Source organism: Onychomys torridus, chromosome 17 (assembly GCF_903995425.1).
Source record: "Onychomys torridus chromosome 17, mOncTor1.1, whole genome shotgun sequence".
In the NCBI taxonomy this organism is placed as follows: Eukaryota; Metazoa; Chordata; class Mammalia; order Rodentia; family Cricetidae; genus Onychomys; species Onychomys torridus.
The window spans coordinates 52,833,148-53,099,024 of record NC_050459.1 but is presented as its reverse complement, the minus strand read 5'-3'; the positions used below and the strand labels follow the sequence as shown (position 1 = coordinate 53,099,024).

Below are 265,877 nucleotides of genomic sequence, written 5' to 3'. Positions count from 1 at the left end.
TTACTGTCTTGTTGGAAGATAATATAAGTGTTAAGAAATCTTGAGGTGTGTGCTAAGCTAGATATATGCTAATGGTAGCCCTATATAAGTTTGTAAAATAGATCTATACAATTTCAGTAAGAATATAAGCTTGCAAGAAGTATAAGTAAAAGATGCTAGTTGTAATCTAAGGTAGTCCTAAGACATGTAGTTATAAGCTTATAATAAGTAAAGATGCTAGTTGTAAAAGATGAAAATAAGAAGTAAATAATATATTTGCTAAAGTAGTTCTATAGTTTCCTTAAGGAGTATAAATAAGTAGAGGTTAATCTGTTGTATGTGAAAGTGTAAATGTTGAATGTGAGTCCAAATGCTTTGCAAGATATGTTGTTATATGTGAGTTTGTGAAAAAGTGTAAATGTTAGTGTGAGTCTATTCTTAATGTGCATGGTGAAAGAACCTGAGACACAGAAGGTAGTGTCCTAGTAGACTGCAAAGCAGGCAGTCTGAGTGGTTTCAAAAGCTCCAGAAGCCGCTAAGAATGGTGGACGCCAGAACCAGCACAACAAAGCATCCGCAGCTGAGATCCGTGGAAAATCAATGCAACACAGAAAAACCTGAGCTAACAGCAAAAACGGTGCAGTTTAAAATATTACTGTAACTAAAGTCTCTGACTTAAGAATGAAAGTTGCAGAGACGCTTGTTTGAAATAAAATTGTTAACTGCAGAAAATTTTGGCTGTAAAAACGTCTCTTCATATTTGGAAGTGAAAGCCTGATACCAGAATTTACTTTTTTTGAACTTTCTGAACTTAAATCTTTTTGTAGTTTTATCTCATTTTTTTTTTTTTTTTTTTGTTACGGATTCCTTCATATTTGGATGTCTCATATCAGAATTTATCATTTGAATTTTGGGACTTAAATGAAATGAACAATAGTGATTTCATTGCAATGGGATGATTTTGAATTTACTTATGGTAATGATCTAGGAACTGTTTTCTGGAATTAGTTGTGTTAAAAATGGAACTGTTTAAATGAAGAAATTTATTGTTTCTACTTAGACTCAAGATGCAGTTTTGTGTACGTATATATGCTTTATTAACTGGTGATTCATGAATTGCTTTGTGTTACTAATGGAACTGTTTAAATGGAAAAGTTTGGGTTTTCTAACTAGGCTTGAGATTTTGCTTGAAAAAATATAAAGGGAGAATTAATATTCCTTAGTCTATTTAATTAAAAAAATTTATTTGAGTGGACTAATGTTATGTTTTGTTAGTAAGAAAAGCAAATGGGTATACTAGGAGATTACTTCAAAGTGTAAAGAGTTTTATACTTCAAAGTGTAAAGAGTTTTATACTTCAAAGTGTAAAGAGTTTTACTAAGAAACTGCTTTTGGATGTTTTGCCAAAAGTTTTCAAAGTATTAATGGTTAGATTGAGAATATTGCCTTTCAATGCGGGTTTGTAGGAATTGTGAAAGTTTGGGTTTTCTTCTAAGCAGGTTTGAGATTGTTTTAAAAGGAGGAGTTACGAGTGAATATGGTTGAATTACGTTTGCAGAAATTACATTTAACCTGTTGATATTAATGCACCTGGTTTTGTGGAGTTAAGGAAATATTTAAGTTTGATGTGAATACATCAGAAGTGTTTCCTATGTTCTGTTAGCACCATTTATGTTAATTCAAAGGTTCTGTTAAGAGTTTGCTTGGAGTTGTAAGATTGGGAGAATTGTATGAAGGGCATATAAGCCAATCCAATCTCTTCGTAACTTTCTACTTCTTACTCTTAGTTTTCATCACTATCTCTATTAGAAAGATTCTCTTAACTAGACAGGAAGTACGCAAATCATTTCTAAAGTTCGGAGCTTATAGACAGCTTTGATACTCTGAAAGTTCTTGATATACTGAAGCAAGTGTAATTCCTTAACAGCTCTCTCAACTCTGGGATTTAGTGGCTTCTGTTGCTATGAATTTCCTATGTTTACACTTTCACATATAACATACTAACATCTACTTATTTATACTTAAACTATAGAACATCAGTTTACAGCAAACCCAAAAGAAAGAACAAAGAAAAACCTTGTGAGAATATTCTGTTTCTGGATTGTTTAGCTAGTCATTCCCTAACAGTCAATTTCCCGACAGAAGAAGATAGTTGTCTAAATTGGAGTGAGGTTCCAGACCTCCAGCTTTGAACCGGTCTGGAAACATTGCTGACACTTAGTTACAATTGTCTCAAACTCCAGCAGTCTGAAAGCCTCATTATCCTCTTACTATCCCCAGACTGCAAGATGGAACCTTAGTATCAGGAAGTTTGATTTAGCTGGTTTTCATACTCAAACTCCGATACAATTTTCCCCCTTCTTAATTTTTAAAGCTGTATTTGCCATGAGTTCTTTAACAATGTTGATGTTTCTGATATTTTTATTAGCACAATATTTTCACCAAAACTGCTACTATTCAAAGGAGTCAAGAACACAGATGTTCTTTCATGAAACATATACTTAATTAGCTTACTCAGAGGAAAAGCATTTTCAGGATTTAGTATTTTCTTCATTAGCTTTAACCCCTGATGTTAACAGCTGTGATATTTAGCATTGATTTCTTAAAAGGAACTTTCAGGTGAAGCAACTCTATTTTGTAAGACAGCTAGATTTTCTGAACTTTGTTTCCCATCTATAAAGCAGTCATTTCTTTTCGAATGCCTGTTTCCTTGTCTGCTTATTAGATTTGCAGAGGAATCATTCATTGCAGGCTGTTTGTTCAAGGCAAAGAACTTTTTAAATGTCCCATAAGTTTCTTCATATCTAAAACCATGTTCAGTTTATGGACTGCTTTCTCTTGCTTTAAGGATTTTAAAGTGGCTTGTAGATAAACGGTTTCTAGTTAGAGGCTGTCCCTTTTCCCAAATTCATTACTTCAGGATGAGGGTGAAATTCCCGTTGAATTACTGTAAAGCTCCTAGCAAAAATTACTTACACAGCTATTAGGGAAAATAAGGCATTTTCGCAAAGGTGCCCAAAATGGCAAATCTCCAAGTTCCATATCCCTTTTTTCATTGAAACTGACATTCAAGAAATTCTAGACGATTTTCCTCCTTTTTAATCTTTTAAAAGCTGTATTTTAAGTTTACTATGAATGTATTTTCGAGCTGACAAAAGTCTTTCAGGGCAATTTCATCATCTTTAGCGGAAAAACCTTTTCCAGAATGCATTTCTCTTATAGCAGTCCTTTATTGCAAGCTACCTTATGGACTCCGTTTCCCTTAGTTCTTTTTGGGCCTGGGATGACTTTCTACAGGCTCGCTTTCAAAGTTTCTTGCTTTTGCAACCTGAGATTTGAATAAGCGTTTTAAGTTTTCAATTATGGGACATCAGGAGATTTCTGCTCTAAGCTGGCTTCAACAGGTATCGGCTGTTTTATGGGACACCAGACCCGAATCAGAACTGCACCTGCCTCTTAGTACGCGTTTGAGGTGGGCACTTGACAGCACCTTTCCTTGGGGTGTTTTTCCTTAGCCAGTCAGTGAAAAACAAAAGCATTTACAACAGAGCGTTTCCACAGCTCCTTCAGAAAGACTGTCTCCCACTGATCTTATTCTCATTTTCCTTGTTCCTTCCCCCGAAATGCAGAGCTTCAGATATCTCAGGCTGCAGCTCTGCATCTCTGCTAGCTGCCTTTGGAGGTAGGGGCTTTTTTTTCTCCCCCAGGATCTACCTCAAATTCTAGCAGCTTTCCTCAGATTTTGCATTTTCTGGGGGGAGGAATCTGTCCCTTCCTACGTCTTCTTCAGAGAGTCTTTCTCCCAGACAGCTCCCAGTTTGGTCTCAGTTTCTTCCCTCTGCCCCAGAAACATTTTCCATTGCCACAGTGGCAGCTTTTCTGCTTCTGAAAGTAGGGGCTTTAGTCCGTCTCTACTTTCAAGGTCTGTGTGGTTTACGTACAGACTGAAAATCAAGATTCTGCTTTTCTAACAAGGGAGATTTTTGCCAGCTCTAAACTCGAATCAGGCCTTCACCTGGCTCAATCCCCCCCCCCCCCCCCCCCCCCCCCCCCGTGGGTTGCATTTGTTTGTCCTTGTGTTCAAGGACAAAGCTTATGCAAGAGGCAGACACCCCTTAGGGCTACACTCCATCATCTCACCAAGAGTCAGTTGAAACAAAGCTTTTCTCATAAAGATGATTTCTCTGATAGAAAAGAAAGCTTTACTCCTGGATAGTTCTCCGGTTTGCCCTACATGGGCTCTTTCCCCAGACAGCAATCAAACTCGACAAACTGCAGATGCATTTTGGCTTCCCTGCTTTCCCTGATAGGAAAGCTTTTCCCAGATTTCTTTTTGCAGCTGCGGACCTGCCAAGCCAGGACTGGAAGGAAAGTGGGCTACTGTGCCGCTCCCCCAGCTTTAGCTTTCTGCATTTGCAGTTCCCCCGGGTCCTGCACCTTCCTGCCTCAGCTGTGTTCTCCAGGAAGTTTACAACTGCAGGAACCCTAGTATCCCCGAAACCCACTTCTTCAATTCAGAGAGGCTGGCCAGTCGGGTTGTTGGTCAGAAGTGAGGATACAATGCTAACAGTTTGCATTGCTTCGGGGATCTATGCATTAGGGTAATTAGGAGCACCTTTTCATTCTGAAATGCTCACTCACAAACCAAAACCTGGATGCCTCAGCTCAGCTGTAACTGAAAGGCTTGGCTTTTTTACTTTGCTCAGGAAGAGTTTTCTGCCCTTTTGGGCTCCTTAAGGCTCTTCACCCGCACTCTCCCAAGCATTTCCCTCAGGGTACTCAGACCCACCGGCTTTTACTATCTTAGAAGAGAGGTTTTTAGGAACTCCATCCCTGCCTCCTGCGTTGCAGGAAGGATTTTTAAAGCCTGAAAGACAGAACTTAGAGAGGTTTTGCTGTCTGAAGAGGTTTGTTTTCCCTTAGAGCTAATCTCAGGTGATTCTAATTTTTGTCTTTCTGAGAAAGTTAAAGGCTTTAGTTTTTAAGTTTTTTAAAAGAGCTTTCAGTTTGAGAGAGAAAGATTAAGGCTTTTTAGAGAGTTTTTTCCCCAAATTTTCCAAGAAAAGCTTTTAGTTTAAGAGAAAGATCTTTTTTCCCCAAGAAAGAGAAAGACCAACTTTTCCCAAAACTTCTGAACTTTAAAGTTTTTGGCTTCTTACACCTCCATTTTTGCCTCAGGGAGAAATCACTTTCTCCTGCTGCTTGGACTTAGTATTTCAGCTGTCCCCAGGACAAAAGCTTCCATAGGAAAATTTTTTCTTCCCAATAAGCTCAAAGAAGAGCTTTTTTATTATCCATAAAACTCAAAGATTTTTTTTCCCAGTTTGTGTTCATAGCCCCCAAAGTTAGAAAATTGAAGTTTTTCTGTCTAGTTGCCTTACTTAATTTTTTCTACATGATCTTACACTTTTAAGTTTTTCCTACACTATATTACTACACTATACCTTACACTTATTTTTCACATATAGAAACTGAGAAAGGGATAGAAGATAGAAATTTTGATAGAAGAGATTTTTGCACTGCAGCATCGGACATCCTTCCAGTCCGTTTTTTCCTTTTCTCTGGATAAAACCCCCTGCCTCATATATATATATATTCATTCCATAACACCAGCATGCCACTTTCCACTGGCAGGACCCGACTTCAACACTTTTGCTGAAAACTTTGTAATAAAAATATTTTTTCCTTTATATTTAGTCACTATTACTTTGTCTTTAGCCCCCCACCCCCCCGCCTCCTTTTCTTTATCTTTAGTCCCTGTTCATGGCACCATTCTGTGGGGCGTTTACCCACGAACCCCACAGTTCCCCAGAGTTTTCTTGAGTGCGAGCAGCAGGAAATAATACATAGAGGGATTTAGATTGCGGAGATAGACAGAAAATATAGAGCCGCCAAGGGGTGGAGGAAAAGACCTCCCCCAGCACAGCCAAGTGCAGACCATCTCAGACACCTGCACTCAGGCCCGTGGTCCTAATCATCCTCTCTATGAGGACCTGCTGGATAAAGCCATGAGGAACCTGAAAACGGGCTCTCCCACATGGCTCCTCCTCCAAATTTAATTGCCAAGTCCTTTTTAGGGACTATATTAAAAGGACCAAGCAGATGCCCTAACAGGCTGCTCAGTCTTCTCTAAGAGAATAGGCCTCAATTTCCGTTTCCTGAGCCTTGAGCAAGTAGTTTCTAGGAGGGCCATGAAGAAAAGACAATCAGTGATGCCCCTGCCAGCAGAGACAGGGAGATAGGACGCACCAAGCCTGGGCCACTGAGCCAGCCCCCACAGTCAGTACATGCTAGGCTAGCCACCCTCCATAGCAGCTCAAGGACAAAACCTGGGACTTGTCCAGGCCTGCCCCAAAATGGAAGACAGTAACCCCAACTAACCCTAGCCAATTAAAAGTTACTAACTTGATTGCCACTTGCATAAACCAATCCTGAGTCTGTTCCTATGTAGTCTGTAGACCCCAAGACCCCTCCCCCTTGTTTTACCCGTATTAAAAACCCTGCCCCATTGCTACTCGGGGGCTCTCCTACTCTGCTGCTGCATTAGACCCACAGAGAGGCCCGAATTAACTCGCAACAGTAAAAAGACTCTTTGCTTTTGCATCAGATTTGGTCTCTTGGTGGTCTTTGGAGGACTCTGGATACAACAATAACAAGAAGGCAGAACCTATTTATGGTGATATTTTATTTGTGCTGAAATGTGATTTTATTTGTATGTTAATAAATAAAAGTGCCTGGGGGTCAGAGCTAATAACAAGCCATTTAACAGAAGTCTGGCAGAGATAGCACATGCCCTTAATCCTGATCGCATGACAGGCAGATCTCTGTGTGTTCAAGGACACCATCAGTATGGAGACACATGCCTTTAATCTCAATACCAACCACAGATACCTGGAGGTCTGTATAGACAGGCAGTGATGAGGAGGTCATATGGTTGGGTTCACAACAAATGACAAGGCAAAACAGGAAGTCCAAAAAAAGACACACAGGCAGTAGGTCTCTTTCTCAGGGGAAGGACAGCAGCGGCATCGGGTGGTAAAAAGGTGGTCTCAGCTTTTGGCTACTGCTCTCTGATCTCTGGGCTTTTAACTCTGCATTTGGCTCTGTGTTTCTTATTTAACAAAACTGTTCAGAATTACATCTACACCTATTAATGTCCCTAGTATTTCATTTTACTGCCATCTGTAGAGAGCTGCGTGTAGCCGCACCTTAAAGATGGCGCTGGCTTCCACCCTCTGCCTTCTCGATGGCAAGTACTCTTTGTGGTAAACAGCTCCTTATTTGGCTATGGCTGGATTTGTGTGCCGCTGGCATATGTGTGGACCTGTGGATAGTGCCCACGTGGCTGTCTGGGGTTGGTAGCCCAGACCTACTTAAGGGCTGGGAGAGGCTTGCCCGGGGAGAGACGTCGCTACTAACAAGGTCCTGAATAAACTGCTTAAAGAAGAGCTCTGGTGTTGCGTCATCCTTGCTGGTCGAGGCGGTCGCAACAAGTGGTGGCCTGTTACGGGGAATCTACCACGTCTCTCCGTGGGGCTCAGAACTTTCTGCAGTCAGGGGGTATACCGGTAAGTCCTCAGATAAATTGAGGATCCACGACAAAAGCGGGTTTTTTGCTCTCTCCTGTAGACAAAGGGGGAGCGGGACAGTAGAGCCACGACTATAGCGGACGGGTAATTAGAATAACAAAACAAGCAAGTGAAACCAGAGGGCTGGAGCTGTTCGGTAAAGGCTCCGAGAAACCTCGGAGAAACTTCTCAAATTGAGGAAGAAAGGATATACTAACATGGGCGCTTCCTCCTCGCACCCAATTTTTCTGGCTCTTAATGAGCTGCTTCTAACAAATTGAAAATTAAAAAAAGCACCCTAGAACGGTTTCTGGAAGAGTGTGATATTGTTGCTCCTTGGTTTGCAATTTCGGGAAGTCTTACAGTGTCTTCCTGGGAGAAATTGGGAAGAGACCTAGACTTCGCCACAGAGCCAGGCACACTTAAGCATGGGGTTAGACCAGTCTGGAAACTAATAAGAGGATGTTTAGAAGATCAGAGATGCAGTGAAACGGTTGAGAATGGCCAAACTGCTCTGGAAATACTGCAGGAAGAAAGATCAAAAAAGGCAACCTCAGAGAAAGCAGTACCTGAAAAGGCAGAGTCAAGAAAGAATAAAGAGGCAAAAGATGAGGAAAAACATACAAGTTTATATCCTAGCCTTTCTGAGTTGGAAGACTCGGGTGCTTCCGATCTCTCCGACTCTGTCTTGGATGATGAGGATGTTGAATCCGTTTGTGAGTTATTGCAACGAGTGAAGGTTAGAAAGAAAGGAAAAGAGAGAAGAGGATCCAAACAGTTAGAAAAGGGCCATGAGAGCATGGTCCCTTCTGCTCCCCCTCCGTATCCTGGAGCAATGAGGGCAGAGGGCGGAGTGTCTTTTAGTTCTAGAGTATGGAGAGAAGTTAGAACGGAAATGCAAGTTGCATTCCCAGTATTTCAGAATCCTCAGAATCAGAGATATCATGAACCTCTAGATTTCAAGATTATCAAATCATTAGCAGAGTCTGTCAGGACATATGGTATTACAGCTTCCTTTACAGTAGCTCAGCTGGAAGCTCTGCATAGGCATGCTATGACTCCATCAGACTGGATGAACCTTGCACGAGCCTGTTTAAGTTCTGGTCAGTATTTAGATTGGAAAGCCTTTCTGATAGAGTTAGCTAGTGAACAGGCTGCAGCTAACAGGGCTGCTGGTGGAGGCCAAGCTGCTTGGGATATGGATATGTTACTTGGACAAGGTAGATTTGCAAATCAGCAGAATGGGTATCCTATCCAGGTTTATGAGCAAATTAACAACATTGCTACCAGAGCTTGGAAGGCATTGCCCAATAGAGGAGAAGTTAGTGGTAATCTCACTAAAATTGTCTAAGGACCTATGAAACCCTTCTCAGACTTTGTAGCTCGCCTAGTGGATGCAGCTGGAAAGATATTTGGTGATCCTGATACAGCCATGCCATTAATTAAGCAGTTGGTTTATGAACAGTGCACTAAGGAATGTAGAACTGCTAAAGCAAAAGGGACTCTGTATCGCCCCTGAGAAGGTGCAACAGAGCAAAGTTGTCAATTATCTTGGCTCTAAAATAACTAATTATCATTATCATGCCACAAAAGGTAGAGTTAAGGAAGGATCATCTTTGCACATTGAATGATTTTCAGAAATTATTAGGAGATATAAATTGGATAAGAGGAAGTTTAGGAATGGCCAATTATGAATTAAAACCATTATATGATATTCTAATTGGAGATGCAGCCTTGGATTCACCGAGGCAACTAACCAATGAAGCCCGAGAAGCCTTAACAAAATTAGAGGATAGGCTACAAAGGGCTTTTCTTCAAAGAATACAAAATAATGATGATATTACCCTGTGCATTCTGCCTACCCAGTTACAACCTACGGGGATTTTATGGCAAAAAGGACCCTTATTATGGATTTATGCTAAAATCTCACCTACAAAATCAATTGAGTATTATCCTACTGCTGTAGCATTACTTGCACAACAGGGTATTCAACAGTGTTTACAATATTTTGGAACATCACCACAAACGCTAGTTGTTCCTTATGATTCTACTCAAGATATTATGTGCTGCCATAGATGATTGGGCAATACTGCGTTGTACCTATCCAGGACACATAGATTGCCATTATCCTAAACATCCACTATTAACTTTCTTTAAAGAACATCCTGTAGTTTTCCCTAAGGTAACTGCTTCCCAGCCCATTCCAGGAGCAAGTGTTATATTTACAGATGGGTCTAAGACAGGCTGTGGTGCTTATATGGTGGATTCTACTGAACCTGTAAAGCATCAATTCTTGCCAGGTGCACCCCAACAGGTGGAGCTTTCAATAGTTCTTGAAGTTTTCAAGGCTTGTCCGTTTGCATTTAATTTAGTGTCAGATTCTAGTTATGTTGTTAATGCTTTGAAAAGCCTTGAATGTGCAGGGCCCATCAAATCTTCTAGCCCTGTTAGCTCATTGTTTGGCCAATTACAGAAACTGATCTGGCAACGTAAGAATCCCTTTTTTGTGCAACACATCCGCGCACATACCAGTCTGCCAGGTCCATTGGCTAAAGGCAATGATATAGTGGACCAATGTACTAGACAGGAATGGATGTTTGTGGCTTCTGCCATACAACGAACACATGCTTTCCACAAAGAATTTCATGTTAATACAAGAACATTACAACAAAAGTTTTCTATCTCACGTGCGGATGCACGAAAGATGGTACTAGATTGTCCCCAATATGTCATTTTTCATCATCCTTCTAGATTAGGAGTTAACCCTCGTGGTCTGTTCCCCCTAAAAATATGGCAAATGGATGTTACACACATCTCTGAATTTGGACGTGTCAAATACGTACATGTATCTGTTGATACCTGCTCTGGAATCATTCATGCCACCCCAATGGCAGGAGAGAAAGCCTCTCATGTTATTGCTCATTGCTTAGAAACTTGGGCAGCATGGGGTAAGCCTCAACAGTTAAAAACAGACAATGGTCCTGCATATACCGGACAGAAGTTCGCTTCCTTCTGTCAACAGATGAATGTGCAACTTGTACATGGCCTACCATATAATCCACAAGGTCAAGGCATTGTGGAGCGTGCTCATCGCTCCTTGAAGGAATTGCTTCAAAAACAAAAAGGGGGAATAGGCTATGGCCGTACCCCTAAGGACAGACTCTCTCTTGCATTATTTACCCTGAATTTTTTGAATTTGGATGCTTCCAATTGTTCTGCTGCAGACAGGCATCATTGTCAGCACAGTCCTTCTAAAGGAATGGTGAAATGGAAAGATGCCTTGACAGGTGTTTGGCATGGACCCGATCCCGTGCTGACATGGGCACGAGGTTCTGTTTGTGTTTTCCCACAGGATCAGCAAGACCCGGTGTGGGTTCCTGAGCGCCTCATGAGAAGAGTCCATTGCCAAGAAGAACATGTCTGTGCAGACGGTGATCTCCCTGTTAGCGCTAATGATGATTCAGCTGGGAATGACGGACCTAAGATGGGGGATACTGTCAGTGTTCCCGAGACCAATGCCAGTCCGTCATGATGCAATATTATTCCCACGGCTATTCAGTAGTAATAAAAGTATGGATGTTCCATACCTCCCTATGGACCCAGAGGAAGCTCCTATAGGAGAAAACAGGTCTTTTGATTTAAACGGAACTCTGTTTCCAAATTGTCAGAAACAGATCAAATGTTTCCCCATGCGTCTTGATATATAACCAGACGGCTGGATGGTTTGATTTGGCTGGACCAGGCCCTTGTTTTTCAGCCAATGCCTCTTGGGTGTCTGGATAGTGGCCTGCTAAAGTGTTGGGAAATGATACACCTGGTCAGCCAAAATGGGCCCCCTTTTGTTGGGGTCAAGATGGAGGGAACGTCTGGCCCTGGACAGGTTGTCAGTCTCGTACTGTGATCTGGGCCAATCAAGGGAAGAGTTTCACTTTTTCTCCTGGAATAAGCACAGACTTTAATCAGACTTTTGCATAGTAATTACAGTGAGCAAAATCCCTCTCAGTTGTCTATTTCTAATCCTTTTGATAATTGGCTATTGTGTGGCATTAATGGAAGTTGCATGAATTTAGAGCCCCTAGTTATGATTGCTGGGGGAGTGCATGGGATTAGTCAGTTCTCATGGAGTAGCTCCAAGCCTTGGGGCTCCTGGGATTCTGTGCCTGGCCCGTTATCCACAGACATCACTGCCAGAACTGATGCAGGCTGTGCGTATGATGGAGTTAAGCCACTCGCTAATATTACTTATAATTCTACTCCAGTTTGTATGTATCCTCCATTCTTGTTTATAGTGAGCAAAGAGAGGCCTGTATCTTGCCATAATACCTTTTTTTATACTCAATGCTGGAATGCTTCTAAATATGATTATGCCATAATTACCCGTATGCCTCGCTGGGCGCCTATGTCCGTTGATGCTCCTAATGCTATGACCCTGTTTAGACAAAAAAGAGATTTTGGCATTACTGCCGCCATTGTTACAGCTATTTCCTTGGCTGCTGTTGCAGCCGCTACAGCCGCCATTGCCATGAGTCATACTGTACAGACGACACAGGCCTTGAATAATCTTTCTGCCAATGTGGCACATGCTCTGGATGTGCAAAAGGGCATCAATGCTCAAATACGAGGAGGATTGATGGTGGTCAACCAGAGAATTGACCTGGTTCAAGAGCAAATTGATACCCTCTGGCAGATTGCCCAACTCGACTGCCAATGGAAGTATGAAGGGTTATGTGTGACTAGTGTCCAATATAATAATTTTACCCATGCTGCAGATTTATCTAAAAGGTTGTCTAGTTATCTTTTAGGCAATTGGACCGGAGAGTTTGATAACCTGATGGACCAGCTGAGGGTGGCTATTGTCACGGTGAATTCGACCCGAATGGATACCGGACTGGCGGAGGGTTTATCTTCTTGGATTGCTACAGCTATGGATCACCTGAAGGAGTGGGCGGGAATAGGAGCCCTAGTAGGCTTACTGGTGCTCACCTCCCTAGTATGCTTGTGGTGCATTTGTCGCATTAGGATCTCACAGCGTCGCCATGCAGCCATGATTATCCAAGCCTTTATGGCCATTGAAGCAGGACAGTCCCCCCAAGCCTGGTTGGCTACTTTAAAAGATATTTAGGCACAGGATGCGAGGCCTGCGCACTGCACTTGAGGCTAAGATATGCTGACCTCAAGAAGAGCAAGTCTGATTGCATGTGGGTTAGTACCTTAACTCCCACCTCTGTGAAAAGGGTATCGGACGGGTCTAGTGTTCTCTGGGTGGACGACGCCTGGGCAAACATTAGTACATGTTCCATTTTAGCAGAGATCAGACCTCTACTCTTGCCTGTTGCTTTGTAAAACAAAAAGGGGGAAACTGTAGAGAGCCGCGTGTAGCCGCACCCTCAAGATGGCGCTGGCTTCCACCCTCTGCCTTCCCGATGGCAAGTACTCTTTGTGGTAAACAGCTCCTTATTTGGCTATGGCTGGATTCGTGTGCCGCTGGCATATGTGTGGACCTGTGGATAGTGCCCACGTGGCTGTCTGGGGTTGGTAGCCCAGACCTACTTAGGGGCTGGGAGAGGCTTGCCCCGGGGAGAGACATCGCTACTAACAAGGTCCTGTATAAACTGCTTAAAGAAGAGCTCCGGTGTTGCGTCATCCTTGCTGGTCGAGGCGGTCGCAACAGCCATCCACATCCTGAGCACTATGGTTCTAATTCAGTTAAGCCAAATCTACTGCCCTTGGTAAGAAGAAAGGTGAAGAGAGATAATTCCAATTGAGAGACCTTACAACTAATTTATTATACTAGGAAATAATTTCATATGAAATGAAAGAAAATATAATAATAAAATATACCACCTGCATCAGCTGGCAGTCTTACACAACCCAGGACCATCTGTCCAAGGGTGACACAACCCACACAGTAAGCTGCATTATCCCACACCAATCATTAATCAAGAAAATGCTCACATACATGTCCACAGGGCAATCTGACTGATGCAATCTTTAAATTGAGAGTCCCTTTTCCAAGATATGTCTAGATTTGTATTAAGTTGACAACTAACAAACACTATTTGTGTGGCAAAAGGAACTATGTATATATTCATGTTTACATTTATTTATATACATATCTACGTATGCATACACAGAAGTATTTATATAAGAAGTAATTTTGTAAGGACACACACACAAAAAAAACTAGTAATATTGCTTCTAAAGAAGGGAAACGAACAGTTGAGAATTCTTCAATCTTTTGTATTGTCTGAATTTTGAACCATAATAATTGATTAGCTAGTCAAAACAACAAAATTAAATTTAATCAGCCGTGCATACCAATACAAGTAGGAAGAATACTGAGCAGATCAATTTCACCTCCTTTAATTTTTAAATGTATGCATTGAGAGGGGAGGAGGGGAGGTAGACAGAGGGAGGGGGAGAGAGGGGGAGAGAGAGAGAGAGAGAGAGAGAATGTGTGTGTGTGTGTGTGTGTGTGTGTGTGTGTGTGTGTGTGTGTACACTAAGAAGACAACTTGTGGGAGTTGGCTCCTTTCTTCCACCATATAGGTAGGTCATGGAGATTGAACTAAGGTCATCAGGCTTGGTGGCAAGGGCCTTTACCTGCTGGTCCATCTTGCTGGCCCAATTCAAATATCTGAACAGGAATGAGGATATAGCTTGATGGCAGAAGCACCTGCCTATTATGCACCAGGCCCTGGGACTGATCCTTAGCACTGGAGGGGAAAACATCTTGAACAATTCCCCATTTCCAAACTTTTCACCTTAACATTTAAAGTTTTGCTACAATATCATGTTGTTTTAAGTAGGTCAATTATGCTCCAGAAAAAATATACTTCAACTCTAGTCAAATTAGAGATCTTCCTTTCCATTTTTCTAAGAACTATTACAAATAAACAGTGTTGGACACAATACTATGAACCACAGATGAAAACTGTCAGAGTCCGTGGATTTAAAACTGCATCAATCAGATCAAACACACACTGACAGGCACTAAGCATTAGCTGTTTCAGATATTTGATAGACAGGTTATTCCAGAGGGAAACATTAGGAATACATGACAACAGATGGCAAGAAATTTTCTGGTTCTGTCTGCAGGCAAAATCTATACACATGGTTTTTCCAAAACAATAGAAACAACATCAACTGTAGCAAGGGGTCAAGTGCCTACTCAGAGAGGAAAATTCTCTATTTTTCATTACTGAGAATGAATTAGAAAGCAAAATTGAGGACTGCTACTATTTTTTTTTCACAGTATGTGTTTTGTTTTCTCCTCGGTAAATATATCCAGACACTATCCAAGGAGTTTGTAGTAGAAACTACCACCATACAAAGAAAAACTTTATATGCATGAAAAGATATCATGTCCATGATTTAAACAAGAAAACAGAATAGTGTAAAACCTACTTGGAATACAATGTATTATTAATATGACCTCAAAAGAACTTCTGTGGTTAAGTTCCACAGCCTTTATCAGATTTCTAGCAGACTTTTTTCTGTGTAAAAACCAGTTTTTCCAGAAAATAGATTACTCAGGTTTCACCAGAAGAGACCACTTTAAATATAGATGACATCTAGATCCTTGAACTAGAAACAAGTAACTACTCTTCGTGTTTGGCTGTGGCCCATCATCTCTACTTGCTATATTGAAAAAAAAAAAAAAAAAAAAGCCCATCATTAAAGGTTAGACGGAGTAGGGCTTTTAAGCCTTCACAAACATTTCCGATGTGATTTATGTAGCAATAAAAATATTTCTGCTTCTCGGAGATCTTACAGGAGAGAATAAAAAATTGCCCGGGGTATATAACGCAGTTGGCAGCCCACCAGCCTAACAAAAATAAAGTCCTGTAACCAATCTCCAGGACCCCTCCCCAAAGTTACATTAAATTATTAAAGTAGTAAAACTTTTAATACTTTACACATGGAAACTGTGTCAAATCATGAAAAGAGAAGCAATACATTGTTTTAGGGTAATCAGCTGTTATTCATTCATTAAAATATATAGGTAAGATCAAAGGCATCTAATCTATTTAAACAACTGCTTATCCAGAGATTGCCTTGTCATTTTATGATATCCAAGAACTGCTTTGAGCTACACACAGGTCCTCCCCGTTAACATTTTAATGAGATGAAGGTGCTTCACGTGCAAACACTTGGGTGAGTATCATCCATGCACTCTACTGAGTACCCCTCCAGGTCTCCTCGCTCCCAGTGAGTTCACCACTCTGCCTATCACTGCTCCCCACAACGAGCCACTCACCTCAAAGACACGGGAATTGAGTCAGAATAACAGTGGCGACCATAAACACCGGTCTAGCTAGATGCGGCAGTGTCTTCCTATGGGACTTAAGGCAGGGGCACCAAGGTGCACTTCGAAAATGACATGCTGGAAGAGAAAACAAGTCTGTCTTCCCCAGCAGCCGCTCGCAGCCCAGACTGCGACTCCTACACCTGGCACGGGTCTCTGACTGACGCGTCGGGCGGGCCAGGCACACGCCCGTGCCACGGGTCCTGGCTACGCGGACGAAACAAACACAGCGGTTTCTGACCCCTTGGAAACGGCAGCGGCGGCACAGGGGGAGTGCCGGGGTACCGCCCCCAACTTCCCGGGTCCAGGTGGCTCGGCCAGGCGCGGAGCCGCAGCGTGCGGGACGGGGAGGCTACCTGCCGCCCGCGTCCTCCCGCCTCGCCACGGTGACCATGGATTCCCGGCTGCGGGCTACAGCACGGGCTCAAGGTAAGGACTCCGCACGTTGCCGCCCTAAAGCCCTGGGGCTAACGCTGTAGAGAGAGGAACCGCCCGCTGCTCGTCACTGTCGCCGGCGTGTGACGTCAGCGCGCAGGAGCCGACTTGGAGCGGTGCTGCAGGGGAGGAGCCGGAGGCGCGGTGGGGCGGGGCTAGCCTGACGAAGCGAACGGGGCGGTACCTGCAGGGCGGGGCGGAACTAGCGGGGATGATGGGGGCGGGGTTTCGGGGAAGGGCGGGGTTACGGTGTAGGCAAACGGGTAGGATCGGGCCTGCTGCCTTGGAGGACCTGGGAGGTGAGGGGAAAATCTCAAGGAGGCGGGATCAAAGGGGCGGGCCTAGAGGAGAGAGGAGCCGGGGCCAGAGGGCGGAGCAGAGGATAGGTGCAAACTAGGAAGGATGGATTGGGGGCGGGGCGAAACGAGTTGGGCGTGGCTAGGGGAGTAGGGCGGGATCGGGGAGGAGGAACTGGGGCGGGGCATCAGGAAGGGGCGGGGCCATCGGAGAGTGATAGGGCCTCCGGGGCTAGGCTACCCTGGAGACTTGAGAAGGCTGAAATGATGCTAGCAGGGAGGTGTGGACAGGGGGCGTGACGGATGGGGAAGGGCGGAGCTTCAGGGTTGCCACTCCAAGAAGGGAAGGAGCCTGTGATTCAGAAGGAGGGTGTGAGAGATGAGTGTGCCAAGAAGAATGTAAAACTGGAAAGAAGTGGGCTGAGTGAAGGCGGGAAGTTCGCTGAGGAATCTCAGACTGAATAAAGCATATTCATAACTTTCCCACACAGGGTACACAGATACGGCACTTTGAGTGAGTGCTCGTTACTTAACTGAGGATGCCACATATACACAAATAATTTTCCTTTAAATAAAAGCCTTTAAAAAGTTATTTTGAGCCGGGCAGTGGTGGCTCACTTCTTAAATCCAACACTTGGGAGGCAGAGGCAGGAGGATCTCATTAAGTTCGAGGCCAGCCTGGTCTACAGAGTGAGATCGAGGACAGGCACCAAAACTACACAGAGAAACCCTGTCTCAAAATTCAAAACAAAAAAATAGTATGTCTTTATTACTTTAGTAAGCTACTTTGTGCAATTAATAAAAGGAATCATTTTTTTGTCTTTAATTTTTAAAATACAAATCTATAATACAGTTTTCTACACCTTTACATCTACTGTGTATTTAAGTTTTATACTGAAGGTAGTATACAATAGACTAAAAATCTTTCAGTGCAGGATTTGAAACAGGTGAGAACACACTGAGTGTCATCCTGAGTAGCTTTACTCAGTACTTAGTACCTCCTAGGATAATCTGGAACAGCTAGAAAGTCCATACTTGAAGAGGAAGAAGATTGTGTCTTTGTATATTACCACAGTTGCTGTGTGTTGAGCTTATTGTGTGTTGTATGCAGATAGAGTGGAGAGACTGGACAGACTTTGCCAGAGATCTGAGGTCAGATGGTTTAGATAAAAGAAGTCTACCTCCTCTTTCCGTTTTTCCCATTCTTCCCCACCCTACACACTCAAGACAACTTTTCTAGATTCAGGAGTTTGTAAGTATTTCTAACTTGGAAACAGACAGATTTGGGGCTTCTTTGCCATATTTGGGGCTTCTTTGCCAGATGGTGACCACCAAAGCTAGTACACTAGAAAAATAAATGTTGAGATTTGGCGCTTCAATTTTCATGCAGCTACAAAAGACTGTTTTCTTTCTTTCTCTCTCTCTCTCTCTCTCTCTCTCTCTCTCTCTCTCTCTCCCCCTTTACTTCTAATCTTTAGCCCCATCCAACCTCAGCTAGCAGGAATTTTGCTGTCTAAAGTACAATTCCAGTTCTACCCACATAACACTATCTAGCAAAGTGACAGGAAGACAGTGCCAACTACTAATCTAAGCAAATTCATTTTTTAATGCCTGCATGAAGAATGACTGGTCAGATATGTCTGAAGATAATTCTTTTTAACAATGGTTCTCAACATATGGGGCATGACCCCCGAGGGGAGGTCAAACAACCTTTTCACAGGGGTTGCCTCTTCCGGGCCAAAAGTTTATAGAGATTCAGCTGTGTATTAAAGCTATACTTTGACCTGCCAGTGGTCTGTCAAAAGGCAAGCCATTTATTATAAAATATTTGGTGTTATCCAGTTTTTAATATTTCAACTGTCTTCCACTACGAAATTCTTGTGTGCCCATATACCATTTGGCAAACAGCTAAGCTTCCCAGACCTGCTGAACATCTAGGTAACTAACTACCCTCCCCCACCCCCCAGCCCCCACACCCCACCAATATCTGGTGGTTTCCCTTTTTGGTTTATATACCCCTGTACTAGTTAATGTTTCATTTTTACAGCATAAATACTTTTGATTATTAAGAACTCCACTGGATATTCCTTTTAAACAAAAGCAGTTTTGCTCCTGGGAACAATCTAGTAGTCTTAAGTGTACAAAAATAAAGCTTTCAACCTCCATCCTCAGTGCTCACTTCTGTGCACAAACAATATGAATAGTTTCTGAACTTCATTTACACTTCTACTCATCAAGAATACTCATGAATGTATGCTTGGTAGTCCTAATCTTTTAAAGTGTGTACCATTAAAATATGGAACATCCATTTTATGATATATTGGACACACATTATACACAACTTGGATAAATAATTTAACAGTAGATCCTGAACATCTCTCTAGAGAACACCAAATTCCTATCAATATAAGGATCTCATGATCAGCAGACTGAGGAGGTGCCTAAGGGGATAAAGAGCTTGCTGTGAACATGAGGACTGGAGTTCAGCTTTCTAGATCCCATGTAAAAAGACTGGATAGGCTTGTTGGATGCCTGTACCCCAGGCATTCAGGAAGCAAAGACAGGAGATTTATTGGACATTCTGGCTAGCTAAAATGACCAGAACCAGTGAAGTCCATAATCAGTGAAATACCCTGCCTTGATAAAGCAGAGGGCAATTGAGGAAGATAATGTCAACTTCATGCCTCCACATGCACACCTGTGAACATGTACACCCCTTGCATGTGTGCCCACAGATTCAAACACACATGCCACACACAAATATACTTGCAAAATATTTCCATGATATGGATGTGTTGCTAGGATTCTAACAGCTCTTTTGGGGGAGGGGGTGAGAAGGCGCTACATCAACAACACAGACACCAGAAGTCCTTTGAAAGCAAATAACAAACTCATTTATTCAATAACAGGGAAGGCCTTATTTACTCTCCTTCCAGGACCCAATCTGTGTGGTCATCCTTCATTGGCTGGGCACAATCAGGAACTCTGACAGTGACTAGGAACTCTGACAATGACCAGGACCTCTGACAGTGATCAAGAACTCTGACAGCTCCTGTTGCTAGGCCTTCAGGCCGACTCCAGGTTGGCTCTTAAGGAGTATGTTATAAGCATGGCTTGGCAACTAATTTAAGCTCATTTCCTCAACTCTATGGGCCTGGCCTACTACATATCCACCCTTTTATTTTATTACATGGGCACTTAGCTAGAGTCAGAGTTCTTTGCTCCAGCCTGGTTAACCCACCTCAGCGGGGGCTTAGCAACTGGACTGTGCCTATCTTAGGTTGACTTGCCAATCGAGCTCTTTCCCATCTTTGACTACCAGCCCTCGAAGAGCATCCATCCTTAGGGAGGCACCCAGGGTGGGGAGTGTCAGGCAGTTGCTTTTTGAATTTCAGAAAGCCAGGCATATATAACCTCCTGTGGAGGACTATGATTTGGATGTCTAAGAGCCATTAACGCCTATAAAGTCACCTTAGTGGCCACCTGTTATATTTGGATGTGGTAGGACACACTTAAAAAGGAGAAAGATCAAAAGCACCACTCTTCCAATCAAAACAAAAGTGAAATCCAGGAGGGATCCAACAGCCTCTTTATATCATGCCAAACCTTTTCAAAAAATAAAGAGTGAAAGGCCATAAGCTATGCTCTTGTCTGATTTAATTGAAAAATTTCATGTGTTAGCTGCAATGGATAATATAGAAACTTAGCTGACCATGGGCCCTTAGTATATTTAGCTAGCTCCTGGCCTGATAAACTAATGTTCCTCATTTCAAAAGGCATCACACAAAATGAGGAAAAACAAGGCTCCACAAGTCTTCAGCCTTTAGAGGGGCAATAGAAGCAAGAAATGGAAGTATATACATTACCCATCCTGGGTGATTTTCTCCTTGGTGAAAGCAGGCTGATCTAAGAGTATACATATTGGTACATCTCTTGCTGGGACCCACATTGGCATAGTGGCACTCTGAGGAAAAATACAAGCATACCCTCTCTCATGGGTTAGCAGCGGGGCTGGCAGCTGCCATTGGAGGGAAATAGGATCTCTCCATCTCACCAGGGGCAGGAGCATGTTAGTGCTTGTAGGCTGGGCTGAGCCCCTTGTAGGGCCTTGAGGGCCAGGTCTGAGACCTGGTGCACAGGATGGACATATACCCCATGCCCTGTAAGCATATCATAGGCCACCTGGACATTAAGTAAGATGTTCATCTAGGCCTGGGAGTCTGCCTGATCCTCAGAGGCTGATCTCCAACTGAGAAAGACTGCAGGCTCCAACACAGCTTTAAGCAAATGATACCAATCGAAATAAGTTTGTAGCTGCATGGACCATTGAGCAAGGACCTACTGAAAGTAGGGAGAGTCTGGGCCTGACTCATTGGCTGCCTTCCTGCTGAGGGAGAGATCAGCTATAGGGGAGGGAATCCAGGGCTGGTCTTTGGCATTTGGGCCCTTGTTGACTGGGAAGGCTTCCATGAGTCTATAGACTGACAGTGGTGCAGGCTGTGAGGGCTGTCAGACATCTGGCACCATGGAAGAGTGGCCCCCTCCTGAGGCAGGCTGGTATTGGGGTAGATCGCCACAAGAACACTGCGGTGGAGGGGTAGCTGCCAGCGGTGTTGATGGACCAGAGCGGGTGGCAGCACGTGACTTAATGACAGCTGCCTTCTCTCTGACAGATTTGGCAGGACCCAAACTGACAGCTACATTCTCCTTGACAGATTTCTGGGGGCCCATACTAACAACTATATTTACCTTGACAGATTTTGCAAGACACAACCTGACTGTTATGTTCTCCTTGACAGATTTCATGGGGCCCAAACTGACAGCTGTGTTCCCCTTTATAGATATCTTGGGGCCCAAACTTGCGGCTGAAGTTTTGCCTTGTCCCACCTGGTCTGCAGCTGCTCAAATCCAAGTAAACACACAGAGGTGTATATTAATTATAACTGCTTGGCCATCAGGCTTTCCTACTGACTAGCTCTTACACTTAAACTACCCATTTCTGTTAATCTGTATGTCACCACATGTTCTGTGGCTTTACCTGTGTGCCATTACATGCTGCTCCCTGGACTTCAGGCTGGCATCTTCTGACTCAGCCTTCTTCTTCCCAGAATTCTCCTTGTCTGCTTATCCCACCTATACTTCCTGCCTGGCTACTGGCCAATCAGAGTTTTACTTATCAACCAATGAGAACAACATATATTCACAGCATACAGAACATCCCAAAGCACCTCCCCTTTTCTGTCTAATCAAAAGCAAGGTTTTAACTTTAACATAGTAAAATTACATATAACAGTTAAAAGCAAGAATTACAGTTACAATATCTAGTCTATTTGTATTTGGCAAAATTAAAGAAAATATCCTATCTATCTTATGAGTCTAAAGTTTCATATCTAATTTATGTATTATCATAACCAAGGAAAATAATAACTATAACTATCTAGTCTTCTCCTACATCAAAAACCTCAGAAGAATACAATATTACCTAAGTAAACAGAAAGAACATTGTAAGCAACTTCCAAAAACTTAGAATGGCAGAGAAAGCTGTCTGCCTGGATAGTCATCCAAAGTTCCTCTGTAATGTTGGGGCATCCATTATCAGCCCACAGGTCTAGAGTCTCTCAATCATTTTACTCTGTGTCCTGTAGAATGTTTGGCAGTCTCCTCTCCAAAGCAGGAACCTAAAGGGCCATTTTGCCTTGCAAAGTTCAGTGGTCACCTTCCTATGGATCCTGCATGTCCAGTCGATGTAACATTTTGTCAAGTAGTCCAGGCAAGAACAGTTTCTTGCCCAAATGGCTACTTTTGCCAAGAAGAAGACAAACCCCATATGGAGGGAGTGTCCTCAATGCCCATCAACTTCTCTGAAGTAAATCGGTGCTGCCAGGAGCAGACATGTCTCACTGTCCAGGAAAGCCTAAGTTTTTAAAACATTTTAAATGCCATATTCTGTAGGTTTTTGAAGTGTTTGAAGATTACCTACCTAATTGAATTATATCTATGTATACCTAGAAAACTTAACATGACTATAAGTTTGATTATCATAGAAGACTAATTATTAATCTGTATTTCTTAATTATCCATTACAATCTAAATGAGTTACGTAAACATAATACCTCAAACGAGAGTAGAAATATATATACAGTATAACAAAGTTAAGTTCAAACTTGTATCAATAAACTAAAATCCATAGCAATGTAAAACATTTCAAACAAGTTGTTCCTCTTTAAAAGTAGCTTCAATAATCTACCCTTTTATCCTATCATATCTATATTCTACTCTTCTTTTTTTTAAATAAAAACAACCTCACAGCATTTATTGTCACCTGATAATAACATAAGGGCCACTAAAACAATATGAATAAATCTCAGACTGTGCTCCCAGCAGCAGACACCTTTAAAAACACTACATGTCCTCCTCTTCAACTTCTCCAGTGCTTGCCAGGTTCTAGTTGGAAACACTCTGGAGCAGAGTAATATTGTCTCCTTTCAGCATGATCTGACCCAGTTGTTTCCTTGACTTTGTTTTAGAGTGAATTTCTTCTGCATCATCTAATATGAGGTTCATGTACTCATCAAAGCCAATAATACAACCCTCTATCCGCATATTCACTTGCTCATACAGCCAGACCTGAATCCGAGACCTATTTTGCAAGTATCTGAAGATGAGGTTGATGGGCTGCACCATCACCTTCTGCACCTTCTGGCCCTGGCCGTGGTTTGCCATGGTGGAAGTCACAAAGACCACATGAGTAGGAAGACCTATTCTACTCTTCTATATCATAGCCCCCTTTCTTCTTTTAGAGAGAGATTGACTATGACCAATAACAATTTGCAAGCAACAGCCTAAACAAAGACAAACATCCATAATCCATTTTGGGGGAATGTGGGAGTAGTTTTATAGGCTACTTCCTGCTGATAGAGGGCACTGTATTATTATGGGGATACAAACAAAATCAAGAATTACAGTAAAGTCCTGACTGGAATAGTCTGTGGGGCTGCATTGTCTGAGCCAGTTGTCTTGAAACCATTCTGGATGTTGGATTATCTGGGCCATGGTGTCATCAGAGACCTTTCAGGCGGTCTTGGCTGGTCAAACCATATTAGCCTGGAAACAATCCACAGGTTCTCATCTTCTGTGGAAACAAAAGCAGAACCTCTTTTCCAAAGTAACATATACTTAGACATAGATTTTGAAATCAAGATATCTTTAAAATATACATATTGATTTAACTCAGCAGCTTTTACAATCAAATATCTCTCTGCAGTTGAAAATCCCAAAGACAATATACTCTGTATGATCTCTATCTTTATGTGACTTGTTTTTTATATTACTTTTACTGTCTCTTTAAAGACTTTATTTTTTAAAACTATCTATTTATATAACTGTCTATATTTATTTTCATCTCTCTTTCAAGCCTACGTACATTTTTACATACATTGTAAACCATTTGAAGTCTTAAAAGTCTTATTCCATCTGAATCTGCCTTATTGTGAATCTGTTGCTTTAAACAGCAGCATTACTAGGACTGAAATGGCAGCTTTGGCTGCTGCCTCTGCCTACCTCAGTTTTTCAACATGGTAGAGGTAATTCACCTCTAGTTCTGGGAGCCATGGTGTCTGCTGACTCTGGGAGTGAGTCTATGCTTCTACCAATGTAGCATGTAACCCAGAAAACTTTTTTTTCTAGCAAAAGCTAAATCCATCACACAGTGTGCTGTGTGGCTCACAGATGCCACTATATACAATGACAGGAACCTGCCACACTGTAACTCAAGCCTGCACACTACAGAGGCTCTGTATCAAGTTTTCCTGAGAGACACAACTAGGAAGCTGCTCTTGGCTCCATTTTAGAACCCTTTTAAAAAGCTTTCTCAGGTTTTGCGTGGAAATTCTTGCCCCATGTCTGGGTGCCATTTATTGCTGAAGTTTTCCTGTGTCCCACCTGGGCTGCAGCTGCTCAGACCCAAGTAAACACACAGAGGTTTATATTAATTAAAACTGCTCAGCCATTAGCTCAGGCTTTCCTACTGACTAGCTCTTACATTTAAACTACCCATTTCTGTTAATTTATATGTCATCACGTGTTCCATGGCTTTACCTGTATGCCATTACATGCTGCTCCCTGGATGGTGGGCTAGTGTCTCCTGACTCAGCCTTCCTCTTCCCAGAATTCTCCTTGTCTGCTTATCCCACCTATACTTCCTGCCTGGCTAATGGCCAATCAGCATTTCATCAACCAATCAGAGCAACACAAATTCACAGTATACAGAACACCCCACAGCACAAACTGACAGTTATCTTCCCCTTGACAGACTTCTCAGGGCCCAAACTGACAGTTATCTTGGGGCCCAAACTATCTGTCTCCTCATCATTGGATATAGTAGAGATATCTGACAGGAAACTGGCAGGGGTGATGAAAAGATTACCCATCTCTTCAACAGGGTGAAAATTTGTATTGGACCTTTATGTCCTGTGCTTAGTGAGGCCTTTCATGGTTTTTCTAGGCCATGACTGTATGCTCACATAGTGTCTCTGGACAAGGGACAGCAATTGAAGCCAAGCCTTGGTTCCACCTCCTGGGGGGGTCAATCCTTATGTGGAGGTGCTGGGTGAACTGAAACGGAAAAACAAAAAAAACAAAAAAAAACAAAACTGTGCCTTCCTAATGGAATTGGCAGACAAACATGACAGACAACACAAAAGAAGGAAAGAAGTGGGGGCCCCAATGCTTACGTGCTAAAGGGACCAAAAGAGCACAACACTGAGGGGTGTTCTCACCAAAACACACCATCTTGTCAAGCCATGTTTTTAGTGGAAGGAAGGAAGGAAGGAAGGAAGGAAGGAAGGAAAGAAAGGCATACAGAGAGGCAACATTTAAGTGGGTAAAAAACAATGTCACTCATATTTGGAAATTGTGTTCAATATCTTTGGTTACCTTTATAAGAAAAGGTGCCTAGTTGTGGACTCAGAGTTTCTGTACATTTCTCTTGATTTTGTATACATTTTGCATTTTTGCCTGGGGTTGCCTTTCATGGACTGGGCTGCTACAGGTTGAGTTGGCTCAGCAAGGAAAAATGCCTTCTGCCCTCCCTGATGACCTGAAGTCAATCTTGAGGACCTATATGGTAGTAGAAGAGAATGACTCCACCAAGTTTCCCCCTGATATTCACACATGTACCACGTGATGTGCATGTGTGCACTCACACAAGATACATAAAACATAATCAGTTTGCATAAGCTGTTTATGAAATAAAGAAATTAGCCATTTGCCATACTGTAAACAAATGTTTCTGCTGGTCTCACTAAGACCTTTTCTTTATGGTGTCTTCGACTACATAGAAAAATATTTCAAATTGCATATGATCAATCCTGTCCATCTATTTCCTCTCTTGCCATGCAGATTCTCAATCCCCAGTTATCCAACTAACCTAAATTTTATTTGCTTTAATAGCCTTAATCCATCTGAAATTATTTTCTGTAATTACTGTAGGGAAAGGGAGCTGCCAAGGAAACCTACCCTGACCCTGGAGCCCAGAATTAGGGAAATATGGCTCAGAGAAGGCCAGTGAAAGAAACAGTTTGGCTTAAATCAGAATCATCTCTGCCCTTGGCCAAGTGACTTGTGAAACCAACCAATCACAGAGCAGGACTGTAGAATTTTGGCCTTGGGGCCCAGGACCAGAGAAAGAAACATATCCTGGGTTTGGGACCTGAGCCAAAGAAATGAACCAAGGGAACACACTCTGACTCTGAAGCTAGTGTCAAAAAACACTCTTGGTCCCTAGAATCAGGGTGAGTGAAAGAAATGTGCCCTGGCCTTAGAATTAGTGTTAAAAAACTAAGTAAGGCCAGTGAAAGAAACACAGTTTGGCTCAAATCAGAGCCATCTCTGTCCCTGGCCAACTGACTTGTGAAACCAACCAATCACAGAGCAGGACAGTAGAACCCTGGGCTCCAAGTCAACCCCTGGTTGACTCCACCTCTAAAACATCTTATGTAAACTGTCTGGCCTGGTCAGTTAAAAAAAAAAAAAAAAAAAAAAAGCTGTTCTCACCACCCTGGTAGAGGCAACTACTCTCCTGGGCTCCTCCTTCCCAAATAAATCTTTCTCAAAGAGTTTTGGGTGTGAAGATCTTCATTCACTGGTGTAGAGAAGACCCTTACTGAGACATCCCTCAGTGGATAGAGCAAGGAGGAGCTGAACAGAAGACCCTTGCTGACATGTCCCTCGGTGGACACAGCAAGGAGGAGCTGCAAGAACTGAAAAAGTAACACTTTTCTTCTGAGCCAGAGAACACTGCTACATTTTTGCAATTTCTTAGGCTGGAGTAGCAGACCTCTGCTAGGAAGCCCCCTTAAGTGGGGCTGAGCAAAGCTCAGCTGTAGCTGCTCTCCAGGAGAGGAGCAGGATTGCTATATCCTGTGGGGAGAAGATCCCCCATCATATCAGGTATATCTTGACTCCTGAACAGTCAGGATACCCTTCTGTGCAGAGATCCTTGGCAGCTCCATGCCTGAATTTCCTGAACAGTCAGGATAGCCTTCCCTGCTGAAGCAGTTCTAGGCATGACTCTCCTGAGCAGTCAGAAAATTTCCCTACCAGGGCTGTGCTGCTTCTTTGCAGCTCCAGCCTTCAGAGCTGTGCTAAACAGTTCCAGGGGGCCGGGACATCTCCAGGGCAGAGCTATACTAAACAGCAAGGTGTCTGGGATACCTTGCCCTCCAGGGTTGGGCTGCATCTTTGCAGCTCCAGCCACCATAGCTGTCCTAAGCAGCTCAAGATGTTGCCTGACTCCCAGGTAGTCAGGACACCTCTTCCCCAGAGTTGCAAAACTCACATTTTGGTGTCAAAATCTAGGACCAAACCCACAGAGTTGCAACAAATTTACTTACAATTACATTAAAAAAACTATCTTTGTATTTTTTTAGGTAAAATAAATATGCCAGAATCAGTTATTAATTTTGGGCTCCTTTGTCACTGACTGTAGATATAATCTTTTATGTATTAAATCACCACTTATATTTGCGTTTATTTCTATATTTCTCCCTAGTATCTTTTTGGTCTCTGTCTTGGTCCATCTTCTGTTGGTGTTAAGGAATGAATATCTGACAGTGGGAAACTTATAAAGGAAAATTTATCTGGCTAGACATAACACAGGAACTGTATCACAACGTGGAGGAAGAGCAGAAATGTAAGTGGGTGCATGGAGACAAAACACGAGACTTTGCCTTGCTTTACAACAACTTGCATAAAACCCTTCAGAAGGGAAGAGCCTTCTTGAAACACTTATGGAAAGCAATAATATGACCAGCAAGATGGGTGAGTGGGTAAAAGTAATCACTGCAATTTAATGAGTTTGAGGCCAAGAACCCAGGTGTGGTGGCATGCTTCTGTCATCTCAGCACTCATTCTGTGAAATGGGAGGCAGTGACAGTACAACAAGCTGGAAGCCTTCAGGACAGATATCCTGAAGTACACAGTGCAGTACAAAGAACAGAAGAGATGCTTAACACTGTTACGCAATTCAGTATCAATGTGTTCTTTTTCCATTTTATTTTTAAATATTTTATTTATTTAGTTATTTAGTTATTTAGTTATTTAGTTAGTTGAGGTAGGCTCTCCCTGTCTTGTATTTGGATGTTTCTTCCCCGCACTCCTGTTCCCAAATACCTAACAGCCGTTTCTCAAATAATCGACTCAGAGTTTTTATGTTACTTATAAATACTCTGCCAATAGCTCAGGCTTGTTTCTAGCTAACTCTTACACTTAAATTAACCCATACTTCTATTTATGCTTTGCCACGTGGAGGTACCTTTATTAGCATGGCATGTTCATTCCCTGCTCCCTCATCTGGCTGGTGACTCTTGAGTCTTCTCCTTCCCATCATCCTTAGTCTGGTCACCCTTCCTATACTTCCTGCCTGCTACTGGCCAATCAGCATTTTACTAAACCAATTTGAGTGACAAATCTTTGCAAGGTACAAGAGAATTGTTCCATAGCACTGTCTATCCCTGGTTGCCCTAGAATTCACCATATTCACTATATGTAGACCAGGCTGCCCTGAAATCTGTAGCAATCCCCATGTCTCTGTTTCCCAAGTGCTTAGGTCATGGATGCATACCACCATGCACCATCAAATCACTGAGCCTTTATTAATATCTGGCTTGATGTTGTTGACATACAAGGCAGGATTTTGTAGAAAAGATTCATATGAAACTGAAAAATTATTTGCTACCTCACAGGCCTCATAAGTAACCAGGCATGCAAAGCTGCTCAAGATAACTTGATTTTTCTTAGGGATAAAAGACAAAGGGAAAGGCTATTTGTGACTATTTCCCTGATACTGCTTATATCTGCCTGCCTGGTCTATCTAGAGGATGAAATATCCTCTAGAACTCTTTTTCTTTTTTCTGCTTTGATATTAAACTTTATTTATTTTTTTAATAAATATTTTTTTCTTTATTATTATGTTTTAAATTTTATACATCAGCCATGGGTTCCCCTGTCCTCCCCCCTCCCGCCCCTACCCCTGCCTTCCCCCCAGCCCCTCCCCTCCATTCCCATGTCCTCCAGGATCAAGGCACCCCTGAGGATTCATTTAAACCTGGTAGATTCAGTACAGGCAGGTCCTGTCACCTCCTTCCAGACTGAGCAAAGTGTCCCTGTGTAAGCCCAAGGTTTCAAACAGCCAGCTCATGCACTATGTACAGATCCTGGTCCCACAGACTGGATGCCTCCCAAACAGATCAAGCTATTCAATGGTCTCACTTATCCAGAGGGCCTGATCCAGCTGGGGGCTCCATAGCCGTTGGTTCATAATTCATGTGCTTCCATTTGTTTGGCTATTTGTCCCTGTGCTTTTTGTAATCTTGGATTGCACAATTCACGCTCTTGCAGACCCTCCTCTTTCTCGACAGTTGGGCACCTGGAGCTCCACCTGGGGCCTGGCCGAGGATCTCTGCGTCCACTTCCATCAGTTATTGGATGAGAGTTCCAAGACAACTGTTAGGGTGTTTGGCCATCTGATCACCAGACTAGGTCAGATCAAGCTTTCTCTCGACCATTGCCAGCAGACTACAGAGGATATATCATTGTGGATTTCTGGGGACCTCTCAAGCACTCTGCCTATTCCTGTTCTCATGTGGTCTTCATTTATCATGGTCTGTTATTCCTCATTCTCCCTTTCTGTTCTTGATCCAGCTGGGATCTCCTGATCCCCTAAGCTTTCTTTCCCTCAAATCTTACCCTTCATTACTCCCACTGTCATCCAGATTGTTCATGTAGATCTCATCCATTTCTCTGTCATTGGGTGATACTTGGGTCTTTCCTAGGTCCCTAAGTTTATGATTGATTGATTGATTATGTGAATATATGCTTGAGTCAGTTCTCATCTTCTACTATATGGGAGCTGGGGGTTGAACTCAGGTTGCCAGGCTTGGCAGCAAGCGCCCTTACCCACGGCTCACTGACTGTGAATGCTCTTTTTGTTTGTTTGCCAGAGCTGAGGACTGAACCCATGGCCTTATGCTTGCTAGGTAAGCACTCTACCACTGAGCTAAATCCCCAGCCCCTAGAACTCTTATATAATCCCAGTACTGGAGATTAAAGGTGTGCACCACAATGTCTGGGCAAGGAAAGTCTATAGCAGCAGAAAAGGAAGAATCTAGAGGAAACAGATATGCTTCCCAGTGCCTTTTTTGGCTTCTTTTGCCAGATTTTAAAAAACACAACCTGTCACTCTTGAAGCAGGAAAACTAACACTGGGAAAGCCTTGGCCCTTTCACAAGTCATGGGCACTATTAGTTTATCTTTCTTTTGGCCAAGGTACCAGCAAGACTGGTGAACAGGTTGTACTACATGTGGTGGAAATCAATTTTCACTGTGACTTCATCACAGTGCAAAGGGAAGGGAAAAGCCAGTCTGAATATTAATAGGGCTTGGTTATTACTGCTTAAGCTCAGTTCTAACAACAGCAAAAACGAATTTCAAGAGAAACTGACCTCATGCAGACAACTTGCTGCTGTGTCTCCAAATCCTTCCAGTATACTAGCATGGATACTAAGACCGTATGCTGTAAAAGGCTGAATTAAGTATTCCACAGCAGGCTGGCTATTCAGTCCCCCAAAAGACATCCATGTCTGTCTAATCCCTAGAATCAGTCAATAAATTAGGTTAGAGGAGGACTCTACCTACCATTGAAGGCTTTGAAGATGGAGGAGTAAATGAGCCAAGAAACTCAAGTGATCTCTAAAACTACAATAAACACCAAGGTTGACTCTTCCCTAGTGTCTCTAGAAGAAAACAACCCAGCCAACCTTGATTTTAAACAGTGACACTTGGGTCAGACTTTATCCTCTAGAACTCTTATATAATACACCTGCACAACAGGAGGGTACTAGCACATGCTCCCACTAAAGGTCTAGGAAGATTGGAAAGTCTATAAAAACTCCTTATTGGGTATTACTGCTGCTCTAAGAAGACCATTCACGCTGCAATTACCCTAGACTGCACCAGGGATGGCCTTGCTTTCCCTTCGCATTCAAGTCTATTAAAGAAGAGATTCAATGGCAAGCATCTCAGAGGACTCACAAAGAAAGTGATTCTCAGGTGTAATTGTTTGGTGACAATGCTACCAGACAGCGCAGTTTAAATATATTGTCCAATGTGGTACTTCTCACTGAGTCTCACACATTTAAGGATTGCATACAGAAAGGCTTAAGTCCAACCTGGAAACAGTTAAAATAATTTCTGTGAGGACTAGTGTGGTTGAATGTATGCCAGAAATCAAGTATTTTATTTTTATTATTTATTTATTTATTTTCTGTTTTTTGAGACAGAGTTTCTCTGTGTAGCTTTGTGCCTTTCCTGGAACTCGCTTTGGAGACCAGGCTGGCCTCGAACTCACAGAGATCCGCCTGGCGCTGCCTCCCGAGTGCTGGGATTAAAGGTGTGTGCTACCACTGCCAGGCTTCAAGTATTTTATTTCGTCAACCTGGAAGTAGAACACAGTGCTTCCGGGATCCCAATGAAGCCCTCTATCGCTGAGCCACAAGTCCTCCCCACCACAAAGCTTCAAATAAACCTTCTCATAAATTAGTGTACTACAGAAAAGCAAATGTACAAGTAGAATTTTCTTGTCTACTTAAAAGAGTAATCTTTCTTGTCTACTTAAAACAGTACAGGCTATGAGTAGTCTAATAAAAATCTAGATCCCCCCCCCCCCACGCAGCGCCAAAATAACTAGGCTACGTGTCTGCAGTGAGAGCCCAAGTCACACCTAATATTAAGAAGCAGTAAATATGAGGACACTGATTTTCAAAACATAACAAGTACACGAGATACTCAACCATCACACGTCTTAATTCTGCCACCCAGTGGCGACACCCATACCGCTCCCACAGGTCCTGCTCAGTTACAAACTCTGCATCTTTTTGTTCACACGGCTGTTGGGCAAGATCCGGCAAAGGCCAGGCATTTATGCACCTCCCTGCTTGAGTTACAATACAGCTCCTTGAGCAAAGGGAACAGGTTTCATTTGTATTGTGACACACGACAGGGACCTAATATGTAAGACCATGAGGTCTTAAGATTCTTCCAAGAATTACCTTTTGTGTGTGTGTGTGGGGGGGGGGGCGGAATGCGTGAGTCTAAATTTGGATTTTATAAGGATTTTTCCCTTTTGGTATTTTTGTTCAGCGTATGACGTGCGACGATGTGTAAGGATGTGTATGGCAGGTCCCGCAGCATTTGGCGAGGGGTCACACGGGGGTTTCAGCCTGCTAAGGCTTCTCTCGGTCCCAGCAGGGCCGAGTGGAAGGAAGCCAGGCTTCGCCACGATGCCGGGGGACCGTTCGCTTCCGAGGAAGCGCCTTCTCTACCCGGGGTCTGTCTGCGGTCCTTCCACGTGGACGCTGGTGGGGGCCAAAGCGAAGACGTGAGTGACGTGAACAACATTGCACCACTAGACGTCCTCCGCGGCGGCCCAAGCGGGGACCGCGGCTCGCCTAGCGGGAAGGTGGTCTTGTGGCCACGCCCAGGACGGGGGGGGTCTTCTTGTGGCCACGCCCGGGATGGGGGGGAGGTCTTCTCGCGGCCACGCCCAGTGGGACTTCTCGTGGCCCCGCCCAGCTCAGCCCATCCGGACCAATAGGCGCCGACGTGCCGACGTGCCTCCCAGGGCGGCCGTGGGAGGAAGTGCTGGGACGGCCGGACGCCGAACGGCCGTTCACGGCAGCGCGGTGACGTCACGCGCGCGCGCGCGCTCGAGCGAGCGAGCGACGCACCTGTCGGGCTCCGACTCTTCTGCGGCTTCCCTTCCAGTTCAGCCGGGTCAGGGCCGGTCGGGTCCGGATCGCAGAGCCTCCCTTGCTCAGTGCGGGTGCGCTCGGGGCGGGCCGGCTGTCTGGAGGAGGAGGCTGGAGTGGGCGGAGGTCTGGCGGAGCGGCGCGGCTGCTCTCCGCGCCGCCGAGGCAGTTGTAGTCCTGCTCTAGAGCGCAGTGAGGCTGGAGACTCCGGGCAGAGGCAGGTTGGGCTTGAGGGCCCCGCTCGAGCCGGCGGATTGAACTGCAGCCCCCCGAAACCAGCCTCCGCCAGTCCCACCTGGCTTGCATTTACGTCACCTCCCCTCCAAGCCGGGGAGCAGGGAAGTCCGCCGGGCTGGGCACCCGGCAGCCGTGTCCGGGTGACGCTCCCGGGGCGGCTGGCGCGCGATCTCAAGCAGATGCGGGGTCCGCAGGCAGCGCAGCCAGCAGCCGCCCAACTTGCTATGCCTCTGCGCTGCGAGGTGAGTCGCCAGCAGGCAGGTGTCACGCCTCGGCCAGCTTCTGGCGTTCCCGTCTCTTTGCACAGTGTGGTACCCACCTACCTGGTGTCCATCCCATTAAAATTGCCCCCATTTCTTTCCAGGAACCATCGAAGGACCTATAAGAATTAGAACTAGGTGCCAGGACAGGATTATTCTTGAACTTACAGAGTTTGCCCAAATTTAGCAAGATTCTATCTTTAGACTTACGTACATCAAATCATGTGTGTGTGTGTATGTGTAAATATTTGCGTGTTGGTAGTAAACTTGTTGGACCAGAAGTTACTTTGGAGAGCTTTTCTTGCGGTATGCTTTATTTAAAGTATGGCGTTTTAAAATTAGAGCACAAGGAAGTTCATTACAGATTCATCAGGTGTATTCTAATTCTAGGCCCAGATTTCTATTTCCTTTGGAAACAATGACTGTTTATGACAGTTGGACCAATGGTGACCATGAGTTTTAATAGCTCTCTGTGATTTGTGTGTATAGTATTCAAAAATTCAGTTCTACAAACTTTTGAGCATTTGTATTCAGAGTTCCTGCACGACCACTGTAGCTTAGTTGACACTTTGTAGATGTACTTGTCGCCTGTGAGGAATTTCGATGATTATTTTCTTTGGATCAATTTTACTTGCCTTTGTTACTAAAAAAACAGGATTTCAGTTCAGAAGTATTTAGAGGAAGTCCAATGCTTATGTGTATGTTGTTAACCAGTCTCGAAAGGTGCTGCTTCTGCTGTCCTATCTTGTGTGGCTTTAAAGTCAGGGGTATGACTATGGGTATTTTCTCAAATTGAATAAGCTTATAAATGTTTATATGGTGTTGGCAGAATTTGTTGCAGATAGCTCTCAACCCCCACCCCTTCCTCTCCCTCAGCTACTTCAAAGACTTTGAGTGGCAGCTCCAATTATTTTAAGAGGTCAGTATGAATAACTTAGTCATTGCTTGGAAATAATACTGTTTTGTGTACCTCAGGAAGCCTTTAAGGAATCAACAACCTGGTTTGGAATATATATCATTCAGAAGAACAGATTTGTTAAGGTTTTGGGTTTGCAGTAGAAAAATGTCAATGGTCCAGGTCATGTTGGTGATAGGCTTTCTGTTTCCTGTTGTGACATGTTGGTAATAATTTTCAGACCTCTCAGGAAGCCAGATTTGATCTCTGTGGTGGGTCATATATCAAAGCTGTATCCTGTGGGGTTTGACCACAATCGCTGCTTTGTGTAATTTTTAACTCGCTTTGTAGTCAAAACTGTCAGAAGACACCAACTATATATATGATATAATGCACATAAACTGAGTACCTTCTGTAGTTTAGGGCCTGTGTGTCACACACACACACACACCACTCAAGTTTTCACCAATCTCACAAAGTAGATGCATTCACTTTGTCCATTGAATAGGTGTGGAAATTTGAGAAAGCATTTAGTTACCATTCCTAAGGCTCCACAGCAGTGTGTCAGAACTGAGACTGAAGCTCCAGTGTCGCTCCAGGGCTCTTGCTTTAATCCTCAATGGCTGCACTGTCCTGCAAAGCTCTGCTAGGTGACACTGGACAGAAGAAGGTGGAGCGAGAGACATGGCACCATCGGCCCATTCATTTGTAATTTATAAAGGGGATGCACAGTCGCAATAATGTGTTGTTTTTAAAAAGGAAAGCATCCAGTACTACCACCTCAATAAACTTTTATGTCAGTTTTCATGTGCATCTTCTTAAGTGTTTATAAGCATTGCAGCTACAGTTCCATTTGATTCCTAAAGATAAGTGTTCCTCAGTGAAGAATAAAGTGAAGAAAGACCCCCCTACCGCCTCACACATTGCTGGAACTTTGGAAGTTTGCCACAGGTGGGAGGGAACCAATTCTTAGGAGAGTGGAGAAAGTCATGAAAACTGGTTTTAAAACCTCAGCCTTCCATAGCAGCTTTTAAATTGGATTATTGGTTTATTTTTTTCCCTTCTTATTATGAGCCTTGATTTGTGGATTTTTTTCCCCTGTTGCCTTTTAGAAATTCTGCAGTGCTTAATTTTCCCTTTTCTCGATGCTTGTTTGTTTTAATTTTCAAATTGTCTTTATGTGTATATATTTGAGGTACAAAGTGGTACTTTGATAAAAGTGTGCATTGTGGAAACATTAAGTCAAACCCACATAGATCAGCTTGTCTTTCTTGTGTGTAGTAGAAACACTTGTGTTTGAGGTAGCAGTTTAAAGGCATGCAGCCTGTCATGTGTAGCTCTGCTCACTGTGCTGTACAGTAGGTCACTAATTGCCTAGTAACTGAAACCTTGTACCCTTTGACCAGTCCCCCTCCCCCACTTCCAGCCTTCCAGCCCTGGAGAACCACCATTTCTTTTCTTTCTTTCCTTTTTTTTTTTTTTTTTTTTTTTTTTAAATAATTGGTTTATTTTTATTGTATGTGCATTGGTGTTTTGCCTGCGTATGTCTGTGTGAGGGTCCCCTGGAACTGGAGTTACAGACAGTTGTGAGCTGCCATGTGGGTGCTGGGAATTGAACCCACGTCCTCTGGAAGAGCAGTCAGTGCTCTTCACCACTAAGCCATCTTCCAGCCCTGAGAACCTAATCAGCAACCCCCTCCTCAATTTATTCTTGCTTTTTTGTCCCCAACCCGTTAGAATAAATCATACTGTGTTTTTTAAACTTTTTAGCTTTATAAAAATTTATTTATATAATTTATGTATATGGGTACTTTGCATGTATGTGTGCATCAGCTTCCATTATAGGTCAGACAGTTGTGAGCCGCCATGTGAGTGCTGGGAATTGAACTCAGGACCTCTAGAAGAACAGCTAGTATTCATAACTGCTGAGCCATCTGTCCAGCCCCCTGTGTGTGTTTTTTACTGTGATGTTTTCCACTGCTCTTAGAAGTAGGTGGACTCTAATAATGTACTGAAACTTAACTTATACAGAATAACATTTTTGCATTTTTGTTATTAAAAGAAGAGTAGTTAGAATTTTGCTTATTTTTCTGATAGAAATCAGTAACCATAATGTAGCCTTTAGATGCTTGATATTCCTGTGTCTACCGTAAGTTACTGTATTTGAAAGAAGATAAATATTCCATTTTTATGTATATTTGTTTTAGAGAAGGTATATAGGACTAGCTGGCCCACAAATCACTGTACAGAGCAGGCTGGTCTCAGATTCACAGAGATCTGCCTGCTTTTGCCTCCTGAGTGCTGGTATTAAATACATGTGCTACCACACCTGACTAAGAAAAATAATTATATAAAAACAATTTGAGAGGTTAATTTTACTTTGGGTACTTATCTTAAATTGAACCCTACCCAATGCTGATATTCTCAATAGATTACATTGATTTTCTCATGTATAGTGAGCTTTCTGATTATTTTAGACCTGAATTTCCCTCAAAAGACTGCATATTTGTATGTATGTGTGTATTATATATGAAATATGTATAAGTACACAAAATTATATCTAATGTGAAGGAAAAATTGTAATATATATTATCCATCCATCCATCCATCCATAAACACACACGTATGTATTACAATTTTACATCTTTTACATTTACTTCAGAAGGCTCCAGATGGAGGAGAGAAAATGAGATGGGGTCTCAGAACGACTAACTTCATTATATAGATATATGAAGCTGTCAAACTAGTATGATTAGAGTTCTGAGTTAATTCAAATTGCTAAATTTCTTCCAATGTATATACATTTTAATGTATAAATGTCACCTTCAATAACTCCTCAGTTTGATGTATTTCAAACTGTTACTAAAGTATTTTACATCTAATTTCCACTTTCTGTTGACTTTGAAGTAAAGGTTAATAATTTTGCTTATTAATAACTAATATTGATTAGTAATTAGTTTTGCTTCATTTCACTTTGTTATGTCTTCCCCACTTTGCTTTGTAATCCCTTGATAGAAAAAGGAGAAAAGATTTCCCCTCAGTGTGAAATCAGATGGAAAAAGAATGTGGTATATCCTCACGCAGCAGATCCCAGGGGATCTGCTGCCTGGTGCTGGGTTTCTGTCCAGATGTCCTGGGTTGGTGACCTGTGACCATGTCCGCCTACTCCTCTCTCTGTTCTTCAACGTCCTCCTTTCATTGACCTTCTACTTCTAGGAGTGAAATCTTTTCAGTGTGGAGAAAGAAATACACACTTTAGAGCTCTGGCTTTATCTCCCCCCAGTTCTCAATAGTTCCAGATTTATTGATCTTCCTTCTGTGTGACACCTTAAAAGGCATTCTTTCCTGTTGTTGTTGTTGTTTTTTTTTTTTTTTTAAACTCTGTTTTTGGGGGAGCCTGCCACCCAGCTCCCAAATAATTCACACACAGACTGATTCTTACTTACCAATGCCTGGCCTTAGCTTGGCTTATTTCTTGCCAGTCTTCCTTAACTTACTCCGTCTACCTTTTGTGTTCTTTTATTTCTGTAAACCTTACTCTTATTCCATGGCTTGCTGCGTAGCTGGGTGGCTGGCCCCTGAAGTCCTTCTCCTTCTCTGGCTCCTAGCTCCCCTTCTCCCAGATTTCCCCTCTATATATTCTCTCTGCCTGCCAGCCCTGCCTATCCTTTCTCCTGCCTTGCTATTGGCCATTCAGTTCTTTATTAGATCATCGGGTGTTTTACACAGTAACACAGCTTTACAGAGTTAAACGGATGTAATGGGGGACCAGCCCCCACCATTATTTACCATTATTTATTGAGGAATGAGGGATAAGAGACTTAGTTAGAAACAGAGAAAAAACAGGATAGACTCGGGTGGGCCTGGATCTTTATCCACCAGCCCAGAACTTTATTCCAAAGGTCTGTTTATAACAATGCTAAGGGGTAGAGCAAAAGACCTTCCTGTTGTTAGTTACAGTCAAGTGTAGACCCTTACAAACACCTGGTACCCAGGCCAGTAGTCCAGTCAACGTCTTGTGCAGTCCTGCTGGGTCCAGCCACTAGGAAACTATGGGGGATTTATTAAGGCAACGTCACGTAGTTGAAAAGGAGGTTTATTTTGGGATAATTTACAGCCAGTAAAGGGGTTGGTTATGGGATCTGGGAGAGGTGAAGTGCAGTCCAGTGGTATTCTCTGGAGAACTCTGCTCGGTCTACCATCCAGCATCCAGGATCACAAGGAACCAAGAGAGCCAGCACATACGGATCTCTTTTTTTTCCCAGACAGGGTTTCTCTGTGCAGCTTTTCGCCTTTCCTGGAACTCCTGGAACTCACTTTGTAGACCAGGCTGGCCTCAAACTCATAGAGATCCACCTGCCTCTGCCTCCCAAGTGCTAGGATTAAAGATGTACGCCACCACCGCCCGGCTGGATCTTGGGTCTTAAGGGCTCCCCTGTCTTGGCCCCACCTCAGGGGCAGGTCATGGGTAGGCATGGCAGTTACCAGAAGCCTCACTAGGGGTGGTACTTCCAGGTCAATGCTGGAACAGCTACCCACTACAGGAAACCTAGTGGGCTACTATAGTAACAAACAAAAGTAACATACCTTAAAATAATATTCTACTACATTTTCCAGTTTTTACTATGGTTTAAAATTCTGTATTATGTGGGTTGGGGATTTAGATAGCAAGCACAAGGCCCTGGGTTCGGTCCTCAGCTCCAGAAAAAAAAAAAATCTTTATTATGGCTATTATGTTCTGTGCTGGGATTGAGCTCAGGGCCTGGACTATGCCAGACTCTACCCTGAATTTCATCCACAAGTGAATGTATAACTTGGTATTGAAGTAGTAGCAGAACTTTTTCCAAGGGTTGTCTCCGTGTTCCGTTTTCCTTGGTGCTACCCTGCTTCCCTAGCTGTCACTCACTCTTCTCAGAAGCCAGCTTGGTGTGGCTTCATTGCTCCCCCCTTTCTGCCGCCATTTAGACGGGCACTCGTTCATTCCTGGTCAGTGTGGTTTCTTGTTGCAGCCCTTCCATTCTGTCATGAGCTTTATTCAATGCCTTCTGCACTAAGTCAGCCTCTCTACATGTACTCTTTTTTAAAAAGATTTTATTCATTTTTATTTGTGTGCACATTTGTCTGTGTGAGGGTGTCGGATCCCCTGGAACTGGAGTACAGAAAGTTATGAGCTGCCATGTGGGTGCTGGGAATTGAACCTGGGTCCTCTGGAAGAGCATCTCTCCAGCCTCCTCTATGTGTATTCTAAGGTTTTGGTACCATAGACTGTTACAAGTGTTTCATGGTGTGGGAGACTCATTCCTTGACAGAATAAATTTGAGAAACATTTCATAGATTTTGTTTATCAAGTAAATGTTCATATAGGTTTTCCCAAGAACTTTTTAAAAATACTGTTAGCTACTATAGGATATATTGTATGCTAGACTTCCCAAACATACTGACCATCAAAGCTTTCCCACAACTAGAAGTTCATATACCTATCTATAAGTGCCTTTTTTTGTCTCAGCCTGGTGGTTCAGTTCATGCCACTTTTTTCCTCAGGTAACCGACCCCAACCCCCATCCTGCTTACCTTTTCTGACAAGAGTATCTCAAGGGAGGGAGGGAGGGGAGAGAAGGGAGGACGAGAGGGAGGAGGGAGAGAGGGAGAGGGAGAGACAGAGACAGAGACAGAGACAGACAGACACACACCCAGAGGAAGGAGAGTGTCTTATTTAGGGTTTCTATTGCTGAGAAGAGACACTATGACCACTGAAACTCTTATAAAGGAAAACACTTAATTAGGGTGTCTTACAGTTCAGAAGTTCAGTCCGTTATCATCATGGAGGGACATGGTGGCATGCAGGCAGACATTGTGTTGGGAAGGCAGCCGAGAGTTCTACCTCTTGTGCAGGCAACAGGAAGTGGTCTAAGACACTAGGCAGTATCTTGAGCATAGAAGACCTCATAGCCTGCCCTACAGTGACACACTTCTCCAACAAGGCCACCCTCCTAATGGTCCCATTTCCTGTGAGCTTATGGGGCCAGTTACAATCAAACCACCACAGGGAGCTTCATGTCATCTACCATGGTGAGATGCAGTCTTTTTCTCCGAGTTCTGTTAAGTTGTGCTGTTGGTTGGGTTCTGCTTTTTACTGTAGGAATACAGGTCAGCAATATAAGAAAATTCTACATCTCCTGTAAAGATAGTATTTACTGTATGCTGAATTTTACTAAACTCTCTGAGGCCTGTAAAAATATGGTATACAATAAAATTGCATTTATAAGTTACATCAACTTCTGATACTTTTTAGCTGTTCTATAAACATTTGTGATTAAATGGCTGTTTTGAAATCAATAAAATGATTGTCACATTTTAATGTGAGACCTAGTATAAACAGAAGTTTGTTTTTAAATTTTTGTATCCATATATGTAAAATATATAGTGAAATGCAATCATACGTATCCTCACTTACCACTCCTGACACCCTTCATATCCCTTCCAATGTTTCTCCAACTTCATGTCTGACTGTCTTTTTTGTTTCCCTCCCAATTGGATGGTTGATGGATCTGTCTGTCTTATCTATCACTCACTGATTCCACTTAGTGTTGCTCAAATGTGTGTGGGGTGGGGCCACCTCCTAGAGTATGGCACAAATCTACCAGTGGCTACATCCTCACAAACTGGTTCTCTTTCTCCCAGCAACTGTTCACATCTACTGCCCACAGCTCCTTAGTGAGGTGGGAGGCCTGAAGATCATCTTCCTCACCTATACTGGGATAGATTTTGGCTTTTGTGATCTTGTACAGGTCATATGCAAGTAATCACAACTCCTGTGAGTTCATGAGTGTGGTAGCATGTCTTATACAGAAGAAAGCATTCCATGGTACTCCTCCCCATCCTCCAGCACTTAAATTAATTCTGCCTCATCTTTGATGTTTCCGTCGTGGTGGTGGTGGTGGTGGGGGGGGGTGGTGGTGGTGGTGGTGGTGGTGGGGTGGTGGTGGTGGTGGTGGTGGTGGTGGGGGTGGTGGGGGTGGGGGTGGTGGTGGTGGTGGTGGTGGTGGTGGTGGGGGTGGTGGTGGTGGTGGTGGTGGTGGTGGTGGTGGTGGTGGTGGAGGAGGAGGAGGTGGTGGTGGTGGTGGTGGTGGTGGTGGTGGTGGTGGTGGAGGAGGTGGTGGTGGTGGTGATGGTGGAGGTAGTGGTGGTAGTGGTGGTAGTGGTGGAGGTGGTGGTGGTGGTGTGTGTGTGTTTAAAGTAGCTGTCCAGTTGAGGGCTAAGTACTCAGTCGCTCACCTCAGCACTTTAGTTTTGCCTGTCTCCATTGATTGCTGCCCACTGCAAAGAAGCAGGTGTGGCTATCAACATAAATGTTTTGAAGGCCATTTGACAGCACAACTGTCAAAATAAGAATAGCAGGTTCTGCCCTTGGGCCTTTGACTTCTCCAGGAGGACTCAATACCAGATAGGCGATTTCCTCTGTCAGAGGAGGTCTCATATCTTATCAGAAAGTGCTCGGTTAGCCCTTAAAAGTCATACCATTGCCAGTGCACACCTTTAATCCCAACAGGACTCTAGGAGGCAGAGGCAGGTGGATCTCTGATGTTTGAGGCCAGCCTGGTCTACAGATTGAGTTCCAGGACAGCCAGGACTACACAGAGTAACACTGTCTCAAAAAGAAAAAAAAAAAATCATACCACTGTTGCACTAGTGGGCATGTTTGCCTGGCAGGTTGGTTTTGCAGCATGAAGGGTCCAGCGCTGGGTGAGACCATGGATGTCTTCTCTGCCTCAGTAACTTGCTTAGCGCCTGCCAGCACCGTGAAAACGAATTATCAGGGAGGCGGTTTCCTGGTCGCATTGGGATTCAGAGAATATGCTGTCTTCAGCAGTAGGATCTTGTGGTCGGTTTGGGTAACCAAGGGAAGTGGCAACAGCCTGTGTCCTGGAGACCTGGGGCCTCTCTGACCAGGAAGTGGTGGAAAGGTAGTCCATGCCTTGCTAGTAAAGCTGTAGAAAAGATGTAGATCGGAATGCGTCTTTCCTCCAGGTGGCTAGGCTTTCCACCGCCATTCATTTGGAGACTTTTGCTTCTTTCTGGTTGCTGACACGGAGAGTTTTCATTTGCTGCTTTCTCCAGACTGTGACCTACTTCCTCTCGGTTTAACTTGGCAGTCAGACACATAGTTGACTGACACACCTTCGGAGCTTAGCCATTACCTTTCCAGGAGAAACAAAAGTTGACTGAGAACCATAAAGCTCCCTTAAGTTACTTGCTTGCAGGGTCTTTGGGAAATAGGTCTAGGAAGTATTTATATGTTTTAACAATGAAAGTAATATCCATAGAGGAAAACTGATTAATTGAACTTCATCAAAATTAAATAATTTTGTTACGTGGTAGACCATCCTGGGCTACAGAATAAGACTATCTTACAAAAAACCCAAACAGTACTCAAATTGAGTACCTAATATATATGCTACATACTTTGCTAACCATTGGCTGTGTAATGAAAAACAAAAATAGAACAATACTAGGCCTCAAGATACATTCTAGATCAGAAGATCAGTAAATGAATAAAATCTCATAAAACTGTGCTCAGTGCTATACAATGGGAGCTGTAAGAACTAATAGGAAAATTTGATACAGGCAAAACGACTCAGGTACTAGGGTAGACTTTTATGTTTTGTTTTTTTTTTAACTACCTGCATGGCTTTGGTTACGTTATTTAAACTTTTTGTGTCTCAGATTTCTCATCTGTTAAATGGAGAGAATCTTAGCTCCCAGACCTTATTATTGGCTCATATTTAATACGTGTCCTTTTGGAAAGTGTCAAGAGAATGATAGAGAGATAGATGTGTTTGCCAGCTAGAGGAGTGCTTTTGTTTGCTAGTTGTTGAAGTTTTGAAACAGTATAAGTTCCTGAGGTTGGCTTTGAACTCTGGATAATCCTGCTTCAGGTTCTTGAGCAGCTGAGGCTACAAGAATGTGCCAGATGCCTAACTAATTAATGGATATTTGATGTGAGATCTGAAGAGTAAGTAGCAAAGTTAGATGAAAAGGAGAGGGTGTGTTCCAGATCAAAGGCATACTGAAGCCCAGGAGGCAGGAAGGCCCGGTGGGACTGAGAGAGTGCAACTCAGTGGTTAGAGTCTCAAAGAAGTACACACTGCAAGTGAATCTGGGGCCTAAGCCGGGATTCCAGCCTGGGGCTTTTCTGCTTTGTTAAGAAGTGTGAAAATAATTAAAATATTTTAATACTCAGAACAGGGTGTGATTACTAGGCAGCCTTTTTGTTTTATTTTTTATTTTAAGGGCTGGCTGCAGTACAAAGGTCACGTTAGAGGCAGACTAGGTGCTTGTGCAGAAGTCATTAGAAATTTATTACAGCACACTAGACTTTGTCTCCGGGAGTCTGGTCTTGTAACTATAGGGACCAGCATGCTTGCAAGCTACCAACCACCCTCTACTATACAAACTTGTTAAGTAATACATTAACACTCCTAGTATATTATAATAGAGTGTTTTTGGTAGAAGAAATAATAAAACACTTATAAAGTTGCAGAACAGCAAACATTTCTTTGTCATTTATTTCAAAATTTGCTTATTTCAAGGCTAGCCTACTGTCGTTCAAAGGGTGTGTATGTGTTGAAAACTGAACACATTTCTCTTTGAGCTCAGCTGAGCAGGAAGCTTGGTATTTATATTGTCTATGTTCTGTTTGAGTCATTGCTAGGTGCTAAGAATAGAGACGAGCACCTTTTTTGAAGGAATCTATCAAGGAATTATATTGTCAATGAGTTTTAAAAAGATAACTATTGTTTAGTAATGTTTGATTTTCTAAAACAGAAGTGTAGTTACTGAATACCTTTGTGAAGACACTATAATGCTCATTTTTCATGCGCAGAAAGAAAAGTACCGAGGAGGCGCGGTTGTCTAAGAAGGGAGCTTTGATTCCTTCACATTCCGTGTGTACCTGCTGTGACTTTCTGGTCAGCCTTGCTTTACACGCCTCACTAGTTTGGCTACTTCTATGGTTGTTGAGTCCCACCCATGTCAACATACTTATAAATTTGCATCTTGATAGTGAGCATGGGAGTAGATGTATTAAAAAACGAGCCGGGCGATGGTGGCACACACCTTTAATCCCAGCAGAGGCAGGTGGATATCTGTGAGTCCGAGGCCAGCCTAGTGGACAGAGCGAGTTCCAGGACAGCCAGAAGCTGTTACACAGAGAAACCCTGTCTCAGGGAGAAAAAAAAATAGGAGTATTATTTTTGGTATATAAAGAATAAAAACAATGAAAACAATAATTTAGTTTTACCTGCTTTGAAAAAATGAAAAAATTTAATTATTTTTAGTTTTTCTTTGATTAATGTTTGACTCTGGGCTCCAAATATGTGACTATTTCAAGTTAATTTTAAACATTTTAAGTTATATGTTAATTTTAAAAGTTAGGTGACACTTGCCTGAGGTAAAATCCGGTGGACTTGGAATTTCAGCCACTGGTTGCCCATCCCTGTGGGCCTGTTCCCTGCGAAGCCCTGTCTAGTCTGCATACGGGAGTGATTGCGTACTGCGTTTCTTCCCCGTCCTGTGCAGGAAGCTGTACACTGTAAGCGCAGCTCCGCACTCGATACACTGAAGCTTAGAGCATCCGAGATTTTGGACGGTGCTGCTTGAAGGAGTTTTCCTTTCTTTTTGGCAGCTGCATAGTGAGAAGGAAGAATTGAACCATCCCTCACCACTTAGCATACTGGAGGGAGCCGTTGTTAGGTCGGATGAACTTAGTACTTTTTCTACAAGGATCACGGCTTTCATTTTGTGAAGTGAGAGTCGGTGGTTTTTGTAACTGTTGGGAAAAGGTTGAAGCCATTTTCCCTGTTTTCCAGATAAGCAGCAGCCAGCTCCATGGAGTCTGAGCAGCTGTTCCATAGAGGCTGCTATAGGAACAGCTACAACAGCATAACGAGCGCCAGTAGCGATGAGGAGCTCTTAGACGGGGCGGGCGCCGCGATGGACTTTCAGACCTCTGAAGACGACAGTTTGTTAGACGGCGGCGACGCAGCAGCTGGTAAGTGCAGCATGGCCACCGAGAACTGCACTCATGAATATCGACCAAGAAATATACTTGGGTTTTTGTTGTTTTTGAGACAATATTTGCGGTAACTTTTTAAAGCCAAAGTAGATTCACAGAACTTAAACTTAACCATTGAAAAGTATACTTCACAGTGGCCTTATTCACAGTATTATCCTAAAATATTTTTACTACCTCCAAAGTCTCCAACGTTGAAATAAACTTTTAAATTTAAAGTATAATTCAGAGAAGTATAAAATCATTGCATCGTGTTCATGAAAACTGATGAATGTCTGCAAGATAAACAAGTTATATAATTTCCCTTTAGTTAAGAAACAAAGCATTACCTAGAATCCTCTCTCCTTACCTTAAAAGATAACTGTTATTTGATTTCCATTTAGATTGGTTTAGAGACTATTTGCATCTTATGTAAGTGGGGTCATAATGTGCGAACTCTTATCTCTAGTGGTTTAATTGTGTTGTTGCATATGGTAGTGCTTATTTCCATTGCTATGTAGTTTTCCACGTGTAAATACACTGCATTGTAGTTATTCTATGCATTTCATTATAGATTTTAGCCATTGTTAATAGTACTGCTAAAATATGTAAGTGCATGTGTTTTAGTGAAGTAATCTAACTCATGAGTTATACTTAGTGTGGAATGCTTAAATCTAGAGTGTGCATGCGTCAGCAGCATCAGGTGCTATCTGAGATACTCCACCATTGGTATGCTTATCTCTGTCTGTTGTGTGTGAATGTTTAATTGTACATCTTTACCCAAACCAAATACCAAAGGATGATCCGTTTTAAACATCCTAACTGTTCTGTGTATGCAGAAGTCTCTCATTTTGAGCTTGTATTTGATGAGTTGGGAGTTGAAATGCATTTATGTATGTTGCCTTAGCTTTTTTAGGTTGCCTCCATAAGTGCCAGATCAATCGGTCTATTTTATAGAAGTCTGTTATATTATTGATTTGTCAGATACATTTATTAGAAATGTTTTGTCTTACTCTGAAGTGTCTTTTAATTTTCTTAGTAGGATCTTTTGGGGAAGTCATTGATTGTAATAAAATCTAGTTAGTATTTTTCTTTGTTCTTCTTACTTTCTGTGTTCTTATTAATTGTTCTTCTTAACTGGGTGTGATGGTACACACATGTAATTCCAGATATTGAGCGTGGATAGAGACTCTAAGGCCAGCCTGATTTACATAGCCAAACTCTGTTACTTAAAAATAAAAATTCCAGATACTTCAGGGGATCAAAGATAGTATTCTGTTTTCTTCTTGTGTCATTCACATTTAGCTCTAGAATCTGCTTGCATCTAATTGTGTGTAATGTGAGTAAGAATTCAAATTTGTTTTTTCCCATATCCGTAACTGCTTGGTCCAGTACCAAGGCAGGCAACTTGAACTCTCAATCAAAATGACAGACACTTTGGAAGACAGTTTGGCAGTTTCCTATACTATTAGCTGTAAGATTCAGCAATAATGCACCAAAGTATTTATCCAGTTAGGTGAAATATTCACATGAAAATGAAAACAATAAGGTAAAGATGGAAAATACTAAGCAAGCATCACAGTGAGAAACAGTGCTAGTGCTAGCGTGTGAGCTGCAGTGAGTGTTATCTCTGTGTACCATGTAGCTGTATTTCTGTAGGTGTGTCCTGGGCTTTGTTTCCCTTACAGTTCTGAAGTACTTGCCCTATTTTCAGTGACCCTCAGCATATGTCTATGTTTTGTAGTTAAATTTCCTTAAGCAGGACATGCTTCAGTGTTCTTTTCTCTGGTGGAGGGAGTTCTTAGAGAAACTTATAACTTGATTAGTTATTATTAATTAATTAAAAATTAGTGTGACTTGATTTCTTCTCATCCTCAGACAGTTTTTATAGTATATCTCTGTTCTACTTTGCTTTCTGTTGCTTTAACAAAGTGCCGATCAAACAAGTGTCGAGAAAAGAGTTGATTCTATCTTAAAGGTTAAGTCCATCCTGTAGGGAAGCCAGGGCAGAGCTGAAGCAGGAAGAGAAGCAGAGACCATGGAGGAGTGCTGCATATTGGTTTACTCTCCCCAGGCTCTCCTTCAGCCACTTTCATACCACCCACAGCGAGCTGGCCCATCCTGTGTCAGGTTTAGTGAAGAAAATGCCCGCAGACATGCCCACAGGCCAGTCTGGTGGAGGCACCTCCACAATTGAGGGTCCCTTTTCCCCCCCGCTGTGTCAAGTTGGTAACCAAGATGAGCCATCACAAATGTCGTTTCTACAGTTTTCTTTCCCCATTCCGTTAGCTAGATTTCAATTACACGTGGGAGTTTCTCACTGTGATGCTCAGGCTCTTCTGTATTTTACATGTTTTTTATTTATTTTTTCATTTTCTTGTGAATATTTCACCTACCTGGAGTAAATATTTTTGGTGCATTATAGCTGGATCTTACAGTTAATATTAGAGGAAGTTGCCAGACTGTCATCTAAAGTGTCTGTCTTTTGACTGAGAGTTCCTGTTGTCTACCTTCTCTTCAGCATTTGGTAGTGTCAGTGATTTGGCACTTTGGAGTATAGCCGTTCTATAATACACATGCTGTAATACACGATATTGTATTACAGTAATATATTGTTATTTCTACTCTGAATCCCAGTTTATTTGTGTATTTCATGTTCTGAGAAAGTCTTCATATTACATTTCTTGACATCTGTGTCTGAGAATTTCAGTGCCTGAGTCATCTTTGGTTCCATTTCTGTTGTCTCCTTTTTTTTTTTTTTTCTTTCTGGATCCATTTTGGCTTTAGCTCCTGTAATTGTTAGCCGAGTACTCGATACTATATACAAATAATAGTGGAATTGCTGGGTGGCAGTATCTGCCCCAGAGTACTTTCATTTTTCCCCCAGCAGACCAGCAATCTAGGATCTGGCCAGAGAATTTACAACATGGCTTTAGCTTTCTGTTAGTTGGTCTCTTAGAACCATTTTATTCTTAGGGCATTGCTCCTGAGGTTTTTTGTAGGAAGCTGCTGTATTTACGGGAGGTGTTCAGTGGTAGGCATCAGTGCTCACTTTTTGTTATAATGACTGCTTATTTGTCTTTATCTCCCTTGGGAATCGTAAATCCTTTAGGAGTTGAGTGGCCTGGAGTGAAGCACTCCATCTCCTTTCCCCAGGAATCAGTCCGTTCAAATTCACTTGGCTGTGGCGGTTTGGTACTTCAGTCTGAGGTTTCAGCCCTTTACTGTCATCTTGTGGGCTTTGCCATTACTCCGTCTGTGAGTCTAGAAACGGCACAAGACAAGAACTGCCGAGACTCTGTTGACCTCTTTGTTTCATTGCTTTTCAGACTAGTAACACCTCCAGGCTGCCTCCCTGGGATGTTCTTTGATTTAAAAAGACACTACTTGCATTATTAGCCATTTGCATTCTTATAATCACTGTTTTTTTCTACCTAATTTAAAAGTGACATTTACTGACAGTTATGAGCTAGAATATATGCATTCATAATTTGAAAAATCAAGTGACATGAACAGCATTATCTCTGAAGCATGAGTGTCCTTGTGAGAGACAGTGAGCGTTCTTTCAGTGTAGTTGGTGAGGCCCTCCCAACAGCAGCAGAAAGGACTTCACCATCATGAACTCAGACAAACGCAATGAAAGGCCTTACTTTTGTGAGGGCTTGTGTCTAAAGAGTTATGACAGTGAATGGTAGAACAAGCAATTGAGAGTAAGTATTCTTTCATGATTCAGTGTTTGTTTAGTTTTCCAAGACACAGCCCCACAAAACAAGAGTCACTGAATGAGTGCTGTCAGTATTAAGTGCATCAGAGATCTTTACCTAAATGATATACATTGGCTTATTAAAAGAGTAGCTGGTTAAGGATAGAGAATCAGTTATGAGTGGCTGTTTCTGTTTTCTCCTGTTTTTTTTTTTTTTTTTTTTTTTTTTCTGCTTGGATATGCTAAACTCTTTCATCCTAATATAAGCAAATTCCCTTTATGAGAGCATTCAACAAGATATCAGTTACATTTCCAGTATTTCTGATGAAAAGATTGTAGGACTAGATATGGAATAGGCTTTAAGTTATAAGAGAGAAATTGCTTGGGGACTCCCAGTGAGATAGCTGTTTTTTTTTAATGGCTTATAGTTTACAAATCCTTTAAGAAATGTATTTATTAATCTCAAAAATAAAGTCTGCTAAAAGTAAATACTAAGTACTTTAGAACACATAGTTATCAGAAGTAGAAGTATTGTTAAGAATGATGACTATTAGTAACAAATGTGAATGAAAGTCCAAAAAAACTAGGCTGTATTGCTAATGTAATTATGCTGTTTAAAATATGAGCCTGTGTTTTTTTTTTTTTTTTTTTTTTGGAGCTGAGGATCGAACCCAAGGCCTTGTGCTTGCTAGGCAAGCACTCTACCACTGAGCTAAATCCCTAACCCCGTATATTTTTATCTTGTCTGAAATGTTTGCCTGGCAGTGTCAAGGAATCTTTGAAGTTTTTAGATTGTCTAAAACTGAATGTCTTAATTTCTTTTGTATAGAAAATTCTTAAAATATTTTAGAAACACTAAAACACAAATGCTTCAACTGTTGAAACTTTGGGACATATGGTATCTGGGATTGGAATACAGGTATTATTCATTTCTCAAATACAGGTTGAATATCCTTTACTTGATGCTTAGAACCACGTTTCAGATTTTTTTTATAACTTTGAGGGGGCAGTATTTGCACATATATAACATGAAATTTTTGGGCAGGGGACTCATTTAAACACAGAATTTCTTTTTACGTAGAGCCTGAAGATAATTTGTACAGAATTTGCAGTATGCCTGTGCCTTGGCTGTGACTTGCTGTGGCTAGCATGAAGTCAGGTGGAGAATTTCCTGTTCTTGTTCTGTTGGTTCAGAAAGCTGCAGACTTTATAGCACATTGGATTTTGAATGTTTGGATTAGGGATGCTGTATCTCTATATCAGTGCATGAGCTTTAGAACTCAAAAATGATTTGTGATATTAGGTTTGGAGGTTCTGAGCTATTAAAAGAGATTAGCATTCAAATATCTAGCATTAGATTCAGCATCATTAAAGATGTTTATCCTTTTATTTACATTGTATTCATTTTTGTGTGGGTGTGGTTTTTTTTTGTTTGTTTGTTTGTTTTTGGACACAGGGTTTCTCTGTATACCCCTGGCTGTCCTGCAACTCACTCTGTAGACCAGACTAGCCTTGAACTCAGAGAGATCTGCCTGCCTTCCAAGTGCTGGGATTAAAGACATGTGCCTCCACCTTGTATTCTTTTTGGGTGGACTACTCTTAAATCTTTCTCCATGAGAAGTTTCAGAAGGAATGCTAGGTAAAGCAGATGCAGCGTGGCCATTCAAAAACTGGGTGGCCCACAGGACCCTCGTTGGGATGAGGACACAAATACCAGCCTTAGTTCTGCAGATCCAGCTTGGCATCAGTATCATGAAACTGTGGTATCTGTGAAGTAGGCTCATGTTATCCAGACCTTTGGATTTCTTTTGTATAGTGAGAAATAAAATAGTCTACTTTATTCCAACAGAAGAAGCAAAGCAGCTCATAAAAAGATACATAGACTTCGGTGATTAACTTAAGTATTATACAAGAGCAAAGCAAAAGGAAAGCCACCTGAAGTGACAAAATGTAGGAAGGAGACCAGGAAGTAGATTTTACCAACATACTTAACATTTAAAAAAATTCCCACTTTATTCTATTGTGTGTATTAGTGTTTTGCCAGCATGTATGTCTGTGTATCATGTGCATCCCTGGTGCCTGAGCTGGCCGGAATAGGGAGTCAGACCCCTAGGGACTGAAGTTGTATACAGACTGTTATGAGCTGCCTCGTGGGTGTTGGGAATCAAACTGGGTCTTTTGGGAGAGCCAAACTGGGTCTTAACCTCTGAGCCATCTCTCCAGACCACCAATATACTTTAAAAAGTACATTATTTGAAAATGTCAGGATGTGTATAATTTACTAATTTTCCTCTTACTTCCCCTCCCCCACCATGAAAACCTCTTGTTTGTTGCTCTTTTGTGGGCCTGCCACTCAGCTCCCAAATAAATCATACACAGAGGCTTACTCTTAATTATAAACACCCAGCCTTAGCTTGACTTGTTTCTAGCCAGCTGTCCTTCACTTAAATTACCCGTCTACCTCTGCCTCTGGCCTTTCCTTCTCTTACTTCTGTAGTCTTACTCTGTGGTGACTGGCTGTGTGGCTGACCCTAGCATCCTCCTCTCCTCTCTTTCGATTTTTCTTCTCTCTTTCCAGATTTCTCTACTTATTCTCTCTGCCTGCCAGCCCTGACTGTCCCTCTTTCCTGCTTCGATATTAGCCGTTCAGCTCTTTATTAGACCATCAGGTGTTTTAGACAGGCACAGTAACACAGCCTCACAGAGTTAAACAAATGCAACATAAAAGAATGCAACACATCTTTGCATTATTAAACAAAGGTTCCACAGAAAACAAATGTAACATCTTAAAATAATATTCTACATCCTTCTCTCCCAAATAGTCTTCCTCTAGGTTTCATTTCTGCTTCTGTATGATGAATTTAGTTAGGGTTGCTTACGTGAACCATAGAGAAAAATGGCACCTTCACTCAGCAACCATTAACTGCCATTAACTCCTCAGGGAGGAGTGTGGCACCTTCTAGGCTCCTCCTCTATCCGTGATGAGACGGTAGTGGCCCAAAATGTCAGGTAAATGAGCTTTGGGTTTCGACTCCGACTTCACCCCATGGTATCTCATTGTGTATATATGACTATCCTCAAATCCTTAAACAAACAACAACAACAACAAAAGATTTTTGAATACCTTGGTCCCTAACATTTTGGATAAGAGTCCTCCATCTAGATAGGCATTATTTATAATAGTCTGACAGGATTCACAAGTTCACTTTAGACTCTCTTGGGATAGATGAGACAGTATAGATAACGTTTTAGGAGTTCCTCAATGATTATTTCATGCAGAGTTATTTTTTGTGTGTGATTTTAGGCTTAGAATTATTTATATTCAGTTAGCTTTCATTAAGAAATAGTAAGTCAGGCAGTGGTGGTACATGCCATTAATCCCAGCACTGGGAAGGCAGAGCCAGGCGGATCCCTGTGAGTTCAAGGCCAGCCTGGTCTACAGAGCGAGATCCAGGACAGGGACCAAAACTACACAGAGAAACCGTGCTCAAAAAACAGAGAGAGAGAGAGAGGGGGGGGGGGGGGGGGGGGAGGGAGGGAGGGAGGGAGGGAGGAGAGAGACAAGAAATAGTAAAGCAGCTCAATACAGTGTAAGACTAAATAGAAGTCACTAGAGGTTCCATTCATATAAATTGTTCTTACACAAGGTCAGAATTCTTCATAAAGAAGAAATTTGTAGGGCTAAAGAGATGGCTTAGCGGTTAAGAGCATTTGCTGCTTTTAAAGTCCTGGGTTTGGATATCAGCATTCAAACTTGGCTCATGGTTGTCAATAACTCCAGTTCCAGGGCATCTGGTGTCCTCTTCTGGCCTTTGTGGGCATTACATGCATGTGACACATAGATGCTACAAAACACTCATACACATAAAATAAAAATAAACCTTTTAAAAAGGAAGACTTTTGTGTCTGTCAGAAGACATTCATGCAGCACTGAGAAAAGGCAGATGTGTATGCTATATGTATGACAAATTTAAACTACAGTAATTTAAACTATGGTTAGTTTTATAGGAAATAGGACCATAAATGCCTTAGAAAAGTGAAATAAATAATTCATTCAGGAATTCAAAAAATACCTATCATTGAGATATATTTCTTCTTAGTGTGTGTTTTAAGTAGATGCTTTTTTTCTCTTTCCCAGATCCCTTTCTGTTATACTATTAAGAAAATGATTAGGAGTCCTGAGCTGTGAATCTACCATGTGATACAGCCTCCCAGCCCTTGTGTTTGTGAGACAGAATGTCACAGTGTAGCCCCACTGGCCTGGAGCTCTGCTTCACAGATACTGGGTGATAAGCATGTCTCACCACACCTAGTTAGTAGCATCTTTTAAAAATGTAAGTAATTAGCCAGGTGATGGTGATGCATGCCTTTAATCCCAGCACTTGGGAGGCAGAGGCAGGCGGATCGAGTTTGAGGCCAGCCTGGTCTACAGAGTGAGTTCCAGGACAGCTAGGACTACAAGAGAAACTTGTCTTGAAACTCCCCCAAAAAGTTAATTACTAATGTTTGCCATTATGAATTAAAGAAGAATGTAAAACTTTGGTTCATTTAAAATATGAATGTAAAATGTATTTTGATATTAATGAAAACTATGTTTTCCAAATAAACTTAATAAGAAGAGCAGCATTGATTTCCATTTAAAAATATCTCTAATGTTTTGCTTAGTAAGACAGATTCTCAAATGTGTTTATTATGAAATGTTAGAAAATCCATCTTAGAAAATACATTGTTAGGAAAGAATATAATTTAGTAGCTTCTTGTAGGTCATTGGATATTCTTCTTTGATATTATACTAGAATGTGACAAGTGTTAATTTCTTAAAGGCTAATTGTAATGTTGAAACCATATTAATGAATACTTTGTGCTCTGTAAAATTTTATTCATTTGTCCACCTTGCACTTTTAATGGATTGTCTACCCACATACATGTCATTATAGTATTACACAGAAATAATTTGGAAATTTTATTTATTAATTCATCATTTTGCTGTTACAGCCATAAAAAACTACTACAGGCTGAGTACCTTAAGCCACATACTTTCTCACTTTTCTAGGGCTACAGATTGATTTCTTATGAGTCCTTGGTTTGTGTATAGCTATCTGCCCTTCCCATGTCTTTGTATTATTTTTCTTCTTAGTGTATCCACATCATAAGAGACCAGGCACCCTTAATTAGAGCCCAAAGTAATAACTTTACTTAGCCTTAATTACTCTTTCAAAGGTTAATTTGGACCTTATATCCAAATACAGTCATTTTCTAAGATAAGAGGTAAAGCCTTTAAGATACAAATTTGGGCTGGGTGGCACACATTTCAGTCCCTAACAGTAGTGATCTCTCTACATCTTTGTGCATACAATCAAGAAGCCACAGGTGTCAGAAAGCCTTGAACTGTTGGGAAGTTCTCTGGATCACAGGTTCAGTTTTTAATTATTGCCTAAAAGTGCATTTATTATTGGTAATACATTTGTTTGACGTGAAGAGTTAGGCTCACCTCATTTTGTAGAGAAAATGCCTGCTAGATTCTGAGTTCTAAATAACTATAGTTGGTATTCTTTCAAAACTGGGGTTTGTGAAAATAAGTTTACCTTCCAGCTCAAATATTATTAGCTCAAGTATCTTTTCCAGGTCGGCCTCTAGAAGAACAGTAAGGGCGACAGAGGGATATATTTTCTGTTTCCACACATGGAATAGTAAATAGAGCATATGGCTAAGAGTTGTGATTTAATAAAGTGAGTATTATTTGTCAGGCATTCATCTGTAAGGAAAACAGGCTTTTGTGTTTTTACAAGGACACAGTTGTGAAAAGCACAAGGGTGTTTAGAACATGTTGGTGTGACAGCTTTTATTTGTGTAGATGGTGGCTTCTTGCTCCTCTTGTAACTATAAATGCAAAGGTCAGTACAAGGAAAAAGAAAGTGTTCTATTGACTGAGTGATGGCCCCTCCCATACCTTCCCACACTCTCCTTACCCTAGTTCCGGGCACCTGTAAATGTCTTACAGCAGATGATGAAAGGGACTTTGTGATCGAATCGGAGATCTTGAGATAGGAAGATTAGCCCGGAATAACTGGGTGGTGCCAATGTAATCACAAAGGTCTTTAAAAGAGGAAGGCAGGTGGATCAGTGTCATTAGCAGGAGACTTAGAGAAGGAGCTGAGACGTTGTCATGATACGAGAAGAGACTATGAATCAAGGAACGAGGGAGGCCTTTAGAAGCTGGAAAAAGCAAGGAAACAGATTTTGTTCTTAAAACCTACAGGAAGAATGCATTCCAGCTGACACCTTGATCTTGGACTTTTAGTATCCATCTAGAACTGTAAGTAAATGAGTTTATATTGTTTCAGTTAGCAAATATATATTGTGGTTTTTTTCTTCACAGTAGAAATAAAATTTTGATAACTGTGTTAGTATTAATGGTTTAAACTTTACAGACATTTTGTAAGAGATCTTACAGATCTCCAGGGTCTAAGGACCCTACTTGACAACAATGAATTTCAAGATAAACTAGCAGCCAGAAGCATACTGGGTTGCTAAATAGTGACTTACCATCTGTTAAAAACTGCAGGCAAGATTTTTGTTTGTTTTCTGAGACAAGGTTTCTCTGTGTAGACGTGGCTGTCCTGGAACTCACAGAAATTCTCCTCTCTGCCTCCTGCGTGCTGGGATTAAAGGTCTGTGCCACTGGCTGACTACAGGCAAGGTTTTTATGTGTCAACTCTCTGTATAATATTCCAGTTCTCTTAGTTATATGTACAAGGCTGGAAAAAAGACCTGAAAATAATGTTTTTTATCTTGCTCATGGAATATGACTACATTTTTCTTTGTTTCAGGGTTTTTCAAGTAGTAACAATTTGGCTACAAAATTAAAAAATCCACCTTACACTTCCATGTTTGTGATAAAGATACATTTGTTATTGCAGGAGGATAAACTGTATTTTGTCAGTAGCTCTTACACTTGATTTATAACTTAAGTATTTATTACTGGTAAATGGGCTGTTTGCCTTGTGTCTGGCTACCATTTCTCCAGGTCCTTGTGGGGTCCTTTCCTTACAGTCATCACTGTTCTTGGCTCCTTAAGTCAGCCCCCAGGACTCCTGGACAGCCTCCATGTTCCTATCTGGAGCTGCAGCTGCTGCGGCCCTTCCCGGTAGCTGTCCACATTGCCTTCCAGTGTCTGCTTTCCTCAGCCTCATTTGTGCTGGCCGTTGCTAGTCCTACTCCAGTATTGCAAGTGTTTATTTTTTATTTTTTCAGTAACATCATCCTACTTGTTCCTTTTGGTTTATAAGTAGTTTATGTTCTTCACATAGTTCTCTTAGGACTGGATGCTTTTTAATTGACTTTTTCGCTTTGTTTGTTTTTTGGGTCTCTTGTTGCTCAGGCTAGTCTTGAATTCACTATGTACCTGAAGCTGGCCTTGAACTCCCAATCCTCCTCCTAGTTCCAAACTTCACGGGAAAGAATATATAAGTTTATCATGGGCAACCATACGTACTGATTATTTATCCTTTCCTTATAACATCTAATATTGGTATGTGTAGTGGGTGGCTGTTTGATCCATGCCCTGAAGCACCGAAGAGACAGCCCCAGGTTCGTGCATCCCAGGAGTTAAGGGTCCCCTTGGCCACGCCCCAAGGGCGTGTACCTCAAGGTCATAGGCAGGAGTAAACAGCTTCCTGCTACCTCACTAGGGGTGATGCTTCAAGGCATGGTTCCAACAGCCACCCACTACAGGTATGCATGTAGGAGGAGCTCCTTAATGCATTTTGTTCAACAGCCATCTGTTGAGTATATTAGCTGTTCATACTTTATAGATTTTAGGAGCCTTTTTTCCTTTTTATTTGGAATCATGAATTTATAGAGGAAAGTTTGGTTTAGCTAGTTACCTGTAGAAATATAGACTTTTCAATTGGGTGGGAGGCAGTAATTCTTAGACTGTCATAACTGCATTGCACAAGAACCCACCAGAATGGTAGTGGCAATCAGGAGGAAAAGTGACAGAATTGAGACTGTGGTGGGAAGCAGAGCAGAGCCATATTAAGAGGTCTTCTGACGCTTCAGTGATTATCACTCCTGCTTCTCAATTCCTTATCTGAAAAACAAGGAGAAAAATATCTAGACTGCCTACTCAGTCCAGACTAGTTGTATTTATTTGTTTTGAGACAGGATCTCTCTGTAGTTCTGGCTGGCCTCGAATTCAGCATGTAGACCAGGCTCACTTTGAACTCACAGAGATCCATCTGCCTCTACCCCTTGAATGCTGGGATTAAATGCATGTGCCCCTATATGTGGTTTAGACTAGTTTAGGAAGAAAAAAAAAGACTATGGTAGAAGAAATTGTAGAAGTGTTTTATTATACCTGAAAATCCTTTGTGGCAATTTTGCATGGATATCCAAAATTTAAGCATCCCAGCCATCAAATAGATTATGTCATGATATCTCGATAGCTTAGCCTGGACTCATAAAAGTATTTTATGATTCACTTAAAGATTTAATAGTGATTTGGATTGCTGTAGGGGGAAATGTTGGTTCTAGGACTGGTATGGGAAAATATAAAATGAGCCTGGAGTACCTTACAGTATCAGAAACAAGAAAATACTTTAAAAAGCTATTGGGATCATGTCAGAGGAACCACAGGGAAAGAATGTGGATTATTGTTCTAAGTATGAAGTAAGCCTACATCAGTGCTATAAATGCTATAAATAAACGGGGCTGGGGGCAGAGACTAGTCTAGCTTGAGGAAGAATTCCAAAAATTGATGTTGCTTTGCAACTTTATGGAGAAGGAGCTTAATTCCAACATCTTTCTTCCTTGCAAGTGGGCTCGAGTTAATGACAGTTCCAAAGAATAGAGTCAGGGGTAGGTAGAAAAACAAACGTTTTAGTGGAGAAACTTGGCAAATGTTGTTATTCAAATGATAACTATTAATATCACCAATGAGCTAAGATTGATATACCCCTGAAGATGTCATCCTTGTATTCTTTTTTCCAAAGATCGATAACCCAAATCTATTCTTCAGAAAAAATAATAGGTAAAGAATAGGAGACACTTTCCAGGATACCTGACCAGTAAAGGTCACGGAAACAAGTCATATCTGAAAACGGTCAAAAACTAAAAGACGGTAACCAAGTGAAGTATGGTACCCTGAACTGGAATCTAGAATACAAAGATGACATGTAGAGAAAAATTCTAAAGTCCAAATGAAGTTTGGAGTTTACCAATGTTAGTTTTTAATTTTGACAAATATACCATGGAAATATAAAATATTAACAGTTGGGAAAATGAGTAAGAAGTACTCAGGATCTTTCTATTATGAAATAAAGTACTTTTAAAGGTGGATTGGAAAAGGCAGGGGATATAGTTTAGTGGTCGAGTGCTTGCCTTACATGTCCAGGTCCCTAGGTTCAAGTCCCAGTACTGCAAAGGAAGGTAGGTAGGTAGGTAGGTAGATACATACATACATACGTACTTACATACATACATATACACACACATACACACACACACACACACACACACACACACACACACACACACAAGAATTAACAGACGTGATGGCATGTGTTTGCAGACCCAGGTTCATTCTAGCTAGAGCTATAGTGAAAACCTGTCTCAATATCCCTGTCTTTCATGCTCCCCTACCCATGGTTAGAAATAGTTAACTTTTAAACATAAAATCTAAATACGCTTGTAGAGAATATGAGAAATTAAGAAAAATATAAGATTGATGTCAGGTCCAAAGGAAATTCTAGTTCCCCAATGGGACAAGATGTTTGCAAGGGGCACATAATGACACTGCCAACATGGCCACTCCATGATAGGATGAAGGGTGTTACTGTAGATAGAGAACAGCCAGAGGCTCCGGGAAGAGTCCAGAGCAGAGAGGAAGCAGACTGAATGTGGCCAGGGCTAGGGAAGCGGGAGTTGGAGAGAGTAGTAGAAACAGCTGGCTAGCTATCCAGATGAGAGAGAGGCTGCAGACTCACACAGTTCAGAAGGAGGGCAGAGACGGCTTCTGTGACAACCCCTCCCCCCATACCCAAGAAAGTGACAGCTTAGACAGAAAGTGATTGAAGAGAACTCTTAAAAAAGTGCGGTAAGGGTGCTGACGTGCAGCTCTCCACAGTTGATGGCTTCTGGTGGGGTGCAGGCACGGAAGGACTCAGTTTTCTCTAAGGGGCTGACCACTGGGAGTTTGACCATGCTCCAGTGACTAAAGGAACAACACAAATTGGACCTTTTTCCCTTCTTCATTCTCTTCTTCTGTGGGGGGGGGGGCGGTCACAAAGGTGGGCAGATCTAGGAGGACTGGGAGGTGGATGTGACTAGGGTGAGTGATGTGAAATTCCTGAGTAAGCAATAAAAATATTATGTAATTAAAAAAAGAGAGCTAGAGAATAGAGTTGGGGGAGGGGAGAGAGAGACTGAATAAGAGTGATTCAGAGTGAGAGCAGAGAATAGTGTGAATAGCGGGTTATTAAGAGAGTGAGTGGCTGGGGGAGACGGGGAGGGGAGGACCAGGAGGCTGGTGTTGGGGAGGGCTTTGAGATGTTTAACCAGTACTTGTGATCCTGACAGAGCCTGGAGGCTGACATGGGTTTTGATCTGCAGCCACAGTGTATGTCAATGGAGAGCCCTAAGTCCCTTCTGCCAGAGGTAAGGGCAAGGAAAATGACTCCTTTTGGCAGATGGGAACAGGTTTCCCAAATTCTTGAGGAATGCTGTCCTTTATCTAACTACTAGAAATCCTGTAGTTCAGTTTGAGCTCATTTCTGGATATATAGACTACCTTTTAGAGTTTGGGGAAGTGGAGTTTATTTCCTTTGGACCTGGCAGTTAAAAATGCAAATCACCTAACTTGGTTATCATCTTTGGTTGTTGACCCCCCCTTTTTTTTGGTATAATTTTATATACATATAGACTCTATTTTATAGACTTAATTTTAACTGTATATTTCCCAGTCCACAAATAATTACTAGGCTACTTTATGGACCAGATGCCAAGATGAGTAGTGCTTAGGCTAGTGGAGTGAGTGAGGACGCTGTGGTCTTCTTTTGAGGTTGTTGCTATCTAGGGAGGGAGGATGTGCTATGTAGGGATGATGAATATGAGAACATGTAAGTGGTAGGATGATGACATGTCTGCCAGTTAAGGTTAAAAACTGGAGAACACTACAGTTCAGGCAGGTGAAAGGAGGAAGCCGTGGACTGATGGGATGGGAGCTTGAGTGTGTGTGCACTTGGAGACAGAGTCAGCCAGTGCTGAAGCCTCATCGCTGGAAGCTCCAGGGAGGACAGTGTCTGGAGAGCAGAGTGGGCATTTAAGAAAGGACTAGCCTGAGAGTGAAGAAGTAGCAAAGTAAAACCTAGATCATGCAACTTAGCATGGGATTTCCCCTGAAGGCAATAGGAACTCACTGAGAGTACTAAAGCTAGGCAGTGATACAAGGAGTCTGCTGTGGTGTGGGCGAATAGATTGGCAATCAGGGAGAAGAAGTACAGGGTAAAAGTAACAAGAAGGACATGACCTGGTAAAGTGTGTTAAAAGTGATGGTAGGATACAAGCTGCTTACATTGATACCTGCTGGGAAAGGGAAAAACCACTTTTTCCCAATGGAGAGTCAATGGATATATCAACCACACTCCAGGGTGGGCCCCATGCCCAGGAATAGTTGGCCAACATGAAATGGACTCCATGTATTTTTGTTTTTGGAAGGGAGGGAGGGAGGGGAGGGAGGGGGAGAGAGAGAGAGAGAGAGAGAGAGAGAGAGAGAGAGAGAGAGAGAGAGAGAGAGAGGAGAGAGAGAGAGGAGAGAGAGAGGAGAGAAAGAGAATTTAGGTATGTGTTGAAGATAGGGAAGATCTGGGAAGAAATAGGGGAGGAAAAAATATGACCAAAATATATTATATGAAAAAAATTAAAGACACTGTTAGAGATTGTTGCTAGAAGAGAAAAGTTGAAATGCTAGGAGTTGGAGTTGATTGCTTTTGTGAATAATAATGAAATTCTGTGTTTGCTCCCTCAAGTAGAAAACTCTGGCATAGTAATTCAAGAGTAGCCATTTAGTACAGTGTCCATGTTTAAGAGCAAAGGGAATTTTTTGTAGTAGGAAGTTGTGGTGTTGCTCAGAAATCCAAGAAAGAAATTCTGAGTTAGATCATTTTATTTGGCAACAGCATTTTAAAGATGGTTTATGCATGCTGACTTTGAGAGTTGACAAGCTGCTTTTAACTATATCATCTTACTTGGTGTCTGTCAATAGTATTGCTAGTACTGTTCTACTAAGTGATGTTCGGCACCATGCCAAATTTAATGTCAAATTGGGCAATGTAAACTCACTAGCCATACATTGAGAATCTTTAGTAAAGGTTGGGTTATATACTGATAGCAATTCTTGGTTGTCAGTTTGTTTATATCTGGAATGAACTATAATCCAGAAATGGAGAGCACACTTATGACCCCAGTCCTGAGGTTGAAGGCACACCTTTACTCTGGGCCACACCTTCTGCTGGAGGGACAGTGGAAGAAGGAAGTGGGTGTGTTTGCTCTTCCCTGCTTGCCCTCACCTTGTCACCCCATCCATTCTTCACTGGCCGTGGAGTCTACTTCAGGGTTCCAGCACATAAAGAAGACCAGCTGAGACACCCAGCCTCATGGGACTGAGCAACTAACTTCTGCATCCTTGGACTTTTTATTCATAGCTAGCTGCTGCTGAACTGCAGCCCATAAGTCACTCCAATATGGGAATGAATATATGTATGTATGTATGTATGTATGTATGTGTGTGTGTGTGTGTGTGTGTGTGTGTTCATTCCCATATTATAGACACACACATTCTACAATTTATACATATGAATATATTCATTCTATAAGTTCTGTGACTCAAGAAAACCCTAATACAGAAACTTCTTTTTACTTTTCATTATATGTATGTGTTGTATGTGCATGTCAGTGCAGATGCTCCTGGCTGTCAGAGGTGTGGGATCCCTACAGCATTTAGCATTGTTAAATCTCTTTTCCTGGGTTGGGGATTTAGCTCAGTGGTAGAGCACTTGCCTAGCAAGTGCAAGGCCCTGGGTTCGATCCTCAGCTCAAAAAAAAAAAAAAAAAAATCTCTTTTCCTGCTTCTCACCACTACTTCTCTCTTTAATTGGCTTGTTGTGATAGGTAGCTATCCTACTTAGAGGGGGCTATTGCTGTGATGAAACATGACCAAAGCAACTTGGAGGAAAGGGTTGATTTCTCTCAGTTTTATAGAACAATTCATTAAAAGCAATGAGAGTAGGCACTCACACAGGGCAGGACCCAGAGGCAGGAGCTGATGCAGAGCCCATGGAGGAGTGCTGCTTATTGGTTTGTTCCTCATGGCTTGCTCAGCCTGCTTCCTTATCTAGGACCACCAGCCCAGGGCTGGCACCACTCACAATGGGTTGAGTCCTCCCACATCAACCACTAATTAAGAAAGTGCACTACATGCTTGCCTACAGTTCAGCCTCATGGAGGTATTTTTTCATGTGTCAAGTGACATAAAATTAGCCAGCACAGTGACCAAGCCTATTTCTTTGGGACTCCCAGACCCTGGGCTTTGGCCTAAAGCAACTCTGGTAACTGTATTTAATGGCTGCCTGTTGGAGAAAATCCAGGGGCTTTCAAATGGTCTACTCAGAATTATTTTTAGAAATAAACTGTCCCAAAGTTCATCTAGTCTGCTGTAAGCAAGGTCATGTTCTTCATGCATTCGATAGCCTTCTCTCTGTTGCCAACTCCCGTGTCAACGTTTTCTGGGCCGGCATCCCCAGGCTGCTCAGTCAGAGCAGCCTGCTTAATGTGAGTAGAAGCCCAAATGTGTACTTTTATGTAACAGTAAGGCAACATTAAACTACGTTAAATTGATGCAGTGTTGCGATTTGGAATGGTTTTGTTTTGTTTTGGTTTTGGTTTTTCGAGACAGGGTTTCTCTGTGTAGCTTTGCGCCTTTCCTGGATCTCACTGTGTAGACCAGGCTGGCCTCGAACACAGAGATCCATCTGGTTCTGCCTCCTGAGTTCTGGGATTAAAGGCGTGCACCACGGCCGCCTGGCTGGAATGTTTTAAATGTACTAGGAAAAAGAACATGATATTGATCCGTTGGTGCCTGCCTAGATAAAATGAGCCAAAAGTACCAACGAAATCCTGAAAATACTGAGTTGGTATCACTGGAAAGAAGTGTTTGTTTTTTATTACAGTACATGACCTGGCTACTTGTATCTAAAATCCCATCTGCAAATGTTGCTTTAACCCTGCAAAAACAGTAAGATTTTTTAAAGGTCCAAAGAAGTCAATGAGTACTGTGTTATACTTGCTCTACCACCCAGTTAGATGTGAAGGAGTGGGCATAACAAATTAACTTTCCCCCACTGAGTGAGCACGATTAAGTAGGAACTGCTTGGGAGATTTATGAACAATGGTAATTTCTTATAAGTAATGCTTAGAAGTATGAAAGTCAGTGAAGCCACTTATAAACTTGTTATTTGAAATGGTAAGTAATGTTACACTAAGAGAATTTGGTTGGGGGAGTATTGAAATCCACATTAGATGTTAGTAGAACTAGAGCTATTCAGGATGCATTTCTAACTCGGAGACTGGAATTGTGACATGACACACTTAGAGAATGCATAGATAGTCGCTATAGAGCTTTCTGTGTCATTACAAGGCGAAGCTCTTGCAGTCCACCCAGGTAAGGAAGCAAGCAGAGCCTATTCCAGAAGCGCATGCTCCGGCTGTCTGATCACTGCCTCTTCCTGTTCAGAGGGAGCTTTCCTTCCTTCCTTCCCTGGTCACCTTTCTTAATTCACTTTGGGATTTGATCATTGAAGTATACCCATCCTTAAGAATTCAACTTAATATTGCCTGTTTTTGAAAGTTAAAAATGGAATAATTTGTTTCATATGCCTTTTTTTCTTCCTTTCCTATGGTATGGTTTTCCAGAATCATTCATGTGTTGATGGTAGTAGCTGTTTGTGATTTTACTCCACACAGTGAGATCATTCTTTTTCTATATTTACTGCAATTCAACACATTTAATTTTGATAGATCTTTATGGTTTTGGTGGTTACAAACTGTTATTTTCAGAATTATGCGTACATCTGTGCGCCAATCTCATCTGTCCTAGGTGTGAACTGATGGCAGGTTACGTTTGCCGTAGGTGTGGTCCAAGGTTACTGGCTTCCATTGCTGCACTTTCACCAACCACTTGCTAGTGCCACACACTGCGTATTTGAGATTGTGATTATAATGTGCATTTTCTTGGTGGCCAAAGGGGTTAGGGATCTTCGCGTGTGTAGTAGCTGTTTGAAGTCTTTTTGAAGTACTGGACCTTTCCCCGCTACTGTCTTGTCTATTTTAGAGATTGTTTTAAATCAATACAAACTCTTAAGTGGATAAAGGTGTTGTACATGCTTTCTACTACATGGCCATTGTCATGTTAGGAACAGGTGTTTTCATTGTAATGGGGTCCTATGTGATGTTTCCCCCTATGATCCATGTTCTTGTATTTTGAGAAAAATGTACTTTCAAGTCATGAAGACATTCCTCCTCTATTATTTTTATAAGAGCTTTGTTTACCTTTAGACCTGAATGATGGTGTGCATGTGTGTTTAGGATGAATGCATGTGTGCATTTATTTATTGTAACATGGAGATAGCCTGTTGCCCTAGCATTATGGCTGTGATAACCAGTTTTAAACACCACCCGTGTTGTGCTTTCCTAGAGATGAAGGGCCTATGTATAGGAGGAAGTCTTTCCAGACACACTTGTTTCGGTACCTTTGGTTTATTTCCCCCCATTAGTGGGCAGTGGTGTTGTCTTTTAGTTCCCTGCTTTTCAGTCTCTCTCCACCTTTCTTTGTGCCCTCTTTCCTGTTCCCCTTCCTCTTCCTTCCGTAACTAATGGTATCATCATAGACTGAACAGTCAGTCTTTCTGTTTTCTGATTCTTGACTTGCTTTATCTTCTACTTTCTGTAAATGGTTAGCTCTTTGGCTTTCTATTTCAATTGAGTGTATTTAAGGCTATAAATTTCTCTATAGATACTATTGAATCTTTATGCTGTTATCTTTGGTAATCACCATTAATTTTCATTTTCACTTCCACAATGGTATTTACTGTAGCCCTTGAGTTATTTAGAAGTGTAATGAATTTCAGAACATATGAGAACTTTTTTTTTGTTTTGTTTTTCGAGACAGGGTGTCTCCATGTAATTTTGGTGCCTGTCCTGGATCTTGTTCTGTAGACCAGGCTGTCCTCGAACTCACAGAGATCCACCTGCCTCTGCCTCCCAAATGCTGGGATTAAAGGCGTGCGCCACCACAGCCCGGCTTCTGGTTCTATTTCTAAGCAATTTTATAGTATCGTTGCATTGTAATCCGAGTGTAGACAGTGTATAATTTCAGTGTGTTCAGCTTGCACGGTCATTCAGGAAAAGTCATTGTTGTAAGCGTTCAATACCTGGCATGAGAGGGAGCGAGAGAATGTATGCTTGTTAATTTGTTGAAATAATATGTTTTTAAAAGTACATGAAAAAAAGAAAAAGGAAAGGACATGACTGCTCCTAGGTATGGTGGAGGAGAAGATTTATTGTAGATATGTGGGAGAGCATAGCCAGAGGCAGGGATATCTGGAGAGTCCAAAGTGGACATGACCAGGCTGAGCTGGGACATAGGGGGAGGAGTAGAGGGAGGGGAACGCCGTGCAGCAGCCAGGAGGCCAAAGTACAAAAGGGAAAAGGGGTTGGGACCACCAACATGCCTGGACTGTATAGGGAAGAGCCTCTGGGGGAAGGCCTGGAGAGTTCAGGGTGGTGGGTGGGATGACAGCCACACCTTGTTACAGTAGGGACTGAGGGATGCTGGGAGAACCTCTGGGCTCCTCAGCTGTTTGTCCCGTTTGAAATGTAACAAAAAGATGGTAGTTTTCTTGGATCATTAGTGTTATTGTGTCTAGCAGGTTGGACCGTCGTGATATCACAGTATAAATAGTCCGATTTGTCCCGACTTCCGTGACGTTGAGGTTGGAATCAAGGATGTGCTTGACTAGACGGGTTCTGCAAGTCCTGTGTGTGCGCTACCCCTTTGGTCTGTGAGTTTGGTTCTTCAGAGTCTCTCCTTTGAGCCTTTCCTGCATGCTGTGTTTCGGGATTCTGGACCTTGCTCCCTGCTCCCCTGGCTTCCACCACACCCTGATTGTGATCCATTTTAATTTCCTGGTCACAGTCCTTCTGCCTCACCTTCCGGTGTACCTTGTCTTCTTCTGGCAGTGAGACTGGAAAATGTGTTTGCCCAGGTGAGCAGTCTCAGCTTCATGAGGTAGTCCAGAACTGGTTTGTGATTCAGTTTATTGTAGGGTTGACTTCTTAGACTCTATGTTTCTTTGTTTAGTGGTGGTTAACTTTGCAGCCATCTGTGTAGCTTTAATGGATTGCCTTTCTGAAAGCTCTGCTGTGCCTTTCCACCTCCTTATTAGGGAAGAGGGCTGTTGTCAACTAAAGTTTAGTGCCTACTGTTTTCAAATGTGTCTGAAGAGAAAGTGTCTTCTGTGAATCCTGTTATGCATGAAAAATTTGCTTTTGAAATAAAATAAAACCCTTCACATTCATTATCATAAAAGTAATATATTTGTTTAAAAAAGTCTAATGAAGAGGCAGGGATGCGACCTAGTGGTAGGGCACATGTTCAGCATGCAGGAAAAGTAAGTCAGTATGGCTGCAAATTTACTTGACCTTGTCAACATTTCACAGATCTGATACTCCTCCTCTAGTACTGTCCTCTTCATTCTCTGTGACCAAATTCAGAGAGTGTGCACAAATGCCAGGGAAGAGGTTTGCAGGAAGGTGTTCATGCTCTGTTAAGGTGTGGAAGAAGATGGTCTCCTACAGGTGAAATGATTTCTGAGTGCTATGCAGTGTATATTTTACCAAAGAACCAGCAAGTGACCAACCAAATCTCCATTAAGCTAATTTAGTAAAATTGACTCTTTGTCATAGCTTTCCTTGCTTAAAATAGAATTTCCAAAGAGAATTTGAAATGCACAGAAAAAAAAAAAAAAGTACCACATCCATTCCTGTTAAATGCTGATTGCTCACATCAGGGTTAAATAAATAGACTACCTGGCCATACTAGTTGAGGTCTGGATTCTTTTCCTGGAGTCTTGACTTCCAAATTTCCTGTGGACTTTTGTAAGCTGTTTGAGTTTTGAGCTTTTGAAATATAGAAACCTATTTAACTTAACAAACTTGGGAGAGAACAGACTCCAGAATAACTGAAAACAGAGGAGGCTAAGTGAATAAACGTTGTCCCTTTCTTACATGCAGTTTTCAGGAACACAGAGTTGGATCTTAGAGGTCGTCTCAATTCAAGACTGAGGAAAATGCGTTTATAGACCTTCATGCCCAAGTTGCATAGACAATTGTCATGGTGGATATCACCCTTTTATTTAAGAAGTTAATTATGTAAGAGGCATTTTAGAAGAATGCTTTAGTCTGTGCATCCTAGAAGAATCTGTAAAACTTGAACCCCTGTCACACATGAGCACTAGTTATGTTTGGAATAGCCATTTTAAAAACAAAAAGTTACATTCCTAAACTTGAAATTTTCTAGCAAAGAGACAGTGGCAGTAGCTAACTTTGATACACATTTTACTACTAAAAGTCTTCTGTAAGATAGAAACTAGTACCCAAATAGAAAGTCTGCTACATAATACATCTTTTTTTGCATGATTTGTACATGTAAGAGTCACTAGTATACTGGTAAGTTTTCACCTTTTTCCTACACTAGAGTGTGTCCTGGCTGGGCTTCGAAGGAAGGGAACAGGAGGCTGCTGGAGGGGATTAGTAAAGGAGATAAAACACCATTCATTCAACTCAGTGACTCAGCATTTAAATTTTCTATAAAAGGATTAAAAGAAAATTAAACATAATCTTAAAGCCAAGACTCCAGAGAAACTTGTTGGTATGTTCTAGTTTTCACTGTTATGACTCATGAATTACGCATAAATTAGTACATTTATAAAACAGCCTTTTTAGTGTTGATTTTGTTTTCCTACATTCGACATGAAAAGGGTCATTGTTTGCATCTAGAATTACCTTTTAAAGTCTTATATTTTCTTAAAATAACAATAAACGTTTCTCCCATCTTACTATTGAAACTGTGTTGTGAGCGCTTTAAATTTCTCAAACCAGTTTCTGCTGTTAGACTTGGCGCTTAGTCATGGTCGCACACAGCAGGACCTGATTAAGAAGGCTGTGCTGCCTCTAAGCCGGGCTAGATTGTAGCCACTAGCAACCAGGCTGCAATAATTTCCCTTTGATGACATCATCCACTGTGGAAGAACCCAGTTGCTTCAGCCAGTCGAACTATACAGTTCCAACCTCATCAAATATGGCATCTCCCTCGCCTGCTATAGCAGGGGGAGGAGAAATGCCACCGTCTTTTTAATCTCGCAAGCTTCTCTGGTTTGCTGCTTCTTTTTTTTCTTCTTTTAAAAAATTCTGATCATGGATGATTCTTCCGATCCCTATTTGCCTTATGACGGGGGAGGAGACACTATTCCCTTGAGGGAATTACATAAAAGAGGTAAGAGCCTCATCCCCTTGCTGTGAGTCCTCCGTTGGCTGTCGTGCATGCGGCGAGCCGTTCTGGGAACAGGCTGGCTGTTGTCCTCTGGCTGCAGTGTGCTGCTGCTTAGTTGCCCTGCCTTGTCGGTGTGGGAGAATGCAGCCTTCCCAGCAGGGCTGGGGCCTCCCGGATTGTTTGCTCTCTGCAGATTAGCGCTGCTTCAGATCACACAGGGCTCCGACTCCATCTTCTGTGTGAACATCCTCTCTGTTTAACTCCAAAAATAAGCTGCTTTTACAGCTAGCTAAAGTCCTGGTGGGTGGTTGGCACCTGCAAAGTAGTGTTTTTCTTCCTCTGGAAACTTATATTTTCTTTAGTTTACACAGTGAAATCAAGTGCCGGTATACCATTCTGTTTGGCTGCTGCCAATTACCGTGCAGACTTTGCACCAAAGAGTAATAGTAAAGCTCTTAGCTGCATTTTATAACATTTAAAAATAGCAGGAAAGAACATGTTTTTATTTGAATATTTTTTTCATTTAATGTCCTAGCTAATTGATAGACTGTATATTGTCTCCCATAGGTATCTTGTACAACTTGATAGGATAAAACAATTTAGGGCTCTTTTTGTACATCTAGAATGTAAGTCCGTAGTTGGAGAACAGATGAGCACCCAATGTAATGGTGTTAATCTTTTGGCAGGCTCTGCCTTGGTCTCCTTAAAACTAATTAGGTGTTAATTAAACTGCTCTTTTGCTCATTTTCTTAAATTGATTATTTTTTTAAAAAGACTAGTTGACATTTGTTGTTCTAGAAATAGTGAAATTCAAGAAACATTCTTTAGCTAGATGACTTCATATATGAGCCATATTAGTTTGAATTATTTCCTTGATGTTATAAACTTTATGGTTTAATCCCAACTTTTATTAATGTTTATAAGGTAAATAAGGAAAATTTGAAGTGCATTTTGTATCTTGATAGTTTAAGTTCCATAGAATTTAGGAATTATAATGCATTCAACAGCTACTTGCTGGTTATAGTGTACCTGCAAAACAATAACTAGATTGTAAATATTTGCAACATTTTTCTCTAGAATTCTGTGCTTAGTAAGAGGTTGCTTTTTATATTTTGAGAAGAAAACTGTTTCAAGATCATGGCCCATATAGTGTGCTTTGCTTTTTGAGTTGCTTTCCATATACCATTTCCACATATATATTCATATATATATAATGTTAGAACTTCTGAGGAAATATAACTAAAAGTACAAAGATTAATTTTTTTCTCGTTTTTTACTCTCTGAGGTTGTTGTTTTTCTTTTTCCTTTCTCTTTGTTCCCATCACCAGTTTTCTCGTAATACTCTGAACAGTGATTATTCAAATGTCATAGTATTTGCTAATCAATATTTAAATGGTAAAACCAGACAGGCCGTACTTCTCTGAGTGATGACAACATCCATCTGTTAGTAATGATAAACTAGAAGGGTTAGGCTTGGTAGTCTTTGGCATGACTAATTTATAGACTCTCTGTAAAACCCACAAGAAATAAGAAATGTCAAAACTTCCATGAAACTAGACATACAGATATTACCAAGAAAGAAACTGAAAACAAAAAATTCTGTGACCTGTCCTTGGTTTCCGAAGCATTATCCTGAAGCCTGGACCACTCTTAGAAGCTCAGGCGTCACTCTGATTCTTGGATGAGACTTCCTCTGTCAGTGTGAGCTGAGGGTCCTTGGAAGCAGGGCGTGTTTGCAGTGTACCCGTTAGTTATATGGTGACATGGACATAGGAAAGTGACTTAAATCAAGAAGGGGGAACCAGCTTTCCCATGAGGACAAAATGCAATAATTAGAAGCAGATCTTTGGGCTGGTAAGGAGGAAGGAGGCAAAATTCGAAGTATAAAATTGTAGAGGGTGTTGATAAAGTAAGCCTGGATATGTTTAGTAAAGCTGGAGCTAGGAATTAGCTCTGTGGGTAATTGGACTTAATCACCACTTTTCAGGGTGGGATAAAAATGAATAGCATAAATAAAATAATATGAATAAAATAAATGAATAAAAACAAAATAATGAAGCTTTTTACCTTAGTACATATTTTAGTGGCTAGAAGAAAAGTAGACTCAAGATAGAAATCATTTCTATATTATTAGAAATGAAAATGATATTCTAGAAACTGCCATCTTTGGAAGTAAATATGCTACATGGAAACAACCAGGTTTTCATAATTTGTCTCTTTCTTATTTATTTATTTTTTTGGCAGGAAGAAAAAAAACTTTATTTGTACTGCTAGTTTTATTCACTATGTTGGCTTTCTTAATTTTTTTTTTATGAAGTCTAAGTCACTTGGGGGTTGAATTCCTTTCATCTACTAACTAACCCCTTTTCGTGATCTTGACTTTAAAAGCTGTATTTATTACATTTATTTTATTTGTGTGTGTTAGGAGGCCGAGGTCACATGTGCCATGGCATTTGTATGGAGGCACTTGTGGGAATCAGTTCCTCTCTTTCCGCCGTGTGGTCACGGGATTCAAATTCTGGTTGTCAGGCTTGACTGCAGTTTTCAGTGCACTGAGCCATCTCATCAGCCCCTGGACTTCTTGTGGGGCTGGAGGGGACAGGGTTAGTATTCCACTTACTCCATGTAAAAAGCCTTTAAAAATATTTGACTACCTATTGTTTTATTTGAATTACTTATGAAGCTCTTGCATTCATATAAATTACTGTGGAGACTGATGGAAGCTACAACAGTAATATTAATAGCTAAAATGTAATAGAATTTGATTCAGAGCATTTGGCCCTTTCCATCATAAGACATTCTTCTTCTCACGTGTACAAGCCTCAAATGATCTGCGCTTGAGTCTAGCAGTCACTTAAGGCTTTGATATTGAAAACAAATCGCCAAGGATGTTAATTTCTTGTTACTGCTGTTGGACTGAGTGTTCTGTGGCTCTTAGGAGAGGAAGAGACAAGTCCGCCTTTGGCAGGTGCTACTAAGTAGGCCATTTTCTGAGGAACCAGGGAATTTGCCAGGCATTTGTGGTGGAGTCTAGAATGAATAAATGCTGTCGGGTACCAAGCCAGTCAGAGGATGATTGGTTCTGTTGCATGAGAATGTTTTTTCCCTACCCTGTCATACCCGGTGAATGTGTTTGCTTTTCCTCCCTCCGGAAAACACAGAAGTTCTCCACTTTTTGTACAACTTTTAAAATCCAGGTGTTAAAGTATATTGTTGTCAAAAGGGCATCTTGTAGGCTCTGGTTACCAAAAAGAAAATGGCTTGGTATTAGTGATGCTTTGTTTTACCCTGTTGTTTGTCTTCAAGCACTGTTAGAAACAAGATCCTGTTGTCAGGTGTATATTGCCCGTAGTATTTACACTTTCAGTTAAAAAAAATCTGGATCTCACTATTTCGAGCTCTATTTTCTAAAAGTAACCAACAGACACTTTACTGTGGTTCTTCATTTTAAATAATCTCATGGCTTATCCTACATCAGAAATGCTTTTTATATTCACTTTTCAGGATGTGAGCAGACTTCCTACCACATTCACTAAATTTGTAATTTTGGCATTTTTCTTGTGTTGAGGTTTCTACCTTATACCTCCATAGGAGACTAGTGGCCTAAATTATACTTTCAAATTTTATTTTTGATTTTTAATTAATATGTGTTTAATTTTTAGGGGTGTGTGTGTATGTGTGTTCTTTCCTTTATAATTCAGACCAAAATTTACTTCAGCTTCTTTTTTTGCAAATTTTATTATTTGTTCTGATGCTGTCTACAGATCATTGTATAGGCAGGGATCAGAAATGAATGTTTAACCTGCTTCCAGTATGCATAGGAACTTATGTCTACATTGTCTATCTAAGGCGCCATCTTTGATATTGAGGTGGTACACAGTAGAGAACTAAACAGTACATTGAAGTAGGCCGGGGCTCTGCACTGATACTGGCTAAGTGTATGCCTTCTGTTTGGATTCTGTATTACCTTCTGAGTCTTTGTGGTTTAAGTACTTAAATGTGACTAGATGACTGAACAGATTTTCAGAGCATAACCTTCTATATTTCATTTATACTGTCATTGATTTAGCCCCCATCTATCTGACCCTTACTGACTGCAGAGCTCCATGCTGGGCATTGCCCCCACCCCTCCTGTTTTGTTTTTTGAAGCAGTTTCATGTGGTCCAGTCTAACCTGGAACTTGATATGTAGTTGAAGATGACTTTGAATGTCTGAACCTCCTGCCTCTTACCTCCCAAGCGCTGGGCTTACAGGCATGTACCACCATGTCCAGTTTATACAATGCTGGGGATCAAATTTAGGATTTGTACATGCTAAGTAAATAGCTACTAACTGAGTCACATTGACAGCCCTTGGCACTGCCCCTTTAATCGACAAAACTCGGGGACCTCTGTTCTCAAGCTACATTTACCCTCTCTTCCCTTAGCAGGATGACCATTCCCTATCAGTAAGCTCCCAGAGGGAGAGAATGCGTGGCTGGACCTGTTGCTCTCAACACAGCAGTGACTCTGTGGCAGGGACTACTTAAACATGGATGTCTGCCCGCCTTTGTCCCTAATGTTCAGTGTCTGTGCTTTACCCTTGTCTGCTCTGAGAGCAGTATATAACGTCAGTGGGAACGCCAAGTTCACCTTCATAGCTTTGGAAATTGGCCCAGTGGAAATAAATGACAATCTTATTAAGCAATGGTATGTTTACTTTTTTGTGAAAGAGTGTCATTTGAGTGTTTATCAGTGAGAAAAAAATTAGGGTGCTGTTTATATAACTGTGGAATTGATTACTGAATTCAGTGTAAGATGCAGCAGTTTATAATTTTTTCATTTAATACTGTTTAACAACTATACAGTGAGAGCTTCCAGGAGGTATATAAAGATCTTTAATTTATGGAAAAGTAGACAATCTTGATATTTATTATTCTCTACTTTTGTGCAAACTTTCAGGTTTAAAATGTTGGTCATGAAATTGACAAGTATTTTTTAAAAGATAAAACAAAAAGTGAAAAGTCACAACTTACTAACTAGTACCATTTATTAACTTGGATTTGAATTAGGTGTGTATCTGTAAGCCGTGTCAGTACGGAATGCTGTAGGCTGCAGTCAAAAGGTCTTAAAAACTAGCTTAGGCGTGTGTTAGTCTGTGTAAGGAAAGGCGTGAGGGTGGAAGTGGGAAGCGTTATCACAGCAGACTGGGATGTGTGTTCTGAGAGCAAAAACTGTCCATGACTAAGAGTACAACATTTTCTCTTTATCCTGCCTGTGTGCGTGCAAATGCATACGTGTGTGTCTGTGAGTATGGAGGTTAGAGGTTGATATTAGCAATCTCCCTTGATCATTCTTTACCTTGTTAGCTGAGGAAAACTTTATTTGACCCAAACTTTATTTGGGTCTAACAGTTAGACTCTGCACTAACAGCGGGTAGGGCTAGTCTTACTAGCCCATTTGCTTTTGTGACTTCTAGTCTCCAAGGCTGAAATTACCAGCTGGTTGTCATGCTTACCTGGCATTTATGTGGGTTTGAGACACCCAGACCCTGGTGCTTTTGCTTGTGATATAGGTGCTCTAATCACTGAGGCATCCCCCCAGCCCGTAGCACTTTATTGTAGCATTTGAAGCAATACAGTAAAAAGTGATCTGGGGCCTGGAAGTAAAGGCAGAGTTCCCATAGTGGTTGTTATGGATAGGGTTGGACCAGTTGTCCATGGGCTAAGTACATATGCACGTTTGCTTAGGAATTAATCATTGACGAATCATTCTGAACCTACTCTTGACAAAGGTGTCCACTTACCCTTAAATATATATGAATGAATGAAATGATTTTTTGTTTTATCCTATTAATACAGTGGTAGAGACTTTGGAATAAAAGTACATTTCCACTACTTACATTGTGACCTTGATATTATTTCATACAGTATTCTTGTTTTCAAATTTATAAAATGGAGGCCAGGTGGTGGTAGTTCACGCCTTTAATCCCAGCACTCAGGAGGCAGAGGCAGGTGGATCTCTGAATTCGAGACTAGCCTGGTTTACAGAGCGAGATCCAGGACAGGCTCCAAAACTACACAGAGAAACCCTGTCTCGAAAAAACCAAAAAAAAAAAAAAAAAAAAAAAAAGACTAATCCTTACTTTTCAATATTGTATTGGATGCACTGTACTAAGAACAGTGTCTGTTGCACATACGCATTCAACAAATGCTAGTGTTTCTACTGTTTTTAGTTCTGAGCTACTTGATAGAGTCTAGCCTTTCCATGGAAAAGTTATTTTAATTTTGACTGGTCCACTTGATACGCTTTTTCATTTTTCACCTGCTTTAGTATTACATCTAATTGCCTAACTCAGGGCCAGAAGACTCTTATGTTTTCTTCTAAGGGTTTTACACTTTTAGCTAATCTTAATTTTTGTTTTTGGATCAATTTGAGTTTGTGTTCGTGTGTGGGGTGGGGGGTGGGGGTCTAGTTTCATTCTTTTGCATGGATAGCTATCCTCAGCATCACTTGTTGAAAAGATAATTCTTTCTCTACTAGAAATGTATTTCTTCAATGAACAGTTAGACTTGCTTTCTGCAAATCAGTGTTTAGGTTACAGATAATGAGTAAATAGTGCATTTTATGTCCGTGGTGTCAGTGTTTTATAGTTCTGTGGCCATAGCGGGATGAAATGAAGCTGAAAAGCCTTCTTAGTACAGTCAATTGGTGAAGTCACTTGCAGGTCAGTCTGTAGTTCATTAACTAAGTGAAGTCTTTCAGTGTTGCTGGTATTTCAGCTGTGAAATCGCTGCTAATTATGTTGTTGGTCATACTTGTAAGCGATTTGTTTTTGTATGTATATCAGCATGATTATGATTAGTTAAAATTTGAGACTCCCCTTGCCACCTCTAAAGTTGAAGAATTCCTTGCCTAAATGTAGAAGATACTTTTTTTCTTCCCCTTCTCTTTTGCTATTGCCAATGTTTTGGATTAAGATGAATACTATATGTTTTAATCATATTAGATGAATATCAAAGTATAATATAATATAGTGAAGTCTTAGACACCAAAACATTTGAACAAAATTAAAAGTTGTGTTCTTTTAAATTTCCTTTTGTCTGTCAAATATTAATTTTTCTTAATACTTATCTGCTTCTGGTCTACACACTGGCCTCTAAGCTAAAAGTGGGTGAGAGAATGGACCTATGGGCTAAGAGGTTAGTAAGTGTTCGAGGCCAGCCTGGTCTACCAAAAAGATCCAGGAAAGGCACAAAGCTACACAGAGAAACTCTGTCTCGAAAAACCAAAAAAAAAAAAAAAAAAAAAAGAGGTTAATAAGTAATGTGTGCTGGATCACAAAGCTAATAGTGAGCAAAGCTAGAATTTGACTCTCTGAAACCTTCTAACATCAAAGTATATGAAGGTCATGGAATTTCTTTTCCAGGCTCCTCTGAAGGAAAATATTTGTCCAGACTTCTTTATTACTAAATTTTAACTGGTAGGTAACTATAAGTAGACATTAGATTGGCAGGCAGATATTCTACCAGAGAAGTATCTGTCTGTCTCTGGTGTGTGTGTCGCACTGTGTATTGCAGGGTCGTGGGGGGATTGGTCTTAAATTTGAGAGCTAACAAACTTTAATAAGTTTCGTATCTTGGAATCCAAGTAGCAGGAGCCAGCTTACATCCTTTTGATAGTTTAGCTGTTAAAATGAATTGGTTTCATTCTTTGTATCGGTATGTTTGAACTTTATGTATCCAGCAGCTAGTTCTTTCATTGGCTCCCTCCCCGCTGTCCCTCAGAGAGTTCAGATCCAGCGCCTCGTGCGTGGTAGGTGAGCCCCACTCCTTTTTTCTTGGCTGAGGCGTGGATTTGATGGATCTCCAAATCAAGACTGCAGACTTCATGGGGTAGAAGTTTTCTTTAAAAAGCTTAAGATATGTTACCAGAAGAGAAGTAAAGGGATACCCAGTGGGCAACATTAATATGGGCCTTTTGCACAAATAATGTCCTTTTGATAAGGATAATTACTTGATTAATCATTTTAAATTTGAAGATATACCTGGTTATTAAAAATAAATATTTGGGCCAGGTGGTGGTGGCGCACGCCTTTAATCCTAGCACTTGGGAGGCAGAGCCAGGCGGATCTCTGTTAGTTCGAGGCCAGCTGGGCTACCAAGTGAGTTCCAGGAAAGGCGCAAAGCTACACAGAGAAACCCTGTCTTGAAAAAACAAAAACAAAAAAACCCCAAATAAACAAATAAATAAATATTTGGGAGTAGGCTTTGAAAAAGGGGACAAGAAAAAGTTGAAATTAATTAGAAAAGATGACCAAGAATATACATATAATTCAGATACTGTTTGCAGTGGTCAAGTGATCAAAATGTTTAAGTTATAATGCATCACAGAAAATATATTTAACAGCTCATCAAAAATGATATGTGTGTCCATTTAATGATAGAACTTTCAGAAAGTGTAAATGAAAAACTCATCATCTAAAATAGATATGGCCAGCTTGTAAGTAAGTATGGTCTCTGTATTTCACTTGCAGGAAATGGAAAAGGCTGAAGCCAACCACTGGCCTGTTATGACTCTCCTGGTTACTTGGTTCTTTCCACAGCACATCTCATATATATAGACGGGTTCTTTATATGACTTCTTGCAGAAATTCTAGCCATTTATTTTCCTTATAGACTGTTGAAATCAGGAAAATCATCTCTGTGCTCAAAGTATTTGCTTTTATGACTTTCTCTTTTGTATGGATTTCAGAATTATTAATTTGAAACTTGGAAATAATGTTGAATAAAAATTATTCTTATTTTTATGTATGAGTGTTTTGCATGTATGTATTTATGTGTACCACATGTGTGCAATGCCTGCGGAGGCCAGAAGAGAGCATCATAAACCCTGGACCTGGAGTTACAGATGGCTCTGAGCTTCTGTGTGGGTACTGGGAATTGAACCTGGGTTCTCTGCAAGAGCAGTGAGTGATTCTCCCTGCTGAGCCTTCTTTCCAGCCCCAATTATACTGTTCTACTCTTTTCCCTGGTAATGCATGTCTCTGATGGTCAGGGGAAGAATGTGGACAGGATAAGGAAATAAGGTCATGGGACTTCATTTGTAGTTCCAAAAGGTATTCTCCTACATCTCCATTACTGCCTTTGCAGATAAGCAAATGGGGGCAGCATTTGCTTGGAGAAATGGCATCCTGTGAGTTTAGGTTAATAAAATCCAATTGTAAGAGGCATTTTTTTTTTCTGAAGACAAAGAAATGCATAATCAAGGAAGCAGCTCTTAATCTTGAAGATCTTTTTATTTTCCAGAGCTTATTTGTATATATCAATTTTAGAAAAGCCATGTTATCATTTCTATATTAAGCAGCTCTTGAAATTGTTGTAGTATAAAAGAAGTTTACCCTGTGTAAGAGAACTTCAGTTTGTGTTTGGATAATGCCTAAAACTTGTCTATTTCATGTGTAAAATGATGTTGAAAGATAAAGTTGTTCAATCTGTTGCTTATTAAAAGATTTAATACACATGTAATTGGTTTCTGTTCATCTCACTTTTGCATATGTAAGTAAAACCTTATACACACATATATTGCTATGAACTGTATATAAAGAAATGACGTATTTGAATACTTTATGACTGTGGTTAATGTTAGGAAATATACCTTTAAAGTTACTGCACATATGGGGTGTTTATGCATCTCTATGATGTATTAGAGTAGTCTTTTCCTCTCTCTCTCTCTCTCTCTCTCTCTCTCTCTCTCTCTCTCTCTCTCTCTCTCTCCCTCTCTCTCAATTTAGTTTATGTGCTTGAGTCTGTGTGTGTTTGGTGGAACAAAGTACATAAAAACCATTTAGAGGTATCCCATACTAAAGAAAATATTTGAATTCTTGAAAAGTTTTGGTTTTCAGAAGTTTTGATTTGCTGCATAATTTTGTGAATTGGCAAGTTAGAATAGTTTCTGTAGGCTAATTATTTGAAAATCACTAAGCTCAAAGCATGTGAATGATGACTATAAATGTTTGTTGTGCTCCTGTTTTCCTATTTCATAAAAGTGAGAATAGCAATCTTTCTACTTTCCAGTTCACAAGTGTATTGGAGAAATAGATATGCCATATGCATATCTTCATGATACAAACAGTCTAGAAATGCTTTTCGTGGTTCTAGTGATGTATTATTGTATGTGTATGTTGAAGGGTATATAAGTTCTGAGTTTGGTTAGAAAGGTAGTGAAATCAGAAGTCTGTAGCTCTTTAGCTCCATTCAGATAAGGGCAACACAGGGGACAAAAGTATTGGAGCTTGTCGAGCATTTAGTAGTTGACTCCTGTATACATGAGGTGTGTGTATAGTGAATGTATTCTGACTGCATGTGTGTGCAACTACATGTGGAGGCCAGAGGTTGGTTGATGCATGGTGTCGTCCTCAGTCAGTCTCCACCTCATTGTTTGGTAAAGATTCATTCATTCGATCGTTGGTTCGTGTGTGTGTGTGTGTGTGTGTGTGTGTGTGTGTGTGTGTCTGCATGAGTATGTGTCACATGTGTGTGGCTGCCTGCAGAAGCCAAAAAAGGGCATTAGATCCTAGGGATCTGGAGTTACAGGTGATTCTGTTGGGAACCGAACTTGGGTCCTTAGAAGAGGAGTCAGTACTCTGTACCTTTGTGCCATCTTCCCAGTTGTCTTCGTGTTGTTATAATCCTCCTCTCTTCCTTTTCCTTGTCTCTCCTTTTGAGAGAGAGAGACAGGGTCTCTCACTAGTTGAGCTTGCTAATTGACTAGAATCACTAGCCAGCAGGCCCCAGAGACGCGTCCTCCTATCTGTGCCCCCAACATTTCACTGCTGCACCTAGATTTTGAGGTGAGTTCTGGGATCTGAACTCAGGTCTTCATGCATACACAGCAGGCACTTTACTGGCTGAGCCTTTTTTTTTTTTTTTTTTTTTTTTTTTTAAATCCCTGTAGTAGATTCCTTAAACAGTTTCAGGGCTAGGGTGTAGTTTAATGGTACACTTAGCATGCGTGATTCTCAGCATGGAAGTAAAAAGAATCTTCAGACTTAGAGAAGTGAAAAGTAATATAAAGACTCCTCCATGCTTTATCTAAATTCCTGAATTATTAGCATTTTACCACATTAGTTTGTTCTGTGTTTTGTTCTTTGCATTTGTATTAAATATGCCAAAGTTATATAAAACATACAACATTTTCTATAGAAATGTATGATATACTTTATTTTTAATTATGTCAAGAGTACAGTTCAGAGAAAGTATGTGCTTTTCCCAAATAAAGAAGTACATTTGTGCTGGGTAGTGGTGGCTCACGCCCTTCATCCTAGTACTCAGGAGACAGAGGGAGGTGGATCTCTGAGTTTGGGGCCAGCCTGGTCTACAGAGCTAGATCTAGGACAGCCAGGGCTACATGGAGAAACCCTGTCTCGAAAAACGAACAAAAAGTACATATGTATGTAATTATAGTACGATTTTTAAAAATCAGAATTGCCATTCTTACAATAATCTACATCTTTTCCAGCAGGCCAGTGCTCATACTGTATTTTTCTGGTTCATGATCTAATCCTAGAGCACATCTTACAGTTAGTTGTCATGTCTTTTAATCTAAGATAATTCATTGCTTTTATATTTTTTGACATTTGGGGGGTGTTTGTTTGAGTCAAGCTCTTTTCTATGTATCATGACTATCCTGGAACTTGCTATAGAGACCTCAAATTCCCAGAGATTCATCACAACATCCAGCTAATTTCAACATTTTAAGGAATACAAACAAACCTTTATTGTGCAAAATTTCCTTAATTTGGGTGTATTTTTTTTTCCTTTTGAGAGTTTCTTTGTTTTTGCCTAAAATACCACAGAGTACTGCGCATAGGGGCTCTTGATACTGCCCTCCAAAAATATTTTTAATTTACCAGTTTTAATGTTACCATATAGAAAGCAAAGTAGAAGCCCGGGTGATGGCGGCACACACCTTTAATCCCAGCACTTGGGATGCAGAGGCAGGTGGGTCTCTGTGAGTTTGAGGCCAGCCTGGTCTACAGAGCAAGTTCCAGGACAGGCAGGGCTACACAGAGAAACCCTGTCTCAAAACAAAACAAAACAAACAAAAAAACAAAAGAAAATGAAGTAGACATTCTTACACTTGTTGAGATATCACATGCTTTTATAATTTGATAAATGGCTTCTCTTCTGAAAATGTGTAGCCTTTAAGTAGCTTCTGTCAAAGAAGAATGTAAAGCTTTAAGATTTGAGTGTTCACATTTTGAACATTGCAGTGCAGAGATTGTATCTGTACATGGTCAGCCAATACCAGTGGGTTGTTTATCCTTGGAGCACTTCTACCAGAACACTAGTCAGTATACTGTTCTCTTTGTAGATATGGTACACCTTCCCAATGCAAACGTCCAAGGGTGTTCAGTAGGGGAACGAAAACAATCCTGTTAAGGAAAAGGATGTAGATATTCCCATTTTCATACCTTGTCTCTAGGGCATTTGAATGATGAGGAAATGGTGTATTTTGTTGGCTTATGTCTTAACAGTGCTGAGGTTCTTGGGTTGGCGTGGGAGCTCCTTGTCCTCTTACTTCCCCTACCCAGTGTATGTAGGAGGACCTCTTGCTGACACCCAGATGTGTTACCTACTCTTTGGGGAAGACTTCTGTTTCCAGCATTGCTCTGTGATAGTTTATTTGATATGTTTGTGGTTATCTTTTTATCTTTACATAAAAGTCAGTTTAAAACAAAAAGACAGCAAAGCAAAGTCATCTAGAAAATTTGCTTAGTCCTTAAAAGTCAGGGAAAAAGAAATAGGTCTTATTTTTTAAATTAATTTTTATATTTATTTTTGGCACAAGGCCTGTAGATTAGAGGTTGCCAAACTGTGGCAGTGTGACAGACTACCCTTCATCTCTTTATTTATTTTTTAAGACAGATTTTCACCTGTTTCTTAAACTTTTGTTAGGATGCTTTTATATTCATCTACTGATGTTTTTCTGTACTTTATTTTGTGGTACTGTGGCAGAGTTAAGTAGCTGGAATGCTGTGGCTTCCATGCCCCAAATACTCACCCTCCCAACTGTTGCCCATTTTTGTATCAGATTATAAGTACTCTGGCATTCATGGTTTTGGTGTTTGTTTCTTTTTTTTCCCCTGTAACAAGTGTTTAGGAAATTCTACCCACGCTGCATAATTTTTATTTTATTCAGAAACTGTGCAGACAGAAACTTAAAGAAAGATTCCTAATCGTGAACTTGCGGGTTTGAGATTATTTATGTGTGTCTCAGCCACTGTTCTGCTGCTGTGGAGAGACACATGACCAAGGCAGCTCTTACGAGAGAAGGCGTTTGATGGGGCTGCTCACAGTTTCTTAGGATCAGTCCATTATCAAGGTGGGAAGCAGACAGTCATGGCTGGACAATAACTGAGAGCTGAGAGATCATACATAGCAGACACAGAGAGAGAGACTGGGCTTGGCTGGGCTTTTGAATTCTTGAGAGCCTATCTCCAGACACATCTCTTCCAGCAAAGACTCAGCTACTCCAGCAAGGACACACCTCATCCTTCCAAACAGTTCTTCTAATGAGAACTGAGCATGCAGATCAATGAGCCGAGGAGGGCATTCTCATTTGCTTCCAAAGGGCTTATATTTAAATTGGGAACTTTTTGTCAAGGCCTCTTTTACATAACTGACAGCTCGGTGCATTTACATACTTAAAAATTTGCATTCGTTTTATGTGTTAGAATGAACTTATTTTCATATTTAAAAGTTATCTGCATTTCTTCAGTTCTCCAGTTGTTTTTAAAACTTGTTTACACATATAAAATATATGGTAAATATATGTCAAAGATTTATTTAACCCTGATGAAGGAACCAGCTTGATGACAAAACCGATTCAGCGAACATGTGAGACAGGAATGTATATAGTCTGTGAAGGAAAGAAAATTCTGTTAAGACAGAACAACCACCACCACCACAGACCTTCACAGTTCTGAGACTTATCTTTCCTGCTGGAAAACAACTCTTTGCATTTTACCAGATGAAAACATTTTGTGTTTATCACTTTTCACAAGTAGTCTTCTAAGTGGAGTTTATCTTGGCGGTGGTAATTCACACGAAATTCTCTTGGCCAGAGGACCAGATGACCATTGGGCTGCTTGTTAATACAAGGTCATGAGTATTCTTTATACCTTAATTTATCCAAAATTAGAAGTAAAGTTTGGATAATCAACATTTCCTCTACTTTTCAGTGATTTTGTGTTATTTGTAACTTAGCAATTTGTAAGGAACTTGGAGACTCAGTGTTAATGTCTGAAATAAACTCCTCCTCCTCCTCTGCTCTGCAGGAACGCATTATACAATGACAAATGGAGGCAGCATTAACAGCTCTACACACTTGCTGGATCTTTTGGACGAACCCATCCCAGGTGTTGGTACATATGATGATTTCCATACTATTGACTGGGTTCGAGAGAAGTGTAAAGACAGAGAAAGGCACAGACGTGTAAGTGTTTTATAAAAATAGTGCAAAATAAATTATTTAAAATTATGTTTCTGCTAGTGATCTCAGTTCACCAAAATGATACACATTAAAATATATTTGACATGGCATACGTGATGTATTTTCTTCCCCTTTGTCTTGGTTTCTCTCTTTTAGCTCTTTATACCCTGTATTTTTCTGGGCAGCGTTTGAGATGGTTTAAAAACAAGGAGATACAGTTGACACGATCACAGGGAAGGGAGAAGTGCAGCATAGGAGTTGGGGGAGGACACCAAGATACTTGCTTTTGGCGTCTCAGCAGCTAAAGCAGAAAGAACCAGCCTTGTTGCATAAGCCTAATGCAAAAGGAATGTACCGAGGAAAAGAACGATTCTATAGGACTTTGCTGTTGCTTAACATTTCCTTTCCCAGGACTAAATGCTGAGATATTTCTCAAATTGGATCCTGGATAAAGCATTTTGTGTGCTTAACAAGCCACCGGGTTTTATTTTGTTGTTGTTTTGTTTTTTAATGATTTGCTTTTATTTCATGTGTATTAGTGTCTTGCCTGCATGTATGTCTCTGTGAGGGCGCCAGATTCTCTGGAACTGAAGTCACAGACAGTTGTGAGCTGCCATGTGGGTGCTGGGAATTGAACCTGAGCCCCCCAGAAGAGCAGCCAGTGTTCTTAACTGCCAAGCCATCTCTCTAGCCCCTGATTTTTTAAAGGAAAAACAAATAAAATTGAGGCATGGGTAGTGCATGCCTATAATTCAAGTAACCAAGAAATTGAGGAGCAGGAGGCCCTATCTCAAACAAGACAACCCCATCTCCCAAATCACACAATACAGTGAATGTAACCAGGTATAATCTAAAACACAATTTTTCAAAAAGAGAAAATTTCTTTTATATCAAAATTCCAAATTGTCAAAGCCTCATTCATTCATTCATTCATTCATGTGTTTGTTATCTGAAATTTACTATCAAACTAAGTTTATACAAATTAGTTGTAATTTTTTTGTATTGGTGTCTGTTTTTATGTGAAGCCTGAGCTTGCAATAGACTGTGCTTTGTATGAAAGTCCGGATTGTTCAGATGCTCTTGACCTGAGGGCAGAACCAGGAAGCAGCACATGAACTCACTGCTCTCATCCAGCCGTTCTTACAATGTCCTGTGAACTAGAAAAAGTATCGAGGAACTTCAAGAAACTTTTGTTTATATGAGTTAATAGTTCCCTGTAGCACTAAAATTTAGAACATTTAAAAATACTCACTCACTCAAAAATTATGACTACAAGCCCAAGCCCATTATTTGTAAACCTAAATATAATACATTTTCTAAAATAAAAAAGTATTTGCAGAGTGCTTTTTTTTTTTTAAACCCTTTTGATTTCCTGGCTTAATAAAAGACTGGTGGGTTTTTATATCTGCTTTTGCATTCTAATGTTATGGTTTATTTGCTTAAAGAATAAAAAGAAAATCTAGTCTCACACAATGGTAGTTTGAAAAGCTACGACTATTTCAATAGCCATTTTAGATTATCATTGCTATTTTTGATAGAATACAATAAGTACTAGTTTCTAAAAGATTAGCTGTTATGTGCATTCTGAAGTTGTCTTAATCAACACTGCCTTTTGTTACATTAAAATCCATTGCTTCACCTTGAACTTTGAGGATATACTTTCTTCACATGAAATTATCATTTGGAAAATAATACTTTGCTGATCTATGTGTATTGTCGGTGGTTGGTTGTTTTGTCCTGAGAACTTAACTCATGGCATATACAATCTTCTTTTAAAAAAATATTTTATTTACCTTTATTTTATGTGCATTGGTGTGAGGGTGTCAGATTCCCTGGAACTGGAGTTACAGACAGTTGTGCACTGTCGTGTGGGTGCTGGGAGTTGAACTTGGATCCTCTGAAAGAGCAGTCAGTGTTCTTAACTGCTGAGCCATCTCTCCAACCTTGGCATATAAAATCTTACTACTATGGAAATTGTTTTTCTTGTAAAACTTCAGGGGGTTTCTTGAGCTTTCTAGGTTGTCTGTGAAGTTTTCTTTGAGAAACTTTTTTTTTTTTTTTTTTAAATCTAGCCCATATTGATAATTTTTATTAGGTAGTATCATAATATAAGTATCAGAAAACTACCACTGAGTAAAACCACTTTACATTGTTTTTAATTTGCTTTACAAAGTGACAGGTATCACCAGTGATTTCTTTAGAAAAGTCTTTATATGCATTACAGCTTATTTGGCCAATACTATGTTAGTAAGCATTTAGGTGATTTCTATATTTTTGTTGGTTGGTGATGCATACACAGTATTTTTATACTAAAAATACCCTAGCAAGTGTTTATTAGATGACTGTTGTGTGCAAACAGAGGAACAAGAAGAATGACAGCCTCTGTCTGAAAATGATTTAATGTCTTTAAAAAATATGTTTATTTTTATCAAGGACATGCGAAATGGAACTTAGTGACTGCTTTTAAGATATGTCCTAGCCGGCTGGTGGTGGCGCACGCCTTTAATCCCAGCACTCAGGAGGCAGAAGCAGGTGGATCTCTGTGAGTTCGAGGGTAGCCTGGTCTACAGAGTGAGTTCCAGGAAAGGCGCAAAGCTACACAGAGAAACCCTGTCTCGAAAACAAACAAACAAAAAAACCCAAAAAAACAAAAAACAAATAAATAAATAAAAGGCATGTCCTATCTCCAATTCTAAAAGTGGTTGATATCAGTGTTTGGAATCTTCTATTATGAAAGGAGTGTAATTTTCTCATTCACCATAGAATTTACTGTGTTTTTTTAATTGGTCCTGTGGCTTTTGAATAGATGATCCATTTGAAATAGATAAGGCCATTGAATTTCAGCTGTAGCTCTCCTATAGGATAATTGAGTGGTGACGTCCTGGATGTACAATAGAGCTTCTTAAAGCTAAGTTATAAGTAGAACAAAAGAAACTAGTTAGGGATAGGTTTAGAAAAACATTCTTAGGAAGACAGGTATGCCTGCCCTGTTCTTAATGAGGGGAGATTTGCAACAAATAGCTTTCCTCTTTGTTAATCTCTAACTGCCTCTCCTCAGTCAGTTGAGGACACTTTCCTTCTGGCTCGCATGGTGAACAAAGAGTCTCAGGCTATTACTAGTGGGATTGAAGCTCTGCACCTGTGTATTCACAGTTCTGTAACTTTGGGGGTCTCTCTGCCCATGTGACTCCTGTTATATTCACGAGCATTGGACTTAGCTCCTGAAGCCAGCCGTTTCTACCTGTGCCGTCTAACTTCTGATGTGTAAGCGATCTGTGCAGCAGTTAAGATTTGAATTTGATGTATTCTGAAACATCCAAAGTCAGACTTCCATGTGGCTTATAGTCCCCTCACACTCAAATCCAGAGGTTCGTATTTAAAATACAGATCTCTGAATGGTGTTTATCCTCTAGCTTTTAGGAACAACGTCATTATTTAGTCTGCAAGGCACTTTCTGTGTTGTGATACCTGGAGAAAATTAGACTCAAGAACAGTAGAAATACAGTTTAAAAATGCAACAAATATTTCTAATTTCAGATCAACAGTAAAAAAAAAGAATCAGCATGGGAAATGACAAAGAGTCTGTATGATGCCTGGTCAGGATGGCTTGTAGTCACACTGACAGGACTGGCATCAGGTAAGGAAAACGTTTACTCTTGTTTTTTAAGTTAACCGAATAATGCTCTCCTCCTCTCCTTGATTTTTAGGAACAGTAGTTTTTTTTTTTTTTTTTTTTGAGTGTTTGCTTCTTTTGGAAAACAGAAAACAAAAGTGAAGTATATGGCCAGGAGACTGAGGTTTCTGAGTCTGATTTTGGCTCTGGCACTTTTTCTCACCAACTTGGCTGACTCAGTTTCCTATCAGTGAAAATAAATGATTTGGATGAATGAAATCTTGTATTTTAGTATCATAATTAATAGTTCATAATTGTTCTCATGCAGTATTCTAGCAGCTCTGTATGTATTTAAGCCTCATGGCACTCTCCATCATTAATGCCGTCCTAACCATGTTACAGATGAGGGATTAAAGCACAAGAGGAGGAGGTAGGTGGCTTGGCTTGGTTCATGGTCTGTCCTTCTAGCACTGCACTGCCCAGTTTGGCCACCAAGTCCCCAGAGAGTGGAGAAAACATGAAACCGTAAGGTATTTGTGGAGAATAGAAAAAAGTATTGATAACTGGCATGCATAAGAATTTTGTGTTCTGGGGCCAGAGAAATGGCTCAGGGATTAGAAGCACTGGGTGCTTCTCTAGAGGACCCAGGTTCAGTTCCTAGCACCCACATGGAATCTCACAACTGTCTGTAACTCCAGTTCCAGAGGATCCATGGCACCAGGCATGCATGTGATATACACACACACACACACACACACACACACACACACACACACTCTCTCTCTCTCTCTCTCTCTCTCTCTCTCTCAATACCCATCAATGTAAAATAAATATTTTTTTAAAAAACTGTGTCTATGTGACCCTTTGATTTCTTATAAGAGTAATCTAGATTTGAGCATAACTTTATATATTTTTAGTATTCTGTCAGTAAGATAATCTTCATATGTATAGCTTTCTGTTAATAAAAAATATATAAATTTATCATGAAGTAATTCAGTGAATGTTGTGAACTTCCTTAATTATATTTAATGAACATTTTAATTTATTATTTCTTTGTTTTGGGACAGTCTCACCATGTAACTCTGGCTATACTGGAAATTGATATGTACACAAAGGCTGGCCTCAAACTTAGATTCACTTTACCTCCCAAGTGCTGATATTAAAGGTGTGTGCCATCACACCTAGCTGTGAGCATTACATTGTAATGAGGTCTCTCTCATTCATAAGTCAGCTGATTGAGTTTAGGATGGAAACATGCTCATTAAATGTCCCGATTTCATTTGCCAGAGTTGTGAAGAAGCTCCTGTCAAGTAGCTCCTGTCTATTCAAGGTGTTCAGTGTTTTTAAAATAACCTTTTCTCTGTTTAAAATTGCAGTGAATTTTAACGATGTGTCGGTTTTAATTCTAAAGAATATCAACTTTATTTTAAAATAGAGCTATTTACATTTTTAAAATTGTATTTGATTTTAAATAAAAAACGTGTTTAAATTTTTAAGTCTTAAATTTAGATAATAGTTCCTAGTTGACCCTTTGCTTATAGGAATATTTTTGCTTTTTATTAATCTCTTAACTAGATAGTTCCAATGCTCCCTAAATAGACTTACATTTGGGACCTTTCTACTGCACCCTTACAGGAGCACTGGCTGGATTAATAGACATTGCTGCCGACTGGATGACTGACCTAAAGGAGGGCATCTGCCTCAGTGCGTTGTGGTACAACCATGAACAGTGTTGTTGGGGCTCCAATGAAACGACATTCGAAGAGAGGGATAAGTGTCCGCAGTGGAAAACGTGGGCAGAGTTAATCATAGGTCAAGCAGAGGTAAGTCTTTGCTCAAGAGGAGTTAGCGTTGATGTAGATAAGTATGTCCACGTCCTCTAGTTATAGAATTAATCACACATTAGGTGATTATAACCTGTACCAGAGGAGAAAAAGACAAAGTCTGTATTTAGCAGAGAACGGAAAAATCTTTAAATACAGTGAGAACAAAGGCATATTGTTTCAAGCAGCTTTTGTGTTATTTAATGCATAATCCTGAGTCACGTGGATTATGATAGAGCTTTATTGCAAGTTGTGGCAGAGAAGTATAGTTAGTGCAGCAGGAGCTGTGTAAAGTTAATGAAGTGGATTAACATGTCTCTAAGATTGGAACATAGGAATTATGGAAGTGCAAGGTATAGTTATAATTTATAAAATCAGCCTTTCTAGATTGGAACACTTTAAAGAAATTCATACATTCTTAAGTTTTTAGCTTTTATTATTTTGTTTTTTAAGATAACATTTTTAATTAAAATAGAAGTACATCCTTTTTCCCTTCTCTTTCCTCCCTCTGCCCCCTCCTAGGCACCCTCCTTCCAACTCCTCCTGTGCCCGCCTCACTCTTAAATTGATAGATAGTATCTTTGTCTTCTGTTGTTGTTCGTGTGTGTGTGTGTGTGTGTGTGTGTGTGTGTGTGTGTGTGTGTGTCTACGCGGGCGCCTTCCAGGGTGGCCAGGGGAGGGGGCATGAACAAGTCAATACATCCTGCTGAGCTGGTTTTTGTTTGTTTGTCTGTTTGCAGGGGCTGACAGTTTTGTATTGGTTAGCTAACAAGGGGGGTCATCCTTGGAAGAGACTAATACTACTTCTTCTAGCTGCCATTGGTTCCTGTACTTATTTGTCTAGGGGTAGGGTCCTGTGAAATTTTCTCCTCTTCCGCATTAATGGATCTATTAATACTGTCGTTGTTCTGGCCTTGCTATTGCTGCCCTTTTCTAGGAGATACTGTTTAAGGTAGACTTCCTGGTATTTTGGTTCTTAAAATATTTCTGCCCCCTGTCCCCTGAGCCATAGATGCAGGAACTATGGTTTAGATTTATCCAGTGGTGCTGGACTCCCCAAAATCCATTGACCTCTGCATTATGTATAGTTAAGAGTTTTCTGAGATGATCTCCATTTGCCAGGAAATGTGCTTCCCAAACAAAAAGGGTTAGCAGGCCTTAGACTGGAACTAGGCTTATGTATTTGCAGATGGGAGGTCATTTTTTTTTTTTTTTTGCAGTAGTTCAGTATTTAATTATATTACTACAATGATGTTCTGTAATAAAGCTTAAATTTAGATATTAAATTCAATATATATTCACATATGAATATTTTAAAATACAAATATTTATATTTTCACATATGGATATATTTAAAAAACTTTCATTATAGCCAAAGTTTAGGTCAAAAGAATATTTTTTGGCATTATATTTCATGTGGTTTTTGTTTCTTACCTTGCTTAATTAAAGTCAGTTTAACGATCTTCAGGCGAGTTAGTGCAGGGGCTGGAGATGTGCTTCAGTGGTTAAGAGTGGCTGGTGCTCTTGCAGAGGACCCGAGTTCAGTTCTCAGCACCACATGGTGCTCTAGCTCCATTTCCAGAGAATCGCATTGTCCTTTTCAGTACTCTGTGGACTTCTGCATGCTTGTGCTTCAGTAAACCACACAGCCAGACACACGGACACATTACATAAACAAGCAGACAAATAAAGGAAAAATCTAAGTGCCAGCACAAGCTACCTCCACCACCAGTTTCTAAAACATTTGTGGGTGGGCATGGGTCAGTGCCTGTGTCTCTGTAACAAGACTTTAGAAATCAGGAAAACTAGGAAGTTTACCAAATGGGACTAAGGCTTCTTAGCATGCATAGTGGTTAGCTTTTGGATTCTATTCAATTCCTCGTTCACATAAAGCTTTTATCACTGCAGAAATAAACCAAGAGACTAGAACTTTTAACCAGTTGTGTGTGTGGTGGCATGTACTTGTATTCCCAGCTGTTTAGGAAGCTTAGGTGAGGGCATTTCTTGAGCCTAGAAGTTTGAGCTTAACCTGGGTGCATATCTGAATCCCAAATCTAAAAGTACTAACAACAGTTGTGATAAGTTTTATAGAAGTTTCTTATGTGATAGGCACTTGAACTAGTGGTACATTGTCAAACTCAAGTTCATACTCCATGCTGTTTTTGCTTTTTAGGGCCCGGGATCTTATATCATGAACTATATAATGTACATCTTTTGGGCTTTGAGTTTTGCCTTTCTTGCAGTTTCTTTGGTGAAAGTATTTGCTCCGTATGCCTGTGGCTCTGGAATTCCAGAGGTAAGCTATATAATATTCATTGCATGGAAATTGTATGCTGCCTTTTATCTTTAGAAAATAGAGTATTTTTTTAATATAAAAAGATTAAAAAAGTTTAAGCTAGGGGCTCGAGAGATGGTTTAGCCTATAATATGGAGGTTGATAATCAATCTCTCTCTGTCTCTCTGTCTCTGTCTCTCTCTGTCTTTGTCTCTCTCTCTCTCTCTCTCTCACATACACACACACACACACACACACACACACATCTCTTAACCACTAATATATAGCACATAAATAAGCAAATTAAGTTTAAACAACAAAAATATCAGAAATGTTTTATGCCCTGAAGTTCTTTGATGGATTAGTTGATATTTTGCTGTTTGACTCTAATTGTAATATATCCTTTCCTTTCTACAACTGTTGGCTATATTAAATAAGCTGATAACTCATAAATTTGGCCATTTTATATTTTAAGAATAGAATTTGACAATAATAGATCAGTAGTATACACACTTATTTTTTGTTTCATCAGTCGTAATTTAAAAGAGAATAACACTTAAGCTTGAACTCATTTAATTCTCTTTTTTATTTTTTAAAAATGAAATTTTCGCTGGGCGGTGGGGGTGCATGCCTGTAATCCCAGCACTCGGGAGGCAGAGGCAGGCAGATCTCTGTGAGTTCGAGGCCAGCCTGGTCTATAGAGGGAGATCCAGAACAGGCTCCAAAGCTACACAGAGAAACCCTGTCTAGAAAACTCAAAATAAATAAAAATAAAAAACAATAAAAATGAAGTTTTTTTTTTCTAAGATATTTTAAAAATGAACTGTAGATAAATACCTTTAATAAGGAATCAGTGCCTGCAGTTGTTTTGGTTATCGCTTATCCTCTGTGGTAGGTAAGAACATCCATGTGATTACAGTGTGGTGAGAAAGCATAATGTCTTTATTCATGATGGACTGAGATGTATCTAAATACTTTGTTTATTCCTACAACAGAAAATTTCAAATTGGCCTTTGATTACGTATCACTATGGCCCTGCATTTACTTTGTCATAACCTAGTATTTTTATTTGTTCCTGAGATAGGGTTGCCTCTTATCTTTGGTTACATATATAATTATATGATGCAGATTTATCGTATGTGTAAATATGAAGTTTTTTAAATTATGAAATATTTTATATATAGTTTGCCAAAGTTTGGTGGGTAGTTTGGTGAGTGAAACATGAGATTGTTTTAGCTAAGTTAAATTCTCATGTTTCCTAAAAGAAATTAAACTGTCTACATCCTTCCTTTGTAGATTAAAACTATTCTGAGTGGATTCATCATCCGAGGTTACTTGGGAAAGTGGACTTTAATGATTAAAACCATCACGTTAGTGCTGGCTGTGGCATCAGGGCTGAGTTTAGGAAAAGAAGGCCCCTTGGTCCATGTTGCCTGTTGCTGTGGAAATATCTTTTCCTACCTCTTTCCAAAGTACAGCACCAATGAAGCTAAAAAGAGGGAGGTAAGTGGTGTCTGCAGCTTGTGTAACAGGGCAGTGGGGTTAGGTAAGCCTCAGGCCCTTGAATCATGTCCGTGTCAAGACCTGCCTAACTTGTTCGGACACACTGTGTATTCAGAGGAAGCCTCGGGTGAAGCCCGTCAGTCTTTGTCCGGTCCTAATTTGGACTCTTCTGGAATTGACTGATACTGCTGGTTCAGTCAGACTAGCCAGAACCCCTTTGGTTTCAGTTGATCTCTCAGTTTGTATTCACTTGGCTTTTGACACTACTGCATGTTCTGGCTTGGGAAGTCAGGCTGTGTTTTCCTCTAAGAAGAGAAAAAGCTGGCAGACATGCTCAAGATAGCATAGAGTTAGTAGCAGAATCTGGATTTATTTTTCTCTGATTCCAAGAACTGTTTTTATGTTTTTATCTACTATGCTATTGCTATAATTTATGTGTATGTCTAGGCATGTTAAAAGTGAAATATCCAAATCCTGGATTAGGGAGACTGAGGTGGCATTCTCAGCCCTTTATATATCATGATCATTTAAAAGAAAAGAACAGGGAGCCCCAGAGGGGTTGAGACACTTAACCATGGTTGCACAGCTTGTCTGTGCAGTTAGGACTTCTGCCTTGCACTTGACACAATTCATGCTCTGTACAGAAGTGTAAACTTGGATGATTTGAGCAAGTGCTTAGGGTACCCTCGGGTATTTAATGGATCAAAGTAGTAGAAGGGATAAAGATTCTTAAGAACAGCAGTTCAGTAAACTTCCAAAGAAATGACTGTGTAGTTGATTTCCTGTAGGTGGAGAGTCAGCAATAAGGGCCCCGGGGCCCAAGAATGTGTGTGGGCCTCTTCCTTCCTTGCAACTGTCTTCACCGGTTAGTTGGTGACTCAAAGGGGCTGTTGTTTGTATTTAGAATGAGGCCTTTGGAACATACTTAGAGCGATACCAAGTGTGGCGGGATGTTCAGAGTGCTTCAGATAATAAAATACAGAGAAATGTTTAATGTCTTTCACAAGGTTTAGAGTAATTACTAATGGTAAAGCAGTTAGCTCCAAAATCTGGAGAAATGATAGCCTACTTAAAAATAAGTAAACATTTACCCATTCTACGTTCCTCTCTTCCCTGTTGGTAAAACTTCAGTATTGAAGGTTGCCAGTATTCACTTTCTTCTCTTTACAATACACTCACATTTGTATGTTTGGTGTTAATGTCTTAACTGAGAAGAAAGAGTGCAAATGAGTTTTAAATTAAAGCAGAAAAGAATAACTTTTTAGAAAAAATGAATACTTGCCCTTTGCTTTTCAAGGAGTTTGTGTAGGTTAGGAGCAGAAGAGGCGTTTGGAATAGCATGGATTATGAAGTCTGTCTGCTGTGTCTGAATTGATCAGGGCACTAGAACTAAGCCATGTTCTCTTTTAGGTCCTGTCTGCTGCCTCTGCCGCAGGCGTCTCTGTGGCCTTTGGTGCGCCCATTGGAGGAGTTCTTTTTAGTTTGGAGGAGGTATGTACAGAAATATAGCATTGAAAATGACAGAATTACATTTAAAATTGTATTTTGGTGTGCTTTTAATTTTTATAGCTGGTGTAATAGAATTTAAGTTTTTGAATTTATTTTTAGAAATTTTTACAGTAGTTCCCACAAAAAATAATATTTTATACATAACCCACAACTATGGAAAGTTGTGTTTTAATTTTCCAAAAAAAGGATTTGTTTTAAATGGCTTGTGTGCATCTGTGTGTGGGTGTATTCATGTGAATGCGGGTGGCCACAGAGGTCAGAAGAGGGTGTCAAATTCCCTGGGACTGGGGTTACAGACGGTTGTGAGCCTCTGCATGGAGGTGCTGGGCACCAAATTCCAGTTCTCCATAGGAGCAGTGTGTGTTCACTTGACTGCTGAGCCATCTCTGCGCTTTGAAGCCGCCTGCTTTAAACCTTTTATTTATGTGTGTGTGAATGTTAGTGATTGTTCTAGCTGAGTTTGGTTAATATATTTAAAACTAGCAAAATAAGAATTGTACTTAATGGAAGCCACTAAAACCTGTATATCTCTGGCTAAAATATAGTCCATATTTTTAATTTACTATTTTAAATCACTTTATAAGCTGACTTTTAATTAAAGTTTTATGATTTGCTTGTTTAAAATTTATATGATTATTTCTTAAACAGTTACTGATGTTTAAGGAAATAATTTTAGTGCTTTGGTGGAATATATTGTTTTTGTTTTCTCATTGGTTCTCCTTTTTTATGTTTTACATAAAAATATGCAGGTGTATGATTTTAAAATTTTTTCTTTTGGTTTTAGAGAAGAGACAAATCAACTACATTTGAATGAATTAACAAGAGTTCCTAAGTGGATATTTATTTTAGCTGACATGATTGAATTAGATATGACACTCCTTTTGAAAAACAGTTCTTGGTATTCTAAATGGTTATTAGACGTTCATAATCAGTTATTGTGAATTTGTAGTTATAGTCAAAAAGCATCATTTTTTTTATTAGGGCAAATCATGTAAATTCAAGCTGCAATAAAATTTGAGCTAGCTACAGTGAAGCTTATCCTTGTTATGAATCAGAAAGGATAGCATTGATTTTTCTTTCTGTTTTTAGGTTAGCTATTATTTCCCTCTGAAAACTTTATGGAGATCATTTTTTGCTGCTTTGGTGGCTGCATTCGTTCTGAGATCCATCAATCCATTTGGGAACAGCCGTCTGGTCCTTTTTTATGTGGAGTATCATACGCCCTGGTACCTTTTTGAACTGTTCCCTTTTATTCTCCTAGGGGTGTTTGGAGGGCTTTGGGGAGCCTTTTTTATTAGGGCAAATATCGCCTGGTGTCGTCGACGCAAGTCCACTAAGTTTGGAAAGTATCCTGTCCTCGAAGTCATTCTTGTCGCTGCCATTACTGCTGTGATAGCCTTCCCCAACCCCTACACCAGGCTCAACACCAGTGAGCTGATTAAAGAACTGTTTACAGATTGTGGGCCGCTGGAGTCCTCTTCTCTTTGTGACTACAGAAACGACAGGAACGCCAGTAAGATTGTTGATGATATTCCTGACCGTCCAGCAGGCAGTGGAGTGTATTCAGCCATCTGGCAGCTGTGTCTAGCACTCATATTTAAAATAATAATGACAGTATTCACTTTTGGGATCAAGGTAAGTGCTCATGTGAGATGATACTGGAATAATTTAGAGATGTCAGAAATATTTATGTGTAATGAGAAATGAAGTTTTATTCAAATGATTACAATTCTGACAGCAGAATCTGAAGAGTCCTCATTGGTCTGAAATCCAGAGGTTTCTAGAGACAGTGGCCTGAGTTTGTTTTTCTGTGTTTTCCGTGTTCTGGAGGCTGCATGCACTCCTATGCTTGTGTTCCCTCTCTTGCATTTTTAGAGCCAGGGATGGCTGGCCACCTCTCTCTTGTTTAACTCTTAGAAATATAAATCCTGATTTCACATGAAAAAAACCCTAGGATTACTTTTAATCCACTCAGATAATATAGGGTAACCTCTTGTTTTAAAAGTCAATTGGCTGACAATCTTAATTCTCTGCAGCCTTAATTTTTCCTTGGCATATAACACGTTCATAGATTCAGGATAAGCCATTATTCTACCTTCTATACAGCTATAGGATGTTAGCTTAACTGTGGTCTCAGAATCTAATTGGTAGAGCTCTAAATACTGTGGCTATCCATATAGCATCTAAAATCCTGTGCCCTGGACTCACAGCTTTCTCATTGATGCAAACACAGAGAAGCGCATGTCAGCTTGCCATAGAATGTTGTTCAGATCATGACACCTCTGAGGTTCTTGTAGCAGTTGACACTTGGCAGGGATGGTGTACTTTCACAAACTGAGCTCATGTGGAGTAACAGCTTCACTTCTGTGAGATTGGAAGGTTGGAAGTTTTCAGATTGCTTTTCAGGCCATCGGATATCCACTTCAAAAAATAAAGCTTACAGTTTATTCTTATTTTTCTTAGTGGAGTTAGTTAAAAGGACCATTAAGTGTTTGGTTTTTTTCATAAATCCCAGTGTCATTACTTCAGTAGTATTATACCAAGTATTCTTAGTGGCTGTAGCTGGCCAACACTGAGGAAGCTGGAGGCAGATGGCAGGCCCTTGTTAAGTCCTAGGCTCAGGCTGACAGATTATAACTGAAGATTATGAGATGTATTTTAATCCTTTGCATTGTATATTTCTTTAATTAGCTCAGTACATACCAGTGTTTACTTTCCTTAACTTCTAAGAAAGGATTTCTGCCAGCAAAGATTTTTCTCTTTCTAGTTGATTCACATGTATACTCCATTCAAAATATTGGGGGCTCTGGGAACATTGCCTGACTTAGGCTATAGCACTTGAGAAGTAGCATCTGCTGTCTCTACCATTTGTAAAAGTATAAGGGAAGGTCAGACTGGAAGCTCACTGTCCACAGTGAACACATTTACAGCAAACACCAGTCTCTTGTTTTCTTTTTACTATGGACTACTGAAAAATTGTTAGAGACTAACTAATGATAAAGGATAAATAAAGTGTGAGTTATTTTCTTTTTGGCTTAGAGAATTCACTTTATTGCATTGTTACTGAATTCAGAGACTTCCTAATGAACGGTTTCATTTAGTAGGATTTCACTGTGGTTGAATTTGTACTAGGGTTTTAGAATTTCATTAGGATATGGAGGGGCCAATTCTTAGCAACAAATCCCTAGGGTGTATTTCAGTCGTGCTGAGAGCTGTGTTCCTTCCTGCCACAGGTGCCCTCAGGCTTGTTTATCCCCAGCATGGCCATTGGAGCGATTGCAGGGAGAATTGTGGGGATTGCCGTGGAGCAGCTTGCTTACTATCACCACGACTGGTTTATCTTCAAGGAATGGTGTGAGGTTGGGGCCGACTGCATCACGCCTGGGCTTTATGCCATGGTTGGTGCTGCTGCTTGCTTAGGTAATGTGGTGGTGTTTCCTTGTTTGCGAATATTTGCAAGTCTGAGAAAGAAGAGAGCCAGTGTCAGTGGAGTCTTGTTCATTTGGTTGCTAGGGAGAAAGGATGCCTGATAGAAGGAAGGAATAATTTTAAAAGAAATGAAGCACTAATTCTTACGTAGTACTGGCTTTTGTTTTACTTGTCTGAGAACATTTGTTTAATGTAAAAATTTGATAATAGCATATTTGTAATCACATAATGCTTTATGACAGAGACCATCTTGGAACAACATAGGCTTAATCTGAAACCTGTTCAAGGAGACTGTTAGTTTTTTCACTTCTAAGGATCTGAGCCTGTCTGTAACCATTGATAGCAGTTGCTGTTCCTAAAATCAGCATTATAATGAAGCTTCAGAATAGTTTCACTTTAAACTGTAGTAATTTATCAGCCTGAATAAAAGATTTGTTTTTCAGCTTTCTAGCATCTAAGGTACATTTGTAGAAAAGTAAGAAATAGTAACTATTCATTTTAGTGAGATAAAAGCAAAATAATGACTCTAAATCTGTAAGAATCTATTATTTTCTTTGACATGAAAAAATTGTTTGGTTTTATGTTTAAAATTTCCACTAAACTTTGGTGTAATATTTAATAATAGTAGGTATTTGACTTTGTTTTTGCTCGGTGACTCAAATCTTCAGAAGTGTAATATTAGGTGAAATTAAATAACAAAATCATTTTCATCCAAGTAGCGTTTCTACTAAGTATAATGAATGATAAGAGAAGACTGACATGTGGACCAGCCTCTGGCTGATACCCCCGACACTAAGAAGACTACAGTGAGCCGTCCATGGGCTGAAAGAGCGCAGTGCAGGACTTAGAGGGAGCAGAGAGTTCAGGTGTTTCAAGAAGGGCAGATAGCAGTTTTATTGTTTTTAAGTTAAATTTTAATTGAGAAATTATACAGGTCACCTTCATACTTTGAAAGCTTTGGTCTTTGAGGTAGCCGTCTTTGAAGACTATGAGTCCCCAGTTCTTTTCTTTGGGCATGTCTTCTTTCCATTTGAAGTGTGAGCTCACTAATGACAATTAAAAACTCAAGACTCTTTGGCATCTAATTTATGCTAGACATTAACTTTAAGGTCATTTTTCAGTCAGACAGATCTGTCTGGTTCTCATTTCCTAAAACCATGTTTAAACATGAATGAGTTCAAGTCATATTCATGTTTTTTGTTTTTTTTTTTTGTTTTTTTGGTTTTTTGTGTAGTTTTGCCTTTCCTGGGACTCACTTTGGAGACCAGGCTGGCCGCGAACTCACAGAGATATGCACACATGCACGGTCTTCTATACTTTTAATAACTGTCCGGTAGCTCTTTTTCATACACCTCCATATTAGTCTTGTAAGTCAGAGCCATAGACTTACTCCCTGAGGTGTTTTCAGAGTAATCTGATAGGATAGGAAGATTCCAATGCAAAGATAAATTTGTCTGAAAACATATCTGGAATTCATGCTTTGAAGAAATGTAACTGTATTATGTAGTACATTTTGTATACTTTGGGAAACAAGTTAAATTGGTAAGAAGTAGACTATAAAAAGATTAGTATCTGAGTTTACATCAGGATGATTTATATTTGAAATTGTTCAGATTTGTTGCAAAGTTCTGGATTTGCCATTTTGGCTGGATGACTTTGGAAAAGTTCCTTTAGTTCTTTGATATTTACTTTTCTCATCTATGAAATGGAAGTACTGGCTTGTTCATTATGATTGAGGATTGTATGAGATAACATGCACGTATGGATGTTAGCATGGTTCTAGGTAAAATAAGTGATTAAAGACAAGAAAAAGTCTTTATACTGACTGGGACATACTGACATAGAGTAGATACATAATGCATAGTAGATCTTCCTTTTTTAGGTTAAACAAAAAAGTGTAATGAACTGACAGGTTTGTGAACTAGTCAGTGTTTTAATTACATTTATTTATTTACTTTGAGGGGTTTCAGAATAAGTGTCACACTTGTATGTGGAGGTCGGTGGACAGTCTATGGAAATCAGTTCACTGCTTCCATGTGGGTCTAGGGGTATTGAACGAGGGCTGTCAGGCTTGGCGTCTAGCCGGCCCAAGTTGTTAAGTCTTTTGACCAGAAGAACAGCATGATGGAAATGATGCTAAAGCCACTGTGCCAGTGCATGACTGTCTCCCCAGCGCACATGTGAGGGTGCCAGTGCATGACTGTCACCCCAGCGCACATGTGAGGGTGTCTGTTCATTACTGTCTCCCCAGCGCACATGTGAGGGTGTCTGTTCATGACTGTCTCCCCAGCGCACATGTGAGGGTGTCTGTTCATGACTGTCTCCCCAGCGCACATGTGAGGGTGTCAGTGGAGGCCAGCCTAGGCTGCAGAGTAAGACAGAAAGTAGTACTTAGTTGTGCGATGTGGCGTAGGAAGTAGGTGGAAAGTAACAGGGTGTAGGAGTCAAGGAGGAAAGAGAAGGTGGTATTACAGTGAGAGCACAGGGCTAGAGAGATGGCTGTCAGGTCAGAGCACAGCTGCTTTTCCATTGACCCCACATGCAGCTCAGAATGTTTGTAACTCTGGTTCCAGGGTAGCAGACGGCCTCTTCTGGCCCTCATGGGCACCAAGTATGTACATGGCACACAGATAAATACATGGGCAAATGGTTATATGCAATAAATATTAAAAATAAATTTAGAAGAACCTGCCATTTGTTTGTTTTGTTTTAGTTTTTTTAATGGAAGAATAATTTGTGTCCTGGACTAGGTTGGTAACAGTGAGAATCCTGAGGAAAGGACTCATAGGCAGGCGTTTTACAGAAGATTCAGATCTGTAGAGGTGACAGTGGAGACAGTCCAGTGTAACCAAGGTTCCGAAAACAGGGATCAGGGAAGCTGAATGACCCCTCTTGGTGAGGAGGAGAAATTTGGATTTCAATGTGTGTTGTTTTCTTGGACAGCCACTTCAGATTCTCTTTATAGTTGACAGAACGAGTAGTGAAGTGAGGTGTGCAGAACAGAAACACGGGAAAGGCACCAGGAAGTGGGAATAGATTAGGCTGGCCATGTCAGAGTGCACAGCCGAGAATGCATATCCGAGAAAATGAAGGGATGCCTTTCTCTCCCTTTCTCCTCCATGCCTCCTTCTTGGGATAATGGCTTCACACCCAGGTCCTTGTACCTGCTAGGCAAGCACCCTCCCACTGTGTTAGAACCCTGCCCCCAGCTCCAGAATAGGTGAAGTTTCTACCCGACAATATTACTCACATTGTTAGTAAATATTTTACACATTTTAAAAAGACATAGAGGAAATAAATTTATTTAATATTCTTATATGTTTAATTTATAAATTGTTAGCAAGCAAGAAAGAGCCACAATGTACTTCTTTGTATTTAAGAGGTTATAGTAGGCTTTTAGGAGAGTGGAAGTTAACTGTGCTGCAGCAGTACATCAAAATGGCCAAGTTGTTTTTCTTGGTCAACTGTGGTTGGTTGGTTGGTTGGTTGGTTGGTGGTTGGTTGGTTGGTTGGTTGGTTTGTCTATAAAAGGTTTAGGAATGTTGCTCTAATCATCATTTGTGCTATAACTGGTTGGTTTCTCTCTAGATCATATTAGAAGTAATGGCTATTATCCTAAGAGCAGTTGTTTTTGGGGATAAGCTTTTCACTGGTCAGGGTCTGGCTTTATTCCATGTTCACCTGACTAGTTCAAGGCTCTAGTGAGGTGGTGGGAGGAGCCTGTCTTCCCTGACCAGTGGTGTTTATTTCTTTCAGGTGGTGTGACAAGAATGACTGTCTCCCTGGTGGTTATTGTTTTCGAACTTACTGGAGGCTTGGAATATATCGTTCCTCTTATGGCTGCAGTAATGACCAGTAAATGGGTTGGCGATGCCTTTGGTAGGGAAGGCATTTATGAAGCACACATCCGACTGAATGGGTACCCTTTCCTGGATGCAAAAGAAGAGTTCACTCATACAACCCTGGCTGCTGATGTCATGAGGCCTCGAAGAAGTGACCCCCCCTTAGCTGTCTTGACACAGGACAACATGACAGTAGATGACATAGCAAACATGATTAATGAGACCAGCTACAATGGCTTTCCTGTTATCATGTCCAAAGAATCGCAGCGATTAGTGGGATTTGCCCTCAGACGAGACCTGACAATTGCAATAGGTATGGTTTCTAAAACACCGTCATGAATATCTGTCATGTGTTACACCAAGAAGCATTGGCGTTTAATTGGTTGGGTTTCCAGGGGCAAGTGGTGTTAATTTCTGTGCTTTACAGTCTGTGTTCTCCAGGAAAGGGGTTATGCTTCAGTGATTCTTTTTCTGCTCTGTGCTGGGAAGAATTTTAGTCTTTGTCAGCAGCTCTTCCCTGTGATGCAAAGGTGAGAGAGGAGACTCATTAGACCATTGAATTGCTGCCCCTAGTTTTCTGGGCAGTACCTTGGGGTAGAGATGGCCAAACACTTGTCTTTCCGTAAAGGCCTTTGCCATCACCCTTCCCATTCGTTCTCTAGGGGGTGCTAGTGGCCAGCCAGAGAAAAGGGGAAAGGTGAGCAGTTGTGGAATTAATATAGAAAGGTAAAGGAAAATGGTCAGGTTTGAAGACAAAACAATGCTAAAATTTTCAATAACTCATATTCCTACTGCCTGCGGATAGATACTGTTTTAACTTTTGTTACTTGGCAGAGACTGTTGCATAGGAAATAATGTTAGTTAAAGGGAATATGGTACTTTGGACACATGAAATAGCAAGATCATGGCATCAGAAATGTTAAGTCACAAGATGACTTTTGAACACATCTTAAATATTTGCCAGTGTGTACTTCTGTAGATTTAAAAAAATATTTTACTTGACAAAATCCCGTACAGTAAGTATATGTCTGTGTGTGTATTATACTATGTATTATTATATGTATACATAATTATACATTATTGAAGGATAAATCTGTTTGTGCTCAACAAAATACCATCTTTGAAATACCAAATAGATGTGTTCTCCTTAATAGAGAATTAATCAGAGAACAAGTTTTTAGAATATTAAGGGGTTGGGGATTTAGCTCAGTGCGCAAGGCCTGGGGTTTGATCCTCAGCTAAAAAAAAAAAAGACTATTATATTAAATCCAAATGAGAAGTCTCAGATTATTTAAAATCACGAAAAGGAAAGTGCTGAAGCTCTTAAAAATCTTCTGGGTGGCATTGGAACAGAAATCTGGCCTGACACACACCTGTCATCCTGTCACTTTGGAGGTGGAAGTAGAAGGGGACTGCATGTTTGAAGTTGTCTTTAAAAAGAAAGGAGAAAAAGAATGAAGTCTGTGTTGTTTTCTACTTCAAAGGCCTGGGAATGAATGACATTAAAATAATTTAAAAATGAAACAATGTAGCGTATGTGACGGCACATTGTATGGCTAGTAAATGATGCCCCTGAAAGTAAATTCTGCATGCATTTACTAGGCATTATCTTAAACATTCTTTTCGTTGACAAATGGAGGTGAATGTTAGTGTCATGTTTTGATGAGTGCTTTGTGGGATGTTAAGCTGGTTGATAATATGTTGCTGCACATGCTTATTTCATGGTGGGGACTAAAAATCTCTTTAAGTAGCAAATGAAAGTTAAAAGCGGAAGTGACAGTTCTTTATTTGGGGTGCGGGAGGTTAAGACAGAGTCTCTTTTAGCCAGGCTGGCCTCAATAATCTGTATGTAGCTGAGGATGATTTTTAACTCTTGATCATCCTTCCTCCACTCCCACAATGAAGAATGCCTCTTCTTAAAATGACACATTGAAGGCAAAGGGGCTGGATGTTCACTTCAGAGGAACAGTCCAAAGAATATATATTTTTTCCAATTGAGCATTTTAGGATAAGGATGCAGCTTAGCACCAGGCTCTAGATTTGTTCCCCAGCACTGCAATAAGTAAAAACAAAAACAAAATAAAACTATGTTGTCATAAACAGAGGCACCAGAATGCTTTGATGTTGTATTAAGGAGTAAAATCTCAGACTTGGATTAGTTTGACGAAGAGCAAGGTCACGGTTGTAGTATCTACCTCTCTCCCTGTGTCTTCCGTCTGTAGCTTACGGTCTCTGGGCTGTCTGTTATCTGCATATGTATATATCTGTATATATCTGTATCTGCCTGAATTCTGTTCTGGGTCGAACTGTCTGTCTTGCTATGTATTGCTGTAGATCTGTCTCTGTGTCAGTGTCCCTAACAAAGGCCTTTGTTCTGTGTTTATTGAACAGCACAGAAAACATGGCATGGGAAAGGGTTGAGGGATACTTTATAGAAATCTTTAAGAGATTTACAAGGGATTAAGTTATTTACTTACTTACCTGACCAAGAAGGACTCAGAAAAGCAAGCGTAACTGCAAACATACTGTCATCAAGTAATATCTGTTCCCACCGTTTATGGCAAATACTTGCCTATATAAAGTCGCTTTTGAATTGTTTGCTGTTTTCAGCAATCACCACTGTACACACATACAAGCATATGTCACTCTGGGTCAGGCGCATGGAAAAGTATGTAATTTAAAGTAAAGCTGTCAATTAGCTCAGGTTTTAAAAGCTAAGATTTCATGAGGAATCCAAGGCAAGTAAGGTTGTTTGTTATATTGTTCTCTTAAAGAGGGTTTCAGCAAATAGGCTGAGTACACAACAGGAAATCAGCTTAATTACACAGGCTTAATGACCTCAAGTGTATTATTAACTCAGAAGTTCCAGTCTCTGAATATGAGAGACACTTTCCTAAAATGCATCACCACATTTAAATGTTTGAGTATTTAGTTATTTTCATTGGTGATATATTTGTTGTTGTTTGTTTATTTAACATATCACATTGTTAATATTTGTGGTTATAGCTTTTTTTGTTTTGTTTTTTATGGTTTTTTGAGACAGGGTTTCTCTGTGTAGCTTTGCACCTTTCCTGGATCTCCCTCTGTAGACCAGGCTGGCCTCGAACTCATAGAGATCCGCCTGGCTCTGCCTCCTGAGTGGTGGGATTAAAGGCGTTCTTTGCCTCCGCCACCACCCGGCACTACAGTTTTTTTAAACACTTTGACTTTTTATACTGCAGTTTTAAATGAAGCCTTTAAATGAGAAGACTCTCATACAATATATCCCAACCAAAGTTTTCTTACACCCCCTCTCCAGATTCACTGCTTTTCCCTTTCCCTTCAGAGAGTAGGCCTCACAGGGATATCCACCAAATATGGCATAAGTTACATTAAGACTAGACACAAACCCTCATATTAATATCAAGGCTGGACAAGGCAACCAAGTAGGAGGAAAAGAGTCCCAAGAGCAGGCGAAAGAGTCAGAGACACCCCCATTCCCACTTTAGGTAGGAGTCCCACAAAACCCCGAGGTAAACAGTTTCAATATATAGACAGAGGATGTAGCCCAGACTCGTGCAGGCTCCGTGACTGTCGACTCAGTCCCTGTGAGCCCTGCTTAGTTGATTCTCTGGGCTGTGTTGTGCTCGTGTCCTAGAACCCTCTGACTCATACAACCCTCACCTCTTCTGTGGGGCTCCCCGAGTTCTGCCTAATGTTTGGCTATGGGTCTCTGCATCCCCTCCCATCAGCTGCTGGAGGAAGCCTCTCTTTATACTCTTCTTTTTGATATTGTTGATGTCACACTTTACATCATTTTATTCTGTGTATCCATTAAGGCTATATCTACCGTTACTGTTTACACTGTACATTCAGTTGTCATGCACATGTTGCATTTTTATGGGCTGAAAGCAACTTAGTAAGCATTTTTCAAGAACCATCTATGTTGTTCACTAATGGATGTCTTTTGCATACCATGACCATACTTTTCAGGTGGCCCATCCATGAGCCTTTAGGATGCCCTGGTAGTCAAGATGTTTATAGCACTGCTGAATATAGCTTCCGTGGTCAGAAAGACTAAAAAGCACAAAAGCTTTCATTTAGGAGCAGTAATATTCCCTTCTCTCCTGTCAGACTGGTGTTTATTATTTTGGCTTAAATATTTTTGTAGCAAAATATTTTCACTATAACTAATACCATATTTACACACACACAGAGAGAGAGAGAGAGAGAGAGAGAGAGAGAGAGAGAGAGAGAGAGAGAGTGTTTTCAGTGAATATTTACTCAAAAACAAAGCTTTATGCTGGATGACTTTCATTTGCATATGTTGCCCATGTTGTGGGTTTCTGTTTTCCTTTGTGTGGCCCCTTGCACTTCTTGCACATTGTGTCTTGCACTTTCAAAGGTGAAACAGGCAGCTGGACAGAGAACATCGGAGGGGGGAGGAATTGATAGAACCTTTATAAATAAAACAGCCCAGTAGGGTGTGATGGCGCACATCTTTAATCCTAGCACTCAAGAGGCAGGCAGATCTGAGTTTGAGGCTGGCCTGGTCTAGTCTACAGAGCCAGTTCCAGGACAGCCATGACTCCACAGAGAAACCCAGTCTCGGGAGTGTAATTATAGTTAGGAAGAGCCAGCCCATTTGCAGTGGTGGAGTGTAGAGCAGAGACAGCAAGAGTGAACGTCTTTAATCTCATCTCCAGGGCAGAACTAAGTCACTTTCAGCACAGGCAGGCTTCATCTGATGACAGATTTTGTAGTAAACAGCTCTTGTGATGCGTACAGGTTTTAAATAAAATTATTTCAAATGTGCTTCCTTGTCTCCACAGTTCGAAAACAGTTCAGTGCCATTGAAGAAAATCACAGAATGATAATGATTATAGAAAATTATTGTCAGGTTCCATTTCTAGCAGATAGGGAAAACTACCAAATGGCTTATCAGTTAATTCTCTTTTAAGTAGAAGGACAGGAAAAAGGAAAGGGACCAGAAATCATAGAACACACTTACTGTTTTTAATGCCAAATGAGCAAAGCTGCATGTAAGACAAGAAAATCCATCAATTGAAAATGTTTGCTCTTCTCTATCTCCTTTTCAGAAAGTGCCAGAAAAAAACAAGAAGGTATTGTTGGCAGTTCCCGGGTGTGCTTTGCACAGCATACCCCATCTCTTCCAGCAGAAAGCCCTCGGCCGTTAAAGCTGAGAAGCATTCTTGATATGAGCCCTTTCACAGTCACAGACCATACCCCAATGGAGATTGTGGTGGACATCTTCCGAAAGCTGGGTCTGAGGCAGTGCCTTGTAACTCACAACGGGTAAGTTTAGCATAACAGACATGGATTCACTCACTGCATTACTGGTCCTTATTAGTGGAACCTTTTCAGGGCAGAGTGTGAGTCAGGTCCCAAGTGGGACTGTCTGACTTAGTTTGTAATAACTTGAGGATCAGTCTTCCCTGGGAGTAAGGAGGATGTCAGCTCTGTGCTTGTTGTCAAGGATACTGTATTTCAGAGTTGGGCAGAGTAGAGAGCTTGGTGAGCTTCAGGTGTCTCTTTCCTAGGGATACTGGGCTCAGCCTTCAGGGAGCATTGCAGAACCATTTTCTTTTTGTGTTTCATTTCTAGTGGATAGGTTTGTTGTACATCTTTTTCTAGATAGTTTGCTATATGCTATTTGAGCCAGTATTTATCATTAATGAAGTAATACATGAAAACTTGTGGTTTAACTGAAAATCCTCAATGATGCTATTTTTCTTTTTCTTGTTTTCTACCTTGTCCAAAACAGATCTGACCCATGAACTGCTAATGGCATACAAACATTCATATAGTTAGAGCCTCTTAATTTCCATTGTATTATTTTTCTTAGTAGAATTTTTAATTTTTGTATTTAATTATTTTTGTTGTTGCTGAGACAGGGCCTCACTGTAGCTAAAGGCAGCTGGAGTTTGTGATCCTTGTGAACCTCATGAGCACTGAGATTACAGGCATGTGCCTCCTTGCTGGTAACTTGTTGGAATTCTTAGAATATTATTTCATGTGAAGTCATGTAGCAGAAATGCTAGGAAAAGGAAATAGATGGTTTTCTGGATTTGTTATGGACTGAAGGCTCACCCTGAATATCGTGAAGCTGATTAAATACTGTACCAAACATATCAGAGAATCACAATAAATTGTATCTTTTAAAGAATTTGTATAAAACATGTAGGTAACAGAACACGACCACTCTCTAGAGAAAGGCGGCATAAAAAAACAAAGATAATTTACTGAACACTGTCATACTTTGTCATGTAATTCTGCAGCTCTGCAGACTGGGTAGGAGGGGTTGACAGGTGTCTTGTTCACATTAGCGTATCAGCTCAGAGAAACCCAGACTCCTGCTACTGGTCTTCTTACTGACATAATGTCCTTTCTTCCCGATCTTTTCATCTCTTAAAACATTTTCTGGGTGACACAGTAGGCCATTTGGCTTAGGAATAGCAGTACCATAGATATTTTTACTTCTGTTTAAAACACAAGCGAAGCAGAAAGTGGGAACATTAGAGCCATGGTGGGTGTTTAGCTTCTGGAATACAATATAAATATATCAAGATGTGTTTCGTAAAATACTATGGTCTACAGTTTTGTTTACTATTGTCTAATTTAAAAAATGGTACCAAACTTCATTGTTTCAGACTTAATAAATATTGGTTAAACAGTGTATCTTTTCACAAAGCTTTACCTTGGGCCCTTTGAGTCATATGACTCAGTTGAAAACTAAAGTAAGTTTTCATAAGCTACTGTTGGCTTTGAGTTCTCTGTGCCTGGCCTAGGTTCTCTTCTGTACTGACAAATCCCAGTGCTATTCTGTAAGCAGTGATTAGCTGTGACCACAAAGTCCTGCTGTGCAGGTTAATTTTCATATTTCACCTTACTGCTTAGTTGACAGGATTTTGGCAGTATAGAACCTAGAAAGGAAAATACTTAAGGATTAAATTAACTTTTTATGGGGACAAGAATTAGTTACATACAGTTTTATCTGTGGCTGCCGCTGGCATATATATAAAGTGAAGGAGCTTTCTTCTTCCAGGGGGCTTATATTTCATAGCCTTGATCATATTTTCCTTATTTCTTCATAGAAAATAAGTATTCAGAAAGAAAAAAGATCATATGGAGAGGAATCGCTTGACTTTATTGTCTCTGAACTTCTTAAGCAGGAGGGTGTTTTAGTCTCACAGTCCAGTGGTTAAAACTAAGAAAAGCTGGCATGTTTGAAAGTGGAGACCATACAGTTCTAGGTAGCGTGTGTTCTCCAGCTTCCTGTAGTACCTTCGCAGTGGAAAACAGTTATGGGGGGAGAAAAATGCAGCAGACTGGGGGCCGTAGGTGCAAGAGGGAAAAAGAACAGAAGTAATGAGAACGGATCTGAACTGTGGTATCAGCTCAGTGTTGTCTCCCATTTTATAGTAACGGAACTTCTCAGAATCCATGAGTTTACAAAATAAACAGGTGCGAGAAGTTGCTAGAATTTTTTGTGACTGACTCAGTTTGAGAAGTACTGAATTAAATTACAGCTGAGGTTCACTTGGGAACTTCTCAGGACTTTGAAGATGTTGATGTTCTTTGCTTCCCCAGCTCTCAGTAATGGAATCCTAGCTTACCTGGCTTGCCTGTGAATGCAGATGTTTTAGGGGCACTCTTGGGATTACTGTTTCTTGGAACACACTTTGGGAAATGTCAGTTTCTGACCTTTTAATTTTCACATCATTATTTGTGAGCTTAAAATGAAACATCAGATTTTTCTTAAACAAATATTTTGCTTTGAATTTCCTTTCACCCTTTAAAACTCAGAGTGACCCTGAAACTGGCTTCCTGTTCTCAGGTCTTTCCAGAGGAGCGGTGTGCTGTGCCCTCCTAAAGGCCCTGCACTCTGCAGGTGCTCTGAGTCTCAAGGTGGCCGCTGGCCCTTGCAGATGTTCCACCTTCCTCATTTGCCACACAGTGACTGAGCTACTGTGATACACTGAAGTGAATCATTCTACTTAACTGGATAAACACAGCATGCACAAGAGTCACACTGGTGTTATTGTATTTAAGTGCTACCACAAAAACGTACTGAATTTATAGCTTAAAAATCCTTTTTATTAGCATATAGTAATTGTACAAAGTCATGGACTACATTTCATACATGTGTACAATGCACTTTGCACATATTCACCTCCACCACCCCAAAGCTTAAAAGAAAGAAAGAAAGAAAGAACCCTCAACTATTTTCCCAATGAACATTTCTCTAGTGGGCAAATACTCATTTTATGAAGCACAGTTTTTGAGCTTCTTGGAGAGGCTGTTCCCATAATCTAAAACTCCACTACAATGTTTTAAAGAAAATAACGTGAATACATGAACCTGTTTTTGCTTTTAAGTTTGTCCACCTTTCTTGCCCCTCAAGCACCAGCCACTACTGTTTTATGAGGGAGATAATCTGTAAGCCAGACTGCTGCTTTCAAGTCCTGTACTGACCCTCTTCAAGGAATCAGGCCGGGCGGTGGTGGTGCACACCTTTAATCCCAGCACTCAGGAGGCAGAGGCAGGGGGATCTCTGTGAGTTCGAGGTCAGCCTGGTCTATAGAGTGAGTTCCAGGACAGCAACAGCTACACAGAGAAACCCTGTCTCAAAACAAAACAACAACAAACGAAATCAGAATTTTCAAGGCAGCTTAACAGGAAAGTTACCTTAAGCAGACAGATCACCAGGAAATGTTTGATTATTCTGAAGACATTTGAGATGGGCTTTTGGAATTTATATCACTACATATTAGTCAAATTCATTTATTTGTTGTAAAATAAGCATAAAAATATTTAATAATTAAAAGTGGTCTAGTTTCACGTATCCTTATGAGAATTTATGAAAATCACTTTGTAAGATGTGATAACTGTAAACTGAGAAATAATTATTTAGAAAAATATGCATTAAAAATCATTTAGACCTCTACTCATAAATGTTTTATTACCATATTATAAGAAATGGGATTTAGTTCCTGAAAATGAGGTCAGTAGTATTTACATGTGCTCTTCCTGAATTGGAGTTCCAAATAAATAGTAAGAATCTAGTAGATTTAAGTTTTCTTAGGGCATTCAAACTCAACCACTTCCTCCATCACCCCCACCCCACCCCTCCCCTCATACTCACAGTGCTGAGGCAGATCAAATAGCTCTTAGAAACTGAAAAACGTGTTCATTCAAGGAGAGGACACTGAAAGCCACCCCCCAGTTTTAGAGGTCTGTAGCTGTGTATCATTAAGTTTCTTTCAGTACTTTTAGTTTGGGCCATCTTCATAGTTAAAATTTTAGTCATAATTTCATTATTTTGATTTTTAAAAAATAAACCCCACCATTAGACCAGTATTGTGTCACTTTTGAAGTTAGAATGTTTGAAAATGGAACCTAGATTTTTAAATCTTATTTTTATCTCAAGTTCATGAGAAGCATTCTTATGGTTTATGTTTTATCTCCTTCTCTCATTCTTTATCATTATGATTGGAACCTCTTTCAATTTAATTTCTCACAGTTATTAGCATAATAATCTGTTTCAGGATTGTCTTGGGGATCATCACAAAGAAGAACATTTTAGAGCATCTCGAGCAACTAAAGCAGCACGTGGAGCCCTTGGTGATTAGCTGTCAGCTCTCCTCACTAGACACCTAAGTCAGGAGGCATGAAACTTGTGAATGTTCAGTTCTCCCACCCCTGCTGCATAGCAGCCCACCATGCTGTCAGTCTCCCTGTCTCTCAGCAGATGTCTGTGAGAGAAGTAGATAGACTGTCTAAAACCCATTCTTAGAGAGGGAGCAGCAGGGGACAGTCGTCAGAATTAGGTAAACTGTAATAACTACAGAGTCTGCTGTTTGAATGAGGAGAGACTATTGGGCATGCTTAAACATGAAAAGTCTGTCTACCTTAGTGGATTCACCCATCTCAGAAGACTCCTGACTGGCTAAAAAAATGCCTGTGCTGTCACCCCCCAGCCCTTCACCCTCTTTTATGCTTCCTCATTTGTGGTAGTGGTGTGGGAAATCTAAGCTCCTTTGTGACTTTAACTGAGCTTAGCAAGTAGAAATGCTGACCATTAATTCTTTAATGGGCACACCAACCAGAGCACACTGTGTATATATCTGTGTCCACAGCATCAGTTCTTTTTCTGCTACCCCTTGCATATGCTCAGAGTTAGAATGTGTGTCCTGCCATTTCGTTAGTGGACTGTACATAGGTCATGTATGTGCCCCTTTTGTATGTTTCTAGACTGTCATTAAGTAGCTTATGTGTTAACGGGCTTTATATCTTAGTGGTGTGATTGATTGCAGATCAATTTTGATTTATGCATAACCAGTTGTCTGGCTTTAACAATTACTGCCTTAAATTATTTTGCCCTGCAATTGTCATACTTATATGAAACCTGTCCCCATTTGTTTAAGTACACAACTGAGTATGTATTCCTGTTGTACGCTAATATTTCACAAGTGTTTCATGCATCCTTTTTTAAAACTACTAACCTCAGTATAGTAGCCACTCATTCAGTCTGCTTCCTGCTTCCCTGTAATCATCTTTAGGATTACTTCTTGATTTTTCATCTTTTTAATGTGAGCATTAACACCCAAGACTTTCATAAAAGCACTGTATCTTCTTTTGGGGGAGCACAAAATTGAACAAACAGAGAACATAAGTATGCTTTCAGAAACCTGGGTTGCACTATAGTTTTATTGTTGCATTCTGAAGTTTGGGAAGTGAAGCTTTTTATTGACTGTTGCTTATATATTTCATCTCAATTGTATGTGCTTTCATGAATATTCTGCATACAACTGGGTAATTTGAAAATTCTCTTAAAATTTTTGGTTCTACAAAATGTTCAAGTTTTAAATTATTTCCTAATATAATGGGAATGGGTTCCTTTTTCAAACTGGATCAGAATTGTTTCCTGTTCATACATCTTTCCAGTTTTTGTTACTTGTTGGCATTCTTGAATTAAAATAGCTCTGCTTCAGTGAGGCTTGAAGTCCTCAGTCCCAGTGGGAAGGACCTCACACCTGAGTGACCACAGTACTTTTTATGTCACAGGACGGTTGCTGGGTAATTTCATTGTCTTTACCAGTAAAACACTTTAAAAATGCATAATCAGTCTGCTTGCTTGGCTTTCTGTTCCTGTCAACAAAAAGAACTTATCTATAGTTTTAGCTCCTGTTTTCTTTCCCCTTTTAGTTTAATAGATCTTTTTCTGTTTATCCTTTTCAGGCGCCTCCTTGGCATTATAACAAAAAAAGATATCCTCCGTCATATGGCCCAGACGGCAAACCAAGACCCCGCTTCAATAATGTTCAACTGAGTTCTGTAGATGAGGAGAGAGAGGAGACAGAAGAGGAAGTTCGTTTGTTGAATAGCACAATTCTTTAATATGAGGGACTCGTCCACTTTTTTCTTCTTTAAAAAAAAAAAGGAAAGGAAATAGAAGCGGAGCTTTTGCAACCCGGTTTGCAGATAATGCTGGGAGACCTAAGGGATTGTCTGGGGAGGGAGAAGGCAAAGGAGCGAGGTACTTCCCCGACTGGAGCAGTAATTCATCTCTTGTTCTGCACTGGCTGCATTCACTGAGGCTATGTATGCAGTGAGCGTGCAGGTCTGAGCCTTCATGGAGCCTTCACTGGAATCTTCAAGCCTCTGGCTGTACTTCAGCACCACAGAGACACATTATCAGTCCCTGTTTCTGGAGGGATTACTTTGAATTGAGCCATCTATTAAGACTGCAAGGTCTTGCCCTTTTATATCAGAACTGTTCTGTTTAACTCATGAAATGTATAGTTAAGCATTACCTTTCTACATTCCAAAAGAGCTTCTCTCTCCTCCCTCCCCCCTCTCCCCTTTTCTGAGCTGTAACAAAACCTCTTTAAATTGGTGTGTCCTTTTGAAGCAGTCCTTTCTCATATTGAGACGTACTGTGATTTTACTGAGGTTTCATCACAAGAAGGGAATGTTTCTTGTGCTATTAACCATGTAGTTTGTACCATCACTAAAGGCTTGGTAACGTGCACACACACACACCACCGCTGGCCAAGCAGGTAAAATCTTGAGATGTGAATGAAATCCCCCAGCTTGTGTGATGTGTGGTTCAGAATCAAAAACAAAGAAACTTGATTCTAATCAGTTTTATTTTTTCCTCTCAGACTTTATGGATAATGTGACCTAGTCTTATGCAAATTTTCTATTTCTGAATTCCAACCGTGACATGAGAGTGCTGTTCAGCATAATTAAACATACGCCGCGCTGCTGCTGCTGCTGCTGGGACAGTGAGGAAGGAAGTGTTCTGTTTAGCTGTACCTGGTATTAATTGCATGTTAAACACTGGAACTTTTTTCTTGAAATTAGATTCTTTTATTTCAGGATGTTTCACTGCTGACACTGGAGATGAAATGTAATTCATAACTTGCACTAAATGTATATTTCTTTTCTTAAAAATTTACCATTCTTATTTATATTTTTATGGATTAAAATTTATAAAATACAGATCAGTTAATATTGCACTTAAATAATTTTACCTTTTTAATGTGATTTTTTTTTAATAGACTAATTCTGACTTACAAATATGGAGGTATGAAGGAAGTTTACAATGGGCACAAGGGTTTAAGAAGCGGTAGTCACTTCTCTGTGATCCAGAGTGTACACAGTACCGTCTGAGTTCTCACTGCCATCCCCTGGGTTATGTCCTCTGACCTGGCCATTCCGATTCACAAACTAGAAAGTTGAAAATACCAGAAATGACTACTAGATTAAAACCAAACCTTTTTAAAAGAAAAAAGTCAAACAAAAATGAAAACAATAATCATAATCTGAGTATAACCTTTGAATCTCTGAGTAGGTCAGAACCTTACCTGAAGTGTTCAGTGATGATTTATGTGAATAGCTATGGTGCACATTTTTTCAGAATTATAGGATACCTCAGAGTATTTGGAATTGTTTTTGGAAATGCCCGTTTTAATCATGGTCTTAATTCACTACTGGCAAAGTCAGTTTACTCAGTAGACTGGCCCAGGTGTCTCTGAGTATGCAATTTGAAAGGCAAATGCATTGTGCAGACAGACATTTTCTGAAACAACTGGCAATGAGCCATTTTTAATATCTGTGAGATCATGTTGGATCTGTATGGTCTTGACAACTTTAAAGATCAGGAAGCCATATTAGAATGATCCAGAGTTCACCAAACTTTTAGGGTTTCTCAGCTGTGCTGTCTGCCAACAATATTTTTACTTCCATTGGCAGATTTCAAGATATTTCATAGCGCCTTCATTGTTCTTTGGCTAAACAGAGTAAACTCATTTTTAATAATAGTTCCATAGATCTCAAAGTGTATTTGCAGTGTGCGAGGCACTGCTGGGGTACAAACTTCTTAGCATGGCGGATGGGGACTCATCCCTTTCTGGGTCCCAAGTCTTCAAAGGAGAAGCCAGTTTCTTGGCAGTTTCACCCAGTGAAGCTGAACATGACTTCATTTTCCACATTTCCTTTTCAGATTCTGATCTCGTGACCCATCTTATTTCAGAGATTGACATAAAGCATTCACTTTCTTCTTTATTACTTCTTGATTTCTGATGTGTCTCACTGCTGAAATACATGAAAAGTGCCGTGTTTTTAATGTGCTCAGAGGTTTGGGGTTTCTGTTTTCTTTATGGTATTACCATCCGTTCTCCTTTTCTTTTTCATAAATTAAGGTTTGGTTGGTTTTTCAACCAAATAAGATAGTGGAGACCATGAACTACACGTGCCTAGCTAATTGGCAAGCTTATTGACCAATATATTAAGTACAGCGCCTTATTTGAGTACCCTTTTTAAGAAGGTATGATGAAAATGGGCAAGGGTGTCAGCATCTCTTATTAATAATTGCTTTTGGTTTTGGTTCCTGAAGAATGCTTAGTTGTTAACCTGTGATGTTGCCTAGAGCTGTATTTATCTGTTTTTATTTATACTAGTGTAGTAAAGCTGCATTTCATTACAGTAAAAATGATTACTGTGATGAGTTACTAAGAAAATCTATTAAAAACCTCTACTTGAACGTGTGGTTTGGCCTTTAATTGCACCTGTACCAGCAGCCCTCCCCTGCACAGCTGCACTACACAGTAAGCGTAAGCCAGCATGCCATCACATGCAGCCTCCGAGGGATGGCGGCGCCTGCACTGCTTCCGCCAGGTTACATCTGTCAGCTCCCACTCTGTGAGCAGGGCCAGAACAGGAGGAGAACGCTGGATTGAGAATGTATGTACACTTTTCTAGCAATAGGCTAGGGCCCCCAAGTATCAACACAAAAGATTCCAGTTCAGTTCAGTTTCAAAATGTTTCCTGAAGAAAAATTATACTGTCTGCACAGAGAGAACACATGACTTTCATTCTTAAAAACCGATCACTTTAGAAATACACTAACTGACCTGCTTTAAAACAATAAGAAGCACATGAGTGAAATTTCAGTCTTCTAAAACCAAGCATTGAGAGGAGAACACCAAAGGGCCAGGATAAATCTTTTATCATGTATTCTTTCATTTACTGTTCATGGCATTGAACTGTCATGCTTTGAAAATGGTAGGATTCTAGAGGTGGTGAAGGTGAACAGGATTTGCTAGTGGAGTGCCAAGTAGGGTAAGAGCTCAAGGGTGAGCATCATTGCTAAGATCTGATGACGCAATGGCATGCACCAGAAAAGGCCTGCTACTGGGGATGAGACATGAAGTTGTTTATGGATATGTCAATATCCATATTTTGTGGATATGTCAATGCAGGCTGAGCATAGCACAGCATGCATGTGGAGGTCAGAGGACACCTTCAGTGGTCAGTTCTCTCCTGCCATCATGTGGGAGCCAGAGATCTAACTCAGGCCGTAAGGCTTACCCAAACAGCCCAATATTAAGGTTTTTCTTTAAAGATTTTATTTTAATGCTGTAGGTGTGTGTGCAGGTACCCAAGGGACCAGTTGTCAGATCCTGTGGAGCAGGTAGTTGTGATGCATCTATTGTGGTGTTGAGAACTGAACTTGGCTCCTCTGGAAGAGCAGTACATGTCTTGCTCTTAACCACTAAGCCATCCTTCCAGCCCCTTATTTCGTGGGTGTGCACACACACAAGTGCAGATGCCTTTGGAACTCAACTTAGAGATAGTTGTGAGCTACCAGATGTGGGTAGTGGGAATTGAACTCGTTTTCTAGACTAGGTGCAAGTGCTCTTGACTGCTGAGCTTTCGCTAGCCGAGACATTTTTAGTACCTTTTAGGATTACAAGTGAGGACTTCAAGTAGGAACTAATAAAAACATGAAGATTCAAGTTAACGAGAAAGGCCTGCCTTGAGCTAAATGGAAGGTCTACTCCAGAAGCAGGACAAAGCGAAATTACATGGGTTTCAGTTTGCACAGAGAAGAGGCGGAAGACTCGATGGCAAAACGAGCACAGAAGGAAACTGCCAATGAGGTGGGGAGGGATGCCATTAAAACAGGGTGAACGAAACCAAATAAGGGGTTCAAGGGACCCTCAGCAGCCAGCTGTTTACTGATAGGTAAAGCAAGGGCTGAAAGTTGGCCAGTGTGAGCATACTGATGACCTGCCTGAGTGATGGAACAGTTGCACATAATCAGTTAGGCAGGAGAGTTGGGATTCTTCTGTGATGTTTTCAGAAAAGGAATCGGTTACAAACGATTTTAAGATGCAGGACATGGCTTTTCCCGTTGGTGACAGCAATGTTTGAGAGTAGTTTGAGGTCAGATTTTAAGGTGTAGGATATTACAGCTTATGCTAATTATGGGTACGAGGGAAAATGAATGCCCTAAGTGTGTGGTGGGGGGTCTTTGGGAGGCTTGGAGACCAAGTACAACACAAATGTGAAAGGCAAAATATCCTGTGCTTTGAGTCTGTTGTTTTGATTGCCTCTTTTTCTGTGACATTAACTGAGGATGAAGTAGATACTGGATGAGAAAGGACTAGGACCCATGGACATCCAAAATGGCCATCTGAGGTTAAAATAAATCATCTCAGTGTGACAGCATTCTTTTTCTCTAGCTACTTGGTAGAATTCAGGTGAAATGTAGACTGGTTTAGGGTACTAACATAAATATGACAGAGTTGATGGATGCATGGGCTACAGAGTGAGATCCAGGAAAGGGGCAAAGCTACACAGAGAACCCCTGTCGGGGGGGGGGGATGGGGGACGGGGACACAACCTAAATAAATAAATAAGACTGGGATTTCTAGTTAATAGATGCTTATTTGAATTTGGATAAGCACTATTTTATAAACATGTTAATACCGGGGATAGCACTCAAATACCTTAGAAACTAAAGAATTTCTAGAGACTAAAGAGGAGTGCCATTTATTAGCATGTGAAAGAAAAACACTGGAAGGGCTGGATTATGAAAGTTTTAATAAATGTTTCCATTATTTATTTCTCTGTTAAAAACAAAGTCCCATCTGACGTCCCACTTTAAAACACTTCACCGACAGCAACTCACTCATCCTGCAAGCTGATCTATGTTCTCTGTACTTCTGCTTGCCAGATGATCTTCAATAATTTTTGCAAACAGATCCCTCTTCAACAGATTATATGCAAGAGGTAAAAGCTGGCCAGCAACTTTGTGAAAATACTAAAAAGCAAAAACAAAACACATCAGGCAAAGAAAATGGCAAGTATAGCTGACACTATATTGAAAAGCACTTGTGCAACAAAGCCCACTTCCAAAGTCATGTCAGTCAGCTGTGGACATGGGACATGCACCTGATAGACTGTCTGTGTTGTGCCCCCCACTCAGTATATCTTAAAGGGAATTCAGAATCATTAGTAATTTAATTTTCTCATGGTCCATTAGGTTTTATCAACGTTTTTATCCCAAATTTATTTTTTTTCTTTTATAGAACCTATAATAGATATGCCAAATACAGGATTTGAATCACTCTCCTTCATTGTTATTTTTTAAAAATAATTTTATGTGTCTGTGTTTTGCCTATATGTATACAAATCCCCTGAAACTGGATTACAGGCAGTTGTGAAGTGTCAGGTAGATGCTGTTAATTGAACCCAGGTCCTCTGGAAGAACAGTGGGTGCTCTTAACCACTGATCCATCCCTCCAGCTCCTCCTTTATTCACAGACTCATCTCTATCATGTAAACATTTTTTCCCTGCTAAGAGTTCAGTCTTAGGCTTGCTGAATGGTTTTACAGTACTGCTACTACACATACACTAGTGGGACACCCAGCGACATTACAGTCTTTTGTTGATAAATAGTAAGCTTTCATTTAAGCACTTACCCTGTACCTTGTGTGAGTCTCAAAACCATCACGTTTGCTTTTACCTACTTCACATCTTAATGGTGTTTATGGTTAGGTCTTTTGTGACAGCTGGATCGTTCTGCTTGTTTAACACTCTGGATACTTTTTACTGATAACAACCAACCACATAGGCAGTGAAAGGCCTATGCTTTTAGAGCAGGACTCTCGACCAGTAGCATCAATTTTTCAGGAAGCACTCGTCTGTGAACAAGCCCTCCATGACTACCACACACTGCAGTTCGAGAGCTACTGGTTTAGTCCTGCTCTTCAGCATGGTCTGTAGTGGTGGCATTCCTGTTACATGGGAATCTCAGTGACATAAGGGCCTCATCTCTGACCGACTGAAACAATCTGCATTCTGAACAGCTACAGGTGGCTCCCAAGCATGTGCAGTTTGTGGATAATGGATTTAAGAACTGTAACGGGACTGTCTTTGTGAGCCTGGAGATGCTCTACCAATGACTTACCAAAGATACAGTGAGAAATGTGTAGGGCACATGAGAAGACAAGTTTACAGGTAGGAAAAGAGCTAAAGGACTAAGAAAACTGCCCAGCCTTACATAGCTGGGGATGACGATTTAAAACCGTAACTAAGCTTATAGGCCTTTGACTCTGAGACCCCTACAGTTAAAGTAGCACTGATATGGCTAATTTTCTTAAGGAACAGATAACGATAGACTACCAGCTCCAATATTTTAATTAAAATATTTGAAAATAGTATTGGAAGACACGGTAGTAGATAACCACCCCTAAAGAGAAGCAGAACCAAAGGAATAGTATGTATAGATCCCCACATATACCCACCATGTATGATACACAAAAACATGGCACACCCTGGAATATCGATACATAAGCTAAGTTTAATGTGAACTTAAAATTTTGCTTATCATCTTTCCCAGAATCTAAGATTTCAAACAGTTTTAGAACTTTTATTTTAAAAATTTCTTCAAAAGTTGACTGAAATACAAGCTGGATCCACATCTTCCCAGCATTTGAATTTGAGACTGTAAGTACAAACTTGAGTGGGTGTGCATGGATAATGGGGAAAGGCAGAGTTTTTACTCACATGAGAGCCATAGCAAAAGAGGTCCATTCCTAATTCAAGCCCCATGCCATAATCACATTCATCGTTAGCAAACTGCACAAAAGTCATCATTTCCTGAATGGGAGCAAATGCTTTTAGTCTCTCCTCATCACTGGCAGCCTCAACAATTGCCTTGCAAATTCTTTTAAGGTCAGCTGAAAGAAATCAATGATGTAAAGCTACCACATACAAAATCACAGCCCATTAATGACAGACTTTCCTTAGGTCTTCTACTAATGACAACCACTGCTTTCCATGTCTACTACTACTTAACTGATGCCATCTTAGTAATCTGACAAGCTGCAATTCAGAACGCCAACCATAACATTACTTGTGATTCAAGCAGAAGACTGGACAAGGGAGCCAGAACTTCCCACAGAGACTGATTAATCCCAGCTCCAGGGAACAGGGACCAGTGTGAGAGAAATTTAGGGTGACTGAATATGTAAGTCTCATTTTTATAGTAATCACATTTTAAAAAGAAAGGGCTGGTGGTTGGGTTCTGTGGGTTATAGATGCTTGTACACAGGCCTGGCCACCTGCACTGATTACCAGAGACCATGAGGGGCTTGAGAACCAACTGCCGAGAGTTGTCCTATGACTCCATAAGCACCCCAGGGCATGGGTAGAGTCACCCCTTCTTTCTCCCCACTCCCATCTCCCTCCCCACACCTATACCCAAACGAAAAATAGATGAAACTAAGGATATTTAATCCAATACTTCTAATATAGGACTACTTCAACATAAAATCAATATAAAAATGTTTAATACTGGTTCAACTTATAAATTTAAACAAATTCTTTGTTTTAATTTTAAATGAAATTTTAAATTTAAATGATGCCATCTGTCAGGGGTGCTAGCCACATGTGCAGTGTTCAGGAACCACTTATTACACATTCAGTCAGTCACCCTCTGAACTCCTGGAGGGACAGTGAAACTACAGCAAACCTGACTCAATATGAACGGTCACACAACTCATGCCACCTTCCTGGCCGGATCCAGCACAGTACAACTGAGCCGTGTCACTTAAAGACTGGTGATTGCTAAGCTCATTCACAGTTCTGAGGACAAGTGGCCATGTGTAGGAGGTAGGAGTAGGTGCTTCTTCCCTGAGGAGGTGCTAATTTGGATTCTTCAACAAACAGGAGGATGAAGAATACCAATGGGGTGCTCACAGCGAAGAGAACAATGGTTAAAGGATTCTGACCACAGTAATGACTAGATTCTGTGAATAAGTATTTCTGTATGACCATATGAAGTAGTATCTTAGGTATGTGAAAGCTTTGTGTCTGTGACCAAACACTTCAATTATTACTATGTCAAAGTTATTAGTATGTTCAAGTTAGAAAAAAAAGTTACCTAAGCAATGGGTTTAAAATCCCTTAAATTTTAAAAGTAATTACCTTGCATCCAGCATTATGTGACATCATACTAAATACTTTATATCCTTTCATATTCCAAATACCACTATAAAAAGTACATCACTGCTTAATTTGATGATGAAAAGGACAAGGTTTAGTAATACTAAATAGTCTGTTCATGGTCAAGCTATGAATGCAGTTTTAATTCGTCTACCTGAAACCTGAGTTTGCTCTTAACTACCTACTTCTCAATCTGAAGAAAGCTTTTACCACATGTCCAAACATACATACACAGTTACACATGAAACACATTACCGTCTGTTTCAGGGAGCTCTCTATAGCCAACATTTTTATCTACAGGAACAACCAAGCCTGCACCATGAAAGGTCTTTGTCACAACCTATATCAAGAAAAAAAGGAAAGAAAAAAAAAAAACACAAAATGAGACCAGGAAAACAGACCCAAAAGAACTATTTCAACAGACACATAAACCCTGGGTATTTTCACAACAGAGCATTCAGGGACATTATCTCGGTAAATCTGGACCCGGGGAGAATACATTCTTAAAAATCAGAAATCAAGCATTTGAAGTAAATATAAAATAAATAGATTAGTCATGCCAGTCATTTACAAGTTTGTCTTTCTTTATATGTCAGAAAACCACCAGTACTGTTCTAGCAGGCAGTCAGAATAGCAGCCTTCTCCAGACAGACTGCATCGGGACACTGGGTCAGAAGGGAGGATGAAACAGGGTGAGTTTGTAGAAAAACAGACTCCTCTCGTTAATACTGCCAATTGAGTCCTATTTTCGACCCGAAAAAGTTAGGCTCATTAATAAACTACAAACAGGGTAGTTCTGGTTGACGGTGTCTTCATAGACAAATCGTGTGGCTACTTTACTTTTAATCGTTCACCTTCAAGGATGAAAACAGGCCCAACTGGAGGAGCCACCCTCCTAAACCTCCTGGTTTAACATTCACCTAGTCGTTCTCTTCACGTTATTTTTAGATCCTTTTTCTTCAGTTCTCTCACTTTTTTTGTTGTTTTAACTTTTTCATTTTATGTGTGTGGGTGTCGTGCATGTTTGCCTGGAGAGACCAGAAAAGGGATCAGATCCGCTAGACCTAGTTACAGAACCTCCATGTGGGTCCTGGGAATGAAACCCTGGCCCTGTGGAAGAGCAGCCAGTGTTCTCAACTGCTGAGCCATCTCTCCAGCCCCCTGGCTTGAATTCTTGATCCTCCTGCCTCAGCCTCCTGAGTGCTGATGTTACAAATGTGTACCAATGTACTTGGCCTTGGTCTTTTCCAGTACAGTATCTTCAGTATTCCACTTGTTTAGGTAGTCTAGGGAAAGCATCCACGACAGAAGAAAAATAAAGTTCCCAAATGCCCTCTACATTGAAGTCTTCCCCGAGCCCCAGGCATGGGGTGGCTCCTTCCCTCCCACTCAGCCTCCACTACTTTCATCGTCTGCCTAAGCTACCCTCAAGGGCAGAGTGTTCAAAAGAATTTCTCAGTCACTGATCATGAGTGGGAAAAAATAAATTATAGCCTTATATCTTTACACTGGATCAACTTATAGTTGCATTTCAGTCTTAATTTCAGTGAAAACAAAAACTAAAATACAAGAAAAGCAGACTTTCTTCTAGGCAAATATAGTGACTCACATAGACTTTTCATTCCAAGTCCTACAAGGTGTTATCTACATGAAAACACTGCTGCACTATATAATGCTGTATAATGCTCGACCATGCTAAAATGCAGATTCTATGCTAATATGCAAGGACAAAGTCACCAACAGACTATTGGAACTGAATTTTTCAGGAATCGGAAACTATGAATTAACTAAGATCTCACAGTAACATTAAAAATTATACATAAATTAAAAGCAACCATCAACACAGAAAGAGAAAATCATAATTTTCTTGTAAATGATTTTCCTTGTATTTATATTATTAGCTATCTTTTAATGAAAAACCAAATAATATAAACTTGGGAGTCAAAATAAACAAAACATGAAATTTAAGCTTCAACCATATTTATAGATGTAAGAAGGCATTAATGAACTCTCTGAACTAAATTCTAGCGGTTAACAGAAAAACAAAGAACTTAATGATCATTAGAACACATGACAGCAAGGCCAGGCTCATTTCCCTTTCTTCTAGTGAGAAATTTCCCTTGAGAAGCAGACATGTGAAAGAAAATACAAAATGTTCAACGTCACTAATTACTCTCAAAATACTCATCTTTAGAAACTATTTCTGTTCTTTAGAACTCAGAAAGAGTCACTAAAACAGCAATTTACATATCTATTGACTTACAGATTTATAATTGAAAATCCAAAAACCCAAAACCTGAGAATTACTTGCTTCTTTATAAAATATTTTCTCACTTTGCAGGCACTAGTACATGCTGATAGGGTCAAGGAGAAATCAGGAGAAAATTTACAAATCTTAACCCATACTGGTTTTTTTTTTTTGGTTTATGGAGGGTGTCGTCCCCCCCCCCCCCCCCCCTGTTTATTGAGACAAGGTTTCTCTGTGACACAGCCCTGGCTGTCCTTGAAACTCACAGAGATCCACCTGCCTCTGCCTCCTGAGTGCTGGGATTAAAGGCATGGGCCATTACTGCCTGGCTTAGGCTGCCTTTGGGGTCTTAGGTCACTAAGTATAGAACTACACCCCTAAACTAGACCTCAACCATCCAAAATGAAGTTTAACATTAACCCAAAGCTGCTTTTATTTACTTTTACACAATGGCTGAAACAAGATTAAAAGACTAGAATGAGGGGCTAGAGAGATGGCTTAGGAGTTAAGAGCAATGGCTGCTCTTCCAGAGGACCCAGGTACAATTCTTAGCAATCCCATGGCAGCTTACTGTTACAGGAGATCCAACACCCTCACACAGACATACATGTAGACAAGAGACCAGTGTACATTAAAAAAAAAGACAAAAAAAAAAAAAAGATTTATATAACCACAAGAATGTCCTCCAGTCATAGGAGTCAGCCTGCATGCCATCTACAGGCTGACCTGCCCCTGCTCCAGCACCGTCCAAGAGCCCCTGGAGGACAGCATGTAGCTCTCTTTAGGCTAGGGCTAGAGAAAAGCATACAGTGCAGATGGGGAGGAGCTAAAAGCAGAGCACGACAGTCAGCTGACAGGTGGAACACTACCTTCTTATCTCTCTGTCTCATCTTCGAGGTTCTCTGTTCCAGCGAGTATCCTAGTTCTCTGGCTGCTTCTGTGAGTTTTTCATCTATGTTTTTCAAAATGCTAGTTTTCTTTCTATCTGTTACTTCTTTAAGTTTTTTCATCAAAAATAATCTGAAAAAGAAGCAAAGGCCCTAGTTATATTGCTGGCTTCTATTTAATACACAGAAGTCAAGGAGCTGCAATAAAAATGTCAAGTCCCATGCAATGCTCTCTAAAGCCCTCATAGGTTGCATCAAACAAGGAATAAGCAGTACTCATGTTCTATGTCTGCATTATGTATCTTCACTGTAAACACTGAAAGGAAAACATAATCAAAAAGCCAGGGCTGAGCTTTAAGTCATACTGCTGGAAATTAAGATACAGCATACAGAGCCAGGTGGCAGCACATACCTTTAATCCCAGCACTCAAGAGGCAGAGGCAGTAGGATCTCTGTGAGTTCAAGGCCAGCCTGGTCTACAGATCGAGTTCTAGGACAGCAACAGCTACACAGAGAAACCCTGTCTTGACCACCCCCCTCTCCCCCACCCCCCAAAAAAGATGGCATACTGCCTTGGAGAGGGCTAGCTAACGAGGAAAACACAAATAATGCTGTCCACAAAAAGGATTTTTGTTATTTTTTAAACTGGAATAAACTGACTTCTATTTGCTACCTACATTGGGGATTTGCAGAAGTCATTTAGACCATGTCATTTTTCACTCTTCTTTACATATCAGGAAACTGAGGTACATAGGATAGTAAGGTCAGATTATATGCCAAGGAGACCCACACCATAAAACCCAGCACCTCCTCACTGCAGCACAGGTGTTTATCACCACAGGCTGTATAAGAGGACATTAACAACTAGATCTAGTCTGTCACAGTGTGAATGAATCCTACCCTCAAGCTCTCTCGTGGAGGCTGGGAGGCCTCCAAGCACTCTGTGTCTCTCACTTAGACACAGCCACACATACAGCATTCCTCCACTAAAGCACTTCTTTCCATTATTCCAAGTAAGGTTCTGTGCAGTCACCAAGACCCTTCAGCCATCAAGCTGTTAGGATCATCTCTCGTCCAGTCAAAGCTACTATCAGCTTCAGGGCTGCTCCATGATGTTTAAAGATGTGCACCGTGCAAACAGAAACAGTGGTCGTGAACATTTTGTTAGACCCACTGGAATGTGCATGTTTTACAGCATTCTGAATGGGGCTCACTAAGTTATATAAATCTAAATGTTGGAACTTCTCATTACACCAAGTTTATTCCATTATGCTTCATGAAAACAACACATTCATGACTATTAGGAAGTTCTAGTGAAAAGCTGTCAAGTTCACCATAGTGTTGACTAGTATTTTCTTATTTTTTATAAAAACCTTGAATTTTAATGATGACACCAAATATAACAGGACATTTCTTTGGTTTGAGAAAATGACTGCTCTGCAAGAACTTGTGCCAAATAAAAGTCTGTCAGTCACTCCCTCTTATCAAAAGTAGGTAAAAGTTCAAATCACAAATCACATTAATTCAATGTGCAGAAGTACTTCCTACCTGTTCCCCATTTCACTATGCATATATGCTGGCATTACACAACCTAATGTGTAATGCAGAGAGGTGCATAACTGATGCCCTTAAACATGCCTGCATATACTCAACGATGAACAATGCAATACTGCTAACACAGCAAGTGTCAATACACTGGTTCTTACAAAGGTGCCACAGTATTACCCACCACTAACTTTGTGTCACTAGTCCACAAACAAAAACATAAAACCATTGTATTACTACAAATACTTATGACCTTAGGGCAGGGACCATAGGTCCTTCAGGTCAAAATTATTGTAGCACTTAGTTTTATGGAAGGAAAGGTAAAACATCACTCCTGCTGTTTATGAGTATAGATTATTTTCAACATGCATTAGTAAAAAAAAAATTAATAGAATCATTGTGTTCTATTATTTGCTCTTTCCAAAAAAAAAAAAAAAAAAAATCAAAGTCATGGCATTTAAAATATGTAGATGTTTTACATTTACCTTATCTTCCTTATTGCTAGATGTTATTTCTGTAATTTGTTTTTATAAGCAATTTTTAATAAAAACACGTTTATAGACATCAAATTCCTTTTTATAGCCAGAAACAGTCAATTCAATGACATTAATGTGTACTTAGCACAGTACCTGTAGGTGTTAACTACCAGCTGAGAAACCTTGGAATATGGATGTGTGTTCAGAACTGATTTCCACAAAGGTTTTACCAATTATCAATTGTATCAGAAAAGTTCTCAGACCCTGACAGTCATTGAAGCCTTTCCTTAATTAACCTTTGTTGACTCTGCTTTCTTAATTCCAATTCTTTAGCTATTGAGTCTTGCACAACAGACAGAAATCCTAGAACTTGGATTCTTTTAAACTATTAAGACTGAGAAGACCAATACAAATCACATTAGATATTTGGGGAGTTATAGATTTAGCTCTGTGGTAGAGCATTTGCCTAGCAAGTGTAATGCCCTGAGTTTGGTTCCCCGCACTGGAAATTTAAAAAGATACATTTATATGCTATGGTGTTTTTAAGGTGATTTATGAAGTGTCTACCAGGGAACAGTACTATGCAAAAGACACAGCCCCTGCCCTCATGGGACTTCATGCCAGCACAAGAGACAGTAAACAACTGCCAACTTAAGTTCAAAGGTAAATCTTAAAGGTTTAGAAGTATGGTGTCAGGGCCAAGGATATAAGCAAGTGATAGGCACTTGCCTAGGATGGCCCTGGGTTCAGACCCCAGTACTCAAAACCAACAATAAAAAAACAACCCTGGGGAGGTGGGGGGGGACCTACACCAATTATAAATGCCAAACAAATTTTACCTAAAACTTGAAAATCTTAGATGAGAAAGAACAAATGTGGCTGTCCCTCAGGCACACTAGTGTGTACACAGCACAGAATAGTAGTCACTGTGGGTAGACTTGGTTTGAATCTTTAATAATGAATTATACTATTAAGTCACAGGAATAAAGCCTTTTAGAGTCATATAAAACAGTCAACTATTTCACGTGTAAAGATTACCTTGCTGAATTACAACATAATTGCACACCTACTAACAAATGACTTCAAATCATGTATGTGCTCAGTACCCATTGGTTCATTCAGCTGGATTCTGACCCCGTCCTACATGAAAAATGGGTGCATTTCCCATGCCATTTTTTCTTTCTTTTTTTGGCTGATGTCACATGGGACCTGATTTATTCCAAGCAGAAGCAACTCTTTCAAGTCTGAAAGGCAGAGGGTTGGGAATAGCGGCCATGCTTCTGCATCCCCACTTTGTATGAGCTGTAGAGACCTCATCCTTAGCTTCCGGAGGCTCAGTGGCAGAGGGTGGGCAGTGACTTTTCTGGCATAACTGTAGATCAATGATACGGCCTCGAGCTACTTGAGAGAGCAGTTTGTTTTCCGGCTTCTTGATAGGAGCAAAGACAAACGCCATTGATGAGATGGTAGCCACACAACTGTCATTCAGGGAGGCTCAGCTTGTTCTAGTAGCTCTTCCAAAGATTTCAAAAATACCTACCTTACTCTTAAAAACTGTTCAGTTTGAACTACACTGCAGTCAGTTCTTCTAATGAACTCTTAATGGCATTGTTTAAATGTAATGTCCAGTTTTTAAAAACAACAACACTCTGCTATCTCCAAGGGAAAATCAGAATGAAATCAAGACTAAGTACTACTCATACTTTCGCAACGTAGCGGATAAAACCCTACTATGACGTGCTAAGAACATGCTCTGCCACACGTTCAGAGCTCAGCCCAGAGTAAAGCAATATGTCCACTAAACGAGCAGTTACATAAATGTTTGGTGACAAGCAGCTTCAGAAATCACAGAAATGAGCCCTAGAATCTGCAGCACTGGAGTCACCACAACCCCACTTTGGAATGCGGTGTAGACAAGCAAACAGAGAAATTAAAAGAGAATTGAAATGAAATAGTTTCTTACTTGATGGCAGCAAACACATTATCTCCATTTTGATTAATTATACAGTTTTTCTTTGCTTCATTTGTACCAACATATACAGGAAGTTCATCAGGAGAATCCCTGTTTTAACAGAAGATAATAAAAACTTAGCTGCCCATAATTTATGATGCCAACAAGCAGAAAATTAGGTCTACAGACAAATTTGTGCCTGTAAAAAGCAGAATAAACTTACTAGGTTTAAGCTTCAAGTATCACCAGACTGTCTATGAAAAATCCTATCTATCAGAACATAATAAGGTTCTTAGTACTTAATTATTTTTCTTCAAATATAAAAAAAAAATGGGAAAGTCAGTCTGTCGACAGACTATTAGAAACAATTGACGATCACCTTCATTTTAAAGTTTATTAAGAAAAAAAAAGTAAAAGAAAAAATGGAGTAAAAGCCAAACAGAATCAGGGCAGATTATAAAGAATTGAAGAATCTTATTCATAGCCAACCCTTTTATTTTAAAATTGAAGAAACCAGTAGAGAGGTTAAGATTCTTGGCTAAAGTTCTAGCAGCCAAGTAGTGTCAAAGCCAAGAACAAAATCCATCTGACCTCATCCCCAGGCTCCGAAGTGTTCTGTCCAGTACTTCTCTCTAGCCACACCTCATCTTTTCTTCTACTACTTCATCTTTACACCACAGCACTCCTGCTCCAAGTGGGAAAGGTATTTCTCACCTTACCGTATCTGCTAACATTTTACATCTCTGCAGGCATTCTCTTAATTCTCACAATACTCCTTTCAAATATGTGCTACTAATATCCCTGTTATTCCAAGAGAAGAAACGGAGTCATAGAAAGACCACAGTCACCACTGACTGGCATACTGTCGTCAAGATAATAAATGGCAGGACCATCTTTTGAGTCCTTTGGCCCCTGGAAGCGCATGGTTTAAGTCAAACACCTGGTTTACATTTTCTTATTGGGGCTTCGGAGAAGCTCTTCTGATGGCAAAAGTACAAAGTTCATAGTCAAGGAGAAAAAGAAACCAGGGAAGTTTGATGTAGAGTTTACCAACCTAGGCAGGCTAAAGAGGTGAAAGGTAGCTAGAACAACAGACAGACCATGGAGCCAACAATAAGAGGAAAAGTAGTCTTTCCTTGGGGGCTGCCAGTGAAGGTCTAGAAGAGTCACTGACAGCAGAGGAGCTGTTTTTAGAGAGAAAAGATCCTTTACCTGAAATACCCCATGTGGTACTGAGTTCTATTATCTCCAATAATAATGGTCTGGAACTCAGGAGGGTCATAGTAAAACCTCCAGTGAAGATTACAGTTCAAGCCTGTGGATTTGGTCTTCACTCTATGCTTCCCAGCAAGGATGTCATAAGGACCCACTAACCGAAGGCCAAGGCTTGTGGCGAGTGCATCTATAAGGAAAATAAGTTTACTCAGGTAACACTTTCTAAGGTAAGCAGGAAATAATGCCTTTCATCACTTTGAATTTTTCTTTTCTTTCTTCTTTTTAGAGACGAAGTTTCTCTGTGTAGCTCCGGCTGTTATGAAACTACCATGTAGACCAGGCTGGCCTCAAACTCAGAGGTCCACCTACCCCTGCCTCATGATTTGAAATAATTCTTAAGCAAGTTGTTTTAAAGAATGCTTTTAAAGTCTGTAAAAAATGTTTTTACTCAATGGAAGAATCAGTTTAACAGAAATGTGGCACTAAATTTAGGGTTCCCTTTCAATGTTCTACTGAACTAGCTTAGCATTTTAAACATTCCCATCCCTTCTATAGCCCAAGCCAAGCTGCTCTGCATTCTTTCAGGTGTAATAAGAGCCACAGATTCACCTTGCCTCACTATCTGCTGTTACCACAAATACACAGATTAAGGAGGAGACAACATAGATGAAGGATAGAGAGATCATTTCCTTTCCTCCTCTTCAGCTGCCACTCCAGATTCTTTCAGATAATCTGTGTGTCAATGATTCCATCTCTCTTTCACAGACCACACGGTCAGAAGAAGAAAACCACAACGCCATGAAGTCTGTGCAGATGTACAACTTACAACTTCACAGTGCCTTCAGCTTTCCTAGGAAGGGTACAATCAAACATTAAGCCATTTCTCTCTCTCTGCTCCAGTAAATATCCTTGAAGTAAAATGACAATACATGCAACTGCTAATCTCCCTTTCCACTTCCATGAAGGAACGTCCTGAAACTGCCTGCCTTTGCCAATAGGTGACAACAGCATATTACAGCATTATGGTTTGGATATGACATTAAACCAAAAAGGCTCACTGAAAGCATGGTCCCCAGCCAATGAAATTACTGAGACGTGACTGGCCAGTAGGAGGTTTGGTCTAGCTGGAGGAGGTGGGTCCATGACTTGAAGGGTTCATCCATCCTATCTGAGGACTCCCACTTGCTAATGCTCTGCTTCCTGTCTGCTGTGAGGTAAGCACTTTCCAGACACATCCTCTGGCATAACATATCACTGGCCCCAACCAAAACACTGGAACCAACTCTGGGGTCAGAAACCTTTAAAACCATGATTCAAAATAACCCTGTCAAGGATCCTACAGGGCTGTCTTCTCAAGTCACAGCCATGAAAAGGACTAACGTTAAGTATTGTTTCTTTGATGACATCCCTCTCATTAGAAACAACTCCAGGAATGTTCGTCTTCTCTTTTTTGGTATGGTCTCACTGTGTAGCCCAGGCTAGCCTGACACTTGCGATACTCTCAAACCAGTGTCCTCACTGCTGAGACTGCAATAGGCATACATCACCGTAGCTGGCTGAAATGCCCTTTCTCTCTGAGCTGTCGGTCTTTCCTCCAGTTTTCTATCATCTTTTCCAGGCGCAGAAGCAGAAAGATGCTGGAGGAACTCACCAGCTGGCTCTTCCGGATCAAGTTCTTCACAGAACTTCCAGAAATGATAGAAATCCTCAGGCAGGGGAAGCTTATACAGGTTTTCTACTTCTTTTCGGAGCTCACTGGAGACATCAGCTTCACAGGATTTACTTTTCTTCACTTCAACTGTCTTGTCACACTGAAAATTGGCAGACAGAACTTTAGTTCTCCAAAAGGAACCTCAACAACTCTCCTATTGTTGGTTAGTTTCTATGAGCTACATACATTCTTTCTAAATATTTACTTTTATCACTGTAAATTATGTGCATGTGTGTATGTCTGTGTTAGGGTATGTGGCTACCTGTACAGGCTAGAAAGCATTGGATTCCCTGGAGCTGGAGTTATGTCAGGAACTGAACCTGGGTCCTCTACAAGACCAGTATATACTCTTAACTGCTGAGCTATCTTTCTAGTTCCATCTTTATATGTTAAAAAAAAAAAAAAAAACAACAATAACAAAGGCATATGCTAATGATATTTATGAGTAACATCCTAGGGATTATTTTGTACAAAGTGGAAATAGTTTACATGGTGGTCAAGAAATACCCCCCCACAGCATATCTTTAAATACACTTCTCCATGATAGCAGAAACACACACACACACAAGAAAAATTTTAAAAATTGTCAGAAAGGCAGAATGCCATTACTCCATAATCAGCACTCAAGATTGCCTGGCAATGCCAACACAGAATACACAGTGAAACCATCTTAAAAACCAAGCAAATAAAAAAGGTACAATGGCACATATTTATGAAGAAGCCAGGACAAAACCAATTATTTGTGTTCTAACCTAGAACATTAATAAAAGAAAAAAGAAAACTGCTTCTTCAGGAAGTCCAACCAGAGATAGTTCTGGACTATTTACCACAATCATTACTAACCTTCCATTTAAAACCAGAGGCCTTCCTTTTAACACTCCACAAACAAGCGAGGGGAGGTATGGCAGAGTCAAGGAGCAATAGTCACTAATAAAATGAGAATAAACTCTGAGTCAAAACCACTGATTTAAGAAGAGGCTTCGTAATGCCGAGACTTGCTATTCTTTGCATCTTCCAGCACCTGTACAATGTAACTATGCTAGGTTAAAGGATGTTAAGAGAAAGCTCATTCATTTCTACCAAGGTAACACGCTTAATTCTGGGTACCTGTCTTGGTTCTCTGAGTACAATCTTTCTTTCTGGGAACCTAGACGCTTTCCTAGATCCTTTGGAGTATACTATTTCCATCACATTCCTCCTTTCAGCCCAGACCTGTGGTCCTGAACAAAGCAGTAACTGCACATTTAACCCCAGTGGAGCTAGTGGCGTCTAGTGGTGCAGAGGCTAGGGACAATGCTCAATGTTGTACAATGCACAGAAGATCTGCACTCAGTATGTCAATTATGCCAGAGTTGAAAATTTTCACCTAGGTGTGTTTCTGATAATTACGTTTTCTCAGAGGCTCAGGTTTATTAATCAGTGTTAAAGTCTACATATTGTATTTACACATCAAATGGCATGTAAGAACTGTTCACAATGGCACTGTCCTTAAGGGTTGAAATGCCAGCCAACAGGAGAATGACAGGTACAGAGCTTTCAAACAGTGAAGCACACTAAATAAATGAGAGGGAAGTCGAGTCAGACAACATGGCTCAACAGGAACTATTTGGAAGGATTAGGAAGTGTGTCACTGGGGGTGGGCTTTGGGGTTTCAAAAAGCCCATTCCAAGCCTAGAGTCTCTCTCTTCCTGCTGCCTGTGGATCCAGATGTAGACCTCTCAGCTACTTTTCCAGCACCATGTCTGCCTGCATGCCACCATGCTTCCAGCCATGATAATGGATTAAACCTCTGAAACTGTAAGCCAGCCTCCATTAAATGTTTTCTTTTGTAAGAGTTGCTATAGTCATGGTGCCTCTTCACAGCAATGGAACACTGACTAAGACAAGATGTACCACAACAGCTTTTTAGAAAACAAAAAACTCTAAAAGTCAGCAAGGGAAAACTCAAAATTCAGGGTGATAGTTACAGTGACAGAGGAGAAATTTAGGCCGAATAGATAAGGCACCGAGAGTGGTAGATGCAGAGCTGTGGTAGTATTTCATTTTCAAATCTATCTATTTATTTCAGTTTTTTCATACAATATATTCTGGTCACATTTTCTCCCTCCCCCAACTTGACATGAGTTCTAGGGAATGAATCTAGGTCATCAGATTTGAGGTTAATTATCCACTGTGCCATCACACTGGACCTGTTTAAGGCAGAGTCTACTGTAGCCCAGGCTGGCCTGGACCTTGCCATGTAGCTGGGGGAGACACTGACAAGTGCTGGGATCAAAAGTGTGTGCCAACACTCGGGCTTGTGAGTGGACTCCTGACAATCCAGCTGTCACCTGGGGCAAGTTACTTAAACTCTCTGTGCTTTGTACTCTCATCCAAAGGCATACTGCAGTACCTGTTATCATTTTTTTAAAAATAGCTCTATTTAAAAATAAAACAGTAGATAATTGATGCTGGCTATTATTGCCAGCGACAGACACTCCACTAGATCATCTCTATCTTATTTCCAGTTAAGCCGATTATCCTGCCAAAGCGGTCCCTTCAAAGAGATGCCTCAGGCGTGCTTTAAATCAGTGGGTTCCAGAATCCTCACATTCCTAACAGGTAGAATTTGGGACAGCTGCTCTCTTCAGACTACATTTTTAACTTGGTGTTGCGAGAAAACACGACCCAATGTGAAAAATACCTGTAAGCATCGTCTGCTGACCGTTAAGCTTTGACAGTAACAGCCTCCCCCTCCCCCAGGTTAAAATTCAGCTAGAACAATTTTTTGTTAAACTTTAGTTTTCCTGCTTATTTCCTCTTGTTAGCTACTCAATGCTTAGGGAACGCACGAAATCATGTCAAAGTCCAGACTGGCCACTTTAATCACGCATTTGCACCCCCGCATCCCTTAGAGTTCTATGTCAAGGGATCTCTTTTCTTCTCTGTCATCAAGAAAGATTTTCAGACCCGAGTTGCCTTAAAAGTCGTCTTGCTGGGCATGGTGGCGCACGCCTTTAATCCCAGCACTCGGGAAGCAGAGGCAGGCGGATCTCTGTGAGTTCAGGCCAGCCTTGGTCTACATAATAAATACCAAGGCAGCCAAGGCTACAAAATAGACCCTGTCTCAAACAAACACAAGTCGTCTTTAATAACTCCAGGACTTAACAATCCAGCCAGTACGTTTTTCCCCGCTTCTACACACCAGCGTTAACCCCAAGCAAAAAGTGGAGGGTGAAAAGTACGCTCGTGTGCCCCGCCGCCTTGGCAGCTAGCTCCTCGGCACTCCGCGGGGCTCTCCAGGGCTGTTTCCATCAGGGGGGCTGGACGAGCGAATGAATGCATGCATGGTCGCTCGGCTGGACGTGGAGAGGACCGACTGCCCCGGCCCTTCCCCGGGAGAGCAGCCCTCCGGGCGTGCCCAGCGCCGCCGGGAGCTCCGCCACGGCCCACAGCAGCCCCGCACGCCGGGCATCCCGCCTCGCCTACCTGCGGCCCCGCCCCGCCCGGCCTGCGCTTCCCGCCGCCGCCGACCATCCCGCAGCCGCCGCGCGCCGCCGACCGCGTTCCCGCCACTTCCGAGCGCCAACCACTGCTTCCGGGTTCAAAAGCCGCCACTCCGAGCAGCCGCTCAGCGGCGCCGATTTAGAGGTCAGACTCCGCCCCCTGAGGCGGGAGGTGGGCCCCGGGCCCCGCCCCCGGCAGGATGTGCCCCGCCCCCTGGGCTCAGTGGTGTCTAGACCCGGCCCCGGAGATGCCGCCAGGGCCCCGCCCACTGCCCAGCGCCGGGTGTTACAGAGAACCCGAGGTTATAGAATTTGCGTCCTCTGATGAGGTACAAACTTTGTCCTCAGGTGCATACTGCTGGCCCGGTGGCTGTATGATGCTGCCTCCCTTCAGCCTTTTCGTTTTTCTTCTTTAACGTTCATTTAAAGAATTGTGCTTTTGCACGCAATTCCCTATTGCACTGTTATTGTCTATCATTATTTCCGCAATTGTCTTCGAGAAGTCCATCAATCTCTCTTTCTCTCTGTCTCTTCTCTCTCCGTTTCTTTCCATGTATCTTCCCATTTTTTTCTCTCTGTTCTTGTTTCTCTATCCTTCATTTGTGGTTTTTGTTTGTTTGTTTTGTTTTTTGGTTTTGTTTTGTTTTGTTTTTTTAGCAGAGGATCGAACCCAGGGCCTTGCGCTTGCTAGGCAAGCGCTCTACCACTGAGCTAAATCCCCAACCCCACCTTCATTCTTAATACAATTTGTTTTTTACATCTTGGCTCTGCTAAGCCGGCACCAACAGCGGCATCCCCCTGGAGAGCTAGTTTAAAAGCACAATCTCAGGCTGTACCCAGAGTTTAAAAATCAGAATTTGACTTTTAGGAATAATATGGTTCAGAAAACACACGGCTCCACTGCCGTCCCGGCAATGCCCCATTCCCCATTCTTGAGGTGGAGTCTGTACTTCATTATTTATAATTTGTATACTCTCATTTTGTCGAACATATCCTTAGTTTTAAAATGTTTTTTTTTTTTTTATCGTTGTGTGTGCCTGTGGATTTGTGCATGTCTGTGTGAGTGTCCACAGAAGCCAAAATAGGCATCGGATTCTCCGGAGATGGAGTTACGAGTGGTTGTGAGACACCCGAAATGGGCGCCCTGCAAGGGCAGTGTGTTACTCTTAACCACTGAGCCGTCTCTGTAGCCCTTATCCTCAGGTTCCGAAGAACACTTCCAACCAGATGCACAGCTGCTTCCGAGTCTGTAACTGAGGAGGGACAGACAGACAGGGGAAGGTAAAAGAACGTCAGAACGCTAACAGTCCCTCCGTGATCCTGCCCCACCCCTCCTGTATGGTTCATGTTTCTCACTAACTTAAAGAATTTCAACATGCCTAACAAAACTTGGAAAGACTATATTATCACAGTCTTTTCTTTTCAAGACCATATTATCACAGTCATTTCTTTCCAAGACTATATTATCATAGTCATTTCTTTCCAAGACTATATTATCATTGCTATTTCAGTGATTGAAAAACTACTCAAGACTATGATAATATAGTCTTTTCAAGTGATTATATTGAAAACAACTAATAAACCATGCTTATGAGCAAAATGTTTGTTTTTGACCCATGTGACCTCTCATATTGACCTTATCTCATTCATAAACCTGAGCAGTGCACTTCTTAAAATACCTTATAATTTCATTGACAAGATGAGGCTCTTTTAGATTAGAAAGGTAAGTAAATCAGTTCTTTTAATGTTTAATTTAAGAACTTTAATCTTTGAGACTGGATGGACATTACATCCTTTGAACAATGTAATTTCAAAAGCTATTTATAACATTTAGGTTTTTAAAAAAGACATTTAAGTATGTCTCTTTCTTTTTGCCATGCTTAGCTTTTTTGACAACACAAGTAGGGTCATCTGGGAAGATGAACCAATTGGGACAACACCCCTGTCAGATTGCCTGTAGACAAGTCTGTGAGGCATTTTCTTGCTTAATGATTGATATAGGAGTAGCTAGCATGCTTCAGGCAATGCCACTCCTGGGCAGGTGGTCCTTGGTCCTGTAAAAAAGCAAATTGAGCCAGGCATGAGAGCAAGCTAATAAGCAGCACTCCTCCATGGCCTCTGCTTCAGTAACTGCCTCCAAATTTCTGCATGAGTTCCTGCCCTGACTTCCCTTTGTGGTGGACTGTGGGCTGGAAGACAACATAAACCTTTCCTCCTCAAGCTGCTTTGGGTCATGGTGTTTATGACAGTAAGAGAAAGTAAATGGATACTCTTTCCAACTACCCTTTCAGTCCTCTCTCTCTCTCTCTCTCTCTCTCTCTCTCTCTCTCTCTCTCTCTCTCTCTCTCTGTGTGTGTGTGTGTGTGTGTGTGTATGTGTGTGTATGCTCCTTTCTTAATGATTCATCCTGACTTGTCCTGAAATTCTTTTCTGCAGTATTGGTCAAGAGCCCAACTCTCCTGAGTAAAGGTCTCTGGGAGGAAATATTGTGGATTATTATTTTAATTAGCCAAAGATGTGTTACATTTGTTTGTGCTGCAGAATATTACTTTAGCTATGTAAAGGTGTGTTACATTTGCTTCTGCCTTTGTTAAGGATACAAAGATGTGTTACATTTGTTTGTGCTGCAGAATATTACTTTAACTATGTGAAGGTGTGTTACATTTGCTTCTGCCTTTGTTAATGATACGAAGATGTGTTACATTTGCTTAATTATGTAAAGATGGGTTGCTGTTTCAGCTTGCCTGCCTAAGGCACCTGATTCATTTAATAAAAAGCTGAAGTAGCTAGGCAGGAGAGGGATAGGTGGGGCTGGCAGGCAAAGAGCAAGTAGGAGGAGAAATCTAGAGAGAGGAGAGAAGGAAAAGAGAATGAAGGAGAAAGAGAGACACCAGACAGACAGACATGAGAAGCAGGAAACAATCGGAAAGAAAGGAAGGTAAAACGCTCCAAGGGAAAACGTAGATGAAGAGAAACAAGTAAAGTTATAAGAGCTAGCCAGAAACGAGCCTGAGCTAAGGCTGAGCCTTCGTAACTAATAATAAGTCTCCATGTCATGATTTGGGAGCTGGTCAGTGGCCTAAAAGAAGAAGCCTGCTACAAGGAAGTCCTCGGGCTGCACAACCAGCAGCATGGGGCTGTATCTCCTTTGCCAGTGGTATACCTGTCCAAACAATAACTTCCTGGTTGAAAACAATGTTCACTCGCTTTTCCTGGCATGACTTATTTGATAATTTCTTCTAACCTCCCATCATTAAATTGCTTCTTTTTTTTTTTCCCCAGAAATTAGTCATTTATATTTGTCTGATTTTTTTATTTGCCCCATTCCTATTTTTTCTTCACCCTTTGCTCTACTTTCTATGTGAGACACCTCCTTTTTAAATTGATTTTTTATTTCTTCAACCTGATTCTTTATTGAGTCTTTGGGAATTTCACATAATGCACCCCAATCCTGCTCACCTCCCAGTCCCTCCATATCCATGCCTCACTCCTGTAGCATGCCCTCCAAAACACTCCCCCAAATTAATTAAAAACAAAACTGAATCGTGATCTTAGTCTTATCAATAAAAACCAAGAGTCAGATATCAGAGTAATAACCTGAAAGATCAGAGAAGCAGAGCCGCAGCCACTAGTGACTTCTTACCTCTAGGATCCTCCTCCGACAGAAAGCAGACAAAGAACCTGTCTCCACCTCCTGATTGTGCTGGGGTCAAAGGCATGAGCCCCCAAGTGCTGGGATTGAAGTATGAGCCTCCACCGCTTGGCCTCTGTGGCTAACTAGTGGCTTAGCTCCACCCCCTGATCTCAGAACACAAACAAAATGTCACACAACACAAAACAAACCAAACCACCTCACTCCTCCATCTTTCCAACACCTTTTCATCCATCTTAGTGGCACCAGGAGCTGTGGTGTGTCATGCAATACACCCTTTTGTCCAATCAGCTCCACCCGCAAAATGTTCATTTCAATGAGTCACTGGTCTGGTTCAAGGTTTCTGCCACATTATCATCTCTGGGCCCTCACCAAAACTCCTCTGGGACATCCTGCTGTTGCCCCAAGTCCTAGAGATCCTGCAGGTATCACTCTGCAGGATCAGTCCCTTCACGCACTCCAGAAGATCACAGAAGGAGCAGTTGTTAGGGTGGGCCAACCCAAGGCCCAGATGTGGGTCTGGGTGGTAGCTGAGCTGGTTGGTCCCGGCCACTGGGACTGGCCTCCTCAGGCAAGGGGGCAGAGCCAGCTCTCCTAGGCCCATGCCATTGGGGCCAACTCTCCCTCACCCATGGGTGAAGGGTGGACCTTCTCTCTGGAATATGGGGGACCAGCTCTCCCCTGGTGGCAGGGCCAGCTTTCCTTCTGCAGTGTTCAACAAGAGGCAGGGCTAGCTATCCCAGGGCCAGCAAGGGGCAGGGCTGGCTCAGCACGACTCTTAGACCATGGTTTGTGGGGGACCAGCTCCCATATTTATGACCAGGGAACTTTTGAGGAGAGAGAGGTGACAAATATTTAGATAGAAAGAGATACCTAGATGATAAGAGGAAAGACAAAAACACAGGCTAGCCTCGGGAGGGCCTTGATCCTTATCCACCAGCCCAGAACTCGAAAGGCGTTTTATAACAATGCCAATGGGTGAGACAAACGACCTCCCCCTTGCTAGATACAACCAAGTGTAGACCCTTCCAAACACCTAGTACCCAGGCCCTTGGTCGAATCATCTTCTTATGCAGTCCTACTGGGTAAAGCAAGCTCCTATTTCAGTAGGAAACTTCTGTAGGCTCCAATAATGGTTCCCATACCCTCTTTGTTACACAGGCCATGGACATCAACACAGATCCCAGTTGCAGCAGGACCAAGGACCCAGATATGGCCCTCAGCAACAGCTCTGGCTTGGATGTCACCATGGCTCTGGGGACAGCACAGGTCACCCACATCTCTATGGCCTTGGTGGCAGGCAGCAAGGCCCTTGAACAACAACATGGCCTCAGGTGGCTGTCCAGACCCTGGGCATCCACACAGCCCCTGGTGGCAACAGGAGCCATGGACATCAACCCAGACTCTGGTTGCAGCTGGGCCACAGAGCCAGCAACCTGGGCCCGGATGACACCATGACCCTGTGTGGCAGCACAGGCAACTCAGATCAGCAGGGCCGGGTGGCTGCATGGCCCTCAGACACCAGTGTGGCCACAGGTTGCAGCCCAGACCCCTGGCATCCATGGAGACACCTTCTTTTGTGGTGGTGGTAATAGTACTTTAATTATAATTCTGATTTGTTTGTTTATTTGTTTGTTTGGACAGGATCTCCCTGTGTTGCCCTGGCTGTGTAGTCCAGACTGGCCTCAAATTCAGAGACTGCCTGTCTCTGCCACCCAAATGCTGAGATTAAAGGTGTGCCTTACCACACCCAGCTATAATTCCATTTTGTGTACTCTTAAACAATGTCTGCGGGCAGTGGCGGCACACACCTTTAATCCCAGCACTCAGGTAGAGGCAGGATCTCTGTGAGTTCGAGGCCAGCCTGGGCTACAGAGTGAGTTCCAGGACAGGTGCCAAATCTACAGAGAGAAACCCTGTCTCGAAAAACCACAAACAAACAAACAAACAAACAACCCCAATGTCCTTTTTATAGCACGTAGGGGTTTTCTTTTTCACACATGCAGCTTATTTTGCCTCTAAAGACATATAGCACGGAGTTCAAATGCTTCCTGCTGGGCTTGGCAAGATGACTTTGCAGGTAAAGTGCCTGTTGTGCATGCATGACGACCTGAGTTCAAATCCCTAGCACCTATGTAAGAAGCCAGAAGGGGGTGTGGGAGGCAGATCCAGGGAGTAGCTGGACGAAGGAAGACTCCAGTGTCTACTTCTGGCTTTGATATGTGCATGCATGGATGAGCACACCTGCAAATATGTGTCTGCACACACAGGCATACACTCTCGAGCATGCTTGTTCACATACACCACACATATACACAAAAACATTTTAAAGAAAAAAAATGCTTCAACCTTAAATCGGCATTGACTTTGATTCTTTTGAGTTGTTTCTGGTTGGTTACTTGTTATATTTAGCCCGTGTCTTTTAGGCTAGAGGTCTTCCGCAGTGTGTGTGCTGATCCTTGCTGTTAAACCCGATGTAAAATAGAAGGTCTCCGAAGTGTGGTAAGGACCAGGCAGTGCTTGCCACCAACTGGAGAAGACATGATAGGACAAGTCTCCTTCCTTGAAGAAAATACTCCTTTAATTACTTGTTTTATATTTGTATTGAGTATATTCCTTGGAGACCAATGGGAGAAAGAAGCTGGGAATCTGAATTACCTGAGTATGTCCTCCAGGTAGACAGGTTCTCTGAGAAACAACCCACATATGTATTTCCAATCAGCTTTACTTATAGTAAATGTTCATTGCAACAAGTTCAAAGCCTTTGGACTCTGGTACACCATCATCACTGGATCCTCACCAAAACTCCTCTTGGATATCCCTCTGGCATCCCGAGTCATGGAGTTCCTGAGTATAATGTTCCACAGGACCAGTTCCTTCACATGCTGGGTGGTAGCTGAGCTGGTCAGTCCAGGCCACTGGGGCTGGCCTGGCTCCTTCAGATGAGGGGCAGAGCCAGCTCCTCTTGCCCGTGCCATCAGGGCCAGTTCTCCCATATCCATGGTGAGGGGTGGGGCCATCTCTCCTGAGTGTTGTGGATTGGGGGCAACTCTCTTGCTGCATCCTGCATTGTTCCTATGGCTCCCTGAGATGACATGGGCCACAGATATCATCAATGACCCCAGCTGCAGCAGGACCACAGGGACCCAGACATGGCCCCTGGCAGCAGCTTGATAACCCACAGATATTTATCCTTTGTCTGTCTATCATCTGTTCCTCCACTCAGTTCACAAAATGGTTGAGAAGCCCCACAAACAGTTTCCTCCAAGTTGGGAACTCAAGAAAGCTACTTCTGTAGTTGGAAGCCTTGAAAGCCAGGATACTGGTGCTGAAGAGTGTAGTTCCAGACTGTAGGGATGAAAACTAGGGTTGCTGAGCACAGGAGAAGATGGATGGCAAAGCTCAAGAGGTTTGGTGGGGGCTATGGAGAGGGAATGCAGTGGGGGGAGAGAAAAAGAAGGAGGAGGAAGAGGAAGAAGAAGAAGAAGAAGAAGAAGAAGAAGAAGAAGAAGAAGAAGAAGAAGAAGAAGGCAGGAAGAGGTTGAGAAGCAGGAGAGTGAATCATCCCTCATTCTTCCTTTTCATTTTATTCAGACCCTGAATGGACTTGATGATTCCCATTCACATCTCTGAGGATAGTATACTTTATTCTGTATTTTACATGCTTTAGAGTAGGTATTGTCATTAGGGTTGATGCTAATGAACGTCTGTACTACATAAAATTTGCATCATAATGGCATCAATGCCCAAGAGAAACAACTTGAGAAAAGAGAGTGGGTTTTGTGGGGTTCATCATTTCATTTTATGATCACACGACTCTCTGTTTCTGGGCCTGTAATGAAGCAGTACACCATGGTGGAAGATTGGAGTGGGAGAAAGGTCCTTGCCTCATGACAGTCAAGAAGAAGATGGAGCAGAAGGGAGGGCTCTGGAACATGATAGACTCTTCACAGGCATGTCCCCAGGGACATACTTCCTCAAGCTTCCCCAATTTCCCAATTTCCGCTACCTCCCAGTAATGCCATCGAAATTGAATTTGCCAAGGGATTAATCTGATTAGGTCAGAGTCATCAATATCCAATCATCTCTGACAATTACCCCCAGAGGTGTGCTTTATTAATCTCCCAGGCATTCCTCAATTCAATCCAGCTGGCAGTCAAGACTAACCATCATAACTTCTGTTTTTAAAATTCTGCATGTGAAAGTAAGACTATTAATTGGTGATTGCCAGGACCTCAGATTTTCCCCAAGAGAACTGCAATTTTTTTGTTTTAAAAGAAATGTGCACCAAGCCAGATTAAATGGCTCAAGACTGCAGTCCCAGTTACTCAGGAGGCCAAAGCTGAGGTTTGCAAGTTCAAAGCCTTCCTGGAATACAGAGTGAGTTCAAGGTCAGCTTGTGCAACTTAAAACTAAAAAGTTAAAAAGGGGCTGGGGGAGGGGTATAGCTCAGGCTATAGTGCCGGCCTAGCCTGTGCAAAGTGCTGGATCCAATCCCCAGTAAAACATACACACACACACACACACACACACACACACACACACACACACACACAAAACAATGAAATTTTAAAAATGAAAACCATATATCAAAGAAGATACACAGAATTTGACTTTGTAGAGTTCCAGTGAATGAGAATTTTACTACTGACATTCAAAACTACATAGTCCTAAATAAAATACAAAACATATAATTCCAAATTTTCACACCAAAGAATATGCTAACAAAGATCCTAATCACAATACAAGCTAAGAAAAAACCCACAGTAACAATAGTAGCTATGGAATGTATAGCTCTCTCTCTCTCTCTCTCTCTCTCTCTCTCTCTCTCTCTCTCTCTCTCTCTCTCTCACACACACACACACACACACACACACACACACACACACTTTATTTCTAAAAACTACTGGATTTACTACATAGATGGTTGGATGTTGGTGAAACATGAATTATAAAAGAAAAGATAAGCAAAAATCCTATGAATACTTTAAAAGAATGATTCCAATATACCTCTAATTTTAAGCTCTGATTAAAGAGAAAAGTTTGACAGGGCTATTTCTTTCTGATCTTTTGGGTACTTTCAAAACCATAGGTGCCGTGTTTAGTCTCCTAAATAAGCATTTGTTTTAAGAGTTGCTGAAAGCTACAGGCGAGACAGCTTGCCCCTTAGGACTCCAGGTGCTGCTGTGCATCGCCCATCCTCTCAGTATGGACATGTGTTCCAGGAAAAATGACCCCGTGGCACGGCAGGTGTGTAAGGGATGACAATTCACTTCATAAGATCTGGGTGGTAGAATTCTTTGTTCTGGCAATCAGGAGTGAAATGAATCCCTGTGACCGAGGCCATTGCCCATCTGTAGATGATGACCCTGGTATTGAGACAGCCTGGAGCCCTGGGCATTCAGATTCCCAACCCACCTCATAAAGCAAGACTCCTTTGAAGGATGGTTGGTAGTGAGGATCAAGGAAAGGCTGGTGATTGTGCTGAGTCTAGAGGAAATTGAACTTTGAGGAGAGTGAATTTTTGCTAAATGACCACATTAAAATTCAGCAAAAACGTCATGCAGGGTGGATCCTAGGGGTAGACTCTGAAGGGCCCCATTAACCTTTGACCCCATATTCTGACATATGGACCCTGAAAAACTGTTCAGCTGAACAGTGAGCAAAGTATTCTGCTTAAATATGCTTAAGTCAGATCGATAGCTCTGGTATCATGTAGCCTGAAGTTAGTGCCAGCTAGATGATCCAGACATCTTTAAAGGGTGTCAAATGTCACTCAGTCTTGATATTTGTAGTGGATAAAAAGCAGAACCAATTCACTGATTCATTATCTTAACTACAATGGGGTGTGTGTGAGAGAGAGAGAGACAGAGAGAGAGAGACAGAGACAGAGAGAGAGACAGAGACACACACACAGAGGTATGTGTGTGAGTGAAGGTGCTTGCACACCATGATAAACTAGTGGAGGTCAGAGGACAACCCCCAGGGTCAGGCCTCGCCCTCCACCTTTTCCAGACAGGGTCTTGTGGTTTGCAGCTGTGTACACCAGGCTAGCTGGGCTGTGAGCTTCTGGGATTCTCCTGTCTTCACCTTCCATCTCATCTAAAAGCACCGGGACATCAGCCACGAGCTACATCCTTGGTTCTGGGGCATTCAAACTCAGGTCCTAATCATAATAAGTGATTTACCCACTGAGCCCCAGTTTCCCATACATTCTCAGAATGTAGCTTTAAGCTTAAATTGGTACATTATGAGTGCTCAATACTTCCCTTAGTGAATAACAATTAACAGTTTTAGTTACCGTCCATCCTCCCATCCATTCATTCTTTTGTCACTTATTCAAAACATTCACTTAGTTTTTGTTATACACAGAAATTATTTTAGATATTGAAAAGCCTAAGAAGATATAGTAGTTACCATGTTCTAGGAAACTATAGTGCATGGAATAGACCTATGAATGTAACACATTCGGTATTCCAAGTACTCACATTACAAAGGTATAAAAATTGTGTTTTACCACACTTCAATCATCCAGATGTATTTCTCTAGGTCAGATTTTGTTTTAGTTTGCTTCCAATTGCTGTGACAGAGACCATGACCAAAATCAACTTGGGGAGGAAACAGTTTATCTAACTTATATACTGTGAGTCTCAGTCCATTGAGAGAAGCTAGGGTAGGATTTTAATGGCAGAAGTCATGGGAGAATGCTGCTTCCAGCCTTGCTTACTCCTTAAGGCTTGCTCTTCATGGCCTGCTCCTCCATGCTTACTCCTCATGGCTTGCTCCTCCAGGCTTGCTCCTCATGGCCTGCTCCTCCAGGCTTGCTCCCCATGGCTTGCTCTTCATGGCTTGCTCCTCATGGCCTGCTCCTCATGGTTTGCTCCTCATGGCTTGCTCCCCATGGCTTGCTCCTCATGGCCTGCTCCTCATGGCTTGCTCCCCATGGCTTGCTCCTCATGGCCTGCTCCTCATGGCTTGCTTGCTGTGGATATTGCTCTGTGTAAATAAAATGCTGATTGGCCAGTAGCCAGGCAGGAAATATAGGTGGGACAAGGAGAGAGGAGAATTCTGGGAAGTGGAAGATGCTGCCAGTCACCACCATGAGAAGATGTTAAGGTACTGATAAGCCACAAGCCACGTGGCAACTTATAGACTAATAGAAATGGGTTGATTTAAGATAGAAGAATAGTTAACAAGAAGCCTGCCACAGCCATACAGTTTGTAAGCAATATAAGTCTCTGTGTGTTTACTTGGTTAGGTCTGAGCGGCTGCGGGACTGGCGGGTGAGAGAGATTTGTCCTGACTGAGGGCAGGCAGGACTGGAGAAAAACTCCAGCTACACTTGCTCCTCATGGCTTGCTCCTCATGGCCTGCTCCTCATGGCCTGCTCCTCATGGCTTGCTCAGACTGCATTTTTGTACAACCCAGGACCACCTGCCTGGGGGCAGCACCACCCATTGTGGTCTAGGCCCTCCCACATCAATCATTAACCAAAAAAAGTCCCTCATAGACTTGCCTATAGACCATATGATGAGACATTTTTCTCAACTGGGATTCCTCTTCCCAAGTGACTCTACCACGTGTCAACTCGACACAAACCAATCAGGACAGTCTCTCTAAAAGAAGTCCTCTAATCACTTTACACCTTGAATGTCATAAGGTCAAGCAGACCTAAGATTCCAAGCCGGTAGTACCATCAGCAGGAAATGACAACCCACACGACCAAGGGTGAGGTCTCAGGGAGCCAGCACAGCTAATGCAGGACTTGGATTAGTCCTGGTGGTACAGGGAGCATCAAAAGCAGCAGCTGACATCAGGAGCTTGGAAAACAGCCAAGGACCCGGAGGAAAGGGCAATGGGGAACAGCTTCTACTACAAGGTCTCAATTCGGTGTTATCTGCTTCCTGATAGCTGCCTTGTCACAGTCTCGAGCTTCAGTCTCCCGCCTTTGGGGCTTCTTTTCTGAGCCTGTTATATTTGGCAGTGTCAATAGACGTGCTAATGCACACCGTCACTAAAGCTAGAAAATGCAAGGAAGACAATGACATTTGCAGATATGCAAATAAAAAAGCTCACGTCATTTTCTCTACCCAAATGAGTTGAGTGCACTGCTGTGTAGATACATCCCAATGTCAAAGATGACATCAGCACACACTGTAGAGATTTAATTGGCTTTGTATTTCTACAATAAGGGAATGGTGAGCCGAACAGAGAATACTGGCTTGAAAGAAAAGGGGTAAAGTAGAAATGAGATACCCCCAAGTGATTAATTTCTCTCAAAATTGCTTTCCTTACAGGGTGAAAGCAAAGGGACCCTTTTTTATTGCTATGACTATAGTAGATCAGACTCACGGAGTTGAGTTTAGATTTGAGTTGAGTTTAATGATGTGGAATGGGAGTGACTCCATCCTATCTGTTTTGCTGGGGCTTGGAGCAGGAAAGTGGTCCCAAATGATGACCCCACCCAGTCTTTACAACACTACATCTGCAGCCTAAGAAAGTGGGAGCTCGCAGGCTGTCTTTGCCACCTGTGTTCCCCTCTTTCAGCTTGCGGTTGAAAGATCCAGATTTAAACATGCGCTGAAGAAGACATTGTCAAACCCGGGTTCTAGACCCTTCCACCATTATAGACTCCAAAACCACCTTGCTGTGAAACAGGCTTTCCTGGTGTTTGGTTGTGGATCTCTGCAACTGCTTCCATCAGTCACTGGAGAAAAGCTCTGTCATGACAGTTAGGGTATGCACCGGTCTGGAGCCCACTACCTACAATGGTACAACTCATGCAGCCTTGAAGCAGGGGCAAGGACTTGGACTTGCCTCTATGGGATGTGCCTCCCCATGGGAGGCCTTGCCTTCTTGTGACGCGCAGGGGTGGGGGGGAGAGTGGACGTGGGTTGGGAGGGGGAGTATGAGGGGGTGGAAGAAGGGGGATCTTTGATTGGTATGTAAGATAAATGAAAAGAATTTCTTAATAAAAAAATCTCAAAAAAATAAATAAAACATACAAATAAGAATATCAATTTAAAAACAAACAAACAAAACCCAGGCTTTCCTAGAAAAGGGCGGCATAAGCAAAACCAGAGCAATGGCAGTATTGATAGACATACATGAGCCACTTTTGATCTCTCATTTCTACACTGACCTTTCCATTCAAGAAAGATGATGACTCGCCATCAATTTGTGAGGGCATTACTATACATCACCAAAAATAGCAATAAATAACACTGGCATTTTTTATTTAAATAAAAGGTCATCATTGTGTCTACATGATACTTCACAGCATGCTTCCAAAGACACGACTGAAAATTGCAAGTGACTCTCTTTAATCCGATAGTCTTTCTATTGTTTTGACAGATTGGTCCTTCAGGTCATCCCATGTTTTACCTCCTATAATTGACTATGTTACCTCATGTCTCACATTTCTTGATCTTCCTCTCCCACCAAAAGGTTAAATGAAGCAGTCTTTCTTCCGGGGGCTTTTTTTTTTTTTTTTTTTTTTTTCACTTTGTCATCTGTGTAAATGCTTGCATGTACATATGTGCACCATGTGCATTCCTGGTGCCCTCAGAAGCCAGAAGAGGACATCAGATCCCCTAGAGCTGGAGTTACAGGTGGTTGTAAACCACACTTGGGCACTGGGGAACCAAACCTGGGTCCTCTGAAAGAGTAGCAAGTGCTGTTAACTGCTGAGCCATCTTTCTATCCCAACTCCTAGAGACTTTTGATTGGCATTTTTATTTATATGAATTGTGAAAAAAGGACAGCTGCCCCAGGACCAAACCACAGGACTACACAGATGGAGATCCCATTGTGTGCAAGTAGTCAGGTTAAATCCTGCTGCCATAATAAAGAAATGAAGAGGGTTGGGAAGATGGCTCCATTGGTAAAGTGTTTGGCATGTAAGCATGAGGACTTGAGTGTTGTGGAATGTTGATTAAAGATGTGTTCCATTCTTTTATGCTGTGGAATACTTGTTTAATGATGCAAAGATGTGTTGCGTTCTTTTATGTTGCATTTATTTAACTCTGTGAAGCTGTGTTACTTTGCCTATCTAAAACACCTGATTGGTCTAGTAAAAAGCTGAATGGTCAATAGCAAGGCAGGAGAGAGAAATAGGCAGGGTTGCCAGGCAGAGAGAATAAATGAGAGAAAATGGGGAGGAGTGAGAAAAGGAGAAGGAGGAGAATGCTGGAGGCCAGCCACCCAGCCACCCAGCCACCCAGCCACCCAGCCACCCAGCCACCCAGCCACCCAGCCACCCAGCCACCCAGCCTGCTGCAGAGTAAGAGGTAAAAAGAGAGGTATATGGAATAAAGAAAGGTAAGAGCAAAAGGTAGATGGGATAATTTAAGTTAGAAAAGCTGGCTAGACAAGCCAAGCTAAGACTAGGCATTCATAAGTAAGAAGAAGTCTCTGTGTATTTATTTGGGAACTGGGTCGCAGGCCCCACAAAGAGCGAAGAGTAAAACAAAATAAAACAAAAAAACCAACTACATCTGAGTTCAATCCCCAGAACACTCATAAAAAAGCCAGGTGTGGCGGCATGCACTTGTGATCCCAGTACTGAGGGGATGGAGACTAGGGGATCCCTGGAGCTCATGTTAATTGCTGTGTTCCAGATGAGTGAGGGACGCTATTAAAAACAAAAGCAAAACAACAACAAAACCCAACAGCAACAAACGAACTCTCAAATCAAAACAAGATGAGCATGCCTGAGGGATGACACCCAAGGTTGTCCTCTGGTCTCTGTATGCATATGTGTGCATTTGCACCCACACACATACTAAGCACACACACACACACACACACACACACACACACACACACACACACACAGAGAGAGAGAGAGAGAGAGAGAGAGAGAGAGAGAGAGAGAAGACAAGTACAAGTATAACAACAATACACTGTGTTATTATTAGCACTTGAAAGTGAGCAAATACTAATGGAGAAGTATCTGCACCACGTGCCCCTGTGTGAAAAGTTCCTAACAGCTACTTAGAACTGGAGGTAATTGCTTTTCTAATGTAACTCTTCATGAGAGTATCCTCTTCAGTGGATAGTCCTCAGTCACCTGCCCTCCCCTTGATTCCTGGTTCAGGAAGTCGTCCAAATGTCTCCCCTTCTGGGATGTCTCCCCAGGGTGGGAACTGGACTAGACAGTGTTGCTTTTGAATCCCTGTTGTTTCTTTTCCCATCTATGTGCATTTGGATAAGTTAGTTAATATTGTTCTTTTTGATGTTTTTAAAAATCATGTAGTATCCATATCTACCTCATAAGGTTGTGGTAGGGACTTATAATACACATCTAAAATATTAGATTGAGTTGGTATTATGATGGAGTCTTTATGTTCAAATTAAAGTCCCACTTCCTCTTATAACTGTTCCCAACAACTCTAGTTGGAAGGAATAGTTTCCTTTGGTAATTTCTGAAAGCACTGAGTGCTCTCAGACCAGTAGGGCCATGTGGTCTTGTGATCTGGTTAACTGTGGTATATCTATACACACACATACACACACACACACACAGACATGTGTATGTATACGTATAGTAATATTACTATATATAATATATGTGTATGCATGTATATTTTATTATGTATTACAATACATAATTGTTTATAATTATATGTATTATATATTACAATATATATATATATATATATACACGCATACATATATATGTGTGTACATCTGTGTGTGTGTGTGTGTGTGCTTTGCTAGGAACTGTGTATACTAGGGAAGCAATCCACCACTGTGCTGCAGCCCCAGCCCTTACCCAGTATTCTTTATACAGCAGATGTCTGGCCAATAATTGTCAAATAAAAATGCAAAGCAGATATTTTAGTGACTTGACTGAATGAATAAAAAGCTTCCTTTTAGCTTTTTGACTTCTGTTTTGTGTGTATGGTCTGAGGGCTTGTACCCAAGGTCTCCTTGCAGGCTAAGCAAGTACCTTTCCCTCGAGCTGCATTTAGTTACAGGTTCTCAGCTTTTAATCTATTATCCACACAGAAAGCCTGTAGATGCCTGACATAAAAGATCAGGAAAAGTAAAGAAGGTTTTTGGAGAATTTCTCTTAAGAGCCAGGGGCCCCTAACTAACCAGTACCAGGAGTGAGAGGAGGGGATGGGAAGTAGTGAGGCTAGCACACTTTCCCATGGCCTAACCAAGCTGGAAGGCTCTACTTTTCAACAAAGATTGAAGTGTGTGTGTGTGTTGGTCCTAGGAGTGCTGGGAACAGAACCCAGAGCCCGCTTTGTGCTAAGCATACATTTTACCCCCAAGTTACCCATGCTCTCAGGCCCTGAAGATTGCAATTTTAACCATCGCACCAGGCAGGTCATTCCCATCACTGACAGACAGTCACTTTTAGTGACAGGACATTGCCGGAAGCCTTCTCATTATTCAGGGGTGACTGAGAGCTGTGTGATCTATTTTAGTTTTCAGATCAGCCCTAAGGAGAGGGTTCAAATAAATAACCAGGTGGGGGTGGCAGCAAAGTTGCTTTCTGACATCAGCCCGGGAGTCCCACTGCTCATGTAATGGCTCTGTGAGGGCGGCTCACTGCCAGTGCTGGTCTATTGGACGGGGTCGCAAAAGGGCAATCTACTCCTCTTAGGAAAAGACAGTGGGGCACAGCCAGTGGCGCCCCCGACCCTAGCTGTCTTGATGGCTTCGTGGACATGAATGGTTGACCCAGTCATCTTTCCTTTCCCCCCCACCGAGCAAGAGACTCCTTTCATGCCCCCCTGCAAACCCGCCACCCTGAGTCACTTACAGGCCAGCTTTGGCTTCCTGCGTTCCACAGTACAAGCCAGGAGAAAGCACCTCTACTTCACAGGCTCTCGGGAGAATTTTTGATTCTCTCAACTCTGTATTAGATTAAAAAAAAAAAATTCTATTGGGATGCGATTGTCAGTTGCCATGGTATTCCGTGCAAACAGAAACCCTTTGTTCCGTGTTATGTTTGCAGAAGAGTCATCCGGCAGTGTCTGTCACAGAGTGAATTGCTCTGATAACCAGCTTGTCCAGAGGTGGAAAGCCCTTGAGATTTCCCCGTTTGCATTAGCCGAACCCGAGAGCTGCTTGAGCACGGCACTCACAAACCATTGTATATGAACCGGTGAGCTCTCTCTCAGGCTTTTATCAGGTTGGTCTTGGGGAAGGGAAGATGCATTTTGAGGGCAGGTAAAGATAAGACTTTTTTTTTTTTTAAAGCCCAGGGATCTTGGGACAAAAGAGAAAGCAGGATGGGCTGTTGCATCCTAAGAGGGGCAACAGCCAACCAGGGGAAACAGTGTTTGTTGTGTGACTTTGCTTCCTTTCTCTCGGTATGGGCTTCCTTATTGGCTGTCTGGTCTCCACTGCCTTCCATCAATCCTCACTTTAGAGCCCTGCTGCGGTTTGTACTTTCTGTATAATACCCCTATCCCAGCCTTTTCCACTTTCCATTATAACTTCCTACTCCTGTAAGAACAGCAGGACATATGCTTACACACTGAGGTGTTAGTGAGGATTGATTTCTGAATGGATGCCATTAGAGGCTTGAGAAAACTGGCCTAAAAAATTCTCTGTCTCTGTCTTTCTTGTGTGTGTGTGTGTGTGTGTGTGTGTGTGTGTGTGTGTGTGTGTGTTGGGGGGTACACATGCATATTACAGTATGCATGTGGAGGTCAGAGGACAACTTAGGGTGGTCCGTTTTCTCTCCCTTCACTCTGTGAGTCACAGAGCTCAGACTCAGGTTCTGAGGCTTGATGGTGGGCATCTCTGACCTCGAGAGAGCTACGTTTAAGCTAATTGGGAAAACTAAACCCAGGAAGGTGCTTTTGTACGGTAGGTCCCAGCGTGAACCAGAATCCCAAAGACTTTTATGTATTTATTTATTAACACTTTGCCTGGAGCAAAGTGATAATTTCTGAGCGGGTGCCCAAGGCAGGACAGTAAGGAACAGAGTGATAAGTATTATGAAACTCCCCCAAGTGGGTAACTCTACTAATGCAATAGCCAATCAAGCCAAATTAAAGGCCAGGTTTAATCTGAGCAAAGCATTCCCGGGTGGTCTCGGGAAAGAGGAGAAACTACTGGGCAGCGCCCAAAGAGACCTCTTGAAATCCCCTCCAGGGGAGGAGCCACTGATGGCTGGCTTTCTTTGGACAGGGTCTGGAATGGGAGGCGTGGACTGAACCCCCAGCTGAACATCTGGGCGGGGCTTGGCATGGGGCCTGAGCTGGAGACTCCTAAGACAGAGAAGGAGTGTTTGAGTGTGCAAATTCTGTAGCCCAGGATCTTGGATCAAGCCCCAGTTCTTCTAGTAACAGGTAGCAACCTTGGACAAGTTGCTAAATCTCCATCATTAAGCTCTGTTTAAGAAATGGCGCTAATTGTAGTTAGACGCTTCTCCAGGGTATTTTGAGTTAATTTGTATAGTCGGCTTAGAATGGCCTATCACACACATTATGTGCTATGTAAATGGCAGCTTTAAATATTACTCTGGTCCTCAGCAATTTTGATGGACTCCTTTCTGAGCTGGATGAGGGCAGGGAAAGGGCTGTAGGAAGAGCTCCATATAGGAACCCAGGAGCATGGCCACCACCATGTTTATTCCTAATTGAAAAAGTGTGGCCCAGAGAGGGGAAACGAGCAGCCTGCCTATTTCTATGGGGCAGAAAGATGGATAGAAAGATATACAGGAAGGAGTAGGGAGCAACTTGGAGTTTTGTGTCTTTTGGGTTTGGCATGACTGGAGAGATGCTCTCTTGCTGGGTCTCCAGCCAAAAGGAAGGTCAGCTGGTGGTTTCTCGGCCTCTCTGAGTTAGCAGGTTTTCACCCCAACACAGCAGAGCCAGGGCTGGTGTGACTGGAAATCCTACCAGGCTTCAAGGTCTGAGTGGCAGGGTGCTGACTTCAGGGCAGTGGGGGGCAGTGGAAGGGTGGGGGCAGGGGGTAGGGGATGGGGTGGGGGGTGGGAATTGACAGGTACAGATGCAACAAATGCAGACTTTATTAACACAGTCTCGGGTTTCACGGTGCGATCAAATATCCTGCAACAGCTGATGGTGTAACTTACTCTAATAAGTGCCATCTGAATGCTAGGGAAACATGATGAGACCCAGACACACTTCCTGTGGGAGACTAGCCCCCACATTTATTTACCCTAGGGATTCTTTAGGTATGTGGGATAAGAGACATAGATAGAAATAAAGAGGGGAGAGAAACAGAAAAACGCAGGATAGCCTCGGGTGGGCCTGGATCTTTATCCACCAGCCCAGAACTTTATTCCAAAGCCAAGGGGGTAGAACAAAAGACGACCTCCCCCTTGCTCAACACAGCCAAGTGTAGAGCCTTCCAAACACCTGGTACTCAGGCCCGTGGTCCAGTCATCCTCTTTATGCAGACCTGCTGGGTCCAGCCACCAGGGATCCTAGATGGGCTCCCACAACTTCCCTCATGGGTGGCTTATTGAAGAGCTGGTTCTTGGTGGTTGAGCCCTAGTTTCTTCAGCCAAGGCAGACCTATGCTCGGTAGCTGAAGACTTCAGAGCTTAACTGCTCTCTAACTGACTGATCATACGTGCTAGTATTATCTTTCCACAGAGATGGCCATTTCTTAGGGTAAGGATGATCTTGCGTTTCTTTGATATTTTTGCCACGTTTGCAGGACCCAATGTGCAATAAAAGCTTAATAACTATTTAACTGCTCCCTTAAACAATAGGGCAGCGTGCCAACATCTTGTTGGCTCACTCAGCACACACATCCTGTTTACTCCCGGGCTAGATCAGAGGTAAGACAGGATTAGTCCTGCTCCTCTCCTTGTTTCTTCATACCTTCACCCAAAAAGGTAGCTGGAACGCCTCTTCTGGGTCCTAGAATAGACGAGGCCCCCATGTCAGTATGCTTGATATAGGGTGTGAGGAGTAATAGGAAAGGTGATTAATAGGAAAGCAAGGATTTGCTTTTAAACTCAGATCTTCTGCGCGTGTTTTCACAGTGAGGGAAAAAATACGCAGACTGCAATGAGTCACCTGCTGGGTCAAGGGAAAACCAGGCTAATGCATCAAAACAGACACCTGGCAGAAGAGAATGCATTGAAACACGGCCTTGTAGTTCCTTAATAATTTATATAACATACATACCTCATTTAGCCACGTTTTGTCTGGAACAAACTTTTGCTAATCAAGCAAATACCAGGCACATACTTATATAAATCCTCTTACATATTTGTGCACACTCTACGTTTCAAGGCTGCAACCAAGAATTGGATCTCCCCCCACCACATGCTCCCTCTTGCACAGAAATGATTGTAAATGGTGACTTCTCTATGAGGCTTGTGACTCTGTTTCTGAACAAACTTTGCCCTCCCTGGTCAGCTCACGCAAGGTTCTTTCTCAGTCCCTTTCCTTCTCATTTTTTACCCCATGAATTTCATTAGAGTTACTTACAAGTTCATGGGCCACCTACCAGTGGTTGTGTCCCCAAAGAACTGGACACCCCTGCTTACCCAGCAAACATTAACTATCTATAGGTCCTTAGACAGAGGTGGGGACCTGCCCACCTCATGCAAGGAATGTGAGGCCTGCATTAGATTAGACTGTCAAAATTCCTTATTTTTATAGAGATTAATGTCCTGGCTGAGGATTGCCATGCTCTGTAGCCATACAAGGTTGGTTTTGAATGTTTTCTAAGTGGGCCTCTTATTTCCACCCTTTCACATTCCCATGGAAAAGAAAGGTCAAGGACAACTAGGCATCTGTGCTAAGACTCTTCCTCCCTCTGTCTAGAAAAATAGACAAGAGATCACACAGTCTGGCGATGCTAATGTATCCCCTGGGAAGCAGGCTCTGAGATAGCTGTCAGCAGGCAGGATCCTCATCAGTGACTACTCAAGATTCATACTCAGAGGAGAAATAGAGACAGAGCTGTTCAAAGGGAAAGGTAGGTCTCTAATGAAGTCTGTACATTTTAAAAAACGTGTGTGTGTCTGTGCGCACGTGTGTGCGTGCGCACACGCGCGTGTGTGTGTGTGTGTGTGTGTGTGTGTGTGTGTGTATGTGTGTGTGTGTGTGTGTGTGTAAGGCCAATGTTGGGTACTTTCCTCAATCTCTCTTGACCTTGTTTCTGGAATCAGGGTCTCTCGCTGAAACTGGAACTCACTGACTTAGGTAGCCTGGTTTTCTAGTGAGCTCCAGGGTTTAGGGTTTGGCCTGTTTCCACCTCCCCATCACTGGGATTACACACACACACACACACACCCCACTGTACCTGGATTTTTGCATGGGTGCCGGTGATCTGAACTCAGGTCCTCATATCTGTGCAGCAAGACCTTTACCACCTGAGTCATTTCCCTGGCCCCAGATTTACATTCTTGCTTCTGTTTTCTTCCTAGAGACCGAAATGAAGGAATGAGACAAATGGACCCCAAACTGAGCACATAAACTCAACAGCACATCTAAAGCGGATGGACGAACATTTACTTCCTCTCTAATGAAAAGGATTCTTCCTCCTTGTGGGCTTGAGGTGATAAAGACTTCTAGAACCCTTGGAAGAAATGAAACAGTTTTGTTAGACGCTGTCTTCCCGTCTGCTTTGAAATGAATTACTAAATGAAGCCACCAAAGGACATTTTCAACTCCCCATCCCCTCCCTGTATTTGTTTCCTATGTAAATTAGGTTTTCTCCATTCCTCCTCCCAGACACTTCTATGCAGACTCTAGCCGAGTCCTCAGCTGCCCTCCTACATTCAATTATGTTTCCCTCAGCCGAAAGATTGAGATGCCTCATGCGAACTAATTTTAACTCTCAGACAATTTAAAAGGCTGGCATTTGTTCTACACCCTAGATGATGCCTTCTGCTTTGAGGCCAGAAAGATCTATTTCCATTTCATACAGAGTGACTGAAATATGGGTGATGCATAGGGCCTGGAGTAAGCAGGGAATTCAAAGGGACATTTCTCATGGTTTGTGTGTCTCCTAAGATATTCCAATGTATATTCACACCCCCTCCATCTTTACCGGAAAATGTGTGAGTTCTCTTTTTTACTTCTCATAATCTGTTGAATATAATGTTGGAAATGTCTCTATTTATGTTCTGCTCAGAGCCTAAGCTGTTCCTTGAATAGCCACCATGCTGAGCAGAAACGCCTGCATTAGTTGCCTGTCTTTTTATCCTGAAATAATGGGCTTTTGGTTTTTTCCAGAAGATTCCCTTGTCCTGACTTTGGAAAGCCACTGGTACAAAATAAGCCCCCTTACTGGACCCCAGGAGGTTCGGAGAGGGAGGTCAGAGTGAAGGGAGTTACAGGGATGCAGGTTTTTGGAGTTAGCTTCCCCACCCCCTCTCTAAATTTGTCTTTTATGAATTCAGTATCTTTTGTGAGATGCATATAATTGGAGAGTGTTTATGTGTTTTGTGGCATTGTGTTTACCACCCCCTATCTTTTTAATTTTCACCAGCAAATCTCACCAGCATCATCTTTAAATACATCTGAAGTCCTGCCTCCTCCTTGCCATCTCCTGAAACACGCCACCCCCCTACTCCCCTCCCCCACTAGGGTCTAGCCAGCAGTGGTTCTTGCTAGAACTCTACTATTGCCTTTTGATGTGCATCTGCATTACCATAACTGTTTCTCCTCAATCCTCTCTTCCTATGCAGTGCGACAGAAGGTTCGATCGTGTTAGCCATGAACTCATTTCATGAGTTCCCACTGCCTTTAAGACAATACTCAAAGCCCACATGTGATCTAGTCCTGCATGACTTGGCTTCTCTGCCTTCCCGTGTGTGTGTGTGTGTGTGTGTGTGTGTGTGTGTGTGTGTGTGTGTGTGTTCCTTAACAAGCACTTTTGCCCCCTGAGCCCCATGGCCCGTGCTGGCCTGGTTTAGATCTATGGTCTTCCACCCCTCTCCAGCTCCACTGAGTTCTTTCAGCTCCCCAGCAGAGTCACGTCCTTCTCTAGTCCCAACTCTGGTGTGTTTCGTTTTTTGCATTTGAAATTGTTTCCCACCCTGCCTTAATCCGGTAAATTCCTTCTCGGGTCACTTCCCTCATGTAGCTCTCTACACAAAATCTCCCTGTCATTTTCTCTTCCAGTGACGTCCACATCCAATGTTAACACACCGACTGCTCGTATCACGCCTGTCTTCCCGCTGTTGACCCCACAGAGCAGTATCAGTTTTTATTACTGTTTTCGGTGTCTAGCACTGGTCATGGTACTTGATCACTGCTCCAAAAATATTTCTGGAACCAAGAAAAGAAAAGTAGCGTTTCAAAGAGTGTGGTGCACTTTACCAGGGAATAAGGGCTAAATGTATAGATGAAAGAGGACTTTCATTCATTCTGTATTTTTTTTTTCCTTAATGTAGGGTCTCTCTCTCTAGGCCATCTGCCTCTTCCTCCCGAGCGCTAGGTTTAAAGGTGTGGGCCACTACGCCTGGCTTCATTCTGGATTCCTTGGGATCTGAAGCTTTTCAGCTGAAGATAGGTAGATTGGATGTGATGATTCCTGAGCACCTTGTGGTTGAAATAATCAAATACAGGCAGCCATTCTTGTTCTGGGCAAACTCCTTCTGGTCTTGTAGACGAACACAGTCCCCAAATGAAAAGCAGTAGCAGCCCCACGTCAGTGATGCAGTGGGACTTCAAAACTGGCTACATCTGTACTCTCCAGCGACCACATTCATTTCAGCGCTGTGTAGTTTGCCTTCTCATTACTCCAGCAAATTTAAAATATATAATGTAGAAACAAAACATGCAGTGAATAGGTTAAATAGACCAGACTCCAGACCTTGTAAGCCACAAGAGGGCACTGCTTAAGCTCTTGTTAAACTTGGGGGAACAATTGAAGGCAGAAATTTGGCAAGCCTAGGGTTGGCCAGATGGACACCTATTTATATGATAGTGACTCTGGAATTCCATTTATTCTTATGCTATAAAAATTTCAGTTTTCCTCGTCTGAAACAAAATTTGCATTTTAAATGGCACCATTAAAGGCAGAGAATTGTTTTTGTCTTTAAAAAAATCTAATTTTAAGTGTAGTTTTGTGTGAAAAATGTAAACAATCATTTAGGTGACAAAGAGATGATAATTCCTTCAAAATAAACCCATTTCTAATTACTTATAAAGAGATGACAGTTCCTTCAAAATAAACCCATTTCTAATTACTTATAAAGAGATGATAATTCCTTCAAAATAAACCCATTTCTAATTACTTATCAGTAAAGAGGCTCACAAAGAAACAGCTTAAAGTATTTTCCGTCAGCAATTAGCTTAGATGATTTTAAATATTTAAATACATGCAAGCTTTAGTTTTTTTTTTTAAAGAAATGTATCAATTGCAACTAGAGGATCAATTTTTTAAGAGCACTAAGATGACCTTATATATGAATTTATATACCATGAGTCAATTATACAGTGGCTATGCCTGCCAGCCTTCCTGGTACCCAAGATGCAGTTAAATTGTTTAAAGGGATATGACTCAGGGTCAGAACAGAGAGGACACATTGTATAGATTCAGTGGCCAACATTTACCACAGTGATAATAGCCACTGAATGTTTATTTAGGCCAGGCACTGTGCTTAAAGCACTGTACGTGGACTTACTCATTAATTCCTTACCACGTTGTGAGACAGCTACTAGTATTGTTCATATTGAAGATGAGAGGACAGGAAGGTTAAGATTAAGAGCTATTAAGTGAGAGAACCAGGATTTGAACACCTCTACTCCAAGGCACTTAAAGGTAAGTCTTAGTTGGCAAATCTGGCTGAATCAAATCATGGGGCTAGAACCCTTCTCTTCCTGTAATGTGCCAAATCTATACATAGTATCCTTATTGTGAACATCAGGATCAGGTCAAGACAAGATTCTCTCCTTCTCATAAAGCACTTCATATAATGGGTGCCCGTGCCTAGGATGATGTTCAGTAAATAGGAGGTGTGGGAAAAATGATGCCTTCTGCTGACTCACTTGTGTGACATCAAGCTTTATGGGAATACAGATGACTCTATCTGAATCACAAAAACAGACATTATCTAATGTTAAAAAGAGAAACTACCAAAATATTCTAGGAGATCTCTTCCAAAACATTTTTCCTCAGTGGTCCCAGTGTGTTTTCAGTAAGTGTTCAAATATGTCTAATGAAAGAATGCTAGATATTGCCTTCCTGGTTGGGGGGTCAGGCTGGATCGAAGGTTACAGGGAGATTAGAGGCTCCACTCTTTTTGATGATGGTGGGTGGCATGCCTGTATCTTCTCTGTCCCCTACCCTCAGCCCTACTCCTAGCCTTAGAAAACATACTTTGTATTACATAATTATTTTGATACTTTCTATTAGTGTATTTGTGTGTGTGTGTGGGGGGGGGGAATGTCAATTCTAAACATAAAAATAAATGGTCCCATTCTCATCCCTTTTGTTCTTGTCTCCCTGGACCTCCAATCAAGTTTTCCTAATGAACCAGGCTCAGAAAAGACAGGATTTTTTTTTTTTTTTTTTTTTTAGAAAGATTGGAAAACATAGTGCCATAAGATTCCTGTATTTTTCCACTGGCTGTGGTTTGAATAAGGTTTATATCCCGTAAAAAGTTCAGGTCTTGGCATCCTGTTGTCCAGAAAGACAATATTGGGAGTTGGCCTGGACCTTTACGAGATAGGTCAGTTGGAGGTAGGCTGTCTAATGAGGTTTTTGGGCTCAAACCATATTTTCTGGTTCTTGGTTCTTCATGGTATTTTCTCCACTGTACTCTCATTGGCTATCCCCCATAGGCCTTGTCTCTAAGCCACAGCCAGTTTAAATGCAGGGGATTTACCTAAACTTAAATTCCAGGTAAACAACACGTGGTTTTTTTTTTTTTTTTTTTTTCTTTTTTTCTTTTTTTTTTTTTCAGTTTAGGTATATTCCTAGTAGTTCATGGCATCACTTATGTTAATTAAATGTTATTCACTTTGTATCTGAGGTTCAAATATAGCAGAGTGGGCTGAGCTTGCATTTGGTAAATTTGACCACCCTACACTCCCATGTCTTTGTCAACCATCACCTGGAACATAGCAGTTAAGATCTAGAACACTGGGAAGTCGTATAAGTGCTTCTCTGTGCTTAGTTTCCCAGCTGTGAAATGGGGACTGTCATGGAATCCACTGGCATCTTAAGCTCCTTGACATGATTGTATTAAATGCATGCACAGAATGTCTAGGTAATTGTCTTAGGTGATTCAGGCAACTCCAACAATTTACCCAGACTGAGTTGTTTTCTAAACAACAGACATGTATTTCTTGTGGTTCTGGAACGTGACACCTGTTCATTTGTGTTATTGAGGGTTTGTCCCATGGGTGGCACCTTGTAGCAACATCTTCCTGTAATTGAAAAGGCAGTCGGTCAAAAAGGAGCAGGACATCCCTTCAGTTTCTTTTGTAAGAGTGTTGATTGCTTTCCTGAAGGCAGAGTGGTCACAGAGTAATTACTTCCTGAAAGTCCTCTTACTACAGGTTTAGAACCTTTTACTAGAAATGTTTGGGGCCAGAAGAGGTGGTATTTTTGGACGCACTGTTTGGATTTTGGAATTTCTGCAGGTATCTTACAAAATATCGGGAAATGGACCTCTGTCTTGAAATGAAATACATGCATGTATATGAAATATCATGGCCTGTATGTCTCATACCCACTAGCACACACAACTTGGAGGTGATTTTATATAATACTTTTAGTGCTCCTGTGTCTGGACTGTGCATGCTCATCTGAAACTAAGATGTGGAATCTTCTTCCACTTGTGACATGAGGTTGACATTCAAAATATCATTTGGGAGCACATGGGATTTGGATTATGAATGTTAAACCTATGCTGTCATGATGGGAGATAGCCTTCATCATGTGAATTTTGGAGAGACACACATCTTCAAATCATAGCAGTAATTGAGTTGATATTATATTGTTCTTAGTTAAAGTTGAACAGGATAGTGGCTTGTATGTCATCAGAACATTTTCTTTCATCTTCTTTAAAAGAGTGTGGAGGTGTGAAGAGATGGTACTTTGCCCTATAAGTGCTGAAAGGTTCCCGGACATAGAGAGAGGAAAAAATACAGAGAAGGAGTCTGGTAGGGGAAGGGGGAAGAGGGGAGACATACATAGATTTCTTCTTTTCTTGGATTGTGTACACGTGTGGTTGAGCTTATACACTTATTCAAAGATTCTAAATCCAAGGAGAGCAAGTGAATTGGTCAAGGTCAAACCACTCTGTATATTAAGGATCAGAGCCACTCCTGGGGTGGTTGGGCATGATGGCTCATGAGGCATGATCTCTGTTGTCTGGAACCATAGGGTGGGTTACATGCCTGGGTCCCCACCACTCACTTCCCACGGGAGAAGGGAGGAAAAGAGGGCACACCTTTTCATGGGCTGTGAGTATAGCAACAGCCCCTCCAGACACTCCTCTCAGAGTCAATGAGTCTTCCCAAGAGGCTCATCACCCCCAGGGAAGGACTTGAGTGCCAGAGAAAGTAGTTATTCACTTCAAGGCCCTAGATACATTAGAGGGTCAGGTGAAAAGAAATTCAAGGTCCAACCGTTTTTATTATCTATTAACAGCCGAGCCATTGAAGGTCCATGGCCACTGAAATCTGTAGCTACCAAGTGCTGCGTGCCTGCAATATTGATGAGGCTTTTATGTGTTATCAATTTTCTCACTTGGAAAAAAATCACTAAATGCAGGATAAAAAAAATAGAACTTTTATTGCCATCTTATTATTTACTTCAAAGATTGTTCTGTGGGGCTGTCAGAATAGAGAATCCTAGCTGACCTGTCCCAGTGTGGCCCTGAGGAAGGGAAAAACAGCTCAGCCCTACTGTTTGGACTTACCTCAGCCTAGATAGGAAACTGGAGGAAGAGGGAAAAGACAGCCAGATTTGATATATGTTCTGGAAGGGTGTAAGGGTCCTTCAAGGTTAGGACCAGCACATACTGGAACTGGAGTGACGCTTAATACATTTAATGCAATGACCACCCTATGAACAAGGACATAGGCCGAGAGCAGGCTGCTGAGTCCCATAAGGCTACATGACTGGCTAGTGAAACAGTGGGAACTAGAACCCGCTCCCCTTAACTATTCATTTGTGTGAAGACTCTGTCTTTGCTTTCACAAATGCCAAACTGAAGAGGAGAGAGAGAGGCTGGTCCAGAGGAAGGGTGTATCAACTTTGCAGAGCCCAAAGTAACATTAGAAAATGGGGAAAGTGGTTGGGATGCAGTTGTTCAAATGCTGCAGTCTCTACAGAGTCAGAATGGTCTTGAAATTTAGAGTATCCCTTCCATAAACTGTGCTTATGTGGGTGATGGCCATGGTATGAAGTGAGGCAGCCAGGGGGTGGTGGTGGTGGGGGGGTTGTGAACTCCATTTAAGATAGAGAAGCATAGGATATGATTCATCTATGCGGTGTTTATACATCATTTGAAAAAGTAGAACAGTCCCATTGTCATGAGAGGGAGTGATTCACTCAGCTATTAGTGACCAATTGCTGTGTGGTGTTTTAGAAGATGAATACCGCCATCTCTCTGCTCCTGTCATGACCCAGCTTCTGTGATTCACTCCAGCCAAGGAAACTGCTGTGAGTCCTTGGAAGGACACATGTGGCTCACGAGGAGACGAGGACACTTGCATGTCTTAAATGTAACAGAAGACAAAATACCAGGAATCCCTGGATAATCTTTTCACAATTTTAGGGTTTTATTTTTCCTTCTAGAAATCGACACTATGTGTTTTTTATACCAGATAGAAATTGTAACTGAGAAAAATAATTTCAATTATATGAACTGGTCGTGTCAGATTTTTCTTTTATGGTCAGTTTTGTTTTATGTCTACTCTTTTCTCTCTCATTTTCTAGACCCTAGAATTTAGGGATAGATATCTACATGTAATATAACCATTTAGTGTTGTTTTTTAATTGCTGGGTGTGCTCTGTGTTTTTAAAAGGTAAGACATATTTGTCCCTGCTGAGTAGTTACCAAGGTTCTACTTGGGTGCGACAGAACATGCCACAGTGTAGGTGTCTGTGATGGCTGGTTTGAAATTGCCAATGTGACACATCCAGAATCAACAAGGAAGGAAGTCTCACTTGAGGCACTGTCTGGATTAGCTTGGCCTGTGGACGTTTCTGTGGGGTTGTCTTAGCTGTGGTGGGAAGACTCAGCTGTTGTAGGCAGCATTGTTCCTCGAGAAGAAGATCCTAGACAGTATAACAGTGGAGAAGTAGAGGTTGGAGAGGTGGATAAGAGCACTGGCCATTCTTCTAGAGGACTAGGGTTCGGTTCCCACCACTACATGATGTCTCAATCACCCATAACTCCAGTTTCAGGAATCCAACCTGCTCTTCTGGCCTCTGTGAGCACCACACACACATGTAGTACACATATATACATCAATGCAAAACACTCATATACATAAAGTAAAAATTAATAAAATCTTAAAAAAAGTGCTTGCTGCTTGCAGAGGACTCAGGTTCCCAGCACCCATATACAGGCTCATGACCACTTACAGCTCCAGTACCAGGAATCTGTTGTCTCCTTTTTGTTTTCTCAGGGCACCAAGCATTGCCATATGCATGTTGTGGAATAGAACAGTTGTTTAACTATGTAAAGATGTGTTGCAGAATAATTGCTTAACTATGCAAAGATGTGTTGCATTTGTTTATGCTGCATTTGTCTAACTATGTAAAGATGTGTTGCATTTGTTTATGCTGCATTTGTCTAACTATGTAAAGATGTGTTGCATTTGTTTGTGTTGCAGAATAATTGCTTAACCATGTAAAGATGTGTTGCATTTGTTTATGCTGCATTTGTCTAACTATGTAAAGATGTGTTGCATTTGTTTGTGTTGAAGAATAATTGCTTAACTATGCAAAGATGTGTTGCTTTTGTTGAGGCTGCATTTGTTTAACTATGTAAAGATATGTTGCTGTTTCACTTTGCCTGCCTAAGGCACCTGATTGGTCTAACAAAAAGCTCAATGGCCAGTAGCTAGGCGGATGAGGGACAGGTGGCGCTGGTGGGCAGAGAGAAAAGGGGAGCCATCCAGCCAGCTGGGGGCTTGCCAGCCAGACATGGAGGAAAGCAGGATGGACAGTATGTGGATGAGGTAAATGAGCCTCAGGGCAGCACATAGATGAATAGAAATGGGTTAATTTAAGTTAAAGAAAAAAAGCTAACTAGAAGCAGACCTAAGCCAAGGCTGAGCATTCATAATCAATAGTAAGAAGTCTCCCTGTCATGATTTGGGGCTGATGGTCTGCAAAAGCCTGTTGCATATACACATAAAATAAATAAGCCTTTTTAAAGAGTGGAGAAAGTGAGTTGAACACTCCCATGTATGTCTGAAACCTTTGTTTTCTGTTCTTGATGGCAGATGTAGCATGGGAGTTGTCCCCCACCACTGTGACTTCCTCACTATGATGGACTATCACCTCCAACTGTGAGCTAAAAGGAACCTCTTCTCTTTTAAGTTGCCTTGTCAAGATATTGCATCACAGCAACAGCAAACAGAACTATGTACCAGGTACATTAGTTTAGTTTATAGGATAGGAGCTGGATAATCTAACAATGGCCATTGCATGCTGGTGAGGCAGAGAGACAGGCAGACGCTCAGGCTTGGGAGGCCCCTGGATGGTCACGGATACTGAGGATCTAGCAGCCTCGAGACGGACACTTGCTCAAAAAGAGGGCATGGCAGGTACTCATACTGCTTTGCCTTGAACTTTGTGTTTGCTTAAGAATGAAGTTTTACTAACATGTTGCTATTTCAACAAAGGTACTGCAATGGCTTTAAAAGTTAGACAGACACTATTATGGGTTATTAAGTAAATGAGTTCTACAATTAAATTATTATCCATACCTAGGGCCTTTACTGAATAACTATGGAGCCTAGAAAGCAAATTAGACAAGATTTAATCCAGTATTAGCACCTGTAACATCCTTGAAGGTTGAGCTCTTAACAGCTTCAGTCTTCACTAATATATTTCTCAACATCCTCCCAAATACTTTCAAATCCCCCCAAATGAAAACTATTAGAAATTCCAATACTAAGAGCATACAGATAAAAGAAGAACTGGGTCTCTGTGTTTGTTCCCATTTGCTGCAGGAGGAAGCTCCTCTTAAGATGGCTGAATAAGGCATGGATCTATGAGTATAGCAGAATGTCATTAGGAGTCATTATATTGGTTACACACAAATACACATAAATTATATATATTTGAACAGTAGTATTTGGGTTTACCCTAGGACTCTGGGCTATCTAGTCTCTGGTTCTTGGTCACACAAGCAGTATCAGGTATGGGCTCCCTTTCATGGCGCAGGTCTTAAGTCAATCAGATGGTTGGTTAGTTACTCCCTCAAGCTTTGTCCCACCATTTCTCTTGCATATTTTGTTGGCAGGACAGCATTGCAGCTCAAAGGACTTGTGGCTTGGTTTGTGTTTATGCTTCTCTTTCGGTAGCCTTCAGAGTGCCTTCCCATACCAAAGACACTAGTGATGGTTCTGTGCAGGCACCAGCTCTCTATGTTCAGTGAGTTCTGTAGGTGTTGTCTTCAGCAATGGTCCTTGCTGTCAGTTTGTGGAGAGCAACCTATAGTCTGGGCCATAGCCTGGGTTGTTTGGGAATTTCCATGGGACCCTTTTGGTCAACAAGTCAACAGGGTGTGACCCCATCCCAGTACTGGAAGCTTCATTTGGTGATAAGTGATGGCCATTTCTGACTCCATCTCCTCCATTATTTGGAGACTTCATTGGGAAAGCCTTCATATATTTTGTGAAGTTTCCACTGAATTCAGTTCCTATACCACACTTCAAATGCCCCTCAATTACAGCAATCTCTTCCCATATTCCCTCTCTCAACTCCATCTTCCCTCCCTTTGCCTATCTGAACCTCCTGTCCCCCCTCCCGCATCCCCCCCCCCCCCCCCGTCAACCCATAAAATCTGTTCTATTTTCCATTCCCAGGGAGATTTGTGTGCTCCCCCCCCCCCCAGGTCCTTCCTCTATACCTACCTCTCTGGGTCTATGGATTATAGCTTGGTTATTATTTACTTATTGGCTAATAGCCACATATAAGTGAATACCATATTTATCTTTCTGGATATGGGTTACCTGACTCAGGATGTTTTTTTTCCTAGTTTTATCTATGTGCCTGCAAAGTTGTTTTTTTTAACAGCTGAGTAATACTCCACTGTGTAAACGTGCCACACTTTCTTTATTTGTTCTCCTATTGAGGACATCGAGGTTGTTTACAATTTCTGGTTACTATGAATAGAGCAGTAATGAACATGATTCAACAAGTGTCTGTAGATAGAGTTTTCTCTCCAGCTCCCGCCAAGCCCCACAGTCGCTCAGACCCAACCAAGTAAGCACACAGAGACCTGTATTACAAACTGTATGGCTTCTTGTTATTTACTTCTTTTATCTTTTACTTTTTTTTGTGGAGCTGAGGATCGAACCCAGGGCCTTGTGCTTGCTAGGCAAGCGCTCTACCACTGAGCTAAATCCCCAACCCTTACTTCTTTTATCTTAAATCAACCCATTTCTATTAATCTATACTTTGCCACATGGCTTGTGGCATACAGGCACCTTACATCTCCCTTGTCATGGTGGTGGCTGGCCGTGTCTCTCTGCCTCAGCCTTCCACTTCCCAGCATTCTCATCTCTGCTTGTCCCGCCTATACTTCCTGCCTGGCTATTGGCCAACCAGCGTTATTTATACAGAGCGATGTCCACAGCAAGTGTCCTTGTGGTAGATGAAGCACGCTGTGGGTATATGCTCAAGAGTGCTATAGCTGCATCAATTCCCATCTTTCTGAGGAACTGCTACACCGATTTCCAAAGTGAAAGTGTAAGTTTGCACCCTTACCAGCCATTGGGTGGATGTTCCCTTTATGCCACATCCTGCCAGCATGAGCTGTCATTTCTGTTACTGATCTTAGAAATTCTGATATGTGCAAGATGGAATCTCAAAGTATTTTTGATTTTCATTTCCCCGATGGCTAAGAACATGAAACCTTTCTTAAAGTGTTTCTCAGTCATTTGATTTTCCTCTGTTGAGAATTTTCTATTTAGATCTGTACCCCATTTTTAAATTGTATTATTTAATTATTTGGTATATAGAGAGACCTTGGAACATATAGCTCTAAATGAGATGTCTTGAATCCCTCCCCTCAGAGCTCAGGGAACCCTGTGGAGGAGGAGACAGAAAGAGTGTAAGAGCCAGAGGGGATGGAGGACACCGGGAGAACAAGGTCCTAGAAATCGACTGAGCAAAGCTCATATGAACTCACAGGGACTGAAGCAGCATGTGCAGGGCCTGCACGGATCTGTACCAGGTCCTCTGTGTATGTACCATAGCTTTCAGGTTAGTATTTTTGTGGGAAACCTGAGTGTGTGAACAAGTGGGTCTCTGATTCTTGTGCCTTCTCTTGGGATCTTCCCTTCTGTTGGTTTTCCTTGTCTAACCTTAATGTGATGGTTTTTGTTTTATCATACTATATTTTATATTGTTATATTATGTTGTTATCTCTTGGAAACTTGATCTTTTCTAATGAGAAATGGGGGAAGTTGATCTGGGTGGAATGAGAGGTGGGAAGAACTAGGAGGGGTAGAGGGAGGGGAAACTCTAATCAGAATATATTGTATGAGGAAAAAAAATCTATTTTCAAGAAGGGGATTTGGAAAGAAGAGCTGGAAATAGCAACTCTTTGCAAGGTGAATGCAGAGGCCACAATTTACTTTACCTGCACTAATCAAAATATTTCTGTGCACTAAATACTATAGGTGAGGAATTTATGAATCACAAAGCTTGTCAGTAGGATTAGGAATTAGCTAGGGGGCTGAGGAGATGGCTCAGAGGCTAAGAGCACCGACTGCTCTTCCAGAGGTCCAGAGGTCCTGAGTTCTATTCCCAGCACCCACATGGTGGCTCACAACCATCTGCAATGAGATCTGACATCCTCTTCTGTATACATAATAAATAAACAAATCTAAAAAAAAAAAGAATTAGCTAGATACTTGGGTCTGGAGAGATGGTTCAATGGTTAAGACTACTTTTGCAGAGGACCTGGGCTTCCCTTCCTAACATCCACATGGCAGCTCACAACTGTCTGTAACTATAGCTCTAGGGGGTCCAATGCCATTTTTGAACATCTACAGGTTCATGCATGCACACAATGCACATAAATACATACATACATACATACATACATACATACATACATACATACATACACTTGGAGACACATAAAATAAATAAAAATTAAAAAAACTGGAAATATACAGTATTATTCCTGTCAGAGTTGTCTCCAACATTGTGTTTGTGCCGCTACTGTAGTTAGAATGTTACATGACATTGCTTACTATATATATAAGGCAGACCGGGGCATGTAGGTCTCTGACAACTAAGCACCTGCTTATTTGTTCAGTGGTCACCACATCTTCCCAACACTCTGAGGTAATGCACACTAATATAAAAAAGTCCCCAAAGAGGACCTGGAGAGATAGCTTACCAGTTAAGAGCACTGACTCCTCTTCCAGGGAACCTAGGTTTGAGTCCCAGAACCTTCATGGACACTTATATCTCTCTCCAACTCCAGTCCCAGGAGGTACCATGCCCATTTCTGGCCCACAGATACATCTTGATCTCCAGGCAGAAGAAGGAGTAGGTAGAGCTTGAGTCTAGGAAATCTCAAATCCCACCTCAACAGTGACACACTTCTTCCAACAAAGCCACACCTCCTAAAAGTGCCACTCCCTATGAGCTTATGGGGGCCATTTACATTCAAACTACCCCATCAAAACATACCAGTGCGTGCCATGGCTGAGGGCTGGGGTTCCAGTTGAAGAAGGGTAAACTTGGAGAAAGTCTTTGGGATTTTGAGGTCATTTGAGAGCCTGTTTATGGTTATGATTACAAGAATCTGTATTGCGGTAGCTCAAAGAATTGAATGCCATTTTTTACACTATGTAAATTAAAAACATAAATAAAAATAGAAAATTCAATTATTTTTAGGTAAATTTTCTGCAACTATATTTCATTGTCTAGTACTTTAAAAACTGGCGATTCCTTTGTAGTATTCTTGACAATTATACATGTGTGCATATATGTGTGTATGTGCACACACCCGCATTTTGTGCATGCAAGGTCTGTCAGCTATCATAATTCACTAGGGGATTAACTGTCAGACACTATGCAAATACCGAGATTCATGATACTCAAGTCCTTTGTAGAAAGTGGTGAAATATATGCATAAAATCTTCGCACATCTTCATGTATATGTTAAGTCATATCTATTATCACACCCAGTACAACATAAGTGCTCTGTAAGTAGTTGTCATACAACATTGTTTGTGGAGTAATTGCATATTCAGGTTTGGTGCCACTTTTTTTTCCAAATGTTATTACTCTGCGGTCTATTCAGTCTTTGGACGTGGGACCCATGGATATTGGGGGCCAATTGTAGGTTGTTTGTATATATTTATGTCTACTTTATGCATATATAATTCAGCAGAATGATGAATTACATGTCTATCACAACAGGAGGAGGTATATGTCCTCAAATATTCATGGCCCGTAGTAGAGACTTCCCTGGCTCTGCTGCTTCGAATAAATAAGACACTAGAGGAAGCACAGTGGCCACTCTGAAGCTAGTTCACAGTTCATGAGTTCTCGCACATTTACATCCCAATCTTGTTCATGTTACTGGTTTGCTTAATGAAGTTTTCGGTTATAAACCTCAGATCTAATTGGATCTCAGAGGTTTTGATTTAGTGGCATCCACCGAAATGAAGTTAGGACTGGAAGTCTGTCTTTAGACGTCCTTCTCTGTCATTAAAGCTTGTCAACAACAGCCAACAGGGTTTTCAAAAGACAGTGATTACAGAGCAAAGGATCTGAGTCAAAGGTTCCAGTTGCATTTTCCATGTGCCGGGGGCAGAAAGTGAAGGTCTTTGTTGTTTATTATAGCCCAGGGTAAAAAGCTAGAGACTGACTTAAATTCCAAAATGATTCCATGCTGTTTCCTTTGAAGCATCTTTCTATTTATTCTGACTCACTGTGTAGTTTGGTTAAAGTGGTGGTTGACAATTCTTTTAAAATGATACATTGACTTTTGAGTTAAACCTGCATTTAACTCTATAGAATAACAGGCTTCAGGTTGGAGAGTTGTGTTCCTCGACTCCACTGTGATTACAATTTACCTGTTTGTAGGAATGGGTGCTTCTGGCCTGTGAGAGGCCTAACTAACTCCATGTCCTCCCTGAGAAGCAGAGAGCTGAAGCTACAAACCGCACAAATCCCGTGATATGGAACAGAATGAATGATTTGGGAGTGCATTTATCTTTTTAGCTTCATTCATTTGAAGGGTTGCCACTCAGCATATAATTTCTTATCGTTATTTTTAAATTTGTAAAATTAAGTAGCTGAGATTTTACAGTCCTCAGAATGTTCAAGGACACTGTTTTCACCAGTCACAATGGGGACATCATTGCTTGAACCTGTATTTCTGTTGCATGGTTCTTTTTTCCTGTTACTATGAGCCTACCTATGTGTTCTGGCCACACCCATTCTCTTTCCTCCCTCCCTCCCTCCCTCCCTCCCTCCCTCCCTCCCTTCCTTCCTTCCTTCCTTCCTTCCACAGTTACAGAACTGACAGACCAGCAGGTGTTTTTAAAACTCTCTAATAGAATCATGTTGTTCTCCAGATAAAACCCAAACATCCTCCACAGAACTCAGAAGACTCGATTCATCTGCCCTCATCAACTCTGCACTGTGCTGTTGATGTAGTTAGTTATCAGCCTAGTTCTGGGACTCTTGTCTGTGGGAGTCTGTGGGAGACCAGCTCCGAGCTGCTCCCACCTATTGAAGGGTCCTTGGGTGAAGGCAAGAGGGATAAGAAAATGTAGATAGAAAGAGATCTAAATGACCAGAAGAAAGACAGAAACACAGGATAGCTGCGGGAGGGCCTGGATCAATACCCAACAGCCCTTCCATTTATTCAAAAGGGCATTTTAAACAATGCCAAGGGGAGAGGCAAAAGACCTTCCCCTTGCAAGATCAAAGCAGTGTATAGCCAAGTGTAGACCTTTCCAAACACCTGGTAACCATGCCCATGGTCAAATCATTCCACTATGCAGCCCTGCTTGGAAAAGCAAGCTCAGATTCTCTGACCCTGAGTAAGGTCTCACTAGGAAGCCTCTGTGGGCTCCCACACATCTCTAGGATGAGTTGGTGCCCTTGGTATCAGCACCTTTTATTTCTCCATAGTGGAGCTTGTCAAAATTGCAATTGAGCAATTAGCAATGAAAATATTTGCTAGTTTTTGTCCATGTTAGAATTAGAGTTACGTTTCTACTGAAGGCTTTAGAAATTCTTCTTATGTTTCTAATGAAGACTTGAATTATCTTTTCCACCGAGATTCCTCAGGCGGTTGAGCCAGGTGCCTCCTTGATTACAGTGATCACAAAATGAATATTTGGTGAATAGATTAAAAAGCTAAGGAACCCAGGGTTTTGAATATACTCTTGCTTAACTCGATTAACGGAATGAAATAGTAAAAGAGGTGCAGCAAGTCAGTTTGGGAGCTGTGTACACAGCTGGCTTCTCAGGCTCCGTACTCAGAAACACTGACACTTTACACACTTGCAACGGTGGCCAAGAGCCTCACATGTAATGAGAATTGTAGGTGACTTAGATGCAGCTGTTTGAGGGCGACCCTTTGAGGAAAACAGCTGTGAGATTGTAGTTTTTGCACAAAGTCAGCCCAAGATTATATTAACAACTGCCTTCCTGGAAACTGGGTGTGGGGATGACATTCAAAATTGCCACCTTGGGAACAGGTTTACAATCCCAAAGAACGTTTAAAAATAAGACTTCCATCAGTATACTGTAACTAGTATGTGGAAAATTTTGCAAAGATTATAAGAATATTGGGCTAGTGTTTTTATCTGAATAGCAAATAAACTGAGGGTGCTATTCAAACTAGGGAATGATGAATGTTGGAAAGCATGGGTAAGCTAGTTAGGAGTAGAAGACCATTTCCTAAAACTAATCTTTCATAGAAAACCCAAGTCCCTTGCCTTCCCTGTCAACAGCATGGAGTTCTCCTTGACAACGGTCAGTCCATTCTCTCTGCTGTCACCTCTGAAACACACGTCTGTGAGCATTTTCAGGCAGAGTGGGACTGAATTTGTAAATGTTTTAATAGATAAGCTGGTTCCAATCTAGTTATTAGGGCTTGAATGGGAAATATCTTCCACAGGCTAAGGTGTTCAAAGATGTGAAATAGTAGAGGGTGATGTTTTGGAAGGTTGTGGGAGTAGAAGGCATGCTTTTGAAGGGAACCCCTAAGGGCGGACCTTTATGGTGATAGCTGGACCTACTTATGGTATCAGATCTCTGGTTCCTCATCTGCCCAGATGTGACCAGCTCTCTCAGGCCCCTGCCGCCATTGCCTTCCCCACCACGGTAGACTGTGTTCCCTGACCTCTTTTAATAAGAAGAAACCTCTTTTCTGTTTCTGTTAGGTATCTGGTCACCACAAAATAAAAATAAAGATGATATCACATGACACCAATCTAAAGTACATGTAGAAAGAAATAACACCCAGGAGCAACAGATTAAAGTTTTTAATCCTTCATTTAATTTTCTTCTACTTGAGGTAAAACTTAAGGCACACAGTCCTCTGGGCTTTCACTCACCAGGGATAACAGTAGGGGAAGAATATGGCTGAGGAAATGTGTTATTTCTGGCTGGGCTGCCTCTTATGGTTTTTGTCTAGAAGTGTTATAAATACCCTTTTGTGGCCTTTTATGAGAACGTCTTATATTGTAACATCTAGGCAAATTACCATCTCATGTAAATGAAGCATCTCCAAAGAAATCAATTCACTGTCTCCAAGCTAAATTGTATGCAGCAATTATTACTTCAGAATTTCATGACACTACCAGGTCTGTAGGCCTGTGGTACTAATAATCCAATTTGTCTCTTCTTTGCTATTAGAAGAGCCAAAATGACAGAGAAGACCATGTCTGAATCACCATTGTGAATATCTTTGTTCTATAATATATTCCCATTTGAGGTTCTGCATTCTGAGGTAATGCTTAACCATTGCCACTCGAGACCTCCACATTAATGGCCTTTAAAAAATTGGATCTTCTTTGTTTTCCTTTATGGGGATAGTGAAAAGAGCTGTTATATTTTTTTTCCCGAGTTACTTCAATATCATGATTTCTTTCGTCTAACTAGAGTCCTGCCACCACAAGGAAGGAACTGTGGGTAATGGTCAATGATACTCTCCAGCTAAGTGTCCTGGTGTCAATTTATCTATATTGATCCTGCAGTTAGCAGCTCTTTTGAATATTTAGGACAGTGTTAAGAATCCCTAGAGGTATGATCTGGTAAAATGTGACATTCAACTAGGGAGGTCTCATGCACTCTGCTCCATTATCAGCATCATGACCACACAGGTGACATCTGTGGATCCTTTGAACTTGGTAGCTTAAAAGTTCTGGTGCTGGTGGTGGAGAACGAGCAGCATTTCTTTATTTTCTGGGGTCCATTTGCCATATGCGCAGGCTCTTCAACCAACCAAACAAAGATGATCATCACACATACCCTTGACATTCCTGTTCTGTGATACTGGGGACATAACCCATGGAAAGTAAGTGCTCTACCGCAGAACTGCATCCCTAGCCAAGTCTGAGTTTCTGGAACTAGGAGGCCTCAGGCATGATGGAATCAGTTTTGCCAATGGGGAGCTCTCCAGGGTGCTGGCGGCCACTTCTTTCTGCCCAAGCTGACTATGTTGGTCTGAGTCACAGGAGTTATCTTGTTCTTCCTGCCCTGACACCATTTTGTCCCACTTGACTTTGTGTGGCCTGTGCCTGTCCCAGCTGTGTACAACCTCTGTGCCTTCCCCGGCATGTGCTCTTTGGTCATGAGGCTGTTTGCTGTGACAGCTGTCCTGGTCAAATCCTAACGAATGTTCACAAACCTGTGAATATTAAAAATCATTGCAGGATTTATAAAATACAGCATCAGTAGGAACCTCTGGGAATGGGGGGGATGTCTATGAGTGTAGGGCTCACTATCATAGACAATTATTTTTCTTGTCTTACTATGTTTCCTTGGAGGGTGAGGCTTAGTTCGTGTGTGTGTGTGTGTGTGTGTGTGTGTGTGTGTGTGTGTGTGTGTATGTGTGTGTGCGTGCATGTTTTCTTTCTTTGAATGGGAAGAAAGTTATAGTATGTGAAGTTTTCAAAATAGGTAAACAGTGATATAAATGGGATGCTGCTGAGCAGCAGGTAAGAATGAACTATTGATATACCCTCTAACATGGACAGATCTTAGATAGACTTTAGAGGGAGCCTGCTGGAGGCAACTCCTCAATTAAGGCTTCTTCCAGATGCTTCTAACTTGTGTCAAGTGGACAAGCAAACCGACCAACCAACCAACCAACCAACCAACCATCCAACCAACCAATCAACCAACCAACCAACCAACCATCCAACCAACCAACCATCCAACCAACCAATCAACCAACCAACCAACCAACCAACCAACCAAACAAACAAACAAACAAAAACAGTAAAATGGACCCTTGTCAACTTGACACACAAATAAACCACTATTAAACCATAACCTTTCCTTTTTTGTTTATCTCAAAAGACATAAAAAGGACATAGTCACAAACAGATCAGAGCACAATTAAAATCTAACAATATAATATCTCAGTGTCTGATGTCTAGGAGTCACTCTTGATCTTCTGGGCTACAAAGGGCTTAGGCAGCTCCGTGTCTCTGGCTCTGCGATTCTTGGCACATATAGCTTGCCTCTGTCTGAGGCCAGCTCCATACCACAGCTACTGCTGTCCTTAGTGATCATTGCATGCTCCTGCCATCTCCAATATGCTGGGATCTCTATTTCAACTGATGCTGTGCATTCACTTGTGGCCTCTTCTGACCTCTTTGGGGACCCCAGCCTTGCCACATGGTGCCAAACTTCAGCTTTTCTTTGATGATGCCTCCAATTTGGCAGCTTCCATATTGCCCAAACCAGTACCATGTGGGACCCTCTAACACACTACCAAGTGTGGCTGCTTGATTGAGATGCGGTCTAATCCCTGCTATTTACTGACCCTGACTGAGGAGACACTTCCTGGACTTGCCTCAATGACGTTTGTCTCTTATTAATCACAGCTGGGTTTTTGGCCTCCACTAGCCAGCGTCATTGTCCCAGTAAAGCAAAGGTTTCACTTAAGTGGTATTGGTCTTTTATTAACCACAACTGATTCTTCATCTCCAGCTGACCAGAAGCCACAGACTCTCCATTCAATATATATCACATGAAAGGTCTTTGCTTCCCTCTGAAACTTCAGAAGCTGGGCCTCCAATGTCTCTACTCTGTCAACACTCTTTATCTCTCAAACACCACAGAACAGCTCACTAGGCTTCGTGCACTCATGACTTTTCCAGCCCCAAATACCAGTGACTTCCACAGTCCTTCCCAAAGCAACATGATCAGATCTGTCACAGCATTATCCCATTCCTGGTTACCAATTTCTGTCCTAGTTTGCTCCCTATTGCTTTGAAAAACATCTAGGTTGTCCTAGTTAGGGTGACTATTGCTGTGATAAAACACCATGACCAAAAGCAGATTGGGGAGGAAAGGGATTATTTTAGCTTGTACTTCCACATAACTGTTCATCATTATAGGAACTCAGTACAGGATCTCAAACAGGGCAGGAACCTGGAGACAGGAGCTGATGCAGAGGCCATGGAGGAGTGCTGCTTACTAGCTTGCTCCTCATGGCTTGCTCAGTCTGATTTCTTATAGAACCCAGGACCACCAGCCCAGGGAGGGCACAAACCACCATGGGCTGGACCCTTCCCCATCAATCACTAGTTAAGATATGCCCGACAGGCCTGCCTCTAGCCCCATCATATAAAGGCATTGTCTTAATTGAGATTCTCTCCTCTCAGATGACTTTAACTTATATCAAGTTGATGTAAAACTCTCCAGCACAGTGACCAAGAGCAACTTAGGAAGGAAAAAGTTTATTTTGATTTACAACTCCTGATCACATTTCACCACTGAGGCAAGCCAAGGCAGAAACTCAAGCAGGGCAGGAACCTGGAATCAAGAGCTGAGCAGAAACCCTGGAGGAACACTGCTTATTGGCTCCATGGCTCATTCAGAAGCTTGGTTTTATGCAACCTGCGACTACATGCACTGATGTCTACATAGCCACAGTAGGCTGAGCCTTCCCATATCAATCATTAAGAAAATGCCCCCACAGACTTACCTTTTACAGGCCAATCTTATGGAGGCATTTTTGTTGTATGATCTTAAATGGTCCTATTAATAAAAACCCAGAGCTAGATTTGGGGTGAATGCTGAGAGATCAGAGAGACAGAAGAACAAGCCCCTGCCATGTCTCACCTCTAGGACTCGTCAGCCTGAACAGCTTCAGTTCCTGTCTTCTCATGTCCAGCCTTCCTCCACCCAGCCATCACTTCCTTCCTAGCGCTGGGATTAAAGGCGTGCATGCTTCCCAAATACTGGTAGCAAAGGCCTGAGATCTCAAGTGCTGGGATTAAAGGTGTGTGATTCCCAAGTACTGGGGTTAAAGGTGTATGCCACCATTGTCTGGCTCTGTTTTTTTTTTTTTTTCTCTTAGACTGAGTCAATCTCATGTTGTCCAGAGTGGCTTTGAAGTCACAGAGATCTAGATGGATCTCTGCCTCCCGAGTGCTAGGATTAAAGGCATGTGCCACCACTGCCTGGCTTCTATGTTTAGTCTAGTGGCTTGTTCTGTCCTCTGATCTTCAGGCAAATTTTATTAGGGTACACAATATATCACCACACATTTTCTCAGTTGAGGTTTCATCTTTGCAGAATATTCCAGCTTCTTTCGAGTAGACTAAAAACTAACAAGTACAATGGACTCATTGTCAACTTGACATACAAATATGTCACCATAACTTTTCCTTTCCATTTATTCTCAAGATCTTATATTATTATCACAGTATGAAACATAATATAACTTTTTTTTTTTTGAGACAGAGTTGCACTATGTAACTCTAGCTATCCTGGAACTGATTCTGTAGACTAGGCTGGCTTCAAACTTACAGAGATCTACCTGCCTCTGCCTCCCAAGTGCTGGGATTAAAGGTGTGCACCATCTGTGCCCAGCAACACAATATAACTTTAAAATCTCCCACACTCTTTAAAAATTCTGACACTTTAAAAAATCAAGCTCTCTTTAAAATCCAATGTCTTTAAAAAAGTTCAAAGTCTCTCAGCTGTGGGTGAGAAGAAGACAGGGTTGCATCTGTCTCAGAGAAGGGTCAGACAGGGGGCAACATGCCCTTGGGCAAATTTTTCTGGAAAAAAAAACAACAGGAGTTCCTGGGTTATAGTCAGAGAGGCAACTGCCCTTGGGTCCCACCTCTGGACACAGGCCACTCTGGGAGGACCTGACCAACTTGGCCCAAGTTTCCTGCCAATTGGCAGGCCCTGTGGGAAGGCTTCCCTTTTCCAAGACTGCGGGCAGACACTGCAGTCTCTATGCCCTGGCCCCACACCCATCTGCTGGAGACCCCAGCCACTTCCTGAGAATCAGAGACCAGCCCCAAGCTTCCATCCTGCCCTGGAACTCCCATCTGGACAAGAGGAGCTCCCATCTGGACAAAATAAGGAGACATCAGGGACTTCCCAAGACTCAGAGTCCAGCCCCCCAGCTCCTATCTGGCCAGCACTCTCATCTGGACCAGCGCTCCCATCTGGCCCAGAGCTTCCATCTGGACCAGAGAGAGGCTCCCTAAATCTGTCAACTCTCTCTGGACCAAGTACACTGATAAGACCAAGAACGAACACAAGAGGAGATGGGCAGATGTCAAGGCAGAAGTACATACAACAAAATAAAGAGCAATACAGCATCACCAGAACCTAGCCCTTATCCAACAGCTAGACCTGAACATCACGGAATGGAAGAAGAAGAAGAAAACAACCTTATAAGTAACATCATGAAGAGGCTAGAGCCTTATATAGAAGAAATCAAAAATAAAGTAGAGGAACAGACAAACAAAAAATGGGAAGAACGCTATAAAAAACTAGAGGAAAGGGCAATTAAAGCAGAAGAAAACAATAAATCCTTGAATGAAAATCATGAAAAAGAAAGGAAGACAATCCAAGACCTGAAGAGGGAAATAGAAAAAACGAAGAAGACACTAGCAGAAGGAATGTTGGAAATAGAAAATCTAAGTAAACAAACAGGAACTTCAGAGGCAAGTATAACCAACAGAATGCAAGAGATGGAAGAGAAGATCTCTGGCATTGAAGATATGTTAGAAGAAATAGATTCATCAGTCAAAGAAAACACTAAAACCAACAAAGTCATGACCCAAAATGTCCAAGAAATTTGGGACACCATGAAAAGACCAAACCTATGAATAATAGGGATAGAAGAAGGAAAATAATACCAACTCAAAGGCACAGAAAATATATTTAATCAGATCATAGAAGAAAACTTTCCCAACTTAAAGAAGGAAATGCCTATGAAGATACAAGAAGCCTATAGAACACCAAACAGACTAGACCCCCTCCCCCAAAGTCCCCTCGCCACATACTAATTAAACAACTAAACGTACAGAATAAAGAAAGAATATTAAGGGCAGCAAAGGAAAAAGGCCAAATGACTTATAAAGGCAAACCCATCAGAATAACACCCGATTTCTCGATGGAGACTTTGAAAGCCAGAAGGACCTGGACAGATATAATGCAGACACTAAGAGACCATAGATGCCAGCCTAGACTAATATACCCAGCAAAACTTTCAATCATCATAGATGGAGTGAACAAGACCTTCCAAGACAAAACCAGATTTAAACAATACTTGTCCACAAACCCAGCCCTACAGAAAGCACTAGAAGGAAAATTCCAACCTAATGAAGGCAGATACGCCCATGAAAACACAGGCAATAGATAACACCATAGCAGTAAACCCCAAAGAAGAGAAGTACACACACACTACCACCAAAAAATAAAAATAACAACAGGAACGAACAATCACTGGTCATTAATATCCCTTAATATCAATGGACTTAATTCACCTATAAAAAGACACAGACTAAGAGAATGGATACAAAAACAGGACCCATCTTTCTGCTGTATACAAGAAGCACACCTCAAATTCAAAGACAGACACCTCCTAAGAATAGAAGGATGGGAAAAGACTTTCCAATCATATGGTCTTAAGAAGCAAGCTGGTGTAGCCATCCTAATATCCAGCAAAATAGACTTCAAACTAAAATCAATCAAAAGAGATGATGAAGGACACTACATACTCATCGCAGGAAAGATCCACCAAGATGAAGTTTCAATTCTGAACATTTATGCCCCAAACACAAGGACACCCACATATGTAAAAGAAACATTACTAAAGTTTAAATCACATATAAAACCCCACACATTAGTAGTGGGAGACTTCAACACCCCACTTTCACCTCTGTACAGATCGGCCAAATTGAAACTTAACAGAGACATAATGGACTTAACTGATGTTATGGCTCAAATGGACTTAATCGATATCTACAGAACATTCCACCCAAACAAAAAAGAATATACCTTCTTCTCAACACCCCATGGAACCTTCTCTAAAATTGACCACATACTTGGCCACAAAACAAATCTCAACAGATACAAAACAATTGGAATAACCCACTGTGTTCTATCAGACCACCATGGTTTAAAGTTAGATTTCAACAACAGAAAAAACTACAGAAACCCTACAATCTCATGGAAACTGAATAATGCTCAACTGAATCACCAATGGGTTAAGGAAGAAATAAAGAAAGAAATTAAAGACTTCCTAGAGATCAATGAAAATGAATACACCACATACCTAAACTTATGGGATACTATGAAAGCAGTGCTAAGAGGGAAATTCATAGCACTGAATGCCCACATAAAGAAGCTGGAGAAATCTCACGCTAGTGACTTGACAGCACACCTGAAAGCCCTTGAACAGGAAGAAGCAAAGTCTCCCAGGAGGAACAGATGCCAGGAAATTATCAAATTGAGAGCTGAAATCAATAAAATAGAAATAAAGAGAACAATAAAAGGATTAATGAAACAAAGAGTTGGTTCTTTGAGAAGATAGACAAGGCCTTATCCAAACTAACCAAAAGACAGAGAGAGAGCATCCAAATTAACAAAATCAGAAATGAAAAGGGGGACATAACAACAGACAATGAGGAAATCCAGAGAATCATCAGGTCATACTTCAAAAACCTCTACTCCACAAAACTGGAAAAGCTAAAAGAAATGGATAATTTTCTGGACAGGTACCACATACCTAAGTTAAATCAAGACCAGATAAACCATTTAAATAGTCCAATAACCCCTAAGGAAATAGAATCATTCATTAAAAGTCTCCCAAACAAAAAAAGCCCTGGACCTTATGGTTTCACTGCAGAATTCTACCAGATCTTCAAAGAAGACTTAATACCAATACTCTTTAAATTGTTCCACACAATAGAAGCAGAAGGTATATTACCAAACTCCTTCTATGAGGCTACAATTGCCCTGATTCCTAAACAAAACAAAGATGCATCAAAGAAAGAGAACTACAGACCGATCTCCCTCATGAACATTGATGCAAAAATACTCAATAAAATTCTGGCAAACAGACTCCAAGAACACATCAAAACAATTATCCACCATGATCAAGTAGGCTTCATCCCAGGGATGCAAGGGTGATTCAACATACGAAAGTCCGTCAATGTAATACACCTTATGAACAAACTCAAAGCAAAAACCACATGATCATCTCACTAGATGCAGAAAAGGCATTTGACAAAATCCAACACCCCTTCATGATAAAGGTCTTGGAGCGACCAGGAATACAGGGAACATACCTAAACATAATAAAGGTAATCTACAGCAACGCAACAGCCAACATCAAATTAAATGGAGAGAAACTCAAAGCAATACCACTAAAATCAGGAACAAGGCAAGGCTGTCCCCTCTCCCCCTACTTATTCAATATAGTACTTGAAGTTCTAGCCAGAGCTATAAGACAACATAAAGAGATTAAGGGGATACAAATTGGAAAGGAAGAAGTCAAGCTCTCCCTATTTGCAGATGACATGTTAGTATACATGAGTGACCCCAAAAATTCAACCAAGGAACTGATACAGCTAATAAAAACCTTCAGCAGCATTGCAGGATACAAGATCAACTCAAAAAAATCAGTAGCCCTTCTATATACAGTAGACAAACAGGCTGAGAAGGAAATCAGAGATACATCACCCTTTACAATATCCATAAATGATATAAAATACCTTGGGGTTATACTAACTAAGCATGTGAAGTACCTATATGACAAGAACTTTAAGTCCCTGAAAAAAGAAATTGAAGAAGATGTCAGAAAATGGAAAGATCTCCCATGCTCATGGATAGGCAGGATTAACATAGTAAAAATGGCGACCTTACCAAAAGCAATCTACAGATTCAATGCAATCCCCATCAAATTACTAACACAATTCATCACAGATCTGGAAAGAATAATACTCAACTTCATATGGAAAAACAAAAAACCCAGGATAGCCAAAAGAATCCTGTACAATAAAACAGCTTCTGGAGGCATCACAATCCCCGACCTCAAGCTCTACTATAGAGCTACTGTAATAAAAACAGCTTGGTACTGGCATAAAAACCGATATGTGGACCAATGGAATCAAATTGAAGATCCTGACGTTAACCCGCACACCTATGAACATATAATTTTTGACAAAGAAACCAAAAATGTACAATGGAAAAAAGAAAGCATCTTCAACAAATGGTGCTGGCATAATTGGATGTCAACATGTAGAAGGCTGCAAATAGATCCATATCTGTCACCGTGTACAAAACTTAAATCCAAGTGGATCAAAGACCTCAACATAAATCCAGCTACTCTGAACCTGATAGTAGAGAAAGTAGGAAGTACTCTTGAACGCATTGGCACCGGAGATCACTTTCTAAATCTAACACCAGTAGCACAGACACTGAGAGAAACAGTCAATCCATGGGACCTGTTGAAACTGAGAAGCTTTTGTAGAGCAAAGGACACTGTCAACAAGACAAAGTGACAGCCTACAGAATGGGAAAAGGTCTTCACCAACCCCACATCTGACAGAGGGCTGATATCCAGAATATATAAGGAACTCAATAAATTACACATCAAAATGCCCAACAGTCCAATTAAGAAATGGGCTATAGAACTAAACAGAGAATTCTCCACAGAGGAAGTTCAAATGGCTGAAAGACATTTAAGGAACTGCTCAACATCCCTAATTATCCGGGAAATGCAAATCAAAATGACTCTGAGATACCACCTTACACCTGTCAGAATGGCTAAGATGAAAAGCACAGAAGATAGCTTATGCTGGAGAGGATGTGGAGCAAGGGGAACTCTCCTCCACTGTTGGTGGGAATGCAAGCTTGTACAGCCACTTTGGAAATCAATATGGTGCTTCCTTAGAAAATTGGGAATCCATCTTCCCCAAGACCCAGCTATAGTATTCTTGGGCATATACCCAAGGAATGCTCAATCATACCACAAGGGCATTTGCTCAGCTATGTTCGTATCAGCTTTGTTTGTAATAGCCAGAACCTGGAAACAACCTAGATGCCCTTCAACTGAAGAATGGATAAAGAAAATATGGTACATATACACAATGGAGTACTACTCAGCAGAGAAAAACAATGACATCATGAGGTTTGCAGGCAAATGGATGGATCTAGAAAAAAATCATCCTGAGTGAGGTAACCCAGACTCAGAGGGATAAACATGGTATGTACTCACTCATAGGAGGATACTAGATGTAAAACAAAGATGACTAGACTGCTATACAACTCCAGGGAGGCTACCTAGAAAAACGGGACTCTAGGAAAGACCCAAGGATCACCCACTGACAGAGAAATGGATGAGATCTACATGAACAACCTGGACAACAGTGGGAGTAATGAAGGGCAAGATTGGAGGGAAAGAAAGCTTAGGGGAGCAGAAGATCCCAGCTGGATCAAGAACAGAAAGGGAGAATGAGGAATAACAGACCATGATAAATGAAGACTACATGAGAACAGGAATAGGCAGAGTGCTTGAGAGGTCCCCAGAAATCCACAATGATATATCCTCTGTAGTCTGCTGGCAATGGTTGAGAGAAAGCCTGATCTGACCTATTCTGGTGATCAGATGACTAAACACCCTAACAGTCGTCTTGGAACTCTCATCCAATAACTGATGGAAGTGGATGCAGAGATCCTCAGCCAGGCCTCAGGTGGAGCTCCAGGTGTCCAACTGTTGAGAAAGAGGAGGGTCTGCAAGAGCGTGAATTGTTCAATCCAAGATTGCAAAAAGCACAGGGATAAATAGCTAAACGAATGGAAGCACATGAATTATGAACCAAAGGCTGTGGAGCCCCCAGCTGGATCAGGCCCTCTGGATAAGTGAAACCATTGAATAGCTTGAACTGTTTGGGAGGCACCCAGTCTGTGGGACCAGGATCTGTCCTTAGTGCATGAGCTGGCTGTTTGAAACCTTGGGCTTACACAGGGACACTTTGCTCAGTCTGGAAGGAGGGGACAGGACCTGCCTGTACTGAATCCACCAGGTTTAAATGAATCCCCAGGGGTGCCTTGATCCTGGAGGACATGGGAATGGAGGGGAGGGGCTGGGGGGAAGGTGGGAGTGGGGGCGGGAGGGGGTTGGACAGGGGAACCCATGGCTGATATATTAAATTTAAAACACATAATAATAAAGAAAAAAACAAAAACAAACAAACAAACAAACAAACAAACAAACAAAAAACAACAAAACAAACCACCACACCAGAGGATGTGCTGCTGCCCCTAGACCCAGATAGTTAGGAGCTACACAAAAACAAGTTTCAGACATGTCCGGCCATAACCTAAAGGCTATGATATAACATAACTTGTGTAATAAACAGAGCACCAGGTACGTCCTGTGGGATGTTTTCTGCTGTTATAGATTGTGTTCCACAGCTGTCAGAGGGAATGAGTTTCCTGTAGATAAAAATGGGATGTCAGAGGAATGGATCTGCCGGCAATATGGATACTATAACATAAATTGTTAGAGGAGATGGCAATGTCCTTGCAGCTGCAGCTCTCCAATCAGTTCAAACCGAGCATCTCTAACCTGCGGTAAGTAAGCATCGATCCTGAGATTGTAACTGTATACAGTTGGAATTCTCCTGGATCCCCGACCCTAACCACTATAAAAATCCTGTCCTGTTTCTGCTTAGGGTCCCTCTCACTCCACCACTGTGATGGACGGACAAGGCGCCCGAGTTTAAACTCAAGAATTAAAGACCCTTTGTTTTTGTATTCGGATTGTTCTCTTGGTGTTTTTTGGGGGACATGGGACTGTGGATGCAACAGTGGACTCTTGTAAAATCAAAACAAAAGAAGGCTTTCTTGCTCCAAGAGGAAGTAGAGCACAAAATATTTTGCCTACCGTTGTTGTATTTGTTTTTAATATGAGTAAACTGGGCATCTTGTGCTTTGTTTGATTACAACAGGGACTTCCAAGGAAATACCATAGTTACCATAAGTTTAAAATTCTATTGCACTAATATACTAAAAATACCGTGCTTTTTCATGGGTCCATCCAATTATGGAGAAAGAGGTAGCTCACCAGCATTTGGTTTTATTTAGTCACAATCAAGAACAGACAATGATTTAAAAGAAAAAAAAGGTGGGAAAAATAAACATTTATCTATTGTCTTATTTCTCACTGGGAGATATTACGTTATAGAATTATTTAATGAAAGTGAAGGGCTGAAAACATCAAGTCATCAAAATTGGAATTAAATTATTCATTTCATTTTATTGGACTCATGCACAGAGAAAATGTCTTTTAACATCAAATGGCAAATGGCATCCTCTGTGAGTTTCAAACATAAGGTACATCTTTCAGATTAGAAATAGAAATTTCCTTAAGGAAATGAGTAAACCTCTTAAACTAGGAGATCATGATGCTGATTCTCTTTTCTCTACATGTGCTGCCTCCTGAGAATGCTCATGTTTGTAAAACCCATTAATGAACTAATGACTCCCAAATCTCCTGCGCTGACCTCCTCATGGAGTTTTAGACATGGGTACCCAGGTATCTAGCTGACATGTTCACTTGCATAGATCGCTAACAGACACTTCAAACGTACCATGTTCTCTACATAATCTCTAATTTCCCCACTCTTTTTCATCTTGGTAGATGCCTCTGCCATCCTTCCATTTACATCAATCCAAACCAAGGCAGGGCCTTAGGTTTCCTTTTCTCTCATTTCCACAGCCAATCTTCCATATTTTCTTCAAAATACACCTTAAGTCTGGGCACGTCCACTCCTGCTTAGGATCTTGCAACAGCTCAAGTTCATTTTCTCCCTTAGCAGACATCCCACTAAAACTCTCCATTCCATGCTCCTGGCCATGGCCTTCAAGTAGCTGACCTTTGCCCACTGTGGTGGCTCTGTCTTCCAATCTTCATTCTTCCTGGTTCACCACATCCCACCTCATGGTTCATACCCGCCCCTCTTAGAGCTCTGCACTTTCAGGTCCTTTTCCCCCCATACTGTGGAGTGTGTTTGACCTCTTCTTATTAGGACTAATCTCAAATTCCACCTTTTCTCAAAAGTCTTCATTAACTACTTTTTACAAATTAAGTAGCTCCCCTGCCCAAATAGTTTTAGTCACATTATATATATAAACATAGCATTAAGGAATGGATATATAGTTCACACTTGCCTGGCATGTATGAGACATTAAGGCTCAGTCTCCACTACCAAAACAAACAAACAAACAAACAACAACAACAACAAACACAAACAAACTACAACAACAAAACAAACCAAAAACCATAAAGGATATTTATTGGTTATGTAATTGTGTTTTTGTATTTGTTTCTTAGATCAGTGATGTTAAGTTCACTTAGATCACCACGATTTTAAGTTTCAAAGAATAACTTTTTGTCTGTTGTTCACCTGTTTATACTATACCCTTTACCTAAATAGTGCCTGGCTCGTGATTTGTTTTCAAGATAACTGTTTGTTGGATGGATGGATAGATGCATGGAAGGATGGATGGATGGATGGATGATGTATGGATGGATGGGTGGATGGATGGATGGATGAATGGGTCAGTGGGTAGGTAGATGGATGAACTACCTGTTCTACGCATGTCTTTTGCAAGAGAGCTTGAATTTTCATGAGAATGGTGGGTTGATACAATATGCCACTCCCACACAGTAGGAGACAGGGGGAGGTTGAAATTAAAGATGTTGCCATCTTGAATTCTGAGACCTGGCTCTGAAAGATGGTTGACCCCTGACTGCCTGGTCTTTCTTACTTCAGTTATCTGAACGATAAAGTGGCTGTAATTATAACTATGCTAGAATTTTTTTTATAGAGACCAAGTGACTTTAGTACAGTTGTGCCTGTAGCTTGCATGCAGTGTATCATCACAACAAAGAATAATTGCCTCTTTACCTATCATGTATAAAGACATACATACACACCTCTCCCTATATATATGTAATATATGTATATACATGCATGTATATGTACATGTGTTATTATTCCGAGGAATGACTGACTTCTTAATTCATGAAGATAACCTTCTGACACAAACTAGAGGTTTTTTTTTGTTTTTTAAGATTTATTTATTATGTATACAGTATTCTGCCTGCATATATCCCTACAGGCCAGAAGAGGGCACCAGATTGAATTACAGATGGTTGTGAGCCACCATGTGGTTGCTGGGAATTGAACTCAGGACCTCTGGAAGAGCAGCCAGTGCTCTTAACCCCTGAGCCATCTCTCCAGCCCCACAAACTAGAGTTTTAAACTTAATCGGTATTAAGAAGGTAAGTTTATAAAACTTACGTTTGAAAGTACCTCCTCTTAGAGATGCCTGCCCACACAATATTGGGGGCATGATGGGCAAGTACTCCACGCTGAATCACATCTCCAGCCCCTTTAGAGTAAAGATAAGAACCATTGAGCCTGCTGTTCAGGAAGTCCTTGAAGTTTATAATTAACAAACAGGTCAAGGAGAAAGGTATTGAGAAATCCCATCTAAGCACTCTCAAATTCCTCAAATGTCAATTGGTGAACAGTGTTCTCCAAATGAAGACTGTTTCCATGTAGGAGCCTTTTGGCTGTTACAACAGCTCTCTCCTCTTTGTCTCACAGAAAGCCTAATGAAATGTATCTTCCCAGCAGCAGTTGCAGCAGCAGATTTCAGGGAGTAAGTATATACTTTTTCATAGCACTTCACGTTTCCCACGCTAATGAGCTTAATGTTACTGTGCTGATTCACGGCTTAATTCTAGTGTTGGAGTAAAAAGCACTGAATTTCCCCGGATAATCCATGGAGCAGAAAATTGATTTTATGACAGACAAGAGTTGACTGAAAAGAGAAATCAGAGTGTAAATAATTGTTACAATGAACTTCATTTTCTAAAGAACCAGCTTGGAAAATACTGCTCTATCTCCATATTGCAGACTTCCATAACCCTACTTAACCTATCATATATTCAAATCATGTATGATGTAGTGACATGTTATCCTATGGTATTGAAATGATCATATAGAGAGATTTAATAGCTGAAATGAAGCCATAGGCATAGCTGATTGGCAAAGCCAGGATTCAAAACAAAACTGGACTTTACTTTACCTGTTTTGACAAGTCAAATAACTGAAAGGGTTTTTTGAACGACTTAGTGATGAATTTGTGTTATTGATGAGGGTGATGGGCAAGAGGAGAGTGGGACCCTCTTGTAAGCACACAGCTGGTTCAGGGAAGAGCTGGAACCAGAAGCTCATAGTCTCTTGCCTGATGCATTAATGCTTTGTTTCAGACATTTTGGCCTTTTCTTTTTTGTCTTTGTTCTTCAAAGTTAATTTACAAGGGGCTGGAGAGGTGACGGCTCAGTAGTCAAAACCACTTACACCTCTTTTAAAGGACACAGACTCAGTTTCCAACACCTACAAGATGGATCAACCAGCTGTAACTCCAGTTCCAGGGAATCTGACTCCCTCTTCTGGTCTCCTTGGGCACCAGACTTGCACACAGTACACATACATACATGCAGACAAAATACTCATGCATAGAAAATAAAATAAATACAAAATTTAAAAGGTTATTTTACCAATACAGATGGTCAATAAACATATAAGGGAGATGCTCAGTTCCTTTAACCATCAGGGAAATGCCAATCAAAACTCCAATGAGATGTCATCTCACCCCAATTAAAACGCCTATTATTGAAATACAATAAAACAACAACAAACAACAAAACAAAGCAATAGCAACAACACAACACAATGCTGGTGAAAGTGGGGGAAGCGGGCACTTTTATACACCGCTATGTGAATATCAATTACTGCAACCATTATAACTGGAGAGGTTCCCGAACAAACTAAAAATAGATCTATTATATATGATCCAGCAACCAACTTCACTACTGAGTGTGTAGACAAAGAAAATCAATAGAGCAAAGAGATATCTGTAATAACTAGCTTACTGAGTCAGGCTAGGTGGCCACCAACTGATGAATGGACATAGAACATCACACACACACACACACACACACACACACACACACACACAGCCACAACAAAGAACAAAATCTTGTCCTCTATAGCAAGATGAATGTGACTGAAGGACATCATGCCAAGGTAAACCAGACTCAGAGATAAGAATCACATTTTGGGTCCATGTGTATTAGGAATTCTATTTGCTCGAAGAGAAAATCTGTCACTCAGCCTGGGCTTAGTTGATAGAGCATGTGATTTTTTCCCCCATGCTTTCTATCAGCTGGCTCTTTTTATCTGTTTCTCAACTAGTTTAGGACTCAGCAGGGAAAAAATTCAGTTAGACATCTCATAGACCCAAACACCTCAAAGTCAATGACCTGGGAGTTCTGGGATTTCAAAATAAGCATTGTCTGTGCAAGCAAAGTACCGCCTGAAGATTGAGGTCTCTGGCTCAGTAGGAGGTTAGCCGTGGCGAGTCTGTCCTGGGTGCTTAACCTGTTCGATTATTCCCCGTGGTGTCATAGCTTTGGTCTGGCTCATCTGTTTGGATGGACTTGTCTTTATAAAAGTGGCCACTCTCCTCCCGAGGCAGAAGACCAGGGTTTAGGGTGGAAGCTGAGGTGCAGACCTTCGCAGATCTGCAAGAATATGAGAGAGCAGATGGCTGAGGGGGCCAAGCCTTTATTGGCAGGCAAAGCTGGGGCAAGCACTTGATTGTAGGGAATAATCTTCCTTCCTGGCTTTTGGCTATTAGGTGGCAGAACAAATATAGCCCATTAAAATGTAATATGCTGCTTATTTTTACAGGAGTTAAAGAGCCCACTCAAACAATACTTTCAACCAACAGTGCCAGGTCTAAGTAGGCAGTAAATGTCCAATTTCTGTTCTTTTATTATTTTTATTTGTGTGTGTATGTGTGCATATTTGTGACATGTATGAACTTATTAATAACATCCCATTGTTTTGAAATGATAGCAAACTAGTTGGAGTCTTCAGACTAGAGAAATGAGAATAATAATTACTAAATTCTGCCCTATCAAAGGTGAGTATGCACTTCCTTTCCCTGAGTGCTTCAGAGCTTTACCAATGGGCAGTAAACATTTCATTTGTGTGCATCTAGGCCTCATGTTGATACTTTCAATGAAAACAATGAAAGAGACCTAACAAATAGATGTTTGCTCCTTACTTATAACACACAGTTATCCCATGGCCTTTACTTAGGTAATATTAATGCAAACAGAACTCATGGTGCATGACTTCTCCATCACACTGATGGTAGGGGCTGCAGGTGGGCAGTTAGTTCATAGTTGCTACTTTGGTTCCTGAGAGACCCCTTCTTCTTGAGTGTGGGGGGCAGGGGGACAGACAACAATGAGAAAGTGATGTCTTTGTTGAAGTGATCTATCTCACTTTACAAAAATCATTTGAAGAAAAAATGACTTACTGCCATATTTACCTTCTACTAAAAGGAATGTAGGATTATTTTCCCCCTTGTGCATCTTGGTCAGTTTGGGCACTCTAGTGGCATCAGAGGACCTCTGAAGGGAAGTAAGACACAAATGTGGGGTGGCTGGAGGGTGAGAGAAGCCACTTTGTTTTCTACCTGGTTTCATTTAGATTTAGCTCTGCAAGACATCGAGATTCCTCACACATGTATCTTCAAGGCCATTTGCCAGTAACAGAAATTTAGTCTCACACATGGTTAAGCAGCCAAGGATGGCTTTGAACTTCTGATCCTCTTGCCTCCACCTCCCAAGTGCTGGAATCACATGCAGATGTTGCTAACTGTGGCTGTCCTGCCATGTCCACATCCAATCTCATCCCATCTCTAAGCTAAGCAGGCCGGCCAGCCTAGTCCTTGGATGGGAGTATGCAGTCCTTTTATGTTGTGGCCCTTGGCTACTTTAAAAAATGTTTCCTTGCTCTGACTGGACTCTAGCTCTCTGTGGCAAGCTGTTTTGGATTTCAGTGCTGCTGTATGTATTGCGCCCTTTCCTTAGGATAGTCTTTTCCTAGTTGCCTCATTGCACTAGCCTAGCTCCAATATTATCACTGTATTTGGTCAAAGCTATTTGACCTGATCCACCAGGCATTGGTATCTTCTCTCCACAATGCCAGAATGGCTGCAGAAGCATACAGTTTCTGAGCATCAGTCTTTTCTCTTTGTGCTTGACTATGCACTTTAAGAGGGTATATTCGATTTTGTGTTTTTAGTACCTGGCACCAAGTAGAATTGGGTAAACATGGGTTAGAAAGAATGGATGGCTATTTTGTAAGGAAGATCATTTTAGACTCAAATGTTCTGTTTTATAGTAGACACATTATGAATAAGTTTAAGAGGGAAAGATTCATTCATCTTTGTATTTCTTGTACGACCATAGTGCCTGAAGAAATAATATATATAAACTTTTGTTGAATGAGTGGAGGAGTGAGTAGATGGGTGGTATGTTACAGTGATTCAATGGATGAAGAGAGCTCAGTTCTATTCATCACCATATAGAGACAGAAGAAATCAAGGTGCTACAGGCAATACCAGATATCTAGAGTTCTACCTCTTCAGTTCATTAATGAGATGATAAAGAGCCTCATAGCCACTGCTCAAACGACCAAAACCAGAGCTGAAAGTGGATATTAACTATATGTAACCATGCTGTAATCCACAGACCCAGAGAGGCTAGGTAATAAGAAGGGTCCAAGGGAGGACATATGGATCTCCTAGGGAAGGGGAAATAGAGGCAATCTCCTGGTTGGACTTAGGATGGGTGGGCATGGGAACTTGAGGAATTGGGTTGTGGGGTGGGTGGAGGGGGACAGTGCTGAGAGAGATGACTGAAAAGGGGCCTTACAGAGTCAGGTAGAAGCCTGATGTAAGGAAAACTCCCATGAGTCTACAAGGATGACCCCAGTTAAGACTCCCAGCAGCTGTGGATGCATAGCCTGAACTGGCCAGCCTCTGTAATCAGATTGGTGACTACCTAGGTTGTCATTGGAAAGCCTTCATCAGTGACTGATGGAGGCAGATTTAGAGACCCGTGGGCAAACATTGGGCTTTGGGGAGGTAGGAGGGAAGGAGTGGGAGGAGAGGAGGGAGGGAAGGTTGCCATTGGAATGTAAAATAAATAAATTAGTAAAAACAAAACAAACAACAACAACAAACAAACAAAAAACCAGAGCTGCCTGAGGTTACCATCAGGTGTGCGCATCAGACCTTTGTCCATTTGTCTGTTTCTTCAATGAGCATTTCAGAATCCAGATGTTTTTCAGATTTCAGAATGGTAATATGCACCATATGTACATGTGGGTGGTCTCAGTGACAACACGTGGAGGAACTCATTAATGTTTCTACTCAAAGTGCTTTTTATGCTTACACAATGTTGCAGGATAAGAAAGAACTATGTATAAGCTTATGGCCATCAGGCTAAGCTTTTGTCTTTAAACAAGTTCAACTAAGATAAGGTTGCTGTGCTGATGGTGTTGTACAGATCCATGTCCGAGCTTTTGGATTTTGAAATGAAACTTTAAATGTGTGTCTTTGGAAGCAAATTTAGGAAAGTGTCCAGTAAATACATACTCTACTTGTGATTTCCACTACGTCTTGGTTGAAGGGAAGCCATTTCAAAGGATGTTAGAAGGAGCCCAGGACAAATGATTTTGAATTTACTCTATTGAAAGATGAACCTTGATACTGTATTTCTCTTTTTAGCCAGGGACAGAGCAGATCTACTTAGTAGGACAGAGGGCAGCCAATTCCAAAGTGGCTATTCCTTGCAAATGCCACTGTAGGGGAAGATGGTGAGGGGCAGGGCAAGGGAGAGCAATAAAAGAACAAAAGGAGGTAGCTCACATCAGAGGTTGAACAGTTTCTGGGCCTGCTAATTAGATTTGTACCATACCTGTGGATGCTATGGAACTGCCATGTCTTCCTGCTAGTTAACCCGGGGCATTCTTTTATCTATGCAGGATGTATTCCTTTAAATGTGTTGTGTGTGTGTGTGTGTGTGTGTGTGTGTGTGTGTGTGTGTGTGTGTGTGTTATAACATACAGGAACATACCTTGTATACAAGATGGTGAACAATGTTGTTTCAACAACAACAAAAGTAAGTCAAAGCCTCATTGTTTTTGTCCAGGTGATGTCTATTTTACCAGTACATGAAAGCTATGCTTAAAAATAAAAATACATATTCACCACAGTTGTTCCTATTTTGGAAATATCTTTAAAATGTTCCTTGCCAGTCTCCTGGCCTTTGTGGAATGTTAAGATTCTGTAATTGAGCTTCTTTCTGGGGAGCTTTGTCAGAGCCCACCAGGGTGTCCTGGGATGACTGCACACATTAGGGTTGGCAGTGCATGCCAATGTATGTGCTCACATAGATTGGGAATGTAGGAGGTTCAGAGTGCAAGGTCCCGTGAGTCCGACCCAGCTGTCTCCTAGCTGTTATTTTTTCTGTCCTTATTTGCTCCTCTGCGCAGTGCATGTCCCATCATGCTCCCTTCACCTTGTCAGCCTCAGGCTTGTTCTGCTTCTGTCAACACAAGTTTGCTCACACAAGGGACTTGGAACTGGCTTGGAGACTGTTATGATTCTCTTATTGAGTTAATATCCTTGTTACCGCTCTTATGGAATTGCCAGACTTTCTTCTTATTTGTTGCATGACCAGGCAAATATGGAACATTTTCTGCCAAATTCAGTAGGGGTAATTGCATAGAAGGATAGGCCACTTTGACTTACTATTCAGGTAAGAACGTACACAGTTCATCCTGTGGTGGGCTCACACCTCTTCTTCATTGACAGTGATGCCACTGGGGCTGGGTTTAGGAGAGGACATCACCAGTGCTCCTAGTACTGGGGCAGAATGGGAGTTTTCATAGTTTAAGCACAACCTTCAGCTAAAAGATAAAGGACCCTGCCATCATATAAAGGGGTTTCTAGGGCCAAAGCAGGCAGGGGCTTGGTTGTCATGGGCCTGGGAGAGATCACTACAGAACTAAAGGTAACCATTGGTCCCTAGGGAAAGTATATCTCTGAGTGACCCAGAAGAAAGCATTGTTTAACTGGGAAGCATCTTGTGTTCATCAAACTCTTCTATAGAAAACTTCAGTTATTATTGAACATTCATTAAAAACCCAACACCATAATTCCCAAACCACTCATAAGCAGAGACCTTAGAAAAAGCCACTGGGCTATGGGCTTACTGTAAACTGTCTTTATTAAGGTTAGCTATATCCTTTGTATCACTAATCTCTCCAGGACTTTTATCATGAAGGGGTGTTAGATTTTTGATAAGGGTCTTTTCTGCATCTTATGTAATTTTCCCCCTTCAGTTTGTTTATATAGTTGATTACATTGACTGATTTTCATATGTTTAACATCCATGCATCTCTGGGAGGAAGCCTACTTGATCATGGAGGATGATCTTTTTGATGTGTTCTTGGATTCAGTTTGAAAGTATTTTATTGAGTATTTTTGCATCTATATTCATAAGAAAAATTAATCTGTAATTCTCTTCCTTTGTTAAGTCTTTATGTGGTTTGTATATCACAGTGACTGTGGCCTCATAAAATGAACTGGGCAATGTTTATTCTGTTTCTATTTTGTGGAAGAATTTGAGGAGTATTGGCATTAACTCTTCTTTGAAAGTCTGGTAGAACTCTAAACTAAACTGTCTGGCCCTGGGCTTTTTTGGTTGAGAGACTTTTAATGACTTCTTCTATTTCACTAGGGGTTATAGGTCTATTTAAATTGTTTAATCTGATCTTGGCTTGGGAAGGATAAGGATCAGGTATCTGTGGGAGGATAGAGGGAGAGAATGCCAGAAGAGACAGCTGGAAGTGGGGGGCATTTGGGAGAGGTGTGGAAACCTAGTGCTGTGGATGCCTCCTGGAATCTATGAGGGTGACCTAGTGAGGACTCCTAGTAAAGGAGGGTATGGAGCCTAAACTGGCCATCTTTTGTAGCCAGGCAAGGCTTCCAGTGGTGGGACTGGGTTGCATTTAGTGAAATTGTTGGCCAAGGGGGTTCCATGGAAATCCCTAAACAACCCATGCTGATGCTAGGACAGAGGTTTGCTCTCTGAAAACTGACAGTGTGGCCCTGTTACTGAGGACAACATCAATATAGCTCATTGAACCCAGAGAAGTCAAACTGGTGCCTACATGGAGCTTTCACCCCTATATTCTAGTCTTTGGGGCATGAGAAGGTACTGGACACCAACCCAGCCACAAAACCCTCAGCCTACAATCTGTCCGGCCTGAAAGATGTGTTGGGGCAATGGTGGCCCAGAACTTGTGGGAGTCACCAACCAATGTCTGTTTAACATGAGGCCCACACCACAAAAGCCCATGCACTACACTGCCTGGATGGCCAGGAGCCACAGACTGGGTAGCCCAGAGACCTAGGGTAGAACCAAATATGACTGGCCAAAAAAACAATCAGTGAAATTATTTGTAATGATATTCTGCTAAACTCAGATTGGTGCCTTGTCCAGTCATTATCAGAGAACTTCCTCTGGCAGCAGATGGGAGCAGGTGTAGAGACCCCCAGCCAGACATTATGTAGAGAGATTAAATTGGAGGTCCCTCCCTTCAGATATTGGACCCCACAGAACAGGGGGAGGAAAGATTGGAGGAGTCAGAAGGGATGGAGTTCACCAGGAGAACATGGCCCACCAAATCATGTAAGCAGGGCTCACAGAGTCTCACAGAGACAGAAATAGCAAGCACAGGGCCTGCAAGGGTCTGCACCAGGTCCTCTGCATGAATGTTGTGGCCATTAGCATGGTGTTTTTGTGGGATTCCTAACAGTGGGTGTGTGTGTATTCTTGCTCTTTGGGCTTCTCTTGGGACTCTTTTCCTCCTATTGGATTGCCTCGTCCAGCTTTATATGAAGGTTTTGGCCTTGACTTACTGTATCTTGTTTTGGCTGTTGTCTCTTGGAGGCCTGTTCTTTTCTGAAGAGGAAATGGAGGAGTGGATCTGGAGGAGAAGAAAGGTGCGGGAGGGTGCTAGGGTAGAGGAAGGGGAGGCTGGAGAAAGGAAGGAAGAAAGGAAGGAAGACAAACTGTCTGCTCTAACAAAGGAAAAGAAGGAAGAGAAAAGGCATTTGGAAGTCGGGGGCAGCAGTCAAATGCTAGGCCTGTGTTGTGCACCTTACATGGATTCTTTTGTATCCTTTTCTCAGCTTCCCAGTGAGGTGAAGATGGCTTAGAGACTGCATTGGATGGATGGAGCCACCGGGGCCCAGGGCATTCAGTGGTTTGTCCGAAGGCAAAGCCATCAAAACTCACATTCAGCCTTGCAGGGTATGTGCAGTGGAGAAGTCCAAGGTACTGCCTTCTAAGTTTACAGTCACCCTTATTTGAGATGCTTGGGGCTAGGGATGGTACTCATTTTGTCTTTAATAAGTTGGAATATTTACATTATAATTATTATTATATATACATATATGTATGCACTCATATGTATTAATATTCTATATATGATTCTATATATATATATAATCTTGGTGGTGGTCTGAATTGATACATGAAACTCATTTTGTTTTATAGAGACCTTATGCACATAGCCAGAAGGTAAGTTGACAACGTGGTTTTAGCGTGTTTGCATTTTGACTGTGGTCCCTGATTATCCAGGGTCATAGTCGACACTTTCCTCTTATGGCATCGTGTCTATGTTCGGAGAGTTTCAGATTTTGGAGTATGTCAGATCTGGAGTTTTTAGTGATACTTAACCTGTCTCATGCACACCCAGAAAATGGCTGTAGCAGGGCAGGGGGGTGGTGTCAGCTGTAAGACAAGTGATTCTGGACTTTTGAAACACTAAGCATGCATGGGTTGTGCTTCTTAATTGTCCTAAATAAATTCAATGTAATAAAAATATGCCAGATGGCTCAGTTGATAAAAGTGCCATTTGTGAAGACTCACAACTTGAATTTGATTTGTGGAACCCAAGAGAGAAATGACTGCACAAGGTTGTCCTCTGACCTTCACAGCTGGACCATGGCATGGTCACAATAATAAATCAATATCTGTTAAAACAGTGGATCAGTGATGAGCAAGAGTCAGAATGCTCCCGAGTGTGGGAAGAGATGCCAATGAGCTGGGGTAACTCTTTGGATTCAGTCCATCACTGCAGGATGAGCTGCTCGTTTCTGAGAAAAGCCAGGGTGAGTCAGGTGAGCCTGCCATGTGCACTCTGACCTCGTTTTCTCTCTGCATCACAGCAACAGTTGAGCAAGAAAAACAAGTCAGGTTCTGGGCAGAGCAGTGCAGTGAGCAGATCTGGGTTTTCCTAGCCCTCCGTGGCAGAGACAGCGCTTTCTCCATCCATGTGATGTGAAGTGCTGTAACACTGGCGAGTCAATTCCCACCAGAGACAAGGCTGCTGCCTTAGCCATGGTCTGGGTTTTCAGACTGGAAATTCTGTCTCAGGCCAAGGTCACAGGGAAATAGAAGAGACTGTAAAATTGATTCTACACCGGGTTACCTGAGCTGCAGAGTCTCCTGTGACCAGGAGACGGAGGAAGACTGCTGTATAGAGAAGGAAAGGGGGACACAGGTTTGAGACGTTAATTCCATCTTGGTCCTGAGTCTTTAACAGAAGAACTAGTTTCTTGGTTCCCACTTTACCTAAATTTTGTATTTTTCAAATACAGTGTATTTGAGTATTTTTCATACAATTTATAGACTTCTAAAATACTTTTAATCAGGAGTTAGTATGCATCTCCTAAGTACATATTCCCTGCAAAGTTCCTACCCACAAGTCAACACACACAAAGTATAGTAAATGCATGTGTGAAAATGTCACAATGATACTCATTATTATATATAATTAATATATGATAAGAAGTATTGAAAAGAATCTCCCCTGAAATGATTGAAACATCACAGCATATTTTGCATTAATAAAGTAAATAACACTTGTGTTTTTATGTTGTTTTTGGGCAGGGTCTCACTGAGTGGCTTTGGCTGGCCTGGAAAACAGTATGTAGAAGAAGCTGTCCTCAAACACACAATGATCCTCTTGCCTCTGCCTCCCAAGTCCTGCACCAAAGACATGGGCTACCACATGGGGTTTGAAATTATAGATATTTTAAAGGAAAGAAGTTGACATTACTCTGTGAGAAACACTAGCCATTGCCTCAGCTTGGGACAATTGAAGGTGCTGAAGCTTTGGTGTTGACAGCCTTGGGCTGGACCCAGTTGTAGAGTTTATTATTTCTGTGTCTTTGGCCAGCTTTCCACATCTCTCCAAGGCTCACTTTCTTGTTCATTAAATGGATATAGAATCTTCCTTGAGCAATTGAGAAGAAGATGAAATGAGATAAATAGAAATGCCAAGATACTCCATAAACAGTAGGCATTGTTATCTGTGGGCAGATCTCTGGCAGCAGCAATATTTATATACGCGTCGGAAGCTCTCAGACTCCAGCTAGAGAGCAGAGACCACGGCGTGTGTACTACAAGGATCATTTATATTTAATGTACAGCGCATCCTCTGTCATTCCCCCACCCAATTTACTTTTCCAATTACCTGCCACTCTAGTTACTAGAGGATTTAGCTCATCTTCTTCAGCGGTCTCTGGTGGCCTGTTTGGTAAGGGTGGAAGCCAAAGCATTCAGTGTAGCTCATGAATAAATGGGCTCAGGGAATTCAGCCTCAATAAGAGTGACACCTCTCCATTCTGAATGGATTATCTCTAAAGGCTTTCCCCTTTGGAAATCCCAATGCTACATGCCTAAGCGGCTATGGCTTACCCTTAGTTTTTATTTTTTTCATAAACTGTGCCATCTTGGCAGGACTGAAAATGTTTCTGTCCATTGTGCCCTGGCAGCTCCCAAATTGTCATGACCTCGGTGTCATTATTATGAAGGCTGTATGCCATGCTGTATCTTTCCCACTAGTGCCTGAAGATGGAGTTTTCTCAGATTTCACACACACTCTCTCTCTCTTGTGACCTGGGAGAGGAGTGAAATGGCAGCTAAGTGCTCTTATCGACCCAATGGCCTTGCAAAGTCTTCTTCCCTTTGGCTTCCTGACAGCGCGACCTTTGATCTGGACCCTGGAGTTTAGACCATTATTATTCCAAAGAAACTTACACAGCTCCAGTGCTTTGGATATTGAGGGGTGCCTCATTTGTTTTCATTTCAGTAAGAAATACCAGCTGCATAATGCCCCTTTGTCCTAACAGTCAGCAAGCATGAAAAGGAAGCCTGGAGTATTGCCTGGATAAGCCATTGCTTGCTTCCTACCCTGCAAAACTGAGATAATAAATTGTAAACATACACTTGAGATGCCTTGTAATGCACAGTAATTCTCATAGGACAAATTTCTCCTATTATTGCATCCTTAAGCAGGTACACCCTGAAGAAACTGGCTTGAAGTTTGCATCTACCCCTCAAGCCCATGATAAACTAGTAACTTACTTGAAAATGACAGGTTGTATCTATCACACCATCTTAGCTGTCAAGCACATGTCTTAGGTGGATGTGAATGGAATAGTTGCCACTACCAGTAACCCAGACTAAGATGAATGAGGCTGAGGGGACCTTGTACTGACATGTTTGCTGACTGGATACTTGCAATGTTCTCAAGCATCACGCTTCCCAAAGGTTGGTGGAGAAATATGTTAGGCCTTTGGAATCCGAGTCATTGGGTCAGTAACTTTGGATACTTTAAAATTTCATAAACATGCTTATTCTAAATTATATACTAGCCAAATATTTTACTATACTACATAATAATAGCTAATATGATATACTATTTTAAATAAAAATGTTTCATGGCTGGGCATGTTGCTCAGTGGAAGAGGGCATACCTAGAGTGTTTGATATCCAGTACCATGAGTGAATAAACAAACAAGTGTTTTTTTATTTATATATGAATCGATTGTGTGTGTGTGTGTGTGTGTGTGTGTGTGTGTGTGTGTGTGTGTGTGTGTGTGTGTGTGTGTGTGTGTGTGTGTGTGTGTGTGTGTGTATGTGTGTGTGTGTGTGTACAGGCACATAGATGCACCAGTGGAAGTCAAAGAATAACCCTTAGGAGTCAGTCCCCTTCTGCTATCTTGTGGGATCTGGAATTGAACCCAGGTTGTCAGCTCTACATACAAGTGCCTACCCTCTCACTAGACCTTAAGAATAATATTATCTATGCAGATATATTTAGGATAGTATCTGAATAAACATTCATATGACTTTAAAAATATTATTTAAAATTAATTGTGACTATTGGGTTATGGGGGTCCTGGATAAAGCATCCCTCTTCTCAGGCCACATTCCGAAACATTTGTTCTCTGGTGCTATGGTTTGACTGCATTCACTATAGCTCATCTGTTGAGAGGTGAGACCATCAGGAGAGCTATAGATAGCAAAAGATGCTATAGGGTTGTAGGAAGGATGTCGAGGCAAGTTACCCTTTGGAAAAGTTTATTAAGAGAATTAGCCATTGTGGGTAGCATGATGAGAAAGAGCCTTCAATTTCCTTCAGCCAAGAGCAGATTTGGAAATAACTATGTTAATCATGTGTAGCTCCTATAAGGTTACACATGATAACTTATCAGCAGCACAGAAAAGTAAAGCCTTTTAAGGATTAAAACATTATTCACTCCTCTCTCATACAATACAGCCCAACTGCAGCTTCCCTACCCTCCCATCCTCCCAGTTCTCTCACACCACCCTAAGGATTTTCTGAGACAGTTTCATATAGCCCAAGCTGGTCTTGAACTTGCTATGTAGCCAAGATGGCCTTGAACTATGGATCCTCCTGCCTCAGCCCCCACCTATATGCTGAGATTACAGGCATGTACTATGCCTGATTTAGAGATTGTGCTGGCTAGTTCTATGTTAACTTGGGTTATTAGAGTGGATGGAGCCTCAATTGAGGAAATGCCTCCATAAAATCCAGATGAAGGGAAGCCTGTAAGGCATTTTCTTCATTAGTGATTGATGGGGGAGGGTGTGGGAGTGGTACCATCTCTAGGCTGGCGGCCTTGGGTTCTAGAAGGAAGCAGACTGAGCAAGCCATGTAAGTAGTACCCCTCCCCCCCCCCCCCCCCTCCATGGCCTCTGCATCAGTTCCTGCTTCCAAGTTCCTACCCTGCTTGAGTTCCTGCCCTTATTGATGTTGTTGATGACCTGGTATATGGAATGGTGAATGAAATACACCCCATGTTCCCCATTTCTTCCAGTCATGGTGTTTCCTCACAGCAATAGTCACCCTAACTAGGACAAAGAAAACATTTTAAGTTAAGCATGTATTGTTAAGATGAACACTGTGAATTTTCAGTCTCATCAAGAATATCTCGAAGAGTCTCAGGCATCAATTTATATTTCATTTCCAGCTACATCAATTCAAGTTTGAGAGAAATCTGAAATTTTAATATGGCAAATGTATCTCAGCTCATATGATACATGAAATCACTGATATATTGAATCATGTATACTCCTAACCACATAAATTACAACATACAGAGAACGAAAGAAGAACAGACTTTTGACACTTTAAAGCAGGTTTGTATTTATGCAAAGATGTGAGCAGAAGTTCAAAGTTACAGATCATATGCTGCCAACACTGAGACCTGGGTCCTGAGTGACAGATACTAGACACTAATTATAACACATCCTTACTCTGTCCTATGGGTGGGAATTTTGTGTGAGGGTAATTAATATTTGATATGTGGAGTGGACCTGTTGCACATTACTTTTGTTCTCAGGTACTGGCTGTTAGAGGTAGCCACTGAAGGCAATACGCTAAGCTGAAAGCAGTGTCCAGGTCTTTATTTACTTATCATAACTGAGTAAACTAGGCTAGGGTTGATCCTCCCTCCCTCCCCAGTGTTCCCTTACAGAACAGCAACAGGTTAGGGTCACATGACAATCATGAAAGATGGAGGGAGTGTATTGCTGCAGGATTGTGAACTAGAAAGCTTTTTGTAGACCCCCTAGGATGAGAAGAAGGGAAAGGGCTAAGAGCAGAACCTTCTGGCACCAAGGGAAGGAAAGTTGCCTTCGCTTAGGCCTCCTGGTATGCAGGTCTCAGTGGAAAGAACCAGAAAAGAATAAAGAGACTTCCCAATGGAGACACCTAGGAAGCAGATGAACATCTGCATGGTGGGCCTGGGGTCTGTGGAGTCAGTTTGGATCCTAACTCTCTTCAGAAAACTGCGATGCACCGACTATGAGGCTGGTACATATGAGGGAGAGCGGCTGTCCCCGTAAAGCCTTACAGTTGCCCATAGTCAGATCTGCAAGGTCACACAAGGGGTTTGGGATTGGGCTGGGACTCCTGGGTTACTGTCCTTTACGGGTATGAGCTCCTGTCATCTTTGTCTCATCTCTAAATAGCAGACCTCTCCAAATTCACAGAGGATGAGACAGACACAGAATGAAGAAGCTGTTCCGTGTCACATGCTAATAAATAACACGTACGGGGTTTGAATTCGGATCTCTCAGATGACTGAATACACGCTCTTCCTTCTAGGACGTTTTCGGTGATGTTCTGGGAGAATGTCCCTATGTTGCTACTTGCCTCGCCATTGCGATAAAGTATCAGCCCAGAGCAGTTGAATCACAGAAAGGCCTGTCTGGCATAGCAGTCCGAGGATACAGTCCCTTCCCACAGCAGGTGCTTGAGGCAGCGGGTTACATTGTCTCCCAGACCCCATCCTGTGGAATGGTACCTCCCACCGTGGTCGAGCCTTCTCAGCTCAATTAATCTAGATAATCCCCCTTCAGACAGGCCCAGAGATTTGCTTCCATGCTTATTGTAAATCTCATTAAGTTGACAATCAATATTAACCATCACAGTCCCCATTATTATAAAGCTTATGCTTTCCACAGTGAGACAAGGCATACAAGTTAAGTAACAAAGGAAGGAGATGAAAGTCGGATTACATAATATCAATCAAACCGTGTGGGCATAAAGTAAACCTCCCGTGACTGGCTTTCCCATGCTGCCAGACAGGAAGGAGTGTGCCACTGTAGAACAGAGGTGGGACAATTATAGCCAGGGCCACATTTGGCTACGTGGGTGGGTTTTCAGCTATCTTGGCTGCTTTATTGCTACAATAGCAGAGCTGAGTAATTGGGACAGAGAGGGTATGACCCATAGAGTTGACAGTATTTGCTGCCTGCCCTTGTAGAGACAAGGTTTTCCATCTCTGCTATAGAGAAGAAAAGGAACAGATATAGAGAAGAAAAAGAACAGATAACAGAAAGGAACACACAACCAATGAATGTACAGCAAGCAAGATATCTGCTGCAGCAAATGCGTCTCTTTATAAGAAGAAATAAAGGCATTGGTTACTTTTCTGTAATTTAATTATTGGGGGTTTTTGTTATTTGTTTGTTTTCAGACAAGGTCTCGATATGCAACCCTGTAGCCCAGGCCGGTCTTGAAATCATGGTAATCCTTACCTAGTGTCTCCTGTGCTAAGATTACACATGTGAGCACCACACTTGGCTTATATAATTGTATTGTATTGTTATTATTATTTGTGTGTGTGTGTGTGTGTGTGTGTGTGTGTGTGTGTGTGTGCTGGCACATGAGGACACATCCTATAATATGTAGAAGTGTGGCAAACACTTCACAGACAGAGCTATTTCCTCAATCCTAATTCTATTTTTAACACCTTAATTCTTAAAAAAAAAATCTTATGTTTATCACATATTATTAAGATTATAACCAGCTGTGATTCTGGATTGACTTATTGATGGATCTGTGACTGAACACTTCAAGCAGTGGCTTTTGTAGAAGAATTAAAAAAAACTAATCTGCATTCACATTATCTCTAATTTTGACAAAATTTGCCTCTGAATTCAGGACAAAGCAGGATATTGACCCTAGGAGCTAGAGTTCACATCTGTTTATTTGACACAAGGGGAACGACCTGAGAATAGCTCGCAACCTCTTAGCTCTTCACTGCTGTCGGCCTTGTGACTGACTTTCAAATTTCACGGAGTAGAGAAGAGTAGAAAAAGGCTGCACGTGACAAGGAGGAGGTGGCCGGAGCCTAAGTTCCAGTCTCGGCTGAGAGCTCCCGGGTTCACCCAGACACTGAATCTCTGCCCTCTGTTTCTGTAACCTGGCTTTGGGGACTCATGGCATCCTCTGTGTGTGTAAGCAGGGCACCTACCCTCCCGTATCCGAATGCCTAAGGACCGCCCTGTGTCACTTGGATCCTGACAACAGAAGCATCTTGTTGACTTACTAATTTAAACATGTGGTTGGAGGCGGTGGCAAAAGCAGAGCAAAGCATCCCCTAAAATGAGGCATTCTTGGAGTGTGTTAGTCAGTGTCTTAGAGTTTCTATTGCTCTGAAGAGACACCACGACCGTGACAACTCTTACAAGGGAAAACATTTAATTGGGTGGCTTACAGTTTCAGAGGTTCAGTCCATTATCTATCACTGTGGCGGGACATGGCAGCACACAGGCAGACATGGTACTGGAGAAGGAGTTACATCTTGATCCCGTGGACAACCGGAAGTGATCTGCGACACTGGGCGTGGCTTGAGCATACATGAGACCTCAAAGCCCACGCCCACAGAGACACACTTTCTCCATCAAGGGCCATTTCTATTGCAACAAAGTCACACCTCTTAATACTGCCACTCACCACTCCCTATGAGCTTACAGGGGTTGGGGGAGGTAGGGGTGGGGGCTAGGGGGGCAATTACATTCAGACTCCCGCAGTCAGCTTTCAGTCACTGAAACATCTGAAAGAGTTAACTCGCGAAGAGGAAACGTTTGTCTGGGCTCATGATGCTCCCATGTATTGTAGAAAGGAATCTACGTACCCACATTCTAAACAGCTCAACATGTGTGCACCACTAATGCTTTGCTTATTCCCAATCATCTCCCTCACCGGGGTGTTGCCTACAGGATCGATACAGCAGAGCCTAACTAAACTCAGCACCCTGAAGTGTGTGGACCCACCTTCCAAGAGTGATGGCAACGAGGGAGAAGTGCAGGCGATGAGGAGAGATGTGCCGGCACCACAAGTCTCAGAGGTGTCGCCGACCATCAGGGCAAGGCTGAGCTCTGGCACGATTGGCCACCTTGGCCCTACACTAATGTGATTGGACATGAGACTTTAGGAGGATTGTTTTTCCTAGGGTGATCCCCTGCCTTCCCAGATCACTAGCTCCCTCCTGACTGGAACAGAGGGAGAAAAGGGAAGAAGAGAGCAGAGAGAGAAGAGAGAGAAAGAGAGGAGCAGGACCAAGCAAGGCTTTCATAATTTCCGTCAATTAGTTCCCGCCTCTTAAAGGTTCTATCACTTCCAGGCTGGAGAAGGAGGTTGGTTGGGGGACCCAGGAAGAGGGAGACCATGGTACGTAAGTATGAAATCTCTACCTTGTGAGAGCTTATTGTGCCCTAGAACCCTGGTTATGCAGGAGGTACTTTGCTGTCTCCAAATGTTTAAACTTTTTGCTGGAAGTCTCTACTCTACTCAGGTGACCCACCAGGGCCTAACTTGGCTATAGAAAGCATCTAGGCAACCGCACCTGCTTATCTTGCCCTGTAAAGAGTCTGGAAACTTACCTGTCTGGAGTCTCTGAGTATGTAGCTGGAGATTTGCCTTTTGCCCATATAGAGGTTACACACATCTTTCTTTGTAGGGTCAAGCTGGATTCTGAGATTGTCTTTCTATGCTTGGGAAAAAAAAAAAAAAGTATGAATTCATTGAGCTGGGCTCTGTGGAATCCAGTGCTTTCCCAGACTCAGGAAAGTTTCTCAGAAGGGCAAGAGGCCAACTCAGGTTATTCTTTGGAGGTGATGATTGTGACTTTAGTGATTTTTCAACTTTTTTTTTTTTTTTTTTTTTGAGACAGGGTTTCTCTGTGTAGCTTTGTGCCTTTCCTGGAACTCACTTGGTAGCCCAGGCTGGCCTCGAACTCACAGAGATCCTCCTTGCTCTGCCTCCTGAGTGCTGGGATTAAAGGCGTGCGCTACCACTGCCCAGCATTTTTCAACTTTTATATGTGATTTAGCTTGCTTTGCTGTCGTTTTTGAGAGAGATTTATGATACTATGGGTGGGTCAATTTGTTTTTAGAATTTGGCTGATTATTATTAAATTGAAAAAATCTGAAGTAATGTTTTAGATGCACATGTGCTCAGGATAGCTATTCTTTCTTGTGATTTTTTTTTTTTTTTTGCACTTGCTTGGCATGTCTGCCTTTCTCTTCTGAGGTTTAATTAGTTTTATTTATCTAGTATAAACAAATGTCATGGCTGTCACAGCAAGATGAATTCTCTCTAGAGACACCCAGGCCATTTCTTGATTTTTGTGAGTGTCAAGGAGTTCCTGCTAAGGAAAGTGAATCTCTTTGCAAAGGCCAGAATGGAGACTACATTCCAAGGAGCTATAGCCAAGTTATGTGAGGTTGTAGCAACCAGTACCATCCACAGCAGCAAGCTAGTAGGCAAAGAGACCACAGAAATGCTACCAAGTGGGAGAAGGAAACAGTGCCATAAGCGCAGAGCCCCACACCTAGGCTGGCACTGTGCAAGGAAAGAGTAGGGTTTGCTTATTTATTTTTCCAGTAGCCTTGTCATCCACAAGAAATGAAGATAACAAATATTTGCCCTTCTCCTACCCACCCTGTTTTGGTTTTTTTTGAGACAGGGTTTCTCTTTGTAACAGTTCTGGCTGTCCTGGAACTCACTTTGTAGCTAGCCTCAAACTCACAGAGATCAGCCTGCCTCTACCTCCTAAGCGCTAGGATCAAAGGTGTGAGCCACCACCACCCAGCTGGCCTTTTCTTACAACACAAAAACTACCAAACCCTTAGGATTTTAAGACAAGTTCCTTTAAAAATTTATCTTGAACATGGTTATGAATTGGCCAAAGAGCCGTATCTAAAAAGAATAAGGCCAACGGGGCTGTTATAGCTTCAACATAAGACAGTGGTTTTCTCGAGTGGAGAATTCAGCTGAGCCTCACATTCACAGATGGAACAAATAGAGTCAGACATTTGTATTTCATATATCTACAACTTTGAAACTATGAGAATAATCTAAAACTGCAGGCATGGTCTGGCGAATTGGCTCAGTGGTTGCTTTTGCAGAGGACCTTGGTTTGATTCCCAGCACCCCCATGTGACTCACATTCATCCATAACTCCATTTCCCGGGGATCTGACACCCTTTTCTGACCTCTTTGGGCATCTGGCACATACACAGTTGCAGGCAAAACACACACACACACACACACACACACACACACACACACACACAAAATGGTAAAAATAAAAAAGTCTAAAATTGTAGGTGTGCTGAAAATATTCAACATCACCATTCATTTAGAGTTTTATTTCTATGAACAATTGGATGAATGTTTAACTTTACTTAGGGATAGAAAAATACATCTATATGCAAGTATTTCCATATACTCCTGGGGGTTTGTAGACCTCTCAAACCCACATAAAGACATCCAGTTAAGATCTTCTCAATTATGAAGTATTTGGGCTAGAGTTAAAATAAATTTATTATATTGAAGTATCCTTAGATAGCTGAGTATAGTTTTAATTAGTGGCACCTTCATCTCCCCACAGCCTCACAATTAGATACATTTTTAAAGAAATGTACATTGTCTGGCTGCTGAGGTGATGGCTAAGCCTCTGTGCCTGGATGTTGTCTAACGTGGGTTCTGAGGGTTGAACTTTGCGCTTGCAGGACAAGCAGTTTGGAAGGCCTGCAGACATATTCTGGAAGGGTAAGCTCCCTCTGAGAGAAAGAAGGGAGGGAGTACACAGCTAGACTTTCCAAGTCTACCCATCAGTTAAATGCCTCCAGCTCCCCATGGGCAGAGAGAATTGATGATGAAGTGAGACTTGGGGGAGATCCCTCCCCATGGAAACCAATCAAGCATGGGACATTTCCCTCCAGCAGTACAGGTCAATCACCTAAGTGTGTGTGCAAGTGGACCAGCCTGCTTTGAAATGTGCCACGAAAATCTCTCAACTGGAGTAATCCATGCCCAGATTGCCTCTCCAGAGCTATTAAAGCTGCCAGCCACCTCCTTGTCACAAGAGTCATTTATGCAGGCTGGTTGGGAGGGGTTGTCCTTGATACCACCTGGTCTCCTTGGCAACGTGGCTCTACCTCCGCAATTCAGAAGAGGTGAGTATCCCAAGCCCATTGTCGTTTCAAGGGCAGATTCTCTGCCCATTCCCTTGGTGTGATATTCTGTAGCCCCACAGGGTGACACTGTTCAGGGCCCTATGGAAGATGGATACGGTGATATCAATCACAAACTGGACAGATCTGCTCATCTGAGGCAATGCTCTTAGATGGCACTTGATGAGGTGAATCCATTGTTTAGATTATTTAGCACTTGAAACCTACCCCTGCTTTCCAGAAATCATCCTTTCTCTTCCTCTCGATGCCCGACTTACACTCTTTCTCATCAAAAGCCCTTGATCCCTTTCTTTATGCTTTAGGTCATTCATAAACTTGACTTTTTTCCCTCTTAAATTCTTTGTCTTCTTTCTAATGATTAATTTCATTCCGTTGTATGAGAATCTATGGAGACCTGGTGTTCTCACAGCTACAGTAGATGCTGTGGATCTGAAACCTGAAGTTCTTACTTCCCTGGAATAGAGATGAGTGCTGCTGAGGTCAAAACAACCCACCTACCTCTGGCTTGTAGAACCCAGGGCCACTGCGGGGTGTGAGTCCTCATGTCAGGATGTCTTCTCATGATTCAGGAGCAAATGCTGAGCTGTTAATATTCAAGCTTGTTTGGAAAGAACCTTGGCTTTTGTTGGGTTCCAAGCTCATGTCTTGGTTTCGTGTCTGATAATCTTATTTATTTTTGCCCTCCAGACTTCTAGCTTGCTTCCAAAGGCAATGTTATGAGATTGAAAGTAGATTATGCTACAAGGAATACAATGTACATGTTAGCAGTACTCGAACTTCATATTTTCAGTTTGTCTTACAAAAGCGTATTTTATACGGGAGTGAACTGAAGCTTACAAGGAAAACACGGCATCATGAACTTGAACTCAGAACTGTGTAATGTTACTTGTTGCACTGCTTTCTACTTCCCCTTCCCCGACACTCTCTCTCTTTCATGAATACTCATGCTAGAGCATTGATAATGCCTGGCAAGTACTCCCAAAATTAAAAAAAAAAAAAAATGAGACATTGCCTCACTGACTTGCCTAGGCTGGCCTTGAACCAGCTATGTAGCCCACACAAGCATGAAAGTTGAGCCTCTCTGCCTCCCCGGGCTCCCAAGCAGCTAGAATGATTACCGTCCACCATCACAACGGGCTAGAATTCTTTAAATCTTTAATTTTTTTTTTTTTTTTTTTTGTTGAGATTCGGTCTTTGCCTTAACTCGAGCATTCTGCGGGCGAGGCTGTGTGGTATGGCCACACTACATGGAGGAGGTGAATTCCATAGTCTCCAGACCGAATCTGAATAAAACTGAATGAAATGTTTTCTTTCTATCACTTGTCAGATCTGCTCAACTATCCCTCAAGCTTCGTTTACTGACTTTGAGAATTTTTACAAAGTTAGGTTTTACTAACGTGTATTCATATTTATTTGATGTGTACTGTTATATTTGAATATTTATCAAATAAAAACATAGTCATATATAGCCAAAGACTACAGTATTGATCCATTTCATGCTATAATCCTGAAGGAAATTTCAAAGTTGTTTAACAAGTAGGTGACAGGTACATTCTCAGTGTAAAGTACGACATGAGGTGTAGAAGGAATCACAAACATCTCCCTTTGTTACCATTCCAGTAGGTTTTATACTCATCTCCAGACCTAACCACAATGACATTAATGCAGCTATCACTCTGGCCTGTGTACACGTGAGTTTAACTATATGTACAGACACCCTCATTTACTATATTTATTTATTCATTTATTTGGAAAAGTGAGAGTCTCAGTCTGTTTTGTGCTAGGCAAGCGCTTTACCACTGAGCTAAATCCCCAACTCTTGTGTTGCTTTAAGAATACTTGAAGCTGGATATTTTATAAGGAAGGGAAGAAAGAAAGAAAAGAAAGAAAGGAAGAAAAGGGAAGGGAAGAAAGGAAGGAAGAGAGAGACAGAGAGAGAAAGGAAAGAAGGAAGGAAGGGAGGAAAGGAAAGAAAAGGCAGAAATGAAGGAAGGAAGGAAGGAAAAAAGAAGGAAGGAAGGAAGAGGTATACTCAGTTCACAAAGATTCAGCACGCAGCTGGTGTTGAGTTCTGCTGAGAGCCTCGTGAGAAATACCATCACACAGAGATGTGTGTGAGAAGCAAGTATGTAAGAGCTCCGATAGGGTGAGAGAGGAAGCAGGAAAACCAGAAAGGGGCCAGGCTCCCTCATTGTTTTTTTTTTTTTAACCACATGCCCTGGCAGAACTAACCCATTCCTGCGAGACATGGCCCATCCGGAGGGGCCAGCATTAATGCTTTCACTCCTGCAGTTACAATGGATAAGTTTAAAATTCTCACCAGCTTTCAGCACCACCCTGGAGGCCAAGCTTCCAGCGTGTGTGCTCTTGGGTTTGGGGAGACACATCCAAGCCCTATCCAAACCATGCATCTGGTGTTTCTCGTTTTTGACTGAGGCATTCCTCAGAGAACGAAATAGAAAATTATACTGAAAACCAAGACAGAGCTTTGGAGCATTATGGTATAAATCTCATTTCAAGAGAACAGACTGAAAACTGGTTCCTTCCTCTCACAAGCTAAGGTACTTGTGATTGTTGACATTATTGGGAGTAAACAAATCAGCTTTGAAACAGCCCAGTGTTTTTGGTGCCTAGCATGAAATCAGTCAATGAAGAAATGGGAATGTGAGCTCACAAATAGTTGGTAAATGTCAGTAAATACTGGGGGAAAATGAGGAATTCAAAGCAAAACCCCAGAGCACACAGGGCCACCAAAAGTCTTCCCTACCCTCTAGTGAATAAGGAACTTGTGTGTGCACTAAGTAGGAAGAAAAAGTAACTTCCCATTGAGGACAAGTTTGGAGTGATGGGGAAGGACAGGAAGATGTAAGCAGCCAGGTAAGAGCCTAGAAACCATCATCAGGATATAGGATATGAAGTGTCCTCCTCAAAGGCTTGGCTTCAAGCTGATGAATTTTAGGCAAAGGTTTGGCTCTGGAGGGCTCTGACCTCATTAATAAATTACCCCACTGATGGCATTATTATGGCATCATATCGTTATTATGATGGCAATTTTGTGGCATTATTAGAGGGTCCAGAAACTAAGAGGGTTATATTGGTCTTCAGCCCCTTCCTCCCTGGCACATTCTCTGCTTCCTGGCCACTAGGAGGTGAGCAGCCTTCTCTACCATGCCCTTCCTCCTCGATGGTTCTGCTTTACCATAGGTCTGAAAGCCGTGGAACCAGCTGAGCACACATGGGAACATCTGAAACCTGGATCCAAAGTAAACCTTTGGACTTGAAGTTGTCTCTGTTAGGTATTTGTCACAGTGACAAGAAAACTAACCAGAAGGGAAGAGAAAGGGAAACAGTTAAAATACCACAACATCCCACAACCTGTATGGATACTGTCTTATTTAACACCCAAAACACTGGATGAAATAAATCGTATTTGGTCTGTTTTTCAGAAGAGGAAGCAGATGTAGACATACGTTTCACAAGCTGTTCTTTTTCTGGCACATATTTGTGCGTGTGTGTGTGTGTGTGTGTGTGTGTGTATGTGTGTGTGTGTGTGTGTGTAAGTGTTGTAGGTAAGAAAACTCCCCAGATATGTCACATAGACTGAAAATGAACAATCCTCGCCTGTGATAGATGACAGGGAGGATTGTAGGATTCATTTGCATCTTCAAACAAAACAGCCACTTATCCCAGTTATTAAGACACTTGCTGATTGCTACCTTCCTTATCTCGGCATCTTTCCTGTTTAGCAATGTCCTTAAATTTAGACTTTTGTTAATCTGACTTAGGAAGTCTTTCTTTCTTTCTTGATGATGGCTTCCAAATCCCTGAGTTACCTATTTTGTCAAGGCTGGCCTTTGCCTGGGCAGTTAGATGCTTAGCTTCTTTTGAAATACCCTTGCCATGTCACTTTGGCACAATCTCTCATCCTGAAAAGAGGGAAGATATGATTTACCAGTGTTCCAATGGGCCCTTCCATTTTTCAAACAGACAGGTGACTGAAATGGTTTGGAGGGATTATAAATTTTATTTTTTTAGCTCCTCCATGTAACTCTGAAGTGGCAATACAGTTCAGAGTTGATGGGACTTTCAGGCAAAGATGCCACAGAGATTTATAGAATATAGAGATGTTTGTTTCTTTGGTGAATGATCTATTTCCATTTTTCTCCCCTGCTTTATCCCTTCTGAATTTATTTCAAGTATCTCTTGAAACAGTGTGACCTATAATCGATTCCCACATATATTGCAAACAATTCCTCCACATTATTCTTACCTTTGTTATCGAAATACTGTCATTTTACCTTTAATTTTTAATGCTGTAATTTATTGTGTTGTAATATAGGTATGTAGCACGAATTGTTAGAATGTCTTATTAATAAAAACAAACCCAGAGCCAGGTATTCAGGTGAAAGCTAAAGGATCAGAGAGACAAAACAAGCCACACCTTCCTCACCTTGCCAGCTCTTCAGCTGATCCTGTTTCCTCAGACTTGAAGCCTCTGAGACCTCATCCAAATGAGGCTGAAGTGCTGCTCAAAAGCCTAAAAGCTTAACCAGCTCTAGTTTCTGGTCCTCATGCCTTATATACCTTTCTGCTTCCTGCCATCACTTCCTGGGATTAAAGGTGTGTGTCATCATGCCTGGCTGTTTCCAGTGTGGCTTTGAACTCACAGAGATCTGGATCGATCTCTGCCTCCTGAATGCTAGGATTAAAGGTGTGTGTCACCATTTCTGGCCTCTATGTCTATCTAGTGGCTGTTCTGTCCTCTGACCCCAGATAAGTTTATTAGAATGTACAGTATATTGGGGGACACAATATATCACTACATAGGTATCTAGCCTACTTTTCTCCTCTAAGCAGTTCAGTTTTCCCAGCATTGTTTATTGAATAATTCATTGTGTTGGATTGGTTGTAGCAATGGCCCCAATTTGCTTACTCTTTTTTGAATCTGCCCTTTGGGGATTACTCCCTGACTATATTAGTTCATTTCTGTTGCTAATAACACAATGCCATGGTGTAAATTACAAAACAAGGGGGTTTATTTTGGCTTGTAGTTTTTTAGGTACGAAGGTCAAAGAATTGTATCTGTTGATGACCTTATTGGCAGGACCCAAGATGCCTCAGAGCATCACAGGTAACAATTAAGGAGTACACAAATGTCTATGCATTTGTTTGGCCTCTCTCCATGTCCATATAAAACCATTAGTATTTGTGAAGGTTTTACTTAATGATCTCATCAATTCCTAATCACTTCCTAAGGCCCAACATCTAGATATCATAGTTAAAGTTTTCACTATGCTTGTTGTTGATTCAGTCCTGCTATAGTGTTGATCAGCCATTTTCACCTCACTTCTCAACTATAGCATGACTCTGGGCTTTGGCATATGATTTTCTTGGGTCGATGGGAACCCAAGAAACCCATTCCAAGAGACCCTTATGTATTGAAGCTTGCTTTTGTGCCCTTGTGCTTAGAGCTCTGTTACTAGATAAACAAATCCAGGTAGCTTGCTCAGTGATAAGAAACTGGAGTCCTGGTGTCTTAGTTAGGATTTCCTTTGCTGTGAAGAGACACCATGACTATGGTAACTCTTATAAAGGCAAATATTTAATTGAGGTGGCAGTTTACAGTTTCAGAGGTTTAGTCCATTATCGTCATGGCAGAGAACATGCGACATGCAGGCAGATATGGTTCTGGCCACATCTTGATCATGAGGCAACAGGAAATGGACTGAATCATTTGAGCATAGGAGACCTCAAACCTACCCCTACAGTGACACAGTTCTTCCAACAAGGCCACACCCACTCCAACAAAATCATATCTTCTAATAATGACATTCCCTTTGTGGACCATTTTCTTTCAGACTACCACACCTAGTGTCCAACTTACTCATAAACCATCAAGAGCCACAAAAGTGATACCATAAGACACAAGGCAGCTAGCTACCCACTGAGGGGTTGGGCAGAGAGAAGAATGCAGGCAAGATCATAGAGACCTGGCCTAGACCCCAAGTATCCCCAGTGTATCCCAGCATGGTTGCCTTATCATAAAAGCATAAAGTCAAGTAAATGGCTCTTATTTCAATCTGCTGATTTGGGGGTGATATGTTACTCAACAAGAACCAGCAGGTGTGCCGTCTTAACCTTTGCTTGTTGAATGCTCTACCATACACTAAATTCATATCTGTCCCTTTCTGAACTTTGTTTTGTTTCTTTGATATATTTATCTTTTCCTCTGCTAAATGCATACTTGAAATCACTGTGCTTTACAGTATGTTTTGTTGCTGGGTAGATTAATTACCCCTTTCCTCTTTCTATCACCAAATTATGTCTAATTTCTGTAATTAATTGTAGTGCTGGAAGTTGACCCTAAGAATTTGTATATCCACCACTGATCATTTCTTGTTGTACTGCCTTCCTTTGTCAGAACTTCCAGGAAATCACCAAAAGACAGAGAATGAATTTTGTTCCTGGGAGCTTCAGATGTGGGCATTTGGACCTATTCTATTCCTGGAGGCAAATAAATATATCTGTATTGAGTACAAAATCCTCTTCTTAAAAATGTAGCTAAGAAGTAGTTAAGAAGATGGGGAAGAGTTAGAGGAAGAGAATGCACAATCTGAGCTGAGAGCATGGGAGCCATGCTGCTCTGGACATCTCTTGATCAGTAAGACTCTGCAGTCTCATCTTTTTGGTGCCATCATTTGTGTGCTGTGGATGTTCTCTATGCTGTGAATGTGTTGCTCTGATTGGTTAATAAACAAAGTGCTGATTGGCCAGTAACCAGGCAGGAAGTATAGGCAAGACAAAGAGAGAGGAGAATTCTGGGAAGTGGAAGGCTGAGTCAGGAGACACTGCCAACTGCCACCATGACAAGCAACATGTTAAGATACTGGTAAGCCACGAGCCATGTGGCAACTTATAGATTAATAGAAATGGGTTAATATATGACATAAGAACTAGATAGCAAGAAGCCTGCCATGGAATACAGTTTATAAGTAATATAAGTCTCTGTGTGTTTGCTTGGGTCCAAGTGGCTGCAGGACTGGCAGGTGAGAGAGATTTGTCCTGACCATGGGCCAGGCAGGACCAGGAAAACTTCAGCTACAAATGGCGCCCAATGTGGGGCTCGAACCCATGACCCTGAGATCAAGAGTCTCATGCTCTACTGACTAAGATAGCCAGGCACTGGGGTCAGAGTGGCTGCAGGAGCCAGGTGGACTGGAGAAAACTCCAGCTACAAATTGCGCCAGAATGTGGGGCAAAATTTTCCACCTAAAACCTGAGGAAAAAAGATTCTAAAACGGAGCTAAAAACAGCTTCCTAGTTGTCTGTCTCAAGTTAGCCTCAGCTTAAACTACTCTATGGCAGGTTCATGGCGTGCACGCTTTGTGGGAATGAGGCATCTCCAAGCCACACAGAGCACTGCATGACAGATTTAGCTTTTACTAGTAAAAAAAAAAAAGGTTTCTGGGCTACACGCTGCTTGGATAGAATCATAGACCCACTGCCTCCCAGAGTCAGCAGACAGCATGGCTCCCAGAGCTGGTGGTGAATTATCTTCACCATGTTGAAAGGCTGAGATGGGCAGAGCCAGCAGCCAAGGCTTCTGCTTCAGTACTAGCCACTGCAGTTTAAAGCAACAGATTAAAAATAAGGCAGATTCAGATGAAATAGTTTACAATGTGTGTAAAAATGTATGTAGGCTTAGAAGAAAGAGGAAAAGGAACATAGACAGTTATATAAAGAAATAGAAAGTTTTAAAAAATAAAGTCTTTAAAAAGACAGTAAAGGTAATATTAAAAAATAAGCCACGTAAAGATGGATATTACACAGAGAATCTGGACTGTGTTGTCTTTGATATTTTTAACTGCAGAGAGACAGTAAAAGCAGTTGAATTAAACCAATATGTATATTTTAAAGGTACCTTGACTCCAAAATTTGGATCTACAGATATGTTGCTTTGGAAAGGAGGCTCTGCTTTTGTTTCCACAGAAAGCCAGAGGCTATGGATTTGTTTCAGATTAAAACATATCAGGTTTGACCAGCCAAGAGTCCCTGAAAGGTCTCTGATGACACCATGGCCCAGATGATCCAGCATCCAGAATGGTTTCAAGGCAACTGGCAGGTGAGACAATGCAGCCTCACAGACTATCCCATAATCCTAAAATTTTCTTTATGTCCCCATAAGAATACAGTGCTTTATCCAGCAGGAAGTAGTGAGAGTCTATGCCCAAATTCCCAAATATACCAAGCTGGCTTTGGAGATGGAACTGGCTTAATCCTTCTCTAAACCCAAGTGTATTTGCTAAAAGAAAAGGTTGAGAGATTCTTTATTCCCATCTCAGAAGAGCCCTCTGGTGTGGGACAGAGAAAAACCAATATTTTTATTTAAAGCAGGTTGATTATAAATATAATCTCTTTCTAAAAGAAGAAAAGGGGAATATGATATAGATATATAGGATAAAAGTATAGATTGTTGAACCTACTTTTAAAGAGTGACTTGTTTAAAATATTTTATATTGGTATAGATTTTAGTTTATTGATACAAATTTAGAGTTGATTTTGTTCTACTATATATATTTATTTCTACTCTTGTTTAAGGTATTCTGTTTATGTAACTCATTTAGATTGTAATGGATAATGAAGAAATACAGATTAATAATTGGTCTTCTATGATAATCAAACTTAAAGTCATGTTAGTTTAGTTTAATTCAATTAGGTAGGTAATCTTCAAACACTTCAAATATGGCATTTAAAATGTTTTAAAAATTTAGACTTTCTGGACAGTGAGGCATGTCTGCTCCTTGCAGCACCAATTTACTTCAGAGAGGAGGATGGTCATCGAAGACATTCTATATGGAGTTTATCTTCACCTTGGCAAAAATAGCCATTTGGGCAAGAAACTGTTCTTACCTGAACTGCTTGAAAAACTTTTTCGACTGGACATGCAGGACCCATAGGAACGTAACCACTGAACTTTGCTTGGCAAAATGGTCCTTCAGGTTCCTGCTTTGCAGAGGAAACTGCCAGACATTCCGCAGGACATAGAGAGAAGTGACTGAGAGACTCTAGACCTTTGGGCTGAAGACAGATGCCCCAACTTTACAGAGGAACTTTGGGTGACTGTCCAGGCTGCCAGCTGTCTCTGTCTACTCTTACAAGACTCCCGAAAGTTGCTTGTGTCCTTCTCGTGGTTCTCAGGTAATATTATATCTTTCTGAGGTCTTTGATATAGTTGAAGACTAGATAGTTACAATTTTCCTTAGTTATGATAAAAGATAACCATAGACTCACAAATACAGGATAGATAGGATATATTCTTTAATTTTGCCAAATACAAATAGACTAGATATTATAATTATAATTCTTGCTTGATAATTGTTTTGTTATATGTAATTTTACTATGTGAAAGTTAAAACCTTCCTTTTTGAAAAAAAGAAAATGGGAAGTGCTGTGGGATTTTCTCTGGCTGTGAATGTGTTGTTTTGATTGGTTAATAAATAAAGTACTGATTGACCAGTAGCCAGTCAGGAAGTATAGGCAAGACAAAGAGAGAGGAGAATTCTGGGAAGTGGAAGGCTGAGTCAGGAGACACTGCCAGCCGCTGCCATGACAAACAACATGTTAAGATACTGGTAAGCCACGAGCCATGTGGCAACTTATAGATTAATAGAAATGGGTTAATTTATGATATAAGAACAGTTAGCAAGAAGCCTGCCACAACCATGCAGTTTATAAGTAATATAAGTCTCTGTGTGTTTGCTTGGGTCCAAGCGGCTGCAGGAATGGCAGGTGAGAGAGATTTGTCCTGACCATGGGCCAGGCAGGACCAGGAAAACTCCAGCCACATTTGTGTGTTTTTTTTTTCAGAATAATCTTTTAATCTTTGAGTGATGAATGCTAAAAAATCTAAGTATGATTATGGATACACCACATGATAGCCTTTAACCAGTTTTCCAAATAAATGCCATGTGATTTGGTGCAAAAGGTTTAAATTTTTTTTGTTACTTTAGCAGAGTGTAAATTTATCAAAAATTATCCTTTTAAAATTGGATTTAAAATCCAGGCATAGTCATGCACACCTTTAATCCCAGATATCTGGAGGCAGAAACAAGCAATTTCTGTGAATTTGAGACCAGTCTGGTTTACATTGTGAGTTTCAGGACATCCAGAGATACATAGTGAGACTTTATTTTCAACCTCCATCCCCTAAACAAACAAAATTGGATTTAAAATGTAATAGTTTTAGTGATTCCTTGAGAATTTTATACAAGCATAAAATTTATTTAATCACATTCACCCTATCCCTAACCCTATCTTGTCGATCCATTCCTACCGCCTCACCCACTCCCAATGTCATGTCCTCTTTTTTTAAAATTTGAAATTAAAATATGTAATTACATTATTTTCCCTTTCCTCATTCCAATCCCTTCCATGTTCTCCTCCCCACTTGCTGTCTCTCTCAAGTTCATGGCCTCTGGTTTCCTTTTATTTAGTCATTGTTTTACATACACACACACACACACACACACACACACACACACACACACACCTAAATCTATAAATACAATCTGCTCATTCTGTATAATGTTACTTGCATATATATCATTTCAAGGCTGGCTATTAGGTATTGGATAACGAACTGGGGTGCTCTTCCCTGGGAAACACTATTTTCTCCAATTTTCAGCATTCCTTGGTTGCCTGTAGTTCTTTGTCTAAGGTTGGAACCCCATGATACTTCCTCCTTCCATGTTGGCATGTCTGTTGGGTCCTCCTTGTTCAGGTCTTGTTTAGGCAGCCATGTTGTTGGAACATCATGGGTGTGCTTCCCTGGGATTTCTAGGAGATGAAACCTTACAGCAGAAATTCCATCCCTCTGGCTCTTAAAATCTTTCTTCCCCATCTCCTCAATGTTCCCCGAGCCTTACAACAGGAACTATGCTGTATCAGCACCAGGTAGGGCAGGGTACCACACAATCATTTGTTCTCTGCATCTTGGTCTGCAATGGTCTCCATCTGTTGTGAAGATAATTTTTCTTGTTGTTGTTGAGGGGTTAGAGCTACAATTATTTGTGGATGTATGAGCAAATATTCAGAATGCAGTTAGGACTCATACTGGTTTAGTAAAGTGGTAAGATCCATTGATCTCACTAGCCCCAGGTAGTTGGCTAAGGCTCCAGAACCAGGCTTGGTTGAGTGGACTTTAAGCTCAATTTGACAGCTTTTGGTTATCAGCAGGATATAAGTGCCACTACTGCACCCTTAGGGTTATCAAGCCATGTTGGTTGTTCTTGTAGTTCATGGGTGTCATGGCTGGGTAGGACTATATTTTCTTCCCTCAGTTAGAAGCTTGCATGGCACTTTCTGCTACTATGAAAGCTGGTCCTCAGGGTGGAGGCCTTCAGGTCCGAGCTGGCTAGGATCCTTTGGGTCCTGTGTCTGAAGTTCATGATGTCTTTAGCAACAGGGACTTAACTTCATCCTCTGAGAGGCAGCCAAGAGCAACAGCAATAACCTATAGTGTTTCGGGGAGCTTGTAAGGAGGTTTCCCATGCTGGTACTAAGGTTTTTGTGAAATAGTCTATGTCTCTTGAGGAGTGGCCTTAACAGCCCAGGTGGGAATTTTTAAGTTTTCTGTCTATCTATCTATCTATCTATCTATCTATCTATCTATCTATCTATCTATCTATCTATCATTAATATCTATGTATCTATCTATCATCCATCTCTCTCTCTCTGTGTCTCTCTGTCTGTCTGTCTGTCTGTCTCTCTCTCATGTGTGTGTGTGTGTGTGTGTGTGTAAATGTACATATTTCATATGTATTTTAGGTAAATAGATAGTAGTATGGTTCTTTCTGACTTTTTCAAGCATTTTTACTATTATTTTTCCCCTCCCTTCCCTCCTGTGTTGCTATCCTCCCTCTTTCTCAGCTAACATCTCCTGTTTTTCTCATTTACACTTTCCAATTTCTTTGATCCTGCGATTCCCCTCTCTGTTGCCCCCCACCTCTACCCCTTGGTCCCCTTTTACTTTCTTGGTTTCTATGGTTTCTAAGTTATATGCTAATATTTGAGCATATGGAGTTAGGAGCCAAAGGTGGAGAGAACTTACAGCATTGAGCTTGTGCTGCCCATACACTTATGGGTGTGGGACTGTCCCCTAGAGCCTGGTCAACCTACCAAAGGCCACACCCTTCAAGGGAGCTGACTCCTCTGCCCTGGAGGCCATCAACTGTCAGTGGCTCATGAATGTCTCCTTTCTTGGAATTTTAAAACATAAACATATTACTATAACTACTTCTGCTTCATTTCCCTGCACTAATTTGTATATTTTATCTATTCCCCTGCATTCAATTATCCCATTTAGAGTCTTCCTGTAAGCACTGTGGGGTTTTATTGCATCTTTTAACGTAAACTTGAATGAGTCATACTTAATCTGGCTACTGTTGGTATTATGCTCTCTTCTGTTATCTGTTCCTTTTGTTTTGTGTTTATAATTCTTTCTTTTTAGTTCTTCCTAAGCTTAGGCTTCATTTTACCTTAATTACATTTATGTGTTTATTTATTTAGTAGGGGGGGAGGGGAGGTACACACACACCACTGTGCACAAGTGAATGTTAGAGAACAAATTGGTGGAAGCTGGTTTTCTCCTTCCACCATGTGGGTCCCAGGAATTGAACTTGGGCTATTGGGCGTGGTGGCAAGTGCCTTTACCCAGTGAGCCATCTCCCTGGTCTGTGATGGTCACACTTCTGCCTTTGACAGTGAAGTTGTTGTGGCCGCAGGACAGATGTGGTCGCAGTTGCAGAGATGAAAGCCTCTCTGCCAGCAGGATGGCATCTCCTGAAGGCCATAGTCAGTTAACTTCAAGAATTCAGTTATCCAGTATCCTGGAGCTTGGTAGGACAGACAATTGCTAAGGATTCTGGTAACATCATTTGATAGGAACAGTAAGTGAGTACACTGGACGAAAAGGCCATTTGGGTTGGGTGGGCATGGATGCAGCCAAGAATGAGGAGTCGAAGGTCATCCTACCTGAGGAAAATTTTTTTCATTCCGTGTGACAATAATCTGGCCCACTATTTTGTCTGTGGGGGAGAACATATGTGATTGTGAATGCATTTCTCATCAGTTTTCCACAGAGGACTCCCCACATTTCAATGCTTTTAGGGGTATTGTCACGAGCAAGCTGGAGATTGTGGGACATTTTCTATGACACTTAATGGTCGGTTTCAGGGACCTGTCCACCACAGGCAGCTGAGCTGGCTGCATGCTCCTGCCACAGTCTGAAGTCTGTGTGGATGAGAAGGGAGAAGTGGGGACCATATCTACACAAGGCTTTTCCAGGTCAGGCTGCAGAAGCCCACACAGGCCAGGGTTGCCTTCTCAAACGCTTGGACAATTTTTAACTGGTCTTTTTCAAGTTCCTACTTCTGGATCATCTCCTCACAGGCATGGAGTTGCTCCTGCTCTAGCTACTGCTACTGGGCAATGCTCTTTCTTTTTCCAACTTTTGCTGGTGGTGGTATCCCAGCAAGTTCCTCTCCCCCCCCCTTTTGTTCTTTATACTGCTTGTGGTCTTTGGTATGTCTTTTCAAAAGTTCAGTCTTAAGTTCTCCTGCTTTCGGGAAAGCAGTGTTGTTTACTTTCTTGACCACATCTTTCTTCTCAGGAATGATAGCTGATTTGGTTGTCTCTTTGTTCTGGAAGTTTTTCAATGAACACTATGATGTACTTGTTGTAGAGAATACAGGTGTGTTCAGTGTTGCCTTCTTTAGAGTAAATACATGCCATGTGCATGATCTCAACACCAGAACGAAAGTATCAATGGGGTGGGACGTCTGTTCAATTCAACTGTACTCCCTAGTTGAGAAAGATTCCTCACCTAGGCTTAGGGTGGAAGGCTGACATGCCAACATGGTCAGACATTGGGCCAGTTATTTCTTTCCTGAAGGATGACAGCCGGGGAATCCAGAAATGTTTTATTTTTTAATTGATAGATTTGCCTCTTAAAGTACATTTATATTTACAAGAAAGAAAGGGAACAAGAAGCACCCCTAGATGCTCTTGAACTCTCAGCCACCTCTGCGCTCTTGCAGTTCTGGCATCTTGTGTCCGTGCTTTGTTGACATTCTTACGGATGAGTGAGTGTTGACCCGTCATTCGTATCTAAGGCCCAGGGTCTCCTAAGCGTTCATTCTGTGCTGCACAGTTCTCTGAGTTCTGATAAAACAATGCCATGGATCCCCGCCACAGCAATGTTTTATAGACTTAGAACTCTGAGTGTTCTGCATGCTCAGCTGCCCTCTGCACCCTCCCAGCATGGGCAGAAACCATGGGCAGGTTTTTAAATTTTTGTTACGATCTTTGTATAGTCTTTTTTTTTCATCTTTTTTTTTCCCCAGAGCTGAGGACTAAACCCAGGGCCTTGTGCTTGCTAGGTAAGCACCCTACCACTGAGTTAAATCCCCAACCCCTATATAGTCTTTTTTAGTTTCACCTGTCTCAGAAGGTCATATAGGTTGAGTCATAATCTATATTTTCTGCATGGATTTTCTTCTTCTCCAGGTGCTTAGAAATTATGTATAACTATAATAAGCTACATTTATTTTACTAGTGGACAGGTGCATGCATAAACAGTCATCTCAGCACACATTTTTGTTTTCTCCCCCCCCCCCCCCCGGAGCTGAGGACTGAACCCAGGGCCTTGCGCTTGCTAGGCAAGCACTCTACCATTGAGCTAAATCCCCAACCCCTAATAAACATACTTTTTGTTTCTTTTTAAATTACATATACAGTGTTCTGTCTGCACGTATGCCTGCAGGCCAGAAGAGGGCACCAGATCTCATGACAGATGGTTGTGAGCCACCATGAGGTTGCTGGGAATTGAACTCAGGACCTTTGGAAGAGCAAGCAGTGCTCTTAACCTCTGAGCCATCTCTCCAGCCCCTCTTTATTTTATTAATTACATTTTTTCATTTGTTTTACATCCCAACCACAGTTTCCCCTCCCTTCTCTCTTCCCGTTCCCTCCCCCCGCCTCCCCTCTGCCTCCCCATCCACTCCTCCTCTGTTTTTCCTCAGAAAGGGGCAGGATTCCTATGGGTATCAACAAAGCATGTCTGCATATATTTTTGAGCAAAATAAAAGGTAAGCCCTGTCTGAGGCCCCCTTATCATGGCAAAGATGAGAGGTTTGAACGTCCGTCTTCACTTTCTGTTTCTCCAATATCCAGGCTTAGTTATATTGATTGGAATTTCTACTCCTGGTCTGAAGAAACGTTATTTAGCTGTGCTCTCTTCCAGTCAGGGTCTCTCCTTAGCAATCGCTTAAACATGACAAGAATGCCTTCACTTGTCCTGAATCATTTGGTTTCCCAGGTCCTTGCTCTTTGTTTTACCACATCTTCCTCTTTTCCTGAGGCTGTTATTCTGATTAATTTTTTATGTCCTCAGACACTTCCTGGAATAGTTTTATTAATTAATAAGAAGTGTAGAGATGATAGACTTTCTGGATTCTGTAATGCTGAAGCGGACCTTCCCTTTTTCAATATCATATTTTATGATTTCTTTGAGAATTTTATATAATGCACTGTGGTCACATTTGCCTCTGTTTCACCAACTCTTTTCAGATCTAACCTCCTCCCTGATCCTCCCAACTTCGTGTCATCTTTTTTTTTTTTTTTCTTTTCTTTTTTTTAATAACCACCAAGTCCATTTTTTGCCGCCTATTCATTCAGGTTTGAGGATATCCACAGAAGCATTACCTACCAGAGGCCACAGCCTCAAAGAAAACTGACTCTCCCTGAGCTAGAAGCCAGCAGCTGTCATTAATCCCGCAGTTAGGGGTGACTCATGTGCCCCTCTTTCCTCTGCAGGAGAACGCTGACTGGCTTGATCCTGTGCATGTCTTCTGCAGGCAACCACAGCTACTCTGAGTTGATGAGTGCAGTGGTCCTGTCATGTTCAGAAGACACTGTTTTGCTCCAGTAATCCTAGACCCCCGGCTCTCACAGTCCTTATGTCCCCTCTTCTGTGACGTCCCTGAGCCCTGTGGGGGGACTGATGAAGATTTCCCATCTGTGGCTGAGGACTTTGCTCATGCAAAGCAGGCATTCTTTTGGTCCTGGCTGACAGAAGTAGGTCAGTGGGACAGCTTTCCCAGGTAACACCCACTTCTGGCCCCAGTGGATATTGTCAGCTCTGTTTTCTGATGCATGGCTGTGAGAAAAGGGCCTCTGCCTTCAGGTCCTACTCACAAAAATTGAGCTGCTCCAGCCAGCATGCCTTTCTGCCATGGTGGACGGAGACCTTCTGATACCTGAGCTAACTCAGTTGTCCCTTATGGTAAGTTGTTTCTAGTGGCACACACTAGTACTGAGAAAAGGGATGAATACAGGAGGCTTAAAACTTTTTACTTCTCCTTTAAGTTAACCCTTTTTGTGCAGATTTGACAGGACATGTACATGCTTTTCATTAATGTTTCCTTCAATATGCCAGGCTTGTTTTTGTCTTAGAGTCTTTACACTAGCTTTTATTTTTTATTTATTTATTTTTTTGAGTGTGAAAGTCTCTCTCCTTCCCATGATGAGGCCACAATTCCCATTCATCACATCCTTCTCTAACCACTCCACCTAAAACACCACTAACCATTGTTATATATTTAGCTCATTCCCTCGTCTGTTTCAGTTTCTAAAGCAATCATCTAAATTTGTTCACGGGGATTATCTTCCTCCTCTTACCAGAACACATAGTCCGTGAGTGCAGACGTCTTCACCATCCGACTGACATAGCTCTGGGTCTTCTGCTAATAACCAGCACATAGGAGGAGCTGAACGAATGATGGACAAATATTAAAAAAAAATTAATTTACTCTTTCTAGAATTTTCCAAAAGATTTCCATATGATCAATTCTTTATTTGATTTTATAAACTTCCCAACATTGCCATTGATTGTTCTTGTATACCTCAAGACTCTTAGTGAGAACACACACACACACACAGAGAGAGAGAGAGAGAGAGAGAGAGAGAGAGAGAGAGAGAGAGAGAGAGAGAGAGAGAAAGGGGCAAACGCATGCACACAGAATGAAGTTAGTAGAATTCTAGCATACGAAAGAATTGAGTTGGTTAGAGATTGAACAAAAGTTCACAAAAATCCCTGCAGTGTTGGGTAGAACTCTTCTGTTATCTGCAACATTATCTGGTTCTTATTTCTGTTTACTGCCTAGTCACAGGCAAAGAATATTGAATGTTGTTTTGATTGTGTCTTGTAGATATGATTCAATCGATAACAAGATTACCACTGTAAATGGGTCTGTTTTTTAGAGATTGAGCTAAATATGATTTGGTTTGGCCAATGTCACCAGGCTTTGGTGATGGGCACTGTCCTTGAAATCTAACCCTAATTTTAAGGCCATTTTCTTTGCATGTCGTTATGTTTAGAAGCCTGGATTTGTCACATTGGTTTTTGCTTTATTATACCATTGATCATTTAAAGAATTGGAGCTGGATTTATAAGCTGTTCTAACATTTTGAGATTTGTTTTATTGGCACGTGATAGGCACAGGAGCAAAATTCTGAGCATTTGCTAATGAGTCCGTTTTCATTTGTAGGATATAAGGGCAACCTGAAAAGTCATAGGAATTATATTCTAGCAGAAAATTCAAAATGAACAAAATAATTATATAAATAACACAAAATTATGTCAAAGAGACTATCAATCCAGAATGGCAAATTATATGCGGGGCCTAGAGATGGTTTGGTCAGTAAAGAGCTTGCTGTGTAGTCCTGAGGACCTGAGTTCAATCTCCAGGACCCACAAAAAAATGGGGAGATTAGTGGCGTGTGCTTGTGATCCCAGTACTGGGGAGGCAGAGACAACTAGAATTCCTAGGATTCACGGGATAGCTGGCTTGGTGGAATGATGAGTTCCAAGCCTAGGCGGGTCTGATCTGCAATAAACACATTGTGTGGCAACCTGAGGTTGACACCAACTTCTGCACATATTTTCACAACAGTTTCACATAAGCATGCGCCACACACACACACACACACACACACACACACACACTCACATTGTAAGATGTTTATAGTTAAAGAATGTTGGTATACAGAAATTATTTGTAGCATTCTTAATTTTTTCTGGAAACAAGTTATATCAAAATGTAAAATTATTTTAGTTTCTAAATGATGTGGGATGTACCTCTATGAGACAGAATCCCCTGGAGTAGTAATTTCTATATGACATTAAATGAAAGGAAATCCATTAGAAATAACATTTTATGTTGAAACAGATGTGCAAACAACTCCTTTTTTCTGTTTTAAAAGAAATGATATGTAATTAATATGGATAACTAGGAAATAATACAGAAAATATGGTAAAAAGTGAAAGTTATTTATAACTTTAAAAATATTTATTTATTTGCTTATTTATCTATCTATCATCTATCTATCTATTTATCAATCAATCAATCACCTATCTATCTATAGATGTGCATGTGTGTCCCATGACCTGCACAGTCAGCAGACAGGCTGCTGGAGTCAGTCCTCACTCTACCATGGGAGTCCTGGGAATCTAACTCAGTCTCAGCACCTTTAGTGTTGAGCCATCTTGCCAGCCCATTCATAACTTTTCAGTGATTGACCACTATCCCATCATCTATGTCTGCTTTTCATGCAATTGCACAGATTACCTGTGCATAACAAGGGAAGGCAAAGCTTGAGTGCTAAAAATAACAAGCACTTATCATGTGGCAGATTCTAAGAGTGAGAAGCTGGAAGAGGCTTAGCCCAGTGTTCTGGGTGGAGATTTCTTATGAGGTTGTCCTCATGATGTCAGCAGCTTGAGAGATAGATTTCATCTTCATTCTGTGGCTATTGCCAGAGGGCCTGCAGTTCCTGACCAGGCATGTCTCTCCATGGAGCTTTTCATATGGCACAAACTGACCTTCCAGTAAAGAGAGTGGACACAGGGGAGGCAGAAATGGAAGGAGAAAGAAAGGGGAGGAAGGAGGGAGAGAAGGAGTCTTTTCATATAGAAGCTACAGTCTTTTATAAAAATCTCAAAAGTGCCCCATTTGGGCACCATACCGGTCATAATGACTAAATATGGGAGAAGAATAAATACAGGGTGCTAATGCCAGGGAGCATCAGGAACTATCTTCAGGATTAGCTAGCTATGGTAGTTTGAGTGTAATCAGCCCCCCATAATCACATAGAGAGTGGCACTATTTGGAGGTGTGGCTTTGCTGGAGTGGGTGTGGCCTTGTTAGAGGATGTGTGTCATTGTGGAGGTGGGCTTTGAGGTTCTTATGCTCAGGATACTGCCCAGTGTGGTTAGTTTGTCTTCCTATGCCTGCAAGCTGTAAGATGCTCAGCTCCTCCAGCACCACATCTGCCTGCATGCTGCCATGCTCCCCGCCATGGTGATAATGGACTGAACCTCTGAAACTGTAAGCCAGCCCCCTCAATGAAATGATTTCCTTATAAGAGTTGCCGTGATCACGGTATCTCCTCACAGCAATAAAAAGCCTCACTAAGACACTCGCTCATAACATTTTAGCTTGAGCATTTTACCACATCACACACACAAAAAAGTTCTGCAATGACTTCAGTGATCACATTATCTTCTTCTTGGTCTTAAAAGTCAAGTACACAAGGATGCTCTACAGCTGTGAGGCTATTTATTTATTTTAGCAAAAATGGTGAAATGTATTCAGTCATCCCAGTCAGTGCTGATTCTCAAAGTCCCTACTCACCTTAGGAATCTGTGAACTCATTCTTACGATGTCAGGCTATTATTACAAATGGACCCATAATCTCCTGAGATTAGGATTGGAGTCTTGCAGTCTATTATTCTTATTAATAAGTTGAAAGATACTGAAAGGCAATTATGCTAGTCAACAGAACACCCCGTTTAATTTATTCCTGCTTTTCTGTTGTTCAGATTATACTACCAAACCAGATGTAGTAGTCAAAATTGTGGTTTTGATATCCAACTACACCTTAACAAAATAATACACTTTAGCAAACAAATTATTATATGACCCAGCTACCTATGAAACAACTTTAGAGGCTACAGCTCTTTAGCCTACTAATGAATGTGCCCTCCTTTCAGTCCTCAGTAACAACCACGCCACATGCTTAGTGACTATCCTGAAGTATCCTTCCTTAAGTAGAGAGTTCTTGGAGGAAGTCCTATACTGGGGGATAATGAGATGTGTTACAGATAAAAACGCTTGACACCAAGTCTGAGGGCTGAGTTAGATTTTGGGAGCCACATGTTGGAAAGAAAGAGAGAACTCATTTCCACAAATTGTCCTCTGGTCTCCACACATTCCCTATGGCACACATGCACCCTTCCAGAATAAATAAATAAAGTTACAATGTAACAAAAATAAAGTCCTGTGTTGATAGAAGTCTGCATATGCCAGATCATATTTATGTGACCCTCAATTTTTCCGGGAAAAGGAAATTGTGGCCCTTGGAGCAGTTTTATTTGATCAAGTTTTCTATGGTGCCTGGCACACAGTAGGCACTTAATACTGTTTGTTGAATTGAAGATACTTGAAATTCTGATGCTATGAAGAATAGTAATTAAGCTAATGAGAAGTACCTGGGCCTCTTAATCTAACAGAATGATACTGGGATATCAGGCTTTCTCCCTCAAGCCTATGTTGTGACGACATCATAGAATTGTTTCATTTTGAGAGTCCTGTGGAAATGTGTAGATTAAAGTAGATAGCATGCTGAAAACACGGATGCTTCCCCATCTCTAAATTCCCCAAGCAAAAAGCAATGACCACCCCACAAATATGCTATCCCCAGTCTCGTCAGAAGTTTCCTGGAGCTAGCCTTGCATCCCAACCTTGCTCAGAGCTGTAGCAGGCGTACTTGTGTCCTCCTTGCACAGAGAACAATCGCACTTACTGGGTTTCTTCTGACTTTCAGAAAACCATGTGTGCGCAATATATGGAATCATAGCCTTTGCAAACAACTGCTTGGGGGATAGGATGAGGTAGTGAGGAAATAAACCAAACTGCTCTCACCCCAGAGAGCAGATCTTATATTAGCAGTTTTATTTTGGAGGTGGAACATAATCCAATTGCAAGGCTGGCATAAATATTATGCTCATCATTCACTCACTTTCTTACACAAGAGGCAGAAAATTCCCATTTCATGCCAAGCCCTCCAACAAAGACATAGCAGGACCTTTTCCTTCCTTCTGTTTTAAGTAATTTCTTTCTGTTTTAAAGTAATAATTTTATTTCTAATAAGAATGAGAAGTAGCTAATAATGTTGAAACCTTGAGACCAGACCTTTAAAAAGAAAAGCACAACAAAGTATCAGGAGAGGAATAGAATTCTCTCTATAATGATTGGTGTCATTGGGTGCCTAGACCCATTGAAGAAGCATGTATTTGATGAGACTCCATTGAGACAGTGGAGACTAGCCATTCTCTCCATGCAAATGAGCACTTCCTGTCAGCAGCATACTCAATCTGCCATTGGCGGTTCCTCTCCTAAAATACAATTTCATGCTTACAGACTCTCTTGCTCTCTCTTTCTGTGTGTGTGTGTGTGTGTGTGTGTGTGTGTGTGTGTGTGTGTGTGTCTGTCTATCTATCTATCTATCTCCTCTCTCTTTCATACAAAATATATTTTTAAAAAGGTTTATTTCTACTTTATGTGTATGAGTGTTTGCCTTGCACATATCTATATCACATGCACAAAGTGCCCATAGGAGATGAGAAAAGGGCATATGATCCCATGGAACTGGAGTCACTGATGGTTGTTAGTCATCATGTAGGTGCTGGGAAGAGCAACCAGTGCTCTTAGGCTTTGAGCTACCTCTCCACCCCAACATACCCTTTTAACCAGCTAAAAGTAATGTATGCACACTGACCGTTTGTTACAAATAATTTCCTGGTGAATGTTACCATTTACCATGCAAAAGATATTTGGTATCCTCTTCTCTTCTCATGACACAATGCTGAAGGTGAGAGTACCATAGTATTCTAATTTAGAGAGTCTATTAAAATTTGTTAATTTTATAATAATTTTTTGTCATCTAATTCCAAACCAAGGGTAGCATGTTGAACTTAGTTTTCAGACCTCTTTTAATCCTCTTTTAATGTGGAGATGTTGCTTTTTCATTCTTTCTCTTATGACCTTGACAGTGTTGAAGGATCCTCTGTAGACTGTACCTCTGTCTTGGTTTGTCTGATATATGAGTGTAAATGGAACGATTGCCCAGTTCCAAATAATCACTCAGAGATTTATGTTAATTACAAATGCTCAGCCGATAGCTCAGGCTTATTACTAACTAGCTCTTACAACTTAAATTAACTCAATTTTATTCATCTACATTCTGCCACGTGTCTTGTGGTTTTACCTGTCCTCTAGCATGTCTTGCTTCCTGGGTGGTTTGCTGGCATTTCTCCTGACTCCACCCTCCTTCTTCCCAACATTCTCAGTGTGGCTTTCCCATCTAACTTTCAGCCCAGATCCTGGCCTCTGTCAGCTTTTTATTGACCAATGAAAATAATACATATTCATAGTGTAGAAAATAATTGTTCTACAGCATACTAGGTTATGTGTTTTGCTAGGGGCATAAAGAGGAAAGACCCTCCTTTGTGTGACAGGTCACGAGACTCATGACATTGGCTTGCTCTAATGCTGGGGATGTTCACTTTGACCAGTCTTTTGGAACTCCTACCTTCTTCTCTATGCTGTGAGGCAACATGACATGTTCTGAGACTCTTGGACACACAAAGCAAGGTTGCTCTGCATTTGTTCCCACCCAAGATCCATTCTCTTCCTTTCCTTCTTAGCTCCACACTCTCATCCCTAGGGACCATGTCACCAGAGCTTCTTAGTAGATTCAGCGAATAATTAACACCAGCAGGAGATCAAAGTGTCAGAGGAGAATATGTTCAGGCAATTCAGTCCCCTGAAACACCTTCTGCTTCACTGTGAAGAGACACCATGACCATGGCAACTCTGCTAAAGGCAAACATTTAATTGAGGGTGGTTCACTTACAGTTTCAGAGGTTCAGTCCATTATCATCACAATGGGGAGCATGGCAGCATGTAGGCAGACATGGTGCTGGTAGCTGAGAGTGCTGTATCTTGCAGGCAACAGGAAGTTGATTGACTGTCACACTAAGGGAAGCTTGAGAAAAGAGATCTCAAAGCCCGCCCCCAACCGTCACACACTTCCTCCATCAAGGTCACACCTCCTAATAGTGCATCTCCCTTGGGGGTCCATTTTCTTTCAACCCATCACAGACACAAAGTAGAATTCAGAATAACTGCAAAGCATTGTGTTTTTTTCTTTTTCTTGAAATATTTAGAGTGCAGTCCAGGTGAAATACAATGGAGAAATCAGAAAGGGAGAATGCCATAAGACAACAGTAAGGCGATGTTTGGCTACTGCGGAGAAATCCAGGGAGACTAAAGTGCATGGACTGTTTTCTTTGTTATCCAACTCTGCACTGTTCTTCTTGTCTCAATGTTTCACAGTTGCTTCATTGTACAACTGAGGACACAAAGGATCAACCCTCTGAGCCTGAGGCAACAGATACAACCCTTAGACATGCTGGAATTCTCACCTAGTTCTATGAGTCTAAAGCCCATGTTCTTTTAATCATAAGGGCAATAGGAGTGGGAAGGAGAGTTCTGTAAAGGAACAATCTGGTGGGAGAAATGTCAGGGGAGCAGAAATTTTTCTATTCATTATATTTGGGGGGGGGGCAAAAAGAATCAGAGATCGGAGGACAGGGTAGACTATGGGGATAGCACAGGTCAGTTTCTTAAAGAAATCAGAATGTTTTTGCCTTTGGTGAAAATCTGATATTGTACAGATAAAAGATTATACAGGATGAAAGTTGGCTGTCTGCTGGAGTGGGATCATCTAGACACTTGTTAATAGTTGGTGAACATATCCTGAATTTAATGAGCAGCTATTTTTACAACCATCTGGTTATAAAAAGTAATGACTACACAAAAACTAGTTTAATGTTTTATCATCACATATCCCAAGCTAATAATGACTAGATAAAAAGTAACTCAAGGGATTATTTATTAAAATTATATATAATATACATATTGTATATTATATCATATTGTACATATACACATAATATACATATATAATATAAAAACTGTAAGTAGTTGGACTTATATATCACATCTTCTCCAAAGAGTTAGAAGCCAGCAGCCAAACACAGGTGAGACAAGTCTGGATCATATGGTAGATTTATTTTGAAAATATGGCGCATCTACACTATGAAATACTATTCAGCTGTAAAGGAGAATGAGGTCATGAACTTTGCAGGTAAATAGTTGGAACTAGAAAAGATCATGTTAGGTGAGGTAACTCAGACCCAGAAGTCAAACGTTGCCTATTTCATCTGGGGCGCCTAGCTCTAAATCTTCAGACGGGAGTACTTACCTTGGAGTAATTATAGAAACCAGGTAAGTAAAAGGGAGTCAGGGAGAAACAGAGAGAGAAATATCAGGGTACAAGTGATCTCATTGAGAAAAGAGGAAAAACCTGAGGAGTTTCTTAGGGAAGGAGAAGAGAAAAGCAGAACAAAGAGAGGAGGGTAAAAACAGCAAGGAGGTCTAAAAAACTCCTAAGAACTTGTACTATCAACAATATACATAAAATACCCCATGATACCTGTAAGTCTGTATATAAAAATGAATATACAGTTGAAATAAAAATTTTTCATCTGGGCTGACAATGTTTTCTCCAAGAGCCAAGGACCTAACAAAAGCTCCAACACCAGGCACAAGAAGCTGTCTCCTGAGGTGTTGCTCCGGGTTTTCTTTGAGACTCCCCAGACAGTACACGCTGTTGCTATGGTCCTTGGTTGCCTCTCAAAGGTGGAAGGTGAGTCCCCACTGATGAAGACGTCATGCACTTTAGAAGCCAGGCCCAGAGGGCCCCTGACCTGGAACTAACCTGAAAGCCTCTCACTTGAGGACTAGCTTTCATGCCAGACAAGATTCCAAAGGAGGGAAGCAAATGGCCGTCCTGTGCAGCTCTGACACACATGAACTACCACAACACTCAGCATGATAAAAACCCCTATGCATGCAGTGGCAACATGCATCTCTTGGTGGTGACCAACTGCAGTCGGACTTTCTTTGTACTGCCAGCTCCCAAATCACGACGTGGAGACTTCTTATTGATTATGAAAGCTTGGCCTTACAGCTTAAATGAACCCACTTATATTAATCTGCATTCACCACATGACTCATTACTTCTCTTCCATATTGTACGTCTGACAGCCTCTGTGTCTCGCTGGTGACATCCATGTGCCTCAGCATGGAAGTAATTTTAAGAACACAATGCACACACTCACACATTCACGAGAGGTGGGGTGGGTGGTTTTGGCTTGTTTGGTGGGCTGTGGATGTCTGTCATTGCTTAGAGGGGTTAGTTGCAAGTTGTTATTGGTTAGGGTCAGGGAGAAAACTAAGCAGAGGAGGACAGACTAAGGGATCTCTTTCTGAAAGAAAAAGGGGGGGGGGTATAGGAATGATAGGAAAAAAAGATTATTGAATCTATTTAATCCAAAAAGCAACTATTAATCTAAAAAAATTTTACATTGGCATGGATTTTTGTATATTGATGCAAATTTAAAGTTAATTTTGTTATACTATATATATGTTCTACTCTTGTTTAACATATTTTTGTCTATTGATACAAATTTAAAGTTAACTTTGAATCAGGGGGGTGGAGCCAGCAACTAGCTGACCCGAATTAGCCATAGAGAAGCCAGGAATACAGATAGAGAAGATGGCAAGGGCAGAGAAAGGAGGGACCGGAATTCACATGCTCTTCGATCTGGGATGTGTGGAGAGAAGAGGCTCTGACTGGGTCTCTGGTAAGAAAGGGAAGCTCTGCTGGCCACTCCTCCTCTGCTTCTTTGAACTATAAGGTTTTTATCCCAATATCTGACTCTTGAGTTTTTATTGGTAATAGAAGAATTTAGCAAAACACAACAACCAACAGCTCTCTAGATGGACCTAAGAGCTGCTCACCAAGACAAAGACTCAAACAGACACAGTACCATGGCTGGTACCGAAATCCCAAGGCTAGTGAAGCCATGGCTATTGGGGAGAATGTATAACTATCCCTTTGTTCAATCAGCACAACCCCATCTATACTCTATTTGTCCTTCTACCCACAGATAAGTGTATCTTTACCCCTCATTAAGGAAACTTCTCTTTGCCATAGACGGAGGTCATTACAGAAAACCACAGCTAATAACAATGTAAGTTGTGGAGGCCAGTCTCAGTGAAAACGTCTACAAAATGCTCCTGCACTTAAGGCTCAGAGAACATGATGGAAGAAGGGTTAGAAAGATTGTCAGAGCCAGAGAATCAGGGAGTTTGCTCTAAGACTATGTTTCTGAGAAAGGTAAACCCCTAAACCAGCACAACTGCCTGAACATGAGCTGAATAAAGATGGCATCAATAGACATGCCGTAGTGGATGCCCACGAAGCCGCAACCCTACGCAAAGAACTACAGACAGCTATGGAATGCCGAGAGTGGGAGAAAGAGTCTTCCCCAGGGAAGAGAACACCAACTGGTTATCTAATACCAAATGGCCGGCCGTGAAAACATACATATGAGTAACATTATACAGACTGAGCCGGGAGTATTCGTGTATGTGAGACTAGATATGTGGGTTGGGGATTTAGCTCAGTGGTAGAGAGCTTGCCTAGGCAAGCACAAGGCCCTGGGTTCAGTCCTCAGCTCCGGGGGTAAAAAAAAGGAAGAATATATATGTACATGTATGCATGTATGTAACAACAGTTTATAAAAAAGGAATTTGAAAGAGAGAAAGGAGGGTATATGGCAGAATTTAAAGGGAATAAAGGAAAAGATGAAATGGTGTAAATCTTATAATCTTGAAAAATTAAGTTAATAATTATATTAAAAATTAAAATCTGAACAGTGGAGTAAAGGCTGGTATCAGGATTAAATACAATGCCAAAATTCAAATGTGAATATTATAGTTCAAAATGCTTAAAATATATAGGATTACCCCAAGATGTTAGAAGCGGCAGAGACAAGGGATGTCTGTCAATGAGATCTGCAGACAGAATGAAGAGGCAGCCAAGAAAGTATATTGCAGTCAAGAAATCTAACCTCTGATATCAGACACAGAGGTATAGGATTTGGAGTTTGTCTTGGTGTGTTTTGGTCTTGCCTTGGTCTAATATTTCCTCACTAATACCTCATCCTTCCCTTTTTTAATGGTAATGTATATTCTGTGCTATTATATGTTGAAAGCATGTAACTCAATTTTGGATTTTACAGGGCTTTTTATATATATAGTCTATCTGTCTATCTATCTATCTATCTATCTATCTATCTATCTATCTATCTATCTATAATTCCATCACTTCGTCAAATTTTGTAAACCAGTGGTGATAATACTGACAACATTTCGCAGCTGCCCACCTCTGACATTACCCAGGCTGGGTGGGAGAAGACTCCTGTGCTTTGTGCTAGGTCATAACCTTCCTCTGCACTCTGCTCTTTGTCCCAGTTCAAGCTTTTAAGCAGATTCCTTACCTGCCAAGGCATTTGTTAGCTGATATGCCAGGTAATCACTGGTGGTGGTGTATAATATCGCCTTTCCTTGAGACTTTTGAGCTGTAACAGAGATCTGAAAATGAGGAGGCCTTTTCATAGTCAAGGCAGTGAGCTTTAATGGCTTTATCACATGTACTTTTGGCATCATTTTCTAGGACGAGGAAATCTCACATTAAGCCACTTATAGGAAGAGTCAGGTCTTGGCCCCCAGAGGTGCAGAAATATAATACACTGTAAGCCTTCCAGGAGTCAGAGAAGGTAGATTGGAAGCATTTTCGATTTTACTTTTTGCATTTTTCCCTGTAAATCTAGTTGCCTGTCTGTGGGGTGCTCGGGGCTCTGGAGAGTCCTTGAGGTCCTGCGTGTGACCATGCTGACAGGCCTGGTGTTCACTCCCCACACTCCTCTAGTTTTTCTTCTTTTGAAAGAAATAACGCGAAAGGTGATGGACAGATGTCTTCCATCATCAGAACATAAAGAGGACAATGTCATTCTACTTCCTGGTCCTAAAAAGTAATACAGAAATGAGCACTTGGAAGCCAATTTCAACAATTCTGATGACATCTGACATCTATCTTTCCCACAAAGAAGCCCAGAGGAAAATAAATTGATTTTTTTGGTCCGTTGTAAATGTGCAATTATTCTCTTAGTTACAATAGTGATTTGCTTCAGCTTAGGGACAGCATGTTCACTTACTGGGTTTGGCACAAAATTCTTGGAATGAACATAGAGTAAATGAGTTGTTAGGTATATTTTCTCTATGTTCTAGGAAATTGTAATTGAGGAACTTAAGAATAATGATACAGACTCTTCCCTCTCACTTTAGCCAGCCTAAGCGGGGGGGGGGGGGGGGGAGTTGGGGAGGAGGGGGGAGGGCATTAGGGCCAATGTCTGTCATTAGCCACCAGGAGACCCAAACTGAGTCTTTTCTGGACTTTGCATGAAACAAAGCTATTCTTGTGGCTAAAAGTAGGTGGCAGCAAGAGAAACCATGAGGTTGCATGTAGTTTGAGTGTGAAGCAATGCTCATACTCACCACATAATGCTTCCTGATACCAATCTTAATATTTGAAATTGATATCTGTGTAGAAGATCTGAGTCACGGGGTCTCTGCACTTAAATATGAGCCACATTGGTTTCCCAAGTGAATCAGCCTTGTGAGAAGTAACTGTCTATACTGTATTAGCCCATTTTCGGTCACCAGTAACAGAATGCCAGAAACTGGGTTAGTTAATTGAGAAGTTTATTTGAGCTCGTGGGTCTGGAGGTGCAAGGCTGAGCTGCTGCATCTGGTGTGAAGTTAGGGTATGGCGTCACATGGCACAAGGCACATGATACGTGCATGAATGTATGCATACGTATCTTGTAGTCTCTCATGAAGCCCCCAGCCTTCAATCATAGGGCTACACTTCAATAATCTTAATTAATTCAAATCACTCCCTGAAGGTTTTCTTCTAAACCCTTTGGTTAGATTAAATTCTACCCCTAAAATCTCACAATGGGGATTGAAGTCTAACACATGAAACCTTGAGGGGCATTTGAACTGTATCCAAACCATAACACATAAATAGGAGAGTGAGATTCATTTCTTCCACTATAACAGCATTAAATCATAAAATAATAACCAAAGGACGTTGTAGATCAGAAGTTCCCTTCTCCCTTCCTTGAGCTTGACGGTAAATTCTTAAGTCGGATTCAATTCCTCCGTGTGTATGCACTTGCATGTGTAGGCCATCAGAGGGCGTGTGCTCTAATCCTTTATCACCTCATTCCTTTGCAACAGGTTTTCTCCCGGAACCTGAAACTGGAGTTCACATCTTTTAACTAAGCTGGCAGTCAACAAACCCTATCGATGGTCTTCTTGTCTCTGTCCCCAAGTCCCTCACAGTGCTGAGGCCACAGGTGTGGGAGCCAATGCCTTGTTAGGTGGGTGCTTGACACAGGGCATCATGGTTGCTCAGTAAGAACTTTGAACCACTAAGCCATCTCCCTAGCTCTTGGTACTTTATTTTTAAATCTTAGTATATGTTTACTTCTTTCTTCATTATCCAACATAGTGACTAAGGTCTTAGTAATAATAAACAGTGTAAATCTTCCTTTCTCAACCTTGCACATTTACACAAGGGAATGGTGTTTCAAAACTGATGTCACTGGTCAGTCTCATCTCAACTCTAGCCAGGAAATTCTGCACCTCCAGTCAATCAATGTTTCTATATCTTACGTTGAGTTCCAATGTTGAGTTCCTAATTCAGGATCTACAGTATTTTCATCCCTTTTCCTCACATTAAAAGTTAAAGAACAGTAAAAGGCAAAGAGGGATTAATTTAATAGGAGACTCCTGCCTTGGTGACGATTAGCACAGTTTTGCCAGCTGGGGTTTTGGTAAATTATATTATCCTTTACAAACTGTGGTTCGCTTTCAAAGAGGCCAAATGCTATTTGCTGCCAGCTTTCTTAATTACCTGCCAAGCACACTTCCTCTCCCTCCCGCAGAACTGATTGCAGCGAGGGCGGTAGAGCTGCAGCTGGTCTAGTCATTATTTACCAGCAGAATGAGGTGGCTAAAATCCACATGGAGCTGTCAACAGCTACGTCTTGGGAAAACATCTCAGAGGCCCTAGCTCTTGCCTTCAGTCGACTGTACAGCGTTAGCAATTCCTTATTGTCTGGGTTTTCCAGACTCTCAACCCCTAGACATTGCTAATAAATGTGCAAACTCCTTTTGTCTGTGTGATGTGCAGAGACTGGTGAGTCACAGAGCCCAGAAAAGCACAATAGTCCATTACAGGCTGCGAGGAGGTAGGTGTTAAGATCACAAAAGAAACCTGGGCCTTGCTTGCAGCTCAGCCTGCATACATATCCTGGCTGTGAATCTCTGTCTACAGTGTGGTTCTTGGCATAGTTCTCATTTTAGTCCTATGAGTCAGGGATTATATATGTCTCCTGGGATGCTATAGGAACAGGTGGCATACAAAAACAGAAAGTAGGAACAGGTGCAGAGAGAAATCAAACATGTTTGTCCCCAGTGAAGGAGGGAGAGAGGAGAAGGAGGAGACATGAGCATCTTCGGAATTTCCTCTGTTTTGTGGGCAGAGTGACATCCACCAACACAGCCCCCAATGAGATAATGAACCAATGGGGTTATAAATCAGTTAAACGTGCTTCCAGCTTCCTTTATCTTCTAACACTGATAAGTTTCTGTGCTTTTCTTAGGGGGAGCAATATTGCTGGATGGGGATCTCTCTCTGTTAAATTATTTTAGCTCCTCTTCAAGATGCCGATCATGCCATTGTGTTTTTCCATTCATTTATCCAGAGAAGAGAAAAAAAAATCAGAAACACACACACACACACACACACACACACACACACACACACACACACCCTCTATTCTGTAGCCTCCCACACATCTTGCTTAAGCTTGAAACTACCACCCAAGCTTCCTGGTACACCTACGCACAAACCTTCCAAGTTCAACCTAAACCTGTGTCTTCCACAAAACTCAATGGACACCTTTGGATGTCACTATTGTATAGATTCCATAGATAGATATTTCATATCTATCTGTACCTAGAATGTGAGGAATTCCATTTAACCAGTACTTTTGGCAAATGTTTTGCATGTCAGTGAACAGAGCACACACAGGGGCCCCTGGACACATACTGGCTGGAGCCGTGAGTCACAGAAATCCAGTAGGGTTAAGAACTTACTAAAAAGAAGGAGAGATGGGTGGAGAAATAATTGGAGAAGCTGAGCCTCAGGCTTATGTAATCATCTGCCTGCTCATGGAGTCTCTTCACCTGTTTTGGAGAAGAAGGGACCACACATTTGCTTCCATGTCCAACAGCAGAAGGGTAAAATATCTTAGAAGAAATAATCGGAGGCTGGAGACTGAGGTCAGGGAAACAGGTGAGGGCAGCCTGGTTTCTACAACAGGCTTCAAAGAAGTTGGCACTGGGCAAGCCAGGGAGGAGACTGTCTAGTCTGTGGATGGAATGAAGCAGGGGACAGTGGCTTTACTGAACACACCATCACTCCCACTTTCACCTCCTCACCTGCTTCTTGTCCCCTTAGGTAAGGACCCAAAGTTCCTCCTACGGTTTTCTACCATCTTCATCTGCCACGTGTTGCATCTGCTCTGCCTCGAGCCAGGCTCTGTGCTGCGGCTCTAACACACCAAGTCACTCCCACCTCATGGACTCAGCGTCTGTGGCTCTGTATGCTGTTTCTCTAGACACCTGAATGGCTTTTGACTGATTTGTTTCTGGTCTTGCTTAAATGTTTTCTTGTCAGGGGAGGTCTTTCCAGGACACCCAAGCCAAAGTCATACTCTCCCTTTTCCTTCCCTATTCTTTTCTAAATATTAATTTTATTATTTGTGACAATTCTCACTTCCTGACTGTACATATGTGTAGCTATCAGTACATACACATATACACACAGAGTCATGCATTGCTTAATGACAGGAATGAAGTCTGAGAACCCTGTCATTAAGAGAGTCAGTCATCAGCCAGGTGGTGGTGGTGCACGCCTTTAATCCCAGAACTTTGGAGGAAGAGGTAGGTAGATCTCCGTGAGTTTGAGGCCGGCCTGATCTACAGAGTGAATGCCAGGACTGATACACATAGAAACACTGTCTTGAAAACAAAAACAAAAACAAAAACAAACACAAAAACAAAATAGAGAGAGAAAGAGAGGGTGGGTCATCATGTGAACATCACAGTCTGCTTCCACAAGCCTTAGTGGCACAGATTACTCACACCAAAGCTGTGCTGTCAACCTGAATATCATGTGACTGTGTTGAGTTCTGCAGGCAGCTGTAACACACCATTACTGTGTCTCTAAACATGCTTAAACATACAAAAGGTAAATTGTTGTATTGTAGGAGTCTTTTAGCTCCATGATAATCTTCTTGGATCATCATATATACAGTCTATCCCTATGTAGCACAAGATACACACACACACACACACACACACACACACACACACACACACACACACATATTGTCTATGTATTTCTCCTCTGGCTGAATGTGAACTTCCTATCTTACTAGGGCATATCCCATAGCAGGCTTGTATTGAATACCTATGAGACAACGATCAAAGAAGATTGTGGTGTGTGTGTGTGTGTGTGTGTGTGTGTGTGTGTGTGTGTGTGTGCACGTGCACACGTGTGCGCGCACGCATGCGTTCTTTCATGTATGTTATTAGAAGTCAAATCCAGGGCCTTGAGTATGCTGGGCAAGCACTGAACCACTGAGCCACATTCTCATTCCAGATAATGATTTTTAAAACATGCCTGTTTTTATTTTATTTTATAGATCATGTCCCTTTGGGAAAATAACTTAATCCATTGAACCTGACTTTTGCTGTCTGTAAACTGTTGACTACACATCATGGTAGATTGTGGTAAAGGATATTCCACATACGACATGAGGGCAGTCTCTGGCAAGGTGCCCAGCAAAACGACAGCTGGCTTTTTTAGCTTGCTTTGGAATTTTCGAACATCTGTTTTTTGCTATGTACATCTGTTAAAAGACCTGTGCCACGCCTTTGAGTGAGTTGGGTGTGCAGGGTGCTGGTGACTTCTCATTCCCAGGTGACAGAAATGCTGCCAGTCACAGTGGAAGCTTTCAAGGGGGAAAATCACCAGCCTTTGATGGTCCCTAGAAATGCCATGTTATCTTTTCTTTCGGGGGAGAATAGGTGTTTTGATCTTGTTTGGTCTGGTTCAGTTAAGGGAAGGACATGGGAGTGTGTGTTTATAGACATGTCTTGTCCATCTCTGAATCAGTTTCTGGGGATGCTGGTCTTTGACACGCTTTGGTCTTCTAAGACAAAACCCTGCCTGGGTAAATGCCCTTGAAACATGCATCTATTTCTCTCCTGCTGGATTCTTGGTTGCACGGAAGACCCGTGACAGTAGAGAACTGTACGAGAGAGACATCAAAGCCTAGAAACAATGGAATGAATGCTAGTCACTGCACATTTTCTGGAGAGACACCCAGTGCCTGAAACTGTGATTGTGAGGACCCCGTTTAATGAAAACCTCCAATTTATATGTTTCAAGAGGCCAATGAAGAAAAGCATAATGGTTAAATAAAGCAAAACATATATAGCCCTCTGTTTACCAGGACATGCCTCATCAGATAGACTCTTTTTCTGGAAGGAAGCATACAGCATTTAGTGCTCCACAGTTGCATTTATGTGAGAGTGTCTATTTTGGGACACTGGGACATCAGTCCTGAGTTACTCCTGTTTGTAGCATGACAGGTGTAAATAAAGTCTTTCGAGAGGGAGCTGTGGGAAACAAAGATAAAATGAAGCTGGAGAAGGCTTGTCTCAGAAAACATTACTACACAAACAACCGAGCTACAACCCTTTCAAATCTAGAGAAATACTATACAGGAGATTTCATTTTAAAAATTAGTGAACAATTATTTGAAATGTTGCCATGACTTTGCTGTTCCCCCCATGGGAGGACTTACCCTTTTGGAGGAGGGGATGGGAGGTGGGTTGGTGGGGAAGGTGGGGCAGGGGAGGGGAGGGAGCAGGAGGGATGAGAGGGGATCTGTGGTTGGTATATAAAATAAGTAAAAAAATATTTTTTTAAAAAAATAGAATAAGAAATGTTGCCATGAGTGACTAAAGACTCTCTGACCTTGGTGACTAGAATATTTACTCATTTTAATTTTCTTCTCAGGTGATTTAATTTTAACAGACTTTTCTTCTGCTTCTTGTCTAAGATCTGCTTACCCTTGGCTTATGAGAACAATGTCTAGACAGAGTCCTGCACTGAAATTCAGTTATTTGCTGAGCATCTAGTGAGTACATTCAGTGTGATGCTGGCCATGTGGGCATCTCGGGTGCTGATGAACCATTCTGCTTGGGTAAGCCACTGTTCTTTTCTGGGCTTCTATTATTAGTTTTACAGGAATAAGATTATTGCTGATGCAATTACACATTACAGAGCATTTGTGCAGATATGAAAGAAATGATCCCAATGCAGAATGTTAGTGAAAACGTAATTCTTCTTTTACATACATTATAGAGAAAGGCTAAAAGAAAGAATTGCAAATTGGATTCTGTTCTGCAATCAAAGGGCAGCTGTCAGCTAGTCCCTTGAGCTCTCAGAAGATAGAAGGGATGCCAGGAACCCAGCCCAATGGTTCTATATGAAAAGGCCTTGGGCTCTCTCAGCTCCTCACTCTGCTGTGCCTGATTCTCAGGCACATGTTTACAACCTTCCAGCTACCTGCCTAGAAGTTTTAGAAAGGAAGGTAACTTGGCCCAAGTCTAGTAATTTTCTGTGGTGAATGCTACATTTATTCTTGGGTTATCATCAATTAGGAGAATCTGTTTTTGAATAATCTCTTCACATAATGTGTGGAGTAGGCAGAGACAGGCGGATCTCTGTGAGTTCGAGGCCAACCTGGGCTACCAAGTGAGTTCCAGAAAAGGCGCAAAGCTACACAGAGAAACCCTGTCTCGAAAAACAACAACAACAACAACAACAACAACAAAATGTGTGGAGATGCACATGTACTGAGTGATTTCCGAAGAATATTTAGCTTGCACGGTGGGCGCTCATTCTAAGGGTTTTAGCTTATGTTTTGGTTATTTTCACTCCACATCCCTTGAGAGAGTACAGATTGTGCACTAGGCATAGCTTAGGTACTGAAGATACAATAGTGAATAGCACATTAATCCCTGAACTCAAACAAGAGGGAAAGCAGATATAAATCAGCAAACATACAGTATATTAAGAAGCAAGGCAGGTTTACATAATTGTGTAGGTTGTTCCCTGCAGAAGGGTGCCACAATTTAAAGGGAGCCTTGGCGTTTAAAACACCATAGCTGTGTTTACTTATTTTTATAGTATTCTGGGGGAAAGGGTGTCTTTTTCTCATTTTCACAAAGGCTTTATTGATTCACAGTTGGGGCGACTAGCCACTGGTTAGTGAGCCTGTTAGGTATCTGTTGAGGACATTCAAGCACAACATAATGGTACCTTGATTAAGGGAGGTGGCATCAGAAGTAGCCCAAAGTTTGTTTTTAAAGTCTGTATACACTTTGAAACAGTTGCTGAAGGGATTTGCTATTGGAAGTGAGCCGTGATAGAAAAAAAATAGAATTTAAATAGCTACCAAAGGCTTTGTTCTAATCATCTGGGAAAATGGAGTAGTCCTTACACAAGGCAGGGAAGACTTTAGGTGGAGCCTGTCTGAGGCGTGGGGATAGGCAGACACGCTTTGCACATTGAGGGCCAGATGCCAGCTAGACATCCACGTGGAGATGTCACACAGGCTGATGGATAAATAGGTCTGAAGTGCAGAAATAAGTCCAGACTGAAGACATGAATTTTTAATCCTATTATTTTCTGAGAGCTACTGTGAGCCACCACCTGCTCTTTCATGGACGAGAATGCCGACAAATCCATAATTCTTCTCTAATATTTTTAACAAGGTCACCTCTATTATATACCTCTGCAGCTTGTAAACTGAGTAAGTAAATTTGTCTTAGCTTGCAAATCTGCTTCAGGAAATATTTATAAATACTTTCTGTATTTCATTGTTGAAAACACACAGTTCTACAACACTAAGAAATTAAGGTCTTGGAACAGTGGTTCTCAGCCTTCCTAATTCTGTGACCCTTTGATATAGTTCTTCATGTTGTGGCGACCCCCAACCACAAAATTATTTTTATTGCTACTTCATAACACTAACTTTGCTACTATTATGAATCCGAAGGTAAATATATTTGGAGATATAGATGCAAAAGGCATTGTGACCCACAGGTTGAAAACTGATGCCTTAGAGCAACCCTTCCTGCCCAAGGCACAGGGGACATCTCAGAGGAGGAGGCAGAGAGAACGTAAGAACTGGCAGACAGGCTGGGCGGTGGTGGTACACGCCTTTAATGACAGCACCTAGGAGGCAGAAACAGATGGATCTCTGTGAGTTCGAGGCTAGCCTGGTCTACAAAGCAAGTTCCAGGACAGCCAGGGCTATACAGAGAAACAAACAAACAGACAGACAGACAGACAAACAGAATTGGCAGATAGGGGAAGAGGGCTATGAAATACTGTCTTCCGATATAACATGAGTGTCACACTCATGAATCATATAAGGTCTGGTCATGTGAACAAGATCAAGCCAGACAAAATTCCAAGACAGGGTAGAACATCTCCATACACTAGCTCTTACTGAGGAGCTATTGCAGGTGGATGGTTGCTGGGGAAGAAAGAATCATTCTATTTGAAGATGTGGCCACCAGAAGGATTCCCATGCCCCAATGGACAGCCCCATACTCATGCACATATGGGCAGTACCAACAGGAGTTAGGAGATTATAAAAGAAGGTGTGAAACATGAGGGGGATGTTTGCGTAAATGGGATGTAGATATGGTTGTATTTCTTTTTAAACATTTATGAAATTCTAAGGATAGAGACACTTTTAAAAAATTTAGATTTTTTTTATAAATAAAATAAAAATAAAATTTATATTTTAAAAAATAACATGTAGGGAATTTTACTGTGATCATGTAAGATAAACCACTGAAATAATTTTATATGGCAAGTATACTATTTACTGTGAGCAGTATACCCTGTTGTGAGTTGCTATGTCAGTCTAATATTAATTTTCAGAGATTTTTAAAGTGGCAAAATGAAATTGATGAAGTAAGATAGCAAGGATTTATTATAAAGGATTTGCTATTACTGTGATGTCAGTGAAGCGGGATCCAGTGGGATGGAGCGGCTTACAGGACTCAGCCATGAGTTCTCTGGACACCCACACTGTCATTCACAATCGATGACCTGTTTGTAGGTCGTCTCCGGTTCCACCATCCATGTTCTCCCCTAGAGAAGGGCATCTGTGGGCAGCTGTGGGCAGCTGTGGGATCAGTGTTTCTGAAAGTCCCCTCTCATTGTTTTCTGGGTGGCTGTAGCTGTGTGATGTTTTCTACTCCGCAGCCTGCTCCCTTGTACATTCAAGGGTGATCAAGAAAGAACCTTTCTGTAGGCAATCTGGAGTGTTTCAGAATAGCTAACTTCACGGACATCGTATTTTCTGCCCACCAAGGAAACAAATGAGCATTTTGTAACAGAAAAAAAATATCCTGTTTAAAAAAAAAAAAAAATCCTGTTTTCATAAATCCAAGAACTCATATATTGACCGACAGGTCTTGCTATTTTAAGGAGCAGTTTGCCTGTTATAAACCACGGTGTGGCGTGGTAGTTGTCTTTCGTCACGTCTCTGATCTCTCGCTGAATCAGGGCCTGGACAACTCTGGCTGGTCTAACTGGCTACCTTGACCTGGGGATGTCTGCCTCTGTCCCTTGAGTGTTGGGATTAGGTGGCTCTGACAGGGGGATCCAAACTGATCCTTGTGTTTGCAAGGCAAGAACTTTACCCATGGAGCGGCCTCCCTGCCTCCCCACCCCCCCACCTCCTCATTTGATTTTTAAAATGTTGCCCCTGCTGTTTCCATGTTCTCTTAGATACAGTTTTTCATTAATCTACACATTTCCAATATTATTTTTGTTTCCTATATGCACACATTTTGCAAAATTAGTCATATTTTTAAAATATTGGGATGGAAACAATTGCTTGTTTATATCACTCAAATATCTTTATTTCTAAGATGTCCCCCCCAACCCCATCCACAACCGCTCCCCTGACTCAGAGGTTGGACAAAGTTGATGTTTACTTTTTATTTATTTATTTATTTAATTATTTTATTTTATTTTATTTTATATTTTATTTTATTTTATTTTATTTTATTTTATTTTATTTTATTTTATTTTATTTTATTTTTGTGGGGAGTGGGGTTGAGACAGGGTTTCTCTGTGTAACAGCCCTGGCTGTCCTGTATCTCACTTTGTAGAGCTGGCTGGCTTTGAATTCACAGAGATCCACCTGCCTCTGCCTCCCAAGTGCTGGGATTAAAGGCGTGTACCACCACTGCCTGCCTGTTATTGTTTAGTTTTAAGCGGTTTAATTTAAAATTTTATTTCACTTACTGACTTTTTGAATAGGTAAGGATCATATGTTGCAAAATTCTGGGTATCTGATAATATGCATGGTGCATTGTCTTCCTCATCTGTGCCAGAGACACCCAGTTTCCCTTGCTGAAGGCAGACAGTGCTACTTATGTCTTGGGTTGTCTTCCAAGGAAGACATTTTAATGACATTTTAGTCTGATTATGTAAAAAATGTAAAAACAAACAACTCCCCCATCCCACCCCCCCCCCCCCCCCACCCCTGAGCAAATGGAAATACAAAGGCTTGTTCTAAACTTGTTCGGTTGGAATGAACGTTAGAGTTAGAACAGCGTGTGCCCCAGGGATGACTTCGTCTACAGGTTGAATGGCAATGAAGGACTTACAGTTTAATCATTGTCCTAGGTGGCCCGGGGCAGTCTTCAAAGCTGCCGACTTCTCTTTTTGCTCACAGAACCAATCCTTGACCTGCCCGTTCTGGTGATGGTTTCACTTTGCCGATGTTCCTGAGACACACAATCTGCTGATTTTTATCTTCCTTAAACTACATTTCTGCTTCACATACTTGTGGAAATTGGCTTCAAAACCTGCCATGTTGCCTCTTGGCTCCCTTCCCAATCTCATCTTGCACGTTGCTCCTTTGCCCCTTCACAGAACTCCGTGAGACAAGACCACGCTGTGACTATTTAACAAGTCAGTTCTTTTCCACATCAGGACTCTGAACTTCTATGCTTTCCCTCTGGAAGGTTTTCTTACGCTCCTCTGGGACTGGCTTATACCCACTCATAGGTATCAACTCAATGGTGACCTCACTGATCATCTTTGCTAAAGCTGGCCTCCCCTCTCACACTCTTCGTTGCATTTGATAGTTGATTTAATTCACGATTTAGCAGATATTTATGTGTTTTCTAATTCATTGCCTGGGATAATTTACTCTAGAATGGTCTATAATCTTATAAGTACCACGCACTAACCGATTGCACCACTGGAGCTCCATAGAATGGTCTATAATCTAAATCTAGGAGCAAACTATAGGCCCTGCTCTATTTTTGTGTGACCCCAGGAGTAAATATCAGTGTACATTATTAAAGAATTATTTGAAGTAAAAAGAGAGCAAAGGATATGCTGCTGAGATTCTGTGTAATCTGAAAATTTTTTAATATATTAATAATTTTTATATGTTAATAATAAATTTACAATATAGTTCTTTACAGAAAAATTTGTTGATTCCTGTCTAAAAACAAGGGTCTCTAAAGTATAGTGTATATATCACAAGAAAACATAAAATTAATTCATAAGATGTTATTCATTCTCTTGCAGTTATTATGTATATTTTATAGAGTATATGAATTTTATGTAGAACTATGTGCATATGGTTCATAATTTATTCATTTTTAATTATTTATATTTATGTTTATTTATTCATATATGTCTGTGTATGTGTGGGTGCCTACAGGAGCCAGAAGAGGGCATCCGATCTCCTGGAACTGGAGTTAGAGGTGATGGTGAGCCACCTAATGTGGGTTCTGGAAATCGAACTCAGGTTCTCTGCAAGAACGGGAAGCACTCTTAACCACCTCTCCAGGCTCTGAGTTATAACTCATGTATACATTGTGTTGGTTTCATTTTTGCCATTGAGAGGTGAAACTGAGGGGAGAAAGGATTTCTTTCGGTTCACGCTTTGAGGTGGCACAAGCCACCACAGTGTGGAGACATGGTGGGGTGCACAGTGGCTCACGACTGTGGCCGTGAGAGTGTGAGGTTGCTTGCTTGCATTTCAGGGGCTCAGGACTCAGAGAGGTTGGGCAGGAGCCAGGACAGGGCTATGACTCATAAGGCCCACATCACAGTGATTCACTTCCTATATATAGCCCCACTCACTTCCTAAAGATTCCAGTCTCCCCAAATAGCACTACCAAAGTGTTCTAACACTTGAGTCTGCGAGGGATACTGCACATTCATACTCACCATGCATGTGTGTGGATTACAGATGAAAAATTGTTTTTTGGTGGTGGTGGTGGGTGTGTTATATGTGTGTATGCACATGTGTGTGCACCTGTATGTGTGCTCATGGAGGTCAGAAGAGGATGGCTCTCCTGCTTTATTATTCTCCACCATATTTCCTTGAGATAGGGTCTTCACTGAACCTGGAGTCAGGCTGCTGTCATCAAGCCCTAGGACCCTCCTGTCTCCACCCCCTGTGGCACTGGCACTACAAGTATGTGTGGCCATACTTGGCTTTTTCTGTGGTGCTGAGGTGCACACTCAGTTCCTCGTGCTTGTCCACTCTTCTCCAGTGAGCCAATGCCAGCCCCAGTTGTTTTTAAAAACGAGCGAGCTTCACAATAAAATGTGTGAGGGAATTTGGTTTAAAATATAATATTGATGGGAGAAGCACCATAATATATCCTCTTATATATTCCTATCATCTAATATATAACCAGTATATATTTTTATAAATAATGGCAACAGACTCTGCCTATTGAGCATATATTAATTGCAGGCAATAGCTAAGCTCCTGGTATATAATATCTATTTGTATTTAAAGACAGAATCTTACTATGTTGCTCAGGCTGGCCAAGTGCTCTTCCCACCTCAGCCTCTGTTACTCCTGAGACTATAGGGATATGCCAGTGTCCAGTTGAATAGCACCTGTAATGACCACGAGTGTCCTATGAGCTATGCCTTATCATCCTATCTTACAATTAAGGTAACTGAGGCCTGTAGCTGTAGAGGTTAAACAACTCTCTGAAGGTGATACTAATACTTAGATGCTGGTCTGACTACAAAATTGGGGTTTTTATTACTAATGATTTGTCTCTAAATCTATTCCCTTTGATTCTGTATATATCTAGATCTAGTCACAGTTTGAACTTCTGTGTGCCTTAGAAATGTTACTCCAGTTTTCCACAGCTGTAAATCCAGCTTCCCTGAAGCTTGCTGGTCAACCAGTCCAGTCAAATCAGCAAACTCCAGATGTAATGAGAGAACCTGTTTCCAAAAGTAAGGTGGTCAGTGAATGAAAAAGACATTCAATGTTTACCTTTGACCTCTACCACATAGGACCACACACACACACACACACACACACACACACACACACACACACACTTATTTCTCATAGTGAAAGTCAACTTCAAGATCTTGTTGAGAGCTTTCTGAATTAAAATTAGTATACCTGCGTTTCAGTATGTATCCACAGCATACTTGGAAATAATTTAACTTCAACGGGCCTAATTTCTCATATAATCTGAGCTAATAATATTTACACCAGGGGCAGTTTCCAAGATTACATGTACATTAATTAAGGTCTGTAACATATAGACTTTTCTCCATTAGTCCTATGTAGCCAGGAAGGGCATACATCTTTCATTTTCATAGTTTTGGTTATTATTGAGGCACACTTTACCAAACTACTTGATTATTTAAAGCAAGCACTGCTATGTTTACATAGGAAGGAATCTAAACCCAAATCTGAATTGGACCTGCTATCTCTAGGCTTCTTGTAAGCTCTGGTTCTTTTGGTTCTAGTCAAAGGTGCACAACTGCAATGCAATGCAGGGTTAACAAAGAAGTGTGTCCTCTGCTCAGCATCTGCTTCCTTTATTGATGTGACTAGGACGTGGATGAGCACAATGTCTGACTGTCACGTCCACTGGCCCTGGAAGTAACTGTTTAGATGTTGCCAGTGTAACTTTGACTTCTTAGTTATGAAATAACCCTTCAAGTTCCTTTTCAAAATTATAGTTCTTTAAGGTAATTTTATGTTAAATTATAGAAGAAAACCCAAAGCATATTTCATATTTCAGTTTCAAAGAGTATCATTCATGCATTGAAAATTCTGAACTCAAATGCTTCAAGCTACTTCTGAAACCCACACTTTCTAAAGGAAAACAAATCACATGACGTCATCTGACAGAGTTCTGACAAGCTTGCCACAGACTCTCTTGCCCCTCCCCCGCCCAAGTGTCTGCTCTGCTTTCCTTCCACAAGGGCACTTTGAAGGAGAGAGCGGTCATATTATTCTTTCAACATCAGCCTTTGTGTAGCATCTAGTTTTAGGGACTTTAGGAAAGAAATTTCATACATGGGCTGTGTTTACCAAAGCTTGTAAATATTTATAGATCTCTCTTTTCCCTAATGGCTGTACCAATTGTTGCCTGATGGCCCATTTAGCAATTAATCATGTTCGGCCATGTAACAATTTTTCTCTTTTGACTTGAGCCATTATCTCACTATTTCATTGCTATTCATGAATCTGTCTTGTTTTTTTCCAATTTCTTTTCCAGGAGGTCTTTAAATGCCAGGCCTCTTGCTTATTTTTAATCCCACATAGGGAACAGAGATCCTGCCAAGAGTGGACACTTTGGTCTTAGAGATGAGTCTCCAACCCAGATCTCTTTTTTACTACTCATGGGACCCTGGTCAATTTCATCACTTTCATGACCCTTGTCTTCTCCTATAGATGAAATATAAGATAGCACTCTATTTGACTTTGTGCTACTAGGAAGCCTGCAGACTTTCACAGCCAGCCCTGCCATCCATGTAGACTCTGGTGTGTCTGTGAGTGGGTTGGTGTATAGGAGGCACTCAACAGTAGCAATTATTATTTCCCTTACTGTATGGACTGTAATGAAGACAAGTCCATGCGTTTAGCAGTGTGGGAATTGCTGGCAGTAAGAGAGTTGCCTGTGGCTCACATTTTCAAGGATGCCTGTAGATTCTTGTTTCCTCTAGAGACAAGTCAGCTTTTGTGGGTTTCCTTCAGGCAATTCTAATTTCTCTTTTATGTGACAAAGAAAATGAGAGGTAAAAGTGAAATGGGCTACGAAAATGTATTGATTCTCTGACCTTAGGGATTATCTAGTCTGCCTGTGAGAGTCCAGTGGCCTGAGCTTGAGTGACTGATGTAAGACAGACAGAGGCTTGCCGTGAGTCCGGGGAAGTTAAGTTTAAAGCATTTTCAAGTTAAGGATCCTTAACCTAGTTCCTGGGGTTAGCAGCACAGAAGTCCAATAACAACAACAAAAGAATATACCGTGGACGAGATAAAAGAAGTGAAGAGAGGTTTTAAAGCTTAGTGAACAAGGTGCCTGGAACTCATTTGAAGTTTTGATTCTACGACAGGCATCAGTTCAGAGCCCTCAGCGTGGTTTCTGTTCGGCTGCTGAAAAAATAAGAAGGGACAAAAAAGTTATCAAAGTCTCAGAGTAAACTCCATTGGAACAGGCAAAGTGGTTGTGTGGCATAAGGTTAATGTCATACCACTATGTGGTCTGGAAAAGAATTGTAGTCATTAGGCATTTTCAGAGAGTAAATTACAGGAAAATGTGAAGTGGTTAATGGAATTGTAAGATAGGAGAGCTGAGGCACTTGCAGATGTTATCTAGCCTCATTGGCTGTTCTCAGGCATGAGGATGTCTACATCATCCAGGATGATGTTAATCATAGCCCAGAGTACTTGCAAAAGATAGAGTCCTCCGTGTGTCCTGCTGTTAGTTGGAAGGGAGGAGAAGTAAAGGGAAAAAGGAAGAAAAGAAGAAAGGAGGGGCTGGGGATGTAGCTCAGTGGTAGAGTGCTTGCCTAGCAAGTGCAAGGCCCTGGGTTTGGTCCTCAGCTCTGAAAAAAAAGAAGAAAAAAAGGAAGGGAGAAAAGAAAGAAAGAAGGTAGGGAGGAAGACAGGCAGGCAGTCAGGCCAGCCAAGAAGCTCCCTGGGTAAGCTCAATGTACAACTCAGATGATTAATTTTGGATTCCCCATTTTTCTTATATATAATCAACCAAGACTGGTCTGTGAGGTAATGCTGCAATGTACACAGCTAACAAAGAACAAGGGCCACTGAGGGTGAAGTGTGAGAAGATATAGTAACAATTTTTTATCTACTACTCCATTCTTAATGAAGAGGTGGTGTGATCTCTAAGCAATGGCCCTGCAGAAAACACAGCTGTTGGAATCCATATACCTATCCAGCCAACTGAGTGAACATGGACAGATTGTAGACTTTGTTGTCTGAATTCTCTGCTGGCATGAGAGATGCATATTTTAGACCACATAACTTCTTTTTTCCCCAGAAAGAGCTCAAACCCAAAATAATCTTTAACAAAGCATAATGCTCCAGCTCTGAAACACCGTATTTCTTTATCAATAAAATCTTAATTTTTAATGATCAAATTCCAAAAAGCCTGTGAAAATAGGAAGCTCAGCAAAAGGAATTCAAAAGAACTTACAGCTTGAAATGAAGAGTTTTATGTGTCTTTTTGTATATATTACATTTGAAAAAGTAATATAGGTATACTCAATGGTAAAGTCACTCTCCCCAAAGACCAGGAAGCTTTTGTAGATATGATCTGCCCATGGAGACTGCTCTCCACTGCTGCTTGTTTGGTGACAATGTCCCTCGTGAATTTTACAGCTGCATTCCTTGTCTGTAACCACAAATGATTAATTCAAGCTGGGGAGTCTTAGTTAGGGTTTCTATTGCTGCAACAAAACCCATGACCAAAAAACAAGCTGGGGAGGAAATGGTTTATTTGGCTTACACTTCAGCATTGCTGTTCATCACTGGAGGATGTCAAGGATGGGAACTCAAGCAGGGCAGCATCCTGGATACGGGAGCTGATGCAGAGGCCATAGAGGGGAGCTGCTTACTAGCTTGTTTTCTGTGGCTTGCTCAACCTGCTTTCTTACCAAACCCAGGAACAGCAGCCCAGGGATAGCACCACCCACCATAGTCTGGGCCCTCCTCCATTGATTACTAAATGAGAAAATGTCTTACAACTGGATCTCATGGAGGCATTTCCTCAGCTGAGGCTCCTTCTTCTCTGTTGACTCTAGCTTGTATCAAGTTGACACACAAAACCAGCTAGTACAGACTTTAATTTTTTTCCAAAGAGTTCTTTCACTTACTACAACTGTTTAGAAGTAACCTCCTTGGGTGGTGGGGGCATCTCCAAGCTCCTTCTTTCTAAGACATGTATTTTTAAAAATATATAAACATATAAAAAATTTCTAACTTGTATCATACTCAAAACAGGACATGTCTTCTACTTGGATCATAAAAGTATCATGTACACATATATATGCATATGTATATGCACACAAATACATACGTACATGTGTCCAGTATGCATGTAAATGACAAAAATCAGTAATTAATTCACATTATCAAATACAGCATGCTGCAAATCCTCATAGAAACAAGAGCAAACATTGTTTCTGGGCACACAAAGCAATGGACAAATGAATGTATCTGCATAGATGGAATTTGATTTTTTTCCTCCTACTTTGAGTCAAATATGATATACATGTCAGGGAGCTTTATCATTATTATGTTTTTTTAAAAAAAAATAAATCCATAAAGCAAAACAAAGGCAATACTTGTCTATTTGTGGTCTGGTGTGACAGGAGCAGTAAAAGTGTGAGTAATGGTCCCTAGGTTGTGTGGTCGGTGTGATCATGGCCATTACACATATAAGGGAGCATCTGCCACACTGGGAAGTGTGTCAAACGCTTCAGGCATGCTATCTAACTAATTCTCACAGTAACTCTTCCATTCTAATCTTTAAAAAAAAGATTTATATATTTCATGTACATGAGTGCTCTATCTGTATGTACAACTTCTGGCCAGAAGAGGGTATCAGGTCCAACTGTACATGGTTGTGAGCCACCACGTGGTTGCTGGGAATTGAACTTAGGACCCCTGGAAGTGCAGCCAGTTCTCTTAGCTGCTGAGCCATCTCTCCAGCCCATTCTAATCTTACAATTGTGAAACAGTATCTTAAACACAAACTTTCCCTTTTCTGGTTGGAATCATATGGCACAGCTCAAATGCCTCCTGTCAGTGGTTTAGAGGGAACGCGTGAGCAGCCCTGCTGGTTTGGCTGGTGAGATGTGTGAAATAATAGAAAGCACAATGAAATCCACACTGGGGGTGCATTCTAATGTGCAATCAAAGAAGAACAACTCATGCATGCCTCAACTGCTGCCTGGAACCCAGCTCACCAAGGTCACCTCACTGCAGGCATGTGGCATGAGCGGATAATCACACTGCACACCCTTGGTTCCCAGACTCTTGTCTTACACACATATTTACTAAGAACATATGTTCTTTTCTCTTCTATTGGTCACATAACTCAGTTCTTTCTCAACATATAAGCTCTCGAAGTTCCTGCTTTCCTTAGAACACTGGTCCAGACTTCTGAGAACCCATGCCTCCTGACTTACAAGTCTTAAGACCCCCAATTCTTTTTCACGTTTGGAATCAATGAGCTTCTATTAACTGACAGATACAAAGCAAGTATTTGAAGCCTTAGAACTCCCCCTTCTGTCTCCAACATTTGGGTTTTCAAAAACTATTATGTCTCTGCGGGACCCAAAGTTCCTACTCTAGAAACCAAAAGTTTTCTTTCTCTTTACCTTTCTGTAGAAATTCTAGTTCTCCCCAAGGCTAACATGGTCCATTGGTAGAAAGGGGAGGTGCTCTGTGTAGGAAAGAAGAGGAGGAAGAGAAAGGACTGAGAACAGACTTCACTCTATCACCTTTCTTTTACAGAATAAGTTGGATGCACAGGCATTTACATACTCCCTGCCTTCAGGAATCAAAGCCCACACTATCCAAAGACCCATGTTTTAACTTTTGATGACTTGACTTAGTGTTGTTCCACTTCAAGTGTTTCCAACATTCGTTCTGTTCATCTAGAAGGGAAGGAGATCCCACCAGAGATGGTTGAGGTCAGTGAATACTTCCAAAGAGCATGAAAGAATGTTTTTTCATATTGGCCCTCTCACATCCTGTCTAAGCTCAGGAGGGGAAAGCATTCATGACTTCAATATTGCCCACAGAAAATGCCACTTACGGTCTTGGACTTACTCACATCCCAAATATAGTTTACTTCTGAATAGGTTATTTCAGGCATCCATATTTTAAGGAAGTTTTTTCCCTCTCTTGGCAATGTTCTTGCTTTGCAGAGACCTCTGATCTAGCAATGCCTTACATAAAATCATCCCTTTTAGTAACTGAGTTGATTTTCAATATTGATTACAATTCCTACAAGGTATTAGCAGAGAGCCCTTGCTTTCTACATTTTCCCATTCATGTCCCTTAATATCTACAGCATATGTATGTATCTACATTGTCCTTTGAGGCAGTAATTATGCTCATGATGGTTATCCAGAATGCCTATGAGGAGTGTTGCTGGTTGCATTTAAGATAGTAGTATGGTGGGTGCAATAATGTTCATTATAAAGATAGGAGTGGGTCTCCCATGATGAGAATTATGCTCACTAAATTTAATGATACATGTTGTGGGATAGTCTTCTTGTACACTGTAAAGATGTGTCTCTGCCTAAGTGATTGGTTTAATAAAGAGCTGAATGGCCAATAGCTAAGCAGGAGAGAATAGGCAGGACTTTTGGGGAAAGAGAGGAACTTGGGGTTAGAGTCTAGGTACCTAGGAGATGTCAGGGAGACACTGAAGAGGTCAGACATATGGTACAGAGCAGAGGTAACCAAGCCATGTGGCAGGGCATAGATTAATAAAAACAGGTTAATTTAAGTTATAAGGCTAGAGGGACAAGCCTAAGCTAATGGCCAAGCTTTCATAATTAATAATAAGTCTCTGTGTCATTATTCATGGGCTGGCAGTTGACAAGAAAAAGGCTGTAGGATTGATTTGTATAAACAAGTCTGTTTCCCAGATGGAATAGAAACTCACAAATGGAGGAAAAAATGTCTCTTCATTACTTATATTGTGTTATAACATGGTCACTTACTGCTCAAGGTCTTAAGTGAACAACTTAGTGTTAATTTTGAAAATGAGTTTAGCTCTTGAAACTCACATTCATTATGAATGCAAGAACAATCCTAGAATCTGTTAGCTAGCAAGATGGCTTACTGATATGACATCCAATATAGGATGTCCTACCCTTACCTCCCACAGTGGCCTTAAATGGCACTTGCTTTGTTGGCTGTTGACACCTCTGCCCTCCCTCAACCCCAGCTGGGACAGAGTGTATTAGGAGGAACAAGCCAGGGATGGGTTCTTTCATGGTTTTTGAAAACTCCTGTTGAGATCTGTCCATCTTTGGTGGGATTTTTCTTTTCCTCACTCTGGAAGAAGAAGAATAAATTTGAAACCACTTGATGTGACATGATGCAGAGTCCTTGGCAGGTACTTGTATGTCTGGACACTTGGGATGTCAAAGAGACCATGGCTAAGTAGTATCTTCTCTCTGAAATCCAGAGTATTGATTTGTATGCACACAGTTCTCTTTGCTTCTCTGCCTCTCTCCTATGGCATGGTGTTTTTATTCTTCCTGTTTTATTCCTTTTCTCTTCCCCTCTGTCTTAGTTAGGATTTCTATTGCTGTGAAGAGACATCATGACCACGGCAACTCTTATAAAGGAAAACATTGAATTGTGGTGGCTCTATTACAGTTCAGAGGTTCAGTCCATTGACTTCATGGCAGGAAGCAAGGCAGCATGCAGGCAGACACAGTGCTAGAGAAGGTGCTGAAAGTTCTTACATCTTGATCACAGGCAACAGGAAGTGGTCTGTCTCACTGGGTGTGGCTTGAGTATATAATCTGAGACCCAAAGCCCATCTCCACAGTGACACACTTCCTCCAACAAGACCACACCTATTCCAACAAGGCCACACCTCTTAGCAGTGCCATTTTCTAATAGTGCCTCCTAATAGTGCCATTTTCTTTCAAAGCACCCTTGATAATGCCTTGATAATGCCAATAATGCCAATCCCTCCTTTGTAGGACTTAGCAAATATATTTGCACTCAGTGTAGGAGAAACAGTGGATATGCCGTGGAGAGCTGGAGGAGACTCATAGTACTCACGGCTTTGTACTGTGTGAAAATTTGTCACCGCCACTATTATTTATAATAACATGCCTTAGTGACACACATTGCTTCATCACTGACCTGGTGGCTTAGTTTCTGCTGGAATGGCAGGAAATCTTAGACCCCAAATGTCAATCACTTAAAAACATGACTTAAAGATTTTATTCTCTTGCTTTTCCCCAAATAAGCAAAACCAAAACCCATTGATGTGCCTTCTGCATGCTCCTGAGTTTGCTCTTCTTTTGTCCTTGGGGAGGGTGGTGCTGCTGTGCACAGTGAGATCCGCCTGAGTCTGACCGATGTGTCTAAATTCTTCTAGCTATTTACTGAGATCCTGAAAATGCAAGGAATCTGTGGTCTTGGTATGAACTGTACTAGGAAAAGAGAGACAAAGGAGATAAATATTATCTATTGTCTATCATCTATCTTTCTGCCTATGTGTCTGTACATCATTTATCACTTATCTACTTATCCATATCTGTGACCTATCCATCTATCTACTATGTATCTGTCTATCTACCTTCTATCTATCTATCTATCTATCTATCTATCTATCTACCTATCTATCATCTATTGCCTCCCTAACTATCAAGCATCTATGTGTTACCGAATCTCTGTATGTCTCTACAGCTATTGAGACCAAAAAGCAGTGTAGGAAGCTGGGAAGGGAAGTGCCACAGGGATTGAAATCATCACTGTCTGGGATCAGAAAATACAGCTTTCACTGTCCTCAATATAATTTCGCTTTGGCCAGATAATCACCATGATTACACAGGGCTGTAATTTCTCTCCTGAAGCACAAAAGAAAATGGAGCTTTAGCAATACAGTAGAGCTGTGAGTTAGATAATAAGAAGTGAGATGGTCCCACTGCTGTTGGAGCCTGAGTCGTTCCCGCTGTGTAATTGGGACGTCCCTGGAGAAGAAGTTCTGCTGCAGAATAGCCTGGTCTGGGTGCCGGTATTTCAGCTGGCACAGCCCCTACCTCTGCCTCAGATGCTTTGTTCTGCTGCTGCCCAGGCTCCAGACAGTGGCAACAAAACATCGCTCTGCACGGTTGTTTCTCTGAAAACCAGCTTCAGAATGGTACCAGCTTTGTGGTTCAGCAATTGGGACATTTAAGCAAAAAAATCAAACTTAACCTTTAAGGAATCTGCAAGTGGGGAAAAAATCCAACTCTGGTAAAAATCAAAAATTTCAAGCCAGCCTCCCTCACCACATGGGAAACAATAAATTTATCAACAGAACAGGCAAACCTGCTATTAAATATTTTATTTTAGACCAGTTTCAGCCCGCTCATTCATTAGAAGCTTTACATTTTCCTTTTGTCTGGATAAATATGAAGTGAAGTGAATATTTATGTGAAGGGAAGTGAAGAAATATGAATATGAAGTCTTTGTTAGAGGTTTATTCCTTGTGCCAAATTATTATACATAGAGACGGTGGCTGGCTTCACTGTTTCCCACCGTTGGACTCAGAGACAGCACTGTTTTGTTACTCTTTGAAGGAAAATTGGCTTCTTGTGGGGCGGAGGAAGGAGCCACCCTTCACTGAGGGCAGGAGAGGAGGAAGGGGTGGGGATGATGGAAGGGTGTGACCCGGGGCAGCACAGTCCAGACTGACTCACCCCAAAGCCGGGCTAGGCGGGGCAGGAAGGTGGAATGAGCCAGATGTGAGGTCCTGCAATGACTCCACCCAACCGTTTTATTTTGCCCCAGGGAGACATGAACTTCCAGAAGAAATATTTACTAACCGCTTCCTATGTGTCACACACAGAAGGGGGCAAAAAAGGAAAAGGAAAGGACATGTTCATACATGGCAACGATACTTCCAATGTCACATTTGCTGCAGCGACAGTACAGACTACCAAATTTCTAATATTTTTGAGGCCAAGTTTCTATTTATTAGCTTATTGTGTTTAACTTTATAGGGATCAACTTTATTAAATTGATTAACATGCCAATTAATTTTAATTAAGGAAGTTATAAACTACTTATATAAATACACATCCTTATTTGAGAAGTCATTAATTAGAGCGTATCTCTTAATGATATAATTTTATATATCACCAAGTACAATTAATATAAAGAATGGTTCTGAGTTAGCGTCCAAATATAACTTGGTAGAGCCATAGTCAGGTACTACAAAGAAAATCATATCTGCTTTGACCCTGTTTATATCCACAATTCCTTTTGTCTAGCAGTAACTTGACATCTATTGATATGACCCACAACTGTAATAGTTACTTGAGTTATTTTTTAATGAAGAAGATACATAAATATACATCTATATAATGCTATTGTGAAGTCAAGAAGTCCTTTCTGAATCAGTCCTTTCTGAAATTAGTTCTTTTTAAAAAGGTGGGTATTATGTAGCTGCTAATAGGTAGATTTAGAGCACCCTCCAGAGGATCATGTCCTAAAGGCTTAGTCCATAGCTTATGGTGATACTGGTGGGACCTTTAAGAGGTAGGACCTAGTATTAGAAAGTCAGGTCATTCAAGCATGCCCTTGAATGGGGCTACTGTGACCTCTAACTCTCCCTCTTATTTGCAGGCTGGTGGCCATGAGGTGACTGACTTTTTCACCACATGCTTCCATTAAGATGTTCTGCCTCGCCATAGTCTCCAAAGCAAAGGAGCCTATCAGTCACGGACTGAAACCCCCAGAACCGTGAGCTAAAATAAACCTTTGCTCTTTATCAGTTGACGGCTTTGAGTATTTTGTTCACAGCAGCAGAAAACTGGCTAACACAGTAAGTATCCTTTGGCCTCATAACAACTGCAGACTATGCAGATGCAAACACCACTTTATTGTAGTGTCAGGTCTCAGAGAACAAACAGTCTTGCAGAGTTTGGGGGAAGGCTTTGTACCTGTAGCTGGTTCTTAAGAGAAGACTTGATCAGTGGGACTACACTTTGTGCTCATCCTACACTCTGCACCATTAGAATGTACTGGAAGAAATCACAGTCCTGGGCTGATACGCTGTGACTAGACACTGTCGGTACTCTGAGTATGTGGCTACCGGGAAGAGGATGAACATTCTACAGGTCAAATGTGACTCTAGTTGGCATTTAACTTTGAAGAACTGACCCCACCTCCCACCCCCTACACTGGAACTCTGGAGTGCTTACGCTGTCCCTAACCAGCACCTGTACCAGAAATATGCGTTCTGTTCTTTGAAACAGGACCGAATCCTCCATGCCCCCAACCCCCCTCCCCGTCATGTTTATATTTATCTTAGAAAACACTTTAGTCAAAAGAGCTCCCTGTAAGATGTGTAGCTCACAGGGAAGAGGAACTGTTTCCTAAGGCTGGATAGTAGATGATCCTTGGGCCGTCACGGCCTAGCTTGCGCTGAGGAGCATCTGGCATCCATGGCTGATCCATGTAAAATGGCCCTGTTCCCATTTGGTTAGTATAATAAACATGACCTCATTTAACTGTTCTAATTTTTTATTGTGGAATTTGACATTTGGACCTGGAAGGCACAGCACATGGGAGTTTTTAGAGTTGAGCCGTATAGGCGGAACTTTTTAGAGAAGGGCCATGAAATGCAGTAACTCATCCTTTAGCGCTGTGGTTTACTTCAGCAGAGTTTCTGAACTCTCCGTTCTCTTCATTGTCCCACGCCCAAGCTAGCCATAATGGAGTTCTTTCATTTGCATCTCCCTCCCATACTTTAATTATGTAAGCCTTTGAAGTGAGGGAATGGGCTTTTTTGCTTTGGACTTCAATTCATAGCTACTCAAATATTTTTAAACTTTTAAAGTTGAGATTTGCAGTTCACCTTAGGAAGTCACAGGATTTGGAGTACCTCAGAGTGAATCTGCATAAACATTCACACAGTCTCTTACCAATTTGTGCTCTCTTAGAGGTAGATGTGCTTCCTTTTGACCACGCCCAGCTTCCACAAGGCTTTCCTATGTGCAGAAAACCCTTCCCTGTCTCCACAGACAGCTTCTTTGATGGCCTTGGCATCAATAAACATGGCCTAGCTTCCCTGGCCAAATGCTGCTTTTAAAGGAAAATGGTGCCTCTTGGTTCATTAGCCAATGGGGATGGTTCAGGAAGGAATGAGGGGAGAGAAGAGTGATCTATTCAGATTGCTGGAGGCCTGAGAATGCAGGCTAACCAGAACAGCTTCCAGCAGAAGCATCTCCCTGGGAGGAGGTGCAGGTAGATAACAGTAACCAAACTTGGTGCAGGGGTGGCGTGGGCAGGTTGCTTACTCTGCTTAAGCATCATTTTTCTCATTATAAAAATGAGTTATGACAGTACCTAATAGATATCATGTATAGATGAAAAGAAGTAATTCATTTGTGTGAAGCATTAGTAACTGCCCAGAGCATGCTAGCTATAATTTTGAATATCAGTGTAGACAGAAGTAAATCTTATAATTTCATCAAGGACCTCCAGACTCAGAAATAGGAGCTGCTGGCCTTGGCTTTGACCTACATTATAATACTATTGACTGTGTTATCATTTCTCCCGGTTCTTCCTTTATTGTATAACTCCCTGTTCTCTCTCCCACTACACCATAAAGAAGATAGAATTGGGTTTCTGCCCCTGATAACTCTGCTTTGTTGCTGTAAGGTTGGCAGGATTCAAGCCTTGTGAGATCTTAGGAGCAATGTGGAGCATTATGATGACTCCCAGCATCCTGGGAGCAGCATTGTGAAATGCATTCCCAGCTCAAAGAGGCACATTTTGACAAGGTTTTCTAAAACCAAAGACTCTCTTTCCATGGTAACCAGCAACAAACACCATTCCCCTCATCTTAACACTTATCAAAGCATGAAGCCAGATGTAGATTCCAGTAACTGATCCCCCTTTGCTTCTCTAGGAGTCACATGATCTGCAGCCACGAGTTTTGGAATGACCAGGTAAATATGAGGGTCCTATTATCAAAGGTATCATTTGGATCGATGGATATTCTCCCTCATCGTCATCTTCAGGTTAAAACGACATGCAGGGGCTGGAGAGATGGCTGAGTCTGTACAGTGCCTGCCATGCAAGCATGAGGACCTGACTTCAGATCCCTACTACCCACAAAAAGCACATCTGTGACCCCAGCACTGAATGAAGGAGGGAGGCAGGGACAAGTTGATTCCTGGAGCCTAGCTGAATGAATGAGCTCCTGGTTCAGTGAAAAAAAAAATCAGTGTGAAGGAAAATATCAGTTGACTTCTCACCTCCACCCACATATGTGCAAGCACATGTGCAAACACACTTACATATCTACACACATATATGTATATATTACACATATATAATACATACATACATGTATACATATTACACATATATACATATATAACATGCATACAATACACACAAACAATAGGTAATACATAGCATCAACACCAGAAATTATAACTGTATCTTCTAGGGATGTAAATCTTTGCTCTCAGTCTGGGACATTGTTGCTCATTCCAATTCCATTAAGTGCCGTCCTCTTAAGAACACTCTAAGTCTTGCCCTTGCAGATTATCCTAATGGACGCAGAGGTAAAATACTTCTTGGGTTGATATGAATCCCTACAAGAGGAGGGTCTGCTATCATTTAGGTCCCCAGTAGGAAGAGCACACAAAGATATTTAGTAATCGCTCCCATAACTGAAATGCCACCTTTCTCATTCTGGTCAAAGATTATAGTTTTGTCTTTCTCAAATATTTGTAAAGAACTTACCCAGCATGCGTAAGTAAGTTCTATTCCAAGTACCACCTGTCCACAACTCCCCGACACCTACCCACACATGCCTGCCACCGCACACATACCCACACACCCACCCACCCACACAGGCCCACCTCCCGTCCCCCCACTCACATACCCACCCACCCCACACACATGCCCACACACATGCCCACACTCCTCATGGCCCCACACCTCACCACACTCCCCCCACACCCACATACATGCCCACCCTCACCCCCACCTCCTTCCCACCCCCCATGCCTACACCCCCCACATCCACCTCTCCCCAACACCCACACACATGCCCACACCCCCCTCACACACACACATGCCCACACACCCACACAAACAAATGAAAATTTTCCTTCAAGCCGGCACCCAGATAGATAACTATAAAAGCTGTTTTACCAATCGGGACAAAATATTCTGGTGGAACATGGTGCTAATATCACCAAGATCACAGCTTTGATCTCCATGTAAGCCAATTAAATAGAAAGTCTAGTTCACATTTATAGATTGAACCACCAAATGAGCTTGGCCTTTTAAGCAATGTGCGTCATAGAATCGGAGATGACTAGGATATGTTTATGGCTCATCATGGTTCCCAGAAACAGCAGCACAAAGACCTTGGCATTATATTTGAAGGATGGCATGTTGTTAGCTCAGTAAGAACACTCCAAACCTAGGTTCAAGCTCTTTATTCATCAGCTAGCTGTATGACCTTGGGTCTTACAACCTTGCTTGTACCATGTAGAAGATAAATAATTATGGCTTTTCTTTTCCTGCCTCAAGCCAGAGTAGGGAATAAATGAAAAAAATTAAGGAGACATCTCTTTGTAAAGGTAAAGCATTTTTCACAAGTAGGGCATGTTGTTAATATTTATAGAGTAAACACTAAAGTTTTTATGCTTATTTTTTATATAGTTGGAATCGTGTGTTTGCTTGGTATTCTTCTGAGGTAACTGAAAAGTTGTGGCTCCATTTCTAGACTGATGATGCTTATCCCTATACTTCATCAAAGCCAGGAGTGAACTTTTCTGTATCCTTCTTCCATAGTGACCTGGAAATCCCACATACTTTCCTCCAGCGGCCCATTATCGCCTGGAAGTACTCAGCTGTGACGAATGGTTGTGAATCCCCATTGGTGCCTTTGTAGAATGACCCTTCTACATACATTCTATTGACATTGTGAAACACGTCCTAGACAAGGATAGCTTTTCAATCAGTTGTTTCCAGGGTGGAAGGGAAGGTTACATACAGCACATGCCTCTTGGGGAACTGCAAAGCACACCCATAACCCTATCACTTGTGAGGCTAAGACAAGAGGGTCACCATTTTGAGGCCAGCCTGGCCTTCACAATGAGCTTGAGGTAAGCCCCAGCTACATATTAAGACTCTCTCGAATAACCAATGACAACAGATGAGCTTTTCTCTTATTATTGTTCTATGCTTATGAGAGTTGATCTTGATTGTCAACTTGAGGGCGTTTAGAATTGCCTTGGAGACATGTCTCAGGGTGTGTCTATGAGGGCATTTGAGGACCCATACCCTGGATGTTGACAAATTCCTCCATGGGCTGGACTCTCAGACTGAAGAAAAAGGAGGAAGTGGGCTAGAATCCATTTCTTTCATCATCTTGTCTATGGATGCAGAGTGAGCAGCTGCCTCCTGCTTTTACTGGCACGGAAAGAGCCCCCTTGTGTCAACTGTCCCTTTCAGGATGGACTGTGTTCTCTCATACTGTGAGCCAAGCTTCTGTCCTTAGCTGATCTGTCAGGTATTCTGTTAGTAACAAGAAAAGAATCAATACAATGATGATTCTTTTTTTTTGCTGTGCAGTTGAGTTGTAAATTAAAAAAAATCTCAAACATGGGAAAAGCCGTAGTCTCCCCTTTCCCCCCCTCTATTTACTGGATAGGGTTTCAATTTGAAAGTTACACAGGATCTCAGATATTGTCTCTGAACAATTTACTTGGATATGGAAAGAAGTATTTCAAAGAGGAGGCTTGATGAAGAATGTGATCTTCTTGGATTAACAGCCTAAACTTGGACACTGCTGAGTGAGTTCCTCAATAGTCTGAATACTGAAGGGGAGACACCATGCTTAAGAGCAACATAGGATATGACATTGAATCTAAATGTTTGGTAAAACATTTAAATTAGTGACCAATAAGGGAGAACAGAGAAATTTCAGACCCACTGGGAGAGTTTGTTCAAATTTAATCTGAGTTGAGGTTATGTCCAGCCTTGGAAAACCCTTAAATCTTTACTTGAACCTTTGATGTCAAGTTGGAGCATCAGCCTCCAGCCATAAAGAAAGCCCTGCTCTGTCCAGGTTAAGCTGGGTCAAGTAGAAAGACAATGTCCTATAACTCCAGGATTCCTGCCAGATTTATTGTGCTCAGGACTTCTAACAAAAACCCTTCAGTTTCTTCAGCTACAGTCCATGTTGATGGGAGAAAACAGCAAATCAGCAGAGGGCACTTTCTCACTAAAGGAGGCCGTTGAGTGTCTGGGGACCACTTTAGTTCTAACTTGTTCATCTTCCACTGAAGAGTCTTGCCTCCCCTCCTCCTTTTGTAGATAACTATGCTCATTACTAAACCAGTGGTAGCTTCAATTCCAGACTAGCCTTAGCTCCTAAATCTTGAGTAATAGAGCGAGAAATAATTACAGTTTATTTTAAATGAGATCATTTTGCTTAAGGTGACTACTGAAAATGTCTTTAAAAAAGTGTATATGTTTGTATATACATTTTAGAATCCTTGTAAGGATTCCATGCCAATGCCTACCAACTCCTGATAACCTTCAATAATCAAAAACTTATTATGAGTATGTGATTTGACAGCTCATTTCTTAGTCTGGTATATTAAATGTGTTAATGAGTGAATGG

At 41.4% G+C, this 265,877-nt stretch overlaps 4 protein-coding genes and 1 pseudogene across 8 annotated transcripts in view; 1 reads left to right on the top strand and 4 right to left on the bottom strand.

The window, feature by feature from the left end:
• The window catches only part of Nek1 (NIMA related kinase 1), a 139,517-nt gene extending 118,725 nt beyond the window's left edge, over positions 1-20,792 (bottom strand). Inside the window, exons 1-4 of the mRNA XM_036209437.1 lie at positions 20,641-20,792; positions 16,352-16,582; positions 16,021-16,266; positions 11,925-11,976 (exon numbers count right to left, since the gene is read on the bottom strand). Coding sequence (XP_036065330.1) covers positions 11,925-11,976; positions 16,021-16,266; positions 16,352-16,582; positions 20,641-20,792 — 681 coding nt within the window. The remainder of the gene's footprint in view (positions 1-11,924; positions 11,977-16,020; positions 16,267-16,351; positions 16,583-20,640) is intronic.
• Positions 20,793-23,030: 2,238 nt separating this feature from the next.
• LOC118569205 (small nuclear ribonucleoprotein E-like) lies at positions 23,031-23,309 on the bottom strand. The gene has a single exon (XM_036166944.1). The coding sequence runs from the start codon at positions 23,307-23,309 to the stop codon at positions 23,031-23,033; it is 279 nt and encodes a 92-aa protein (XP_036022837.1).
• A 9,563-nt stretch (positions 23,310-32,872) lies between these two features.
• Positions 32,873-115,156, top strand: Clcn3 (chloride voltage-gated channel 3). Of its 5 annotated transcripts, XM_036209452.1 has the most exons (14): positions 32,873-33,369; positions 45,151-45,332; positions 82,958-83,115; positions 86,650-86,749; positions 88,361-88,548; positions 90,722-90,844; positions 92,120-92,326; positions 93,737-93,817; positions 94,925-95,470; positions 97,069-97,255; positions 101,021-101,419; positions 106,185-106,401; positions 110,655-110,730; positions 112,348-115,156. In XM_036209452.1, the coding sequence occupies exons 2-14, from the start codon at positions 45,170-45,172 to the stop codon at positions 112,504-112,506; spliced, it is 2,604 nt and encodes an 867-aa protein (XP_036065345.1). In that variant the 5' UTR covers positions 32,873-33,369; positions 45,151-45,169; the 3' UTR covers positions 112,507-115,156. The 5 variants fall into 5 exon arrangements, with proteins under 5 accessions (XP_036065345.1, XP_036065348.1, XP_036065347.1 ...); XM_036209455.1 differs by lacking the exon at positions 45,151-45,332 and having other exon boundaries at positions 32,875-33,369; XM_036209454.1 differs by lacking the exon at positions 110,655-110,730 and having other exon boundaries at positions 32,876-33,369.
• Positions 115,157-117,484: 2,328 nt separating this feature from the next.
• On the bottom strand, positions 117,485-134,517 carry LOC118569067 (histone PARylation factor 1). The gene is made up of 8 exons (XM_036166777.1): positions 134,412-134,517; positions 130,884-131,043; positions 129,230-129,419; positions 128,030-128,128; positions 124,028-124,178; positions 121,166-121,250; positions 119,471-119,643; positions 117,485-117,721 (listed from the first exon to the last, which is right to left on the bottom strand). The coding sequence occupies exons 1-8, from the start codon at positions 134,457-134,459 to the stop codon at positions 117,590-117,592; spliced, it is 1,038 nt and encodes a 345-aa protein (XP_036022670.1). The 5' UTR covers positions 134,460-134,517; the 3' UTR covers positions 117,485-117,589.
• Positions 134,518-220,563: 86,046 nt separating this feature from the next.
• LOC118597765 lies at positions 220,564-221,748 on the bottom strand (annotated as a pseudogene).
• Positions 221,749-265,877: the final 44,129 nt, after the last annotated feature.

Excerpts from the sequence above, each read along its gene's own strand:
- LOC118569067 (XM_036166777.1), bottom strand. The coding sequence starts at position 134,459 with ATGGTCGGCGGCGGCGGGAAGCGCAGGCCGGGCGGGGCGGGGCCGCAG. Across the intron at positions 128,129-129,229 it reads TACCACATGGGGTATTTCAG|GGATTCTCCTGATGAACTTC; the intron begins GTAAAGGATCTT and ends CTGTTAAAACAG. Across the intron at positions 119,644-121,165 it reads AGAGCTCCCTGAAACAGACG|CTGACCTTAAAAGAATTTGC; the intron begins GTAATGTGTTTC and ends GATTTCTTTCAG.
- LOC118569205 (XM_036166944.1), bottom strand. The coding sequence starts at position 23,309 with ATGGCAAACCACGGCCAGGGCCAGAAGGTGCAGAAGGTGATGGTGCAG.
- Clcn3 (XM_036209452.1), top strand. The coding sequence starts at position 45,170 with ATGGAGTCTGAGCAGCTGTTCCATAGAGGCTGCTATAGGAACAGCTAC. Across the intron at positions 92,327-93,736 it reads ATGAAGCTAAAAAGAGGGAG|GTCCTGTCTGCTGCCTCTGC; the intron begins GTAAGTGGTGTC and ends GTTCTCTTTTAG. Across the intron at positions 101,420-106,184 it reads AGACCTGACAATTGCAATAG|AAAGTGCCAGAAAAAAACAA; the intron begins GTATGGTTTCTA and ends TCTCCTTTTCAG.